The following is a 288,358-nucleotide window of genomic DNA, read 5'->3' on the forward strand; positions in this document are numbered from 1 at the left end:
GCTGTCGTCTTGAATATAAGAGAGTGGGTGTATGGACCAATTTAATGGTGCATTTATGGTGCTGCTTTTTGTAATTTTTCAGCTTGCAAGCTCCCAAAATCATTCACTTACATTATATGAATATCTATATCTAATAATATTCATATAGATATTTACCTAAAAATTCACCTTGTATGTCAGTGGAAGAAATGAGTTTGTTAATTGAAACGTAAGGGCTACATACTATAAAGATCTGCTTATGTTAGCTGTTCCTTTTATTTATTTTTTATATATTTTTAAAAACCTGGTCACCCCGCTTCAGTATGAAACTATTATTATTGCACAGAACATTCCTTATTCCATAGAGGCATTTAGGTGATATATGTATCATTTCAGTATCTATTAACATTTAAATTTGTCTTTTTCGCTGAATAGAGGTAAATTAAATCTTAGCAACTGACATTTTGCGATTCAGGTGAACACCTCGGGGGAAATGCCTGTGGCTCTGTTTTGTGTTGTACCTTCTCAGCAGGTATGAAAATCATTCAAATTTGAATAAAATATTTCAGATCTTGGTGATATTATATCGCACTGACCACTTTAGTGTGGTATATTTTCATTTTGTTGATATAAAGTGAAATATTCAGGTTTCAAATTCAAATGTTTGAGGAATTAACTTGTTTTAATAAACTATGTGACATTTTAACTGTCAGTGGACCTATTTAGTAATTCTAGTCATTTGTATATACATTTTTGTTGTACTTAATCAGTGAGATTTACATTTGCATTCATTCATTTAGAAGACACCTTTAACCAGAGCAACTTAAAACTGTAGGAAAATCCACTGAAAAACAGAAAAGATTCTGGTAATATTCTGCCTGCAGGACATTTTCCATTTTAGGCCTTCTGCCCCAGAGATGACTGCCTGTCACCTCTGCCAGGATCTGCCACTGCTGTTATATTTACATCTAAATGTACTGACTAAGGTGGGAAAATCTGTGAGATCATCTGAGTTCTTCTAACCTCTTACAAGCTGTGGATTACAGTTTGATAAAGTGCTCAGCTTGGATCTGGCACACACTCTTCATCTTTCACAGCATCACTGCAATCCATCTGTTCCTTCTGTGATCTGCTGGAGATTCAGGTGCCTGTTTCTTAGTCTCTCCTTATCTTTGCTTAAGTTTATGTGGGGGTGTGTTAAATCCAACAGTAAACATTGCATAATCCAATTTTTAAGATCACAAATACTTTTCTTAATATTTTTAAAAATATATAGCATCATTAAGACACCACTTAGATATGTGGTTCCTCTCTCCTGGCCACTTATTTCCAAATAATAAAAAGGGAACAGGTGCTGTAAAGCTCTAAAAAAACATAAAAGTAGTTCATCTGATTTATGCATTATATTTCAAGTCCACTTAAGCCATTATAGTGGTTTTCTAATGAGGCACAGTCAAAGAGGCAAGTTTAGCCCAAAGGGATCTTTATTTTTAACTGCTGTGATTGGAGTGAAGAGGATTTATTATTTTTGTACAGGTATTGCAATGACATGAGGTGGAGTAAATAATGACATGCTTAAATAGAACACCTTGTAATTGTGTCAAATTAAACGTTCTGCATTGAAATACATTTTAAACAATTTTGCTGTAGTAATCGTATGTCACGATTTAAAGTAAGTACACTTATTTTGATGTTATTTGTTATTACCTGTGTAATTACAAATATATTAAATGCATGGCATACAAGTTTCCGAAAAATTGACATCAAAGTATATTTTAGTTTACTGTGAATGTTTGTCAGTGCATTCAGCAATGCTTTATTTTAACCATATTTCAAAGACAATGTAAGTAATTATGGAATTACATATAAATTTATATTATGTAAGTACGTAACTAGGTCAAAAAACACTCTACAGTTCACTTAACTGCCTTTTATTTTTAAAAGTATATGCCGAAGTGTGCTTCTTTATATATTTGGGTGCACTTTTCCTTTAAGGCATACCCCATTTGTCCATTGTTATTGTGTATAGATTTTGTGTCTCAGTCCATTAGGAGCTAAACACCTTATCCCCGATTCAGCTTTCCATGATGAGTCATTGCTAGACAAACAAGGAACATGAATCTGAGGATGGTAATCTGAACATTAAAGCATAATTCAGCAGGGAAAAAACAGTTGGGAGGCAGAAGGAACAAAAGAGGTGTGTTGACGACATGAATTGCCTCAATCCCCAACAAAGTCATCCGAATCTCCAGAGCCCGAGCTTGACGTGGTGAAGTAAAGCAGTAAATAAAAGACTCTTGCCGGAGTGATCCTCCCTCTATAAAGCCTAATAGAAAGGCTGGCGTGCGTTTATGCCTAGGTTTACTGTACGCCATAAAACATGGAGCAGGGAGCTGTAAACGTAGAGTAATGAGATGGGTGAAAAATGGCTCTTCCTGACAGAGACACATCTGGATATGAGGGACCTGAGCTTGCCGTACACCCAACAGCCTTGACGTCCTAGTTGATATTCAATGACTAATACTGCAACTCAATTATCTGCCCGACCCCTCATTAGTTCCCCATGCCTTGTGTGGCGTTGCGGACACGGGTTTTAGCAGCATTATCCTCAAGCACCTGCTCTCCGGGGCGTTTCTGGAGCACCTCGGCCCCAGCACTCGAATTCTCTGTCGCCTTTCATTACTCACCCCTATTATATCCCAATCCCCACCCACAGTGGGGAACTGGCAAGCCTGATCACCGTGACGATTTGTTTTCACTGGCAGCCCAGGGTGGGGGCAACTGCTCTTTCTCCAGAGAGACTCCGATGAAGACATGAGATGGAGCACACTTGCACACACAGCTGTCAGAGCTTTAGAGGGACAGTTAAAAAATGGTGCCACTTGGTTGTTTTTTGATGCTGAGTGCTCAATAAATAAGCCTTTATTTCCCCAGTATCCCAGCGTATGAATATTAATGCATATCTTGTGCAATTAATCCACATGTTTGGAGTCAGTGAGCTATTATTAAAAACTGAATAATTTGAAAAGTTTAACTCGGAATTGAGACTGATGTGCACAAACTTGAAGGAAAACATGATTTGTAATAGCTTGGCTTCAGTAAAGCGCATAGGATGCTGTGAAAGGGATGGGCTTATGCTTGTTTGCCTGCAGTTCCCTGAAGAGTTGTCTGTGATGCAGGCTGCCCCAGCCTTTTCCTCAGGCAAGGGACTATAAAAGAAGATCACGTCAGGTTGGCCTCTGTGTCAGATACCTCAAACGGTGTGTTTCAGTTCCTCCAGTATAGTTTTCTGCAATCGAGCAGGCTAGCAGACAAGAGTTCAAGGGTAACTTCTTCTATTGGGATTGGAGTTGGTTACAAGGTCAGTGGTTCTCAATGTGGGGCACAACAAACTCACATGGCAATTCATAACTATTTTACTTTTTGACAAATTGGATGCTAGCAAATGTGCATAAAATCACACAATCTCATTTGTATGTTTTTGTACAATCTGCTTTTGTACCACTGATCATTAGTTTTAAGGTGGACCTTCATGGTCCTTTTTTTTTTTTTTTCAAAAATTTCATTTTTCCATACAAATCCCATCATATGAAATCGCCACCTTGTAAAAAAAGACAACCTTTTTTTCATGACATCTGGTTGGCTCACAACTCTGAGAGTTAAAAACTATGCAAAATGCAGAATCAGCTCAACATACGGTATAATCATTTTTTTAGAAGGAGAAAAAAACTTTCTTGATTTTTCTTTGTTGACATCCAAAGTTGTCTGTTCAATCAACCAACACAATATGCATGTTGCCTTAAGGATTAGTTCACTTCAAGAATAAAAATTTCGGTCCCACTTTATATTAGGTGGCCTTAACTACTATGTACGCACATTTAAATTAATCATTTGGTACAATGCACTTATTGTGTACATACATGTTTGGTAACACTTTATTTTAGGGTCTCTTAACTAGCTGCTTATTAGCATGCATATTACTAGAATATTAGCTATTTATTAGTACAAATTAAGCACATATTAATGCCTTATTCTACATAACCTTATTCTACATCCCTAATCCTACCCAATACCTAAACTTAACAACTACCTTACTAACTATTAATAAGCAGCAAATTAGGACTTTATTGAGGGAAAAGTCATAGTTAATAGTGAATAAGTGTTCCCTTAAAGTGTTAACAAAAATTATATACTTTTTAACCATAAATGCTCAACTAGCTCTGTGGTGCGCATGCGCGACTTCACGCATTGCATTATCACGTTGGAAAGGTCACGCATAGTTAGTTATTCGTCTGTGCACTTCAGATCAAAAAGTTAGTGTAGGGCGAAAAACTCCATCTCATTTTCTCCTCCAACTTCGAAATCATCCAACATTGTTGTTTTACCTTTTTTTGTAAAGGGCATTTGACTTTCATTGCACGTTCAATTTATAAACACTTGGTCGGTACTTCCACATCATGAGTCACCTTTCCAATGTGACCACGCAATGCATAAGGTCGAGCTAGTGCAAGACGAGCATTTGTGGTTAAAAAAGAATATATTTTCTTTCTTTTTTTTTTTTAAAGAAAATGACAGATGGTTTCACTAGATAAGACCCTTATTCCTCAGCTGGGATCATGTAGAGCCCTTTGAAGCTGCATTGAAACTGCAGCTTGGACCTTCAACCCATTGGTCTCTGTTGAAGTCCACTAAATGGAGAAAAATCTTAATTTATTTTCAACTGAAGAAAGAAAGACATGAACATCTTGCATGGGGGGGAGCAATTTATCAGTAAATTTTTATTATGGAAGTTAACTAATCCTTTTTATCTTTGATTTGGGAGAAGCTATACATTAGTTAGATGCCAACATGAACAGGTTGCCTGATACCCTTCATTCTCAAAAAATAAATTACCATTAAAATACTACACAAGGTCAAATAAAAATATTTTAGTTTAAACCCCACCCTTTTCTTACAACTGAATGCAAGCTCACATTCAGATCTACTGTAATCTAGTAAACAACCAATAGATAGATCCCAGTCCCTGTGTGTGCATATTAATACCTTTAAAATAGAGTTTAAGGACATTTTTGTTTACTTGGTTTGTTCGCCATTTGATGACCTGCTGTATATAAAATACAGGTCTTCAGGCAAAATAACTTGAGAACTACTATGCTATTTTATCCTACAGGTTTGTACTATAGATTTATATTTACTAGTTTATATGTAAGACTGCTGAAATCTTCTAAGCCAAGCTGAAGCGCTCTTCTGAAGCGCTAAGTTGAGTGATGCAATCAACATGCGATGTCTGGCCTTCTTTATTACTTATTTGAGCACTTGTGAAGAGAGTATCTTCAGAGTGTTGATTAAGGACGGTGGGTGGTGGTCTGTGAGAGTGCCGGCACGCTCACTGAGAGGAAGAGTGAGAAAGAGTGTGTGTATGTGTGAAGGATAGAGAGAGAGGTGATGAAGATGAAGGGCTTGGCAGGGGAGTAGTGGGTGATTCTACAGCTCACAGGCTTGACGATTCCACGGACAAATACAATGCAAATAGGATTTTACACCATGTTGTCAGGCAGAGCTTGGAGCTCCAATCTGGCGAGACCACAGTGGGAACTGGAGGCTAACAATAACAGACAGTGTTTCACACATAAAGAGCTGTATGTTGAGCCAAAGTGAGCGGGCAAGCAAGTTCATAGAAACTGCATTGAACTTCTCTGTCGAGTTTCACCCAGTAAAGTACATCACTTTTTTAGAGGTGTTTAGAGATGAAAAAAAATCAAAACAAAACAATGTGATGTTATTAAAGTGCCCCTATTATGGTAATGAAAGGTTCATATTTTGGTTTTGGGAGTCCCCAACAACAGGTTGACATGCATGCAAGGTCAAAATACACTTCCATTGTCTTATAATATGCACTTATTTTTACCTTACTTGCTCAACGACTCCCAAACGATTTGCTCAACCATTCATTTTCCAAACCCCTCCTTTGTGTGACGCTAATCTGTGGTGATTGGTCCTATTGGTCTCATTTCCATTTCATCGTGCCTATAATGCCTGATAAAGCAGCATTTGTGAGTGCAGTGCTGCTTTGTGTACAGCCGTTACCGGGGAAACAGCTATTTTACTGCTCCAAAAGTGGCACCTAGTGGCAAAGAATTAATTTGCATTTTCATTTAAACCAACGCAAAAAGGACCAACAAGTGGGCGGGTAATATGCTAATGTTTCATGTTGACGTCCACATGAAACAGCTTGGAATTCGTTTTAGAAACAACTAGTTTCAATGATTCAGAGTCGACTCTTTCTTTGAGAGACAATAACTTTATACACGGTGCACTTTCAGATATAAAACTTTGCAGGATGTTTTCATTCACTTAGAGCTGTGTTAAGGTGCGTTCACGCCATATCGTAATAACCGTAATTACGAGATACCAACTTGTAAAAAGCGTTCACGTCCTCATAGAAGTCATAATTACAATTTGTGAACTGGGAGTTTTCTGAGAGCTACGGCTTGTACCACGTGACCGCTGCACCTCAAGCTGAACCAGCGAAAAATGGCGGCGCTTTCAAAGAAAGCTATACTACTCTATAAAAACATTATGTAAGTGTTCACACTGTTATAATTTTGTTGTTGTTTATGTTAGCAATATTTATGGCCGTCATTAATAATAACAAACACACGGTTTGTAATTATTTTTTGCCTGACACAGTTTCTGTGTTCTGCAAAATTTAGCAGTAGCATACAAATGTAATGTTATGTGTTTTACAGCTGCCAGTAACATTTTTATGCGGTCGCGGGTTCATTTTGTTGATTGTCGCTATAGAAACGGATAATCCCCAGTCGGAGGACGTGAACAGTATCGAGTTGAACGTCATATGTTGTCATCTCGGAATTACGGTAATTACGACATGGCGTGAACGCAGCATTACACTCTGCATGAAAGGTAATTTTCAAAAATCCATAATAGGGGCACTTTAAATGAAACAGTAACAGGCTGTTGTCCACATCCTAGTGAAGTGCTTTGCTGTCTACATAGACAACTTCCTAACTGAACGGGAACTGATTTAGATGTTCTGGCAGCAAGTCCGTGCACCATACAATTGTGGCCAGATTTACTAAACAGGGCAAATTAGCATTAGAGCGCAATTCCATAAAAGCTCCGATGGGAGGGGAAAATTCTGCGTGTGATTTACTGACAATGCACAGACATTTTTTTGGGCGTTAAATAATGACATAGATACCAGTAATTTCACGAGCACAAACGTTAGTAAATTGTGTTGCGTGATTCATCTTAATACTCTCCTCCCATAATTGTTGTGTCTGAAAGGGAAACCTAGAAATGCATATTCAATAAGTTCAGGTGCAAAAATAACTGTCCACACCTTTTCAGTGCTAATTCTTCACTGCGTGTCTTTAGTAAATCCTGACAGTACTAATTTAATGCCAAAAGACGTTTTGCACTGATTTAGTAGGCTAAATCTGGCCCTTAGTGTTCCTCACATTAAGTGCAAGGGAGACTTGATTCGCATTTCTTGTCATTAGCATGTTGCTAAGCTAATAATGTGATTCTTCTATACACACAAAATACACAGAACAAACATTAGGTTAAATATTTTAATTTGAATTGTCCTTTTTTAAAGAATTATGTGAATAAATTATTAGAAATAATACATATTTTAAATATGTAATTCCTTGAATTTGACCAAAACAAGCAACACAATCATCTTGTTTTGTTTTTGTTTTTTTTGTTTTTTGTTGTTTTTTTTTCTGAGATATTTGCAGAGAGTTTTGATTGCCTTCTCTGTGCGAATTTACAATAGAGTTCAGGTTTTTGAAAAAGCTGCTGAAAACCGTGAGATACTGACTCTGATTTCTGTCAGGAAATTAAGGTCTCCAACTGTCAGTCAAATCTTCCATTACATGCCTATGTGCCCAAACAAATATTATGACTGGATTATATTATTGTTGCAGAGACGCACTCTAACTTGGCCTCATTATATGTCAACCGTTTTTTTATGACAAAAACATACATGCCCCCAAACCATACAGATTAAAAGAAAGAAAAAGAAAAAATGTCTGAAGCTGTAGCATAGCACAAGATGGCCAATATGAAGTGTAAGATACAGCCTGAGTATTTAATATTAATCTGAAAGGAAACATCTTTCCCACTTTATAAATAATGCTATAAATTCAAACCTAGACCAGAGAGGACTTTACAACCAACCAGAACTATTTGTGAAAAGTCTGGTGTTGCTGTTTGGCTATTGGTAAACCAATATGAGACATCACATTCTCTTGGGGAAAAGGGAGAAAGTAACATGACTGTTCTGATGTGCTCAATGAGAGAAATCAGTATTTGTATTTGTTATTTATGAACAAAAATTCTACACTATGAACTATCATTATAAAGGAGTAATAATACAGTTATTTTCTGTGATAGAAGCTCACCCATATCTAGATATATTAGTAGTCAAATTGTGGTAAATAGCTACCAATAATACAAAGATATCACAACTCTAAAAGAAAGTTTTTGGCACAATCTTAGCACTTACTATTAATTCTTACTTGTGTTAACAAAACAGTCTTGTAAAAACTAGAAGAATCTTGTTGAACATGTTTAGAATCCAAGCCACACACATTTGACTGTGTTAATCACAGAGGCAGTCTTCCATTAGTTATAGCTCTTGCTCAGTAGAACGAAAGGCCACAAAACGCAAAATCACTTCTGCTGCTTGGGGCGACCCAAATTACAAACAGATTTATATCAGGATATAGGGTTGGCCATGCAGAAAAAGACCCTGGACTCTTGGTGTGGAGTTCTGTAGTCATAATAGACCATTAAATGGGGGTTAAACACTGGAATGTGCACGGCCTAAACAAACTGCCCAACATTTACAACTCCATAAAATTTGCATAATCAGGGGTCACTGCTGCTACACAGTAAGTGCAAAATAATTGGAAAATAACTGCCATTTCTCCAGTGTCTAATTCACTGAAAATAGTTCATTTTAAAGGAAGGAATCCCACAGAAAACAAAACAAATCTCAAATAGTCTCTTTTACATTTCAGCTGTTTTACCATTCAAACGTATGTGTACTTTGGGCTTAAGACTCATTGTAATTAATGTTCAGTATTCAACTTTCTTCTCAAATTATGAGGTCTTTATAAGGCTGTACAGTCTGAGTGTTTCAGCAGTGTTTCTGTCTTCATGAAGCCACAAATCTCTTTGGGAAACAGCAAGAGGTAAGACTGATAACCTGACCCTCGGTGTGACTAAGCACAATAGTTAGTCCAGCCCAGCCCAGCCCGTTTATCGTCTCTTGGGACTGGCCCTATTTTCAATGTGAGGAAAGAGAAGAGAAAAAAACAAAGCTGCATGTGGCACAAACTGGACCCCAGAGAATCCCAAACCAATTTGCGTTTGACAAAAACAAACGATGCCATGAGTCTTGGTCTTGAGGTTTGTGAAGGTTGCAGCAGATGGGAGTGTGCTAGAAAAGAAGGGTGCTAAGTTTTAAAGTGCTTGTTCATTAGCTAAATTAAGATGGAGGTCTGGAGGTGACAGTTCAGTAGTAAGTAGACAGTGGGCGGCTTGTGTGTGCTCAAGCGCGATCATTAAAAAGACATGGCTGATCCTGCCCTGCCTGTAAGGATCTCAACAGGCCTGGCCTCCCCAAAGCTCAGGCTCATTGATACCCCTGTGCTTTGTAGTCCTTAAAAAAGAGAGCTGTAGAACACATTCATTGAATCCTGAAAGTGTGGAGAGCAGGACCTAACCCAGAGGATCAGCTCTAACGCCCCTGTGACTCTAAATTGCGCAAATATGTGGCATGAAATTGCTTTCACATTTTCTTTGGTGATGTCACGTTGAGAGGTTATGATGATGAACCTTTAAGATCACTGCATTAGGTTCTCGAACTTCACTTGTAGCTCCTCTAAAATTGCTTGAGGGTGACCTTTTGGAAAGCTTTGCTTTTATGCCTTTAAATGCACTAGAGATTGAATTAACAGGCTCTTGTTGAGGTGCATTGGTGGTGATCTGTTTAGACTAGAGATCTATGGGCATCTGTCCAGTTCATAGGCACTGAGGCGTACCATGCAGCTCAATAGAGACATGTCCAAACACAACTATCTTAGCCCTTGACTACCAAGCCTGTTGAACTCTTCACCCACCCCTTTAGAGGACATTCACTTCTTTCATTAGACAAATAATACATGCCTTGACCACCATTTTGTAGGTCAGCTAGCAGGGCTTTTGTGTGTATGCTAAATAACTAAGGGAACCACCTCTAATTAAAGCTGTGAGCATAGGACTAAATGCTTCCCTTTTTGAAGATGAAATGGCTGTATCCGGTGTGCTATATTAAGCTGTTACTGTGCATCTAAATTGGCTCCTATTTTTCACAGAAGCTTTTGTAACACAAGGCATTCAGTATCACAAGTTGTTTTTATATATTTTTTTTTAAAATGAGCGAAATGAGATGTAAATCCCACAATTCATTTGGCAATGTGTGCCGTAAGGGTTTAATTCTTCCAACCAGGACCAAAATGGTGCAACATTACTCTGATATACAGACAAAGGCAGTAACAAAGTTGTTCATATAAGGCTATTGTTGGATGCTGGCAGGGAATGAAATCAGCGAAAGTGCCGGAACAATGGGGGAAGTTTAAACAAGCTGCAGAATTTTGGTAAGACACACAAAAAGAGACCTATGAGTTGGTGAAGGAGGGAATCCTAAGGTGCGAGAAAGAGAGAGCAAGACCGAGAGAGAGGAGGGACCTTTGGAGAAGGGCTTGGTAAGTCCTCTAGCTCCATTGTACCCTTGAAACAATCCTTACTTAGAGCTTGGATTTGCATTTGTAATAGAGTTCAGGCCCCTGTTTGTGAAAGCCTTTGGTTGGGCCTGACCCTGTGGTTCAGCCCCACGTTGACACGCTGTGTATTGCCCCAGCCCCATCCTGCCACAACCCACAGCGCTATCATGGGAAAATTCACCAACTTAAGGGAGCTTTTGGAAGGCATGGGCTGGAATGAAAAGCTCAAGGCAGCCGCAGTGGTATTTAGTAGGGGAAATTACTTGGGTGTACAATAGAACCCACTGCTGTTAATTACTGCTAACAAGGCTCTCTGAAAAAACCCAGTGTGACACATGGGCTTGAAGAGAGAAAGGAAATGAATATGAGACATACAATCGAGCCTTAAACCTCTCAAAAGCCCTGTCCTGTTCAGCCTTTGGCCAAACTTTTCATCATTCTCATTTCAGTCTCTGAAGAGTTCTAAGTCAGGAGAAACGTCTTACTTGATTTGCCTCCGTGAACGAAAACATCTAATAGCTCTGGGTGGTATTGTGGGTGAAATACTACCCAATTAGCATGTTCGGCTATTTTGTTATGATTTCACTTAGAAAGGAAATATGAGCCAAGAATAAGTTATGCATTTCCCATATCATGAGTTTGTTTGAGGTGGAAATGGGTTACATATGTAATAGCTAAAAAGTGTATCCCACTGCAGTTCTCACAATTAGATATGATTTCAGCCTCTGGAGGAAAGATCAGGCCATGCTCAAGATCTGTCAGGCGTTAAGTAAACAACACTCACTGACTGTCATTCAGAAGTGACTTATGCAATCCAGTAAGAGGAAAAGCAAATTTGGACTGGTTGGTCTTTTAGCCACCACTGGTTGATATCATAACCACAACAACCTTCTCGTTTGATATTTATGCACCCCAACAACACCCTTGTCTACTGTTTCTGACGTCACAGCTCAGGATAGTCACTAGTGAAGGGTTTGGGACTGTGTTTTTGTAGTGCTGCAATCAGTGCAGAGTTGGCGCCAGCCCATACAAACAGGGTGGACATTTGTGGTTTTAGACGGGGCCTTAGTCGCGTGTTCTGGAGGGGCGTCCCCCTTGGTAGAAATCACGTTTGGGTGTTGAGGTTCTAGAAATCGTGATCACCCAGGGGAATGGTAGAAATCGGTAAGATTGGGGCACAGAGACTGAAATGGCTGGGCCAGGCCTCCTTGGGCCTGCTCGTGGTGCTAACACTGAATCAGTGTTGTTGTGGTGCTATTCTTTTTACTGCAGCCTCAGAGTTATTAGTCACCATGACACCATGAGTGCCCATGAGTGAAAATGGCTTTTCAAATTGTTTTCAAATTAAATACTTTTGGTGGGTTCTACACCAACCCATCAATTACTATTGGGGTTGAATTGGGAATGTTAATATGCAGTTTTACCTATATAGACCACCTTGGTGGGAAAAAGTTGTATATGCATCAAAAATTGTGGTGAAACATATTTTATTTCCATTTTAAACAGTATAGTAGACGAAGATGTGAAAAGCGTTAAGCATAAACAGTTAAGCATAAACACACTAGTAATTCATGTTTAACTTAACATATAGTAAGGGCATATTAGCCTTTCACAATTTATTTACAATTTATTAAAAAGTTGGGTAACACTTTAGAATAGGGAACACTTATTCACTAATAACTACGACTTTTCCCTCAATAAATTCCTAATTTGCTGCTTATTAATAGTTAGTTAGGTAGTTGTTAAATTTAGGTACTGGGTAGGATTAGGGATGTATAATAAGGTCATGTAGAATAAGGCATTAATATGTGCTTAATTACTACTAATAAATGGCTAATATTCTAGTAATATGCATGCTAATAAGCAACTAGTTAAGAGACCCTAAAATAAAGTGTTACCAAAAGTTGAAGGATCCGAATTCGTGCAATAAATAAGCTAGTAATTAATGATTAACTGAATGTACAGTAAACACCTTTTAGCCTTTATTTACAACTTAGCAAACCATGCATTATTTGTGTAGTAATGTACTTAGTTATATGTCAGTGATTCAGCTTAATAGACTTAATTAATGTGAAATTTTCACTGGACGATATGAACTATAGTGACATGTAATCTAAGGTTAGTAGGTCTTTGTAGATACTGCACAGCAATGCATCAGCATTCAAGACCAATGCATTTTAGAATTCCGTTTGAATGTCAGTGAATTCAAATAAATTAACTTTGACCTAAACAAAACAAAATATTATAGACATTAAGAGTGTTTTAATTAAGAATTATTGTCTCAAAATGGATTACCCAAGTATTGTGGGAATTAAGAGAGTGCCATACAGCTGCCATTCTCCTGCAAACCCAACCGTTTAAGCCTGGATATTTTCCAGGGAATCTTTTAATTACAGTGAGTGAACTGAACTGTGCTGGGTGGGCAAGATAAATAACAGGCAGCTCAGGCAGTATATGAAACAATTAAACTAATCTATACATTTAATTAAAATAACACATCTGGGAATGATTGTTAGTAATAGACAAGTACCTCACAAATCGAAGTGTCTAACACAATCACTTCCAAAAGCCTGCTCATAAAGTATTCCAATAGACAAATGGGACAGTCCTGTAGGTCTGATTTAAACACATTACTTCACTAGGTGAAAGCACTTTTATTTAGAGCATTCACATGCAGGCTCTTTCTCATGAGTATTTATGAGTTTGGATGCACACTGCACTAAAACGTTCTCATGATTTAATACAAAAGTAAAACTCTTGTCAAATTAGCTTTATTTTATCCCTGCTCTTATTTATATTACACTGTTAATGTAAAGGAAGTCACTAAAGCAACTAAGCATTTTGAAGCATTTTATAGACAGCTGTACATTATATAATTCTGCACCCTTAAAATATTAGCACTGATGCAAAATAATAAAATTAAATAAAATTAAATTTTTGTTCTTGCTAAAACCTATTTCTGGTCAGCCACCTGAGTAGAAACAGATTTCCCCACTGAGACATTCTTTACAAAGGAATTATAAATATTAATAACCATCTAATGAAGAACAGTTCATTTCTTTATTCGATTCTTTATCATATTTTTGGTAGACCCTTTGAGAGTGTTTCCACTTTTACAGTGCCTTCTAATAATTTCTCATAATTGATGTTGTTTTAAAATATTATGCTAAATTGCTCAGCTCCACACACTATTCTGTTTAGGATAGCTACATATTAGATATAAAAACTGAAAAAAATGGCCAGATTTACTCACATTACCCTTACATATCATGTATGTTTTAAATATATGGTCTTATATTATCGTTGTTTCATTTGGTTAGGGATATATGGATATTAATTTATTTGATACCTTGTCCTTGAAAAGTCAGAGCACTGTAAAACAAATTTTAGAACAGTATTTTGTTATTTGTTTTCAAGTAAACAATTTATACAAAACAAGATAAACTTAGGTTTCAAACCTGTGAAAAATCTTAAGACATTGTATGTTTTAATTAAATATGCTAGGTTTATTAAAAAATAAACTTATAATTCAAGATATGTTCTCTTAATTATGTCTATTTATCTTTTTTTCTTGTTTTAAATTTAAATTCACTAAATTTTAATTTTAATTTTAATTTTTTTCTATCTTTTTTTTCTTTTTACATTTATGCTTAATACATGTTTCACTGGAGCAAGATTAAGATTATAATTGATGATATATTTTTTCTTTAAAAAAAAAAACAAGCCGGTAACACTTAATTTTAGGGTCTCTTAACTTATTAGCATGCATATTACTAGAATATTAGCCATTTATTAGTAGTAATTAAGCACATATTAATGCCTTATTCTACATGACCTTATTCTACATCCCTAATCCTACCCAGTACCTAAATTTGACAACTGCCTTACTGACTATTAATAAGCAGTAAATTAGGAATTTATTGAAGGAAATGTCATAGTTAATAGTGAATAAGTGTTGCCTATTCTAAAGTGTAACCAACAAGCCCTAATATTTAGCTTTTCAAGTAAATTCATGTTATTTTCTTCAGATTTGATCTTGTTTACAGATTGCAATTATTCTTGGGAAACAATACAGAAATTCAAAAGATACAAACTTATCTGTTGTCTGTTCAGTTCTTTCTGGACCGTTTGGAAGCAACATCAAAAGTACGTGGAAACATGCACACAACTCCCAGGAAACACTGCTGTGCACCCTATAAGGATCTTTGCATTGATCAAACGTTCAAGCGGTAACAGAACCGTCTTACAATAAAAGGACATTAACAGCAACAGCAGGCGCACAATGACTCTGTTTGTGAGGCGTACAGTAAGGACACTTGTGCCATGTTCCTGTGAGCCTCTTGTGTCTGCAGAGACGCCCACAGCGGAGCATGTGAATGATTACCCATGCAGCCCCTCCGCTTTGACTGCAGTACGTTCTGAGGCCCAAGGTGAGTTGGGCTCCTTGCCGCTAAGTGTCTGAGGGCAGACAAGCCCCTCAAACTATTATTGTAAGGACCGGCTTTGGCTGCAGTTTCTCAGGGAGCCGATGTCCACCGAATGAAAGAGCAATTTGTGCCATCTGTTCAGGACTGGACATGTGTTTCCCATTCTCCGGGCCTGTAGAGCAGGCAGAGACCACATTAACATAAAAGAGAAGGTACGACTGTTCTCCTATTTAGCCCCAAGCCTCTCAGGTTCACGGGAGAAGGCAGGCTTCTAAATGATCTAATTTATTATTATTTAAATCTTATTTACTTTCCGTAGAGTGTATCAGAATGAGGCAGTACGCGGCAGCTCCCGGGTGTCTGGTAATCGCACCGAGGGTCTCGTTAACCTCGAGTTTAGAAGATTCCCTCCCCAGTTTTCTTAAAAACACTCCCACAGAAGCTTACCACAGTTTGGCGACCTAATGGTCCGGTTCCTGACATAACCATCCATGTACGGGTACCTCAGGAAGTAGGTGAAATAGTTCTGGGCACACACTGCAGGGGCCCAAAACTAAAACCTAGTTAGGCACGATCACTTTTATCCTTGTCCTCAATGCAGACCTGCTTTAACTCTTTCCCGTATGTTCTCTGCGTGTGATATTGAAGCAAAAGCAAATTTGCTTTGGCTAAAGCTCAACTTGTGAATTAATGGATGTTGCAGAAGTTTATTAGTGAACATGTACGGGAACATTTACACTGTGTCTCCCAGCGTATTTCAAAGATAATGGGAAAACATTAGCTTTGCTCAGAGCCAAGTTAGTTTTATTCATAGTTTACAGGAATAGTTTGCTCTGAAATGAAAACCTTGCCATTATTTATTCAGCTTTATGTCTTTTTAGGCCCGTATCCTGATATTTTTCTTTCATTTGAACACAAAAGGGAACATTTTTATACAAAACTTTTTGGATCAACAGCAACAATACATAGTAACCACAGCTATCAACCTGAAAAGACAAGTAGTTTGTTTGACCTGCACTACTATATTCCATCTTTTCTGAAGCCATTGTATGACACTGACATAAACTGTAAGTTTGCAAGTTTGAATATGCAAAATATATTAAGATAAAATATATTTCTAGAGCTTGACAGATGTGATCACTATAAGGAAGACAGCTGGGTACTTTACAGTGTCCCTGTTACACATTACAACAATCAATTATGCATAGTTACAACTAACCGTAATCATAACACTGTACATACATGTTTATTAATATTACCTGTATTAATATTACCCTTGTGTTGTGCTGAAATCCTTTACCTAATTTGGTGTTCCTGGTTAAAGAAATTAGTTAATTTCTTTTTAAACCAGCCTTAAAATATATATATATATATATATATATATATATATTGCTTCTCCCATTACACTATATTATCACCAATTCTTGGATTCAAACGTTTTGCCAACTTGAGTGAATGAATGAGTAAGTAAGTAAGTACGTAAATAAATAAATAAATTATTGTGGCAATGTTCACCCAAAAACTGATATGCATAAGCTTAGATAAATGAAGCCTACATACAATCAGTTCCAAAAAGAAATACAAAAAACAAGTCCAACATTTGGTAATAATATAGCATAATGAGAAATTTATTAGCAATTTTTGGCTGATTTCGATTTTTTGAATTTCTGACTGGGAACACCACAAGTTTGTCAAGGTGGGAAAAAAAAATCCCCAAAAAGTACAAAAATTGTCAAAAAAAAAAAAAATACAAAAGTTGTGAAAGTCAGTATGTTTTATTCCAAACATGAGGGTTAAATGTGTAATGGGATCTTTTCACAGACACACTCAAGTAAATGTAATTGGACTTTTGGAAGACTTCTGGAAGATTACTCAGTGCAAAACGTATTGTTTCACCAGTGTAGAGTTTTACTTACATTTTCTTTCAAACTGCTCGCACTGAGGCGTGTGTGAGGCTGCCAGTAAGTAGATGAACTGGAATGAGAGCAGGATCCTCACTGTGCCAGTCAGTGCCCTCTCCTGGACAACCTGTGGCAAACGGGCAGGAGCGAGTCGGAACCCGAGCCGCTATACTATACTGAAGAGAGACCCAGATGCTTTAGTGTAAACACCGCTAACATTGACTGAAAGTAGCACATTAAGTCCCTTGTCTGAATGTTTCCTTCCTTTGTCAGTATTAGTACCCACCATTGTGCTTCTTCTCAAACGAAAACCGCACTTCAAATGAAGCCTTAGAACTTGAGAAGGCAGAAATGCTGCATTTATAAATGAGAGCAACAAAATGCACAATGCTTATTCAAAATACACTCGAACCTCACAAATCAGAATACTGTAGAAAATAGTCGATATACCCCTTAGACTTGACAGAGGTAAAAAGAAAGAGCCTTTTGCATAGTGTCAAAGATGAACAGCCTTGGTCAGAAGTCATTATCATATGCAGCAATGAATTTCACCTTCACGGCTTCGCAGAGGAAGTTGGTGTTCAGTCAGATCACCTCTCTTGCGGAAGCACTTACGCGGTGTGCCTGCCAGCTAACAAGACAGTAGGAATAAATGAGCCTTTTGTCAGAGAGTAATGAATAGAATTTTGTGCAGTTTGATTAAATCATAATGTGTTTCGTAATGAATCTTCTCCCCAATTCCATTATTCTGTGTGTTATCAGTGCTAAATATAGCTGTGTAATAGATTCATTTTTCCCGCTGCTTTACTCGGAGGTGATTCTTTTATGCATGTGTCAGGTATATTTAACCACACTGAGAATCGTCCAAATGCAGCTAAGAAGGTCTACACAATGATTCAGAGCAGAACCGTCTGAGAAATGTCAGCCGTACTGAAACATTTTCACACACAGAGTAAAAATCCATACAGAGGGAAATATAATCTGTTATCCTGTGGTAAAATGGTTCTGTTTTACAGTCGCCCTAAAAAAAATAGTTTTAACAGCTTCACATATCACCCTTGTATGTTTCGTTTTCACCCCCTCTTCCCCCTCTTTATTCATCTGGGAGTTTGCCCAGAACCGTTTACATTTTCCATCAAATGTTAAAATGCTCTACGATTCAGTATCTGGTCGGCTAATATTTACCACCATGATTTATGTGTTTTAAATGGATTTAAAATCACTCAAACTGCTGAAATGTAAACTACATTTGGTTATCATTTTTATGAATTAACTGCTGAATGATGCTGTTTAACATCATTGAATTTGCAACAAAACATTAACCCCAAGTCACTGTGACTTGTTAATGCTTTTATTTAGCAAAGATGCTTTAAATTGGTCAAAAGTGACAGTAAAGACATTTATAATGCTACAAAAGATTTGTCTTTGCAATAAATCCTTTTCTTTTGAGATTAATATTTATCAAGGAATCCTGAAAAAAAAAGTATTACATTTTTGGTTACACTTTATTTTGACAGTCCACTTTAGACATTCTACTAACTATAACTTTGCAACTACACGTAAACTAATTCTCACTGATTTGCAACTACATGTCTACTAACTCTCAGAGTAGACTGTTAGGATAGGTTTAGGGTTATTAGAATAAGTTGACATATACTTGCAAAGATTATCATAGTATTTTGTATGTTGTGGACCTACAATACAGTACAAGTATAGCATAAAACACTAAAAATAGAGAAAAGTGAATAGTTTTCTGATTTAATTTTAGTTACTTGATTTTTCAACAAAATATTTAAAAGTACATTTTAAATAAAAAAAAAATACATAATGAAAAAAGAAATATGTAAATATATAAAATAAATGCTTGGCCACACTTCTCCAATTATCGCTATTAACAAAACATTAACTATGACTTTTTCCTCAATAAATGCCTGCTTATTAATAGTTAGTAGGGAAGTTGTTACGTTTAGGATTAGGGATGTAGAATGTAGTCATGTAGAATATGTGCTTTCTAAGTTCTGATAAACAGCCAATATGTTAATAATAGTCATGCTAATAAGCAACGAGTTAATAGTGGGAATTGGGGTAACACTTTACAATAAGGTTCATTAGTTAGCATTAATTAACAACATTAGTAAACATGAACTAAGAATGAACAATACTTCTACAGCATTTATTAATCTTAGTTAATGTCAATTTCGGCATTTACTAATGCATTATTAAAATCACAAGTTGTGTTTGTTAACATTAGTTAATGCACTGTGAACTAACATGAATAAACAATGAACAACTGTATTTTCATTAACTAACATTAACAAAGATTAATAAATAGTGTAATAAATGCATTGTTCATTGTTTGTTCATGTTAGTTAATACATTAACTAATGTTAACAAATGACACCTTATTGTAAAGTGTTACCGGAATTGGTCCCCATACTAAAGTGTTACCGAATGTTTTTTTACTGTTTTGTACACATGCTTCAACTTAATATTTCAGTATTCGTTTGTAATTTGTTGGTAATCCTGCATGCTTTTATTTTTTGCTTTGGATAAAAGTGTTTGCTAAGTAAATAAATATAAATAACAAATAAATGTTTAATTTTCCCATATAGGAAACCATTTTGATTGGATATTGTAATTAATCTGTGGGACATTTGAAGTTTTTGATGTTTGGAATTACATTTTCACACTTTCTAAGCCAGAGCCTCATCATAAGTGGTTTGTTATCAGCGCTGCAGTGCTTGAGAAGTGACTGTCCGCTGGCCCTGATGTGGAGGCCCGCTTGCCACTGATGCCGTCAGGACGTTTGTAGTTTTCTCACGTCCCTCACTTCCACATTCCGAGAGGCTCTCTGGAGACTCTGATCTCCAACCGCCCTCCCCGCTCAACCCCCGCCTTCCAGCCCACACCTGCTGTTTCCCCGGCAACAGAGCAGGTGCTCCCTTGGTGTGGCCGGGTCGTCTCCCTTGACAGCCGGCCCTCCCAATCCGCATCGGCCTCAAAAACAACAACAGATCGGCCACACAGCCTCTGCACATCAGCAGAGCCAACCCAATGTCAGAGTGCTTAAACAACTGGACAAAGTGAGAGCCAATGTCACCTACATACATGTGCACAGCAGGACACTTTTTATCTATCAATTAATTATTCATTAACTTGGCAGAAGGGTTCTCAAGGATATTATTTAGGTGGTATTTCATGCACAACCTACATGTATGCTCAATACTATGATGCATAATCTGAAAGTAGACTAGAAAAAAGTCTATGGTTTTGGACTGAAGGACCTTCTTCTCTATGTTTTTATCCTCGTTTTTCTGAGATATTGTCCTGCTCCAACCTTGATCACAGACACAGGGATAAATCCCAAGGAGACCTGCTGTTAGTTCAGGAGGGTCACTGGTGGCCTGTGGAGGTGTGAAGAGCAACAATAGCAATTTAACATACAAAAGTGTAGTATGGAGATTACAAATATATAATTGTGCCTGCTTGTTTTAGCAAGTTTTACAGAATTCATTGGCCACTTTCAGATCCAGTGATGTAAATAGCTAATGGACGAAAAAAAAAAAAAAAAATATATATATATATATATATAGTTTATATATAACAAAGTGTATGTAAAAATGACCAGCAGTTGTAAAGCTTACTCTTTATGCCTATCTTTGTCTTTAAAATGTCTACGTCATTAAACTCATTGAGCTCAACCTATTGTATGTTTTCCTACATCCAGAGAGAAGAATAGAGAAGGTCTGGATTAATAAGACATTAATTAACAGTATGATTACTTTGGCACTGTTCCAAAATGCTATGTAGGTTACATTTTAAGGCATCGTAGGTGTTGCAATAGCTGTTCCAAACGGTAAGCAGCATAATTATGCTAACTTCTAAGGGGTCGTTCATACACTCATTTTGGAGCTCAAAATGGAAAAGAATGGAACAAAACATAGATGCAATTTTTTGGAAGTCAAACTTCTTTAATGTCACAAAGTTGCCAAAAGTGTTGCTCATGATGTGAGATGGTTAAAAAACAGTGAGATGTAGTCAACACACGCTCAAGGCAATTCATAAATATTAAACGTTTTTGTAAATTAGTGGTTAATTTGTAAGTATTCATACATTCTCATCTCGTTTTTATATGTTCTGTTTATGCCCTACTGGTGTTTTAGGTTTAGAGGTGGATCTTAAAGGGTTAGTTCACCTAAAAATTAAAATTGCCCCATGATTTACTCACCCTCCAGCCATCCTATGTGTATATGACTTTCTTCTTTCAGACAAATACAATCGGAGTTATATTAAAAAATGTATTGCTCTTCCAAGCTTTATAATGGCAGTGAATGGGTTTTAATATTCAATAGTCCAATAGAAGTCAAATAATAGTCCATCCATCATATAAAAGTGGTCCACACGGGTCCGGTGGTTTAAGAAGTGAATCGGTGCATCGGTAAGTCTACGTCCTACCTCATCTTCTGGAACGCCATTCTCTCGTGAACTCACATACGACAGTTAACAGAAGCTAGAGATTACGGTTTATAAAGTTTAAAATATGGATATTTTTCTCATAAAAACACATTGATTCGCTTCAGGAGGCCTTTATTAACCCCCCAGAGCCGTGTGGAGGACTTTTTTATGATGGACGAACTTCTATTGTTGGACTTCTATTGGACTGTTAAATATCAACACCCATTCACTGCTATTATAAAGCTTGGAAGAGGCAGGACATTTTTGAATGTAATTCTGATTGTATTAGTCTGAAATAAGAAAGTCATATACACATAGGATGGCTTGAGGGTAAGTAAATCATGAGGTAATTTTCATTTTTGGGTGAACTATCCCTTTAATTATTACTTTTTTCTAAAGATTGTATGTTTCCTAACAAACCACATTGTGTGAATTCATAGAAAAATAGCCACCTCGTGAAATAATGATGTTTTCTCATGAGATATTAGTCTAGGACATGTTTATATACACTGATTATTTAAACGGTAGCAGACTGATCACAAGAACACATCCTGTAAGAACAATCCTTAAGATTCCGTAGCTAATTTTGGCTTCTAACACTGCAACTTTGTGAAAAAGCAATCTCATAATTCATTGAGAAGAGTGAAGAGTGACAGACGAACAATGTTAAGAATGAGAAATGTTCACTATACTTTAAATAAATATCAGTGTTAAAGAATAATGAATATTTATGCTTATTAGAGTATGACTTTGTTAGCTTAGCAACATTCTAAGCCAAACACTTTTGAACTCAATGGTAAGATGGGTCTCCTGTGGATTTTGCTTCCTATGTAGAGTGTTTCAAAACAGTGACCTATTAAGTTATATGACAGTTAGCATGCTACTTTATAAAGTAAATGCTAATGTACAGTATTTGCAACCCAGAAAACCCAGGAAAACGTAACTATTTGACAATGCGGCAGTTTAGTATAAATGTTTACAATGTGAATTGTAGGAAAATTATTTTTAGAAGAAAAATCAAGGTCCACCACTAACCATAACCGTCAGTGGGCCATCAGCAGATCACTCAAAAAGTACTAATGAGATGCAAATCCATATGAATTAGTCACCAATTTGCCAAAAGATAAAATGGTTACAAACTGCCATGATATTGTGTTGGAATATGCAGCAGATTTTGTGTAGAATGTTTTGGAACAGAGCCTTTGTGCCGTGCTCCTCGTCTCCCCCTCTCTCTCTATACTGAAGAATGTAAATGAGCCAGTGCTTTTCACTGAGGTGAGTGTGGGTCAGCAAGATCAAGACCAGCTGGATGCACACAGGGAAGATTTGTGCATGAACCTTAAGGGGCATCCTACTGCAAGGTCATCTTGAGGTTATTAGCCTAATATAGGATAGAGTCACACCAGCAGCGTGCGTTTTTACTAGGCCAAATGAGATCAGGGGACCCGGGGCCATCATCTGGCCCCACTGTTGTGATAGGCAGCATGTTTGTTTCCTCAAGAGCATGGAAGCATTTCTCTGGGGAGCTCCTATCTGAGTGTGACCGGGACTTGGGTCAGGCCCTGTGATAAGGGCATTTCTTTCCCTCCTCAGGGGTCAGAGGAAGTCTGGAGATGGAGATTGTCTGCATTGGCCAATCCTGTGCAGGTGCCTGTTCATGGTCAACCCAAATGTTCATCATTTACTGTTTGCTTTTCGCCTTCAGCAAGATAAGTCTGCAATAGATAAGTTTGTTTGTCCTGTCTTAGGTTTAGACAATGAGATTTGCATAATACATTCTGGCAGCAGTCCAAATACAGGTGCTGGTCATATAATTAGAATATCATCAAAAAGTTGATTTATTTCACTAATTCCATTCAAAAAGTGAAACTTGTATATTATATTCATTCATTACACACAGACTGATATATTTCAAATGTTTATTTCTTTTAATTTTGATGATTAGAGCTTACAGCTCATGAAAGTCAAAAATCAGTATCTCAAAATATGAGAATATTACTTAAGACCAATACAAAGAAAGGATTTTTAGAAATCTTGGCCAACTGAAAAGTATGAAAATGAAAAGTATGAGCATGTACAGCACTCAATACTTAGTTGGGGCTCCTTTTGCCTGAATTACTGCAGCAATGCGGCGTGGCATGGAGTCGATCAGTCTGTGGCACTGCTCAGGTGTTATGAGAGCCCAGGTTGCTCTTGCTCTGATAGTGGCCTTCAGCTCATCTGCATTGTTGGGTCTGGTGTCTCTCATCTTCCTCTTGACAATATCCCATAGATTCTCTATGGGGTTCAGGTCAGGCGAGTTTGCTGGCCAATCAAGCACAGTAACACTATGTTCATTGAGCCAGCTTTTGGTACCTTTGGCAGTGTGGGCAGGTGCCAAGTCCTGCTGGAAAATGAAATCAGCATCTCCATAATGCTTGTCAACAGAAGGAAGCATGAAGTGCTCTAAAATTTCCTGGTAGATGGCTGCGTTGGCTGTGGACATCAGAAAACACAGTGGACCAACACCAGCAGATGACATGGCAGCCCAAATCATCACTGACTGTGGAAACTTCACACTGGACTTCAAGCAACATGGATTCTGTGCCTCTCCACTCTTCCTTCAGACTCTGGGACCTTGATTTCCAAATGAAATGTAAAATTTACTTGCATCTGAAAAGAGGACTTTGGACCACTGAGCAACAGCCCAGTTCTTTTTCTCCACAGCCCAGTTAAGATGCTTATGACGTTGTCTCTGGTTCAGAAGTGGCTTGGTAGCCCTTTTCCTGAAGACGTCTGAGCGTGGTGACTCTTGATGCACTGACTCCAGCTTCAGTTCTCTCCTTGTGAAGCTCTCCCAAGTGTTTGAATCGGCTTTGCTTGACTGTATTCTCAAGCTTGCGGTCATCCCTGTTGCTTGTGCAACTTTTCCTACCCAAATTCTTCCTTCCAGTCAACTTTGCATTTAATATGCTTTGATACAGCACTCTGTAAACAGCCACACCTTTCAGTAATGACCTTCTGTGACTTACCCTCTTTGTGGAGGGCGTCAGTGTTTGTCTTCTGGATCATTGCCAAGTCTTCCCCATTATCGTTGTTTCAAAGAACAAGAGATACCCATAATTTATACTGTAGGGATGATCATTTATTCAAACTCAAATGTAAATATTCTAATATTTTGAGATACTGATCTTTGACTTTCATGAGCTGTAAGCTCTAATCATCAAAATTAAAAGAAATAAACATTTGAAATATATCAGTCTGTGTGTAATGAATGAATATAATATACACATTTCACTTTTTGAATGGAATTAGTTAAATAAATCAACTTTTTGATGATATTCTAATTATATGACCAGCACCTGTATATAGAGTCAATGACAAGATGCAAATTTTTTGTCTAGATCTATTAAATCATTCAGTCATACTGTAAAATGACCGAATACACATTTCATTATGAATGTTTGTTCAATGATCGAATTCAGAGAAAGTGTGTTATTGGATTTGTGCTGGTCAGATGAAGTCTGAGAAGTGAAATTGAAATTATTGAATAAACTCTGCTCATTTTTAATCATTATTACTTTGTCTCCTGCTTCTGCTCTTTACTGGCTTTACTCAGTCAACGTCTTGGCTGATAGAAGACTGTTTTGGGTACCAGATAAGACTTGGTTTTGGGTATTAGACAACTATGCAGACAAAACTGATATTTTATGACAGGATCTAACAGTTTGATACAATTGTGTTGTTTTGTTGGGCTTAAAGTCAAATATGTCTAGCTGGTGTAATTGTCTGAAGATTGTGATAATGAAAAATAAGTAAATAATATGTATAAAAGGAAACGTGATGATGGCAAAATAAAAATATGAAATAGGAGGGAAAATTAAATGCTTCTTTGTGTTCTCTTACAAAAGTATTGCATTCTCCCTTTTACTTATCCCTCACTTTTACTTTTACTTTTTACTTTTTGCAAGAAAATGCAATAGTTTTGTGAGTGCAAATGCTTTGAATTGTATTTTATCTCCTCATCTCTTTTCCCCCCATGACTGTGTTGCTTTGGAGGCTCCCTAATAATTTGGTTGAAAATGGTTAAAACAGTTATACAGTAAGTTAAACAGTAATACAAAAAAAATACATTTATAAGACTTTTGTATGACTATATTAGCTTTATACATTAGAATAGACATAATTTTGACTTCTGTAGCACTTATTGACTGTATTGCGAAGGGTTCACTGGTGCTGTAAATAAACTTATAGAGCTACACTTCAGGTCTTATTTTACCAATACTTGCTGTGCCTGAATTATTCACTCGTCCTATTTAGATATTCTGCTATATTCTAAGATGTAGTCACCATAATGTTGCATTGTTGGTGTTTCTATAAAGCCTTCTATAAAGGCTTTCCCCAGCAAGAATATGTTTTGCTTTTGGGGAAGCTGCACTTAATTTTGGTACCTTTGTATATTTTTACTTAAGTTATTTTCAGCATACATGGTTTTGGTAGGGCAGACAGATGTACAAAGTGTCTGACAGGAAGTGTTCCCCTCCCCTCAGGACTTAATTAATAGAAAGTGTTGGTGCTGGTGAGGTGTTAGAGAAAAAGAGATAAACAGAGAAACGGCGAGCGATGGAGGGAGAGGCGAGGTGAGGAGAGGAGAGGAGAGGCATTGACAGACAGGAGAGTAAATTAGTGAGTAAAGTGAAAAATATGCAGAGTGATGGAGACAAAAGTGTGTGAATAAGAGGTGAGAGGACGACAGATGCAGGGAATGATGAGCTAGAAAAAGATAGGAGGAGAAGATGAGACGGGTACGAGGGTGTGGTGGCTGACAAGACTGATCCTATGTGTCCATTGGTGCAGAAGAAATCCTCTCAGTACCATGCAAAATGGCAGACCTAATTTAGGCGAATGACTGTAAGATGTGTAGGTTGACTGCTTGATTTTAATACATGGTTTAATATATGCTAGATTACAGCAGGAAAAATGCTAACACTATTTTTTGAATGTTCACAGTGTACAGATGATGTCAATTTAATACTCTTTTGTTAACCCAACCACAGCTCAGCCACAATGAATGTGAACTGGGTTTGAAATCTGCATTAAATAGAAAAGTATATAATTATATGATGTGAATCGTTCACCCAAACTTTACTCATCCTTATGTCCAAACCTGTATGCTGTTTTCTTTTTTCTGTGAAAAACAAAAGGAATTGTAAATAAATAAATAAATACATACATATATACATACATACATGCATACATAAATAATAAATTCAAGAACCACTGTGACCGGATCATTGAGTTCAGTTCACTGACAGTGATCCGGCCACATCAGCCATATATATATATATATATATATATATATATATATAAGCAAATAAAATTAGGAAAAAAATAAGCAACAAATTAAGCAAGCAAAATTATAACAATAACAAAAATACTAATGAAACTATTAAAATGACATAAGCACAAAACATTTTTTATAATACTATATATATTGATTTTAACACTTTTTTTTTTATCAAGAAAAATGACCAAACAAAATAAAGAAAAACTTATACATACAAATGGCAGGACACTGTAATATGCACAATATAGCATAATATAACTTGTGGAGGATGTTAAGCCGAGTTACACAGAAAATACACTATTTAGATCGCATTCCTTCAAAAATGCAAATTTTTTTCAGGCATTCTTTTTTTTTTTTTTTTAAATCTGACTCATGTAACCATTGTTTAAAATTAGGACTTTCTGCAGTTTACATTAAACTTAAAAAAAGAAAGCTAATTGCAAATATTTGGACATTAAAATAATATAAGTCATAATGACTTGATCACAAAAAAAAAAAAAAAAAAACGATTAGTTAATGGCATAAAAAAAGTCATGTCTTTGAACAACATGAGGACACAGAAACAAATGACAAGAAATGTCCATTTTTGGGTGATGTATTCTATTAAACACTGAATACCAGCAAGTCCAGTCGTTACAGATTCTGATAATATCAGTAGATAATATCAGAATCTGTAGCGACTGGACTTGCTGGTATATTCAGTGCAAGCCAAGGGTGAGATGTCTGTCATAAGCATATTATGGAATTGGAAATGTTACGATGAGGACTCAGTGATAGTAGAGCCAGAAAAGAAGACAACCTCTATGGTCCTTCTAGATTACAAATGCAGTGCACTTGACCACGAAGATCATCTTCATTGTGCCTTTCTTTTCGCTGTTCCCTTTGCTAAAGCTAACACATTTTAGCATTAGCTTCTCTATAGTGGTGATGCCAGTTTTCATTTATGTTTCTCCTGCCAGTCATTATCAAATCACATCTATTAAGGTCATGAAAAGAGTTAAATAATCCTTGTGGGGTGTTGAACTCTGGCCCCTGAATTAAATGATCAGTTTTAAACTGGAATGAATATGACAGTAGGGTTAAACACAGTAGTGCTGGTAATTCTTTGTGACAAGTGCCTTGACCCCAACTGACATATATTTAATGCTTGTCTCTTCTTATCCTCACTCTTAAATTTCAACCCCTTTCTTTGTTTTTAACATTAAAAATCTTAATGGCTCTTTTTCAGTTTAATTTTGATTACTGCCTTCTCTTTATGTTCAACAATCTGACAATTCTAGATTAGCTATCAGCTTTACAAAAAACAAGCCAGGGAGGTACAGTCATGCTTTTGCGAGGGCCGTCAAATGAATGTTAATTTAGAAATATTAATTTTATTTTGATAATTAAGTGAAATTAAAAAAACAATTAGATCTCATATTTAATGCATTAACTAACATTAAATTTGTTACAGTATGGGATCATTTTTGTTAACATTGGTTAATTAAAAAAAAAAAATAAATGTTCATTGTAAGCTCAGGTCCATTCAATAATATGACACTTTAGTCTGGGGACCAATTCTCACTATTAACTAACAATTAACTACGAATTTTGCCTCAATAAACTCCTAACTTGCTGCTTATTAATAGTTAATAAGCTAGTTGTTACGTTTAGATATTGGTAGGATTAAGGGATCTAAATATGGTGATGCAGAATAAGGCATTGATATGTGCTTTATACGTACTAATAATAATATAATAAACAACTAGCCAATAGTGAGAATTGATCCCTAAACTAAAGTGTTACCAATAAGGGTCAACACATGCAACTTTTCATTTTAATAATGAAATAGTAAATGTAGAAATTAACATCACCTAAGATTAAAAACTGCTTTAGGAACCACTTTATATTAAGTCTCTTTAAATACTATCTTTAGGGAAACCACCCTTACACTTACATTTAAATAAATATTTTGATACAATGCACTTAATGTACATACATGTTTTTACATTGTACTTATATTTAAAAATACCTTCCAGTAATTACATATGTAATTAATTTCTGTAGTTACAGCTATAGTTACACTGTTCACTCTACCTCTAAACATTAACGGTAACACTTTATTTTAAGGTGTCATAATACAGAGTAATTACCTAATTAAGTACTTATTAGTAGCCGTTGGACTTACGTGAAATAAAATGTACTTACCATGTAACTAAGTTATAGAATAGCCTGTAATTACAGTTTGTAATTATGTAGATGTAATAGGCAGCTACTGTTACACATATGTAACAGACTGAGTCTGTTACACAGCTACTTGTACACTTAAGTACAATCTTGATACATGTTATTTTAAGTAGCTTATGCCTGTGTAATATTCTGTAATTTTAATGTAATTAGAAAGGTATTACTTGTATTTAAGCTGTGCACTGGTGGGTTAAATCAAACTAATGTGCAGCTGGATAAGGTGTACAGTATAGATACACATGAAGTACACTTAAGTACAATCTTGATACACTTTATTTTAAGTAGCTTGTTTGTGTAATATTATGTAATTGTAATGTAATTAGAAATGTATTACATGTATTTAAGCTGTGTACTGGTGGGTTAAATCAAACTAAGGTGCAGCTGGATAAGGTGTACAGTATAGATACACATGAAGTACACTTAAGTACAATCTTGATGCACCTTATTTTAAGTAGCTTATGTCTGTGTACTTACATTTATAAGTATGTTGTATAAAGTCTGCAACACATATGTAACAATATTTTGGTTACATAAGTAGCTGTGTAACAGACTTGGTCTGTTACATATGTGTAACAGTAGCTGCCTATTACATGTGCATAATTACAAACTGTAAGTATAGGCTGTTCCATAACTTAGTTACATGGTAAGTACATTTTGTTTCATGTAAGTACAATGGCTACTACTAAGTACTTCATTGGGTAATTACTCTGTATTATGGACACCTTAAAATAAAGTGTTACCACATTGACTAACCATTAAGCCTAACCTAAACCTAACATAGCACCTAATATAACGTGGATATTTTTCATTGTTAATTTTAACTAATGTTAGCAAATGGAGCCTTATTGTAAAGTGTTTCCGAAATCCTAAATTGTTGCAGATTGCATCATATACAGTATTTGTCATTTGCTAATCTCACCAGCCTAAGCTTTTAGGACCATCTCCTCTAACAAGGATAAGTACAGAGGAAACTGCAAATGACATAGAGAATCTACTTTCAGACATAAACATGCCAGAATTTCAAATCCATGCATATTTCTGCACTCATAAGTCGATATGAGTTCAGCAGGATAACCTTAAAGTCCTTATGGATTGCATTAAAGTTCACAAGACCATGTAGCACAAGTCACAGTCTCCATAAACAATAGTCTGCTTGGAGCTATCATGCGGTTCCGTGCATTATGCGCGTCTGAACTTGATTCATTGAAATTGTATTGAAATGATGGCATGCTAGTTCTAAATGCACATTTCAACTCTAATGAGAAACAAATGTCCATTTGCTCCTATAGGGATAGAGTGAGTAAACACGGTTCCCCTGAGAGCAGGGTGAAGTTTCTGCAGTGTCAGGGGCAGTGTGTCCTTTGCCGAAACGCTGAAGTCAATTATCTTCAGTCAAGTTACATGAATAATGGATAATGAACCCAAAATAAGAAAACCTGGAACTAGTGTGCCCAGAATCATATGCACATATGGACATCTACATTGACTATTCAGAATATTAATTATGTAAACATCTTATATGGATATGAGGACGTGTGAATTTAATCTGCATGCAGAGTCAGAATAATGAAACAGCCACCAATACACTGCAGCTAGCTAGTTTTTGAATGCTTTATTAAGTCCTGTACAACCAAAGCCATGCTTTTAGTGTATGCATACAAGCAAAATAAGAAAAAAATAGCACAGAATGTATCCTGTGTGAATGGCTCCTAATGAGCATTAACAACATGCTGCCAATGTTGATGGTGGTTTGCTAGAAATTGCCAGATGATTTGTCACTGGTCACTAGTAGTCAAAATATACGCAACACCAAACAAGCTAAATTGTTAGCATCCATGTTTCTTGTTTACAGCTGTAAGACGGCATAATTATCACCATGTAAAACATAAGAAATTACTGTTCTATTCCATAAACACATGGAACAACTTTTATTTGATTGCTACTTACTAACATCTTTCAACTTGTTCTCCTCCCAAGGCGTTAAAAACTGAAACATGGTCAAGCTCCTTGTACATCACAATTAAGAAACTAAGGGCCAGATTTACACAGCTTGTGCCAGCCCAAATCCTCTTTTGGCATTAAAAAAAAAAAAAGACTGTCAAGATTAACTAAAGACTATTTACTAAAGAAATAAAAAGGCGTGAACAGTTAATTTTGTGGCTGACCTTATGCATTTGGAGATCCCCTTTTAGGCACAAAATTTATGGAAGGAGAGTATTTCAATAAATCATGCAATGTGATTTACTTAGGTTTGCTCTAGTCACTTTACTGGTATTTGTCCCATAATTTAACATTAAAAAGCATATCTTATCCCATTTTGCACTTGTCATGGCTCCTGGTAGATTGTGTTGGTCATTATGGGAATGATCTGCATCTGTGTGCTTTAATTTGCACATTGTCAGAAGATCATCAGCAGAACTCTACATTTCCATTAGTGCACATATGAGTTTGTGCTCTAGCGCTAATTTGCACTTTTTAGTAAATCTGGCTCTAAATGTAGCCCTATTATTGCCATATCGACAAACTAAGAACTCCATTGCTTTTAATGAGAAGCATTTGGCGTCAATACACAGATGAGTAGGACATAGGAATTCATGAAATAATGTATTGGAATATAACTTTGTAATTGTAGCATATATATTGGTGTATGATTTTCAGTTTAGAAAGCCACAATAATCCAACTCCTACCCTTAAACCTAACTATTTTCTCAATATAAAACAATATTAAACTAGGAGATTACAGGCCAGATGGATGTTATTTCAGTCACAATAATTTATTCCAAAATAACAGACCCAAAATGGATTACTGCCTTCATCCATTGTAATGGTCAAATCTCACATAAAAAATTGCCTTGCATTGAAACATGCTTAAGTTCAGATTTATTTTCACTGTGTTCAAAGAGCATGAAGATTTTCAGTGATTAAGTTTCACACATAAAGACAAATATAAATATAAGTATAAACGGTGGCATGCACAGACCTCCGGAGGGGCAGGGGACAAGCTACATTACAAGGGGACAATCACGTTCCAGAGGCAGTATTGGGGGGCGATTAATGGGGCAGGGGCTTGAGATGAAATGGAAGAGAAGAAATTGTTAAATAAAGTAGTTTTTCATAACATTGTGGTTGAACCACTGATGTCACATATACTACACTGTAAAAAGTGATAAGTTGACTTAACTTAAAAAAAAATTGAGGAAACCCGTTGCCTTAAAATTTTAAAGTAAATTATAATTAAAAAAATAAGTTAAGTGAATTGTCAAGTTCACTTAACTTTTTAAAATTATTATTTACTTAATAATTTTAAGGCAACGGGTTTTCTCAATTTTTTTTTAGTTAAGTCAACTTATCACTTTTTACAGTGTATTTTAATGATGTCCTTACTACCTTTCTGGGTCTTGAAGGTGTCAGTTGTGTTGCTGTATGTACAGGGTAAGAATGCTCTCAGATTTTATCAAAAAAACATGTTGTTCTGAAGATGAACGAAGGCTGTACGGGTTTGGAACAACATGAGGGTGAGTAATTAATGACAGAATTTTCGTTTTTTGTGAACTATCCCTTTAAGTTGGCCTGTACATTTCTAACTTGCGTTGCCTTTCTGTCTGTTTAGACTCCTCCTCACTCTATCCCTCCATCCCCTGTTCACGCCATCTGAATGAACTTAAGAATATCCCATTTCTAACACCCGTTAAGTGAGCTTGACAGCAGATTTAATAGAGAAAGCTGTTTGTCTGCCTGGAGCCAATTGAGTGCACCGGTGTGGCCTAAGATTGCCTTAAAGACATCATCCATTCACTGCACACATTGGACTAATTGCAATATTGGTCGCCTAGTCATTTGCAAGTCTCTTCGACCACGGTTAATCGCACGGACTGAGAGACTGAACTAATTATCTGTTCAATGTTTTCCCAACATTGGCGAGTAATTTGGTGGCAGTTGAACTCCTGCAGTTCACTGCCAAAATAAAACATGTAGACCGACCCACTAACGATGGAGGCTAACGACCTAGCTTAGCAGCTCTAACCCCCAGCCCCAGCTCTTACCTCAGCTGCAATTTACATTCTAACCAGTTCAATATGACTGACAATTGGCTTGCGTGTTTTTGCTCGTTAAGGTATTAGGATGTCAATGGCTAATTGGGAAGTGGTTGCGGTTTCATACATTGTACAAGATTAGTATGATTCTTGTAATGATGCAATGCATTTTTCAAAAGGATTGAGGTGCACGGTCACAGCATTTGGACGGTATGATGTATTATAACATGCAGATATGTTGGTATGGTTCTCAGTTAATCAACTCTGACATGTGCTTGCTATTATGTTGTTAGCAGGATGGGAAACCAGATTTATCAGATGTAATCAAGGACTGTAATCAAACAAAATAATCAAACAAATCAAACAAAATTGTTGTTTTTTTTTCTCGTTTTTTCCCGTTTTTTCCACTTACCTTGCATGAGAAGATCTTAAAATATAATTTGTTCGTAACTCTTTCCAGTCTATGAAAGCCTGTTTCCATCACAGAATAAAAACTAATAAAAAAAGATAATTGTGACTTTTTATCATGCCGTTTTGAAGTCAGAATTACAAGATATAAACTCTTTTTCTTTTTTCTCTCACAATTGGGAGTTTATATCTCGCAATTCAGACTTTTTTTTCAGAATTCTGAGTTTATTTCTAGCAAATCAGTTTTTTTTTGTTTTGTTTTGTTTTGTTTTGTTTCCTCAACAAAATAAAAAATAAAAACGGTAACTGACTTTTTAATCTCACAGATCTGAAGTCAGAATTGCAAGATATAAACCCACAATTGTGAGATATAAACTAGGAATTGTGAGGAAAAATAGAGTGTATATCTTGCTATTTTGAGTTTATGTCTCACAATTCAGTTTTATTTTTTCCTCTATGGAATATAATAATAATAATAATAATAAAGTAATAATAATATTATATTATTTTTTATATCATTATATAATTTTTTTCCCCTCACAATTGAGAGTTTGTATCATTGCAATTCTGAGTTTATATCTTGCAATTGTTACTTTCAATTTTGAGAATTGTGAAAAACTCAAAATTGAAAGGGGAAAAAAAGTCAGAATTTTTAGACAAATTACATCAATCTCCATCATATTTACCTTATAATATACACCTGCCAGGGTTATTGAAGTTATCTAAAACTAAAACCATAAAAAATAAATAAAATTACACAAATAATATAATTATATATTAATAATTTTAATTAAATATTATGTTAATTAAATATAATTAAAATAATGCAAATGTTACCTGAAATAAAGTACAACAAAAATAAGCTAGTTGTCAAAGCAACATTTATCTTTTTCATTTAGTTTAACTTGATGTACTAAAATAAATAAAAATGAATAAAAAGTTGACATATAAAAAATAACTAAATTAAAATAAAAAACAACTAATATAAATTACTAAAACACAACAAAAGAACAAAAAATGTAACTAATGATAATAAAAAATAAAAATACAATAACACAAAATATTTTTAAAAACTATAATAGTGTCTCATTGATATTAAAATAACACTGATGCCTGCACCCTGCTACAAAATTGGTCACAATTCATGCACACATAGATCAACATGTTGTCACACAAAACCCAACACATACACAGCGATAGACTTAATTTCCTGTGAGCCTTGTAATAAGTAAACAGCCGTGCAACTGGACTTTCGAGTGGCTAATAAGGCCACAGAGACGTTGTTAGAGCTGCACGGTTTTGTGACAATCACACCAGGCCCTGTATGCATCTGTCACAGATGTCCGGAGCATGCTCACACGCCTCTGCTTTGAGTTATGACGGAGATTTTCGCTGCGGGACATCAAAGCCTTATAATGGGAGGTTTGTGATAAAATGCCCTTGGCACCTCCACTTGTCTCTTGCCCGGGTACAGCCGTTGAAAAAGAGGCTTTTCTCTGACCTCTCCACGGTCACTCCTCCCCTGTGAAACCTTTAAGCTTAGAGTGCAATAAAAGGGTTATTACACGCTGAAACGCATAAGCGAGCCTTTCCGCTCCATTCATGACAGAGGCCAATGCAGCATAACAGAAATCTGGTCCATGCTGCAGCTTGGTCTGAACAAGAACCGCCCACTTAAACAGGAAGAGGCTGTCTGAATGACCAACCACATTTGGTTTTGTTTATGTGTGTCGTTTTGTGGTGTGTTTATTTTATGTAGTTGATACTACCATGATGAAATTAGCAGAAATGTGTGTGATCAGAATTCCTATCAATTTACACATTTTTATTTTTCCCTCAACTGCTGAATTGAAATTCCAGCCTGGTCTCACTGTTTATGCGTAGGCATTAAAACATAACATTTACAAGCACAAAATGAAAATTTTCTGTACGTTTTTATTGATGTTGAAACGTACAATTTAGACATATTTCAACGTTTAAAATGTACAAATCGTTACGTATTTTTAGATAAAAATCTTAAAATATTTACGGATCTTTTATATCATTAAGATATTCGTATCAATGCATGTTTTATCATTTTATCAATAAGTGATTTAGATTTTTAGACCCCTTAACCTACCCCCAAACCCAAACCTACCCATTTTATAGCGGCTATAAAAGGATATGAAATGTAATTGACCGAAATATGCGGGGAAATGACCATTTTCGTAACAATATAGCATTACTTTTATAGTTGCTCATCCCACTCCTACCTCTAAACCTAACCATAACGATTTATCTAAAGTATAAGAAAAACACGACAGACAAATAAGTGCAATCACAATCATTTATTTATTTTAAAAATGTCAAAAGCAGTCCAAATGACGATGCGTTGCAGCCACAGTCCTCTCTTGCGAAATAAAGTAGATTTGTGTGAGGTGCAGAGCAGAATTTAAGTTGTTAATCGATGAAACTCTTACTCTTAGTAAAATTTTATAATTTAATCAATTTCATAATGTAAAAGTTTGGTTTAGAAGTATCGTACAGGTATCAAAATCGACGATACTGGCCTTTAAAAGTATCGGTATTGTATCGAAAACAAAATAAGTGGTATCGCCCATCCATAGTTCTGTTCCTCGCAGTTGTTCATTTTGTAATTATGTTGAGTTTTTGGTGTATGTTATTGTTCTATTATCAGTTACAGTATGTCAGAGAAAAGCCTTTTGTGTCCCATGGCAATTACATGATGATTAATGATTAAACGATTGCAGAAATGTTATTCGTTTTAAGGATTTAAAGTGTAGTGTTGTTTAACATTATGTATTCTTCGAAACGAGCTGGCAGCAGAAATCACACAGAACAGAAAAAAATTTTATCATTTCATATTAAGTAAACGAGTAAACAATTTAATAATGCAATTGAAAACATAAGGGGTCACACTTTATATTAGGTGGCCTTAACTACTATGTACTTACATCAAAAAATAAGAACAAAGTACTTATTGTGTTCATACTGTATTTTTAAAAAATGTGCTGAATAAATGTTGAAAACTTCAACTTGCATATACCAAAATATATTTCTAAATGTATTTCAGGGACAAGATAATATATTTCCATAATTACTGTAGCCTACATTTAGGCTACACACAAATGTGGATGGAATATCATACTATCAAACTAGATTTATAATCATTTAGTATTGATTACATTTTAAATATTGCAATTTTTGGAGCATTGTAAAGTCTGTTCCTAGCTGATTTTTATTGTTATAGACAACAAATAAGGTTTTTCTTGAAATGTGACATATGTGAATGTATTTTCTTGGATTGATATGGAGGGCAAAAATACATTTTTAAATGCTTTAAAAAAATATAGACATATATATATATATATATATATATATATATATGTAGAAAATATATTTATATAAATATATTTTGAAACTTATTTTAGCAAAAATATTTTGGCCATTGTTGTATGTTTTGAAATATATTTAAAAATAGAAATGAAAATGTATTTTTACCATATGGGAGGATACATTAAATGATCAAAAGTGACAGTAAAGACTTTTACATTGTTACAGATGTTTTCTGTTTCACATAAACGTTACTCTTTTCAACTTTCTACTCATCAAAGAATCCAAAAAAGTAATGATGCTGAAAATTCAGCTTTGCCATCACAGGAATAAATACATTTTCAATTTATATTAATATAGAAAACAGTTGTTTTAGTTTTTAACAGTTTTTCACAATATTATTTTTGATCAAATGAGCTTAAGAGACTTATTTCTAAAACATTAAAAAATCTTACCAACCCAAAACTTTTAAACGGTAGTATCTGTATGGGTTGTTGATATTAAACTGGCTGTTAGTGTTTTAAACCTTACTATTTCACATTGCATACCTTTGGCACCACAATGTGGGTTTTATCCTGCAAAAGCTGAACATAAATAGCTCATTTGTTTTGAGGTGGACTGGAGACCGAGACTGCTGTAAATTGAGTATAAGCCAGCCAATCCAGGGTGCGTTTCCCAAAAGTATCGTTAGCCAATGTTGGTAAGTTCCATTGAACTCAATTGGTAACGACGGAATTGCAACCAGAGTTTCTTTTGGGAAATGCACCACAGATTGATAACTGCTAATATTCAAATTGGCACTATGCTTCAGACAGCCAGTGAATGGACTGTGAGCTGCCCAGGCTTGTGCTGTATGGCTGAGACTATAGTGTTTCAAGCCAATGCACAACTATCATCACTGGTTTAAAGCAAAACTTCATTACAGATGCAATGAAATATTATCCAGCTTGTTTTATCCCACAATGAGGCAATAAAATAAACAATCGATCGTCACTGTCTCCAACTAAATGCAGCTTTGTATTCATTCATTCGGTTTATGGTTTACATTCATAACTGCACTCAGAACGAGCAACACCACACACAACTAAACAAGCTTGAAATGTAAATACATGTGTTGTATTGTTTAACATCTTCCATATGTATACAAGAAACATGTTATACTGAGCTGCCAATTTTGATTAATGCTAAGGGGCTGTGTTTGCTCTACAATATACGCAGATCGTACCTTTCTAAGGCTCTTTTCATGCGGCAGGAGTCACACAGGCTGCGGGATTGTAAGTGAACCAAACAAACTGAAGTGATAATGATGAACTCTGACCTGGCGTTGTGTGGAGGAATCTGGAGAGGATCTAGCGTTAGCGCTGTGGTGGGCTCGTGATTTCCTGTTCATCTCCAGCAGCTGTGTGAGAGGTGTGGAGTGTGTGGCTCTGGCACAGGACCCGTGTGCTTCTCATTAGTGCTGTTGAGGAGCGATGGATGAGTGCCATCATAGACAGACGCTAATGGAAAGCCCCATGCATGTGATCAGACTTAGCAATATTCTCTCGGCAGCATGTATAAATAGAAACAGACAGATATTATTTGTTTACTTTGTACTACATTAATGTGTTTTTTTTTTTTTTTCTTTCTTGAGATGTCTTAAACATGCATTGCTGTGTGGCATTACTGTAAATTTTAGAATACTTTTTTTTTTTAACCCACTTAAATAGGAAATAAATACATTTTTATATGTAATGTCCACATTTTTATATGTAATTACTGCCTGTTGACTTTGAAATAAGGTTAAAGTGTACTGATGAATGTACTGACAAACATGTTGTATGGTAAACTAAATACTTATGTCATTTGTATTTGTAATGATGAAGTTGAAAAATACTACATTTAAAATATATTAACTTTAAACGTAACATCTAGCGTAACAATATGCAGTTAAAACAGTGTACCGTTTCGGCAATATACTTGAAAGTGTACTCTCTTTAAGTACTTTTTTATTTCATTATTATATTATATTATATTATATTATATTATATTGTATTGTATTATATTATATTATATTATATTATATTATATTATATTATATTATATTATATTATATTATATTATATTATATTATATTATATTATATTGTATTGTATTGTATTGTATTGTATTGTATTGTATTGTATTGTATTACATTATAATGTTTCACCAGCTCAGGTGATTGGCTCTAAAAGTTTCAATCAATTAATCAATCGATCAATCAATCAATCAATCAATCAATCAATCAATCAATCAATCAATCAATCAATCAATCAATCAAAATAAACAAAATAAATAAATGATAATAATAATAATAACAACAATAATAATCTTTTTTTTTTAATTCTAGTCATATTTCAATATTTACATATCCTATAGATGTAGCTTGTCATTTATGACAAAGTATATTATATTCCAAAAGGATAATAAAAATGATAATATATATAATATAAAACTATTAATAAAATAATAAGTATTACTATAAAACCGGTTTTTATTATTATTATTGTTATTTTAGCTAGTTGATTTACTAATGTACTAAAATAAGTAAAAAATTAAATGCAATAAAAATGACATATGAAAAAATATGAACATTAAACATGAAAAATACATATAAAAATAAAAAAAACTACTAAAATGAGGAAATCACAAAATGACTAAAACTTTAACTAAAAATAAACAAAAATAAAAACTTGATTTAAAATATTAATAACAACTATAAAAGTATCTGCTATGAAAGTGCAACAACTAGTAGCCTGAAATGTGCTTTAATGTCCCTTTAAAACACTTAAAAACTTTACAGTATCAGTGAAATAGCTTTTTCAGTACCAAAACCTTTTTTTTTTCAGTACGTCAACCTTGAGTTCACCATAGAGTGACGTGCATGATTTGAGCTGTAATTTCATTTCCGAACTCTCTTGGCGACTGCTGTCGCCAGACTTGTCACTGTCATCTGAGGTGTCCTGAAATAGACGAAGGGAAAATTGTGTGAGGGCTGAAACGGGACATGATGGCTGGTGTCGCTTTGAACTTGCTGAGGTATATGCTCTAATATACACTGGACTTTCGCGTGAGCTGTACGGCAGATTCTGGGCAAAGCGGTTTGGCAGGAAGAGAGCGTCTGCCATTGGCGGCACACCCAGGTTCTCACTTCATCCATTCTGACTAGCCAGCTAGCATTATGCACGCATCATTTGCCCCCTGCGCATCCCATACAGCCCCAGGGACAAGAGAATAGAAATCACACAACAGATCCTGTCGTAAGGGCCCTGCATCACGACCACTTTTAATTATGTGTCATTGGCAAACACTGTGTGTGGGGCTTTATTCTGTGCTGTGAAATGTCTTTATGGAAGTAGCGAGCATGAGGAAGACAGTACTAGAGGCTGACAGGGCATGAGGTGCGTGCTTGAGAGCTCGCGTGCAACCGCTCGAGACTCGTCTGAATAAAAGAGCCGAGATGGATCATTAAACCATCCCATTCCAGACTATTCTATTTACTACTGTAAGCCAGGATCAGCCACACCTTAAAATAACACACCCTCATTCAGTATGTAACCTCAGGCTAGAGAAAACATGTACTTGGAAACAGGCTTTAGGATTTTATTTGTGTTTGCCTCTCTCTACATTTATAAATCATTATCAAAATAGAAAAGGTGTCAACAGCCAATGCTGGTTTAAATGTTGATTTGTCCTGCAGCCTATTGAGGTTGGATGGTCCTGGGGCCAGTTAAACTTCGCCTGTACAAGACAATATCTTATATTTTTTGGAATATAGACTTATCTACATATTTATGTATTACAACTGTATTACAAAATGTATGACCAGAAGGAAAAAAAATGGATGACTAACTTGTAAGACTAGTCTAAATCTTTTATGCAACTTGCCCCTGATGATAGATGCTGTAACTGCATTACATTCAACTGCATTCAGTATTTTATTTTATTTTATTTTATTTATCTATTACCTGAATAATAATATAATATAATATAATATAATATAATATAATATAATATAATATAATATAATATAATATAATATAATATAATATAATATATTTAATATAATATAATATAATATAATATAATATAATATAATATAATATAATATAATATAATATAATATAATATAATATAATATAATATAATATAATATAATATAATATAATATAATATAATATAATATAATATAATATAATATAATATAATATAATAGAGTAGAATAGAATAGAATAGGGGCAGTAGTGGCCTAACGGATAGAGAGTTGGGTTCATAACCCAAAGGTTGTGGGTTTGAGTCTCAGGTTCGGCATGGATTGTAGAACAGGGGAGTAAATATACAGCACTCTCTCTGCCCTCAATACCACGACTGAGGTGAGACCCTTGAGCAAGGCACTGATCCCCCAACTGTTCTCCGGGCGCCGCACTGCTCTGGGGGTGTGGGTGTGTGTGTGTGTGTGTGTGTGTTCACTACAGTGTGTGTACACTTGGATGAGTTAAATGCAGAGCACAAGTTCCGAGAATGGGTCACCATACTTGGCCACACGTCACTTCAAAATAAAATACAAAACAAAAAACTTGTTTTCCCCATTAGCTTATACAATATTATATTATATTATATTATATTATATTATATTATATTATATTATATTATATTATATTATATTATATTATATTATATTATATTATATTATATTATATTATACATTCAGGTAATAGATGTCATAACTACATTATTTGGATCTTCATTGTCAGTCATTCAAAATTCTATTCTATTCTATTCTATTCTATTCTATTTTGCTCTGTTCAGATATTAGTTGCTGTAACTACATAATTTGGTTCCAGCCAAAGGTTGACAGCCATTCAAAGTTTCATTATGTCTTATTTTATATTATTATATTATATTATTATTTTAATACAATAAAATAAAATATTTTCCATTTGACAGCCTATATATTATATTATATTATATTATACTACGGGGCTGTTGAATGCTTGAATCTGATTGGCTGCCAAATGTTCTAAGGTGTGCAATTATTTTCAGGGAAACGCACGGCGAACGTAGTTCCAGGCAGCTCTTGACCGCATTACATGACCATATCACTTCGCCAAATGATTTCTGTTATTTCAAAGGTCTTACAACAGCAAAATAACCAAGACCCACAACGACACTGGCCAAATAAATAAATATAGTAAACAATATGATAAAAGCGACAGATCGTGTCCATGTTTTCGCCACAAAATTACGCTTTATTATGTACGGAAAGCACATACTCTATCTCTCCCGCTCTCTCTCCCTCACAGACCGCACACACATAACAGTTACAGTTTGCACACACACTAACATACATCACGCTAATGTTGTTAGCGCTACTCTGACGATTTTATCAGTAAACAACTTAAAAACTACATGATTTCTCACAAGCGAGGTAACAACAACGGCGCTGTTCGTGAACAAAAGGAACTAAGTTTCACTATAACTAGAGACATTGCTGCCGATCACTATTGAGAGACGCACAGAGGTAATTCTCTCTCTCTCTCTCTCTCTCTCAGAACTTAGTTATTAACTGTATTAACTGCATTAATCTGTTATTAACGGCTCAAGCTTCCGTTACTAGGTTTAAAATGACGTTTAGGAATTAGCAACTGAGGCCTTGGATGAAATGCGGAAGAAATAATCCTACTCACAATAGCGATTTAAGTAGAAATACCGGACGAATGCCTTGAAATATATAATCTGATCGATGTCTTGAGGTGTGGCAACCGTAGTATAAGTGGAATAATTGACTTCGCTTCGCGTAGTGACCTCATCACCACCTCGGGTGTGCATTATTTTTCTAATAATCCAACGGCCCGTCGTCAATTATTCCTTACTTAAATTATATTATATTACATTGGCCATATTACATTTACACATTTATTCATTTAGAAGATGTTTTTATCCAAAGGTTTTTTTTGTTTGTTTGTTTGTTTTTGCCTCAAAAAATTTATTTGTTTTGCTAATTATTTTCATGATTACAGCATTTATCACTTCATATTATTCATTTTGCATCATAGTTTATAACACATTTATGAGACTACCTGATATTATTAATGTTACATCTGTAAAAAAAATAAATAGACAGACAGACTCCATAGAATAGTTGTACTATAAATTAATCAATTTGTCACACTCCGTGACTATTTTGTGAAAAACAGGATCAGTTACAGAACTACCCCTACCATTTATACATCCATTTAAAAACTGCATTACTTCTGAATGTGTAATATTCAAATTCTCAAGAACAATACAGTTTTTCTCAGTCGCTTTGCTGCATTTCTCAAATTGTCCTTAATATTTGCAAAGAAGTATGTGCACTTCTCAAAACAATTCGTACAAACAGCTCCACACAATGACGAAGGCTGCGCTTCTTATGTATGCCATATATCCATTTCAAAAGTACAAATTTACACATTACTGTATGTGGGATATTGATCGAAAGAAACTGTTTTGAAATGTTTGAATTATTGAGGATATGGTCGATCTCCCAATGTTTGGCTGCACCCTTTGACCTGCCTCAGCCATTGTAAGGCCTTGATTGACAACATGGTCCACAATAGTGGCCCTTATGTCATCTGATATGCACCTCTGTTCTTGGCCTCTTCTGCCTCTGCCTCTGTTTTGCCTCTGTACCCTTCCACCATGCATCTTTACTCCTCTTCTTCCTCTCGGCTGTTGACCCTGATCATTTTCTGGATGTTCATCGATTGTCAGAATTTGTAACTCTTGTGTTGTCCTCTGTCTATATATGCTTTCCAATTGAAGGTTCATGAGATACAAGGTATCATTGATTGATCTACATTCTCTTCATTAGTGAAAGTCAAGATTCAACTGCACAATTCATAGCAAATTTACAAAAAGTCTTATAGAAATGTGTAGACAATATGCTTGACAGTTTATGACAACTAGATCAACCATTTTGCATTTAATGACTTATACGATGAACTAATAAATGGATGTTTTGAGGGGTAACACTATTGCACAGAGAACTATATAATACATTTTGAGCAACATGACATTAGCGACTGATAATGTAGGAAACCGCAGACAAATGTACATAATCAATTGCATGGATGTACCAATCGCAACTTGTTCAAAAGAAAGATAAACTGCTATTATGACGTGCACAAGTGACTAGCTGATGTGGAGGTTGGACAAGTAGTTTTGAGAATTTCATTTCTGATCTGAGAAATGCACCAAAGCGACTGAGAAAAACTGTAAATATTTCTATGAAATATCAAGTCTTGGCTCTTGACTCCATCAAATGTAATTATAACAACCATTGGTTGAATTCTTCCCATCACAGCTGTTCCTGTGAAACTAATTAATTCTAGGTCTTGCAGCTGGCCTTTAGTCATGTCAATACTTCACCTCTGCAAGAGAAGAAATGTCAAGGTGAAGCCCTAGGACTCCAGAACTTGCTGGATCTTTGTTGTGTTGTTTTTGCAGGTCATCCGGGCGATTACTTCAGCCTCCCACGAGCAGAGGCGAGGGCCAGTATTCTAATGTGCTAGTGAAGATAAATACTAGTAATCTCCTCCCTGTCGAAATGCATTGCTGTTGACTGGCCAGGGTGCTGTAATGTTTGCTCAACGGCCTTCTGCAGGGAAGCAAATCCACAACGCCTGGAGACCCTGATTTACCACACAAATACAAAATGATGTCTGGTTATTAGCAGAACGGCTCAGCATCAGCTGTGCTTCTCCACAGTCTCCAAAACTCATGAAGATGTAGAAACTTCGAAACACAAAATTATATAATATTGTTTGTTTGTTTTTGCCAATAATTTGTGTCAATATATTGATATGTGGCCTTTTTAATATTAACATTGTTAACAAAAACCTTACAAATTAGCAAATATTTATGATTCATTTGAGGCTCAGTGAATATTGAATTTATGTAAGTCATTGGTTAATTCTATTGTATTTATAATAAATTAAATTAACATCATCATTTAACTAATTTTGCTTTATAATGAAAGAGTTTAAAAACACAGTCACACTCCCACTAGTGAAATGTTACATCATTTCACACTTTGTGATTTTGATAATAGCTATTTTATTTTATTTTGAATGTTCTGCCTTGTTTGCTTAAAATTAAGAGCCCTGTGATATTGTGTATACACAGTTAATTATTTATTTTAATTTATTGTAATTATGTATTTGGTTGAACTAAGAAAATGAGCCAAATTGGGTTAAATGAACATGAACTTTGGAATTGAAAACTTGAAAAAGTAAGTTTACCTTACTTTTATAAAGATATTCGAACTAAACTAAAAGTTCAAAGAACTTTAAATGAATGGTTGGGTCAATAACATTTCAACTTTTTTAAAAATCAAATGTATTTGTTTATTTATTTATTTACTTGCTTATTTCAGTGTACTGATATTTACCACCTGACAAATATGTCAATTTGAGTTCAGTTCAGTATTTGTAAAGTACCTCTGTAGAATTATACATAAAGAATTTTCAATGTTGTCAATACATTTTCTTGTCTGTCCATAAATGAGATCACCCTGGATATTACAGCTAAACATTATTGTGGCCCGATACATGCCTCTTTTATATGCATCTTTGCTCAAATATATGACCGGTTTGCTTCAGCATGCTTATTTCCCAACAGAGAAGCTTTGAAGAGCCCCAGAGGAATGTTGGGGTCTCTGGGACGTCTCTTCTGCTAGCGACTGATGTCTTTAGTGGCTTTCTCAGACTGGGGCAGCCCCACAGTTGGCAAGGTTGGCCTCATTAAAGTGCCCTGTCACTGGTGTTGGGGTCTGGAGAATGGCCTGCCACTGTTAGACGCCCCCCATGCAGTCAAGCCCAGCCAAAAGAGCAGAGCAAGACAGCTGTAATTATGCTGTATTCAGTTAATTACCCCCCGAAACCCACATCTTTAGTAGAGGTCTCCTTGAATATGCAGATGCCGCTCTGTTGTAATTAACTCTGCTTTGTAGGTTTTCAAGGGCTTCTCTTTCCTCGGCCTTTGATCGAGTTGAGCATGTCCTGCTATATTTAGAGAGAAAGCGAAGGCTTCTCTTCAAAAAAAAAAAAAAAGCAAAAAAAAAGGCTGAGTTTGCTGTCATCAGCGTAAGTTTAAGGTGTCTCGTGAATGTGTTGTGTTTCACTGCGCTGCTGCTCTCACCCACACGTCTGGGTTGATAAATGCAAATGGCTTCAGTTTGGCAACCTATAATCATACACCTGACAGCCACTCATTATTGGTTGATACGATTACTTTCAATTCAGCTCAAATTATCGCTTGCTTGGAAATCATTTTGCCATAAGTGGGAGGAAAAAGCTGGGGGTTTTTTTGTTTGGGTTTTTTTTTAAATGCAGGTATATTTAGTTCAGTATTTTCATAATACTGTACTATGTGTTTTTTGTTTTGTTTTGTTTTGTTTTGTTTTGGGGTTTTTGTCAAGGAGATAGATTCAGTTAGATTATTTGTGTATATTGTCATCCTAAAAAGTATTTAGACACTGATAATTGCGTCCCTCTGATATGAATGAATGAATGAATGAAAACAGAAAGTAAATAGATTTACAGTTTTTTACAATCGCTAGGACACATCTCTCAATACTAAAGTCACTTTTTCATAACTCTTCACACAGTGAGCACAACAGCAGTCTGTGTGAGCTAAACTGTGGATCATTTTTCATTGCTTTGGCACAACATGCATTCATTGACTACTTCTTTCAAATTCCATGAATTATTTTCTCATTTCGACACAATAACTGTCAAAACTCTGTGTACCTACAGCCCAGTTTGCACACGTTTACATACTCTTTTCAAAATTGTTAAACTTGAGTTCAAAACAATAACACAATGCAAAACTGAATAAAACAGCAATTTTCTGCATTTCTACAATAATATTTTATTACAGTAAAATATATTTAGAAAAAGAAAATGAAATGCTATCAAAACAGTTGGACCAACTACAGGTTTGACTACTTTAGTAATTTCCATGAGTACAAATCTTAATTTTTAAGCATATAATGATATTCTAGGGAATTGTTTGCTTCTAATTTTAAAGCAACAGTTTGGACAGGACCCTTTTCTATTCTAACATGTCAATGTCTCTGTGTATAAGGCAAGGTTCAAAAAGAAATGATTTATTGAGTCAGTGTGGAAGAACTTGACCGGTCTGCAGAAAGCCAAGTCCTAATCCAAGCTGAACACCTCTGGTGTGACTTTAAATGCAGATCTTGAGCCTAAAACTCATCACTAAACACCAATGACTTGTACATACACTATATGGACAAAAGTATTGGGACGCCCCCTTCTTTAGAACAGAAAAAAGCACTTCCAAAACTGTGGCAATGAAGATGGAAACATAATTCATTTATTTAAAAATTGTATTTCCATCTCTGTTGCAACAGTTTTGGAAGTGTCTAAAATGACTGTACCCATATGTACAAGTTATTGGTGTTTAGTGATGAATTGGCTGCACTCGCAGACCAGCCTCTCTCATTGAAAGACCATGATTTATGATCAGTTATAGTTGCCCTGATCTCATCTGAGACTACAGCTCTTGATCTTCCTCTTATTCTTCTTCCACCACGCATACGTCGCCCTCTTGCTCTTTCAGCCACTTCTCAATGTCCGGCTTGGTCCATGTTTACATCACACTGCAAATTATTCAATGCAAATACTTTTTATAGATGCACCAAACGCCTGCTGTATAAACTCCAGGGAAACATCAAATGGGCACGAATGGAGATTAAACCCAGCAAATCCCGCAGTATCTCCATTGTTAAGGGCCAGATCATAAATGACAGGTTCCTCATTAATGGCGAGCCGATACCAACTATCCTGGAGAAGCCCATAAAAAGCCTTGGTCGGTGGTACAACACAGATCTCAAAGACGCCGATCAGGTGGAACAACTAAAGCAGGATACCATCAGTGGCCTGAAGCAGATCAACAGCACTGCTCTGCCAGGAAAGCTTAAGCTCTGGTGCCTTCAGTTCGGACTGCTGCCCCGCCTCATGTGGCCAATTTCCATATATGAGGTCACCCTATCCCACGCCAATCGACTGGAGCGATTGGTGAATGTGCAGGTGAGAAAGTGGCTTGGACTACCCAGATGCCTCAGCAGTATAGGACTGTATGGCAATGGAGCCCTCTCTCTACCAATCTCAAGCCTTGTGGAGGAGTACAAATGCTCTAAAGCAAGGCTTGAAATGACTCTCACAGAATCCCGGGATCCTTTCGTCAGAGGGGCCACTCCAGCCTTAGCCACAGGGAGGAGGTGGAGGCCAGGTGTACAGGAGATTAAGGCAAAGGCAAAGGCAAAGTCCGCTCTGAGACACCGGGATATAGTGGGCCAAGTACAACAAGGCAGAGGGGGCCTAGGGCTGGGAGCAAAAACACCCACATGGCAGAAGGCTACTCCAGCTGAACGCCGGCGCCTGGTGGTTGAGGAGGTGCGCCACCAGGAAGAAGCGGACAGGTGTGCCAGAGCGGTGTCCCAAGCCAAGCAAGGCCGCTGGATGAGGTGGGAAGGGGTGGAGAGGAGGAAGATCACTTGGAGCGAGCTGTGGAACACAGAGTCCAATATGCTGAGCTTTACCATCAGAGCCACATATGATGTCCTGCCTTCTCCAACCAACCTACATCTCTGGTTTGGAGAGGATCCAGCCTGTCCCCAGTGTCTTGCCCCAGCAACCCTGAAACACATCCTGGTGGGCTGCAAGACCAGCCTTACGCAAGGCAGATACACCTGGCGCCACAACCAAGTGCTGAAGTGTCTGGCTGCTACACTGGAGAATAAGAGGGTAACCGTCAACGGCATGCCCCTGGAAGCCCAGACTACCTTCCGCCAACCAACATCTTTCGTCCGGGAAGGGGAGAAATGTTCGACCAATCGATTGCCTCTAGATTCATGCCCACTGAACGCAGCCCGGGACTGGGAAATGCGTGTAGATTTAAGTCAGAGGCTCATCTTTCCACCCGAAATTGCAGTGACCAACCTGCACCCGGACCTGGTCCTTTGGTCCAAATCCTGTCAACATGTCTTTATAGTGGAGCTGACAGTCCCGTGGGAGGAAGCCATCGATGAGGCATTTGAAAGGAAAAGGGTGCGATATGCAGATTTGGCTGCCGAAGCAGTGGACCGGGGATGGAAGGTAAATGTGCATCCAGTGGAAGTGGGCTGCAGGGGCTATGTTGCTAGTTCCATCATAAGGCTGCTGAAGGAGTTGGGAATTAGAGGACAGGCTCAGCGGAAGACCATCAAAGACCTTGCAGCTGCTACCGAAAGAAGCAGTCACTGGCTGTGGCTGAAGCGGAAGGAGACTGTATGGGCTCCCAAGTGACCTCATGGAGCCTCTGGTGCAACACACACCCAGGTCTGATCAGCCTGTGGTGGGCCAGCCTCGGGTGAGGGTGTATTGTGATTTATAAGACCGAAACACCCAATGAGGCCGGGGTGCACAACTGATGATGTGTCGTATTGGAGGCACCAGGCGGTCATCTCCCAAGCCAACCCCACCCCAAGAGGACATCTCCAACAACAGTGCTTGCTGAATATCGAGGGATTTTAACATCTAGTCCTAGTAGATATATTTATAGATGATAATGAAATTATGTAAAGGAGTAACACATGTAGGTCTTCAGCTACAAAAGGAATCACCTGTAGTTGGTCTAACGGTTTTGATAGCATTTCATTTTCTTTTTCTAAGTATCTTTTACTGTAATAAAATATTATTGTAGAAATGCAGAAAATCTGTTTTATTCAGTTTTGCATTGTGTTATTGTTTTGAACTCAAGTTTAACAATTTTGAAAAGAGTATGTAAACGTGTGCAAACTGGGCTGTAGGTACACAGAGTTTTGACAGTTATTGTGTCGAAATGAGAAAAGAATTCATGGAATTTGAAAGAAGTAGTCAATGAATGCATGTTGTGCCAAAGCAATGAAAAATGATCCACAGTTTAGCTCACACAGACTGCTGTTGTGCTCACTGTGTGAAGAGTTATGAAAAAGTGACTTTAGTATTGAGAGATGTGTGCTAGCGATTGTAAAAAACTGTAATAAGCATCTTTTTTAAAATAAATTTGGATAAATCTGCAACTTGGTTTGATTTATTTCACCACCAAATATAAGTGTTGTATATTTTGCATTATTTTTTAAATATTTTTATATGAATTAATGCCAGAATATTGTTATATTATATACTATATTTTTATTAATTAGATGTAAATGTGTGTGTGTGTGTGTGTGTGTGTGGAATGTCCCCATTTAGATAGCTAAGTAAACGTGTGTGTGTGTGTGTGTGTGTAGGAACACTTGGTATTAATGCAATTAATATAAAAAAGGTTAGATTATTGCCTTCAATTTAGCATTTTTCGTGACCTAAATTATTTATTTGTAAAGTGTGGTTGTGCATCTTTATGAATGAACAGAGGTGTAAAAAGTACTCAAAAATTTTACTCAAGTGAAAGTACAGATACCCAGTGAAAATTTTACTCAAGTACAAGTATCTGGCCAAAAACATACTTGAGTAAAAGTAAAAAAGTGCAACTTTAAATTGTACTCAAGTATTAAAAAAGTAGATGTACTTTTTTTTTTTCTAACAGATATACAGAGGTTTTGTTAAAAGGAAAAAAAAAATTAATAAATGCACAGGTCGAACACATACATCTAGTGCAACAACAACATTTAAAATGCAGCACAGTGGAACACACAACACACACACACACACACATACAGGGAAAGGGATTTAAATTAAACTCTATCCTTTCCACCCTCATGCCATCATATATGACTTGAAGATGAGTAAATGATGAGAGAATTTAAAATTTTTGGGTGAACTTTTCCTTTGAATAGCAAGATGTGATTGAGAGGCTAAAACATATTCCAGACAGAATACAAGAATGTGTTGAATTAATGAGGAGAGTCATAGAATTAAAATATACAACATTAACGTTTTGAAAGGCCACTTTTTTTTTGTTGTCTATTCAACATCACTGTCTAAAACAGGGATGGGGAACATAGATCCTGGAGGGCCGGTACCCTGCAGATTTTAGCTCCAACCCTAATCAAACACACCTGAACAAGCTAATCAAGGTCTTCAGGATACAGGTAGGTATTTTTTTTCAGGGTTGGAGCTAAACTCTGCAGGACAGTGGCCCTCCAAGATCAATGTTCCCGATCCCTGGTCTAAAAGGATAATTAAAATTGTAATTGTTTATTTGGGGCATTCAGAGGTTTTTTTTTTTTTTTTTTTCTCAGCAAATATTGATAAATAATTATTTGTGACTAATTAGATTAATGAGCAAATCATGTAATTATTAAGATTTTGAAAAATTCATTGACAGTCCTAATTGCTACTCAATGTGTCATATAATGACATATTATAAATAAAACTTATCCACCTGGTAAGAACATCACTAAACATAAATTACAATTTATTTATTATCTTTTTTTGGAGATGTGTAACATTTAATAATAATAATAATAATAATAATAAAAAATCATTCCCAATATTAATTGTATTTAAATTCTCATCACTGATTTATTTGCATTCAATCTTGTGCATTCAGCCAATATATTAGACAGCTAATGGCTCTATCAAAGCAGAAAAAATAAAGAATACACTTTTTTTTGGGTTGGGGGACGCAACTTTGCTGCCTCAATAAGCTTCCTCGGATTTGATGGCGAATGTTTGAAGCCTGACATTTATCTGATGAAAGTCACAACTGAAGTAGAAATGTGTGTGCTTGATGCGTGAAAACAATGATCATTGGTTCTCACGTAAAGCACGCACATTTGAACTTCTGTTTACCATATTTATTGTGCATAAGATAAAATAAAAATGTAATGTACTTTTCAAGATTAAATAAAATTGTAAGGAGTAAAAAGTAGTTTTTTTTTTTTTTTTTCTCCAGAATTGTAATCAAGTAAAAGTACAAGTAACCAGTTTAAATTGTACTTGAATAAAGTACAAATCCCCCAAAATAATACTTAAGTAAAGTAATCAAGTAAAATTAGTATTAGTATAATTAGTATAAAAAAGTATTTTACATGAATGAATGAATGAAGTGTTGTCTAAATATTTAGAATTATATTTTGCATTATTATTTTATTGATCTTATATAAATTCTTTTTATTTTATTATATTTATGATTTTTTAAAATATAAATTATATGACATTTAAGTTCACTTTTAATTTCCATTTGTGTGCTTGTTTTAATCCATCTAAAGCAATAGCAGTCTGTGTGTTAATGTGCTCTCAGTAACGTGATGTAATGAGACTGTGCACGCATGCCTGCGTTTGTTTGCGTGCGCTCTTTCTTTCCAGCTTTAAGTGCAGATCCCTGCCATTTGGGTTGTGAAAGTCTTGTAACCTCCAGTCAGAATCATGCCAGATTAGACTTTGTGTCAGGGCTGTAAGCCTAATTAAGGGAGCAATTACACTTAGCTCTAAATGAGAAGTAGACACAACTAATTGCTTCCGAGAGGTCTCTGTTTTCCTAATAATGTACCTCCAAAGCGGTCTGGCATTAGCCTATTTTATTTGCAATGAAAATACATATTACGGCATCAATGAGTACTGACTTTTCCTGCGAATTGGCAGACCCCGCGGGTTTGGATTGTAGCTAATAAACGCAATTGTCAGAAGAGTAATCATGGTAATGCTATAGAGTATAACTGAAGCCTGTCATCTGCGAAGACTGGCTTGTATCAGTTTTCCCATCTCTTTTTTTCATGCCGTTGCAGCTGCATGGCTGCGATTCATTCGGCTGCAATTAAAGGCCGTGATTAATGAACTCATGAGGGCGAATTCTCTGACTTTGAGCAGAGGCAGATCATGTGGGTGGCGTGTGTGATGCAAGCTTGTCTTCATCTAGTACGGTAACACTAGGTCTGTGGTAGAGCCCCCCGCTATACAGTCTAGACGACACAAATGTGCTCGCTGAACAGAGCCCTAATAAGCCAGAGACCAATAACGTGCTATTAGACAAAGTACTCATATACATCGTTTGCACACATGAGGCCTGCGCTATATCATATACCCCACTGTGATTAATCTGCAGTGAGTTTTATTTTTGGCCATTTTTCAAACACAATACAGCATTATAATTCCCAGTGTTGTGCTTGCATTAGGACTCGATGGGTAATTTGTCAGTGGATTTCCTAAGACATATGACGTGTAAATATCCATGCTTTTAAAAGGTAATGAACTGTGAGAAAGAGAAAAAAAAAAAATTTTATTGGTCAGTTACTGAAGATATTTTGAGATTTTTTTTTTTTTCCCTGTGCTGTACAACTCAGTGGTTACCAAAACTTTGGTTGCCAACATTCGTCAAAATATCTTGGTAACACTTTAGAGTAGGGAACGCTTATTCACTATTAACTACGACTTTTCCTTCAATAACTTCCTTATTTGCTGCTTATTAATAGTTAGTAAGGTAGTTGTTAAGTTTAGATATTGGGTAGGATTAGGGATGTAGAATAGGGTTATGTAGTATAAGGCATTAATATGTGCTTTATTAGTACTAATATATGGCTAATATTCTAGTATTCTGCATGCTAATAAGCAACTAGTTGTCAGACTTTATCTCTGTGTCTTGTGTTTCCCCTCCTCTCATGCCCTTATTTGGTCTTCCTGTTCCTGTCCTTGTTTGGTGTCATCATTAGTTTATTAGTCCCCAGCCTTGTGTCATTAATTATCTAGTTTCACCCAGTGTTTATAAGCCCTGTGTTTCCCTGCCTCAGTGTCCGGTCTGATCGTCTTATGGTCTTTGTTCGATGTCTCCAGCGATCCCTGAGTTTGTCTAAATAAAGTTAATGATTGAAGAAGTTCCTTGCCTCCTCGTTTCCCTGGCTCCAGAGCGTATGTGACAGAAGACCCAAACAGTGACCTCTGCGCCTTTTCCCCCTGTTTTTGTTTCCCGTTTTGAAAAGTTTTCTGTTGTTCCTGTTTTTTCTCCGCGGCGATGGAGGTCACGGCCTGCTTCATCGTCCTTGCCCGCCAAGATCTCCCGTTTGTAGAGTATTCCTGGGAGTTCTGCAGGCTCGCCGCGGCGATGGCACTTGATCATGCCACCCTTCTCTTGCTGTTCTGGCACGGGGCCAATTCCCATCGTCCCGTGGACCTCCCACACACCACAGGACTAAGATGGAGGGAAGGGATCCTCCGGTGTCTGGAGAGTGTCCTGCCCCGAGCCAGAACCAGCCTGCCGTTGTCCGCGGCTCTTCCTCACCCGCCGCCGTTCACGGCCTACGCAAGTCCGCCGTCCGCGGGGAAGTCTACGGCGCCGTCCACGGCCCACCCTAGCCCGCCGTTCATAGCCAACACAAGTCCGCCGCCGTCTGCTGCTCTCTACGCCGCCGAAAGCAAGCCCGCCGGCAGAGAGTATGGCAATCCCGCCGGTCGCGACTACCCCCAGGCCTGTGCCCGCTCCTCGCAAGCGCCCTCCTTCGTCTCTGCTGGTCCCGTCCCGCCCTCCGTCGTCCCCGCTGGTTCCGTCCAGCTCCAAGCTTCCAGAGCGCCCCCGAGAGTCTGCTCCCCCAGAGTGCCCCCAAGAGTCCGCTCCCCCTGAGCCCCAGACTGAAACTACCTCAAATTTCCCCAAGGAATTTTTGGGTGGGGGTAGGAGGGCTTCAGCCGTAGAGGCCGAGGCGGGGGCTGGGGCCGTGGCCTCGGCCTCGGAGGCGGACCCGCCATGGTCGCCTAAGCTCCCCGCTCCACCATGGCCTCCCGAGTCCCCTGACCCGCCATGGCTCCCGGCATGCCTCCAGAGCACCCACCCCCCCCTCCTCGTTGGATGTACATTAATTTTTGGTCAAATGGACCTTTATTTAACATGAAGCAAAAGATCATTTACAGCAAGATACCCCAGGTGAATAGAGTAAATATTGTAACATCATACAGTTGCTTGATTGCATTAAGAATTGCAAACTTTTTGTATTAAAAGTTTCCTAAAATGTTGTTAGAATATGCAAACGATGATTTGAATTAAATATGCACTACTTTACATAAATTTCCATTTTAATTTTGTTGACATATTAGTCTGTGGTTTTTACAATCAATCAAACAAATTATCCCCAACATTTTTTGGGGAATAAAATGTTGTATAAAATCAAGCTAATTATGTATGAACAAACTTTCAGAATATAGATAAAACAGTAAAGTTTGGTGGTTTTGGAGATTTTGGTTCAGTACATAAAAAATTAAATAAAATAGCATAAAATAAAAAATAGAGAAAATGGCCTTTGTTGTAATTAAAATCTCCAGATGCAAATGGTTAAATGCAATAAAATACACAGAACTTTAAAGGAACATTTCACCCAGAAATGAAAACTGGCTGAACATTTACTCACCTTCAAGCCATCAGATATGTACAGGAGTTTGGGTAACACTTTAATTAAGGTGTCCTTGTTACACGTTACATGTACTTACTATTGTAATAATGATAAATTATGAATAATTGCATGCAAGTAACCCTAAGCCAAACCCTAACCCTAACCAGTAAGTACATGTAGTTAATTAATATTACTCAGTACTTAAATGTATAATTATACTGTAACTTAAATTAAAGTGTAGCCTGAGTTTGTTTCTTCATCAGAGCAGATTTGGAGAAATGTAGCAATGGATCCTCTGCAGTGAATGGGTGCCGTCAGAATGAGAGTCCAAACAGCTGATAAAAACATCACAATAATCCACAAGTAATCCACACAACATCAATTAATGTCTTATGAAGTGAAGAGCTGTGTGTTTGTAAGAAACCAATCCAAGTAACAAACATATCTTGGATGGGCTGAGTATTTTCAGCCAATTTTATATATCATTTAAGCACGTATATATTTAGATAAAAGCATCTGCTAAATGATGAAATGTAAATGTAAATTTTTTCTATTCCTTGAAAAGTAAATTTTAGATGTTTCATTTCCACTTGTCTGAAACAACACGTTATGAAAAGCCAAACAACCCAAAAAACAATGTTTTTACCTTTAGTGTCCTGCCTTAAACTCATGTGTCCTCTTGTGAAGCTGAAGAAGATGCACGTTTCATAAGTGATGACCCATTTCATGTGTACTTTTTGAACTATTTGTGCACTCATCTGAAGCAATGCAATGACCCAAATCCCTGCAGTTCAATGTTGATGAATAATGTGTACTCAGCTATTTGCAGGCTGCGACTTGCCAATAGTATTTGTGGAAAGAATGCTAAACAAAGCATTACTACTCTGGGTATCATATTGCATGAATAATAAATCAATTTCAACACAAATGGTATAAATATTCCTCATTCCTCGCTCGCATAATGCGACATCATAAACACATATGTGGAGGTACTATATACTAGCCATGCATTTGCATTTTAGATTCATTATCCGACTCATTAAATGCAGCGGTGTATCTAACAAGTATGCGGCACATATGATTCATGATTTCCAAACTGACCAAATAATAGGGAAACTCATCCTCTGTGAAATGAGAGATAGGTGCGGCCTGAGGGAAAATCCACAGCCGACCAATTGCAAAGCAACTGTTATGTTGGCTGGCAAGACAGAGGTGCCATTCCAAACTCTGATTGGCATGATCCAGGAGCAGATGGTGGAGGGATGGCATCCAAAACTGGCACCCAGAACACAGCATGGCTCTTCGACAAAAACAGCAAAGTCCATTAAAGTGTAAGACAAAAGAAAGGCTTCATGGAGATCTGTAAAACTCTACAACTCAAAGACGTACTGGGCTGCTTTATTGTTAGAACAGAATGTTATTGTATAAAATATATTACATTGAACACAGTAATATCGAATTAACTACTTGTTTTGACATCCTATTTGTATGAGTTAATTTGATTGAGAAAGTAGAGGCAGTATTATCTTATGAAGTGGTCATTGGTTTTCCTGTTTGAGATCTTTTGGCTGTGCTGATATCAGTGAAAAGTATTGCGTTTAACTTTCACACGCTATAATAAGGGCCACACATGGCCTCAGGCGAAACCTCAATCCTTCTGGGAAAAACCAAATGTTGTTTCCCTGTTTTTAATTGCTACTTCAGTTGATTTGTCTCTTTGTTTTGTGTTTCTTCACTAAATCATGCTCCAGACATGTTTACTTGTTAAACATACTGGGATTTGCTTCGTGATCGTAACACTTTTGGAGTGGGAATCGGATTGAATTGACAAATGATTCAGCTGTGGAAACGTGTCCCTTTAGGTTGCCTGAGCTTTTACTCAGGTTCAATGTTGAGTTTGAGCTAAGACTTCGAGCTCAAGACAGAAAGTCACTGAGAAAATGGCTTTAAATCATGGGGTTTTATCCTGGCAAGTAATTTGACAAAGCTTCTAGGGAAAAATACTCAATGAAATGACTGAATAGAGCCCAACAACAAAATGAAAAGTGTATCCTCGGCAGACAGGAGTGGGATTCCCATACTGCTATTAAACATGATTGTGTGTATTTGTATTTTGTAGGGTTTTTCTGTTTAGCTGCAGGGACATATATATTTCAACATCTGCTTTCTCTGTTTTTATAAAAGTGCAGAACATATTAGAAAAGAAAGTAGTTAAGTCACATTGGAACTTTAAATCAATATTCAGACTTGATTGTGGTGTCAGAGTTGTCCAAAAAATATTCAAAAGCGCAGCTAAAGAACAAAAAATGCCTATACTATAAAATGGTTTACATAAGTCTGACAGCTTATATCATATCCAGTGTGGAAATGGGGCCAGTGGGGAAAAATAATGAAATAAAAGTTAACAACAGGAAAAAGTAATATAATTGTCAGCAATCACTGTTCCTGTAATATTCCATTTTCTAATCTGATTTTATTCCTTTTAAAGTATTAAATTGCTCTGAAAAATAAATGTAATAAAGTCATTTTTCACCACAAGTAAGAGCAGGCAAGGAATTAAATATTCTGCGGCTGTTTCAGATGTGGAAAAAAACGAAAAAAAAAACATTTAATATAAATGTATGCTTGTAAAAACGTTCAATCAGACATTAAGCATCTATTGATCGTGATGTTAAAGTGAAATTTGTACTTTTAGACTCAGTTTTTGAAAAGATTAATCTGTTACAAACAAAAGCTGAAACTTGTTACATTGATATTAAGAGGCTCTAATTCTTTCATGTCTTAGGCATGCTTAAATATGTGCAATGGCATATATTTTTTATTTATTTATTTTTAAGCTGACTATTGCTATTTTAAAAACGAAAACAGCAAGAACTGGTAACTGTAGAGCTGTTCTTTTTTGTATAATAATTTATTTTTGAGGCTTTTAGTGAAAATAAACATTATTTCTTCACTATTTAATTATGTTACCATGATTTACTAAGGAACATTGACTTAAAGTTTACTTAAAGTGACTTTTTGTTAAATATAAACAAAGCATTAATAAAAATCTAATTGCAAAGTGCTTTAAAAACAACCTTATTCTTTTTAATGAATGTATTGACCAGTAATGTTAAAAAGCATCTTGCAATAGTTATGGCTCCATTTTACAGGTTCAATAAATGAAAAATCCCTCCAATCCACTTTATTCATCTCCTGTGAGTGTTTTTTATTTAAGCTTAAGTGATGTTTACTTCCTTTCTAAGTGTCTCTTGAAAGTTGTTCGAGTCGGTTTATGAATGTTGTCTGTCCCAGGCTCGATCAGCCCCTACAGGCCGGCTCTCCACCCAACAGCTGCTTAGACTGGTTTTAAAGGCCTAATATGACAGCATGCAGCCTATGTACAGAAAAATGAAAATGAATGCAGTCAATGTCTGAGAGCTACTTGCTCATTCTGATGACAGTGCAGTTTTGTGAATTAAATGAGAAAATAAAAGATTCCAGGAATTCAAAAAATAACAGAGTGAACATTGGTAATATTTTACATTATTGTCAAGTTACATAAATATTACAATTGTGATAAATGGTTTCAGCGTTGTGGTATAAAAGCATATTTGTGCCCATCCATTTATCTTATAGCTGGTAAAATCTATGCTCAATGTTGTGTTTTAGAGTTTCTTTCTTTTTATAACACTTTTCTTGTTTTTATAATGTAATATTTGTGACTAAAAATGTTTCAGTTTTAGTGTGCAGTTTGTTTGTTCTTTACTGCGTAAGACAAAGCGTGTTTGCAATTAGCTCACCAAAATAGCTTCAGTTTACTGTACGTTATTAGTATTATTTAGTTCTTATTCGCTGGACAGTGTAAGCTTAACCATAACATTTATTTGCCCAAACAAAACCATGTGTTTATTCTTCCAGCTGTAGCTCAGGCTTTCTTGATGTGACAAATGCATAGAGCTTAGTACTGTTTTTTAGGAAAAGGAAGTGCATAAATTCCGCTATGTAACATATAGTATGGAATTTGATGAGCTGCCCCATGTGTTTTTGTCTTTCCTTCAATTTCCAAGAGATGACATGACCTCTGTTGAACCTGGCCGTCTAATAAACGGCACTGTCTGGTGTGTAGGACCCAGCGAAAAAGGGAAGCTCCCGGTGAGAACTGAGAAGAGAGAGAGAGAGAGAGCGCGAGAAAGAGAGAGAGAGAGACTCCTCCTCGTCTCCGGTGTCAAACTTGACATCAGCCTCTGAGCCGAGAATGGTAACTTGTGTCGGAACAGAAGCCCTCACATGAGTGGCATGCTTCATGGAGTTATGTACCTTGCTTTGCCCCCTCAACTGCTATCATGGATTGCAAACCCTTAATACTTTTCCTTTTTCTCTTCACGTTTATTTCCAGCGCAGAATTCATTATTCATCCGTCCAATGAAGGTAAGATAACGTCTGGAGTGCGAGACATATTCTACCTCATCTCTGCTTCTGCTGTAGTGTGTGATAGACTCTGTCTTTACAATACTGCCAATTGACTTGCGCTGGACCAGACAGGGTTTTTATTCTGCTCGGCTTTGACAGGGGAAATGTCATCGAAGTGAATAGTTACCTTATTTACCTCCGAAGCTCATCCAATTAGCCGCGGCGAATTCGATCATATTGGTTAAACGCTCGCTCGTTCACTTTATGTCAGAGCTGCTGCTCCAAATGAACCGAATCAATAATATCGCAGTTCTGCGTGAGACGCATTGAATTGCTTGCGCGAGAAATAGATGGAAAGATCCCGCTGCAAATTCAACTTTTAGTGCTGTTTATTATTGTTTGTTAGGGTTACTTGAGCTGCGTGATAAAAGCATGTTTTGAAACGATCGATCGGTTGGGAAAGCACGACCGCGCAACGACTGAGCGCGAAATCCAGTCCGAAAATCAACTGGGCATATCGCATAATGTTAAAATAGACTATATATGTAAAGGCTCTTTGTGCATTTGATGTATTTTTAATTTCTTCATAATTAAGAAATTGCTTAAATTATTTTGTGGTTATCTTGTATGGAGTCTAGCTATAAGGCATATTTACATGCGCTGTAAGTTTGTGCACCGAGTTTATTCAGTTGCACTACGCTTTTGTTGTAATACGTGAAATACTTCAACTTATTGGATATACTTTGCTTCAAATGCGCCCTTTGGGTAAGCAGATATTTAGGCTGCAATCGGGTGTCTGTCACATATTCAAATAACCAATATTCTTTATTATTATTATTATTATTTATGTATTTTAACTTAGGCTAAAGCACACGTTGATATTAACGTAAAGCATAAACATAGAAGTGTTAATATTTGCTCTTATAAGCTGGTTGATTTTATGAATATTACTCAAAAATAATAGGTTACATTAGAGTTTATTGATGCCGATGTTGTTCCAGTTATCTCAGTTGTTTAATGCTAATCACACGATTAGTTATTAACTTAAATATATTTGCACATGTGTTGACATCTTATTTTAAATTTTCAATCACATATGAGCTATTGGATAATCTGTACAACTACAGTAAAGGCCTACAAACTGATGAAATTTCAAATAAAGTGATGAGATGACAATCGTTTTTAAAATCAATAACTTAAAAAACTAAGCATATCAACATTTGAAGCCAGCAAAGTTAGGTACAGATGCACTCTCTCTATTTTATTTGTATTTTTTTTTTAACAAAACAGTTGTTATTTCTAGGACACTGTATTTGTATTTTGACATCTAAACGTCCTTTGTGAAGCACTTAAAAAAGCGGCGGGGTCGAGATGTAGATGTAGGCCTAAATAATGAGTGTGTTTTATTTCTTTTTATATTTGCTTTATATGCGTGTTCACCCCGTTTTTATGTATCTTATGAATATCCCTAACTGTTTTGTTCACATTGATTAGCATTGCTTGACACGTTCAGAGCTATAAAGTATTTTTCTATAGTCGTTCAAGGGGGTGAGGGGGGGGGGGGACGTGAGACTTTTTGTGTATAGCCCATCTATAGAAGTTTCCGTCAGTATTGTCACATATTCGATATATAGACCTGTTTATTAGCATTTCCAAAACTTCAGGTGCTCTTGACTATAATTGGCCTAATTAGAGAAAAAAGAGAAAGAGACATTCGTTAATCTCATTCAGTAGCCTACTATTATGAAGCGGAGATGGAAAGATTCGTTTAGTGGTGGGAATTTACGTTCGAAATGAAACATATTCAGGTCAATTTGCTATTATTGGGTTTAGAATTGTTATTTTTGTATCAGAGTGTAGAATGATCTTTGTAGAAAGATAAGATGTGTTAGGCTGTATGCTGTCAACACAAACAGCATACAGCATACAGGCGATCTTTCTGATGTTTCACGACGCTTTAGCTGTCTGTTCTGAGGAACAGAGCGGCTTTTCTCTCTTATTGTGATTTATGGGCTGTGAATTACCTTTTGCTGAAAAAGTATGTAATGGGACGTGTTTTTCACCAGAGAGTGTCAGTATAGAGCCGCAGCTATTGATATCATTTGGAGCAAAGTGTTTTTTTACAGCTTGCAGTCGCCTAATCAGCTCAGCTGTGGTGTCAATACTATCCTAACATGATCTGAATTAATAAAAATAGTAGGTTTATTTTTTATTAGCGAACTAATGTTGGACGTGTTAAGCGTCAGAGGCCAGTTGATGACCTCTAGGTAATCGCGGCTCACCTCCCGAAATTCATGCATTGACGCATTGTCTGCCTCAATTGAATTATGGTTTGATTAAAAAAGTAGGTAGCTAGTTCAACTATACCTTTCATGTTCATATTAACCCCCTTTCTTAGAATAATACATGTCCTACACAACGAGCATTAATTCAGAAAAAAAAAAAAAAAATATATATATATATATATATATATATATATATATATATCTTATGAGACTCATAAATCCTTTCAGAGTCAATAGGCTATGAAACATAACTGAAAAGTTATATTGGCTATCGATGCGAAGCGAGAGCATATCCCCCCCTTTTTTAGGAAATAAACTCTAGTGGAGTTTGAAACTTATTCATCTTTCATTTCGTATTTATTTATTTCATTTCAATAATATTTCATCACATAACTTTCCTTGGTTAACAAATCCCATGGAACTGATTCTTGACTTGACACCAATGACTTTTCAGTTCAGACGCTTTCTTTCTGCTCGGGCCGATTTACTACATGGGCCGTGCACTTTAACCCTTCACATCAGGTCGTAAAATATGAATAATAATAATCAAAACTTTAAAGTAAAGTCTTAATTGCGTGTAATGAATTTTAATAACCAAATCCGTGTTTCGCGCACCTCATTGCGACCTCATTCGTGTCGGTCACCGTGTGTGTTATTAGCATGTGTGTTTAAAGATAGAGGATAAAATATATGTAGGCTAAGGCCGAAACACGTTACTATGTCAGTTTAATTTAATTGAGCAAAATTAAGTATTGAAATACATTTTAAAATCTACAGCTGGCGGGAATTATTATTATTATTATTTATTTATTTTAACGATTAGAAAGTTGAGGAACAATTTAAGTACTGAAAACTTTAAGAGACTTAACTATAGCCAGCAACATCTATAAACAACAACTTGTAATAATAATAATAATATAAATAAATAAATAAATATTGACTGGCCAGTTGACCTCTGTAATTTAGGTATGTATTTTCTGAATATCCAAGCAGCACAGTAATAGTCTAAAAATATTCTTGACTATTTTTACTGCATTTTTCCTATAGGCTGTGTTTGAAAACAACAAAGTAACTTGAGGCCTACTTGTGCTGTCCTGTAGATGCACACAGTATGAAATCTCACTTTTCTTTCTTTTGTTATTTTTTTTTTTTTTTTTTTCTCACAACAAAGTCTTGTTCATCTTTTTTTCCTCTCTTGGGTAATTTATTATTTTTCTCATTTTTGAAATACAAATTATATTCTGTTGACACTGCTAATTGTAAATAGGATTTTTTTTTTCATACTTAAAATATACAAATTAAACTTCACTGGTTTAAAGTTTATTTAATGAACAGTGTCAATTTTCGTAATTAGTAGCAGCGGGTTTAATGCCATTATATTTTATTTTTTTAATAAACAACACATGGCAGGGAAAAAAAAAAAACGGAATTGATATCTTCTTTTTTTGGATCTGGGCACACTGCCTAGTGAAACATACTTCTGTTTAAAGAAGCAAATTAATTTCTCTGCCATTTAGCTTGGCCTATGTGAGTCACGTTTGTGGTGGGTAAAGTTTTGGGAGCAGTCTAGTGTAATGCATATCGCCTATCCTGTCGTCCGTATAGGCTGCTCACGACAGACAGTTTTCCGAGCATGTGGGATTACAGCGAACAGTTGACCACATCCTTACACGCCGATTTCAACTAAAACAACACTGAAATATCTCAGGAAATCTTCCCAAAGTCCATCAGCATCAGCTCCAGAATAGAGCATCTGCCAAAAACATAAATACAGACGTAAACGAATCACACAACACAACTACGTTCCTAAGGTTTCCATTTTCTAACTTGTGGCCAAGATGGCGCAGTACGCAAGCCACAGCGCTCCTCTCGCTCAGACTACGTGATGGCAGCACGACATGGTGTGGTGTGATGTCACGGTGCACTAGTTTCCAGACGGGACGGCTGATGTTTTTTAGACGTTTGGAAATTTGCTTACACATACAGTACAAACGCATCCAATGCATACCGTATCATCAATATAACCATAACATGTGTGGTTGTGCTGATGGGTGGATTTTGGATGGAGATGGTGGACAGAAAAGCTGCAAGCATTCGGAGGGGCAGAGACATACACCCTGAGACTCGATTGAATTATTCATGGCGTAGAGGTTAATACTTCATTGCCATCGTGCCACTATGGGCGGAAGCTTCGATCAAGCTGCAGGACCTGCAATTTGCTATTGTTTTTCCATTTGAATGTGTTTATTTTTGGTTTTTCGGCTAGTTGAGTTGGGGAATTAGTAAACTCATAGCGCCAAATCCCGACAGCTCTTGAATCTAAAACCCAAAATGTGGTTTGACTTGTAAGGAAGCCATAAATCATAAAACTTACAAGTACTGACCTCTTGGTTTTGGGCTCCGTGGCGACCCTTGGTGAAGGTAGACCAGCTGCAGGGGAGGATCTAGTGCGGGTGAGAAAAGGGATCATTGGAGCAGCAGTGGATATTTTGGACACACATATCGCGGCCTCTTGTTCTCACTCGAAAATCCTTTGAAAATAATCCGCCATGTGTTTTATACACCCACAGTCAGATTTTAATAAAGCCAGGCATCAGCTCCTCTGCTCTGCGAGGACCCGGCGGTTTTGAGGTGTTCAGACACCTGACTCTCATCTTAATTCAATAACAGATTTAATTAACTACCTGAGAGGTGAAAAGGACGGTGAGGAGAGAAGGCAGTGTGCCATTTACGGGCCATATGGTTCTCTTAAACCCATGCAAATCTCATTCAGATCATAATTGACAGCCGTGATCGCAGATATGTGTAACGTTAGTGGCTATTTTCTGCGAGTGCTGTATGCTATTCACCTGAAACACAGTGAGATCTTAAGAATTATGTGACAAGGCAGTTGTAAAAGGGCGATTTGTAACACACTACATTTCTTCACAAACAAGATGTTGGAGCAATGATACTAATTAAGCATGTGGGTTGTTGCCACATAGCATCCACTTTTCTTTTAAGAATTTGTTTTAATACAAATATGTAGGAATTTTATTTTATTTTATTTTATTTTATTTTATTTTATTTTATTTTATTTTATTTTATTTTATTTTATTTTATTTTATTTTATTTTATTTTATTTTATTTTATTTTATTTTATTTTATTTTCATTAATTAATTTTATATGGTCCTGCATTGTGATTAATACATTTTTAAAAGTACCAGTGATACTCAGTGTAGTCTGTAAATACAATGTAATAAAAGCTGCTATTTTATTTATTTGTTTATATATTTATTTATTTTTGTGGCTTAAAATGTTGCTTAAATTAATTTTCACAACAGGACATTTCAAAGCACCTATACTATTTCATGTTAAATACCCATAATATGATATAAAAGTAAAATTATGATGCCTTTGACATTAAATACTATAAGTAAATATATGCATTTAAGTTCAAAGGCATCATAATTTCACTTTTATATTGTATTATGAGTAACTGACATTAAACACTGTATGTATAGATATCCATTTAAATTCTGTTACCCATAATATGATATAAAAGTGAAATTATGTTGCCTTTGAATTTAAATATATATATATATATACTTATTATTTCATGTCAATTACACATAATATGATATAAAAGTGAAATTGTGATACATTTGAATTTAAGTGCATATATATTGACATCGCAGTCAATCAAAAATCAATCAAGTAAAAAAAATTGATTTAATATCAGTTACTCATACGGTATAAAAGTGAAATTATGATACATGATTGCATATCTATTTAATGTAAATTACTCATACTACAATTTAAACTGAAATTATGATACATTTGAATTCAAATGCATATCTATACTTACAGTATTTAAAGTAAGTTACATATAATATGATATAAAAGTGAAATTATGATGCCTTTGAATTTAAATGCATGTCTATACTTACAGTATGTAATGGCAATTACTCATAATACGACATGAAAGTGAAATTATGATAGATTCAAATTTAAGTGGATCTTTTTATTTCTAGGTTGATAGGTAAAGGTAATGGGGCAGTTTTAATACAGATTTCTTGTCTTTGTTAAATTCAATATTATGATCTCAATATAAATATACAGTATGTGTGATACTATTACTGTTGGCACTTGTACATGTTGATTATACTGTAGATTTGTAGTAATTTGTGATTTGTAAAGGAAAATGTGAACGAAATTACAGTTGCCTCATACTGAAAGTTGCTTCAGCTAAATAAATAATTTGTCATTAGTCGCGTAACCATTACATTTCACATTGAGCTGTTCTTAGATAGTTTGTGAATGAAACATTAACATTGCCTCTTTTTCACCACTGTTAATGTGTGCGATCAATGTGCCATGTGCTGATGAAAGGAAAACAATAGCTAGTAGTGCAGGGATGATACATTAGAGAGACAGAAAGCCCTTGGCGGCCTGTGGTCGGAATCCTAGATTATTGTCTCGCTCCTGTATTGATTTACCTATTTGGTGTGGTGTGGTTGGTTGGACGAGATGGCCGTTAGATCAGCTGTTCATAATCAGCCCTCTGTTTTGTGCTTGATGCTACATTTTTGGTGAAGAGGGTGGGAGATGACGTTGGCTGTGATTTCCTTCTCTTACAGCTGCAGAATTCGCCCTCTCCCATGTAGCTTTCTAATTTTATGGTCTCACATTTCCCTGGTCGGCTCAATTTGAGATGCGGGCTCGGCTCATTGAGAAATTTAAATTGGAACCAACGGAGCTGGATGTGAGCTGCCATTATCTGACATAAGCAGATAGCTTTATTATAGTTAATAGGGATCGTCTACACTATGAGAACAGCCAGCTGTTTGGCTAGTGCTCAGGTGCACTGCCGTTTTCTGCTGGAATTTGATAATGGGGTCTGTAAAAGACTGATATATAGACTAGAAGTCAAAATTACGGATGCACCTGACTGAATTTATACTTCTCGTGATCTTAAAAATATTCTGATCTACTGAAAAACTTAAATCAATAAAAAAAAGTAAAAAAAAAAAAAAGATTTTCTTTACAAACCTAAAATATAATTTTTATTTAATTTAATTTCATAAATGTAATGAATAGTAAAAAGTAAAGTTGTCCCATCGTATGATATTCTGTACAAAATTAAAATACAAAACTTTTTTTTGATAATTCAGTCAAGTAGATGCTATAAATAAAATCATTCATCTAAATGTTTTAATTTTTATATTTTTATTTGTAATTTGATGAATGAAAAGCAATAGACTATTCATAACAAATAAGCAAGTTTATTTTGTTATTTAATTTAATTTAATAAATAGTTCAGTAATAATGATTTATAATAATAATAATAATATAATTATTAATAAAGTAAATACATGATAAAGGTAAACAATGGAAATAGGAGATATAAAAAAATTTGGTCACTAAAATGTTATTATTATTATTATTAAAAAATGTTATTTTAACATTTCGATAACTTTACTATTGTTCTAAAATCTGCAAAACAATAAATGAGTCAATAATAATAAATATTGAAGAATGAGCAAGTGTGTCCAAATTTCTGACTGGTACTAGGAACAAATTTCTTACGTTTAGAAGGTGTATTGGCCCCGATTTGGACATCATGTCATGCTTTGCGATAAGAAAATAAATACTGGCAATAAAGTATATGTTTCTAGGCTCTTTAAGAAAAGAAAGGTTTATGTCATCCATGTCCCATATGTCCATTTGTGGTTTGGCTGGATGTTTTCTGGCCGTCGCTGTAGGCAGAATGAGTGACACAGCTATTAGTAGGGGCCATAGACGCCATGCTGAGTGGCCCACATGTCAGCTGGGATTATGCGTTTACTGTACGCCGACGGAGGCTTTTGTTCTCTCTCTTTGTGCCTGTAGAAGCCTTGCTCAATCAAACAGGAGTCGTTGTTATGAGAGCAGGAGACACTGAGATGTCAAGAGCTTGTCACGACCTTCCCTGCTGTAGCACGCTATGCAGCCAGCCAGCCATTTTTAATAATGCAGTAATATTTCCTTTGCTGTCGTCTCCCACTGTTTTAGTTTTCATTTTCCATTGTTGTTTTTTGTTGTTTTTGTTTTTTTTATGTTCACTGCATTTTAGTTGATTGGATTGGACAAGGATTTGATATTGTGTTTAATAAAAATGAAATTTTCTACACAAATAGAAATAAATATTGAATACAAAGGCAGATACAGATTAAACAGTGTGTGAGTTAAATCAAACAATAATATCTGAGAATTTTCAAATATTTATATTGCATAAATTAGAAAAACATTAATAAGCAAAATATGGATAGGAAATAAAGAATTTGTCCTATAAATATGAAATGTGGTGAAAAAATTATATTTTATATCTTCAAATAAATAACAAAATAAACACACACACACACACACACACACACATATATATATATATATATATATATATATAATGTATTTATTTAGGATTGATCAGTATGACTAAAGTAATATGTTATGAGTAGTCTTATATCACATTAACTGAATTTATAATATGTATTTCATATAGTCATTTTTGTATAAATAGTCAGTAATAAATATTTAGAAAGTGAGGAATGAAATAAAAATGACTTGTTTTGGAACAAAATGTATTGTGAAAAAAAGGAAATTTGAAAAAGAAATAAATGTTTAGTAATTGAATGAATTAAAGCTGTTATACCAATAAAGTAATTATATTAGAGAGAAAATGTAGCATTTTGCTTTGTTTTGAGGTGACGTAGTTACACGTTTCATGTACGTTTAACAGTAAATAATGCAATAATTAACCAAACCTTAACCCTAATCTTGTAGTTACTCAGTATTTATTTCTTGTAATTACACAATAACAGCATCATCCTAAATTGGGGTTAAATGTTTAAAAAAAACAATCATGTTCTAGCTATAATCTTTTATCAATATATCGCTTTAATATATTGAATCCTTTCAGATGGTGCTTGTCAGATGAAAGAAACCATTTGTGATTTGTTTGCCTCGTTAAAGATGCCTATCAGTGAAATAATATCCTAAAACACACAAGATCAGCGATGGGTCAGACGTTAAAGATCCCATCATGCACGTGGTAACGAGGGTAACTTTTCTCCAGCCAGTTAAAGCTCGTGCGGCTAACTGAAAAATATTCCTTTGAAGGATGAGTTCGTTGACTCCATTGTTTGTTTAATTGGATTGTGGCATAAAGCAGTGCAGCTGAGTAAATACGTTGTTGACGAGGACACTGCACACTGAGAGTGGGTGAAACCGGATCTAAAAAGGGCTAACTGCTTATTTGTTTCTCTCCCCTTCTCTCTTTTCTACAGTTAACCTGTTGGACTCCAAAGCAAGCCAAGGGGAGCTGGGCTGGATATCATCCCCATCTCATGGGGTGAGTGCTGCAGACCTAATCCATATTTCTTAGTGGAAAAGAAGTGAACAGAGATTTCGTGCTTTGAGGATGTTGTTGGGGAGCCAAAATGTTGTGTGCAATTTATTATTTGTAGTTTCAAAAACTAATATGATAATTTCAAGTGATTTTGTTTGGATAATTTTACAAAATATTTAGGGGCTTGACAATAATTGTATATAAACTAACATTAATTAGAGTTTAACTGATAAAGTTAGAATTGCATTTTAATTTTTAAAAACACATTTTTTGAAATGATTACATTTATTTAGTGTTTTGTAAAATGGTCTCTTCTACTCACCAAGACTGAATTTATTTTTATCAAAAATACAGTAAAAAACAGTAAAATTGTGAAATATTATTACAATTTAAAATAACTGTTTTCTACTTGAATATATTTTAAAATGTAATTTACTCCTGTGATTCAAAGCTGATTTTCAGCTTCATTACTATTCAGAAATCATTTTATTATGCTGATTTGCTGAAATATATTTTGTGTTTCTAATTATTTCAGTGTTGAACACTGCAAAAAGAAACCTGGAAAGAAAGGTATCACGGTTTCCACAAAATATGAAGCAACAAAACCTCAACATTTATAATAATAAGAAGAACAATTATTAATAATTGAGCACCAGTAATAATTGATAATAAATGAGTGTCAAATATTAGAATGATTAGCACATTTACTTATATTAGCATATCAGAATGATTTCTGAAGGATCATGTGACACTGAAAACTGGAGTAATGATGCTGAAAAGTCAGCATTATATCACAGGAATAAATTACATTTTAAAATATATTTCAGTAGAAAAAGGTCTTTTAAATTTAAATAATATTTGATCAAGTAAATGCAGCCTTGGTAAGCATAAGAGATTTCTTTCAAAATCAAAATCAAAATCAAAAAAAAAAAAAAAAAGCTTAATTATTCCAAAAGTATTTCAACCGTTTATATAAAAAATACAGACAACATATATTATGATCATTATAAAACAAAATATGAGAACGCTAAGCCCAAAGGTATGCTTTTCATGTCAGTGCAGAACAAGTCATGGTACTTTATTTTTGTTGTCAAAACCTCAAGGTCGCAACTTCCGATAATAACCATGTTTATTTGTCGAGCTGCACAGGTATTGGTCTCAAGGGTTACTCGGACCAAACCGTTCTTTAAACTTTATTATGTGTTAAAATGACTTGCTGGCAGTTGCTAAAGGTAATCCAGTAATTTGTTCCATATAGCTGCCAAACCTTGTTTCCCCTCGTTCTTTTTTACTGTTGGCACAGTAAAACGTGAAGCTTTCCTTTCTTAGAAGCAAGGGAGAAGAAAAGGGAAGGTAAAGAAAAAGAAAAAGAAAAAAAAAAAACATGAAGCAAAAAAACAAAAAGGTCATTTGCATTTTATATTAATTGCTTTTTAATGTAGAGTGCGTTTATGGAAAATTGAGTAATTGCACAAATTTGCTAGATTAATTTCTAAACGTTCATAAGTTCAACAGAGAAAGCATCATTAATCTTTACAATAGCCATAAAGGTGATTTAAAATGAAAAAGGAAATCCCTCGCAGATACGCGCTGAATGCTCTGGGATTTATTAAGTCGGTGTGTAGCCGTTGTCACGATTACAGCGAAGATCAGGTTCTCAAGGTGAATTAACTCTAATTACTCAGGACTTCTCCCTAGTTTGGAGCGATAAGCATTTTGCCCTGAAAGCTATGCCCTCAAAAATGATTTCAAATAATGTGCCGCTGCAGCGCTGACACTGACGGATGGGCCGCCCGCCTTCTGCCTGTGTAAGCACAAATCGGCCCGGTTAAAGCAAATTAAGAGCTAAAGCCCATCGGACGCTCCCTGTGCGGCCGCCCGCTCAGATAAGGGCAGTAAATATAAACCGGCCCTGCGCAGACAGCTCTTTAAACATGCAGCGCTGTTTATTACGGCCTCTCCAAATTGCATCAGGTCTCAGCCTGGGATTCATTACCCAACGCAGTCGGATTACTCTGTCTGCGTGTGAACCGCTGCGATCTGTTGCGCTGCTCTGAGGACTCGACGCAATTGTTCTTCGAGTTGGTAAAGAGCGTCTTTGCTGTGGCATCTGTGGAGATGCCGATTAGAGCTTGATTGGTGGTTGTAGTTTTGGGGTTTGGAATGCCTCGTTTCTCTAAAGCTGTTTTAGCTCAGGAACAGAACGAGAAATGCAAATGGATCTTGAACACTGGCTTGGCATTGGCATTGTTTTTAATTCCATTTAAGATTTTTGAATGAATAACAGGATTGATCTGTCGCACTGGGAGTATTGGTGGCTGTACTGGATAGCAGGCCAGAAATGTAAATATTCTGGGCTGCAAATATTTTTCATTGTTTTAAAATAATTTTCTTTGGTTAGGGTAGCAGAACTAGTTTTTGAAGTATGTAGAAATATCTATTCATGCAGTGTAAAATCTTCATTTAGAATTGATTGGTTTGTCTAAAATTATATTTTCTGGTATGCTTATTGGATTCATATGCATATCATGTAGTTATCGTAAAAAAAAAAAATACAAAATATGTTTTTAGGACAAATTTAACTGTGAAAATGTTTTGGAACAAAATGTATTGTGAAAAATGCAACACAAATAAATAAATGAAAATATGTATATACATTTTATTTTTTTATTTATACATTTCAAATTTTTCTCTTCTGGTTTATACATCTAACCTTATCTAACAGCAGGTGGAAAAAACAGACACTTTATTATAAAGTTAGTATTTTTTAGACAATATTAAACCAATTTTGTTGGCTTCAGTACAGTAACAAAATAAGTAGCAGTTATTTATTTTTAATAATATTTCACTTTTTCCTCACACTATTTTAAACAAAATATATATAGTTGTGTATATATATATATATATATATATATATATATACGCACACACGCACGCAGACAGACAGACGGATAGATAGATAGATAGATGATAGATAGATAGATAGATAGATAGATAGATAGATAGATAGATAGATAGATAGATAGATAGATAGATAGATAGATAGATAGATAGATAGATAGATTGGATAATTCAGCAAATTAAATGCTAAAATTCTTACTTTTTCTATTTTTATTTGTAATTTTATGAATGCAAAACAATAGATTATTCATAACAACTGAATAAGTCATCTGTGCTGAGTTAAAAATGAAAACTCAAAGCAATAAAACTAATATAAAAGATTGTTTTGACTCAAACTTCATCAGCATTCCTTAATAACCTACTTCCTCGTCTTATTTTGGTCTCTAAAAATCTGGAGTAGAAGCCAGAAGATCTGCTGCGTCGTAGCATAATCGACTGAGACAAAACAGGCAGCAAACACAAAATTTTCATTATGCGTCTCTGAAGTCACACTCTGCCAGCGCCTGCAGCGAAAGACAATATTTCCAACATGATGCTAAAACTCATTTAGTTTTTCCCCCCTGAAAGGAAACTGTGAAAGGCCTCCAGCTGTACAAAGTGCAAAGAAAACCCCCTCTATAAAGGTGGATTAGCACGTCATATGGCCGCAGCGGGGTGAGCGGACAGCACACAATGTGTTATGGTTCCTCTGTGGTAAAAGCTGTGATGAAAAGGTATTGACTGATAGGGTACAGTTGTCGCTGTGACCTAGTACAAGAAATCTTAGATGGTGAAGCACTTGTCATTTCTAGTGTTTCCTGCTGTATTGTGGGAATGGGGTGGGCTCACATATAAACATTTTTTTTTTTTTTCAGTTTTCTTTTTGGAGTGATTTGTGTCTTCAATTTAGTTTGGGAGGCGTATTTCTTTGTAATATAATATGGATGAGTTTATGCTTCTTGAACGGTGTTGGTAAGCTGATTTGAAGCTGTAGCTTCTCAAAATACAAGCTGCACATAAATTAAAGTAATTTAGTAAGCTACACTTAAGTAGTTAGCAGCACAACAACCAATCAACAAGTAGCTATCTACAGCAACTCTATGTAGGGTGGCAATGTATTTTTATTTATTTTAATTTTTTTTAATTACGTCAGATAATATATTTTGAAGCTTTCTTTCTTTCTTTCTTTCACATGTAAAAAAGAATTGTGCTTAATTTTTATTTTAATACAAATTTTAATTTTATGTAATGTGCATTTGTAGTGTTCTTCATCTCTTTAAAGTATACTTTAGGAAACTACTGTTATGCTACCAAAAATTGTAATTAGGTCATTTGGGATGCTATTTTAGTTAGTTGCTCCCCAACACTATTACTGAGTCGGTTAAATCAATGTAAAATTAATTTATATGGTTTCCAAAAGAGAAAAAAATAATTTGCTAAGAATGGATAACAAAAGCTAGCATTAGCTTATCTCTCGTTAAACTGTGTCACTTACACTTTTATTCCACTCAAGCTTTGTACAAAGTGTATTTGCAATGGTATCGAGCCCTCAGAGCACAATTGTCTGAGCTCAGTCAGAGCTTTGTTTGTGTCAATTAGTACAAATGTGTAGTTGACAGCGAGCAGCCATCTCCTCCAGATACTCATTTCCTTTGCTAGATCTCCTGTGTACACATAAGTGCGTCTTTTCCTCCGTGCCCTCTCCAGCATTCCGGCGTTCAGACTCTAATGGAGTCCTCGCGAACAGAATCCACTCTAATTTTGTCCATCATAATGAAGAGAGCGAGATTTGATAGAGAAACCGCGTGCACCTATTCAGGAAATGTGCATGTGATGCCAGCGAAAGCCAGCAGTATATGTCAGTCTTCGCTAACTAATGCAATTCCATTGTAATACGAGCGAGAGGAGGATTATAATTTTATTACATATCTGTCTGAAACATAAGCTCTGCTCCACTTTGTCCACAAGTGCCAGGGAATCTATTAGTTTAAAGTACCAGTTGGCCTGTGTGCACACTGAGTGTACACAGGGGGGAGTTGGGCCGCAGCCCTGCCAAATGTACCAACTGCTGATTTCCTCGTTTCTCTGCTGCTTTCCTTGCTGGAGGGGGATTACTATTGTAAAGTGATATTCGGAGAAACCTAAAGTCATCTTCGGTCTGCCCGTCGAGTGTAAAGTTGCAAAGCACAGGGCTGACGTCTCCCGCTGTGGAGAAGGAAATACAGACTGGTGTCCAATCGCTCTTGGAGAAATCAATGTGGCCTTTAGAAGCTGCTGTCCGTAAAAGAGATATCCAGACAGGGCTTTTACAGTTTTTCCCTCTCTATAACCGGGTGGTATGTGTTATAAAGCAAAGTAATTTGAAAGAGATTGGCTTGGTCTATGTTGATGTCATTCATGGCAGCAGACAGTCCATGTAATACACTATTCTCAAGTGTGTGTGATTTACACATCGTATATGACGTTTCATTTATTTTGGCAGCCGTGGTTTCAGAACAGTCATTCTCTATCCAGTTTGATAATGCGGTACAGCCCAGGCACCTGGACTTCATTTGAAGCATCGGCTATGTTGGTGAACGCAAGTAAATAACTCACAAAATGCAGCTGAGACAAATGACCGGCTGAAATCTCCACTGATTTATTTCAATTTGCATCATATTTGTTCACTTCACAAGTTCATAAACACAATATCAGAAGCAGATTCCATTGTTCTGTAATCATAACACCTAATTTAAATCCTGCTTTATCGCAGATTTACACCGAATCAGGAAGGGTGCTATTCATAAAACACTGTACTGCTTTTTGCTTGTTCGTTTATTAAATGCTTTGGCTAATTTAATAATGCTTTCAGCTAGCGGTTTAAGTGCATTGCTCTCAGCTCCATTCGACACATTTTATCATGTTTAAATCCATTCTGCAGAATTACAATGATTTCTATTAATCAGCTTAAAATGTGAAGAAGAAGAAAAAAAAAACAAGATTTGGACTGGCCTAGCTATCGCTTAACTGTTGGTGAGCCAGCTGAAAAAGAGGTCAAGATAAAACTAACTCTGGAATTAAGTTTTTTTTAAAAATGGCATAAAAAAAAATTCACATTTATTGTCTAAATTCATGTTATTGAACTTATTGTGAAAGATCCATCAATGCATGTGTTGCAGTTCATTAAAAAAATAAAATAAAAATGACCATATAATTTTTAATCAAATCACATCAGCCCCGCCCTTGTCTTTAAATTAAAATCGTAAATATCTGGGTGAAATATTAAGCCACATGACTTGAGGCAAAGTCATATGACTTTTTGTTTATGCACGTTGTCTTATCAAGTATATAGTATTCACATACTGAATATATATATATATATATATATGTATATACGTAAATGCCATGAGACCAGGTAGATATATATATGAATTGTGTGAATTCTTCACACCTTGGTTTTCCATCCATCATTGCCCTAGTGAAAAAGCAATACTAAATTCCTAAAGTATACTTACCACAAATACATTTACATATTTATGTATTTAATAAAATATCCTGCAATTGTACTTTTACTATACTAAACTGGTTTACTTGAAGTCTGTTAAACTGAAACAACATATGTTGTACTTAATGCACTTTAAATGTGAAGAAGTAATGCTGAAGTCCATCTAAAAACATACTGAAGTATATTTGATTGTGCTACAGTGGAACTATTGCAAGTATACTTTAGGTTTACCTTAAATATCTTGCTTTTAAAGACTGATATTATTCAAAAATCATACAGTCCTCATCAATAGTGACATTAAAACACATTTTAGGCTTAATATTAAGAAATGTGCAATGTATACAAGTAGTAGGTTACTTCAGATAAAGTTTAAATTATAATTTTTAGATCAGTAAGTCTCAAGCGATAAGTCAGTACATATGCTAATAGATTTGAACTATATTTAGTATGAAATAAATGTATTTTAAACATATTACTTTTTTTACTGGGTAATTATGCAATATCCCAAAATGTTCATTAAAATATGTGGATGGTAGGGATGTGCCCGAAGCCGAATACCTTATTCGGAAAGGCACGGATAATGGCTTGAAAACCAATAACGGATTTATCAGAATAACAGAAAAAATATTCGGCAGACACAAACACGTTTGCTGGAACAGCACTGCATTAATGAAGGTCTGCAGTTGTTAATATTTGTGCAATAATAATGGCTAATAGGCCTACTGCTTTGATCATGTTGATCATTGTGTTTATCTAACGAATGTGATCTCCTCAGCAATAAACGATCCGCGCGCTCCTTTTTTGATTGCTGCCTGTCAGTGCCGGTGAAGCAGTGTTGCCAGATATTACTACAAAAAACAAAAAAAAAACACAACCAATCTCCTGACAAATGCACCAAAATAAGTTTAAATCTTGTATTCTGCGAATAGGATACAGAATCTCTAACCTCAACCTTCATCGTCCCACTTTATTAATGACTTAATTACTTTATTAACGCTGTTACATTAAGTATTAAAACAAGTCCAGCGACGCTTATAATATCTAGATCTGGCAACATGAAGGAGCGGAGTGGAGGCTGCACTTGCGCCAAGCTCCTTCACTCCTGCGTTTCGCAGCTGCTGCGAGTCAGCGACATGATTTTAAATAATTTTTCATATTATGTTTTCGAATTTTATTTTTGAACATGAAACATTTAAGGTCTGGACCTCATAGCTGGCTATGGGCCTGGATGTGTAAAGTGAATGAGTGTAAACTATAGCCTATATTATGAAATGAGCGCAAATCAATAGCCGCGTTGGGGTCTATGCGCGTCTCTCAGAAATAAGAGCTTTGTCTAGAGTTATATCAACTCGACAAAAATATCCTAAAAACGGTCCTAACATCAAACCTTTTCGAAATCCAACTGTAAAAACGCATTACATTAGCCCTTTTCGTGAATGGCATTACATTTAATTATACAAAAAAAAAGCGATGTTTGATCAAGGCTTTTGGAGGGTCCAAATGATTTGTTGCTCTCTGTTGATAAAAAAACTCGTAAATGATCACAGACTCCCGCAACACATGATCTAAGTTACTTAAAGTTCAAGTGAGCTTCATTGCATAGGCGCGGGAAGCGGGGGTGCTGAGGGTGCAGCAGCACCCCCTGTTTTTTTTTTCTGTGGGCAACTGTTTAACTGTTAGGGTAGGTGTAGGGAGGGCTTTTGTCCCAATAAGGTGGCATCCGTTTAATAATTTGAATTAAAATTAAAAATTTACACTCTAAGTTATTATTGCATACTGTTTTATAATGTATTACAATGCTGAGGTGCAGATAATTGCCACTATTTGCAATATGTAATTAGCAGAATATCCTGCTATTTTAACAGTATAAATAGAATCTAAAGCTATTTGCACTTAGTGTAAATAGCATATCACTAAAATAATTAACTTAGTGTAAATAGCCTCTATCGCACCCTCAACCTAAAACATCTTCCCGCGCCCCTGCTTTATAGTCATTCTGCTATGAGTAGGCTACTGAAGACTTTCTTTCCATTTCTATTGTTTATTTTTTTCTACTGGTGTTCTTATTTAAGATTGTGGATGCTTGTCTCTTGTCAAATTTGTACACAAAGTTTCACTGGAAAATAAGAAGAATAAAGTTATTTTTCTTTTTTGATAAAGTTTTAAATAGAAGATATTAACAAAGTTATAATTTTAATAAAAAAGAATACCTTTTTTAGTTATACAAGGCATATTTGTTAAATGAAAACTACGAATCGAAGAGATTTGCATTTAAAATGGTATTTGCATGCAATTTGACGAACTTCCGGTTTAAGCCACGCCCACTTCCGGATCTATCCAAATACAGATACAAATAATTTGGAGATTGTCACAGATACAGATACAGATACAAATAATGGCTCCGCTGCACACCTCTAGTGGATGGAATTCCAGCTGTCAGTGAGTTAAATTAGTTTGCTTTACTTCCGAAATAAAGGCTGTGTATCTAAACAATAAGATGCAAAACAATACATTAAATTCTTGAGATCTTAACAACGTGCTGAAAAAAGCTCCTTTTGGGGTGTTTCATTAAGCACCCTCACAGTTGAAACACAAATAGCCAATTCTTCAGTCTGAGGGCACGCTTGTTCTGCCGGGTAATGAACAGCTCACAGCCACTCCAGAGGCCTTGTCTCACTCAGCCAAGGGCTTTTATAAACTTCAGCTTGATGGAGAGCCATATAGTACTCCATTATTGTAATAGAAAACGCTGCCTCTCAGTTCATCATTTATTTTGCTTTGTGTACGTTAAACCTCAAGACTTCTGGCCACATTGTGGCTTCGGACACCCTTAGTGACAAAACAAACTGATTTGTCAGGCTCGCTTTACAAGGGAGAGAACGCAGAGTGGAGGGCCTCGTTAATTATGTCCCACATTAATTATCCGAACAGGGGAGATATTAATTTGAAACGATTCATTATTCCAAATGTGTTTGAGAAATAAATAACCTCGCCTCTCAGGTGTTTTACATTCGTCTCGGTTCCGTTGAAATGCAGGACTACAGTAGCTGTTCATTTCTCTCGGAATAGATTTGATTAACTTCTTTCTCTTTTTGCAGTGGGAGGAAATTAGCGGCGTGGATGAGCACTACACACCCATCCGGACCTTCCAGGTGTGCAACGTGATGGAATACAGCCAGAACAACTGGTTGAGGACCAACTGGATTCCTCGCAATTCTGCGCAGAAGATCTATGTGGAGCTCAAGTTTACCCTGAGAGACTGCAACAGTATTCCCATGGTCCTGACCTGCAAAGAGACGTTCAACTTACATTACCTGGAGACTGATGAAGACCAGGGAAGTAAGTTTCGCGAGCACCAGTTCTCCAAAATAGACACCATTGCCGCCGATGAGAGCTTTACTCAGATGGACCTGGGCGACCGTATCTTGAAGTTAAACACAGAGGTCCGTGAAGTGGGGCCCATGACTAAGAAGGGCTTTTACCTGGCTTTCCAGGACGTGGGAGCCTGCGTGGCCCTAGTTTCTGTGCGGGTGTACTTTAAAAAATGCCCTTTCACGGTGAGGAACCTGGCTATGTTTCCCGATACGGTACCCACGGACTCTCAGTCGCTCGTGGAGGTTAGAGGCTCATGCGTCAACAATTCCAGAGAAGAGGATCCGCCAAAAATGTACTGCAGTACTGAGGGAGAGTGGCTGGTGCCTATTGGGAAATGCCTGTGCAACATAGGATATGAAGAACGTGGAGTCGCTTGCCAAGGTAGAGTTTTTCTCTCACACGCACACTTTTCTCCTTACAGTGCCTTTTTCATTTCACGGCCCATTTTCTTCCTTTCATCAGCGTAATGTACTAGCACCAGCTCTGTAGACAGCGGCTCTAAATGGGACAACTGAGTGTGTCCCTGGAATACCATTCATTTGTTTATGCTGCTCATTGTCTGTAATGTTTCTAAACTCCATGGTGAGTTGAGTATCTGTCCCACACTCGGAGTGCAAATGAATTCTTCCCAGATACGGACACACCTCTGATCTGTCAGCCGTGCTTTGGAGAAAGGAATATGAGAGTCTTGTGTAAGCGAGGACAGAGGAGATCTGTGCTGCAGACCCCCTTAAAGGGCAGCTTGAAGCAGTTAAGCTTGTGAAACACTTCTCTGCATCACCTCATCAGACGCACAAATAGATGTAAGTTAGTCATTGAAGAGGGATAAGTGTGCGTGTTTGATGTGAAGCATATGAGACTTTCGCTGCTTTATGTCGACATTTTTAGAGTCTAAAAACACAGATTCTCTTTATGGACTCATATTTAAACATTTTAAACTGATGAAAAGAGAATCTCTTGGCAGTCTTTCTTTGCCTCACATTACTTTCAGAATATTAGAGTTGGGATGCTAGAATTTTGGGTGTAAATGTAAATCACAGAGCAGGCTAAAGGAAAATATCTGTGGAAATATTGTACCGTTAGGGGAACAACATCTTATCCCTGGGTCAGTACCCTTAGGGTTAACTATTCACCCCTTAAAGGTTCGTAGTAGTACCCTAAGGTAGTACTCTGCATTCTTTCAGTGCATATTTTAAGGTACTACCAGTGTAGTCGCTAGGGATTCTGGGCCCATTGAACAGAATTTTCTATGGTGCCCCCTCAAAAACATGTTCAGTGGTGGGGGGCCCTCAGTTGGGACCCTTTCAGCCTCTGGGTCCGATGCACGCTGTCCCCTTTTTCCCCTGATAGTTACGCCCCTGGGTGCTACTCTAAGGTACTAATATGCAACTTTAGGGGGTTCAAAAGTAGCTTCAAAAGTTACATTTTTAAAAATAGCCCCTATGTTTGACTCCATTTGGAGTTATATTTTCATTTTTGACATACTGAATGTCCCATAAGGCAGCTTGCTTTCTCTTTACAGTATTTGGGTCAGAACCACAGTACTTTTGCACCACTGATGTGAGTGCAGTAGTTTTACGTTTAAGTATTTTTCCCTTTTGAATTTACCGTCCAAACTTTACATGCACAAAACGACATTCGCATTTTGTCTGTCGCAGATTCATTGAAGGACTGCAGAGCTTCTCTCAAACAACATTTATTCAGAGGGGAGTAGTCATGAGAAATAGTCAGGAACATGCTCATGGATGGGAATGCAATCAATAGCGGTTTAGTCTCACAAGTTAGACTGTTTTGCATTTTGCAACAACTGTGAACTCTACTGTACTTCCCATATTCACTTGAGACCGCCTTTTATAACAGACTTAGGGCAAATTTGGAAATCTGTTTTCACCCCAAAAAGCACAAAAGACTTTAGTGTGAAAGCGTCCTGAGAACATTTTGTCTGGTGTGTAAATGTGTACTGTAGGACTTGCTGTGTTTGAGGGAGCTGATAATAGATTGGCTGGCAGCTGGTTTGAGCACTTCAGTCCTGCCCATGGTATTATTTGTGTTAAGCCATCTCCCTGGAGAAATCACTTCTGCTCTTCATAAAATGCTCTGTGTCTATCCTCGACTCCAGCACTACCCAGAGATGTTTAAGAATTTCGCCATGCTTTCTGTCCAGCTGTACTCGTCTTGATGTGAGAGGATCCCTGATTGCCGGCTTGTGTTCAGTTAGACGTCTGTGTTTGTGTGTGTATTTATGTGTCTGTTATGGAACACTATATGTGGAACAGCTGCAAAATGGGTCATGAGGGTGTTTACATCAAGATGCATCTGAAACTTGCATGCCATAGGCAAAGTGATGAGAAAAACAAAACCACACAACAGTTTTTGCTGCTCTTAAAAAAAAAAGAAAAGTAGAGCACGCTGTTATTCCTGAGATTTTTTTTAACCATAGCAATGATGGGCTGAACTTAACCTCTTGTTCTAGTGTTGTTATTGGCCATGTAATTGGCAGACAGTGATTAAATCATTAAGAGTCCGTCACCTCTGACCTTGTGCTTAATTTATTTCAATAATACTTAAAGGCAAATGACAATAGAGTATATTAACTTAAATCTGACTAAACATGTACTACAGTCCACCTGATGCCCTCATTTCCACAATATATCTAATGTAGTGGCACATTTTAACAGTTAAAAATTAGAAATCCTAATATTGTTCCTGCCAAGCCGACAGTGTTTATTTTAACATTTACGGTAATATAGCTTAGAAATTACCAGTAGTTCAGTAGTTCAATTATGTTTTCTGGGAGCTTTTTCATTTAACAATTCAAGGATAATTAAATATTAAAATTTATGATAATAAAAAGAAGTAAAATAAAAAATCAGATTGAAGAAAAACCTTTTTTTTCTTCTTGACTTTTGACAAATTGGAAGGATGTTTGTTTAATTACTCAGTGCAGTTTAATTAGTCATTTAATAAATTTAAAATGTAAGAATTACAATCATAATGTGATAATAATCAATGATGAAAGGCTTTCCTGTAGCTCAAATAGTAGAGCATGGTGCAAGCAACGCCAAGATCAAGAGCTGATGAAATATAAAAACTGTAACTTGAATGCAATGTAAGTAGCTTTGGATAAAAGCATCTGCTAAATGCATAAATGTAAATGAAAGATCTTTGATTGCCAAAAGGCAATTCTTCAGGTAATACTTTATTTTAAGGACAAATTCTCACTATTAACTAGCATGCATATTTCTATCATACCGGCTGCTTATTAGTACTTAAAAACACATATTAATGTATTTTCCTGCATGACCATAATTAGTTTTAGCAAAAAGTAATAGTTAGTAATAGTTCTTTATTGTATAGCAGAATGCTGTATGTTAATCTAAATGCTAAAATAAACAGGATATGACAAATGCTGACTAAATGTAAAGTAAACATATATATATATCAATATTTAAATACTGCACAGAATCTAACTTCTCAAGGGATTCCGTTTTAGGATCTCTTTTGAAAGTTCCTCATTAATATGCTTAAGCAGACACTATTTCTCAACTAATTCCTCATGCATCAAATGTGATTTATATGAAACACATGTGATTTTGGCGTTTCTAGTTTTACCCCATGAGTGGAATGGAACTTGGAATCAGCCAAACACACGGTGAAACTGAATACAAATGCTGATGTCTGAGGCCTGACCATACATTTCAAATAGTTGTGCATGGTCATGCATTTTTGCTGGCTAGTTTTCTAGCCTGTGGTTTGGCAGGAGTCGTGTAGAACTGATGTCTCTGAAGGTGACTGCTCCATACAATTTATCAATCCAAACACCCATTTGTGGCGTGTAGAACCAGACGCCTGTCAAGTGATTCAGTGTGTCTCTGGGATGTAAATAATAATGACAGGGCAATGGGAGGGCTTTGATAAGTACATGAATGAGTGAGTGAATGAACGAGTTACTGAGTGAGTGAATGAATGAAGTGATGTAATGAAAGAGGCAATGAATCACTGAGTAATGAGTGAATTAGTGGGGGATTTGAATGATATTGAATGAGAGATTGAAAGAATGAGTGAGCCAGGGTTATTGTTAACTAGACCTATTAAAACATTTAAATAAATGTGAAATAAAATAAAATATAAATATTACATGGAAAATAGAAAAATGTTGCCTTGGTGTCTAATTAAAATAAGTTGAAGTACTACAACTACTAACTGGAAATAAATAAAAAGTAGGACTAAACTACAGCTAAAACTGAAATTAAACATAAATACAGTAGTAACATTAAAATAAGCACATAACAAAAGTACTAAAATATTAATTAATATTATTGTTAACACTTTATTTTGATGGTCCACTTTAGACATTCTACTAACAGTAAGTAACTTTGCAACAGCATTTCAACTAGCAGTCATTAGATTATTAGTAGACTGTCCGCTTAATATCTTCTAATACTTTATTTTGATGGGTCCACAACATACAACATACTGACTATCAGAAACTTTGCAAGTATATGTCAACTTTTTCTACTAACCCTAAACCTACCCTACTGAGAATTAGTAGACATGTAGTTGCAAATTAATGAGAATTAGTTGACACGTAGTTCCAAAGTTACTTATAGTTAGTAGAATGTCTAAAGTTGTATTAAAGTATTAATCTAAAAAAAAAAAAAAAAAAAATGCAAACTGAAAATATAAAAAAGTGACTGCAAATAATTTAACATTAAACATAAATAGTAATATAAAAAATAGAAATATCAAAAGCATAAAACAAAATTACAAAAAAAAACTACCTAAAAAAATAAAACTGAAAATATATATAAAAATGCAAAGTAACTAAAACTGAAATAAAAAAATAAATTAAACATAAATAGTAACATTAAAATAAAAAGAACATAACAAAAGTACTAAAAATTAACCTAAAAAATGAAAACTGAGAATATAAAAAAGCTAATGCAAAATACCTAAAACTATAACTGAATTAAACATTAAACATAAATAATAATATTAAAATAGAAAATAAAATAAATAAATATAATAACCTGAAATTATAAAATAATATAGTAATAATATTAAAATAATAATAGTCTATTAAAATAACCTGAAAAAATACAAATAAACGCTAATGCAAAATATTAATAGAAGCTATAATAATTATTGATAGATTGATAGATAGATTGATTGATTGATTGATTGATCGATCGGTCAGTGAGCGAATACATGGAAAAGTGAATGAATGAATGAATCTCAGCATCATTTTTGTTCACTTAATGAGTAGATTTTAGTTTTATTTTAGAATCTCGAGAATAAATCTCTACCGTTCCTGCTCCTGATCACCCTGTAATGTCACCCCATCACGTCAACGACCTTTGCATTAAGAGCATCACGCTCTTCGCCATGTCCGCCGTGTTCTGTTTTCTGAAGAGTTGTGTGAATGTTTGGATGTATTTGACAATCTCTTATTAGTTTCAGTGCAGCCTAATGGACACTAATAAGGGCTTATATTACCAGAGCGTGACAGCTGCTGCGTCGCACACTCATGTGCAGGGGAAGGGTCTAAGTCACAAATCTCTCGGCAGGCCCGCTGTGCTAACGGATTGATTACGGCAGGGAGCCCGAGTGTGACTCTGACAGAGATATTTTGAGGTGTGCAGACCTCCATTTCAACACTTCAAGCGTGGATGAGTCATATAGTGGGTTTTGATGCTTTACTGAGGGAGCACCTCTTAAATAATTAATGGCCTTTTGTCTTTGTGGAGTTCAACTGCTTTATGCGGTTCTTGGATAATGCCTTTGTAAATGTTTGGATTGAGAAGTTTCATTTGAGATGCAGAAGAGTTAAAAAGAGTTAAGTTTTAGGCGTTTGGTTACAATATCTGATCTAGCAGCACACAGTTCATCTGAGAACAAAAAAACAAGGATTTAGAATAAGACTGGGATGGTTTTGAGGTTTTACATAAAATAAAGGAGAATAAGAAAGAATAAGAAAAAGAAGAAGCGTTAGGCTTTTTTGTAGCATCACAATTAGGGCTGCACGATCAATCGAAGTAAATCCAGAATTGTTATTGTGATTATCAAATCACAAAGACTGCAATTTAATTAAATATATCACAACAACAATTATTATTTTATTTTATTTCATTTAATTTTATTTAATTTAATTTTATTTTATTATTTTATTTTATTTTATTTTATTTTATTTTATTTTATTTTATTTTATTTGTTTTTTTTTTATTTTATTTTATTTTATTTTTATTTTTTTTTTTTATTTTTTTTTTTCATGTGAACATATAATGACAATTTTTTTGGCAGTTAACTATTGTTGCAGCCCTACAAACAAGCACAGCAAATCTGGAGCTTTAAATTCACGAAATATATATAGTGAAATTGATGGTGACAAATGACAATATTGTGATGATTTTCATCAAGTTTTTATTTGTCAATTAAGTTTACTAAAGAGTTTGTCATTTATTTTTGCATAAAGAGGAATAAATGAAACTTTAGTAGCAGATTGATTCAGATCACACTTTCAGTTTAAGTGAATTGGTTCAAAACTCTGATTTAATACATTGTTTATATCATAATTTAAAAATGCTAAAATATAATATCAAATGTAATAAAAGGCACAAAGTGGGGCAACTTCCCACAGGCAAAGGCAACAGGCAAAAATATTGTTGGAAGTACCCAATTTTCCATTTATTGAAATATGTTAGTAAAACATTTTGAGAGTAAACATTGCAGTTTATTATGAATAAAAATTATTTTCCGGCATGTTCATTTCTCGAAAAACACTACAGAAAACATGGCTAGATTAGATTATTTGAACTAGATTTTAATGGTATTTTTTTCTATGGTTGCTCTGATTAGAAATAAAAATTACACTAACAATTATTTCAAGTAAATGCATAAATATTCAAATTCATGAATATGGAAGAGAAGTCTTAAAATAAGACATTTTTACTACTATAAATTGGCTAGCCCTGCAAGAAAGTGAGAAGCTTAATGTGACTGTATTATTTTTAAAGGGATTTGCTTTCTAAATGCAAATGAAGCGTTTCTCGAATGTGAACACGAATGCATGTATGCATGTGCACGTGTGGGTGTGCGCTTGTGTGTGAATGAGTGCGATCTTGTGTTTTAATATGTGTGAACTTGTGGCGAGAAGTGATATATTTCCCACAAATGAAACGAAGGTTACTTTAATTATCGGCATCAGTACAGCCGCAGACCTAGAGGTGATTCTTAAGTGGATTTTCACATGTTCATTATCACTAACAGAAAGACTCCACTGTAACGGTGTCAGCACTACGAGTGTGGAAATATTGCACCGTATCATAACCTCTGTGTTGTTTTTCACACATATTTCATTGAGTTTTGCTGTATGGCTGCTGCACCTCTCTATTTAGTTAAATTGGTCCAGGATTGGAAATTACATCCCATTATGATAATGAAACAGAGCGAGTCGACAATCTAAAATCTGTGTAAAATTCTTCTAACCATAATTTGATCTTAAAACAGCAAATAAAAGGAGTATTTGAGCCGGATGTCTGTCTGTTTTGCGAAGCTTCCCATGTTCGCAGCTGCCACGGGACTCCTTTGAGAGTGCCAATGGTTTACATTCCGGCTGGATTTAGCAAGATATACAATCCCTGTGCTAGCTATCCCTGATTAGTTATCAGATCTTATTAATGCGGCGGCAGAAAGTGCAATGGGTTATTTTAACAAGCCCTTAAAGCTAGATGGAAACCTCTGAGCCAAAAGCTGGATTTAATACAGCCTGACGGACGCTATTCTTGGTTTTTAGGCAGATTTGAGGGCTGATATGGTTTAGTGATGCACCACCTCATAGCGGCTGAACATATGTCCTGATGTAGTTCTACTGGTGTCCCTCACTTTGAAAAAAATAATAAAAATCCCTCGAGCTTCTGTTTAGGATTGTTCAAATCTGCAGTTTTCTTTTCTTTTCTTTTTTGATTTTGACACCAAATGGAATGACAACATGATTTGTGTCCTCTTACACTCACTAAGGCTGCATTTGTTAGATCAAAAATACAGTAAAAACAGTATTATTGTGAAATATTACTACAGTTTGAAATAAAAGTTTTCAAAATAATATTTTTTTCAGTCTTCATTGTGACATGATCCATTAGAAATCATTGTAATATGCTGATTTCATGCTCAAGAAAGATTATTATTATTGTTGTTGTTGTTGTTGTTATTATCAATGTAGAAAACAGTTGTGTGCTTCATATTTTTGTGAAAACTGTTTTTCCATTAATCAGCATAGAGGCATAAAAAAAAGCATTTATTTGTCACGTTTCATTCATTTTTGCTGATTATAGATTGCAGAATATAGAAGACGAAATTGATTATAGAATATTACAAAGAATTATTTGTACAGTATCAATAGATAGATAGATAGATAGATAGATCTATCTATCTATGGTACTCTCCAAAATGGGGGAAGACGGTAACTTGGGGAGAAGAATTGTTGAATAAATTATGTTATTATTGTTTTCTTTGCGCACAAAAAGTATTCTCGTAGCTTCATAAAATTATGGTCGAACCCCTGAAGGGGGGTTCCACATGGACTATATTACCGATGTCCTTGCTACGTTTCTTTGCGTTGATCATGGTAATTTCATTGCTGTCTATGGAGGGTCAGACAGCTCTCAAAATTAATCAAAAATATCTTAATTTGTGTTCCCAAGATGAACGAACGTCTTACAGGTTTGGAACGACATGAGGGTGAGTAATTAATGACAGAATTTTCATTTTTGGGTGATCTAACCCTTTAAATTTCATTCTCTTTTTTATTGCATATACCTCACTTTTCTCATAGCAGACAATTGAAATCCAACAAAAACATTCTGAAATGTACTCTTGAAGACAGTGGATTTGTTACAAAAGCTCTGCTTTGATGACTGTAGCGGCGGTGCTTTAAAGGAGATTAATTTATAGACTGTTTGCTCTATTCTGAATAGGATTTCAAAAATCAGCGGCTCTCGTTGCGGTTGTGTTGTTCGTGTGTTCTGAGTCTTGAGTTTCCTTTGAGTTGCCGGTGGTGATAATGAGGCTGAGTTTTGCAATACCCAAAGCATGAGGCTCAGATGGGGAATGCGTTTGCTTGCCCGGCTTTGTTTCAAATCACAGCAGCAGGACAGCTCATTAATTTTATGCACTGATTGCTAAGACTGAAAGTCCCTAAAGAGCGCTCAGTCAGTTCAGATAGTTTGTGCTCACCTCGATGGACAATTAAAAATACTCCTGAAAAAGCTTAATGCAGCAGTGAGGCCTCCTGCAAGGGTCGTGCTCTCTCGCTCAAGCAGATGATGGGACTTTAATAGATCGTTATCTGTGCAGATTTGTCATTTCGTTGCACAATTAGTACATGCTAATCGTAAGCAGTAATCATGGGTAACGGTAGTACAGGGAGGCCAGAGAGTTGTTTTTTTCCACCTCTGGATTCTCACCGCTGATTGTCCTGGCTGCAGGATCAAATACTGTATTTCGATCTCTGAATTCCCCGTCCCTTCTGTGGTGCTCAGTATGACTGATATTGTAGAAGGACTATTACATTATCCAATGTTACAAGTACTTTTGAGATTTCCAGTCACCACTTTGCCATCCACATCAATGTTCCCGAAAAAACAGCTACTGTCGGTCACACTGACCAAATCTCTCCTACTAAATAGTGACCTTAATGTGCTGCTTTTTGGCTCTCTGCTTTTGGGTCTGCTGTCCAGTGCTTTGTTGGGGCCATTGGCTGTAATGAGCGGATAAAATAGGGCTTCAGACAGGACCTGGATTTGCTCAGGCATCAGAAAATACACTGCACACCCCACATAATCACTGGGGCTGTGACATAATAAAACCTCAGAAATCAGTCTCATATCGACCAGGTCACATGTGTTTAGTTACAGCACATTTATGTAGGGATTGGAGAGAGAGAGTTTGAGGACATCTGACTGGAGAACACATGTACACATACGTACTGATTCAGTAACTTTCTAAAGTTATGTGCTTCGTTTTTGGCCTTGTTAGTTGCCGTAGCACAGTTTTCCTCTTTAGTATATGTATATTTATGTATGTATGTATGTATGTATTTATTTGTTTGTTTGTTTGTTTGTTTGTTTATAATTCATCATCACGACCAAATGATTAGCTTAGTTTGGAATTCCAGACCACAATTTATTTATTTATTTGTGTGCTACATCTGAAACAAATCTTGGCAATGTTCAACCTTTTGTCTTTTATATATCTCAATATTTAAGTGTTTCCTCTGAAATAATATGTATTTATATATTTATTCATTCATTCATTCATTCATTTATTTATGTTTTCTTCTCATTTTATTTATTTATTTTTTAGAGGAATCATCCTTTCACCTACCACTGATGCCAAACACATTGTTTAATGCAAGAAGTGAAATGCAGTAAAAACCAAGTGGAATAAAAAATTTTAAATTAAAATGTAAAAAAAGCCTGCTTTCTGAATAATTGAAAAAGAGTTAATTAAAATAGACAGCTTGAACTGGTTCCCTACATTGAATTGAACTTACCAACTGCATATATTTTGCTCCTGGCACAGTATTTAAATATCTCTGACTGAATATTTTCTTTAAGAAACATAATAAATAAATATAACCAAATAAAAAGAGCTTTGTAATATTCAAAATGTTTACTCATCATATCGCACAGTACTAGTGTGCATTACGTAACAGGTATTTTCTTCAGACGCAGCTCATGGGATTGTGACCTTGACATTTTCTCCTTTTGAAACAGGAGGGCAGTGGTTTGTGCTGTAATTCATAATGACAGAGTGTCATGCCCACTAAATAAGCTAGTTGAGGAAAAAATAGCCGGCTCAGAAGTATGTCTGTCTGTTGAGCTGATTGACGAGGGATGTGTGCTTGCTCATTATCACTCTGAACGAATCAGAGAACAGTAACTCCGAAAGTTTTATCCTTTAAAATAATAAAAATAATAAAACTTGTCCTTGGTTAGTTGTGATTTCATCTGGTCTGGTAATTGTTTAACACCTTCGCAGGACAGAACGGCTTCTCGCACACACGGCCAAAGCTTTGTTCTTTAGAGCGCTGTCATTTTCAGGTTTGCTGCAGGCCTTTCATGCTGGAATTATCCTTCATAAACTAAGGTCAGGTCCCAGATGGAAGCTATTATTGTACCTCTGACTCATTGCATTTGGTTTTTCTATCAATTTCAAGTGAGGGGACACTCGCTCCCTGAGTATTTTTCTAGCTGTTTTTCCAACGAATATGTGACCCCAAAGCATTTTCCACCGTAAAGTCTCAGTCTTGACATTTTCCATGGCCAAATGATGTGAGATTACTTCGGGATGTGCTTGCAACATAATAACCATGAGAGGTTACTCGTCCAAACGGTCAAGAGCAGTTCTGCTAACAGCAAACTCTAGTGAAACATGGCAGAAATGCTGTTTATTTTTCCAGGTCAAATAGTGCTGCCCGTACAATCCGATTCTGAAACCAAAAGGATGTTGTTACAGTGCAAAAAGTCAATTAATCCTGTAAACAAATCAATTCGGTGGCGAGTTATTTGTGTAGTCTTCCAGCTGCATTTTTCCCGAGTAAACACCCAAGGAGATATTTGACTTTTGAAAATCCCATCATTCCACTTTCTATAACAAAAACTAATTAAATCTCAGAAACCCCTGTAGCAATAACACTGCTTCCACAAAACATCAGCTGCGCAGGAATCTTGTGGGAAAGCAGCCGTCTAAATAACCTGCGTGGGTTTACAGACGCTGCACTTGTGTTGAAGACACCATTATAAAGTCCTGACCCGAGAATTAATTAAAGCGAAGAAAGCCGCGCATCTCAATGCACAAGACGAGAGCTACAGTGCCAAGGCTGTTCCGCTGCTCCGTGCGCATGAGTCTTTTCAGGGCGTCAAAGCTTGTTTGCTTTTCCAACTGTTCCTTTATGGCCTCACCTTCCAAAGCACCGGAGTAAAAGGCAGTCCGAAGGGATAGAGGACTCTTTCTGAAGCGAACCCAGTGCTTTCACTTCAAAGATGGTATCCGCAGGCCCTGGAATGCAGGCCCCAGGCGGCAGATGCGAGCGGCGGATAGGGCTGTTTATGCGGCATGGACCCCCGATGGTGGATGGGACACGGGCTGGAAGGGGGTGTGACTGTGATCGATGAGCGTGGTGCTGGCCTGACAGCAGGACAAGGCCTTTCTGACAAGCACTGTTCCAGGCCTGCTTCGGTCTGAGACGCCCCCTCCTCTCGTTCTCTCTCTCTCTCTCTGCACACAGGGGGAAGCGCACCATTCACAAGGACAAACACAATGGATGCCTCTCTCAGAGCTGCATGTCTGTTTTTCTGAAATCATACTTGAATTTTGGCAGCACTGTTATTAATGAGATCCTCACTCCTTTATTGCTCTCGCATGTTTTAGAAAAGCTCTCATATGTTTCTTGGTGGGGTTTTTTCTTGTTTTTCTGTAAAAATATTTATCCTTAAAATAAGACTACTGTTCAGTGTTATATTATATCACATTATATTATATTATATATTAATAAGGTGACTGTAAAGACATTTATAATGCTACAAAAAAATCTGCTAAATATAAATTCTGTTATTTTGAACTTTCTATTCATCAAAGAATCCTGAAAAAAGTCACAGTTTCCACAAAATTATTATTATGCATATATTAAGCAGCACATCTGTTTCAACATTGATAATATATACATACATACATATATATATATATATATATATATATATATATATATATATATATATATATATATGTATATGTGTGTGTGTGTGTGTGTGTGTGTATTTATTTATTTATTTGCACAAAATCAGCATATTAGAATGATTTCTGAAGGATCACGTGACACTGAAGACTGGAGAAATTATGCAGAAAATTCAGGTTTGCATCACAGGAACAAATTAAATTTAAAATATATTAAAATAGAAAACTGTTATTTTAAAATCTAAAAATTATATCACAAATATTACTACTATTTTACTGCATTTTCGATCAAATAAATGTGGCCTTTATGATCATAAGATACTTTTACACACATTTTTTAACAAACATTTTTAACAAAATTAACAAATCTTATCAAACCCAAACTTTTTAACAGTAGTTTATAACAAAATCAACTTAAATAAAACACATTTATTTGAAAAGCAAAACTGCAAGATAATAAGACTAAACTAACCAAAATGTTAAAAAAAAAGTAAATAAATAAATAAAATTCAATTAAACATTTATAGAAAAAACATTTAGAAAAATAAAATAACATTTTAACAATGGGGTAAGAAAAATGAAAGAAATTAGGAAATAGCTTATAAAATATACAAATTAATATCAATGTTGTCTTATTTGCTTCGTTTTACATTCTAGATTTTTTTACCCTGAAACCAGATTAAAAAATGTGATAGATGATATAATGTATGGCCATACATTGAGGGCAAATACAAGCGGGCCATTCTCTGAATTCTTACACTGTCACATCCTCTGACGCTTCTTCCAGAGACAGAGTTTATTTTAAAAACAATGTGAAGCCACACTGGTATTTCTAAGTCAGACCTTGTGTCCGCTCGGTCATTCATGTCGCCTGAGCTCCCTTAGCGAAGCACTGGGACGAGCGCAGCAAAGTCCTTGACCGCGCTCTTTGAAGTTAGATGTAGGTTTGCTTTGTTTGTGTTTGAGTGCTTCATCTTAATCACAGCGCTCGGCAATGAGACCTCAGCATGTCTGCCGGGGATTCATTTGTGTGGCGCCTCAGCAGCGTTGTCGATTCATTCAGATCGTTATAGTTAACCAGAGAGAAGCGGGCAGATGTAATGCACATGACAGCATAACCTTTGTCTCTCATTAGCCCTTAAAGTGCACTTCCATTTACACCGCAGACATTTACAGTACTATTACACTCTTTATATCCTGACCCAGACGGGTTCTTTCAGCACAATTGTTTCTGGCAATTATCCTGCACCGTAATCACTTTATATGCATTGTTTATGCTTTAGGAACTAAAAGTGCTTAATACTACACCTGCATTGTCCTGCACATGTTTGTTTGTTGCGTTTGCAAATGAGCACATGCAGCATGTTGTGCACCGGTGTCCCATGGGTCACACGCTTTTGTTTTTTTCAGGCATCCTGGCAAGGGCATTGGGACTGTCACAGTATAAAACTCATCAGCATTGCACATGAATATAAATTGTGTGTTGTTCACCCAGTAGGCCTACATGGATTTTGCTGATTTTTTTTTTCAGAATTGTAACATTTATGGATGAAGTGGTTTTAAATGTTGCATTTTTAAATGACTGCCAATGGTTGCAATTATTGCCTATCAAAAGGAAACTTTTGAAATATAATATTTATATCCTAAAAGCTAAGGGGGGCATGTCCCCTTCCAGTTATATTGGTTGCTACACCGCTGCCTCCTGGGATAGCTTCAGGTGTCCATGTGATGAAGTGGGCATGCTGTGCTCCACCCTCTTCTGCATGAAGAAGGCAGATATCCAACAACCAGAGTTTCTCAAAATACTTCCTCAGTAAAGCTGTATTTTCAAGGACCTTTTTGGAAAACGATACCATTTTGTGCTAAATCAATTATTAAATATTTCATTTGGGATCAGTAATAAGTCTGTTCACCAAGGCTGGATTTATTGATCAAAAATATATTAAACATAATACTATTTTGAAACATTATTATGATTTAGAATAACTGTTTTCTATTTTATTATATTTTAAAATGTAATTTATTCATGTAATGCAAAGCTGAATTTTCAGCATCATTACTAAAGTCTTCAGTGTCACATGATCCTTCAGAAATATTTTTAATATGCTGATTTGCTGCTCAAGAAACATGTATTATTATTATTATTGATGTTGAAAGCAATTGTGCTGTTTAAGTTTTTTGTGGAAATCATAGAACTTTTTTCCATGATTCTTTGATGAATAAATGTTAAAATGCAGCATTTCTGAATTTTAGTCTTTTAAATGAACAGCATTTCAATCTTTTGTAACATGGTAAATGTCTTTACTGTCACTTTTGATCAATTGAATGCATTCTTACTGATTAAAAGTATTAAGTTCTTTAAAAAATTATTTAAAAAAATGTTTATATTAGCACATCTTTTCTAGACCAGCCACACAATTCGCAGAATCATAAGTCGTATACAAAAAAAAAAAAAAAAAAGATAGGTCAAGTGGTTTTTCAAATCCCTCTGAAATGTACCCAGATGGTGTTCACACAACTTTCTAAACTTGCCTAGAGGTCATAACAGTTGAATCCTCACTATGCTGATTACAGTTTCCTCTAACACACAAGGACACAAGACTATCCAATGATGTGAAGCTGTCCAAAGCGCCCTCCACCAGCTATGAAAAGCATACGTTTCAGGACAAACATGGCAAAGATGAGAAATACAGTAGGAAATCAGGTCCAAAGTTCACACAGAATGGTTTTGCGTCGCCCCCACCAGCTGGAGATGTAGAGGGGCCGACATCAGAGAGATAAACACACACACACACACTTCCTTTTACACGGTGGTGTGGATCAATCTGGTGAGTCCATGCATCATTCCAGAGAGACCACAATTTCTGCACCCTCAGCTTATTAAAGCATTTCAAGCTCCAGTGCACTTGTACCGCTCTCCAACCTTTGAGTCTGCTCTCCACCTTGAATGCCAAGCATAACAGTGGATATTCCAGAGCAGCAGTGCATGGAGGCTACAATAGCTACCCGGAAAAAGCGTTGCGCTCTCTGGCTTAAAATGATGAAAGCCAGGAGCTTGAATCTTAGCTGAGACTCAACAGAGAGACTTTTTTTTTTTTTTTCATTTAGGATGTTCAGTGGAGATGCTATCAGGTGCTAAAGCTGTAAAGTACAGCCCCGAGGCGTTATTTTGCACTTTAATTTATCCAGCACATCTGAACTTGTAATCTATCTGTTTGGAAAAGCTCCAAACAGAGCAGACCACTCTTTGATGCATCTGCCACTTAAAGAGGGGACAAAAGAGAAGACCTTTAAAGGTTGTGGGATGCCTTTGAGATGTGCAATGACCTTTCAGGAAGCCACTGTCTGTGAGCCGTGTCTTTAAACACATACGGCCAGTGCTAGGGACCGTGGAGAGAGACTCCAAATGCCACAGAGGGCAGTGTACTAAGATTAATATACTCATCATGGAAAATTGACCGGCAGACTTTTCCGGCCTAGTTTTTCCTTTTAATCTCCCGACATTTTTCCGCTAATATTCCACCATCGAGGTATTTTTTCAAATGGAATGAAACCGATTGATCATCTACCTCTTGGATTCCTGAGCCTTCTTGGTAGTTTTAGTCATCTCAAGTGTAAAGTCCAGTCCACAATTCAAGTTAATTCAACCAAAAAACACACACTTCAATAGGAAAGATCTGTCTGATGTATAAAATGACTAATTGTTGCAATGAGGCTGTCTCAGTGAGTCATTTGAATCATTCACTCAACCGATTTGTTTAAAAATGATGATTAATTCAGGAACAAAACAAGTGACTGTCTTTATGAATGAGTCATTGTATTTATTCAAAATATTAATTCAGAAATACCTATTCATTCAGGAACTGAACATGTGACTGTCATCATGAATGAATCGTTTGAATTATTCACTCAACCAGTTTGTGCAGAAACACTGACAAAGACTGACAATATTTGGACATTTACGAGGGGAAAAAAATATTAAAGGTGCCATAGAATGCATTGATACAATATTTTAAACTGTTCTCTGATATCTACATAGAAGTATATGACTTAGGTAAGGGTAAAAACAATCTCCAGAAACGGTTTTACATGTCCATTTAAATCCCTAGGATTTGTCCCTAGAATGAAATGGTCTGTTATTACCTTATTTGGAAGGTTCATGAATAATAATGTTGAGCTCTGCTCTGATTGGCTGTTTCACAGTGCAGCTCAATGTTGAGCTCTGCTCCGATTGGCTGTTTCACAGTGCTGCTCATTTCAGTAGCTCACACAGCAGGAAGGATACACAGGGAAAATATATATTTCAATACTTTCTCACGCAGTTATATCATTTGGTAATTATACTGTAAATAAAATGCGGGCATCAGGGAGCCGCTATTAAAATGCGGGGCATTGAAACTGCTTTGGAATGCACGATCTCTTTTTAGTTTCACTTTCACTTTCGAGATTCACGATCGCACGTACTCTGTTTATACTATGGAGCATTTTACAAGATCAGATGCTTGTCAGTGGTGCTCAGGATCTGTAAATCATTAGTCATCATCCTCAGTCTTCTCTCCTTACTGTTTATGTGGTAAGTGAAATCGTATGTACTGTAATGTAACAGGCTACCGCTAGCAAAGGAGCTAACAATGTCCCTTTAGTGGCTCGCGTTATTTTATTAGAACGCGTTATTTGCTTTCCGTGCCTTTCTGAATACAGACACCAACCCATCCCTGCACTTCACATCCCCTGCACAGCTTGGAGCATATCATTTATTTCCATGATCTGCCATTTTCGCTGTTGTCCTTGCTTGATGATTCGGCTGTGCAGGTTCGGCTGGCCTAGAACATGGGCAGGTTTAAGCAAATGTTGGGGGCGTAACTATTAGTGATCCCGACTGTAACGTCACAGTCGGTGTTATGTTCTGATTTGCCTATTTTTCAGTGGTCTTTTGCATTCACGAGATTTACATAAAAAGGAGGAAGCAATGGTGTTTGAGGCTCACGGTATGTCATTTCCATGTACAGAACTCTTATTATTCAACAATGTCAAGGTAAATACAGTTTTACATTCTATGGCACCTTTAAATAGTAAATGATGTTTATCTGAAAGTGTAAAAATGCAAACATGTTTTCTATAAGGAGTAGGTTTAGGGTTGGGTTTGGGGATAAAAAAAAATATTGTTTTGTCAGTATAAAAGTAATAGACGTCTATGGAAAGTCCCCACAATTCACAGAAACAAATGTGTGTGTGTGTGTGTGTGTGTAAATAAGTCATTAGATCATTTATTCAGCACATTCATTCAGAAATGCTGATTCATTCAGGAATTAAAGTGGCTGTCTTTTATAAGTGACTCACTGAATTATTCGTTGAAATTATTAGTTAAAAACACAGAAACTCAACTGATTTACTCAAAATGCTGGTTCATTCAGGAAAGTTTTTCAAATTAAATCATTGGTTCATTTTTACAGATTTGTTCAAAACGCAGATTCATTTAGCAACAAAAATCTTCTTCTGTTATATAAAATCAATTTCACACGAAAACAATCATGCTGGCTCCTTATTACTTCAAAAAAGTCTCTTGACTGACAGGGTGGATCTTTAACCACAGCTGAAATCTGTTGAATTGATGAGATGCATTTGTTATCCATCTTTAACTTCCCTTGATTCTCTGGGCTTGCCAATGGAATGTCAGCCGTGTTGCCAAAGGCCACTTACTGAGACGGTGTTACACAATTAAAGCATAAAGTCTGTGCTCATTTATTGTGCTCCTCAGAGATTATGATGCCAAAGAAAAGACTCACTCCCAGAGCAGAGCAGTAAAACCATGACATCAGAACCTCTTCATTTCTCATTAAAAAAGACTCGCAGCGTTTACACAGCTGAAACCGACTCGTGTTATGGAGAGTCATGTCTATGAAACGAGTAATAGTCATGTTTAATTGCACATTATATTTGTGTTTTGACACTCGCCATGCATTAAGACTTAACAGTACTGTCAGATGAATGACTGGAAACCACAATAGCGGAGCACAACGACTCTAATAAGAAATGGAAAACAGATTATGAGGTCGTGTATGTCTGAAACAGAGCACTATTAACAATTTTCAGACACTAAGTTGTTTTTTCACCCCTGCACAGTCACAGTTTAGAAAGCAATATTATTTTGTGATTGCAGACCTACCCAGAGGAAAATTATGTTGCTTAAAGTTTCCGTTTTCAGGAGACTTAATGGGGTTTTCAGTTATGTTTCATAAAGTTTGGGGTCAGAAAGTTTTTTTTTAAAAGCAAATTAATACTTTAATTCAGCAAGGATGCATTAAATTGGTCAAAAGTGCCATTAAAGACATATATAATATTACAAACGTTTTTTCTATTTAAAATAAATGCTGTTCTTTAGAATTTGTATCAAAGAATCCTGGAAGAAGAAAAAAAAAGCTTTCAACACTGATAATTAGAAATATTTCTTGAGCAGCAAATCAATATATTAGAATGATTTCTGAATGATCATGTGATACTGGAGTAGAGAAGACTGGAGTAATAATGCTGAAAATGCAGCTTTGCTATTACTGTCTCTTGGGAGAGAAAAAAAATCACAAGACTTTAGCCATTGTCCTTTTGCTGTCCTTTTAATCTCACTGTTGTCTTGGAGAAACAATTGAGATTTTAATGAAATCACATTCACGATTTTTCTTTCATCTGAGTATTGAAGTCAGAGTTAACAGCCTGCCATGTTTAATGAGGACAGACATATGAATACATTGATTTACATTTAAATAGATATGACTGCTTGTTAAGTGTCATTTGCATGTAGTTATTATGCAAATGAGTGTCTAGTAGTGATATCCGATCACACTGCATATGATTGTTGAATGTTAGGTGTTAATCACAGTATCATACATAAAACATGCAACCTCAGATGTTTTAATATCTCTATGCAAACTTTGTTTAATATGACAAATGATGCATTTTCCATAGATTCCTTCACCGGCATCGCAAGTGCGTTTTTCTCTATGCTACTGTCACTAAAGGAATACTAATCTTGCATAATTGTTTGCTCAGTGTAAATTACAGCTGAGATTTATAGAACAATGTGCAAATGGAAATTGCATGCTGTGGATCAATGGTAATTAATGCACCATAGTGTAGAGCATCAGAAAATTGTCTCCAGGTGTATGAAGAATCGGCATGGTTATTACTCATCACTTTAATTGGGCTAATTATGATTGCTGCTGTATTTAGGATAAATCAATGCCAGAGGAGGTCTCGAAATGCATTAACAGAGTGGAGGGAAGTTCATCCAAAGCCAATATTTTTGCCAAGCGAGATCCATGCCAATAAATAGCTGCCATTTATCATCATTGCCCACTCTCACGCCAGTCCAGCCGTTGGGTCAGTGAATCTGTGTCAGGCTCTATTTATGATGCCGTGAAAGCCATTTACATGCATGTTCATTATTCATATTAAATATAAGCTTGGGTTGGCCGAAAACCCATCCGGACTGAGCCTATGTTGCTTTGTCCTATTGAAGGGAATGTGTGGACGCCAAATAGCTGCATGGCATAAAGGCTCTCCAGGCGGAGTTATGGGGCCCACTGGCTCTCTGACACAGTTTTTGCAATCCTGCACCAGGGAGAGTGGTCATGGGCTTTGCAGGGCTCATTGTCCGAGTCACGGCGGTGAGCTAGAAGAGGTGGAACAGAGCGAAATACCATGTGTGCGCCCAGTAGGGGGACATTCCTCCGAACCTATGATTTCCTCATCACATTCGTCCTCTGGAAGCCCCACTGTAATCGCATTGTTCGGGGCTTTAGCCCCCTAACAAACCCCCTCATCAGCAGCATGTCAACTCCAGCCCCCGTGTTACATTGTGAAAGAACAGAAATGTTGTGGGTTCACCACTGTATCAACAATTCCTCTCCACATAACACCTCTGGAATGACTGATATGCAGGTCCAGATGGAAACTGCAGGGGGGGGAATCTGCAGAATGGATTGTGAAAATGTGGAAAACATTACACTTTTATTGGTAGATGGAAGCATTAAATTAGCCGGAATATTTAAGGTGCACTACAAAATATTTTTTGTTTAATGTTTCCTTAAGAATAATACATGAATTGTAATTGAACTAACGTAAAACTTTTTCTCTGCAAATAACTTGCAGTTGTATGTTTTAGCCACAGATAGTGAAAGAGAGCGCAAGTTCCGTCGTGGAGAAAGTGAGCATGAAATCAAAATTTACAATTATTTGAAAAGTGCCCTCATATTCTTCATAATAATCAAAAATGTTTTTTTTTTTTTTCGTTTGAAAATCTGTTTCTTTCGGATATACATTATTTCATAGCAGGGAAGAAAAGATGATTGTGATTTCTTTTTCATGCCAACTTTAATGAACAAACAAGGGACAGGAAAACGTAACTATTTTACAAAGTGGCGATTTTGTACGAATTGCAATTTTTAGAAAAAAGTAAGCATAACAGTCCACCCCTAAACCTAACTGTGACTGGGCATAATCAGCTGGTACGAAAACTTAATGAGATCGTACAAATTCATACAAATTAGCCACCAATTTGACAAAACATAAAACTGTCATGAATTGCTGTCAGATTTTGTTAGATATGTATAACTTTTTCAATGGGGTTAAACTTTGACGGGTTCAAATTCACATGAATTGAATATTAATTTGGCATGTATTGTGCCAAATTTACCTAATCTCTGTGACTTGTTTAGGACACATCCCACTCTATATTTCCACATTTCTCCATTTTTCTTATTCACTTTCATGTGTAAATAGCATTAAGAAGTGTTATCCACTCTTACCTTTGTGTATATGTACTGTGGTATAAAAGGTAGCCTACAGCAAAATCTCTACCGCCTGACCCATTTTACACATGATATCCACCATTGTATAGCCCAGCCCCAGACTGCAGTCTACTTTCAGGTAATTAAACAGATCCCGCTGGGACTCCCAAACACTTGTTGTAATAAGCTAATATAATGCAAAAATCGTCTTTGGATTGCACTTTAGTGTTCATTTTCTCAGCTGCCTCTCATAATGATTAAAAATATGGTAGTTATTTTAATGATTCACTGGTACAGGGACCAATTATAAGGCAATAGTGTCCTTGTTAGTTTCTCATCTGTAGCTTCTTCAAGTGTGTACTTATGCAAATGGAATATGTCACTCTGGCATTTCATCACTTAGATAACTATTTGCAATTCAGTAAAACTGGTTAAAGTAGCAGTCATTTAGGAACTGAATAGTTTTGAAAGCACTGTATAAATACTATATAATATATAATGTATCTGTAAATACACCATATGCATGTTTAAATTAAATTATTATTTTATTCTCTAGTATTAATTTAGAACTTATAGAAGCCCATTTCCGCCATTGAAAAAAAGAAACCTTTTATCTCACAATTCTGACTTTTTTTCTCAGAGGTTTACTTCACAGTTGTTGTATTTTTATTTTTTTTTTTCATTTCTACCACAGAATAAAAATAAAAAGGTAGATGTGTCTTTTTATCTCACAATTCTGACTTTATATATCTTTATAATTGCAACTTTATATCTCTTAATTCTGAGCTTATGTAGGCGGAATTGTGAGATATGAACTCAAAATTGTGAGATAAAAAGTCGCAATTACCTTTTTTTTTTACTCTGTGGTGAAAACAGGCTTCCATAATAACCCACTTAGATCTGCTTTTGTCACACACACAAAAAAAAAGAAGCTTAGTCTGCAGTCATCAACTGTGTGAAAATAGAAGGAATTTTCTTAACAAAAGAACCTTAACAAAATGGCCATTTGTGCAACATTTCATTCTCTTTCTTCCCTTGTCACACATGTGGGAAAGACAGCGTGTATGCATGTGTGTAAGTGAGCATGTGTTGGCATGTACGTGTCACGGCACGGTGACATGCTGTGCGCTCTCTGCAGTGTCCGCTCGGCAGCGGGGGACAGACAGCATCTCTGTGTGTGCGGCAGCAGGGCCTTCACAAGATCGATGGGAGGTTTATGGGGAGGGTCGCTGTCAGCTTGTCTGCTGTCTGTTCCTCAGCGCCAGCCAATCAAAGTGGCCCAGTCCTGACAAGGCCTGTTTGAGTGTGCATCGATCAGGCTGTGGTAGAGGGGCCCGCTGAAGGGATTGTTTTTCACAGTAAAGTGTGTTCTAATCTCCCCTCTGATGTCTTAAGAGATCTATCAGTGTAACTAATAGTGAGTTGCTAAAGGCCAGAGACCAAGGCTGCTCCCTTGATAGGCCTCCATCTATAAAATCTCCCTCGCTTCTCGACTTTACAAACCCCACGCTCTCCCACCAGATGGCTGGTTGTCAGATGAGTTTAAGGAATGTTTCGGGCTTCATTCAGTCTCTATCGACAGCATTTATGGCCTGATGCTGATTACTGTAGGTTTTTTTTTTCTTCTTTCTTAGAAGCAAAAATCTGGTTACAATAGAATATATACATTTATAAGTGTATATGGCAAAGAAATAATTACATGTTGTCAAAACATTTTTTTTTAATATCATGTTTACCAAGGCTGCATATATTTGATCAAATATACAGTAAAAATTTTAATATTGTGAAATATTATTGCAATGTAAAATAACTGTTTCTATTTTTGTGTTTATTTTATTTATTTCACAAAAGGGACAGTGTACCTATCTATCTATCTATCTATCTATAAAAAGTGTAACATTATAAACGTTTTACTGTAATTAGTGATCAATTTAATGCCTCCTTACTGAATATCAGTTAAAAAAAGTAGTGATTTGAAACTTTCAAAGTTAAATATTAAGTGTAAGTACTTTAAAAATGTTTGACGTGTAAATGCACTACAGTTATTTAATTATATATATATACACCGCAATAATAGACCTGGATAGTTAAAAAAAAAATACATCAACATGTCAGATGTATAAAAAAAACTAAGGACTTAGTAGAAATATGTGTAGACCGAAACCTTTGGCAAACTCTGTGATTATTTTTTCCACAAAAGCACTTGTAACCACAATATTGTTTCCTAACAACCTGTCCGATGCCAATTAAACATAGAAGCAGTTGTTAGTGTGCTGAGAAGAACTGAAAAGTGTCAATGCGTCGTTCTGCTTGGAGTGAACTTATAAGGTGTTACAGAAAGAGCCATGATCTATTGTAACAGTGAAGATTAAGCCATTGTTTCCCACTCGATCCAAATTTATGCCGACGCCTCAAAACTTCCCGTAAAATGATTCTTTATCTGAAGTTGTGTTCTGCTGTATGAGCATTTCTTCAAGGAGCAGGAACTCTGAGGATACAGAAAGAGTGTGCGAGAGAAAGAGAGAGAGATAGAAAGAGAAAGTTTGAGTCTAGGCAGTTTGTGAGATTGAATCTGGGAGATGTGTGAGTCTATAACAGTAATTTAGCGTGGAATGTAACTTGTGTCTTGAGGTGTGAGGTATTCTCTCAGCACTGTATGCTGCTTAGATTGAATGGTGAGCAGAAACAAGCTGAACAGTGGGTTTTGTGATAGGAGGCATGGCCTTATATCCCCCTTTATATTAAAAACCCAGAGCAAATTTGGCATTACAGTCTCAAGTTTGTCTGCTGTACAGTGGGTTTCCTTGCTTCTGTTTTAGGACTTATTATAAATGAAAAAGTTAGTAGTGGTAGTAGTAGTGGTATATTAAGTGGTGATATATGATGACATAAATTATTCGTTGGTCATTCCTGTTATAATGTTAACAGCCTGTGCTGCCTGAAAATCCTCTACCTAATTTGGTTTGAATTTAATTTGCTTTTAAAAATTGCTTGTATCTCAGATTATGCTGTATTATTAACAAATTCAAAATTTTACTCAACTTGTTTTGTTTCAATTAGCAAATTTTTTTTTTTTTTTGTAACTGATTGGTTGTAGGCCTCATTATATGCAGATAATTTTGGCAAGCTCATTCAAAAGTCACCGAGGCCCACAATCATTCAGTTCCAAAAAGAAATACAAAACATGTGTTAATTGAAAGAAAACAAGTTGCTAAAAATATTGAATCCAATATTTGGTAATAATATAGCATAACAAAAAAATTTAAATCATAAACAATGCTTGTTCATTTTTGACCTGGGAACAAGCTAACCACCCTTCATGTAAAGACCTCAGTTGGTGGAAACAAAGGTCTGTCAGAGAACTGTGTCAGGAAATCTCAGTAAGTCCAAGGAGACAAAATCGCGTGAGACCAAGCGTATCAGCACCGGCGATCAACCCAGGTGAGCAATCAATCCTGTGGAAGAGAACCTGGAGCAGAACACCGCTTCTGACCTTTCTCTCAGGTAATTGCCCCCCTGGCTGGTGCAAACAGTCTGATAATTGCCCTCTCCTTGTATAAAGAGGAGGTTTTGTGTAAAATGTCAGCCCTCCTCAAGCATTCCCTTTCTTGGTGCACTCAAGATATCTTAGGACCCAGAGGAGCTCGCTTGTCTCGGAGACGGTCCCTTGGCGTTGGGCTCATTTCAAAACCCCTGCGTTTTCCCCCCTCTTTTCTCATTGTCAAGGTGCAGGCATCAAGCAACCCGCCGAATTCACATTTATTCTCTGACAAAGCCTGAGGTTGTTTGAAAGCACTTGTGCTTTTCAGAAAAGGTTTATTCTAGTCTCATAAATTCTGCCGCTCTGCTGTGTCATCAGAAAATATCCGTGGCTCAGGAACAGAGCCGCAGGAGGGCATTTTATGTAACACGCTGTTAACAAACAGAAGAGCATAGCGTGAGCGCTTGTCAGTGTGAGCGTGGGTATTTATGAAGAAAGAGAGGGACGTTCTCAACAGCTGTCTGAGGGCACGTAAGAAGAGACTCTTGATGTTCCGGTGCTGTCCTGCCACGGTGTCTGTGGATCACCTGCGGTGGCGCGTCTCCTCCGACCCTGTCAGCCTCGCCACGTAGCTCCGTGCAGGGGCCCTCTGATTTATGGCGACGCAGCTCCCCGTACCCAGCCTGCACGGCGCGGCCCCTGGTGAGACAGCCTTTCCCCTAGAGTGGCCTCCTCAGAGAGACGAATGGGGACTGGCTGGCAGGCAAGTCTTAACAAATGTGTGGACACCCTGCGGAGTGGCTCGACACACAAGATTGATTTGTGGGCCCCTCTGCCCGGGCTGGAACGGGGCACCTGCTGGAGGAATCTAAATAGCATCCTCGCTCTGTTAGCTGCCCGTAACAGCGTGGGCGTCAGACCCCTTCCTGACCCTCGCAGGAGCTGCTGATCGCTGAAGAACCTGATCTTTTTTTCTGGATATTTTATATTCAGGCAGCCGAGGCCTCCTAAGGGGCCTTCATGCTTACAGCTTCATTATGAGCAAGTGACAAATCTTCAATGGCAGAATCTGCATAATGTTAGAACTATGAAATTCGGCAAGGCTTGAGGTTCATACACTCCCAGCAACTATCCGGTTACAGTTTGTTCCACATATTAAGCATCAAACTTTAAAATTACAAATTGCGGACTGATTGTCGCACTGTGACAAGCAACTCTGATGCATCATTTTATTCAACGCCTAAACCTAAAGTTACCTAAAAATGTCCCTTTTCTGCCTTGCAAGCACTGGTATTTCCTTCAGGAAATGCAAATATAGTTTTATTAATGATTTGGTCAGAACATTGGGTGTGGGTTACCAGGGTTCCCGGGTCATTTGGAAACTAAATGGGATCTTGATAATGATCTCCAGTAAATGAGTGATCACTCATCTGCTGTTTGAATAGCTTCATGTTTGCGCTGGAACAGCAGGTGTGAAGTAAGCGGGAAGGTGACTACGGGGACCGGCCATATGGTTACAATGAAAAGCTGAGGTTTGGCAATGACTTTCTAGAAATTCAACAGATTCTAGCGCAGCGGTTTAAATCCTCTTGCTGAGCATTACTTTAGTTCCCTTGATAAAGTTACTGAACACACACTGGCCAAGCAAGACTTCAGCTGTGTAAATAAACTGTGAAAATAAAATTACATGTCACTCTTCGTAAGAATGGGTATTAATCAAGGCTATGATGTATAAAACTGGGATTTGTGAAATCACATTTGCACAATTTTGGCTTTCAAAGGAATAGTTCACCCAAAAATGAAAATTCTGTCATCGTTTACTCGGTCTCATGTCATTCCAAACGGTATGTCATTCCAATGGTCCTTCAGTGTGGAAAAGAACAGCTATGATATTACTCAAACAATCACTTTTTGAGTTTTACAGAAATTCATCTCAATTTGAAACATGGTGGTGAGTAAATGATGAAAGATTAACAAACCATTAACTACAACTTTTGCCTCAATAAACTCCTAATTTGCTGCTTATTAATAGTTAGTAAGGTAGTTGTTAAGTTTAGGTATTGGGTAGGATTAGAGATGAAGAATATGGTCATGCAGAATATGTGATTTATATGTACTAATAAACAGCCGTGTTAATAATAGGCATGCTAATAAGCAACTAGTTAATAGTGAGAATTGGTCCCTATACTAAAGTGCTCTGAGAATCCTGCTATTTTGTTTCTTGTGCATGGAATGCAAATATATTCTTGATCAGGAGCTGGTAAAAGAGGAAGTGGGCTGTCCTCACTTGGAGCACAGTGTTGTTTTTATGAAGTGTTGGAGATGACCTATTTCAGCACTCTTGAAAGGAGGACACTTATTCCTCACACATGCTGGTCATTCGCGCAGGCTTTTGTTTAGAGTGCTCTCTCCTCCATTACTTAGCACACACACAAAACACACTCAACGCTCTGCTCCAAAACCTAGTAAACTGCATGCATGGGCACCATTTTAGGGCGTTGTAGGAACAGTTCCCATTTGCGAAGACTGTTCCAAAAGGTAATTATGATAATTATATTAATTACACTGCCTCCGAAGATACCTAATTTTAGCCAAATTCTAAGGTATCGTCACTGGGATCCTTTGTGAAGAAGGCAGTCCTATAAATGCATTGTGACAAGCTCTGTGGGAAAAAAAAAGTATATCCAATATGGTGGAGGAAGTGGGAGAAACGTTTAATTTTATTTATTTAATTTCAAAATTTCATTCACATTTGTTTATGTTTTGCATTTTTAGGCTTATTGTAGTTTTGCATTGCTAGCTTAGCAACATGCTAATGTCAAACTCTATAGAGTGCACTAATGCCCGCACATACTTTTTCAACATCCTAAAATAAACTCTATTGGAATGAGTTTTAAGTCGTAGACTTGCATTGTTAGCTTAGCAGCATCCTAAAATCAAACTCTATTGGAATGAGTTGTAAGTTGAAGCCTTGCTTTGTTAGCTTAGCAACATGCTAATATCAAACGAGTTGTAAGTTGCGTCTTTCCATACAGAGTGTTAGTTTCTGCCCATGTAGAGTGTTCCAAATCAGTCACTCAGGAGGTTAAGATGCTGCCAATGTCTATGTAGACAGTAGAAGTTTTGGAACAGAGCCAAAAAGCATTCACACTCTCACACGCATCCCATATGCATGTATTCATTGATGACGTGGGTGGAGTAGCACAAGCATTTGAATAATTTCTTCGGCCCATTAGATTTCTAGGCGTTTTTATCACCAGTGATGGGGAAACGCGATGGGGAAGAAAGGACCTATGCTGAGCAGATAGCAAATCTGCCACCTGAATTTTTATGTTCTGTCAGCGTCTCGGAGGTGGGCATATGGAACACCTCCTTGTTGTCGGCTGTTGGCAGCTAGTCCTCCCACACAGGGACACAATGGAGAGATAGACAGTAATTCTTCAGCGGACGGATCCCTCCTCTCTCCGCGGCTGTGTTGGCCACGGTTATCGCACTTGAGCTCTGCACGGAAGCGCGTCCTCTCCACAATAGCCAGAGGGAGGTCATTTGGATTAGAATAGGAGGTTTTATGGCTGGTGTTGGGCACTGCTGCTTTGTGAAAATAATACCTCTGTTATCAGTCATGCCTGCGGCTGACAGTCAGCGTACATTAAAAGTGGCCAGCACAATCCCTGAACCCTTGGCTGACCTGCGATCTCTTTGTCTGCGCTGGAGATTTATCAGTGGCAGCCAATTCCGTGTGGTCCGGCAGCTCCGGAGGAATGGAGGGTCTTGAGGGGCCCCCGAAAAAGAGGAGGCCATAAACCTGCCACAATAGGGGATTAGGTGGTGGCCGATGCTGGGCTCCCATTGTGCCGGCTTCTGTAGCAGAGCAGTACATTCAGTACAATGGCACCAAGGAAGAGGGATGGCTCCGACAGGAGGACTCGCATTCTGAGAGGCTTTGAAAATTATGCTAATAGGCTTAGTTGTTTCAAAGCTACTTTCTCTCTTTTTCTTCCCTCTTTCTTCTTCTCCGGCACTCAATTTGCTACAGGCATCATGGTGGCTTATTGAGACGTGTCAGGGGATTTCGCCGAAATTATGTCCTAAAATTACTGACTGACCCAGTCACATCTAGCGTCTTAGCGAAAAGGATGCAGGAACATTATTGCTTACGTTTATGCGTTCATAGAGCAATATTCATGTAATGCATTAAAGCAGTAATGTCTTGTGGCTTACTTTTTTATACAGCAGAAACAGTAATATTATAAAAGATATCAACGTACAAAAAATTGTTACCATGAGTAAGAGACATAATGCATATGTGGCAACTTGTGGCGCATGTTATTTTTTATTGTTATAATAACGAGTTGTTATGACGTTAAAATTATATATTTTTTCATAAGATAAGTCGAGAAAACTACATATTTTTCATAATAATGAGATAATATGTTGATAAAATATATTTTCTTGCAGTAATGTCATAAAAATAATGTTTTCCTACTATATTATTATGAGAAAATATATTGTTTAAACAGCATCTCGTTATTACGACATAGTTGAGTGAAAAAACATTATATGTCTGGGCGCAGCATTCACAATCACAATAATAGTAACATAACCACCAGAATTAACATTTACAGTACCTGCCATTAGACTTTATAAGTTCATAGGAATGTCTGAACTTTTTTTATTGGTGTTCTGTATGGTGTCTGATTGGAAATGATAAACAAAATGATAAACAAAAACTAACCATGTATTTAGTCTTGAATATTAAAATGGTAATTAATTTATTCTAAATCACATCACATTACATTACTTACATTTTTAAAAATTAAACATGTCCCTTTCTTTAGGGTTTCAGTCCATTAGCAAGCTAAAATCTTAGCCTGCTAGCAAAGCATTAGATTATAGATTAGCTAGAAAAAGTTATCAAATAAACATGCATTGGATAGGATCCCATGGATAGGATTATGTGGGGACAAAGGATCACATCAGCAAAACCGTCCTTATTTTTAATAGTGTGTTTCGGTATGCCTGTGTATTTGTTTATGTTTGTGAATAGCTCTTTCAGTGCTTGAACTGTTTAGCGGTCCCAGTATACTCATGCATGTTGCCATGCGCCATTGTCATGGGGGTGCCAGCTGTTCCCTCCGTTAGTTTATAGTCTGTACACATGCGTCCAGCTGTGAACACAGAGCTAAGCTTTGCTTCACACACACACAGCGCACACTGACCTTAACCACCGACAAGAACACCAGTGCAGAGTTAAGCCTTGAAACAACAGTCCGTTCAAAGGTGCTCCATCACCAAGAGTTCAATAAATCTGTGCTCCTACAGCATCTCTATTACATACTACACAAGCAGTGCACCGAAACCGTCCCACATTTCAGGGCTAATTTTGAGGGGAAAGTTTGTCCAGCATGCAAGTGTTGGTTTTGTTTTGAGGAAGAAAAATGATTAAAAGCTTTGATATGTTTATTTATTTATTTTAATTGTGTTATTATTATTAGTATTATTATTATCATTTTATATTCATTATATATTATTTTACATTTTAATTCTCATAATTTCATTTTTGTTATTTCATAAATTAAAAGACTTTACTGTTATTTTAAGTATAATATAAAAATATAAATTTTATATTAATTTGCATATAATAATAATAATAATCACAACAATCAACTACAATATTAATAATAATAACTATTATTGTTATTTATTTATTTATTTATTTGTCAGTGATCTGCTGTGTGTGAAGATCTGTGTAAATCTGTTTAAATTGTTTATTATTTTTTTTAATTCTTATGTTTTAAATTTTTCATCTTGCAAACACAGAATGCATGTGAATAATGAATATGCAAATATATCAATATTTTTTATGTTCTGTGTTGCAATATGTAAAAAAAACAAATAAATACAAAATTGTTAACAAATGAAACCTTATTATGAAGTAATAAAAATAACCACACATAAAACTTTTTTTTTGTTTGTTTGTTTTTGTTTTTTTATCTTACTCGAAATGATAAACCCAAGACTTGTACGCTGGACATTCTCTAACTTATTTTTCCCATCAAAATTAGCAATTACAATATGCATGGTTTGTTATTTTTAGTTCATGAATTAGCTAATATTAACGAGTTAGACCTTATTGTAAAGAGTTACCAGTAACACTTTAGAATAGGGAACACTTATTCACTATTAACTATGACTTTTCCCTCATTAAATTCTTAATTTGCTGCTTATTAAGTTAGTAAGGTAGTTGTTAAGTTTAGGTATTGGGTAGGATTAGGGACATAACTAGTTAAGAGACCCTAAAATAAAGTGTTACCGAGTTACCAAATTAGTACTGTATATGTAACACACTTTTCACAAGTAGTGGAGCCAGAGTTTTCTTCCACTCGGGAGTTTTACATTTCTCTGCATATATTCTAATTAGCCTTTGATGACTGGATTCGGCTGTCGGCCTCACAATGACGGCCTGAAGGACTGGCATGAGACGCACATTAATGCAGATGAGCATGTGTGTCAGCTTGCATTTGTGTGTCCATCCTGCGGCAGGGCTACCGTCTGCCGCAACACTGTGTGAATAAGAACCGTTGCCTAACAAAGATGTCAAAAGACGAAGACAGTGAGACACTCCAGGAAAATATGCAGCTATCTCTCCGCTAATAGAGCAGTGAGCCACAATGTTGTGGTCCGTAGCAACAGGATTATGCCATTGAACAGGAATGAAATGCTGCTTTTAATGAGGTGGAGCTGCATCTCTATCCAGCTTCACAGACCAGACGCGTTTGCTGGCTCTCTAATTATGAAATATGCCAGTTAGATGGCCCTCACAATGACTGACCTGCTCTCCTCTGAGTCATTACTGAATCATAATTAGCTCGTTTTTAGCGCAGCCACAATGTTATGATTCTCTTTGACAGATTTACAAAGAAGAATCAACTACAGAGGGCTGTAATTAATTTATAAGGATCTTTAAAGGCAAAAGCATTACCCAATGATAATTGTATTAAAATGGCGTCCCTGTTTCTCATTCCTAACAGAGCGCCAGAAAAGCTATTCATTAGCCTTGCCTCGCATTTGTAACATATCACACAATGACTACGTTTACATGGACATCAATAATCAGTAATTATTTACCTTATTCTAAATAAGACAATATTGTGATTAGGGTGTTTACATGAGTTGCTTTTAGAATATTCCTTTCAAGTTCTCATTTTACATGTTATAGTACATTGATTAATGGCACATGTCATTATGTCCCCAAGCGAATTTCACATATAAACATATAGTTTGTCTTCGTTATGATGCCATATACAGTTTTGGGTGTTTCATTTTTTATTTTATGAAAGCTTCAAGAGCAGTTAATTATTTGTCATGGTGATATACGTGCAAACAGATGACGATGTTGTTGAAGCCATGCTCTTTTGTTTGCCGTCAAACAGTATCCTGTCGCAAAATGCGGTGAAAAGTCCTACATGATGATAATAGTGTGATTAAGGTGTGTACATGTCTATACCGCACTTCAATAATGCGACTAAAATAGTAATACTCCACATCTCAAAGGGTTAGTTCACCCAGAAATGAAAATTCTGTCATTAATTACTCACCTTCATGTCGTTCCAAACCTGACAGACCTTCGTTCATCTTCAGAACACAAATTAAGATATTTTTAATGGAACTGAGAGCTCTCTGACCCTCCATAGACAGCAAGGATCCTTACACGATCAACACACAGAAATGTAGCAAGGACATCGGTAAAATAATCCATGTGACATCAGGGGTTCAACCGTAATTTTACGAAGCTACGAGAATACTTTTTGTGTGCAAAGAAAACTAAAATTTTCAAGTGGCATCAGTGGTTCAGTCGTAATTTAACGAAGCTATGAGAATAAATTTTTTGCGCAAAGAAAACAATAATAACATAACTTATTGAACAATTCTTCTCCCCGAGTTACAGTCTTCTGATTACGTTCTGGGGTACTCTCCAAAATGGCGGAAGACGGTAACTCAGGGAGAAGAATTGTTCAATAAGTTAAAATTCAATAAAAATTCTCATAGCTTCGTTAAATTACGACTGAACCACTGATGCCCTTTAATTTGATTTGCGTTTACTTCAACTATGATTTTAACCAGATTAAGGTAATCAAAAATCTCTGTGTACATGGTAGATTTTAATCAGTCTTAATCGTGTTAAAATCGGAATATTTTTGTCCATGTAAACGTACTGAATGACGTTTGACCAAGCAACTAGTGAGTGTCACTAAGACGCAGTAATATCAGAGTAAAATGTTTATTGTTACCCTGGATGCAGTGCATTCATCTCAGCCAGAACTAATCAAAACGAACCCCCAAAAACAAATTACAAACTCGCTCTGTTAGCCTGCCAGCGGATGCATGAGGGAGCTGCCGAGCTGGCGCTTTTTCGACAACGCTAATTCATATCAGCTTTCTCAGGCCTCTGTTGGTGTTTGCGCTGGTAACGACAAGGTAATGTTTCTGGAGTGGAGGCTCATTCGTTTCAAAAGGCTCTTAAAGAGGCTCCTCACATTGGAGCTTCACTTTGGGAAATTAGCACTGCGCGTTGTGTGCGGCCTAATTAAGCGGTCTGATCTGGAGCTGATTTGAATGAGAAAGCCCACTGATGAGCGGATCGGGAAGGTGCGGGAACACTGGAGGCATTATAGCCACACTGCAAAAGCGGGGTGGAAACACATGTTTGGAACTGTAAACAGTCCCAGAAGCGCGGCGCGCATTACGATGCTAATATCCATCTCCAGTGCGGCGGGATCCAGCGGACGCAGAAGAATGGCTGTCCCTCAGGATGCCTGATGAAATCTAATTTTACCCGGAGCTGGGGTGGGAGAGTGAGGAGGAGGGCGAGAGTCCCTCTGACCTTGTGGAATGGACGGGTTTGGGAGCTGGTCTGTGGAACCAGGAAATCATTTGTTTAGGCAACACTCTCGACTACTCGCTCTGTTTACCGCTGGCACCGTTAAAGTGGAGCAAAACCTTCACTGACCTTTCCTTTCAGTCGGAGAGAGCTGATGGAGGGCCTGGCTCCCTCTCCACAACACATTTATCCGCTTTGTGAACCGTACGGTCTTTCCAGCGAGCAGTTTTTGGTTCCCAGAACGTTCTGGGAATGTTAGGGTTTGGTTCTCGTATCGTTTCCAGAACTGAGCTGTTGAAGTTGTTTTTAGTAAACAGGAAAAGCATGGAAAGTGTTTGGAAGTAGAATTTGCCCTTAAAGTTCCATGATGGCTCATACAATATTGTGCACTGTGTTCAGATTTTAACAGTCAGCTTTATCTGTTTTCCTGACAGTGAAAGTCATGAAGACTGTCAAGAGTCTAGGTTAGTGTTATTTTAATTTACTATATACCATTAACTGAAAAAAAATAACTTATACTATTAACTGATTGTCTTTAACTGAAAAATTGACTGTTTACTAGTATCCTCTTTATAGAGTAAAGTGAAGTTGCTTTGACACAATCTGTATTGAATAAATTATAAATAAAGGACTATTATTTATTTTTATATTTTCAGTTTTAGTAATTTTGTTGCCAAATCGGTTGTGCGGATCACTCCGCTGTGGCGACCCCTAATAAAGGGAGCAAGCCGAAAGGAAGAGAGAAAGAGTTTTAGTAATTTTGTTATGCACTTTTGTCTTTTTTTTTTTTTTTTTAATAACTCCTTTATTTTTAATTTTAGTTTTAATTATAGTACTTCAACTTAAAATTAGATTAATTTCAATCACTTGCCAAGGAAACATTTCTAATTTTCATTTATGAAGTTTTAAGATTTTCATCTAATGTTTATTATATGCTTTAATTTCAGCTTTATTTAAATTTCCAAAAAACAATTTTTTATAGTTATAACATTATTTAACAGTAACAATGCTGAGTTTTAAAGATAATTTAATATTTTATTTTATTTTATTTGCCTTTAATTTATGCTGATTAAAAAATTAAAAAAATAAACTCTTTGTATTTATGTCAGTCCTCTGTCGTGTGTGTCTTGTGTTCCCGCCTCTTGTGTCCTTGTTTGGTCATGTTCCTGTCCTTGTTCAGTGTGATTATTAGTTAATTCTTGTCCAGCTGTGTTTTAGTAATTATCAGTAATTATCCTGTGTATTTAGTTCCTACCTGTTCAGTTAGTTTTAGTCTGGTCTACTTGTTACTCCCTCGTGTTCCTGTCTGTGTCAGTCTTGCCTTGTCTTGTCCTGCCTTGTTTGGGTTGATTAAAGACTGTTGTTTGAGTTGTCCTCGTCTCCTTGTTCCTGCCTGCTGTGTGCACCGTGACAATTGAAGTATTTTTATTTATTTTTTTTACAGTAATTCTTTAAATTTTACTCTACAGTATTGATAATCACCACAGAGAAAAATGGGAATTGAAAAAGTAAAATGTAATGCAATGAATGTTTTTTTTTTTTTTTAATGTGCAAAAAAGTCGTAATTGTCCCAAAGATGGGTTTAATTTTCCATATGCTAAACAGAGATTGATTTTGGGTGAAATGGGCCTGTTTTTACATGCAAAATCTGGGTTATAAAACAAAACCAGTCTAGAACCACCATAGTTGAATGCAAAAGCTGAACAACAGACATGCAGACGATGATGTGACAGTAATGTCCTTGGCCACATTTGTGTTCTCGAGGCCTTCCATATAAGAAGGTCCCATAAATGGGCTGTTTGGTGGTGTCATTGGTGTTGTTTACAAGGCAGTGTGTATTGATTCAAGGAGAGGTGGCCTCATTCTCCTCTGAGAGTGCCATTGTAGAGGTTCCAGGACAAACAGAGGAGCACTGATCACGTTTCAGGCCTCTCTGAGTGCTACAGCTGAGCTCTCCTAAGTGCCCGCGGTTACAAATGGACCACTGAGTGAGGAGAGCCTGCTTATGCCAACACCATTCGGACACATATGTGAATCTGTGATTTATCAGTGTGTGTTTAATTGTGCATTTGTGCTGAGGAATTTGTTTGTGTATTCCTGTTTGTTTATCCTCAACACATGATCACATGTAGCTTGTTAGCATGTTTAGAAGAATGTATAAACTCTGAAACTTTATTTAGTCCGTTGTGGCTTAAAACTCTCGGACCACAAACTAGATTTGTCATGCAATGTGAATATGTTTCGAGAGGCTCTGTCAGGTCTCTGGCTGTGCAGCAGTGCCAGGCAGCCATTGATTAAGGTCAGAGGTCATTTGAGCGGGGAGCTCTAGAGGTGTCAGTGTTGGTAGTGATTGAATTAGCAGTGGAAATGAAACCCATGCATGCGCTTTAATTGGGTTTGGGGTTTTTCCCAAGTTGTTCGCTTAGTGGTCCTCAACTTAGCATCTAGTGTTAACCTTCATTTTAAACTTTATGCTTAAAACTCCTCTGGAAAACAACCAGTCTCTGCTATCCAAGTAGAAAGAGACAAAACATCTTCTGATCTGTGACGAAGACAACTGGTTTGCTCTTTAATTATACATTATTGTTATGAATTCACTGCTTGATTCCATGTAATAAATAAATCTATTTAATCTTAACTTTCATATTTAAATCTAATGTACATTAAATCCATTTAAAATATAATAAGGTGCAAGAATGTGTCACTGCGTTAAGCAGAAATGACAAACTTGTTATTTTTTATTTTTATTTTCATTGTAACTATTCTATTCTATTCTATTCTATTCCCCAGGTCTTGAATTAAATACACCTCTTTAATGAAAAACAATTTCTCAATTAAAATACATTCTCATTTTAGTCCTCAAAAAAAAAAAATAATAATAATAATATTTTTTTTTGGGGGGGGGGGATTTTTGCAATAATAATAATAATAGGAAGTAGTAGTTATAATAAGAAATATTATATTAATTAAATATTATAAGCTATTTTGATCTTTTTAAGAGACAGCAAGTAGTTTATTTTTCCTTTTTTACCTTGAAAATATTATTATTATTTAAGGTATAAGTAAGGTGTTTTTACTAGGCACCTTTTAAACTGTATTTTTTAAAGATTTCCCTTTTTCATGATCTCAGACTCCCTTAATTTTAGACTTTTACATCAGACAGTGTGCGATTGATAATGGGAATGAGAGTCTGACCTTTGTGGACTTTGCTCTTGTCTGCCCAGAGGAAGGACATCTACTGTGGACTTTTCTTTGAAGAGCCAGTGAGTCAGATACAGTTTCACAGGCAATTAGTTTGAACAGGAGGTGCTGAATGAATGTATTTGTTCCTTGTATCCTCTCCCACTCTGCCAGCTACTGTATAAAGAGTGTACCGTAAGTGAATCTACCCAGCACTTACCGTCATGTCGTCACATTACGCTTCTATTGATTGATAGGATCCTGTTTAGTCACAGGGAGGTCTGCTCTCATATCATATCAGCAGTTACCGATCACACAAGACTCTTTTCAGCTTTCTGTTCTGTAGCCCAGAGGAACATTTTATTTTTGAATCATATTTGATCACATACTGTAGCTACCCCTTCCCATAGGAAAATTTTATTTCTCTGAGGTTCTTTCATGTTCAGGAGATTTAATAGAGAGACCAATTTTGTTTCACATAAGCATCACCTTTGTCTCAGATAATTCTTCCAAAAATCAAAAGGAGAGTTAACAATGGACACATTCAAGACAAGTTGTTGGCATACAGCAAAAAGAGATTTTCTTACTCATTATTTTTGTCTTGTTTTCCTGTATAAATGTCTAAACATGAAATCAAGACTATAAGTATTATTCAAGTTATAAGCATTATGTATTTATTTATTTATTTTGCTTAAAACATGGGGTACATTTGCTGACATGTATTTATTTATTTATTTATTTATCTACTTACAATTAACTTGTTAACTAGGAATTCAATAATGATGACATAATTTATTTACTTATTTATTGGTGAACTATCCCTATAATGTTGTTGTTGTTGTTGTTTTGATACTCTAAAGAAGAAACTAAAACTGCCAGCAGGTGGCAGTAAAAATGTCTTTATGAGTCATTAATTCATTCATTCAATTCATTCAAATGGCTGATTCATTCAGGAATGAAGTTGCTCTCTCTCTCTACTAATGGGCATTGACTTCCTTGTAAGATTCGTTCAAAACGCGGATTCATTCAGAAACTAAACACGGCTATGTTGCTCACAGACGCACAATAGTTCTGCTGTGGCTTTATAGGTAATATTTTCATTGGCAAAATTGAGCAAAAACACACATTGTTTTTAAAACATAACACAATATTAACTTCTTATTCACTGAACTGTTGTATAAAATCATTTGCACTCATGCTATTCGGACATAAACAGCAGTATATTGCTCTCGTTTCTGGTGTGATATTGCATATCATATAATATAGATATGAGACAAAAACTTATACACGGGCATTTTTTTAACTCAGTATCTTACATTTTAAGGCAAAACTGCATTTATGGAGTTGTTGCCCTGCATCACATTTGTCAACAGTCAACTGTATTAAATGTAAGATGATGTACAGGTCTAGGGTCGGGGCCAGTGCGATAACTGCGTTAAAATAGTGTAATTGCATTATTTTTCATAACTAATTAAGTTAACGCATTAAACTGACAGCTTAAAACTTTTTAAATAAATTTTGCACTCTAGAAGTAATTGAATTTAAGCAGAATTTGATGCAAAAAAATGCATCTTCATTATGTTGTTGTGAAGAAAATTAATTTATGTTTTTTTTTTCTTTTACAGTTTTGTTTTGTTTTGTTTTGTTTTTGATGTCCCTAAAACTGTTTGGATCAGTGAAATGACATTGAATACACCTCTATGATGAAGATATTCAATTTCTAAATTAAAATTTCATGTAGTAATGACTGTCAAGTGCACATTTTGGTGTCTTGGCAGATCTGAGCACAGTTTTAGACATCATTAAGATCTCTTCTGAAACTCACACCATTTGCTCTTCATCAAGAGAACAAGAAAACTTTTGTTTTGTTTTGTTTTGTTTTGTCCTTAAAACGTCTTCTGTGACAAATGTGTGCACAGTTTGAGACATTGTCGAGATTTCTTCTTAAACTTTTTCTCCATTTGCTCTTCATCTCATTGCTGTCTAGAAACGATTGATTTTTCATTCCTATGGGAAGATTTCTTTCACAGCTCTTTGTTTTTACTCGACCTCTCCCACCATCGAACATTGTCAAGATAGCGAAGAAAAGATCGACAAAGTAATAAGATCATCTCTCATATCCTTATTAAGGGTGGCTCCTGGGAGAGTGCGTGTGTGTTCTTGTTAAGAGCGAGTGCGTACGGAGCGTGTGCTGGGAGGCCTGGATGAGAAATCACCTCAGCGCCCCTCTGTAGCGCTCTCACTCCCTTCCTGTGCCTGTTAGCCCGGGAGTGAGCCCCAGTGTCTCCTCGCAGCGCATGTGTAATCAATAACAGCCCCCCAGCTCTGTCCCGCTCACACACACACCTCAGCACATCGTGCTAGACACACAAACGTATACATCATGCACTCAGTGCTCCCCTGAACATCTGAGGCGTTCAGATTACGTGGAGGAAGAGAAGGCACAGCTTTGGGTAATGTCATTCATAGCCTTTCACTGCAGTGTGAGGGTTTGGAGAGATGAGAGGCCAATGCCGTCGAGATCCATTGGCTTCCCGGGCTTCTATTAAAGAGCTGTCAAGTACATGTGCTCGCGTGACGGAAACTGGGGCACCTTTCTCTCCATCATCACCTGCTTCACTGACCCGAGCCGCTCTTCGTCTTGCATCTCCTTTGTTTATTTTTGGCCTTTGTAATTTATTTCTATTTATAAGTAATGGTCATTGCATGTCTAGGGCATTGTGAAATCAAGGATGATTGGAAGGAAATCTGTTTTTTTTTTTTTGTTTGTTTGTTCTCTACATTCAAATGAGGTCTCAGTTGTTTCTTCTAGAGAGTAAAATGGAGTTTTCCTGAATAATAAATGCTAATCTAACAGATGAGATCTCAACAGTGTCTCACACTGTGCTCAGATTTGTCAAGATTGAAGTCTGCAATCAAAATCTCAACAAACAATTATCATCAATGTCAAATTATGTGAGATATGCTATCCATATGCGCTATTATACTCTTACCATATGTCAACAACGATTTTAAATCTCACCAGTGTTGTTTAATTATTATTTATGTACTGTTAAAGTATTGATTAATATTTTGAATTAGCATTTCTTTGTATATTTTCAGTTTAGCAGTTGTTGTGTGCTTTTGTCATTTTCATTTTATTTTTATATACAGTATTTCTATTTAGCTTCTTGTTTTCAGTTTTATTTTTAATAATTTTAAAATAACATTTGTTTATTTCAGTTAGTTTCCAAGGCAACATTTTTAATTTTCATTTAAGTTTCCTAATTATTTCTTTATTTTTAATTTATTAATTTTTAATTTATTAATTTCTTCTTTTCTCTCTCTCTCTCTCTATCTCTCTCTCTCTCTTTCTTTCTTTCTTTCTTTTACCAATTAATAATGTTTTATTTTAATTCAGCTTCATTTCAAATACCGTATATTTTTCCCACATATTTTTATTTTATTTTATTTATTTCAGCTTTATTTATTGAAAATGGTAATTGAAATATTTAAATTATTTTAGTTTTAGACATTGTTTAGCTTTTCTGTCATTATTTACTCATCCTTGTGTCATCCAAATCTTTCTTCTGTTTGCAAAGAATGTGTGAAACCAAACAGTTAGCCATTGACTTCAATGTTATGGAGAAAAAAAAAATACTATGGAAGTCAATGGTTACCAGCAACTGCTTAGTTATCAACATTATTCAAGGTATTTTATTTTGTGTTCAGCAGGAAATATTCACGCAGGTTTGAACACATCTTAAGGATAAGTGAATAATGACTACCTTTTAATTTTTGGATGAACTATCCCTTTAACAACGCTGAGAAATCCCCCCAAGGAATTTCAGGATAAACATGCACAAAAGAGAATATATAACAGAGACTAAGCCACCTCTGAGCTATAAAATGTTCCTCTGGGGTCTTCAGACATATTCTGGCCACATAGGTGTGTGTTTATCACATTTGGGACTCTGTGTTTTCTGATTCGCAGAGGTAACAGTGTGTCAGATTAGATTTCCTGTAACAAATGCTATTAAGAGCACCTGCATTTTTTTCATCAGCCTCAATTTGTGCAGTCCCTAATGGAGAGCCTCAGAGGAAAAACGGGTTAATGTAAACCTGCATTCTCATGCATCACAGCTACTCTCCATGCCGTCTTCTGCTCACACTACGCATAACAAACAACAGGCGTGTAGGTGTGCTGTAGTGGTGGGAATGTCATGTAGACTGTGAGATAAGTAATAAACATCACTGATATGTTGGAAGCGGTTGCATCCGACCCCAAAATACCTTCATTAAACCGAAAGATGGTATTCTGCTGTATTCCCAGAGAAGAGGAACCTGACCTCACTGCTTCTATAATAATAAAGCCCCTTCGGTTTTCTTGCCGTGAAGCAGAATTCAATTGATTCTAGGAGGATGGTGCTGACTTGAAGCTTTGGTACACCATGTGTATCAGGTATTGAACCTGCAACAAGAGGGGAGTGGAATACAGATGTGTGTGAGCCACAGTAATTAGCCAGCTCATCATGATTTTCCCTCTTCATTATGGGTAATGGAATGGGATTCTCATGAATAGGGAAGGATGAGCTGATGAGTACACTTTAATAGCAGAGATTTTTTTTTTTTTCATTTGAAGAGGTGTATTTGCATAATTCATGCACCCGCCACTGAATATGACATTAAAGGAGACTTTAAAAGTATTTTTAAACACACTTTATCACATAGCTCTGACTTTAGCTTCCCAAATTTTCATTTCCCAGAGGAAAAATGATTGCTCATAGTGTAGGTTTGCGCTCTCATAGCTCAAGAGACTCAATTATGTTTCAGTCAAACAAACTTTTTTCAGATGTTTCTCCTATAATTCCTCAGGTAAGAGCTACTCTTTGTAGTCATATTGTTTTCATATGGTTTTGAAAAATGTTTCTGCTATTTTTAAGAATAATTTTAATCCAATAACGCAAAACATGTAATGTGGTGTAACCACAAAAAGAAAAAAAGAAAAAAGAAACAACTTGACTTACATGCATTCACACCACATACAATTTTACAAACTGTTTATTAAACTAATATTAAGAAATGTTTCTTGAGCAGCAAATCAGCATATTAGAATGATTTCTGAAGGATCATGTGACACCGAAGACTGGAGTAATAATGCTAAATTAAATATTAAAATGTACTCAAATAGAACACAGTTATTTTAAATTGTAATAATAGTATAATAATATTTCACAATATTACTGTTTTTATTGAAATTTTAAATAAATAAATGCAGCCTTGGTGAGCAGAAGAGATTTTTCTAAAACATGTTTTAAGAAATCTTTTGAAATTTTTGAAAGGTAGTGTTCGGTAATGTGGGTCTGCAGAGTTCCTTTCTATGGTAGCATTTCCTGTTTTTCTTTTCTAGGTATTACATTATTTTAATGGCTTTTTCTTCATTATGAACTCAGGACAATAATATCACCCTGACACTTTAAAACATTAAAAAAATATATCACATTAAAAGTCTAAACAGTGAATGTGGATTATTTAGTTTTTGGAATGCGACGAGTGATATTTTGGCAGTTGACTTGACAGTCGAAGTCATTGTTGAAGTCTCTTCAGAATCTCTGAGAAACAGTCTCCATTTGATCTCGTTGCTGTCTAGAAACAATATTTCTTTCCTATGAGGTCATAACATCCACTCACATGTGCGTGTGGCCGGCCGTACGCACATCTCAGCGCTGTTGGTACAGCTATTAGTTTGTTTAAGTCCGTGCAGTTGATTAAATGTCTTTCCATTGTGTCTGCCGATGCATATGGTCATGTGAAATGATTCGCTCCATTAAAAGTGGCAGCATAGTAATGGGGTAATGAATGGCCTTGTTGGCTAGAGACTCCCAGCATCCTAATTTGTCTTTCCTCCTGTTGTTGTCTCCACAGCCTGCCGGCCCGGCTTCTATAAGGCCTCTTCTGGGAACGTCAAGTGCTCCAAGTGTCCGCCACACAGCTACACACACCAGGAGGGAGCCGTGCACTGCAGCTGCGAGAAAAACTACTTCCGTGCGGAAGAGGACCCCGTCTCGATGGCCTGCTCTCGTACGTGCTGCTTACTGTACCTACATAAGCGCATTTTCTCCAGATTCTATCGGTTTAAATTCACATTTAAGACTCCTATTGTGTTCAGCTCAATTTGACCCACACTTGATTTCTTAAATGCTTGAAACACTGGTTAAACTGTTGATTTCTTCTTAAAAATTTTCTTATTTAGGATCATCAATGCATCAATGTGCATGCAAAGTTTCAGCAGATACTGTAGGTGTGTTTTGGAAAGGCTGTAAAAATGTGGGTTAAATTTCAAATTGACCCACCATTGGATTCCATGCTGTTGACCAAAAATCACAAAACAGAAAAACTTTATTGTAGCTTGTCAATAACTAAAATATGAAATACACGAGAATTTGAAAACCGTATGTTTACTCGAAATTGAAGACATGTCTTCTGAATCATCGAATGAGAATTTACCATTTCTTCCTTTATTTAAGTTTCATAGTCAAAAAAGTACAAAACTGTAAAATGATATTTTTGGTTGTTAGTTTTTTGGATCTCACTTACTAATCTGTTGCAGAAAATAAGCATCAGAAACCCATTTTACTGTCACAAGGGTTTGAGAAACACACATAAAAAGTTTGTCTGTTTGTTTGTTTGATTGATTTATTGATAGTCTCTGACATGCTGCACTGTAAAAAATAAAAAAAAAGTTGAGCCAACTTAAAATTTTAAAGCAACCAGCTTCAGCAGATTTTGGAGTTTGCTCAACTTATTTTTGTGGGAGATTCTCAAGTTGAGAAAACTCAAAAATCTGCTGAAGCTGGTTGCCTTACAATTTTAAGTTTACTTAATTATAATAACCCGGGTATAATGTAAAAAAAAAAAAAAAGTTGAGCCAACTTAAAATTTTAAGGCAACCAGCTTCAGCAGATTTTTGAGTTTTCTCAACTTGAGAATCTCCCACAAAAATAAGTTGAGCAAACTCCCAAATCTGCTGAAGCTGGTTGCTTTAAAATTTTAAGTTGGCTCAACTTTTTTTTTTTTTTACAGTGCAGCATGTCAGAGACTATCAATAAATCAATCAAACAAACAAACAGACAAACTTTTTATGTGTGTTTCTCAAACCCTGTGACAGTAAAATGGGTTTCTGATGCTTATTTTCTGCAACAGATTAGTAAGTGAGATCCAAAAAACTAACAACCAAAAATATCATTTTACAGTTTTGTACTTTTTTGACTATGAAACTTAAATAAAGGAAGAAATGGTAAATTCTCATTCGATGATTCAGAAGACATGTCTTCAATTTCGAGTACCCGGGTTATTATAATTAAGTAAATTTAACCATAACTAACTAAATAAATTACATGAAACAAAACAAATGTTAACTAAAATAATATAAATTATTTAAAAATAAACAAATATTCTTGTTGTTGCCAACACATAATTTCTCAGTTTCATAAAATAACTAAAAATAGAAAATAATAAAAACTACATTTATGATGGTATTTACGAAAAAAGAATAACAACAACAACACAACAAAACTTTAAATAAAATTGAAATTAAAATGAAAACGGAAAATACAAACATAAAAACAAATTCAAAATATTAACATAGAGTACTAAAATAACAGTGCAAGCTGCAATAGAGGTTTTCTGTATTTTTCATGAATCTTTTTTTAAATTTTTTATTGAAACCAATTAGGATCAGTGTGACCCGCAACTCAAAGGCGTACACAGATGTTCAACACAACAGTGCAGGACAGCAAAATCTCCACAAGCATTTAGAAGTGATGTTGTTGTACGGATAATTATTTATGTTACTTGAAACGTAGCGTTCCCGTTCGCCGTGCAGCCCTCAGAAGCGCCGGACCTTTTTGAAGGATGGTGTTTGTTCAAGGATTGATGAATTTGTGTTGGCTCATTCTGACAAAGCTTCCGATACCCCCTCAGCGGCCTTCAAGCTGTCCCACCGAGAATAGCCCGTGTTTGCTTATTTTTAACCGTTTCAACTGACGGGCCTCCTCGGGTTTGCGCAGCGGAGCAAGCTAACCCATTCTCTTTTATGGAGAAGCACGCAGATGGTAGACAGATGCATGCAGCGACTGCCAAGCATTCCAAAACACATTATCCATAAATCACCGCATTGCTATCAGTGCTGATTCATATCACATAAAACCACCAAGAGCCTTATTGAATTCTGTGGCCAAGTTTAATAGGGTGTATCTTACGTGACATCCGAAGTAGTCAGCACGTCGGATCACGCCACGCTCATGCAAGTCGCTTTTTATTTTGGCTGTCGGAAGCAATACCGAGTCTTCATTTCCACTTAAGCACTCATTGCCAATGTTAGTTTAAGACTTTGATGGGTACAGTGAGTGGAAAACTCTTGAACGGAGTGTACGACTTTAATTTCTCCACTTCATACTGTCATAGCCCCCGAGTTTATACATTTATCTTGATAGAATCTGCTCGGATGCAGGCAGTGGAACAGATACGCTTTAAGTGCAGCTCTGAGAGCGGAACTGCAATTAAAGGAAGACGACGCACGATGTTATCTGCAATAATTGTGGAAGGTCATTCTGAGTTCTTCAGAGATGTTTTTTGCATGTGAATATAATTCAGGTCATGGCTGCATTATACAGGCAGTTGCTCCGTGAATTATTGCTTTGTAAAATTTACAGTTTATGTTGCATACTATGTCGTGTCAGCGAAGGTCGGCATTTAATCACCGTTGAATGTTTCAAAGGCATACATATTTATGCCTGTTTTTAGTACATATAAATGGACTTGTTTATTTCTGCCTGTCTCCTTTTTATGACCTCATAAAGGCGATATTCTGCTGCGTAAATCTATGACGTGAGGAAAATGCCAACGGCGGGCATGGTATATAATTGTACCCAGTGCTGGGTAACTGATTACACTTACTGTACATCTGGATTACGCAATCATATTTCAAAAGCTAAGTACTTGTAATTGGAGAATGCTACATTTTAACATGCTCATAATCATAGTATAGTTACTTTCACGAGCAAGGACCACGCCACAACCACATATGTAAATGAATAGTTTATTGCTCAGAATGTTAGGAATGAGTTGGAAGAGGATGAAAAGGTAAAGGGTATAGGATGATGGTCAGGTTGATCTGGGCGTCTTGAATTGATGGCCCGGAGAGACTCAGGATGGGGGTATCATCTCGCAACCCAAAAAGAAGAGAATAAGGATAGCTGATTTGATGAGAAGGGGAGGGGAGGGAAGGGTGGGTTCGAGAGAAAGAGACAAACAGCACGGTATTAGGCGGCCCTATATGAATGATTCAGGAAGTGAGGTGATTGGTAGAGGCGTGGCCTCGCTCCCAAGCCTCAGTTAACTAGTTAACTCCCTTTTTATGGATTACATGATTACATATTATTCGCATAATGGCAGTTCGAATTTAGCAACACATTCTCACTTCCATCTCATCACATATTGATGCTTGGTCAGGACCCCTTGGCGTCTCTTTTTGACGCTCAAGGTACCCCTTTTTCGAGGTGCAGGGTCCTCCATTGCTTTCAAGGGAAACCTCGTAACTTCACCCCGCCTCCATTCAGATTGACGCGCCGCGCACAGCCTGGAGGAGACAGATCTCCGCCTTTTCGCAATGAAAGGGTAAATAAATAATTGATGTTTGAATAGTACAGCGTTTTCTTTACTCAAACACTATGTCTGTAAAGGCTAATGTTTTTGTGTGTTTGAAGAGCGGAGAAGAATTAGGTTATTTGCCGTCTATCCAATATACTTTTGTACGTTTTAAATATCCTGTGCATAAGCGCTTCATTTGAGATTTTGGCCAAGTGTATTAAACAACAAGAAAAACTAAGCGCCCATATAGCTACAATCAACGTTATATAACCTGTAAAAGTTGATGAAAGCATATAATGCACTTGCTGCCTCAGATAACAGTTACAGCCATTCTAATGACAGACAAAATACTCCATCTCCATCATTCTCTGGTCAAAAACATTATTAACTCCATTTGAGCTTGATTTTCATATAATGTTAAGTGCAAGTGTCTGATACAATACCAACGCTAACGACTCAGTGTTGTTTAACAGTGTTGTTTAACCCCCCAAACGCGCTCGCCATACCCTATGATTTTCTGAAACGCCGACATTGGGGGTGGGGTTAGGTGCTCCTATGAAAGTATACATTAATATACAATTATTTCTATTTTTTACAAATGCATGCAAACCATTAAATTAAGACAAATAATTGAAAGCAATGGAGGACCCTGCATGTCGAAAATTTACGCTAATTACGTCAAAAAGCAATGCCAAGTGTCAACATGTGACGAGTTGGGAGTGAGAGCGTGTTTAATTTAGATTCTCCCACATTCTTCTTATTTTTTCACTTTTAAAATTTCCTTTCTAAATATCCTATAAATAATTTGCTTTTGAATTTGAGGGACAAATCATCTCTCAAGCAGTTAGACCAAGTATGAAACAAATTATGCAAGTTACTAATGTATAGGTGATGTATAGCTGTGAAACACTATGGCTTCATCCAGTACATTTAATATAAAGTTTAAAACAAGTTTGATTTAAAAAAATAAAATAAAAATCTAAAAGTAATCTAAAAAGTAGTCAGATTACATTACCTAAAATGGGTAACCTAGATTACGTTACTTACTACAGTTTTTATCATGTAATCCGTAATCAGTAATGGACTACAATTTGTAAGTAATCTACACAGCTCTGATTGTACAACTTATCAATACCAGTACCACTGGTACCAATGCCACTTCCATATGTCACAGAGAATTTCATGGGTCGTCATGTTGTGGTGGTGATTGTTCAGATCCGTGGTAATAACAAAGGCTGTAGTCACACTTTTGTGGACTGCCTGTCCGAATAATGGATGGCTTACCCTGGCACACCTCACATCCTCCCGCTTACAGGCCAGCGAGTCTGTTAACATTACCTGCTCACTCTGATTTCTATTATATGTCAAGATCAAAAGACGCTATGCTCTGGCAAAGATGTTACCTAGTGACATTTAACGACTTTTTCCTCCATCCTATAAAAAGAGACTTTGGTTTATACCATTGCCACTGCAGACTGAGGCACATTAATGCATTTTTTATCTGTGCTGACACAGACAACCACCTTTTTATGATACTCATTTTTTATATAAAGGAAAGATCAAGGTGTTGTAAAACAGAAAATCCAGTTTACGTTAAAATAAAAAGAAAGGTTGTTCAGCCAAATATGAAAATCATCACCTCCATGTAATCTCAAACTCGTATTGTTTTCTTTCTTCCATGAAAGTCCATAAGAAGAAAGTCCACTGCAGTTTGTTTTTATTTAGTTAGTTAGTTAGTTAGTTAGTTAGTTAGTTTTGTCATAAACACAGCATAAAAGTTTGAGAAGTGCTGGTACATAATATAAATGGTTATGTGCTGTATGTCTTCTGAAGTCATACAATTGTTACATGTGAGGACCAGACCGATGTCTAAGACTTTCAGTGAAAGTCTTTCAGTCAACCCCTCTGCAAGAGCTGGGAAATGTGATTAAAAAAAATTAATTTTGAGTGAATTATTCCTCAAGGATTGTTGCTCTTCTTTCTATAAGTGTTTTTGAAAAGGCCAGTGTGGTGAATCCTGTATTTGACCTTGAAGCTAAACGTCTGATTTATCGTCATGTCAGAATCAAGGGAAAGCAACAGGGAGTGTTCTGGAATGTTCCAGAGCGAATTTGTGGAGGAGAATCCTTTGTGTAATGTTCTATTTCTTAATGTAGGATCAAATCCTATCTCTCCCCCACTTTCCTTCGCAGACAAAATGTCTGTCAAAATGGTTCTCAGATTCTCAGAAACCATTTGTAACCTCTGGGCCTTTAGCGTGTGAATTCACGTCAAACCAACCCTACCCAACCCAACATTGCACTCCTGATTTCTTCATTCACCACTATTTTTAAGCCAGGAATTTAATTTTAGTATAATTATACCCAGAGGTCAGATATTAAATTCACAAAATACTCCAAAATTATTTACTGACTTTGAACTGGTGTCTATCTCCTTACTCTGATCTTACTCTAATCTGAGATTTCACTCGTGTTCATATAAACACAGAAGTCTGTCACTTATTCAAATAACAGCTTGCTGTGCAGGCCTGCTATTCCAATCAACAGAGCACCCTGGCCGCACTTCATACCCTATTTTTTTTTTTACCGGGACAATCTTTTAAAGTTAATATAACAATCCAATGAGGACCCTTCTGAACTCTGGAGTAATTCTATAGGCTTTGCCAACATTTTAACAAGGGGAAGGACATGCCTGCCTAAATTCCGTATCCATCCATAACTGATGACTTTAACGATTAAACCCACACTTTTTAAAGTAAACGTACTTCCCCAGAGGAACATTTTATTGCTCTTTCATAGCTCATGAGATTTAATGGAGTTCTCAGTTGTGTTTCATTTAAGTATAAACTTTGTCCCAGATGTTTCTCCTGTCATCCCTTAGGAAAAACTGAAAAAAGACACAAACGAGACAGTTTCTCGCTGAATCAATGAATAAATCAATAAATTATTTAAAGCTTGGTAGATTCAATGAGAAGTTTGAGTTCATATTGAGACCACTGAATTTTGATTTGAGAAGCATCTAAAAATCTCTGTTTCATCTCCATTTAATCTCATTGCTGTCTACACTCTTAGAAAAAAACAAGGTTCCAAAATGGGTTTTGGCAGAAGAATCATTTTGGGTTCCCCAAAGAACCTTAACTTTTTAACTATTTGTTCATCATGTGAACAATATTTTAATAATCTAAAGAACTGAGGTCGACCATAAAGAACCTTTTTGTGGTTTTGTGAATGTTAAAGGTTCTTCATGGAACCATCAGTTCCAATAAAGAACTTTTATTTTAAAGAGTGTAGAAGAAACGGTAGAAGAAAAGATGGATTTCCTGGGTCAATATTGGTTCACCTTGTCAGTGTTGAATATGCATGTCGGTACAGCTGAAATGGATTTCCATCATGTTGTACTATATTTTTATAGCTTGATTTAAAAATTATGAATAAATATTATATCACATATCTTCTTTCCTCAGGACCTCCATCTGCCCCACGCAATGTGATCTCTGCCATTAATGAGACGTCAGTGATTCTAGACTGGACCTGGCCGGCTGACAGCGGAGGCAGGAAGGACATGACATTTAACGTGGTCTGTAAGCGTTGCTGGCTGGGTCCCAGGCAGTGTGAACCCTGTCGAGGGGCCGTGCGCTTCCTGCCCCGTGCCACCGGCCTCACTAACACAACAGTAACCGTGGTGGACCTCCTGGCACACACCAACTACACCTTTGAGATCGAGGCCCAAAATGGAGTGTCCTCCCTGGCCCCCACGGTCCGCCAGTATGCTGCGGTCACCATCACTACCAACCAAGCAGGTGAGACTCCCATCTCAAAATATTCTATTGTTAGAGAAAAATTTCAGCACCCTTTCCAAAAAAATTAAAAATAAAAAATGAGAAAAAAGGTCATAATTTACTCAAGATTTGAAACACCTATGATGTTCTTTCAGCCATGAAACAAAAAAGGTGAATTTTTGAAGAATATCCTGAATCTTTTTTTCTTAAAATTAACTTGACTGGAACTGTCAAGCTTTAAATTTATGAAAAAAGCCCTAAATGTATTATAAAAGAGGTCCATATGATTCAAGCACTGTATTCGAAGTCATACAAAGGTTTGTGTGAGAAAAGGAATGAAATAAATCAGAATAAAAAATCAGAACTAATGGTGTTTATGTCATATGGCTTCAATACGTCGTTGCATCAGTACTTTGTCATTTTATATATATAGCCATCTTAGGCTCAGTGCATTTGTGAAAACCTACCTATACAAACAATTCACTGGGTTTTTTTTCCATTACAGGCTGTAAATACCAACTACTTTTGTTCCTTTTTACACATATTATGATTACAGGGGCAGATCAATGTATTTATTATCAATTAAAAAATACCTACACTGCCACTCAAAAGATTGGGATCAGTAAGATTTTTCATGTTTTTAAGGGAGTCTCTTCTGCTCATCAAGGCTGTATTTATTTGATCAAAAATACAGAAAAAAAACAGTAATATTGTGAAATCTTATTTCAATTTCTAATATTGGTTTCCTATTTTAATATACTTTAAAATAGAATTTATTTCTGTGACGCAGCGCTGAATTTTCAGCATCATTACTCCAGTCTTCAGTGTCACATGATCCTTCAGAAATCATTCTAATATGCTGATTTATTATGAATGTTGAAACTGTTGTGCTGCTTCATATTGTTTTTTGGAACATGTGATACTTGTTTCTTTGATTCTTTGATGAATACAAAGTTAAAAAGAGCAGCATTTGTTCAAAATAGAAATACACTATGACTTTTTTTTAATTAATTTAACACATCCCTCCTGAATAAAATAATTAATTTCTTTAAAAAAAAAAAAAAAGAAAGAAAGAAAAATGTACTGACCCAAAACTTTTGAATAGCATTGTATATTGTAACGCAAAATTTCTTTTTTAAATAAATGCTGTTCTTTTTAACTTTTTATTAATCAGAGAATTCTAAAAAAAAATATCACAGGTCCCAAAAAAAATATGAAGCAACCTAACGGTTTCCAACATTGATTATAAATCAGAAGGATCATGTGACACTGAAGACTGGAGTAATGATGCTGAAAATTCAGCTTTGATCACAGAAATACATTATATTTTAAAGTATATTAAAATAGAAAACTGTGAGCAAAAGAAACTTTAAACATTAAAAATCTTACTGATCTCAAACTTTTGAGCAGCAGTGTATATGTTTGTGTCACATAACCAGCTCCATATGTATGGCTTTTCTGATGTAGTAAACTTGCTTGGTAGCACACCTTGTACAGCATTGCTTTTGATACCTGTGAAACAGGAGTCACAATGAAATAGTTTAAAGTCTTGTAAAAGTAAGCTAAAATGCTGTGCTTGCTTCAGAAAATGTGTTTTTGTCTCACATTTGCTTTTGTTAACACTATGAGTTAGGTTTAGGGTCGGTGGTACATTTTTTTTAAAATGCGATAGACAGAGCATTAACCTTTTAACTCCACTCACCAGATATTTCATTTCCAAACTGCCATAACATGTACAACTAATGAAATAAAACGTTGCTAGGTTCATGTTCATTTCTTTAGGATAAAACTGAACACACTCTTAGCGTCACTCACTGGACATTTCACTTTGAAAGAGTTGCAAAACGAAGAAGCAGCCTAATATCATTTTGCATAAATGTTGCCACAGGCACATTTTTCCAAGTGATGTTTTATTAACAAATTTTGGGAGGAGCATGCGCAGATAATTAACACAGCCAATTCATCACCAGCAATCACACCATCTATCCAATCAGCTCGAGAGAGAGAACCCCTATAAATAATCAAAGCAGTCTTACCTCCATCAGTTCTAGTCTTTCAGCATCCCTCCACCACCCCGACTCCTCACCTTCAGCCCGTTCCTACCCCAGCACAGGGGGGAACGCTCTGGGTCCAGGCTAAATGCAGAGCTCGGACCCCTCTCCCTGGACAGGGGGAGTACCCTGGGCTCGGTAGTAAGTACCGAGTTCGGAGCCCTCTCCCTGGACAGGGGGAGTACCCTGGGCTCGGTAGTAAGTACCGAGTTCGGAGCCCTCTCCCTGGACAGCACGCCAAATACGCATAACCTTTACTCAGTTTATTATATGTAAGTGTGAACTCATGAATGAGCCTGGGTTGTATATAGCATGGAATATTGGAATATAGCACACATCTTAACATTTCTGATCCTTTTATTGTGCTCTTTTTGCTATTTTGTGACATGACAGACCCATTCCCCCATTCATTATGAAATAGACCAGCCAGGATTTTCTTCAGATAATCACCTTTTGTGTTCCACGGCAGAAAGAACATCATAGAGGTTCAGAACAATGTGTGAACTATCCATTTAATTCTCCCTGGTCTTCTAATGGGACCTTGACACAATATTCCCAAAAATGACACTTCATTCAAAGCCACGTCTTTACAGAAAAATTGTCATCAAAGATTTCCATTGATTGAGAGAAATGTTTTAAGGGTCCCCTGAGATGGTTTGAGACGTATTCACAAGGACAATTCAATTTCCTCTCAGCAATGTGCAACAAAGCTCAACATTCCAATTGTAAGGAAGAAAAGAACCGTTTAATGCCTCCGCAAGCTTATTGCTCATCCCGCGCTATCACAGCTGTCTGTGCACATATCATTCTGCAGGTGCTGGCCTCTAGTATGGCTGACTGAAGGTCACGACTCCTCAGGTTACTAAAGCAGAGGGATGCTGAACGGCAGGCCATCTGCCTCTCATTCCATGTGGGCTTCCTTTGTGAAGACTCGTGTTTCTGTTCTCTAGCCCTGTGGGGCTCAGGCCTCTGTCAGTTCAGTGCCGGCTGTGGAGTGATAGGTACAGGTCCTGTCGGGTGATTTAAAGTAGGCTTTGGTCCACAGATTACAGGCTTTGGGGTCTGGTGTCATGAAATAGTAGGCAAAGACTACTTGGACTACTAGAGGTTCAAAGGCTAGGGATTGATAGTTTTGCACCCTTTTACCACAGGGAGCAGTTGACTTTGCCTAAGACCTCATAAAATCCTTACTGTCATTGTGAGAGGACTGCATTTTCACTCAGCAGATCTTTCATCTTCTGTCGTAGAACAGATGCTGATTTATCTGTGAAGAAAGGCATCTTCTTTCAGAATGATACAGTGCTACAGGCTCTATGTTGTCTTCCTTGTCTGAGTCACTCAACATTCATGTTTTCAACAATATTTGCATTATTTGTGGGTCATCCCTGTTAACTTTTGAAAATGAATAATGTATGCTTGTTATAATTTAAAGTATTTTTTATATATATAAAAGACTATTCCAGACATTCATTAAATCCTATTAAATGTTAATAATTAAAGAAATGAGCAATGACTAACTAAATTAATAAAATGAATACTTTTATTCAGCAATGGCACTTAAATTGATCATAAGAGACAGTAAAGACTATTTCCATTTCAAATCAATTCTGTCTGTTGAACTCTCTATTCAAAAAGAATCACTGTTTCCACAAAAAATATAAAGCAACTCAACATTTTTTTTTCTTGAGCACCAAATCAGCATATTAGAATGATTTATGAGGGATCATGTGATATTGAAGACTGGAGTGATGAAGCTGAAAATTCAGCTTTGCATCATAGGAATAAATTACATTTTAAAATATATTCAAATAGAAACCATTTATTTTGAATCATAATATTTCACAATATTACTGTTTATAATGTATTTTGATCAAATAAATGCAGCCTTGGTGAGTATGTGTCTCCTTTCAAAATGTATTTCTAAAAATGTTTAATAATAGTGTGTATTGCTTACTTATTGTTATTAAATTCAGATTAAAATTATTTTTAGTTACAAAAGATTAACATTAAAAAGTGATATTGAGGAAACAGGAAAAATTTAAGAAATTATTATAAATAAAAACAGTATTCCTAAAAAAAGAAACATTTTAATTAGAGAAGGGAAAAAAATGAACCAATAATTACTGAAATATTAATTATTAATTTATTAACATTAAAGCTGCAGTCCGTAAATTCTGGCACTCTAGCGGTTAATAAACAGAACTGAGCTACTCCGCAGTGGTACCTACCTGAACCAGTCTAAAATAGTCTGAATATAAACACTTATTATAGGTATACCGTAGTGATTCAGGATGAGCCAAAAGCACAGTTTGGAAAATGGATTCATGGTATACTCACATATTGTATACATTTTGCAAATTTTAAACACAAAAAAGTGTAGACTGCAGCTTTAATAAATATTTTCATTAGTATTGTTTTTTTGTTGTTGTTGTTGTTTTTCAGAATTTACTACATTCATTTAAAAGTTTTAAAAAAATAAATAAAAAAAAGTTAAAAGTTAATAATTTCCAATATACTAAGACATATAGATGGGGTTAAAAATGTATCACATTGTTAGAATGACCCTGGCTATAAGTACCAGAGTTTGTTGTGGGTTTAAGTGGTTTTTTAGTGTTGATAGGTCACTCTATTAAAGGTGTTTTGGTCAGACAAGGATACCTTGAGGGGACAGATTTGTGGCCCCTCGGACTGATGGGCAGTAAATATGGATTTAACGCTTCTCTTCTCTAGTCCTTCACTGAAGTCTCAGAGTAACATTTTAACAAACCTTAAATACATGATTTTTACTTTTTTATTTTAGAATATTGAGGCCATTTGTTTTTAATTATTGTCTGTTGATTTCTATGGCCTTATTACCCTCTAACAATTTATTAATCCCATTAGACATGCACACTCCCACTCACAATTCTTACTTGCTTTCAAAGCACACAGTACAAAGAAGCATACTTTGGCTAAAGCGCTCCAGTTTATTGCACTGCAATGGTATTCATTTCCTCGCACAGAGACAGCACTACACCCTCATTTTCTGTCTTTTCGATTGAGTTTTTCAGTTCAGGCTGTTTCAGAAACCAAAACCAGGAAGATCGTGACCCCTTTCTCTGTTCTTCTCTACTCTTGCTCTTAGACAAATAATCCAGCTTCCTTTACTGTCCTATAAAACACAGTCAGAACAAGGAGATGGATGTGTGAACGGCCAATCTAGTGAGTCGGGCCTGCAGAGAGCACATTTACGAGGAGCACCGAGGGTTGTCAGCGCAGCCCAATCCATCTAAACAGAGCCAGCATGTGCTCCGCAGCCCAAGGGAGACAGCACATGCAAGCTGCCCTCCATGTAAGAATGCTGCTCTCTGCTTGGCTCTCAACCTCATCAGAGCTGTAAAACGTTTGTGTTGAGACCTGACGATTCTGCCATTAAAACGGGCTGATTCACCCGACCTGGCAGTCGTGCCGGGGCAGGGCAGAGATTTTCAGCAAAGCCAACAAAGCTGGAATAGCATGTGGCCTAACTTTCAGTAATTCCAAGTCTCATACTGCTGTGCCGGGATGTGCAAAATTAACTTTTTGGCACAACTGGCAATGATGAGTGAATTGAAAAAAAGTACCATGTCTTTTATATTTCTTAACAGCTGAGAAATATCATTTGCACTGTATTTTTTCTAATGATTTTACTATGACTTGTTAAGCTCTAAATTGCAAGATCATGAATTATAGGGGCCAATCTCTATCTCACAGTCACAAAATTAAAGGTGATTTTGTGTCATGGTTTTTATTATTATTATTATTATTATTATTAATGTGAGGAATATTCCCAATTCACTAATGTGCAAAAGTTTGGGGTCAGTACATTTTTTTTTTTTTTTTTTTATATATATATATATATATATATATATATATATATATATAAGAATAATACTATTATACAGAAATTACATTAAATTATTCAACAGTGACAGTAAATGTCTTAATTTCTGAATAATAGTGTTTATTTAAAATTTAAATGCTGTTTATTTAAACCAGAATTCTAAAAATAAAAAAAGTATCACATTTTCCACAAAAATATTAGCCAACTGTTTTTTTTTTTTGTTGTTGTTGTTGTTGTTTTGTTTTGTTTTGTTTTGTTTTGTTGTTGCTTGTTTAGTTTTTTTTTTTAAAAACAGCAAATCATCATTAGAATGATTTCTGAAGGATAATGTGACTGGAGTAATGATAATAGAAATAAATAACATTTTAAAGTATATATTCAAATAGAAAACAACTATTTTAAAGTGTAATAATATTTAACAATTTTACTGTTTTATTGTATTTGTATTTGTTTGATCAAATTAAAGCAGCCATGGTGAGCAAAAGTGACATTAAAATGTAAAAAAAAAAAAATATCTTCAACAATATAAACGGTAGTGTATGCTGCAGTATCAAATAATATCAAAAAAGGAATTGCTCTTTAGAATCGCTCACATTACATCAGTTAGGGTCAGATATCATTCTTATAATTGGATTTAAACCATGAAATGTTGCAGTTCCTTATAATGTTACCAGTCAACAGCCGAAGCCAATTTTGACTTGCGTTTGGCACTTGCCAACTGTTAATTTTGGCCCCTGATCTGCGTGGAAGTGTTTAGCTGGATCATGGCATTACAGAAGGTTTTCCATGACTCATTCATGCATTCTTGAAAATACGTTGTTGCGGTTTGCCTCTTCTGTTTGGTGTGTGGAGTTTTTGGGGGAAAAGGGCAGGGAGAAAGAAGAGGAGGGTCTGAACCCACATTAATGTCATGCCTCTGTCCCACATCCTCAGAGTCATGTGGAGGACATTTTGAGACCATGTTCTGCAGAATGTCATTACCTCGACAGCTCTTCACGAGATCATTAAGTATTACATACATGCAAGTATAATAATTGTCAGCCACACCTATAAACGCAGCACTCTGATTTCACTCCTCTTCTGAGGTTGTGGGTCAAGCAGAACGTAGCAGAACAGTGAGTTCCTTCCCTTCTGCATTTTTCGCAACTGAATATTCTTGCAGTATCCCACATAATTGTGTGGTTCTTTTTGCTGTTGCTTTTTTCTGGAAGGTTTGTGGGAACTTATGATTTCTTTTGGCTTTAAGACAGAGGTGATCTGTTCACAAGGAGAAAGCTGAGAAATATACACAGTTCCAAAACCGAGTGAACATCCTGTTGAAAGATCTGCTGCCACACAATTAGAAAAGGCATGGAGGCCTTGGCTCACAATTGTTTTCAGTAGAGTTTGGCGTTAGCATGTTGCTAAGCTAACAACTCAAACCTGAAATGCATAAAAATAGCAAGTATTGAATAAAACAGTCAAACTCTTGGAACTGTTTTATTAATAATTAGCCATACTGCATAGATTATGATCAACATTTCTTCCACTTTGTCCGCCATTTTAGTTTTTTTTACCTCAGCTTTTCTCTCAAATTGTCGCTAAGTTTGTGATTTGCTTCTCTGTGAAGGATACGTACAATGCTTTATTAGAAGTTGATCAAAAGGATCAAAGTTCGAAATTTTTGCACGTTAAAAAATAAATACGACCTTATGTTGTGTCAATCACGTTTACACACTGCCTCCGAAACTTTCATCCGTCATAAAAAAATCGGATCAGGTTTGATTTTCTGCGTTTTCGCATATGTAGCATGCATTTGATAGGAAAGAAAAAAACGGAAAAACACACGCAAAAATTTTGGACTGCAATGACCTTAATCATTACCTTTTGGATCCTTAACATTTAGGCTGTATCCGAAATTGCTCCCCTATATACCTTCACTCACTATTCCCTACATTACTCCACTAATACAGTCCACTGAAGGAGTGAGTGACAACCAGTGAGCAAATTCAGACAACAAGGACACAAGAAGTGCTGCGTACACCATTTTCTGGCAAGACTGTGGAATTTATTCATTGGTTAATAATACTTATAATTAATAATAAACCTCCTAATTGAGGTGCATTATGGGATTGAATTTGTCCCCTCAAATAGTGCACTATATAAGGGTATAGGGGTGATTTTGGACCAGGGATGTTAGTATAAACTAAAATTAAAACCATAAATAGCATTTTTGTTACTTTTAATTATTTTGTTAGTTATAATTATTTTATTTCAGCTATCTGCCAAGGCAAGATTTCTCATTTCTCATTTAGTTTGACTTGAAGTGCTAAAATAACTAAAGCTAAATAAACTAAAATGAATCAATAAAAATGAATAAAACTGTACAGACTGACTGAATGAATGAATGAATGAATGAAAAATAAAGTGAAAATTATTTTAAAGTGAAAAAAGGGACAAAAAACAACAACAGTTTAAATAAAAAGCAAGTGAAAACAAAATTTAAAAATAAAATTGAAATTAAATATATATATATATTATCAAAAACTATTAGGACACATCCCAATAGTGTACCTATGATGCCATAAAATGCTCCCTAATAAGGCTGCTCACTTGGTTTCAGAAAAATAATCATTATCTCTCACTTTGCTCTTTGCTGTAACATTCTTTCAGAAGGTTTATAGAAACCAGTGCTTTTTATTTGATTTTAAGACAAAGTTGATCTGTTCACGCTGTGAACACTGAGAAAGATACACAGTGTCAAATGAGCCTGCTGCCCAGACATTATAAATCATAGCTTCCATAAACTGCGGCCACTATAAAACTTCAATAATTCCTCCCCTATCAGAGTGCCTTAGGGAAGGGGCTTGTGCAGCGGGGCTGCAAACTGAAACAGACTGAGCCCATCTGGATTCATTAACAAAGAGAAATAGACGAAAAGAAAAAATGAAAGGGTTCCAGGGGAAAAGAAGCATTTCAAGACTGTATAATCACAATCAAGGAAAGCTTGAACATTTGAAAGAACAACATGTTTTTTCCTGTGGTCTAATAAAATTAAAACACAGGCAAGTCAGATGCCTCCATGGCCTCATTGCTGCCTCGCAATTACAGAGCTGTAAAGTTGAAAAAGAACATGAGCACCAGGCAGGAGGAGAGCAGGACCGGCTCTGACTTGAATTACAGTCACAGATTGTGACCATGTGAAGGGCCAGAGCAGAGGGAGACTTTGAGCTGCCCGTAGCACACTTAGAGATGTGCAAAACTGCATATTTTTCAAAATAGTTCACTAGTTGGAGGTTTATGCAAATGACTAGATTGCTAATCTCAAGGATGCCCTGAATGATTATGCTGGTTCACCGAACCTTGATCAAATGGCGCTGTTCATATGAAAAACATAGAATAGAATAGAATAGAATAGAATAGAATAGAATAGAATAGAATAGAATAGAATAGAATAGAAATACATTGATTTTATACTTCTGTTCAGTAAGGTCATGAAAAAGGAGAGTAAAGACATTTAGAATGATACAAAATATTTTATGTTATTTATTTTTATTTAATTATTTATTTTTAACAGTTAATAATAATAAGAAATATGTTTCTTGAGCAGCAAATCAGATATTCGGCTTTGCATCACAGGACTAAATTATATATTTTTAAAAATATTCAAATAGACAGCACTTATTTTAAATAGTAATAATATTTCACAGTATATTGGTTGCTGTATTTTGATCAAATAAATGCAGACCTGCTAAGAGATTTCTTTCAAAAACATTTTAAAAATCTTACCAACTTCAATTATTTTGACAAGTGTTATACCTGCTTTCATTATTTAGAAATTGGGTTACTTGTGAATGGATTACTTCATAATTGAGGGTCCTTGGCATCAAAAAACCCTGAATTAATGAGCCATGCTTTATACATAGAGGTATTGACTTGACATGAAAGTGGCAACTGTTTGCATGAACCATCCGTTGCCTGATTGCATCAATTTGTCTTTCAGTCCCAACTTTCCCAACTTTGAAACCGGCCCCCGGTGGAGAGCAAACTCAATTAGGTCAACAGGAACCAGTTCACAGGATGCAAATCGTTGAATGAAAATGTCAGCTGAACTTCCTGTGACCTTAGGCTTTATGTGCTTGTAATACCATCACAGCCAGAGTGGAAACAGCTAATCTGCTTTTTTTCATTTTGTGTCTCTCTCTCTCTCTCTCTCTCTCTCTCTCTGCGCAGCTCCATCTGCAGTGACTGTCATCAGGAAGGACCGAACATCCAGAAACAGCATCTCACTGTCATGGATGGAGCCAGAGAGACCCAATGGGATCATTTTGGATTACGAGGTCAAATATTATGAGAAGGTGGGGGCAGTTTAATTTTGATTCGCTGTGGGCATTCACTGCATTAACATTTTCATTTGAAGTCATCATTTTTATTTGGCATCATTAGGAATCTTGGTCCAGAGTGCACATCTATATACCTGCGAGCATTTCAAGTCATTAGTCGATGTAGCTTAATTTGATTGTTGGAGGTGAAACAGATTTCTGTTCGTCTGTGTAGGTAGTGCACGAGCAGTTTAGAGGAAACATTGCTTAGTACTCACTGACCAGGTCAGTTCATTTTAAGCCTTCTTAACAATCTGTGAAAGTGTCAGATGATCTCGGCTTTGGTCTTGTAACACTGGAGGCACTGATCTAAACACCACCTGCCCATTAAAGCTTGCAGGCTACAAGCCCATGCTCGCCCATCTAAAAAAACTCCTCACGATCTCTCCTCTCCAGTCACGACCCAGTACGGTCGGCCCCTCGGCTGCTTTCCTACAGATGCCGTATGATTAATGAGCCGTATAGGGACTGGTTCTTGATTGAGGGTCAGTATTGTTGTGCCACATCGGCACTGCTCTTTTAGGGTCAGTTTTCAGAGGGCTCTTTCATGCTGTCAGATCCTGTGATGTCTTCTGCTCTAGGTGAAGTGGGTAACGTCTCCCTCGCTCTGAAGCAAGCACGACTCTGGGTTTGGAACTTAACTGGGCCCTGACATTGTGGGAGTCTCCTCTCCCAAACTGGCAGGGGATCTGAGGGTGTGAAAGAAAGCCCTAGAACAGTCTCCAGTGGCAACCGTCCAGAATTCTCCCCGCAGCAAAAACATTCCGTAGCTTTAGTGGGTAAATGGCTTGACTGTATGACCACACAGAGACGCGCATATTGAAATTGTAGACAGGATTCGGTTGTCTCCGAGACATGGTTCATCTTCATCATGACAAAAAGGTCTTAAGTTCAAAACTGAAAGCTCATGCCAATGTTTTAGACCAGCAGCTTATTTCATCCTGTACTTTTCACTCTCCAAATACTAGGGCTGAGTGATACTGCTTAAAAAGATAGATAGATAATATATAGACAGACAGACAGATAGACAGATAGATAGATAGATAGATAGATAGATAGATAGATAGATAGATAGATAGATAGATAGATAGATAGATAGATAGATAGATAGATAGATAGATAGATAGATAGATAGATAGATAGATAGATAGATAGATTAAAACAAACAGTTAAAACTGATTCACACAAGCTATCAACATGCTCTTTCTAAAACTTAACGGACAAAAAATAATAAGAATCATTTTAATTTTATATTGCAGCAAAATAATTGCTGAATACACTATTGTTCAAAAGTTTGGGGTTGGTAAAAAGTTCAAAGTCACTTTGGTGTCACTTTTGATCAATTTCATGCATTCTCACTGAATAAAAGTATTTTGAAAATCTTACTGACCACAAAACTTTAAACGGTACTATATTGTGAATATTTAATATCATCCAGATGAGTTATCTTACTTTCCAAACATGGTTTAATACCACCATTAATTGTGCCTCATATTTATCATATGAAGATTAGCACTGAACACAAAAACAGCTGTTATATAACCTAAGCTTCTGCAGAATGAGCTAATAAGTTAACCATAGAGTCACTGTAAAAAGTTAAGCCTAAATGTTTCACCTGAATTGTTCTTGAACTGGCAAATTTTATGAGTTGACCTTTTGAGGATAGCAGCTCAACTCTCTTGAGCCGAGTTACACTCAGAATGTGTTCAACATTTACATTCAGTCCAAATATGCTGATAGCACTTTTCCATCTGCTGGCGAAAAAAGAGATTTGTTGGACAGAGGACCTTTGTGATGCGTCTTTCTGTGAGATCAGTGAGGCCCAAATCTCCGCCAGTGGAAATGCTTTCGCTTGGCCATAATCCCCTTATTTGCAAGCAAAAGGCAGCTCATCGCGGGCTATTTTCACCGTCTGGCACAGGTACACTCGGGGGCTCCTGAAATCCACCATGTCTCATTTGACCCTGGGTGGCACAGTGTTCCCCGTTCACAATGAAATCTAGTCCGTCTCTCCATTGATTCCTGTTAATTACACAACCTTGTGAGGCACTGCTTCATCAGGCATAGCTGGAGTCGCCCAAATCCTACACAAGCGGTGCTGCCATGTGGAAAAGCCAGGGACACCCTCGGTAAGACCCTCTGTGCCCCTTGATCTAGGTTGGCAGAGGATAACAAGCCACCTTCACCCTCACAAAACACACACACACACACACACAGAGAGAAGGAAAGGAGGCCCCAAATCTTCTTACTGGATTCACTGACACACTGGCCGCAGACTTGAACATATAAACCTCATAAAAGAGAGCCAGATCCGCTAAGTGACTTTTCAAAGAAAATGTGGCATCAACAGGCCGAGTTCAAAAACACCATGATGTTTACACTGCATAATGTTGTATAGCACAAAATCAAACAAACTGAGCTTAATGGATTCCCAAAAGGGCATCGAGATGCACGGTAACCCGAGTGATGCGGCTCCTGTGAGAAAGCGTCATCCAATCCGGAGGTCCAAGAGATCCATGTTGCTTCGCTTAAAGTAAATCTCTTTTTGATTATACGCCAGAGGGAATGCTCTGCTCTTTGTGTGTATATATCAAATTAACAATGCTATGAAAGAGGAAAGGGCCTTACAATTCATGCATCTCTAAATACTTGAGCACTCTGGTTCATGTTTCCCTGACGTTACAGCATCCCGATCGCGCTCGTCTTTTTGGCAACACTCTAAAATTGGCGTTATTGATGGATAGAGCTTTTAATGTTCTGGAAAACAGTGCACATTTGTGATGATTTTGTCCGTTTATCGTATTGATCTCGGAGCGTATTCGAGAATGTTTATTTTTCCTCCAGCTTAGATGAATGGAATGCTTTGGAAAAGCCATTTCGTATTTACAGAATTTCTTCTTTAGCGGAGAGGAAGGCTGTAAGCCCAGATTGCAATATTTAGACTGTCAAAGTAGAACATGACAAGCATATTAAATTCCACCAATAGCGCACTTGTCGAAAAGTAACAATTGCACGCCTTGTCAAACCCCAGAGCTGGGAGGTGGCTGAGGCAGACCTAGGACATATGGTAAGCATATAGTTTTTTGTAGCGAAAATTTCGACACACCTGTATATGATTTCCAGCTGATCACATGATGTCATGAGCAGTGAACGGTGACAACCTGTGAAAAGATTTATGACTCGGACAGAGACGCATACAATACGACGTGAGGTATTGGTTTCGTCTTCCGTAGCAGAGCGAATTTATATATTCAAGGCCTCCTCGAACCATAAAACCTGATGCGCTCCATTTGTGGCTTTGCATTCAAAGTCTGGAGGTTTGAAATGGTTTCTGTGCTGCGTTCGGGAAAGGGGTAGAAATGATTGTCGTCGGATCCAGATCAGATGTGATGTTTGCATTAGTCACTGGGTTTCCACTGGAGTCATGTGTACGTTTCTTTCCATGATGGGTTTTGTCAGTCGACGTCCTACCGCATTTATAAAACTGCTAGATATACAGATCTACTGATGAAATCACTTTTTACAAACAGATGCTCACTGCTGACACTTACAGGCTCTTTGGGCACCCCGGAAAAAGCTGTTTTGGATTAGTTTTTCATTTGAAAAGTGCTGTGAGAGGAGCCGAAACACCCTGTTTCCAAAATATTGCTTCCAATTTAGGCTTCTAGGGCTGTATTACAGAAACTTTTGATCTTAATTCTTGACTTAAGATTTTTTAAAAAGTTAATTTACTCAGTGAAATGGCTTTGGTTACTTTATAGATCGGATTCAGAGTTTTAAGTTTCTGTAATACAGCCTGGACATTTTTACAAAACTTCCAAAGCTCAGCCGCATTAACAGATGTAAGGCCCAAAAGACCATCTATGATCTAACGGAAAGCCATGTTTTGCCATCATCGCAGCATGTACTGGCTCTTTGTGAAAGGAGATGTGAATAAAAACCATGCAATGCTGATAAAATATGGCTTTTCATTTATTTTGAATGCTGTAAGTAACATGTTCAGTCTAAACCAGCGGTCTGGTTTTGATTGTATAAGTCTGGTCATTGTCAAATATTATTACTTATGTGGTGAAATGTGTATTTAAGCAGTGAAGACGCATATTGCATGTGCATGTTTGTTGCTTTTATTTTTTGCTTGTATATTCCACATTTTCCACAGGATTTAGCAAATGTCATATCCATGTGAGGTCATATACTCAACATTTGGGTAAACGTCCAACTGATTTGGTTTATTGTTAAAAAAAAAAAAAAACACTATGTATCATATAGTCAAGTCAGTTTATTTATATAGCACTTTTAACAATACAGTGTGTCAAAGCAACTTTCCAATATCAAAATAGGAAAATAGTGCGTCAATAATGTAAAATGACAAGATTAAACACTCAATTTTGATTTGAATATTAGAAGCGTATTAGTGTGTTATGTGTACGCCAGGTTAAAGAGATGGGTCTTCAATCTAGATTTAAACTGACAGAGTGTGTCTGCCTCCCGAACAGGAAAAGGAGTTTTGAGAATGCAGTGGACGTGGAGGAGGGATTAGTATCATAGTAGTATATAGCTATATTATCTAATTAGAATTCTATAATTCCTAATATACCAACATTCTATTAAAATTCATAAAAATGTCTTTAAACACACAAAACACATACACTACACTTCTAAAGTTTGGGATCAGTAAAGATTTTTAAAAATATATTTTTTAAGGAAATATCTTATGCTCACTAAGGCTGCGTTAATTTGATCAAAATACAGTAAAACCTGTAATATTGTAAAATATTACTACAATTTAAAGTAACTGTTTTCTATTTTACATTTTACATTTTCAAATGTAATTTATTCTTGTCATGACAAAGCTGAATTTCAGCTTCATTACTCCAGTCATCAGTGTCACAAAAATCCAAATTCCAAAGAACAGTATTTATTTTAAATATAAATATTTTATAATAATATAAAAGATTTTCCTGTGACTTTTTATCGATTTAATGTCTCCTTGTTGAATAAAAGTGTTTTTCTTTCCGAACTTTTAAAGTTGAATCTGTTTTACAGAGTTCTGTGAGGCTATTTTTCAAGCTTTTCTGAAAATCAGAAAAACAAAAACCAGTGTTTTAGCATTTTGAAAGCCTTGTTTCTTGTGTACTTGCAGTCGCATCAGTGCAGCATTGTTCTAAATGTGGCTGTGATAACATTGCTGTTTTATTTGTTTCTGATTAGTGGATAAGCAAAGGATATTCAAAGAAATCCAGCGTATGTAACTGTACACTGCCTCTCTCATCTAGTGGCGTCTGACAATTATGGTCCATACCAGCGCGCATCAAAAATCCTATTAGCATGTGTATTCTAGACATGAAACCCTATAGAGCTTTAATCTGTTACGTGTTTGCCGACCCTCAAAAAGATGCTCTCAAATCTCATTTGCCATTAATTACTTCAGCGTGGGGAAATTCAATATCTACAGTGTGGACAAGTGAGCTATTCTTAGAGGTCAACGATGGAGCAAAATGCAAATGAACTTTTGAAGGTTTAGCATAACACTAGCCATGGCAGAAGACTGATAAGTTACATGGATGAATGTGCTGGATAATACCGGCAAATGAGTGATCCCTCTGTTTGTGGGGATGTTTTCCCCCGTTTCTGGACTCCTACAATAAACAACAGAAACCTCGGCTCTCTCTCATTCCACTCCTGCCTCTTTTTCCAGTCAGAGAAACATCTGGAAACAATGGTTTGAAAGCAAAGACGCCTCATAAATCAGTTAGGTTTTTTTGCTTGTAGAGAGGATCAACGTACCACAGAAATCTTTAGGAAAGCCATAAAAATGTGAGGAGAAGGTGGCAGTGTATTAAGATGAGCTGGCACTGTCCCAAGCAGCCTTAGATGCTCCTGATGAGCATGCATTTTCACGTCCGGTGGGACGTCCCTCTCCTGTCCGCTGCAGCGGTCACGTGGCAGACAGACGGATGTCTCTGTGTGTCTCTAATGAGATATGATTTACTTCAAATGCTCACTATTCTTCTTTAAGACAAGGCTTTGCGTAAGTGGCCTTAGGTTGCTCTGAAGTCCCTTTAAGGCAATTTAGTCCATATTAGTAACAGTCCTGGGAAGATGTTTTCTATGTAGGTGGTAAACATGCATCTGATGGGGCAGGGAGGAATTTAGATTTAAACCTAATATTCTTAGGTTTCAGTCAAAATGAAATAACACCCACTTTTCATTAAAAAAATAAATAAATAAATCTAATCCATTTGGATAAAATCAAGTCCCACATTTCTGGCACATGTTCTTGTTGAACATCCTGTTCTGCTCAGAAATGTACTAGCATTCAAAAGTTTGGGGTCAGTTTTAATAGTTTAATACTTTTATTCAGAAAGAAAAAAGACATCTGTAATATCACAAAATATGTATATTTTAAATCAGTGCTGTTCTCTTAACATTTGTATTCATCAAACAATCCTGAAAAAAAAATTGTAGTTTCACAAAAAAATAAATATTAATCAGCATATATGAATGATTTCTGAAGAATCATTTGGAATACATTACATTTTTTTTTTAAATGTAAATATTAAATATTTGAATAAAAATAGGAAAATATGTTGTATGTTGTAAAACATTTCACCCTATTACTGTTTTTACTGCATTTTTGAACAAATAAATACAGTGTCTGTGAGACTTGTTTTAAAAACATTAAAACATTTGAACAGTAGTGTACTTGAGATTATTAATTAAAATTTGTTGTGAAAAGCTCTTCATGTTGACTTCTTATATCCTTGTTCTTCTATATTTCTATGAAATCTTGCATCGTAATAATCAGAAAATCATAAAAGATGTATTTGACTCACCATCAACCTGATTCATTTATCTGGCATTGATATTGGAGGCAAAAGATGTTCAGATGTTTATGTTATGCTAAAACTAACACATCTCTTGTTTTCCTCTTGCTTTCTTTCCTACAGCAGGAACAAGAGACCAGCTACACCATCCTGAGGTCAAAGGGCACAAACGTTACACTGAGCGGGCTAAAACCCGACACGACCTACCTGCTACAGATCAGAGCACGCACTGCGGCCGGATACGGCGGTAGCAGTCGCAAGTTTGAGTTTGAGACCAGTCCAGACTGTAAGCATTTACATACTTCCTTTCATTCTGTTCTCTATTTACAGTCACTTGCAGTCACAATGCCGGATTCAATCCATTCACAGCTGTGCAGCCCAATGAACAATACAGACAAAGGCTCGCAATTCCCTTGCTTTCTGATCCAATACACTGTCACACAAGTCATTCACACAGTATAAACCACTTGGTTAAAATGATACGTGCTGCATCTTTTGTCCCATGCTGGCAGCTGTTGTCTGCAGCACTATTAAGCACTTAGACTGAGCATTTTGTAAACCCTATATTGTGTCGCAGCATTGCTGAAGGCCTTTTTATCTAATGAAACATTTATAGGAAATCAATGCACACTCATGTAATGAAAAGATACTGTTAGTGCCTCTCCACAAGTTTCTGAGCACGATCAGCGATCTATAGGCGCCTCTACACATATACAGTAGCTGGTGTGAAATGTACACCAAGGCACATCATTTATGCAGAAAATGAAATTATGTTTCTCAGTCACCAGATATTCCATAATGAAAGAAAATATTTTATATTTTATCTGTGGGAAATAATGATCATCTAAATGATTGTTAAAGATTTATTTAACATTGATTTTATTTTATTTTTTATTAATTAATCTAATGGCTTGATTATTGAGTAGTGGGGTGAAAATCTACAGATCCAAAAAAAATAAGTAAATAAATACAGTAAATGTTTCTAGGAATTTTTGGATTAATCTCATCAGTATATTCTGCTGCTTCCATTTCCTCACAAAATGTGCTTTTCTTTGCCATCACTCAATATGTGTCAACACCATCTGACAGAAAAAAAAAAAAAAAAAAACCTGTGCTGTCATGTCACATGTGTATGATAAATATTTAAAATCTAGCATTCAGCTTTGATTAAGAATGGATTGAGAATACAAGATTGTTTCAAATTTACTGTCAACTCCATCTACTGAAGAAAAACAGACGGTGTTGGTGGAGTAACAAAATGAACTTTTCACATCACACGTGTATATAAAAGCAGCAACAATTGTATTTTTCTGGCATTTTAATTACAAAAATTATCAAAAAATTACAAATACTTTACTGTTTTTGAGTTGACATATTGTTGTGACATATGCACACAATTACTTACAATTAAATTCACTATAAAAATCAGTTTTTGTGACCCTGTTAAACTCTTAGAGGGTGAAATATAAAATGACTAAAAGGACCCTCAGGACCCTTGTTAAAAATAAATACTGAATTAGCTGAACTTTATAGTGTTTTTTTGTACATCTTTATATGTAATTTCATAATTACTTCTGTTGTCTTAAATATAGTTAAAGTGAATGTACTGACAAGCATTTATGATAAACTAAAATATACTGTAATTTCTGTTGAAACTTTCATGTCATATTAAAATATATCTGTAATTACACATTTGTAATAATAAAGTTGTAATTTAATACATTTACAATAGATTAACTTTAAATGTAAGATCAAATAACACACTACAGTTAAAGTTATAAGCACTTTACATGTGCTTTTATATGTTAGTTAACACATCACAAGCGTACTACACTAGTCAACATATGAAGTGGATCAAAACCTTTCATCAAAGTTGTCCTAAAACCTAAAATCAAAGTGCATTCTTGCCTTAGGACAACTTTGAGGAACTTTTTTGATCCACTTCAAATGTTGACTACTGCATTTTAAAGTATGATAATATATATATACTGTATTTATATATATATATTAACACATTTATTTAAAATTTTATCTAAAGTAAAACATTAAAAAAATACATTTTACATTTTACGTTGACGTGCACTGTTCAAAAGTGTATTTAAGTGTGTTAAGAAACATATTTATGAAGGTGTACTCTCTTTAAGTACACTTAAGTGAGCTTTTATTTCATTGATATTATATTATCTGCAAACACGTTTATTTTAAATGCACAGTACAATTAAGCACACTTATTTTTCACAAGGAGATATAGAGTGTATTTTAATGCTTCTATTTGAATTTGTGTGAAGTACTAAGTAATGAACTGAGGTTGAGCTTAAGTTCAATGCCAAAAAAAAAAAAATGGTACATTTGTGGTAATTAATCTTGAACAGCTATACATATATGTCCAATTTGTTTTTAAAATGTCTCTTTCCCTCTCCCCCTGTCTCTCTCCACAGCCTTTTCCATCTCCAGTGAGAACAGTCAGGTAGTGCTGATCGCTGTCTCCTCCGCTGTGGCCATCATCCTCCTCACTGTACTGCTCTACATTGTGATTAGCAGGTCTGTCTGTCAGTCAAAGCACAGTCACACAGAGGTTTAAGTGTGCCCATCTTGAAGCTGTCACTTTGCTGTCTCAAGTCTCTCCCTAGGACCCTTGATCTCCCACCCTTCAGATATGAAGTATGAAAATGTGTGCCCCTTCATGTCTGCTGACTATATATAGTCGTAGACGATTCACTTGGCAGAAGCTGTGTTATTTCTCCTGCCGAATGTAACGGGCACCGTGAGAGTTGGGTGTCGTGTCATGCAGAGGGGCTGATTTTGGCAGACGGCACCATTGAAAGAGTGCATGAATCTATGGCTTATTATAAGACCCCAGAATACTGTCATGCCTCATAGAAAAGCAAAACAGTCGAGTTGTTCCTGGCTCTGACTTTTGTCTGTTCAGGTTTTAGTCGCTTTGTACATCGTTTAGGGAAGAAAAATGTTCCAATTAAAGCCGTTAAGAATAATTAACGCTTTTCATCACTTTAATTGACAGGTTTTGTAGATATAGCAAGTCCAAACATCCAGATGAGAAGAGGCTGCCCTTTGGCAATGGCCACTGTGAGTATATGTATACCTCAATCATTCTTCAGTCTTGCAAGTATTCAGGTTCTTTCCAGGTGGTTAATACCCATTCCTTACAAATAGTAAAAATCAAAACAAAATTTTGCTCTAGTATTTATTTTTAAATGTCAGACAGCCCACAAGAACCCAGTAATGGCGGAGGTTTTTATAATATCCCTTTGCTCCCGAGTTACAGCAAGCCAATTGTCCGTATGCTGCCATTTTTCACACTGGCAGAGGTATCAGGAAGGAAATTTAATGGAGGCCCAGACAATTTCTCTTAGATTAACCTGCATGAGGTACCCTGTAGGACTTTAGCTTAGCTAACTGATTAGGTCATCCATAATAGACCTATCCATCTTCAAACCCAGCAAATTGCATTTCTTGACACCCTTAGCTTCCTATCGTTAAGATTCAAATCAACAACCTCTGCGATGGAATATGATTTTTTATTTTTTTTTTCCACTGGACCTCCCAAGCACAGCAAATGCTGCTCATAAGCATCAGTATTTTTACAGTGCAAGATGTTTTTTTTTTTTTGTTTGTTTGGTTTTTTTTTGCAAGATAGCGCTGTATTGATAGTCCTCACACATTCTATTCAGAGTTTTTTCTAACTTGCCAACCCAAAATGTTAGACTTCTACAATTAAATCAATAAACACATTTCAAATTTTATAGATCATTTCAGTCTTAAAGTCACCATGAAATCATTTATTCTTTTTCGTTGCAGTTGTTTTTATAATAAATGTTATAATAAATATGTAACAGTGCATATCATTATTAAAATTCATGTCACAGTCTTTAATGAAACACATCTTTTCAGATGATTTAATCCCTGCCTTTCAGCAAGCTGTCACTCACGTGAGATTGCAGCAATTAGCATCCCTAATCAGTTTCTGACAAAATCTGAAGTCTGAGATCAGAAAGGGCTTTGTTGCCAAGTATGTTTACACACACAAGGAATTTTCTTGGCGACAGGAGCTTGCAGTATAGAAGAAAGTACAGAAATAGTTCAAACATACATGATAGTGCAGACATGCATATGAATAACACAGTAGAGATTAAATATAACACTAATATAAGAAAAATCTGAAAAAAAAAATTAATAATGCAATAAAATATAAAAGTGGAAATATAGAGAAAAAAAAACATATATAATTGCTTTAATGAATGTACAAATCAAATCCCACCCTACATTTTCTAATTCAAGAGGCAGTTATACTAAAATGCAGAAGAAAAGATGAACAGCTTCCATTTCATGTTGATTTGGAAGCTCATTCACAATTGGTGCATTCACAATTTAGCATTGTTCTGTGAAACTTTGAAAAAAAAAAAAAATAAAATCCAGTCATTTTACGGGGAATTGGCACAAATTTCGCCTGATGGACATCCGGTGGCAAAGACATTTCCTTATGCACATTTCACATTGGGTTCAAGTTTGGTTAAATTCACTGCTGTGTGGGCAGAGATTCATAACTTAACAGAACATTCAGAACAATGAATTCTGATTGGTCTTCTTTTCTGAATCTATTCGCATACCAAACTCTGATTGATTGGTTGTTTCTTTCTTGCACCTATTCAACCATATAGAGTGAAACAGTCGGGTTCCAGAAATCAGAATGCCATTCATATTCTCCATAGGGAAGTTGATTTTTAATGATAAACTTCATTTTTAACGATAACCTAATGATAAACCTACTGTGAGCAGAAAGGTTGTTAATCGATACGTTTTTAATGAAGCCATCAGTTTGCATTATATCAATTGTAGTTACAGCGTGCAAATTGCACCAAATGAGCCTTGAGCTCCGCCCACTCACATAAAGCACCACAAATGGCATAATCAAGTCGGTTTCCCCATGCTCTCAAAACACTTATGTACTTGAGTATATATGTGCATGTTTTGCAATAAACCCACACAATTCCCTGCCTCATAAGCACTGGTGTTTCCTTCAATCTAGTTTATTTTGTTTGATTTTTAGTGCGACTGCCTGGCATCAAGACCTATGTGGACCCGCACACATACGAAGACCCGAGTCAAGCCGTGCATGAATTCGCCAAGGAACTGGAAGCGTCCTGTATAGCCATCGACAAAGTGGTTGGGGCAGGTATGTGGCATCATCCTCACTCTCTGGTGCAATGAAACAAAGTTACCTGCCTGGGACCAAAATACACTTGTAACAAACATGGCAGGTGGTGTAAATGAGAATCATTTAGCACCGCAGCTGGAGGTGTGTGGCTTTGAGATGGGGAAAGGGTCCCTCCCAGTGCTCATCCTCACTGCCTCAATGCCTTTAATAGACTGCCTGCTGCCAGAGCAGAGGAGCATGGGTAAGCAGAGCACACCTCCGGCTGGGATATTACATTTCACCCCCCACAGCTCTCTCTCTCTCCCCGCATCCCTGATGTCTTAAACAGCCAAGCACATATCAAGATAATGCCTTGTGATTCATGGCTCTGTAGACAATGCAGCAAATAAAGGAACCGTTCACTTTTGATGTACCACCGTAAGGTCGGTCTACAAACATCAGGGCTCACGCACTGCAAATAAGCACATTCCCTGCTTCGGATGTCACTTCTTTTGTAAATCTGCATTTTACAGCTTTCTTACACTCTGGCAAGCGATGCAAAAAAGGGGTTGTTTTTTATATAGCTTGGAAAATGATCTTTTAGTGCGGGTTCGGTAGACCTTCATTTATCTGCATAGCTTATCAGAGCGATCACTGCTGAGGATTAGGCCAGGTTGATATTTAAGATGGTCAACATCATCTGAACACTGGCCAAGTCCAGCATGGCGGCTGTTTAGACAGCTTGCAATTATTCTGGCTAACTTTTTCCAGACAGCAAGCCTGGATTTCACCCATCTCTCTAAACTTGCATGGGAAATAAAGTAATTGCACGTCGAATTACGCAAACAGGACACGGCCCTGGCTTGGATGTCTGGGTGGTGACATCATCTTTACCCATATGTCCATCCAAGTCTCTGTCAGCATCATCCATTGTGGAGATCCGATCTCCTGCTGAGCTGTTTGAAGTGTGCTCTTACACCTGCGTACATGCCCTGGAAATCAGTTTAAGTCTGGGATCCATTCACTGTGATGCTGCGATTGACCTTTCATTAAGCTCCGCCTTGAAATGTTACTGACCCATCCTACCTGTCCACAGCCACAGTTACTGTCCACCATTTTATCAGACAAGCGTATGCTCTCTTCTAATGTACACTAATGTTCAAATGTTTCTAGTTAGTAAGATTTTCTAATATTTTTTTCCCAAATGTCTCTCATGCTCACCAATCATTATCATGAAAAAACATTATTTAAAAAAATATATTATGGTAATATTAAATAGCTAATTTGAATATATTTTAAAATGTAATTTATTCCTGTGGTGCAAAGCTGAATTTTCAGCATCATTACTCTAGTCTTCAGTGTCACATGATCCTTCAGAGATCATTCTAATATGCTGATTTGCTGCTCAAGAAACATTTCCTAATATTATCAATGTTGAAAACAAGTTGTATTTAAATGTAAACCTTTTGTAACATTATAAATGTCTTTACTGTAATCAATTTAATGCATATTTGGTGAACAAAATTATTAATTTCAAAAAAGAAAAAGAAAAAAGAAACGTACTGATTCCAAATATTTGAAAGGCAGTGTAGGTCCAAAATTAATTATCCAAAATACAGTAAAATGTTGTTGCTAGGTAGCTTAAAACTTACCCAGTTGTATATGCATATTTTTTCACTTCTTTACCTAGCCTACACTTAAACCTACACTAACGTGATCAAATTAGACTTTTCTCTTTTTTAGTGGCTGTGAGATGCATTTATTTGCAGTCTTCACAGTTTGCAATCACATTACTGCATTATTTAATAATTTAAAAGAAAAATGGCAGATAATAATGTTATGCAATGTCAAATTTCATTCTAACCCACATAAAGAATGAGATTTAATACATTTCTGCGGCTTTATAAGCACATTTTACCAAAGATATTCACAGAAATCTCCAGATCTAATGGATACTTTAACCAACCTTCCCACAGACGATTATGTTGTTTCTTAGACAGACAAAGCTAGATGTAATTCTCAAATCTGACAACTCCAGTGAGGAGAGGTAATTAACATGGATACAGTTGAATTAAAACAGAAATCAGTGCTTCCCATTTTAGCCTTCACTTTCTCTAAAATAACCGTCTCTCATCAGGGGAGTTTGGAGAGGTGTGCAGTGGCCGATTGAAGCTGCCGTCTAAGAAGGAGATCTGTGTGGCCATCAAGACGCTCAAAGCTGGATACACAGAGAAGCAAAGGCGAGACTTCCTCAGTGAAGCGAGCATCATGGGACAGTTCGACCACCCCAACATCATCAGGTTGGAGGGTGTGGTCACACGCAGTAAGTTACACACCTGTTTAAAATTTACTTCTGATACCATTTTATTATCCCACGTTAAAAGGAGAAAGATGAATGATTTGGGTTTTTTTGCTGCATCTGTATGAAAAGCATACAGTGAGTTGAGTCTGTTCAGTAGATTCATTTATCATGTTTAGATTTGTCAGTTCAGAGCTCGTCCTTTTGGGAGTATCTCATATAAAACATTAGCTGTTTCCAGTTATGGAATATTAGTGGATGTCATGAAGTTGGCAAATCTTCTGCACAGAAAGCCACTGTTTTATTGACCTCTTTCTTGTAACATTGGGCCAATGTCCAGCACGAGAGACAATTCACATAGGGCTGTAAATCACATATGCTTGTAAATCTCCCTAGATCAGTCTCTATTATGTAGCATGATCAAAGCGAAATTTTTTAATCCATTCCACAATCCTTCTCAAGGGCTCCGTGGGGCTGTTTTTTCTTAATGATATAGGCGAAAATAGAAAAAATGTTCACACTTTACCTTATCTGACTTTAAACAGACTGCTAGTATTAGGGCTGAGGTATATTTCATTTTGCACATTTGCACAACCTTGAAAGTACAGTACACTCCATTGATGATGAGCACAGACGGACATGTTCAGTGTATGCGCATTACCAAGTGGACACAATGTATTTGATATTTGAATGTTCAATTACTTGCACATGCACACAAAAATCTGGCTTTTGTAGATTTTTGTGTGCATGTTCAAGCCAAATATGAAATACGCTCAAATGCATTTTGCAATGCATACAGTACCAGCCAACAGTTTGGAATAATTATGAATTTTTTTTTTTTTTTTTTTTTTGCGATGTTTTTGAATTAGTTTGATCAAGTAAAAAAAAAAAAACGTGGGATGTGTCATGAATCTTCAGAAATCATTCTAATATGCTCAATATTGATAAATAAATGCAGCCTTGGTTGTTTCAAAATGTTTCAAAAACATTTTAAAAAATCATAATTATTCCAAACTTTTGACCAGTAGTGTATTGTTCAAATGCATATGTTGAGGTAAATGAAACAATAACTCATATTATTATTCAAAAAATAACATTTACATATTTTTAAATATAAAAATGAACTATTACATTACTATTGCATAGACTAAAATAGCCACAAAAAAACTTTTTTTTAAATAGCCACAGTATCCAAAATTGCAAAAAAAACAAAAAAACCATTAAATAATAATAAAATAAAATAACAAAATAAATAATAATAACAATAGTTTTTTTTTTTTTTTTTACAGTTACAACTGCTTACACACAAAATCTTTACTTGTCGCACTGCAGAACCATACACTAATTCTCGGCCTTTGACTCAGTTTTCAATTTCATAAACCACTTTTTGCAAAACACAACACACACACAAAAAAAAAACTGTAATAATATCAAAATGTACAGTAAATACATTTTTTATATTTTTCCAAATTGGGATAGTGTGCAGGCTTTTCCTTTTTCAATATAAAGATTTAAATTTTAAAAAGAAAGAAAGAAAGAAAGAGAAGTTTTAATTTAGTCTTTTTTCTTAAATTTTATGATTCATTGAGGCTTTAATAAATCTTCAGATTTTTACTCAGTAGTGAAATACATTGTGTTGCTGGCCAAGTTTTGCTTCATTCTGCTTTAAGTAGAATTCGGAAAGGAATGTAACAGTTTCCTTTCATGTCCATAATTCCTCATAAAATGAGGATTATGTTGGCTGAGTAAATCTTACTCTGCTCACGCTTCAGAGTTCTTGACTGTAAATAATGGGAAAACTTCATTGTAAATGACTATCATTTGAGGCGGTTGCTGGGAAAGAACGGCACTGTGTGTGTGTGTGTGTGTGTGTGTGTGTGTTTAGAGAGGTGGTGCACTTTGCGTGTGATTGAAAGTGAGTGTGGGGTGCAGAGTTTGGGCCGTGGGGCCAGGGGAGGTTGGCATGTGTCTCCTGTAGCCTCTGACTTGACATGATTTATTAACTCTGCCCTGTTAATTCTTAATAATCCAGAGACTTTCACACCCCATTTAACCTGCTGCTTTTGGCCCTGCGTTAGGCAAAATATTTGTGGAGTGGCGATTGCTGCTTCACAGAGAGGAAGGGGCCAGGATACTGATTACGAGCGGGATTTCAGGATCAAAAGTTTAGAGGAGAGATGTGTGGTTTAAGGAGGAGGGATTGTTTTGCTATCAGAAACCATAAAATAACTCAACTGAAATCTAAAGACCAGTCCATTTCAGTTTGGGTAATGATTTAACTGTGTGGAGTAAAACATTGTAGGTGCTCAACTACACAAATCAGCATTTCTGGCTTGCTTCCCAAAAATATTTAGGAATCATTAAAACTAAATTTATTTATAAAAATTTAGAAATCAGTAAATATATTTGTTATTCACTATACAGTTTCTATATATATTTTTTTTTTCCGTCAAATAGATTTTAAGCATAAATCCAACACAATTTTGTTAAAATTTTGATTTATGGTTTAAAAAATATTAATATTTTCTATTGGGATAAGAAAAATTTGCTTAGTTCTGGATATGGTCTCTGAACAACAGTTTTTGTCTCAAAAAAAAACAAAAACATATTTTTATAGTTTAGTCTCGTTATTCTATGCAGTTTTGCTTCCCGCGTGAATTAATCTGCTTTTAAGTTGCAAATACTGATCAAAAAAAAAAAAAAAAACTTTTGCAGTGTTAATAAAAACTGCTTGCTGTGAGCAAGACTTGTTACAGCATATTCATGAGTTGTGCAGTGTTGCTCTTCTCCACTTATTTTAATTGCACACGTTTCATAAACCTCATTCATCACAGTGCTGTGCTGTCAGCTGTTGGGATGCTGGGAGGAAAAAAAAATACAAAATTATGGCTCCTGCACATACATATCGTGACAACACGGACTGGTCATCAGGCTATTATTGATATAAAGTCATTTTACGTACAGGTTTTGAAATAAGGTACAGATAAAGTGCAGATAATAAAACCGGTGATTTACGAGCGGCAGGACGGAGAAAATAAAGCTGTCAGACAGTGACAGTTGACCTTGTGGTCCGTCCAAGTTCAGGCCGAGACTCTTTTCATCTTGCAGGAAACTCTCATTTAGGTGAAGTCACAGTAAGTCATGGTTATGATTTCTGAGCCGCTGTGTCAGAGGTGTCATGTGAAGAGCTGCACCTCTGCTCTTGTTATGGGCTTCAGATAATGTCTGTGATGTGTTGAAAACCTGGTGTGTAGCCATCAACCTGATCTCTTCACCCTCTCAAACTCTATATAAAATAAATAAAAAATCAGCTGCTTAACCCAGAGCCTTTTATAACACCCACATGTGGCAGCGGCGGACACGATGAGAGTGAATCTCACAAAACCTGTCAGGAACTCAGATCACATTTCAGCCCAGAAACAAATTGTGTTTTAAATTATATTCTGCTTGAAATAATGATGCCTCATGACATTTTCATGGCAATTATTATATATTTCCTTTCCTTTCTTTCTTTTTAAATTCTCATTATCGATACTGATTATCATTAAATTTTCATTCCTGTAATAAAAAAAATAATACTGTGATACACTATACGTTTTATTAATCAGCACAAATTAAAGGCAGCACATCAAATATTGCCAACCATATTAAGCAAGTTAAGAAAGTCGATTTCTGATCATTTGTTAAAAAATGTCTACATTAATGTCACTTTTGGAAATGAAATAATAAAATAATATACACATAAAAGATGATTAAAGTACCTTTACCAGATGTCACATTTAACCTGTATTCAAGTAATTTAAACAATATATCATTATTTTATCATTATATTTTCTCAGTATTGTGTTTTATTTTATCAATATTTTGATTTCATTTTAGTTTCCATTCAAAGGTTTTGGGTCAGATATATATATATATATATATATATATATATATATATATATATATATATACTGTGTACACACACACACACAGAGACATTTATTTATTTATTTATTTATTTATTCAGCAAAATGGTCATGAAATCGATTAAAAAGGGACAGTTTTAGACATTTATAATACATTTATAATGTTAAAAAAAATTATATTTAAAATAAACGTTTCTGAAGGACGCAGTAACACTGAAGAATCAGAATAAATTACATTTTAAAAATATACTGTATTAAAATAGTACAGTTATTTTAAATTGTCATATTATTTCACAATATTTTACTGTATTTATAGATAAATAAATGCATTCTTTGTGAGCATAAGAGATGTCTTTCAAAAACATTAAAAAAAAAAAAACCTTACTGACCCCAGACTTTTAAACCATGAAAATAATGCAAAAACTGTTCTTGTCAGGTTTCATGACCCGTTCACTCATAAAACTCTTCTTGACGGATTCAGCGTCGTCATTGAAATAACTTTGGAAGTCATCATGCTGAGCATAATTATACATCTAAACTCGTGGGTCAAACTTATCCATGCCTTTGAATGCATTATATTTTTCTCTTGAAATTTCTGTCTTTGAAGATGTTTTCTTTTGTCCAACATAAGCTCATTAATTTGCAAACTGGGTAATTCAACCTTCCAGCAGAAATGACACCACTGCAGCAAAGCACAGCTCAATTTTGGCACATCTTTGCTCGATTAGACTAAGACGTGTCTGAATTTTCTCTCTCCTCAGGTAAACCCGTGATGATAGTGACCGAGTACATGGAGAACGGCTCTTTGGACGGCTTCCTGCGAGTGAGTGTGACACACTGAGCGCATTTAATGAGACTCCATTATGTATGATCAGAGGAAAAGCACAGAGGGCTCATCTTAAAATCATTTAAAAACCCATCTGTGTCTTAGCTTCTCCTGCTTCCTCTCACAGTACCTGCTTATCACAGCATGCCTGACATTCTCCCAAGCTCTCTGAACATTTCATTCTCATTTATACAAATAGACACAAATTGCTCTCTGCTGGCTCACCTATGTCTCTCTTTGTTGCGGACTAGAGAGGTTAGATTTTTTAACGGTGCCTTTGTGTTCACAACGTCGCCCAAATTCATCACATTCGTATTCACAGCCGAGGCCTCTTTAAATAGACACTGACACTACCTGTGTTTCAAACGCTTTGTAGTGTCAGGATTTCACTTGAGCTTATATCCACAATGGCCTCATTCTCTCACGCAGAACAGACCAGGCTTGTCTTCATAAGAGAGAGTGGATTCGCTCGCGCTCAGACCCAAAGCGGCACTGGGGAGACTGGCGCGCCGCCTGCCAGCCTGGCCGTGCCAGTTAAACAGACTGGCCATGCTCTGTCCTTCAGATGACTTCCTCTTTGCCCGTCGCTCGCACTACGAAAATAAACAAGCAAACAACAGGCTGTGGGACGGCCCATCTGAAAAGTGCTGATAAATGCGCTAATGAGCTCATTAAATGGGTCAGCTTAACCTTTGGCTGCGGCCGTCCTGCCTTGGCTCTAATACACCTGACATATGAATTTATCAGCCTTGTGTCATTTTTCAACAGTTTACCACCAGCAGCGCTTGCCAGACAATCTGCTATTTGGAGAACAAAATGAACACGCCAGACTTTGATGCATTGGATGGACCTCGCACTCGTTAAAATTCATTTTTTGTTCAGTGGTAAATTTATTTAGAAATGCACAAAGGGGTCCAATGTAGAGTTTCTAAATGTCCAGTGATTTAAACTTGGGCAGTACAATGAATAATAAATATACAGTGATTGTAGTATGCAACATTTGGGATATGGGAGTAAAAATCACACTTATTTTCTCAATTGAGTAATTCATTTCCAGCCAGAATGTGCAAACCTTTTAAGACACAATGACAGTAAGCTCTGGCCTGATATAGAAGCCACAAGTTGATGTGTTATCAAAAAAAAAAAGAAAAGTTGAATAGTGGAGAACTACATTACCCATAATCCTGAAGAAAGATCAACCAATCAGAGAAGTCAATGTTACCAGAGAAACTGAAAAAAAAAAAATTGTAAATCATAATGTCTCTTCTGCTCACCAAGGATGCATTTATTTGATCAATAATACAGTGTAAACAGTACAATTGTGAAATATCATTGCAAGTTAAAATAACTGTTTTCTATTTTAGTATATTTTAAAATGTAATTTATTCCTGCAAAGGAAAGCTGAATTTCCAGCATCATTACTCCAATCATCAGTGTCATGATCCTTCAGAAATAATTTTAATATGCTGATTTGTTGCTCAAGAAACTTTTTTTTTTTTTTTTTTTTTATCAGTATTGAAAACAGTTTTGCTGCTTTATATTTTTGTGGAATCTTTGATATATATTTTTTTTCAAGATTATTTAATGAATAGAAAGTTCAAAAGAACAACATTTATTTGAAATAGCAATCCTTTGTAACATTTTAAGTTTATTTACTGTCATTGTGTGATCAATTTAATGCATCCTTGCAGACAGTGTTAATTTCGTCGACGAAGACAAAGACGAAAAATATTCGTCAACGAACCTTTTTTCTGTGACTAAGACTAGACGTTGACAAGCTAAAATTAATGTCTGATGATAAAAACTATGACGAAATTAATGCCGCGTCTTCATTAACAAGACGAGACAGGACTAAAATGTTATTTGAGGACTACCGGACATTCAAAATACATCCTAAATCCAAAATGTGTCTCTGTCATTGGATTACAATCAGATGAGGGGCGTATCTAGTCTCAGTATGGCAGCCGCAGTGGGCGGATAGGCTATCAAAACGCAAACTAACGATCTGAAACAATAGCCTCAGCACCCGAAGGGTTAGGGATAGGGTGACCAGACGTCCCGTTTTTCCCGGGAGTCACAATTCGTTGTCGATTAATTTAAAGTTAGTGACGGCGGGATAGGCGGAGTCGCGCTGATAGAAGCGCTCTCTCTCGCGCGCACGCTCCACTTCTTCAGTACAGCGCGCGATCAGCTCTCAGTACTCAGCGCTCAAATACACACACAGCAGTCCTGTGTCTATCGTGTAGAGTCAGAGTATCTCACATAAATACAGTCAGTTATGGCTTAAGTGAGCGTAAACAAGTGGGTGAAAACTGAATATGTGTCAGTATTACATGCATGCCTTCCGTCTTAAAGGGACAGCATTCCTAATTATCCGTGTCATAAATGTTAACCAACAAAAGATGTTAAATAAATGTATACTTAAGTAAAGCTACTGTATCTGAAAATGAGTTTAATTTCTATCTCTACCAAAAAATGAAAATGTATTCCAGTTTTTCCAAATTCAATCCTTGATTCAAATTTCTCATAAGCTTAATTGATTTGGTCTAAAGAGAGAAGAATTGATGCCTATTTTTGTTTGAATACTACATATAAGATAGCTACTAAAATAAATGTTGTTAACGGCACTTTGACTAAAAGTAAAGACTAAAAGTTGACAAAAATACAATGACTTTTCGTCAACTAAAACTAGACTAAAACTATGAAATACTCAAATGACTAAAATGTGACTAAGACTATTAAGCATTTTCGTCTCGAGACTAAGACTAAGACTAAATCAAAAATGCCTGCCAAAATTAACACTGCTTGCAGAATAAAATGTTGATTTCCTACAAAAATAATATTGACCCAAAGTTTTGATTGTTAGTGTATATATAATAATATTTTGTAATAAACTTTAAATGCATATTACATTCAAAAGTCTTATTATTGATAATAATGTAAATACGTATCCTTTCCTGATTTTCAAATACTTTTATGTCCATTCAAAGTTTGTATTGTTGTCAGAACATAAAAAAAAACAAAACAGAATCAAGGCCAACGAAAAAGGCAACACTAACGGCTCTATTGAAATGACTATGCAAAGGCAGATTATTAAAACAACCTGAGCAAACAGGGAGTGGAATGAGCAGGACCTGTACGTGTGTCTGCACAGCATCCCACTCCCAGAAACCAGAGAAAAGTTGCAGTGTTCTGCAGCAATTTCCTGCGCACTGCAGCCTGGCCTGCACTCTATCAAAGAGATCTGTCATCCTCCCTCCAACGCGTTTCCTCGCCACTGCTCATGTCACTATTATTAGCAAGCCTTTGAACCTCTCCGAGCTCAATTCTCTTCCAGGTGGTCCAGGGTTATTTTCATCCAAACTTAGTTTGTATGCAGTGCATAAACACTCACATAGAAAGAAAGTGAAAATAGGGTGGACAGAGACACGGAATGAGAAGGAGACTCGCATTGGACAACTAGAGGAACAGTTCAAACAATAATAACTATTTTGACATTGTTTACGTCTCATGTCGTTCCAGACCTGTTTGATTTTCTTTGTTCCGTGGAACACAAAAGCAGACAGTTTTTGAGGATGTACTGATGTTTTTCTATGCAATTGATTAAATGGGAATCGGAGCTGTCAAGTTCAGGAAAAACAAGTATCATAAAAGTTTTTCATATGACCCATGCTGTATATTTTAAGTCTTTTTAGATAATAAGATATCTTTGTGTGAGAAACAGACTGAAAGATGTGATCTTGACATCTGCCCTAGCTTTTCTTGGTAAGTTCATGAAAGTTTATGAGAGAAGTGAATTTGTGAATAAATCATTCAGACCAGATTTCTGAAACTGGATCAAACGATTCATTAAAAAAAAAAAAGGAAAGAAAGAAAGAAAAATCAAAGAAAAAAGAAAATTTATTCTTCTCTCAGTTAATAACGACTTAAATTTTCTAATCTATCTATGTTTCTCATCTATAGTTATCATATAACTTCAGAAGATTTGAAATATAATGCATGAGTCCTACAGACTACGTTCATAATATTTTATAGTGCTTTAACATTCTTTTTTAAAAACTTGAAAGCTCCATTTTGCATCGGAGTTATTAATTTGAACTAAAACCAGACAACCAACCAACAAACAAATATTGCTTGAAATAAATACACATTAACTGATATAATATAAAATATTACATTTCATTTTTGTTATGAAATTTACACTACCAGTCAAAAGTTTTTGAACAGTAAGATTTTTAATGTTTTTTAAGTATCTTCTGCTCACCAAGCCTGCATTTATTTGATCCAAATTACAGCAAAGAGTATTTTAAAAATATTTTTACTATTATAATAGCTGTTTTCTATTTGAATATATTTTAAAATGTAATTTATTCCTGTGATTTCAAAGCTGAATTTTTAGCATCATTACTCCAGTCACATGATCCTTCAGAAATCATTCTAATATTCTTATTTGCTGCTCAAAAAAAAACATTTATTATTATTATTATTATTATTACAGCTGAGTAGAATTTTTCAGGTTTCTCTGATGAATAGAAAGTTCAGAAGAACAGCATTTATCTGAAATAGAAAGCTTTTGTAACATTATTTATCATCACTTTTGATCAATTCAAAGCATCCTTGCTAAATAAAACTATTAATTCCTATAATTTCTTTATAATATATATCGACTGACTCCAAGCTTTTGAATGGTATAGTGTATAATGTTATAAAAGCTTTTTATTTCAAATAAATGCTGATCTTTGGATCTTTCAATTCGTCAAAGAATCCTGGAAAAAAATTTACTTAACTGTTTTAAATATTGATAATAATAATTAAAAAAAATTAAAAAAAAATGTTTCTTGAACAGTACATCAGCATGTACTGTGACACTGAAGACTGGAGTTATTATACTGAAAATTCAGCTTTGATCACAGGAATAAATTACATTCAAATAGAAAGCATTTATTTTAAATAGTATAAATATTTCACAATATTACTGCTTTTGCTGTATTTTGGATCAAATAAATGCAGGCTTGGTGAGCAGAAGAATATTGATTAAATCTAAATTTATCTAAATATTTTATTAAATTACACAAATAAAATCATCAAAATGTTCACAAAATCAAAATATTGTCAAATATTAATTCAAAATATTAACAAAACTATAATAATAAATTAGTGAAACAAATAAAAACAATGGTTTGCATTTATTTTAACTGCTTGGAAAAGAGTAACCAGCATATTCTTCAAAATTTCATCTTTTATGTTTTACGGAAGAAATGAAGTCAAACCAATTTGGAGCTACTAAGCATGACGATGAGGAAAAGCGTTTTAAGATAACTATTGCTTTGAGACTGCAGTTTGCCTGTTTTTGGTATAGAAAGCCATTTCTCCAGAGCTCCCTGACAAATCAATGCTATCTCACTCATCCGGCCAGTCTCTCCTTCTCCTACTGAAGCACTTCCTCCCCTGGTGTTTATCTCCAAGTCCTGAGCATATCATTCTTCATATAAAAGGCCTATTCACACGCACCAGTGTAAACACCGTGAGCCTGCCAGTGGGCTTCAGTTCAGATATGCAGTCGGGCGATGTGTTCTTGTGTACATCCTATTTATATTATTCAACAAGTTGCCGCACACCGTGGATTGAACCAGAAAAAAAAAAAAAAAAACAGTCAAACGCTCCTATTTATTAAATCAAAGATCTGCTGCTCTCAGCAAAGCCATTTCATGAGTGGTTTTGAGTTAGCTCATGACAGATGACTTTGGAAATGTCAGGCAGTCTTCTGAAATATGAGTCACCAATGTTCCATTGTGTTTTATAACCCGTTGCATGACTTATGTTTATACTTATGCAGATATAAAACAGCGTATTTGACTTTTTCCTTCTTCCTGTCTCTGTCAGAAACACGACGCCCAGTTCACAGTGATTCAGCTGGTCGGCATGCTACGTGGCATCGCATCTGGTATGAAGTATCTGTCGGATATGGGTTACGTGCACAGAGATTTGGCTGCCCGGAACATCCTGGTCAACAGCAACCTGGTGTGTAAAGTGTCAGACTTCGGCTTGTCCAGAGTGCTGGAGGACGATCCAGAAGCCGCCTACACCACGAGAGTAAGTCAACACCCACACGAGCATCTGAGATTGCGAAATCCATGCTGACTTTGTCATGCAGCACAGAGTTAAATGGGCTTGATTAGGTCAGAAGAACTTCAGAAGAAATTTGAAAGAAAATGCTATAAAAAAATGAATCTTACATAATTATTATGCCTCATATAAAAACATAAATGATTTGTATACTCACATATTTTAATCAGCTCAGAAGTCAAATTAAACTGCAAGAACAACTATTACCCACTGACACAAAATGGATTTATATGCTTTATCTGATGTCATATACCATAATACTTAAGCTTGACATTTTTTTCAAAGCTTGAATATGTTTCAGTTGCCTTCTCAACTATTTCAAATGACATGTCTACTGAATTTATTTGTCTACTGAAGCTGATCTGAAATTGAGAGGAGAGAGGAATGTATACATATACACTGGCATGCAAAACTTACAATTTAAACTTTAAAAAAAAAACAACTTTAAATTACAATTTAAAATAACAGTTTTCTATTTAAATACAAGTAATTATATATTAATTTAGAATTGATAATAATGTAGAATTAATATTATATATTTAATTCTGTGTTAATAAAGTTTCTATACTGTATTTTAATTTTATAGTTTTGAAAAAAGTTGCTTAATATATTTGAACCCACTTTATATTACATGTCTTTAACTACTATGTACTTATTATTATTTTATTTCATTTCATAATTTATTTTTTCTTTTAACATAAGTGAATTGTAGACTCCTAATATAAAGTGGGACCATACTTTTTCAGGATTTATTTCAGTATTATTTGATGAAAGAAAGAACAGCATTTATTTTAGGCAGAAATCTTTTGTAACATTGTAAGTGTTACAAAAAGTAAGTAAAAAAACTTAATGACCACAACTGTTTGAACAGTAATAGATAGATGGATAGATGGATGGATAGATAGACAGACAGACGTTTTCTGTGTTCACATAGCAAAAAAATTGCTTCACAAGGTTTAGATTTGTGGAATGAGTAACTGTCTTCACTTAGAACATGTTTTAGTGCTTTATTAGCAAGCCTCAAACCGAAGGTTTTCTCTCAGCCATGATTAGACCCAGACACAATCTCTTCTGTGGAATGATTTGAAACATGGTAAAATCTGTTAAACATAGTTAAGAGGACTAGACTCTTTTAGCAGCTGAAAACATCAGAAATGATACAGTAGGGACAGGCTATATGAATGACCAGCTTCCCAATTCTGCAGAAACCTACAGAGCAAATTTCATATGGGCCAGGATATGATTGACAAGCTCACTGTCTCCTCTCAGCCAGCATGTCTGATCTTCATTCCCTGGAATTAATAACCATATTCATCACTCTCATTCTTAAGAGCAACATCCATTATCAGAAGAGATAACTAATGCATAAATACACTTAGAGTCAGGCATAAATCCACTGCATGTGAGACTTTAAGAGATATTGCTGCTTAAATTACCAATACAAGTGTCACCCAGCATAAGTGTTACACTGATGTATGGCATATGCTGGGGAGGGGAGGTCCAACATGTTATTAGTTAGATAAACCTAAATTTGTTGGGTTTTACTTGTGTCTGACAGCCAACATAAATGTATGTTTTTACCGTTACAACTAGACCCCCCACCGCATCATTGTGCGGCTACGAGAACCTCAAACCCACAAGAATGCTGGCAACTTTCACCTTCCCTTGATACATTGTGTCACATTTTACATTCATTAGCAGTGATCTTGCAGGGACTGTTTGTACGCGCTCAATGGGGAGGCCCGCGCACAAGTGGATTTATTTTTTAAAGGCCTTGTGTTTGGAGAATGTGGGGTAGGAATTGTGTGACTTGGCCAGGTTGCTGGTTGGCTTTGGCTCTACCCTGTTCTCTCTCAGTCTACCTCCTTCATGAAGGTTGAGGGTAGAGTTACCCCAGCAGCCGAGCTGGGTAAATACAACGCTGATCCTCAGAGAGAGAGAGAGGACCTGAGCATATGAAACAAGCCCAGCCAGCTTTCAGAGATGAGGAGAGGATCGATGAAGGTGGTGGTGTACCACAAACCAAGAGCAAAGATAGAATAGGTGGAGGAACCGGATCACTTGCAGAAATTAAAAATCGCAACATTCAATATGGTGGTTTTAGGAAGTCCTGCCTTTTAGTTAAAAGAGCCAAAAGACTCTTTCAGTTGTTTTTTTTTATGCCTTTAAGGGATAGTTCAACCAAAAATTAAAAACATTTTGATTTGCCAAAGACTTAAAGGCCCCTTGACATAAAAATGTCACTTTATGAGGTTTTGTAACATTAATATGAGTTCCTCTAGCCTGCCTATGGTCCCCCAGTGGCTAGGAATGGCGACAGGTGTAAACCGAGCCCTGGGTATCCTGCTTCACCTTTGAGAAAATGAAAGCTCAGATGGCCCAATCTGGAATCTTCCCTTTATGTCGTCATACGGGGAAAGGTTACCTCCCCTTTCTCTGCTTTGCCCGCCCTTGAGAAAATGAGATATTACCTTGCGAAGCGAGCGCAAATTTTTTTTTTTCCTCGAGAGACATCATGGCTTGCAAACGAGCAAAGCATGGCAGTTGCTCAGTATTTGGATGTACAAATGAACACCGAAGTATATTTTTAGTTCCTTCATCCGGGCCTATGGCTAGCATTAGCTACATGATAATAACTGTAACAGCATACATAAACAAACCAACTAAAGTACCATATCCAGACACAATATTTTAAACTAACCATTCGGAGACGTCCTACTGTAGCCGCTGAGTTGCAACTTCTTCATCCGGTGCTTCTCCATCCGGATCAGATTCTGGGTCAAACTGAAAAGCTTGAACTACTGTGTGTCTACGAGCCATTGCGATACATCCACTATCAACATTAGCACATGGTAGCGCAAGCTGGTTAAGGCCACACACCCACCCTCCACCTTGCCCCTCCTCTCTCCTCCTCATTAGAATTTAAAGCTACAGCCACAGAAATGGTGCGTCCTAAGGAAAGCTCATTGTGGGACTGGCTCGTAGTGGCTGAAATTCTGCACCAAGGCTGAATTTCGGGAAAGAGACTTCAGATACAGTACTAGGGACCACTTAGGCCTATATAAAAGCATCCAAAAAGCAGCATGTCATGGGACCTTTAAGATTTTCTTAAAGGAACTTTTTTTTTTTTTTTTTTTCTAAAATCTAAAATACCTTTTTCCACTGTAAATAGCCTTTTGTTGATTGGAAAGATTCTGTGGATGTTAAAGGCTCCTCATTTAACCAAATAATCTTGATTCTTATAAGTGTAGAGTTCATCAAATATTGTAAACGGAAAATCAACCGTACTTACTGCAAAGACCACACTAGATTGGCAAATCTAACCATAATTTGCTCATAATGCTGTATGAAGGGGCCCGCATAGAGCCAGGGTCCCTTGCACTGGTGGTGCAGCTAGAAGTTGTCTAAATCACATTAACACTGCTGTACAGTCAATTCCACTAACACAAACAAATCCTAATGGCATCTCAGAACTTTAAATTTCATTCATTAGATGCATGGCCCTCTCATAAATCCCCCCTTCACCAACTCTGACACCTTACATATGGCCTGTTTTAAATGCCAATGCATACAGATTACATGATGTGGCATGTGGACGTTAGAGTACATGTTTGTTATTCAACTAATAGTAGAAATATGTGTTTGGATATTGTCACAGATGGCAAAATGTTTCCTTGACAGATGGATTTTGTGTGTTTACAGGGCGGAAAGATTCCAATCCGATGGACCGCGCCAGAGGCCATCGCCTATCGCAAGTTCACCTCGGCCAGTGACGTATGGAGCTACGGGATTGTCCTATGGGAGGTCATGTCTTATGGAGAAAGACCTTATTGGGAGATGTCCAATCAGGACGTGAGTAGAGTGGCTATCAGAATATTCCAACGTCTTGCCTGCCAAATACATCAGTGTGACATATGTTCGATTTGATTTGAAGAGTCTTTTAAAATGTGCCTTTTGTATTCCACAGGAAAAATTACATCTTAAGGGGCCGTTCACACAGATCCTGTTTTTCCATTCTACTGCACTGCTTTTCTATTGTTTTTCTATGTAAATGTGCTAGACGGATGTGTTTGACCATAGCCCTTGTGTCTCGCATCTTTTGCAGTTTCTCACTCATTACACAGCGTTCTAAAAACGCAGAATTCTAAAAAGTTACAAGTTCAGCTTTTAAAGTGCCCCTATTATGGGTTATGAAAGGTTCATATTTTTGTTTTGGGAGTCCCCAACAACAGGTTGACATGCATGCAAGGTCAAAAAACACTTTAATTTTCTTATAATATGCATTTATTTTTACCTTATTTTCTCAACGACGCCCAAACGATTCGCTCAATGATTCGTTTTTCCAAACCACTCCTTTGCGTGATGCTAATCTGCAGTGATTGGTCCAATTTCATTTAAAGCAGTGTTTGTGAGCTTTTAACGCTCCAAAAGCGGCACCTAGAGGCAAAGAATGAATTAGCATTTTCATTCAGACCAACGCAAAAAACAAGTTTTCCCAGGTCTGCACGTGCAACAAGTGGGCGGGCAATATGCTAATGTTTCATGTTGACGTCAACATGAAACGGCTTGGGATTCGTTTTTAAAAATGACTCGTTTCAATGATTCAGAGTCGACTCTTTCTTTTGAGAGACAATAACTTTATACATGGTGCACTTTCAGATTTAAAACTTTGCAGGATGTTTTCATTCACTTACAGCTGTTTTACACACTGCATGAAAGGTAATTTTCAAAAATCCATTATAGGGGCACTTTAAAAAAAGCATCTCACATTTTTCAATTAAACATGGTTTTACTACCAATAAAGCCAAAAAAACATGGTTATTATAGTTAAACCATGGTAACTACAAATTAACAATGGATTTGTTTAACCATGGTATTTGTAGTAAAACTGTGGTTATACAAATGGTAATCAATACACCAAAAAAAACAAAAAATACATGGTTACTACACTTGTACAAAAATAAACCATGGTTAATTTTCATAAGTGGAGGCCAATCGCACAGAACACTTTTTTTTTTTTTTTTTGCATTTAAAAATGAGAGACACAAGTCAGTTTTCAAAGCAAAAAGGCGAGACAGGGCAGTGGAATGGGGGGAAACGCAAGGTCTTGTTTTTTTAAAAGTTGTTTTTAAAACTTATTTTAACTTAAGCACCGTGTTTTCAGAGGTCTATATCATGTGTGAGATGCTGCAAAAGTCATACATGTCCATCTAACATGTGTTTACACAGAAAAACAATCTAAAATTAGCACAGCGGAATGGAAAAACACATTCTGTGTGAACAGCCCCTAAGAGTTTGGAACAACATGGGAGTGAGTAAATTGTCCTTTGGCAAACAATATAATTAAATTAGCAAGATTTTCCATGATCAACCAGCTACCAAGCTTGTTTTGCATGGCTAGACTATACAGGCTGCTCTTAATTAATGACAATGTTAGCTAGCTAATAAGGCTAGCTTCACAAAGACACACAATAAGCACCCAATGACGAAAATGTGCTTTTCAATTCACAGGCCAAGAGAAACTATTATGCTATAATCCTTATAGAGAGATAAGAACAAGAGCCATGTGTGCAATTGTGGTAAATGTGTAGTGGTTTGTTATAAAATCTTGTTGTGTTGACATTGTTATTAGTTCTTTAGCGCTGACCCTGAGCAGTGGCCTTGTTGCTGCAGTTCAGTAACTTCACCCTGAGCAAATAAGGCCCTGAGAGTTTATTTGAACTGGTTTATGGCAGCGCTGATGATCGAGTGATGAAAAGCAAAAGGGAGTTACAGATCTGGAGCACTTATGAGGAAATTGATTTTGTGTTGTTGCATGAACGGAAGTGCTTTATTTTTGTTTCATCCTACTGGATGGTGACAGTTGGCATGCGTGGAAGAAATATGTCCTCAGGAGCTCAAAGGACAGGAAATTGAACAAAATAGTTGGGCAAATTGCAGTGCCTCATCTTTAAAGAAATAGTTCACCCAAAAATGGGCATTTTGACAGAATTTACTCACCCATATGTTGCACCAATTGTTCATGTTATAATTTCTTCTTTTAAACACAAAATGAGATGATATGGTGTGGTCACATTTATGGTTGTTCGGCAATTTTCACAGGAATAATCCAGTCATTAATGAGTAAGGGTGAAAAATTTCCCAACACAGAAAAATATCCCCATTTCGCAACAGATTCATATTGAAAACAGCTTGGTTTGGAAGTCACCTCTGTGTGAGTTGTGCTTCATACATCATTGCAATATTTGGCAATGGACAATGAATCTTTTTTGCCTGGAAAATTTTGCGAATGTGACCGCACCTTCAGACAGAATGACAGAACATCAGTTTAGCAATATTTTCTCATGTGCCTCAGGTGATAAAAGCGGTGGATGAGGGTTATCGTCTTCCCCCACCCATGGAATGCCCTGCCACGCTTTACCAGCTGATGCTAGACTGCTGGCAGAAGGACCGAAACAACCGGCCGAAATTTGAGCAGATTGTCAGCATCCTGGACAAGCTCATCCGCAACCCCAGCAGTCTCAAAATCACGGCCAGCACCTCGTCCAGGTATGTCACCCAGGAGGACTGGCTCTGGACCGAGACCTATATGCTTGTTCTGATCCCAAATTGCCTTCTGCTGTTCCTTTGCTTCATGTCACATTCAGATCATCTTCTCATGCTCCCTAATGAGAGGAAATGCTCTCTCTTCCTCCTGAACTCTAATTTGTATCTTCCCCTCAGGTCTAGATTAATCACACACTCCTACATCTGGTCACATACAGTTATGACTGAGTTGTTCTTGAGGCTGTGTTATTTTCTGCAGATTATTTTTCTAGACAAAATCGGTTTATTTTTGGAGCCAGTTTGCAGAAACAGTCCTCAGTCAGACAGGCGGTGTTTGTGATAAACATTTGCTGACATCCTGTTTCTCCAGTATACAGGATGTAGTACTAATATTATTCAAAGTATTATACACAACGTGGTCAAAAGTTAACACCCCTTCTGGTTAACGGATTTGGCAAGTCCCCTTGATTCCAGTGAAATCTTACTCATGACATTCTATATTTGTGCACTTTGTGGTAACGGTTTGGCAAAGGTCCTTTTCCTGTTCCAGCATGACAGTACCCTTGTGCAAGGTCTGTTTTGAAATGAGTTGACACTTTGCAGTGTGGAAAAACCTCACTGAACACCTTTGAGATGAGTTGGATTGGTGACTGTGAGCCACCAGTATCACCCAGTGTCAGTTCCTGACCTCACTTTATGCACTTTTGACCATATTGTTTATTTGTATTACAAGGCTTTTATGCATCCTGATGTTACCAGATCTTTCCAACTTAGATTTGAGAACAGGGTGTTCTACGGGGAGTATGTGGCAGTACTTCACGGTGTCTGGCTATTAATATTTAATCTCAAAATAATTTTTCTCTAAATAAATTCCTACTCTAATTTCCTCTGCTCCAATAAGACTCAATTCACTAGAGGGTTCGTCCGTTACGGGTTGCCCTGTGTGGTGTGGACGTAAGTGGTGCAACCAGTAGCTCTATTATTATGAAGTATGTAACAGTGACTAATGGTTTCTTAAGAAAGTGAAAATGGGTCCCAGGGAGTTAGCATGTCATTTTCCTGATTGGCTTTTAACATGGCCGACTGGGGTCCAGCGCTGGGCCCAGGTGATTTATGGCTCTCCGGGCGAGACACACTCTTAGGTTCCGCTGCCGCCGGTCTGCAGTCACAGCTGCGTCTAAGCCCTTGCACCTCATTTATCTACATGCCCTGCATGCTAATGGAGCGGCATCCCAGCCATTCTCATGGATGGACCCTAGGCCTAAAGGCCAGACCCGGAGAGATGGCGTGCAGATGCTCGGAAGTAAAATGTCGGCACTCTTGGGACGAGAGTAGGTGCATGATCCCAGAGCCTCCTCACGGCAAGAGATGCATTCTTGTCCGTGACGAAGCTACCCAGATGTTTCTCTGTGAGGAACGTCCTCCCTCCTTTACCATCCCTAGAGAACTTTAAAAACATGATACTAAGCAGCCTCGGTTATTTAGAGGTCACTACACCAGAGGGGAGAGAGAAAAGCAAAAGAAAAGAGAGGGAACCAGCAGAGAGGCCGAGTGTTTACCTCTCTTCTTCCTCTCCCTCTGGCCTGTTGTGCTCCTGTCGACTGACGCCTCAGATCTCTGACGCCAGCAGCTGATGCAGTCAAATGCAGTGTGTATACACCAGAGTTTAAGCTATCACTTCTATACCCAACACCAAAAGATTTTCTTTTTCGCATTGTGAGTTTCTGAGTTGTGAGACATCTCTTGGTTTTCCTCTCTGTTTTTCTTTCCCATGTTGACCTTTATAATTACAAGGACAAATTATTTATCATATTACCATATTGTAGACTTATATAATTTAAGTAGCTGAGTGAGTCAGTTGACTGTGATTTTTTTTTTCTCTCGCATTTAACATGGTAATAAATGTGTCAGTTCCATTTTAATGAAAGAACACTAAATAATAGACCCACTGGTAAATATTAGGTTCTGCAGTTTGTGTGGGTAACAATTATAGCATCAATTTATACTATATAAAACAGTTTTCACATTGAATAGCATTGGAAATACAAATATATATATATAGACTGTGATTTTTTTATTTATTAATTAATTAATTTATAAAAAAAAAAAGAAAAAGAAAAAGATAGAACCCATTTAAATAAAATGGTTATAAAATACTTTTTATTTGCTGTTTTTATGTGCCATAATTAAGTTTAGAATTTAGTTTTCTCTGACAAGTTTAATGAAAGTTTGTTTTTGTTTTGTTTTTTAACTGTTTTGCCTTGTTTTTTATTTTTTGTTTTTGCTTTGCTTTGTGTTTTTTGTGTTCTTTTCTGTTTTGTGATTTTGTTTTGTTTTGTTTTGTTTCGTTACGTTACGTTTCATTTGGTACTTGCTGTACCTTTAAGACTAAATGTAAACTTACATGCGAAATTGCATACAGCAATGCTGTGAACATAGTTACAAGCTGCAGGTTTGATGTTAAGTCCAACGTAATCTTCGCTGTCCCATCCTTAAATATAACAGTCTTTTAACAAAGCTGAATCACATTTAGAAAGGTTCACAAAACAACTGGCACATAAAGGTGCTGCTCATGCTGTGAAGGTTAGACTAAAATGATCAAAGACATTGTTAAAAATAAACTTCCAGCACTCTCTCCTGACACTAGGAAAGGATTTGTAAAGATCCTAAGTGCATCGGTGCAGTACTTGCAGACAGCTCTATTCAATGAGCTGTGTCAGCACTTACTGATCCTCTTTGCCAAGTAACTTGGATCCATTCAGCATTCTTTTCCAGTCAACTCAGCGTACATTAGTCTTTTATTTTCATCACACAGTAATGGTACACTGGGAACATGTGGACTTCAAGGATCTGACTGGACTTCCTCTTAATTTGTTTATTTACATGAATATAAATAGCAGTCCCCAAAGGAATTGTAATCTCATTTCTGTTCCCCTGGTTCCAATCAGGTGCTGTTGGACCTGAATTGTGGATTTCAGATTCTGTGACATGATTACTTACATTATAACATAACTGTTTTATCTAGTATGCCCATGCATTGTTTGTCAGAAACTGCAGAGACCTCAAATGAAGACCTCTGAATATCAGTAGCTTTAAGAACTACCTAAATATCTTTCTATAATATTTAGTTCTAATATTACATAAGTTATGAAGTATTAGGAGAATTTTAAACAGGCTATATTTTAAGAGTTAAATGAAATTTTTTCAGTTATTTTTAAATTAATTGTATTTTTATTTTTAATTAATTTTAGATTTTAGATTTAGTATCATTAAAATGTTTTGTTTGACACTTTCACAATCTGGAATTGCTTTCATAATATTGTTTTTAGAGGGCAACTGAATGTGATTACATTTTTAAAAATTCCATATTTGCCCATAAAAGGATTACATATAAACATTTCCATACTGTATCTGCCAGTAACATGTTAAAAGTTTGTTAATTTAATTGAGTAGCTAATTAAACTTCACTTTTATATAAATGCATTGGTTAATAAGTTATTATTTTACCCATGCAATAAACAATGGAAACTCGCATTGGAATGTGAACAATGGGAAGTCATCAGAAACAGAGATGTCTGTGTATTCGAATAAACATTCCTAAATGTATTGCTTTCTTCCTACGGAATGCTTGCCATAACACAGATGGAGAGAATCAGTCCCACTTCTCTGCAGGTATTTCCGTATGGAGACCTTGGATGCAAGCTTGCATATCGGGTTTGAAGGCCTTTGTGTTTAGCCTTTGCTTGCACTTTTATAAGCTTGTTTTCTCCATAAATGGCATTTGTCAAACGTGATGGGAATTGCAGACGGCCACAGCTTCAGTGTTGTATTTTTTTCAGCATCGGCGAGTTGTGTTCTCTTAAAAAGCTGTTGTGTATTAGTTCTACAAAAGTATTCTGCAAATGAAAGTTACTTGTGCTTCATTTCTGTTGGGCTGCACGAACAAATACTTTAAAATTCACAATACAACTAACAGTACTTTCTGTGTTTTTCATCTCTTCTCAGACCGGTGAATCTGCTTCTGGACAGAACCAGCACTGACATCACTTCCTTTCACACAATGGGTGATTGGCTGGAGAGTGCGAGGACGTTGCCCTGTAAAGATGCATTCAGTGGGGTCAGCTACAGCTCCTGTGATACACTGGCCAAAACCTCAGCAGAGTAAGAGCATTTTACTATACAGCCTTTCTCTTTTTTGTATTAGAAAACTAAGATCTACACTACCGGTCAAAAGTTTGGAATAATTAAAAATGTTTAATGTTTTCAAAAGAAGTATCATACTCTCACTAATGCTGCATTTATTTGATTAAAAATACAGTTAAAACTATATAGTTTTACAGTTAAATAACAGTTTTCTATATTAATATATTTTAAAATGTAATTGATTCTTGTAATGCAAAGCTGAATTTTCAGCATCATTACTCCAGTATTCACATGATCCTTTAGAAATCACTATAATATGATGAGTTGGTGCTCGGTTATTTGCAAAACAATTCTAAAGTTACATTATACCTTTACATTATAAATGTCTTTACGTTTCATCAATTTAATGCATTCTTGCTGAAAAAAATAATTTATTTGAAATTAATTACATTTTCAAATATATTGGGAAACAGTTATTTTAAATTGTAATAATATTTCACAATATTACAGTTTGTACTGTATTTTTTTATCAAATATATGCAGCCTTGGTAAGCATTATTTCAACAACATTAAAAAAGTCTTAATTGTTCCAAACTTTTGAATGGTAGTGTATTTGTATAATGTGCATATCATCAGTTTTGAAGGAACAGTCGAACATAAAATTTCTGTAATTTTCTCATTTGTTTGTTGTTTAGACCTAAATGATATTCTTTCTTCCATGAAACAAAAAAAAGGATTTTTTTAATCGTCAGTTTTGATGCGTTTAAAAGCACTTTATTTGGTTTGAGAGGCTCAAAGAAAGGGGGTTCCCTTATTTGGTCATTCTTCTATTATAATTGTCCCTGTGCTTAAGGGTTAGCATTCTGTACTTTTAAGTCCAAGGCAAAAGACAAGCGATATAATTTAAGTTTGTTGGCATAAAACAGTTTAAACGGATGCAGAAGATGATGACAAATTTATTTACAGATCAGTTTCCAGTAAATGAAGCCCAGCTTTGGTTAATCCTTTAAAGGTGGTCATTACATTTGTTATTAATCTCCAGTGACAGTGCTTTAGTAATGTTTTCTTCTATTGTAATCTAATAAATGGAAGAAAAAAATAAAACCTCTTTTGCCAAAAATAAAAGTGCTCTCCTCCCATAATCCCCAGTCTTGGAAACGATCTAACGGCTTGAGCTGGGCACATTCCCCTGACTCAATCAAATTTCTAATCATAAAGGCCCTATTCTGCTCCACAGTGTGGATCTGCATTTATGGGAAATGCTTTGTAGATGTTGATTAGGAACCTTGCCTTGCCTGGTTAGCATCTCCTAAAACCACTTTTCGATTCCAATGACGAGGTATTTGACAATGTAAATAATTTGACATTCATAACTTGAGAATGATCAAAGGGCCGGCCTGGGAACAGTGGCAGTGCTGTGCTGCATGTTACCCTTAGGACTAAACATCTAAACACTCAGCAGTCTGTAATTAAGGCTGCTTGTGGTTATATTTTGTTCAGATGTCAGCATAAATAATCACATGCAAATAGCGGCCCTCATCCATGACCCAGATTGGGTTATTTAACATGCAGTTCGTCTCTCAGTGTTTGGCCTTCAGTAGTGAGTGGACACCACCACTCTTTGACTGACCACTGAGTTGAAACAATTATTTTTGTGAATTTTAATGAAAAATATGTTGATTTATATGCTTTAACTGCTGAAAAGACCAAGATCACTATTATATATTAGGTTTTGGACAACTGTACTAACCTTTTCTGCCTACCCTGTTGAAAAAACAGCATATGCTGGTTAGGTATATTTTGAAGCATTGTAGCTGGTTATAAGCTGGTCCTGAGCTGGGGCTAGTTGCTCAGGACCAGTTTATAACCAGTCAAGACCAGCTTAAACCAGCTCATGACCAACTAAGGACCAGCTTAAACCAGCTCAAACCAGCTACCATTCTTCAAAACATACCTAATGTACCTACCATACTTAATTTTTCAACAGGGTAACTAGCTTAACAAACAAAACTACCCACCAGATTCACCACTGACAGCATGCAAGATCAATCGGCTTCACTAAGTTTTGTTGGTAAACAGCATCCATCAACTAAGCCAACATCAAACCATCACTAACCAGTCAAAGCGAAACCACGCCAGAATAAACCACTGCTAACCAGCCTAAAACCAGCACCAAATCAGTTCTAGACAGCATATCAGCACTAAACCAGTATTTAACCACATAAACAAGCACCTAAGTAAAAACACACCAACATTAACCACCACTAATCAATGCTAACCTGTGACAAGTCAACACTAACAAGCATAACAACCAAAAAATGATCAAAAGACCAGCATTGCATGGGAATTTGTATTGGTCTTTTCAGCAGTACTGCACCAATTTGAGAGCCCTCAATAAAGATAACATCCAGCTCACATCCAGCACACTCTCTCTTTGATCTGTTGCCGTCTGGTCGACGCTACAGAGCACGGCCAGGCACAGGAACAGTTTCTTCCCTCAGGCAATCCATCTCATGAACACTTGAACACTTAACAATAAACATGAAACACACAACACTATCATACATTTATATATTTAACACACATACTTATTACATTTCAAATTTGCACCTAACATACCTGTACATACTAAATTGTATATTTTGAATATTGTGTTTGTGCTTTTTTGCACATTGTCTATTTTGTATATTTGTATATTATTATATTTATTATCTGTGTCTTGCCTTGTCACTGTCATTCTGTCGCACTGTAGAGCTTCTGTCACCAAAACAAATTGCGTATGTGTAAACATACCTGGCAATAAAGCTAATTCTGATTCTGATTCTAAAGATTGACATCTGCACCTCAGAAACTGCTTGATAAAATTGTTCAAATTTAAATAAGCCATGTAAGCTATTGGCATTTAATAGGTCTACCAGGAAGATGAAGAAGAGAGATCATTATTGATGATTCAGTCACTTATCACTTTACGTTGGTTGTGTTGTTATTGGGGATATAGTAAGTTTACCAGATGTTTGGCCTCTTACTGCAATTTCATGGTAAATTGTGCAGAACGTTAAGGCTCTTTAATCTATCATTGAAGGTTTTACCTTATTTAGTACAAGTCGCATTAAAACTGTAGACAAATCTGAATTGATATGGCAGGCAGCGTGCAATAGTTATACTGTCTTGTTGAGTTATTTCTGGCAAAACAACACATTTTCTTTTAAAAAATGGAAGTTAATAGAATTCAAATGACACTTTTTTTCATATTATATAGTAAATAAGTTATAAATTGTCACTTAAAACAAAGCTCCAGTTTTTTTGTGTTTTACTTAGTATACTTGGAAAAAAAAACTAAAATTAAATAAAAAAATAAGAGTGTATATTTTCAGTCTACTTTTATGTACTTATCATATAGGCCTATACTTAAGTATACCTGGTTTATACTTAAGTATACAGAGACAAGTATACAGAAAAGCCAAAGTATATTTGGCCTATAATTTTGACTAATCTCTATAGTTTAGTATTCTAAGTATGCTTGGCTTGTAATTGTGTTTACTCTTTTTCTACAAATATTGGCTTCATTTAGGTACTCCAGCATATGTTTTACCTTTTGATAAATGTACATGTTCAAGTTTATAATAACAAGTCAGCTTTGGGGTGGAATAGTTTAGAGTAAAATACTACATGGGTGGAACTGAACTTGATCTTTTTTGTACACAGTGCTATTAAAATACACAGAAACAGATCGACATTTGGATCATTTTATTAATCATTCTTTTATGGTGTGTGTAAACTATAAGTATGATTTTTAGTTCACTAAAGGAAAATGTACAAGTAGTAACTATACAAACAATTAAACTGGTATACACTCAGTAAACCAGTTTAATAGTTTGTATAGTTACTACTTGTACATTTTCCTTCAGTGAACTAAGAGTGTATACTTCAAAGTTTCTTTTATAAACTAAAAAGTGAGCTAGACGTACAGTACAGCTAGTAAACTAACAGTACACCTATAAATTTACTTGAAGTATAGTTCACAGAATAGTTACAAAAAAGAAGAACTTAGGCTGCGTTTACACTTGGCCTTAACATGCGACCTGTATCCGGATGGTGTCCACATTGAAAAGACAAGTGTAAACGCACTTCTGAAATGTTATCTGATCAGCATGTCCTGGTCCAGAGGTAGTCGAGGACGCATTGTGATCGGATCTCAGTGTAATGTAAATGCAATCCAGCCATCGTGTCTGCATTCGCAAGTCGATGTCACGCAAAACCCCACCCCTCTCTCCCGAACGGTCACAAGAAAGACGGAGAACACCCGTGTGGAGCGCTAGTGAGACTTGTACACTTATCTTTGATTTGTAAAATGTCCCACGACTGAAAATGCTTTGCAAAAGAAAACCCACCACTTCAGGTTGACTTTGCACTGGGCCATTCTCTGCAGACTTATTTAAATATTGCGTGGGAAAGACAGTTCCGATCGGTTATCCAGATAGAGAAGTCAGCTGATGTTGCCAATTGTAAACGCGCCGTGTTCTGATTGACTGATGATCCGATCTGCTTGATCGGATCGCGGTGATCGTATGTTAGTGCCAAGTGTAAACGCAGCCTTAGATGTAAATTAGTTGTAAAGGCTACTCATTGTCTACTGTTATAGTATAAACAATAAACTAAAAATTTAACCAAATTAGTCCAGGACGTACTGAAATAGTACACTTACAAGTGTACTACTAGTACATTTATTTAAGTATGCTTACTACATAAAGTATATTTTGGAAAACAATGGAGCTTTACTTAAAGGGTTAGTTCACCCAAAAATGTTTTACTCACCTTCGAGGCATCCTAGGTTTATATGACTTTCTTCTTTCAGATCAATCCAATTGGAGTTATATTCAAAATTGTCCTGGCTCTTTCAAGCTTTGTATTGACATGGATGTGTGGTAGTGTTCAACAGGTCAAAAGTAGTCAAATAAAGCATGTGCATCCATATTAAAATGCGCATCACACGGCTCCAGGGGGTGAATAAAGGCCTCCTGTAGCGAATCCATGCATTTTTGTAAGACAAATATCCACATTTAAAACTATATAAACACCATTTTATCACTTCTGCTAACTGTCGTGGGCAGAAGGGTTCTGGCAGATGATGTCAAGTCAAGTCAAGTCAAGTTGAGCTTTATTGTCATTCCGCTACATGCGGGGGCATACAGTGGAACGAAATGTCGTGCCTCACAGGACCACGGTGCTACATAAATACAGGCATACAACAATGGAGTAAGACAATATAAACCTATACACAACTATCCTACTGATAGATTTTGACTATAAATATACTATCTATAAAAAGTACCTATACAAACTAAAAAATACAAACTATACATGTAGGACGCATGTGTCGTGGAAGCGCCAGAGATTCGTGATGAACACAGAAGCGCGACGGAGAGAGAACAAAACAAAATGCGGGTCATGAATTAGAAGCACAAAACGAGGATTTGTAAAGAAAAATGTTGGAGGATGTTGAATGTTGTCATCCACCGGAAAGGCAGTCTCGTGAACGCATGTACGACAGATAGCGGAAGTTGCACAAAACTGTATATATCGTTTTAAATATGGATATTTTTCTTACAAAAACGCATCGATTCGCTACAAGAGGCCTTTATTGACCCATGTGATGCATGTTTTAATATGGATGGATGCACTTTATTTGACTACTTTTGGACTGTTGAATAAAAACACCGACCCATGCCATTATAAAGCTTAGAGAGCCAGGATAATTTTAATATAACTCCGATTGGATTCATCTGAAAGAAGAACGTCATATACACCTAGGATGCCTTTATGGTGAGTAAAACATGGACTAATTTTCATTTTTGGGTGTACTAACCCTTTAAGTTTACTAAAATGAACTTGAAGTATACTACTTTTTTGTAATGGATTTTTTAAAAAGAAAATGATTTGACCAAACTAGTTTGCATGCCTGTTTCCTTAAGCGACGAGATGTCTTACAGCTGTTATAATGGTATAGCAGTTACTTCTTGATTTCAGTTGTTTGCAATGACAATGTATCCTAACATTTTAATTAGCATTATAGACAACATGCCTCTGAATTCGTTAAATCCGCTTTATTGAAGCTTGAATTTGACTCTGTAGTAGATCAAATGACTTTTGTCGCACAGAAATGTTGCAGGCCTGTCTTGTTTGACATTGTGAGAGTTTGTTTGGCTGATGTCAGTGCATTAGCAGTGCATTGACGATAAACAGCCTGTGTGTCAGTCGATCTAAAGCTGTATTCTGCCCATAGAATCTGTCTGACTGAAGTCAGACCAGCAGCCACGTGCCCTGAGTGGGAGCCGTCCATGGGAATTACAACACTTTAAAGCTTATAGACTGGATGGTGGGTTCTGATCATAGCTTTTCTGTTGCTGGCTGCTCCCTTGAGCTCTTGCTTGCGCTCATGTCCAGATCAGGACTAAATCGCTGCTGCACCTTCTAGAAGTGTTTCTAACAGAACTCATGCCTGAGGTGTGCATAGATTGTAACTTAAACCTGCTTGCACTAATATGCTATAATGATCTTCACTGCACAGCTTTTGCATCCCTTAAACTGACAATACTAAGAAAAATGATTTTGTTGTTTTTTTGCAAAAGCTTCTGTATTTGGGGTGTACTTTAAAGTGATTGGTTTGCCATATTTTTGCAATGTCGGATCTAATGGGAAAAAAACGTGACTTAATATGAGTTTTTGTAAAACCTGAAATAGGCAGTACAAATTGCTGCAGTTTCCAGTGGAAATGAGTTGAATTTTATTTTATACAGAGGAGGCATGTCACCAAATAATATTCTAGTGACTTAAATACTACATACAGGAATAAGTTTTTCAGCCTAATTAAATATAATTGTAGACCTAAAATTCAACCAGAGAAGAGACCACTACAGTATACATTTTCTAATGCATTTAAACCAGTAATAATGCATACAGGCAATTCTGTCCATTTCCCGAGAGTGAGTCAAACCCAAAACGCAATCTCTATCAGTAGGTCTTAAAATGGATATACAACATAACATTTGTTTCTGGATAGTTGGCCAAAAATCTGTTTTAACTTTTGCCTGTCCTTCCACTGGCCTGGCATAAATATTATAAACTGTTAGTTTGACAGAATATTTTGTTTAAATTAGATTATTATTATTATTATTATGTGACATATTTAAATTAAACAAATATGCAACTACAATATTCATTATTTGAACACATCTTAAAGTGAGTTTTTTTGTTTTTTTTAAGAAATGAATACTTATTTGTGTATAATTTTATTTATATTAAACTGAAAGTTACAATACTATTACTAAAGTTTCAGTTTCAGATAAATTCTGTTCTTTTGAACTTTTGTATTCATCAAAGAATGCTTCAGGAGGAAAAAGAGTACAGTTTCCACAAAAATATTAAGCAGCAAGAAATAATAAGAAATGTTTCTTGAGCAGCAAATCAGCATATTAGAATGATTTCTGAAGGATCGTGTGACACTGGAGCCAGGAGTGATGATGCCAAAAATTCAGCTTTGCATCACAGGAATAAATTACATTTTAATACATATAAAGAAAACATTTTAATTTTATAATATTTCATAATATTACTGATTTTACTGAATTTTTATCAAATTAATGCAGCCTTGTTTAGCAAAAGAGACTTCTTTGAACAATAGTGAATATTCTGAACCCATGTAATAACTTTATTTGAACAAAACCAATTTTACTCATTACTCTTCATAACTTTGTCACAGTGAAAGTAAACTGTTTTTTTAGCATCACTGCTGTTCATGTCACCTGCGAACTACAGCGACAGTGCAAAAACTTACGCTGTGCAAAAACGCATGTAGTCACGTTTTTCCTATGAGACCAAGTCGGATATGTGCACACGGGATGAACTCATCCATATGGTAAGTCTGGAGAGTCTATCCACGATTGTAAATAATGCAAGCTCCTGTCAGCTGTTGCATGGATCTCATTAAATGAAAAATGTCGTTCTTTTTCCCTCCGGGGTAACCCTGACAGTGCTGTTCCTTTCAAATTACAGTAGAAATAACCGACTCAGAAAATGAAGCAGCTACTCCAATTTCTCATCACAGGAAGCTGTAAATCAGCCCAGTGTTTAAGTTATAACACAAAGTCTGTCACGAGTCCAGCTCCTCAGCTTATTGAATGCGTATGGCAGCATGGTGTCCTCCTGGAATACTTCGGCCTACATGACTGACACAAGCGGTCTGAGGCAGAGCGCCGCTGCGGGCTTGTCATTAATGTCACCGTATGTCAAACTGTGAGCGCTATATTACCCGTCCTCACTGTCTTTCTCTCCTCTCTGACACGCAGGGACTTCAAGAAAGTCGGTGTGACGATCGTTGGACCTCAGAAGAAGATCGTGAGCAGCCTAACAACACTTGAAACACACTCAAAGAACGGTCCAGTTCCTGTGTAAAATTAAAAATGAGCGACGGAAATGAAAGACACCTAAACAAGATTGATGCTGCTTTGGCTTTAACAGACAGGAAATAGATATTAAATGAAAAGAGGAAGTGGAACTACAATTCTTGAACACATGTGCGAAGCAGAACAACCTTCCTGGAGAAAGATCACGTCTTCCCGGGCACGAGGTGCAAAGACGATGAGCGCGTCTCCCAGCGATTATCGGCGAGAGAGGTGGATGAACACGGGCCTCGTGTTTAAGAGTCTACGGTCACGCCGCATGGCTCCTCCTAGAGGACGGAAGCCGGTCCGATCCGAACGGATTTAACAAAGAGCTCTTCATATGTGGCAGGGGAGCATTAAAAAGCCTTCAGGAAAAACTTTGCATAAGCATCCGTCTTCCTTTTGGAAGGTAGCACTTCAGAGAGGCAATAGCTTGCACCCCAGAGTTTGGTGGTTTCTTGTAGAAAAGCCCCCTTTAATTCTTCTGAAGAACGGCAGGAGAAGTACAGCTGGTTACTGTTAGAGCAATCTGGTGATGCTTGTTAGGATCTGACATATTTGGCTATATATTTGATAATTAACCATTAATCTGCAAGTGCAGAGAGCCATTCTCCAGAATCAGGGATGGAGTAGCGGAGACCTTGGGTAAACATGCCATTTTAAAGGTTTATTTGTTAATGTAGCCCATGACACATGTTTGTTTGCACCACTGTGTTCAGATGATATATGAATTCATTATCAAATAAAAACAGTACAAAATAAAGAAAAGAAACTGTTTACTAGAATCAGTAACACAGACAGAATAGAGTGCTGATGTGTTTTTGCAGGCCAACCCAAAAGTTAGTATCACCGATAGGACTTTGCCATTGGTTTTTGGATTATTGCAGAAAATAGGCTCTTACACTTCCAGAGCTAATTTTAGGCATTTAACCAAAAGTCCATTCACAAAATCCATGGACGATGGAAACGGAAGTGCTAAAATGCGAACTTGTTTCTGAGTTTTGACCTGCATATATATGTCATCCCTCCAGGATTTGGACTCAGAAGTCTCAGATATGATATATATGAGGTACATGGGCTGTGTTCGAAATAAAATATTAGCTTACTACATACTGAACACTCCCTGTTTTGTTTAGTATGTGAAACAAAAGACTTTGCAACAACATGTTAAATAATTGTTCTCACATGACCTCTTCTTGTTTAATTCAGTGACATCCAATTATCAACATGAAAATAAGGTTCCTTTGCATTTTTAATCCAATTATGTGTCAAATTCATACTGAAATCATGTTGACTTGATTTCAATTTGACTCGCTTCAACTCAGAAATGGCTTCACTTTTCGTTTGTCCCTACAGATCCTCTCCATTCCAATCACCTGATTACATTCTGGCAACACCTACTTTTCACAATCCAAATCAGTTCCCAATTGATTAAACAAAGTCCCACCCTCCATTTTTTCTTGTTGAATATCCTGGAAATCAGATTATGTAAAGAAAATAAGTCGTGAATGTCACTTCACATTAAGTTTAACATTTGGCAATCAAATAATGTGTCAAGAAAGAAAATTAAATATCACTTGTGATTTTATCTTTTTTCTAAACTAGTTCACCCAGAAATGAACATTTGGTCTTCATTTACTCACTGTCACGTCAATGCAGAACATAAAAGAAGATATAAGAAGAAAATGTGCACCAAAACTGTTTGGTAACCATCATTATTCAAAATATCTTTTGTCTTCCACTAGCAAAATAAATTCATCCAATGTTGGAACTTTTTTGGGTGAACTATCCCTTTAAGTGCAAACCCCACCCCACAGACGATTTCATTGGTCGACTCAATCAGGCAGTCACCCGTCAAGAAAAGTTCAGACGTTTCAGGCGATCAGTGCTGTTGACAAGACCAATGAAATCCGCAGGGCAGAGTTTGTGCTGAACTGGTTTGAGAAAAAATAACTCAAATATTACAGCTACTAGAAATGGGAGATCAAATCAAGCATGATGCATTGTGGGATACAGTATTCTGTGCAGCTCTGTTGAATACTGCACTTTTTGCCTGGAGATTCCATGCATACAGAACATTTGCATACTGTACGCAGTATATAAAGTATATTATATACTTGAGGAGTAGTAAGAGTAGTATGGTAGTGTGCTATTCCGTACATTACCATGCTCTGTGATTTCCTGTAGTGAAGTTCACTTTGAGATCAGGACTACGAAATCTTCCAGTTTCATGTGGAGGGTTATTCAGAAAGGACAGCTGTGTTCCAATCAAGTATCATCAGTTTTCAAAATACAAGGTTCTTCATCATGTATTAGTTTGAGACTGAATACGGGCTTAATATCATTATCCGAATATTTTCTTAAGACATCCTGATCATAAAATCAAAAAAGAGCACTAATGGTGCACAAATGACGGTCTGACCATGTACTGCACTACCTTATGAAGGAACAGTCCATTTTTCCTCTTTGTCTCTTTCATTCTGCCTGTAAATGTTGCTTTCTCCCCGCTGTTAGCATGTACATATGTGAACCGGACCTGTGATGATAGCAGTGGTGACTGTAGAGGTACTATCATTTACCCGGCCATCCCTTTGTACAAATGTCTGTATGTATGTATAAAAGAATGAACAAAATATCTGTGCAGCCTTTACAAAACTCATTTGTATGATATTTTATGTTATTTTGTATTATATTTGTTTTACATAAAAACAATTATAATGACTTATTATTTATTTCTTAACAACAAACCACCATACACAGTGCAGATTTTTTTTTTTTTTTTTTCTAGCATTCAGTAAGTTATGACATGGTTATGTTTCGACCCTATCAGTGTTTTTATATTTTACTTTGTTGAAGATAATGTTTTGAAAAGCAATACTGTTTTGCGTCCTGTTCCCCTTCTTTAGATTGATGTGTGTGTATGTGTGTGAGTGTGTAGGTGGCCTTGTCTACTAATGTAAAATGATTTGTAGTGGAAACATTTATATTTTTATAATAAACATTCTCAAAATATTTTCTAAAGAATGAATGCTAAGAAGAAAGTGTCTCGCGTTGGTGTTTGTTTTGCTTACCCAAACACACACACACACACACCCTTTCTGATAAAAACATACGTTATTGTTAATAAAGTAACGATATTTTATTTCTATTAAGCAACTGAAATATATATTCAGAAAACACTGAAAACACCTCACTTTTATGATTAAGATTTTTAATTGATTTAATTAATTGAAATTCATTTTGAAAATGAATGAATGAATGAATGAACTAACGAACTAAAGGTAAAAGTGTAGTTGTAACTGTCTGGAGATTGTAATTAACAAGAAAAAGAAATTGTTAAATATTGTAAAATGTTTAATGACTATAAAATGTCAAGTGGTGTAACAAAGTATATACACTACTCACAAAAAGTTAGGGATATTCGACTTTTGGGTGAAATTTCAGAATGCACGTAACATGCACTATAACCTTTACAACTTAATTTGGCCTTCTCTAAACTTTTGAATCCACATGTCCAACTGTTCAATGTTTCAGTACTTATTGCATAACATGCTGTTCTCTAACTAGGTGATTAACCGCAAAAATCCCAACAAGTGTCTGATCCATGAATCGGCCACTTGGTTCAATGACAATTTGTATTTAAATAGTCCTCTTCATCATGCTGTTCACATTTTGACATCATGAGACCAAGATGACACCTAACAATCAATAAACTGATCAACAGTACTTGGCCATTGCAAGGCTTCAAACAGGATGTTCTCAGAGGGAAGTTGCCACTGAGCATAGAGTGTCACAGAATTTCATCAGCAGGTTGCAACAGAGACACAGAGAGACTGGAAGAGTCACAGAAAGACATAGAAGTGGACATCCATGTTACACTCTGGGCAGAACTGCCAAACTACCTGAATAACATCATTAATCAAGTCATTGTGCGCAACACATGCCTGATTTTATCTTCATGGACGATAATGCCCCAGCTCATCGAGGTCGCATCGACTGCTGGAGGCCGGTGTACCTCAAATGGAGTGGCCTGCACTTTCTCAAGACCTGAATCCCATAGAAAACCTATAGGATCAGCTGAGTCGTCATGTAACCCTGCACCCCAGAACTTTAATGACCTGAGGGCAGCCCTTCAAGAAGAGTGGAATGCCATGTCTCAGCAGACAATAAGTCGACTTGTGAACAGCATGAGACGTAGTTGTCGAGCTGTAATTGATGCTCAAGGACACATGACAAGACATTGACACTTTATGTTGTGGTATACCACCACTGTTGTTAGCTTTTTTTTTTCAATAAACTGTTTAAGATTAAGAAATTACCATTGTGTGCTTCTACTTACAGTTTTTTTCAACTGCTTACACACAAAATCTTTACTTGTTGTCACACAATTTCTGAAAGCTGACACTCAAACAGCAGAAGCACACAACAAATCGTCCCGGGTTACTTGACTGTAACCCTGTTCCCCGAAAAAGCGGGAACGAGATGCTGCGCTGAAAGCGCTATGGGAAAACATTCTTTGTTCGACCGGTTGTGAAGCACGTGTGTCAAACACGCCAAGAATTGGCTTAAATAACCTTGTTTGGTGACGTCATGATCACATGCACCTGCGAGGTTATAAATAGACGTGACACGGAAACATCCTCAGGTTATACCTTTGTCTGAAAGGACGTCCAGGCACGACTACAGTGCGGCATTGAAGCGCAGCATCTCGTTCCCGCTTTTTCGAGGAACAGGGTTACAGTCAAGTAACCCGGGACGTTCCCCTATCAAAAGCTACTCTCGAGGCTGAAAGCGCTATGGGAACGAGAATACCAACGCCACCGCACTGGAAGTGTCTGGACCCCCAACGTTGTGTAGTGTGTGCGCACAAACATGAAAGAGGTCTCAGACATGACTCTGGGATGTCGACTCAAGGACATGCGAGCCCAGAGTAACATGAACATCCAAACTATAGAATCTAACAAATGTGTGCGGAGAGGACCAACCTGCCGCATCACAAACTTGCTGCAAGGGGACACCTCTTGCCAAAGCCATTGAAGATGCAATCCCCCTGGTTGAATGGGCCCTTACACCTAGAGGCGAAGCTTGACCACGCGCCTCATAGGCTAGGGCAATAGCATCCCTCACCCAATGTGACATAGTCTGTCGAGTGGCAGCCGCCCCCCGGTTGCGGCCTCCAAAACATACGAAAAACTGCTCCGACTTACGCCACTGGCTAGTGCAGTGGACGTAAATCTGGAGAGCACGTACTGGACACAGTAAGTGAAGTTTCTCCTGCTCCGGTGTCGTGAACGGCGGAGGGCAGAAGGCTTCGAGAACGACCGGATTTATGGTCGAGAATGGAACCTTCGGAAGATAACTAGGGTGAGGATGCAAAATAGCTTTGACCAGCCCAGGGGCAAAATCTAGGCAAGATGGCGAGACTGACAGAGCCTGCAAATCCCCAATTCTCTTCAGAGAAGTAATAGCTGTTAGAAAAACCATCTTTAGGGTCAGAAACCTGACAGGCGCTGACTCTAGTGGTTCGAAAGGGGTGTCCACCAAGCCCTCAAGCACTATAGCTAGGTCCCATGAAGGAACTGTCGCTCTAGCTGGCGGCCTCAACCGCTTAGCTCCTCGAATGAAGCGGGCAACTAGAGGGTGTTTCCCCACCGAAACCCCATCAATCAGAGCATGGCAAGCCGAGATGGCGGCCACGTAAGTTCTAAGAGTATTAGGACATGTGCCTGAGGACAGTTTCTCTTGCAGAAACTCCAGTACTGAAACAATCTGGCAGTGAATTGGATCTGCATGGTGTGTCGTACACCAACTTTCGAAAACACACCATTTGACGGCAAAAGTTCTTCTAGTGGAGGGAGCCCTAGCGCTCAGAATAGTCTCTATTACATCGGCTGGAAGGCCAGCATGTCTCAGTTGGTCCCCCTAAGGGGCCAGACATGAAGGTTCCAGAGCTCGGGCCGGGGATGAAATATTGTCCCCTGTGCCTGAGAGAGAAGGTCCCTCCCCACCGGAATCGCCCACGGCGAGCCGTCGAGGAGAGATATTAGATCTGAGAACCATATTCTGGTCGGCCAACGGGGCGCTATCAGTAAGAGGCGAGACCCCTGTTGACGGACCTTGGCCAGGACTCCTGGGAGCAGAGCGACTGGGGGAAATACGTAAAGACGCAGTCTGGGCCACACATGGGCCATCGCGTCCAGACCCAGGGGAGCTGGATGAGTCAGAGAGAAGTAGAGGGGACATTGTGCTGTCTCCTATGAAGCAAAGAGGTCCACCTCTGCTTCGTAAAATCTTTCCCAGATTTGACTGACTACTTCGGGGTGGAGTTTCCATTCCCCGTGAATCACAGCTTGTCTGGACAGCAAGTCTGCTCCCACATTCATATGCCCGGGAATGTAAATCGCTCTGAGGGACAGGAACTTGTTCTGTGCCCATAGCAGAACCTGCTGCGCTAGCTCGTTCAAGCGGCGCGACCGCAGTCCACCCTGACGATTTATGTAAGAGAGTACCGCCGTGTTGTCCACCCGCACTAGGACATGATAGCCTCTTAACTGCTGGAGGAAGTATTTCAGGGCCAGAAATACAGGCTTCATTTCGAGGCAATTGATGTGCCATTCGAGAAGATGACCTCTCCAGATCCCTTGGGCTGGACGGCCATCTAAGACCGCTCCCCAACCCGTGAGGGATGCATCTGTCATTAGCATCTTGCGACGTATATAGAAAGGGTACGAGGCCCTGGCGCGTAACCCTTATTTGCCTCTGGGGATTGGCCCTTGGATGAAATCCCCTGGCTCTGAGCCACAACTGAAACGATCTCATGTGCAGGAGACCCAAGGGTATCACCGTGGATGCAGCTGCCATGAGACCTAGAACCCTCTGAAGGTAATGAACAGTAATCTTCTGGCCTAGCTTGATGTTCTTTAGGGCGTTAAGAATGGATTCGACGCGTGCAGGAGACAGCTGTGCCCGCATCGTGATCGACCCCCAAATACGTTGTCCTCTGAGCAGGAGAGAGAACGCTTTTCTTGGCGTTGAGTCTCAACCCCAGAGATGAGCTAGGACGACATCCCGATGTCGAAGCGCTAGCTCCTGAGACTGAGCCAGAATCAGCCAGTCGTCTATGTAGTTTAAAATGCGGATGCCCTGGAGTTGTAGAGGAGCCAGAGCTGCATCCATGCATTTGGTGTAAGTGCGGGGTGACAAGGCTTCGCCCCCAAAAGCGAACCTCAGGAACTTCCTGTGTTGTGGCAATATTTTTATATGAAAATAAGCGTCCTTTAGATCGATTGTCACAAACCAATCCTCCGATTGGATGTGAGAAACAATCATCTTGATTGTCAACATTTTGAGGTAGCGGTTCAACCCGCGAAGATCTAAAATCGGACGCAACCCCCCATCTTTCTTGGGAACAAGAAAATGCCGGCTGTAATAGCCTGACTGTCTGTCTGGCAGGGGAACACGTTCTATGGCCCCTTTGTCCAGCAGAGTTTGCAACTCCTGTGTCAACAAATGCGCTCGTTCCGGTTTCACGGAAGTGGAGACCACGCTGTTGAAATGCGGAGGCCGATACGCAAACTGAATCCTGTAGCCTTTCTCTACAGTCCTTTCTACCCACGGAGAGATATTTGGCAGTAGCTTCCACGCTGCCAGCTTCTCTGAAAGGGGCACTAATTTTGACACTTCACTTTGATGGGCGGATGTTAGATGTCTGGTGTCCTGAAACGTGGCAGGAGGCAACCAAACACCTAACATTTCTCTGCAGACCGCCGGTCCCTGAAACACCAGTGGCGGCGGAGATTGTACAGCGGCCCCCTGAGGGTGCCAGGAAGGAGCCTCTACTCTCTGTTGGAATTTTACGCGCCCCTCCCTGGGGGGACACACCCCCACGGTCCTGGGCGCACCAGCCTCAGGACTTCTTTTTAGCGGAGATGATGCTCCGCAGGTGCGGTCTCTTTGAGGCGGATTGAGAAGTGCGGCGAGCCGCTCCCCAGTCTCTACGAGGGGGCTCACGACTCGCTACACTCTTCTTCTGGGCTTCTCGCCTAAGAAGAACCGGACCTGGTCGGGACTGGGTGGCCGACAGTCCCGACGCTTGAGCACGGCGCTCCTAGTGGCAACTGTGTTGACAGCCTCGCCAAATAGGCCGGAAGGCGAGACGGGGGCATCAAGAAGGAAAGATCGATCCCTCTCCTTGATGCCCGTGAGGTTAAGCCACAGATGTCTCTCCGTGAAAACCATGGCAGCCATAGAACGGCCGATGGCACGGGCCGTCTGCTTGGTCGCACGGAGAGACAGATCTGTGACCCGGCGAAGCTCTGAAAACGCCTCCTCATCGATGGTGCCGCCTGTGCTCAAGTCTTTGAGCAGGTCAGCCTGGTACGCCTGCAGAACCGCCATGGTGTGCAGGGCAGCACCAGCCTGACCCGCTGCCTGAAAAGCTTTCCCCACCAGCGAGGATGTCATTCTACAACGCTTGGTGGGGAGCATAGGTTTCTTCAGGGAGGATGAAGTCCCAGGAGAGAGATAGCCCGCAAGCGTCTCTTCCACCTGGGGCATCATGCTGTAGCCCCGTGCCTTTGCATCCACGATAGGCGAATAAATCGACGGCGATGGTACAAAGACACGGGACGAATAGGGCTTACTCCATGAACGAACCAGCTCGTCATGGAGATCGCCAAAGAAGGGGAGAGACCGTCGCTGAGGCCCCTCCCCCCCGACCACCTGACAGAAACCTGTCATCTAATTTTGAGCGTTTGGGGTTCTCCTGCTCCTGTGGCCAGTCTAGTTATAAACGATCGACTGCTCGAGTTACCACCTCGAGTAACTCCTCATGCGCTTTATCATCGCGAGAGGGGCGCTCTGAGGTGGCACTCTCCATCTCCACAGAAGCATGAGATGAAGAATCCTCGGCCCGTTCAGAAGAAGCGCCGAAGCGCGCTTCAGAAGCGGACGCGAGGACCTCGTGATCCGGCGAGAGCGCGAGAGAAAGGGGCGGACCCATCTCACGCGCCTCAGCCAGATCAACACTCGATCCCCAGGATTTTCCCGAGGGAGCGGCGGCTCGCTCCTCTTTGAAAAAAGCTAGCCACTAGGCAAAGCACTTTGATAGGCAAAACATAGCAGTGCTCACATTCTCCCTCGAGCCCGAGGGCAGCGTGCTCATCCCCCAAACACTCAAAACAGAATCTGTGATTTATAAATCACAGTTAAAAATTATTAATAAATCATTAAAAATTTCAATTTTTAATTCCCTTAAAAATTATATTTCATTGATAATTTTTAAACTTCACTGAATGTATAGAAGATATGTTTTCATTCATATAATTCATTGTCTGTATTAACTGTATTTGTATAATATTTTAATAACTTACTATATACAAATAATTTTAAAAAAAATCTAAATAAATTCGGCAAGTCATAGATCTATACAGTACCCTTTCATTGTGGAAATTCCTAGTTCTAAATTTATCAGAATCAATAGATTAATTTGTGCAAGCTCTTCATCAACACCTCAAAAGTGTGAATATCAGAACTGTGTTTGGGGCTCTCAGCAGGTGTGAAGGAGGACGCTCGCAGGCAGTCTGATCTGGGTCACAGATTCTGCTAGGCTCAGATAAGACTGAAACACACTATATGTTTAGGCCTCAGGGAGCCCCACATGGCTGCTCTTTAGACGCTGCTCTGGACACATGCACTATACAGTGGGCGGCTAATAGATTTATTAAGGTCATCTCTGTGGTGCATGGACCGTAAATGAACACCTGCTGATGCACCACCCACCTTGGACAAACAACTATTATAGGGTCAATGATAAATAAGGATGCCTCAGATGATGAATAAGTGTGAAAAAAAAATCTAGTTTAAAAAAAAGTCCTAGAAAATGTAATCTTTATATTAATGTTGATTTCACACACACATGCGCACACACAAAGAAAAGGGTTTAATGAATTTAAATTGTCAAATGGTGTAACATCAATAAAATATATACACTACATATCTAACAATTCTGTGTTTATATCACAATTCTGTCTTTTTATCTCACAACTTTAAATCTGGTGTTTAAATCTTGCAATTCTGCATTTATATCTTGCAATTTTGCATGTATGTCTTGCAATTCTATGTTTATATCTTGCAATTCTGAATGCAAAATTGTGAGTTTGATTTGTGAGATATAAACTCAGAATTGTGAGGAAAAAAATCTGAATTATGAGATTAAAAAAAAAAAGTCACAGTTACCGTTTTTTTTTTTTTTTTCATCTATAGTGGAAACAATCTTCCATACAGTAAAGATTAAAAATAAATAAATAAAATAAAATACATCTCTATTTCAAAAACATTGTTGCTTTGAAATTTCTATTTATCAAAGAATTCTGAAAAACAAAATATTAAGCAGCACAGCTGTTTTCAAGTTTTCAACATTTATAATATGATAATAATAAATGTTAGCATGATTTCTGAGGGATCATGTGACAATGATGCTGAAACAGCTTTGACATCACAGGAATGAATTACATTTTAAAATATATTCAAATAGAAAACAGTTATTTAATTATTTAAATTAAAATGTTCTATTATTATTTTATTGCCAAAATAAAAGACGCAGCATAAGAGACTTCTTTCAAAAACATGAAAAAATTTTACAGACCGTTCCTAACTTTTGAACGGTTATATATGAAACCAACATGACTACATTTATAAGACTGAATTAATAACTTGCCACATGCATTTTAAAATAGATTTTGTGAGGTTTCTACTTTTCTCATTTTTACACATCCTTTTTGTCACTGGCCCATATCCATTACATACAGTAGTTTTAATTTTATACATACTTTCTCTCCCTCTATTTTGTCCTTTAATAAATCTTTTTCTGGACATCGGATGATTATTAACAGTCGTAGGCACTATCTAATTAGTGGGATTTAACTGCTCTGTAAGTTTTCTGTCTTACCACTGTTCCACTCCAAACAAACTAAAATAACCTGCAATTCACCAAGATTTTTGGCACACACCGTACCCATTGACAGCCACAAAGAAAGGATTTAATTAGAGGATGTAATTTTTGCCATCCATCAGCGGTAAGTCTAAGACTCCTGTAGTTTCAGTGCGCAATTAAAAAAAAAGAAAAAAAAAAATCTCCTTTTTCATTCCCTTTCCATTAACATCACAGTCTTCCACTCATTGGCTTATTTGTTGGAACGGAGGCCTGTTTGAACAAAGCAGGCATTGTTTGGGATAGGCTATGCTATCTGAAAGTGACATTTTTCCAAAATACGAATCAAATATCCCCACAGTAAATCTAACAGTGAAGATGAGTGTTTGGGAAAAGTGACAATGCTTTCTGGCAAAGCGAAGGCTTCCTAAGGCTTTAGTTTTAGGATTGCACATATGGTTAGCAGCTCCACAAGTTGCAGGCTTCTGTTCTCAGAACATTATGGATCGTCTGAGAAGGCCATGTTACAGCCCTCTATCGATAAAACATTTCATACCCTTACAGATATAGTTAGGCGCGTAATTTATTGTGCGATTTTAATGCAACCTATCTTTAGAATTCCAAGGCAGTCAAACATGGCTGTTCCCAGCAGGATGAATGATGTCGGCTCGGCTCTACCTAGAGAGCTTGAGAAGGAGCAGATGTGCTGCTGCAGATGTGCCTGATGTTCACAGGAAGAGCGGGGGAGAGCAGGCCGTTGCTCCTTGGTTCAGAGGCAATGAATTCAGTATGTGGGATGCTGCTCAATTTGTTCAGCAGGTGATCTACTGCCGCTCTGCTCCAGAAGGACTCATGTGGGCTGAGGATAATGAAATGAAATGTAAAGCAGACAGGCAGGTATAAGCGCAGACTCAATGCCTTTGACTCACTGTATCGTTCCCACATAAGTATAACAAGGCCACAGGAGTGCTGTGTGTGATAATATGGTCCGACGGGGTAGGTGAACTACATTAGTCATGTGAGATGGGCTCTTTTATGTGCTCCTCGGGTGCTGAGCTGGGATTTCTTATGAAGACTGTTAGCCAAACACCTAGTACAGAGATTTGAGATGCAGTGGGGATCTCTAGTAGAAATTATGTTTTTTAGTTCATTTTTTAATTAAATATATAAGTATGAGTGAAAAGTTCAAATGAAAAAAATTCAGTGAATTTAACTGCATTCATTATGTGGGTCAATGACATGATGTGCCTTTTTGTCCAGATTATGCATTCATTTTTACATTAAAAGATGCAATATTGCAAAATAATAATACATATAATGATCTGAATGCACCTGATGAGCATGCTTAAACTTATTTAATTCAGTATTCAGTTTATTTTAAATGTAATGAAATATATTTGTTTTATATATATATATATATATATATATATATATATATATATATATATATATATATATTTATTTTATTTTATTTTATTTTATTTTATTTTATTTTATTTTATTTTTTTTTTTTCGGAGCAGAACAAAGCAGGGTTAGTACTAGTTGATGAGAACCACCCAATATTTAAAGCTGCAGTGCAGAACTTTCGCATTTCTATTGACATCTCTGTATGAAATATTAAATTGCAAGTTACTTGCAGAGTTATTTTTTACGTGGGTTGTGCTTCGGCACTGCTTCTCTGCGTAGATGAATCTGTGATCACCATATCCCAGCGGATCTGTCATTTTACATCCACTTTTGTCCTACTAGGCTTATATCTGAAAAAATGTCATCTGAACATGTAAGTAACATGTCTTTCTGAAATGTCTTACCTGTGTTCAGCAGAAAAGAAAAAAGAATATCTTCTCTTTTAGACTGCAGACTCTCCACCTTTCGAACTTTCTTGATTTTGACAACAGTGATTTCCCAGATGTCAAAGATGATGGCCTTTTAAAAATTGAATGATTAAAAGCAGCCATCGAGATGAAAAGTTTGAATTCTAAACAACTGTTGTAAGAACAAGCTACAAACCATCCTCAGCTCCCACACACGCCATATACTGTAAGTAACAGGTATTCTTCTTTCTGTTTATGGACATGATGTAACCACGTAAATGTCAAACTGGCATTTCCCATAAAATCAGACCCGACAACTCAAATCATTATATAAGCTTACCATTGTGAATCGAGGTAAGGTAAGGAGACAGTTTTGAACACTGATGTCTTATGTATCTGCTCAATAAATGATTTTTATTTTAACCAGAAAAAGAAAAAGAAAAGAAAAGAAAAGAAAAGAAAAGAAAAGAAAAGAAAAGAAAAGAAAGAAAGAAAGACAGACAGACAGAAAGAAAGTAAGTTACATTCTGCAGCTTTAACTTGATGTATTAAAATAACTAACACTAAAACTGACATAAAAAAATAATTAAAAAAATATTATAGACATACTTTAAAAATAACAATAATAAATAAAAAAATTAACTGCATCTTTATTTAAAATAAAAATGAAAATATGAAAAGAAAATATAAAAATAAAATTATATTCATTATTAATATATTCAAAACAAAAAAAAACTGTTTATTAATATCTAAATATGTGGTAACACTTAAATCCTTTTTATATAATACATCCTTTATATATAATGCATTATAAAAATAGTTTTAATGCATTAATTATGCCTTGCAATTCACCTTATGAAGCATTATATGATCTCGTGAATAGTTCTAACCACAATCATAATACATCAATGATACTTATCTACTTATTGTTACACTTTTAGAATGTATAATGCATTAAAACACATAACAAAGAAACCTTCAAATAGTATAATGTGTTTTAATTTTTATACATCAAGATTCATTCAAAAAATCTTTCTTTGGAAGAAAAACAATTCAGATTTTCCAGATTTTCAATATACGGTCTCAGAGCAGTTTGGACTGCACGGTACATGTCGTAGAGTTCAACTCTAATGATTACAGTCTGATTTCATAGCTGGCTTCATTCCAGCGGGGTTGTGTGAGTAGGTCATAATAATCTCATGCTATGGTAAGTTACAGTTCAAAGTGGTGAAATTTTAGAAGGTTTTGTGTAGTCTTTGTCATGAATTTCAAAAACAAATTGCAAAAGGGTCCACTGTCCTCAATGGTGTGGCTACAAGTAGGGGATTAGGGGAGCTCCTCCGAGACAAAGTAGGTGGCAAGACTTTGAAGTCAAACAACCTCTAAACTTCCACTCATGTGCAACGGATCAGATGACGAGAATGACAAACAAGACAGCTGAGATTTCTTGAAAAAACTCCAGCGCTTTCAAAAGCCTCCAGCTGTTTGCAGCTGTAGCACAAAGCAGAACAGCACCTTGCAAAGCCATAAGCAGCCTTTCTTTTGGCAGTCTCAGGGCTGAGTGAACGTCGTCCACATAGGTCACTTCCTGGAAAGGGTCTTGGGTCAGTGATAAAGTTGGCATGTCATGTGTTTATCATTTACTTGTTTTTCTGTCCTCAAAGACACTAGGATTCAAGAAGAAAAGTGGATCAATGCCACAACCTCTGTTTCTGTTTCAATAGATACTTGTGTGTTGTGCTGAAAAAGTATTTATTTTTTAGATAGATTTTTAGTAAAATATCTAAACATTCTTATAGTAAGTTACATTTAATTGAGAAGCAAATGGACCAATAATTACATAAATAACCATTAATAAGGATATAACATTTTCCTACTTATTCAAAGAATGAATGCTTTTGGTTTTAAGCATCCTTTTTTTTTTTTTTTTGATTTGTTTAAACAAGAAAAACATATTTGGTAACATTTTTCAATTTGGTCTCATTTGTTGACCTTGGTTAATGAGCAATATAACTATGAGCAATATATTTTACAAAATAAATAACCTTTTATTAACCTTACTTAATAAAAATGTTCCAACCTGATCTCAAAGGAAAACGTAACTATTTTACAAGGTGGAAAATTTGTATAAATTAAAACATACATTTCTGAAAAACAAAAATCTCTGAGGCATCACACTAAAATATATATATATATATATATATATATATATATATATATATATATATATATATAATGAGATCGTGCAAATTCATTCGAATTAGCCACTTGCCAAAACGTAATATAGTTATGAATTGCCATTAGATTGTGTTGTAATATTCATGTTAGTTCACAGTGCATTAACTGGATTAATGTAAACAGATGATCTTTAAAAAAGGTGTTGGTAAATGTTTAAGATTAATAAATGCTGTAAAAGTATTGTTCATGTTAACTAATGTGCTATAGTTATGTACAAATGTATTTGCAGGAATGTTAACGGAATGTTATCTGATCCTATAGGGAATGTTTACATGATGCCATTTTCATCTAAAAACAGAAAACGTTTTTACTATTCCTTTACACAAGAGTGTCATTTTCGGGGTCTGAAAATGGGTTTCAAAGTGCAAGTTTTTGAAAACAGTACCATTATTGTCTCTGTTTAAATGCAAATTTGTCACCTGCATCATGCATGCATATTACAGGTTTGCATCTGTGTGAACAGGGATTGTTTTGACAATGAAAACTTTTCAGTTCAACTTTTCAGTTGATCCGTTTGCACAAAATTTTTATCTTATGTTCATGGAACATTTTTCTGAAATATTTTTGCTGAATGTTATGTTTTTTAACGTTATTGCTTACTACATGTTTCATATGGTTCAGGCAACATCAGCCCGATCTCACGGCAATTTGTACATATTTTACGAAGTGGCTAATTCGTACTTATTCGCACGACCTCACCTCACTCGTACAAATTCATACGATTTTTGCCAAATCGTGCGTATTTTACGAGTTGCCAATTCGTATGAATTTGTACGAATGACCTACACCTAACCCCGCCCCTAAACCTACCCGTCACTGGGGTTTAGACAAATCATACGAAATCGTACGAATTAGCCACCTTGTAAAATACATGCGAATTGGTCGTTGGGCAACATACAAATGTAAACTTCCAATGATGTTTGCAAAATAATATAAATGAGCATTCCCATTTCACCTAACCAAGAAAAAATGTTTATAAAACATTTTGAAAAGGTTCTTAAAACGTTTGTTAGCTGTAATGTCTATTGTTTCTAAAACAAAATTCAAGGATATTTTAACTGCTACAGAAGACAGAAGATAGTTGTTGTCGTTTTCAAAAATGTATACAGCAACATGCAAATGATGACTGAAAAAACAATTAAAAGTATCAGTTGGTGGCGTGATTGACTGAAAGCAGGGCCTCGGGGCTGGAGCGCTGGCCTAACAGTGTTTTATCACGCACACGGCATGAGCTGGAGGAGATGTGCGCTGTGTGTGCCAGAAAGGATGATGGCTGAGACATACATTGAGGAGGGGGTCTCTGTAGTACTGAGACTGGACTGGCTCGTCAATCTCACTGGAACCGAGGGAAAAGTCAATGTCACTCCAAGTAGGAAACAGGTCGGGGGATTAAACACGCTTCTCTGTTCTTGTCTGCTTAACAAATGATCTGTCGGATGCGCAGGGGAAATTATCATCACAAATGCTCCACAATGAGGTTTTTCCACTTACAGCCGAGGAAAGAATCTTTTCTCTCCATCTCTATTTCATACAAATCTCAAGGTATTAAATATTACCCTGTGACATTCTGCTCAATTAATATTGCATCTCTGGGAAGCATATTAATCACTCTGATGGCTTGTTTTTTCTTACACCACAAAAATTAAGATCCGAGATTAAATCAAAGGATCAGAATGCAGAATTTTATATGTTGTTTGGCTGGTTATCATGGCCCAGTTAGCCTCTGTTGGTAAATGCAGTAAATACATCATTCAGAATATCTCTCATTTGATGGCTACTTAAAAGTAGCCACGTATTCTGAGTATTTTTTAGAAGTAATATATAAATTGCTAAATACATGACTTTTGTTTGTGCAGTTTTTATTCATTCTATTTCTAAGTCATTTTAAGTGTCAAACTTAATTTAAGCAGTTTAAATATAAAAATGTAAATAATCATTTAAATATAAAATATAAATGTGTGTGTGTGTGTGTGTGTGTGTGTGTGTGCGTGTGTGTCAAAAAATCTATGCTGTTTTGATACAAAATGAATATGTCATTTAATTTCAGTTCAAAGGAATTTAGCTAAATCCATTGATTTCAGAAACGGTGAGACTTTATTGATCAGATACAATATGGTTTTAGTTTCGAAAAATGTTAATTCCAAACAGACCCAGGAATGTGAAGTTGTATGTAGATTTTGAATGCATTATGAGGGTTAAGAGCTCAGGAAAGTCTCTATTAAAGATGAAATGTGCAGTTTCTGCAGAACTATATATAGTGTCATCTAGCTGAATTACAAAAATAAAGCATATTTTCAAACAACCTTTGCAAACCTTACACTAATGCACCTATGATTATTCTTACCTTACAATATCTTATTACAGCTAACATGTGTCGCAAAAACTTTAGTTTAAAGTGCTGTATGTAGGATTGAACTAGGTATTGCAGTCCAAATTCAAAATATTGGAGACGTTTTTTTTCACCCGGCCCTCCTCCTCAGACTTGAAGCACACGCAGGTTGCCAGATTAACGACACCAACAGAAACGATTGCACATGACGATTAATACAATTAAATAAACTGTGTTTTCCAACAACTGGCAACCCGTGGTGCCGAAATACAATTGGGTAAACTGGCAGTGGGCGGGTTTCACAAACCATAACAAAAACAGACATTCCGGCCCGGAATGAACATTTTCAAAGTAGAATAACTGACTGTAGCATTGTTTTTCAGATAAACAAGTATGTTAACTTAGCATGTTTCTTAAATATCTGCAAACATATTATGGTATTTTTATGCTTTAGTAGAGTCAAAATCCTACATACAGCACCTTTAACTTATCTGTCGAGAAAAAGCTCAGCAATTTTGGCATCTCGATTGAAACCCAAACAATCCATCAAATTCCTTCATCTTGTAAAAGCACCAGTGTTTACCCTTTTTTTTACACCTTTGTCTGTCTCTGTGTATTTTGGCAAGTCTTTGATTTTGGCTTGCACCTCTGTAACCAAATCTGTATTTGTTTTCCCATGTAACATGTCAGCAGGCTAATGACCCTCTGGCTCAGCCTGCTACAGTAGTCACGCCCCCAAACTCTTGCTATTGGCTGAGCCTGAATAATTGATAGACTGCTCTAATAAATATTTGGTGGTGTCTGGGATGCTTAATGGTTACACTTTTGGGGTGAGTAAGCCCATAATTGTGGTAGTCAAAGAACATTAAACTGGGTTAAGAAAAATGTATTTTAGCATAAAAAATCGTTAGTGTATCTGAGGCAGGACGAGGTAAATGTTAAAGCTTTATTCAGACCTCCTTGATTAGGCAGAAGCTATTATTCCTATTTCTTTCCTTTTTCCCCGTTTCATGTCTTAAAGATTTACCAGATGATTCTGTGATTGATTGTGTTGAATCGTCTGAAGTGGGACAGCTGAAAACCACTCAAGCACACTTACTCATTTCCAAACATTTGCCACGGAGATGAAGAACAGACGTCTTCATTTCCATGGTCCAGATAAGGCATCCTTTTCTCCGGTTTGGAGAATTAGCTTGGGTCCATTACATCACTGCTGCTTTGCAATATGCATGTCGACATGAACTAATTATGAAACCCTAATCTGTACATCCCACAACAATACATCACGGTGAGGGTTTTTAAGCATGACAGCTATTGAATGTAGGCGTAATTACATTTGTCCTGAGTTTGCAGATTAATACCACGGTTGTCTTCAGAGTGAGGCTAATAAGTACAGAGGGCAACAGCTGGGTCTGTGATGTCTGTCGCGAGCACAGCCTCCATCTTCACAATGATAATTGATTTCAGATAAAGGATGAGTGATTTGAAGAGGCTGCTCATCACACAATAACCGAGCCGGGCGACCACAGCTCGAACTCATCTCCGGGCGAGATTCTCTTGATTATGACATTTCGTTGGCGCCACTGAAGCTACTGCAGTTCAGCCTTTACAATCGGCCCCCCGTCCAAAGCTCCCACTCTCTGATCTCATATTGGAGATATATTTCATACAGTGCTGCCACAGATCAAAAGCAGTTAACTGAACCCTATAGAAGATTTACAGGCCTCTAACAATCATCATCTTTCCCCTTTGACTTTTATGGTATGGACCAGAGGCTGGTGATCGAGTGCCCTTTTGCTGACTGATCTCTCAAAACTTCCCCGCTGACCCTGAATGTGACACTTGGAGGTGCGACTGTAGTGATCCATAGCTCTTGACTGTTTGACGTATTTTACCAGCTATCCATTTAATGAGCATGAGATTAATTATCTTGACTTGAATAGCTTAAGTTTAGACATTATGGTTGGTGATTGATCTTTGTTGCGGCATGCTTGTCCTGTGACTTTTTTAAAATGAGGGTATGTTAAAATACTTTCTCAGTCTCTGAGAATGCAGAAACAGCTACACTGTAATTGTAAAAATTTTAAGATATTTAAGTTATCAGGTTTTAAGTCCGTCCAACCGTACAGAGGACAAACTTTTGGATGATGGATGGGGGGTATGATTACATCAACCTGACTTTGTTAGTTTACACCAAACAAGATATATAAATAAATATAATAAAATAAATATAAATATAAAGTAAATTAAAAATATAAATAAAAATATAATAATATGAAACAAGTGTGGTTTTATTTGTTTGTTTGTTTTACACCTACAGTAAATGGTCTGTGAAAGGGAGGTATTTTATTTTCATGAAATGGTTGTCAACATCAGGTAAAAATGTTGTATATTAATTTTAAGCAAATTTAGCAATTTTCAATAAACAACATTAATAAAAGTCATTTAAAAACTAAAAATGTAAAATATAAAAAAATAAAATAAAATAAAACATTGTAATTACACTAAAGGTTTTCAAACTGGGGTCTGGGAAAATTTTAGAGAATTCAGAGAATTTGTAATAATTATTTTTATTAACAATAATATTTTCCAGAAAATATTTTAATTATTGATTAAGGCTTTAGTACAATTACAAAATCCCAATAAAAATACTAATTAATTATTATAATTGATTTTTTTTATAAATTCTTTTTATATTATTAATTACATTAATAATTTTTAACGTTATTTTTCCTCTCACAACTTATAGCTGTTTTGTAGTGTAATTTACTTTGCATTGGATAAAATGAAAATGCACACTTCATTTTTAAGACTATAATCAGCCTAGATAGTTTTGACTTGATCTTGAAATGCACTATTATTTAAAGTAATTTAAATGGGAACAGATGTTTGTTTCTGTTTCAGGAATGCAGTATGTTGAGTTGATTTCACTGAGGTAAATTGTGCTGGAGCAGGTCAGGCCGCTGCACTGAGGGCCGGTTGACCGGGCAACATCTGGACACCAGGGGGACGGGGCGGACGAGGCTCCCCGTGGACAGCAGCGGCCAGCAGACAAAGACACCTCAGAGCTGCCTGGAAGCTGCATGCTGGGAGGAGAGCCCACAAGAGCAGAGCTATTAACCAGCCTGAGAAGAGCAGAGGGAATCGGCTGTATGCAGGCCATAACTCACTTGTAAAACAACACGGAGCTGTGACTGTTTTGACCTAAGAGTTCTCAACGTTGAGGTTGATGCGGCCTTACAGGCTACCATCCACTGAAGAGGCTGCTCTGAGGCTTCCAAATCCACAAATCTTGAGGAATGCAGTTGTTTTTGTGTTTTAATTTAATTCCTTTCATTAGCTAGTCTTGCCTCCCCCTGCATGTGCAGTATGTTTCCATGCTCTTCAGACATGACCAATCCTTTCCGCCTTCCACCATGAAATCCGGTCCAGCCTTAAACATAGTAATTCCTCGGGAATTTTGAAACCCTAATCTCACTGCTGGACTCATTTCAAATCAGGCTTTTCATATCTGGTCAAAGACAGTGTCCTTCTGAGATGAATTTATATATATATATGTGACCCTGGACCACAAAACCAGTCATATGGGTCAATTTTCCGAAATTGAATAAATCAGCTTTCCATTGATATATGGTTTGTCAGGCAGGACAATATTTGACTGAGATACAACTATTTGAAAATCTGGAATCTGAGGGTGCAAAAAAAAAAAAAAACATTTAAGAAAATCATCTTTAAAGTTGTCCAAATGAATTCATTAGCAATGCATATTACTAATCAAAAATTAATGTTTTAATATATTTACTGTAGGAAATTTAATTCATGATCTTTACTTAATATCCTAAAGATTTTAAGCATGAAAGAAAAACCGTTAATTTTGACCCATACAATGTATTGTTGGCTATTGCTACAAATATACATGTGCTACTTATGACTGGTTTTGTGCTCCAGGTTTTCCTTTTTTGTAGCACTTTCCATGGTTGAAAATTTTTATAAATTTCATAAAATGTTGGTTCTCAACATTAGGAGGTCAAATTAAACAGATTAAATACATGAGATTAAAAATGTATATAATCTCTAAAAGAAAGAAAAATATTATTAAAAATAAGAAAATACTAAAATTATTATTATTATTATTATTATTTATAGGTTTGTTATTATTATTAACTGAATATCAGTTCAATCTCTTATGTAAAAAAATATGACATTTTTAATGATTTAATTAATAAAATTTTTGGGTTTACTCTACTAGGTAAACCTCAGATGCTGAACAGACCAAAATCACAGTTTAAAAGAGGATACATTTATGTATTTATGTGTTTATAACATTTTAAACAACACTTTGAAAAATAATTTTAAATACAATTTTTAATAATTATTTTTTATTAACAATAATGTTTTCCTGAAAATATTTTAATTATTGATTTAGGATTTAGTACAAATACAAAATACCAATGAAAATACAAATAATTTTAATTGATTTATTTAATTTAATCTTTAATATTATTAATTATATTAATCATTTTTAACATTATTTGACCTCATACAGTATAAATGAGTCCAAAACCTTATAGCAGTTTTATATTGTATTTTATATTGCATTGCATAAAATGAAAACGCACACTTCATTTTTAAGACTGTAATCAGCCAAGACAGTTTTGACGTAATTTTTACCCATAAAATGTATTGTTGGCTATTGCTACAAATATACCCATGCTACTTATGACTGGTTTTGCGCTCCAGGGTCACATACACACACACACACAGACACACGCACGCACACACACACACACACACTTTTTATTTTTGTATTATTATTATTTTTTAATCATAACATTTGTTTGTTTCCTTTTTTGTAGCACTTTCCATGGTCTGAAAATGTTTATAAACTTTTATTAAATCATGGTTCTTAACATTAGGAGGTCAAACAAATTAAATTAAGGTTAAATATATATATGATCTGTAAAAGAAAGAAAGAAGATCAATTCAGCATATTATGTGAAAAATATGACTTTTTTAATGATTTAATTAATTTGTTGGGTTTGACTATGTAAACCTCAGATGCTGAACAGACCAAAATCACAAAAAGAGGATATAGACATTTTATGTGTTTATAAAATTCTATGTTTTATTTTTGGCTAATTTTATGATAACAGTTTATGAAACATATATAAAAATGTAACTTGTGCCTATAATGCTTAAAAAATAAACATAAGGGACACCAAAGTATAAGGGGTTGCTATTGTTACTATTACATTGTTCATAATAAAGTTTAAGCTCTTTCTTTTTTTTTTATCTCCATTATTTTGCATCTGTGCGATTCTTGGAATCGTGATAATATTCTCAACTCTGTAAACTGCAAAACATACTCTCTTGTTGGTTCCGTCATTTTTTGAGATTTAAAAAAGCGTTGAGACACGGTTGTTTTATTTATCTCATGGGAAACTGAGAAATAATTTCATGTTTGCGTCTTGGATGAAACAGATGTTGTGGCGATAACAAACTCTTTCATGAATCACAAACCACTTATTATGCTATTGTTCATTAAGTGTAACATGTTTCTCCAATTAGGCGCTGTCACAACAGGGTTTGTTCAGTCGGAGTGCGCTGCCAGACAAAAGCCTCCCGTTGGGAAGAGGGAGCGTGTTTTCCATGGATTCTGCATTGTTGATCCCCAGCACAAAGGTACAGCTATTTATTCCCCTCTTAATTATGCCTGACATTTACAATTACTGACCATTTGGGTTCTGGCCGTGACTCTTTCACTAGTGCTTTGGATTGTCAAACACTGTTAGGAGCGCTTAGATCAGGTAGGGCTTTGTGGGGACAGTGCAGAGGCCTTTACAAGCATGTTGCGACTCGTTTCCAAAGCTTCTCAATTTCCTAGTAATGTCATAAGCAGATCAATGTGTGCATCATTTAATTGGTTTACCAAAATCTAGATGTTACAGTGATGAAGGCTTTGTAAATACAGATAACTTTACCAGGCTCTCAACCACAAAAAGAGAGAGGAAGAGATGAGTTGGGGAGGACGAGAGCGGTGAATGGAAACGGGTTTTGTTTTTGGGGTCAGAAACTGCAGCAATTAGATTAACCTGTCTCAAGTGAAGTGAGATGTCTCTCTCTCTTCAGAAGAATAGGATTTCTTGTGGCAGGCCCTTTCAAACAAATGGGCCATGCTAGCCTGTGAATGGAGGTATGACTCGAACAGTTTTAAATGTGTGATGGTCCACTAACACTTTTGGAAATCTTTTGAAACTTTAACTGAGGACGTAGCTTATGCAGTCAGCTAAAATATTTCATTTTTGTCTTTCAGATGGAGAAAGGATCTTTTATGTAGCTTTAATGTGTAGATGCTTCACATTGTGTGAGATTTTCATGTATGTGTTTCATTACACAAGTCCCAAGATCACTATGAGAAATGAAATATGATTATGGCTGTCAAGTAGATTTTTTCAGTCAAAACAATGAGCTTAACCATGATTTTTAAGAAATTGTTTATTTAAATTAACTTTTATAATGTCATTATATTGTTAGAATGTTTTAAACTTGCATGAGCCCACAGTCAAAACAACTAATTAGGTTTGCAATTTAATATGATTCACACCAATTTACTCTTTCTTAATTACACTTTTATACAGATATTTGTTAATGGGTTTATGAGTTAATGAGATTTGTTAGTTTTTTTCATCACTTTAAGGTCCCATGGGTTGTTGTGTTTTTTTTCAGCACCTTTTTTAAATAAATAAATAAATACATACATACATACATACATACATACATACATACTGCAAATGTTTTATGTGTTCAAATGCTTAAGTATTTTGTTTTTTAACCATGTCCCAGACTTTTAGTGTGAAACTATGTGAAAATCCATAATGAATGCATTGATACCTTTTTTAACAAGAGTGGTATTAACAAATGTAAAGAATTTTGATATTTAATTTTGGAAACTAATTAATAGCAATTTTTACACAAGAGCCCTAGTTGTGACAAACTTACTAGTATAATTACATTTTAAAAATTTGCAACTACAACATTTATTTTTATTTTTTTAGGTAGACAACAGTGAAGAGCTTGAGATATATGAAATATGAGAGGTGACGTATGAAAAAATAAATAAAAACAAACAAGACATATTATTCTTGTGTCCAATTTCTTGTCAAGCTGTAATATTGTCAAATTATGTGAAACATGTGAAAATATAATTTGTACATATAAGTTCACACAAACAAGACAAAAGAATCTGCCATTTTATTCCAAAACTGGTTGAAATCTGATTTCCTCCACTGTCATTTCCATCACAAAAAGAAGAGTGATTTGATATGTGGTGCAGCTGGCATTTATCATTTGTTCATGAAGGTTGATGGGGAGTTATCTTGTGATGCATGTGTATACATTGTTGTACATTATTAGTGGACAAATTATATAAAATTAGTGAGACTAATGAAAAGTGTGATTTAAAGGGGTCATATGACATTGCTAAAAAAAAGAACATTATTTGGTGTATTTGGTGTAATGCAATGTGTTTATGCGGTTTAAGGTAAAAAAAAACACATTATTTTCCACATACTGTACATTATTGTTGCTCCTCTAAGCCCCGCCTTTCTGAAACACGTCGATTTTTACAAAGCTCATCGTTCTGAGAAGCGAGGCGTGCTCTGATTGGCCAGCTATCCAGTGCGTTGTGATTGGCCCGAATACCTCAAGCGTGAGACGGAAATGTTACGCCCCTGACCGTATTGTGATGCCATATCCTGGCACGACGACGAAAAAACAATAAAACCCATTATAAACAAGGCATTTGTTGCATCCAGTGGGGACATAATTGCTGATTATAATGATTTATACTGTCTTTTTACGCGTCGTGTTGCATCGTGCCGTGTAAACATTGCCATGTCTGCATTTGTGATCGGAGAAACTACAAACAACAAGCACTACTCTACGCAGCTCAAAACTCGCGTTTGAATAGTCAGTGGCAAATTCTTCAAATAATAAAACATACTTACAGGCTGTGAGTCAGAAGCACCAGACTGTCCTTGCAAAGTTGGAATTGCCCCACTTTATAGAACCAGTCTCTGAGCAGCTGGCAGGCCACTCCCAGGTTCAGGAAAAAGTCCTCCGTAAAATGCGCTGCACACACTCTAATATTTGGGAACTGTTCTGGAACAGTGTTGTAAATACAACTTAACCACTGATTTCTAGTTGTGTCCTCTTTTGGAAGCCCAAACAAAGTGGTTTCGCTTTCACAATGAAACACAATGGCGTCGGCAACAACAATACTACAGCACATGGTGTCGGCAACAACAATACTACAGCAAGAATAAAAATCACACCCCCTTTCTTTGCGTATACATTTGGGCAGTGTTTTGCAAATCTCCCCACACCGTGACGTAGACATGTGGGGGCATGTTTGAATGAGCCATTTTAGGTGGGCGTGGTCGAGTCTTAACTTTTATAAAGAATATCTCTTTGGTTTTGAGACTTTAGTCTTTGCAACTTCAGGGATCTTATCTGTGAACAAACAGCTTGCAACACTCCAAAGAGAAAGGAAAACTTGAAACCGCATCATATGACCCCTTTAATAGAGATCAAATTTTCGAAGCCAGAGGTGCAGATATAAAAGCAAATGCCTTCAAACTGCATGGTCACAATCTGCAAATCTCTCTACCTTGAACATATTAAAATGTCTGAGTATTTATTCTCAAAGTATGAAGTCTAATCTTACTTAATTCTCCTAGCAATCGAAGGTCGCAGATGTCCCTCGTTTTAGATGTTGTATTTGGACAAAAAGCAATCTGGTTTGTTATTATCCAATCTCATCTGGAAGTGGCTTTCATTTGCAAAACATTCTGAGTATAGTGTGTGGCCCTTTGAATTAGGTTCGAATCCACTGAGCTCACTGATAATACCAAGTCCTTATTGAAATCTGCTCCTGGAGCGCAACCAACATTTCTGAGGTCTTGCTCATGCAAGATATAAACAAGTCAAATGGTCTGCACAGCAGGTATTGACACAGTAATCATACCCTTGGTTTGTCAATTCCGTTTAGAGTGCAACCAATCGGAAAACTGGCTGTAAGTACTCTGCATATGGAATCCTTTTGTTTACAGTGCTTTGAAAAGCCCGCTGCTTACGTCTGACAGCCTAGCTTAACATGATGGGATGTTTAGATTGTTACAATATGTTTGAAATAGTCTTACCCTCTATATAGCATTTAATTACTACTTATTATGATCTTTTGAAAAAGAAGTACCATACTTTTCAAAGAGTACTTGTAATGGAAATAATCCACTTTAAACTAATTTTGCTTAAGTGTGAACTGAATGTAATAAATGTAATGTGAACTGAATATAATGTAATGTCTCCTAATTGCATTAATTGCAATTAAATGGAAAAGGATTGTAGTTTAAATTTGCATTAAATGCAACTAGCTGAACTTTAGAGAGCTTTTTGACCCATATAAGTAGGACTTAATTACATCTTTATATGTAAGTTACTTCTATTGTTTTTATATGGTTAAAGTGTACTGCCGAATGTACTGACAAGCAAACTAAAATATGCTTTAATGTAATTTCTATTAAAACTAGTTTGTGATGAATTGAACTATATTTGTAGTTGCACATTTGTTTTGAAAAAGTTGCAATTTAGCATGTTTAAAATACATTCACTTTAAATGTAATATAGAATAGCACACTATTTACAGTTATAATTAAGTATTTAAGCATGTTGATCAACACATCAGAACATATAGATTAAAAATGTACTTTAAATTTACATTACTACAAACTGCTTTTTTTTTAGTTAAAATCGAAAAAAATACTTGTCAAAAAAACGTTGTTAATTATGAAAATTAAATGATAAATGATCGTTTTTATTTTATTTATTTATTTATTTAAATTTGAGGTATTTTAATGCACTTTGGAGGCTAAAATGACCACCTTGCCATTGTACTTTTAGCAGACGGAGTATTTTTTGGAGATCAAAAGCCACTCAATTTTTGACCTTTCTTGAAGGACAGAATTATGTATATATTATGCCTGTACTAGAATTAGTAATTTACAATGCACTCTTAATTAAATTCGTACTGGTACACAACCCTACCCTGTTCAAAAAAAAAAAAAAAAAAACACGCATATGCTAGTTAAGTATGTTTTGAAGCATGGCAGCTGGTTTGAGCTGGGTTAAGCTGGCCCTTAGTTGGTCATGAGCTGGTTTAAGGAGCAGGAGCTAGTTGCTTAGGACCAGCTCATAATCAGCTTAGAACCAGCTCAGGACCAGCTTAAACCAGCTCAAACCAGCTGCCATGCTTCAAAACATACTTAACTGTTTTTTCAACAGGGTATAGCCAGAAAAAAAAAATGTAGGAAATGTTTTAAACTCAAAACGTGCAGTTACACCAGCAGGATCTCAGTGATGGTGTCTCACCTTGATTTCACACCTGTGTCTACTTCAAGATGGAGACCCAGCATCCCAACAGAAAACCACCGCGATTTAGTGTCGACGTGAGGGTTTGCAGTCTTGCATATCAGTGTAGTCACAGCAACCGGAGCTCCATGATGTTTGGTCCCTCACATGTAGATTAGAGTAAGAGGTGGTGTGGATCACACATGCGACAGAAGGCCGGGACATCACCACACTCACACTGCAAACACCAATCTCATGCACCTGCATGCCTGAAGCGCTAATTTATTTCAGAGTGTAGGCTGAGACGAGAAAAGATATGTGTGCTGCTGACATACTCCTGACCAAATCAACCAATAGATTCGTCAAAGAATTGCTGCATTTAGAGTCATAATGCAGCCCACAGCCAACTTTCAAATAATCAATTTAAAACAATCATCATTATATTCTCTAATCAGTTTGGAATATGGGTTTTAATTTAAATTGTTTGACCGCCAGTTAATTTAAAAATGAAAATTCAGGTTTGGTTCAGTTCCACATGCAGATGTTTTCCTATCATTTTTAAGCCATCAGCCTGCAGATGCCTTTTCAATTTAGACCGAGCTGACTTTGATGTAGCCACTATTTTACCTTCGGAACTTGCAGTTTACTTTCAGCTGAAAGACTGATTGCAGTGTGGTAAGTCACTTTGCTTGGAAAAGGAAACTCTGGTCAAGTCAATGAAGGCTTTCATTGGTGCACATGTTTCTAAATGGCTCATAGAAGGCTTCTGGACAAGTGCTTGCAAATCATTAATCAAAGACATTGAAATAATGCATGAGGCTTATTTGTAAGCTGGGAAAATATTTTCTACAAATTAGGATGAGGTCTGTTTTCTTTGGTTACACCTAAAAGGTAACAGAACCGTTCCAACTCTCTGCTCAAATTATGTTTCCCGACCGAGTTGAAAACAGACGTCCCTTGAGATCGTCTAACAACCAACTGCTTACATTTAAATTTAGAGCATTAATATCCAAAAATGAGAATTCATCAAACATCTATAATTGACTCTAGGGAGGTTAAATATCAGTGATAACACAACATATATGGAAAAAAAAAAAAAAATCTGTGCTTTGGAATTAAAATCAAATGTAAACCGGAATGACAATTATGTAAGCCCCAATTCTACAGGACTATGGAAGGATTGCAGAAATGAAGGAGAAAGGCTTGTGCAAACAATATCTGTCATGTGGGTGGGTATGGCTCGCGATCAGAGATAAATTAGTGGAATAAAGTAGAGAACTGAATCTTGGGGGATTGCAGCGGACTGTAACCGTAATGCCACGAGCAAAGGGCAACATATGTGTGCGGCATGATTGCCTCGCTGAAAGTGAAAAGAAACATTCTGTGCCTACAAGGTTATAGGCCTCACTACAAATGGGTTGCAGATTATAATGTTTAGCACTCAGAATGTAGCACTATGATTTGTGTGTTGGTCATTCATCAGTTAGAAGAAAAAAAAAAATTTCAGACGAGAGGATGATGTATGATGTAGAGGAGACCATGCTGAAACAAACCATTGCTTTCCCTTGTGAAAAAAAAGGTGTGCTTAATTGTATGGAATGTGAAGATGTAATGTACTTGAGCTCTTAAAAATATATTTCAAAAAAATACCTGTACTTGCAGATAATATCATATTGATTAAATAAAAGTTTATTTAAGTGAACTTTAAAAGAGTACACTTTATGTACACAGTTTTACTTTAAATTACATTTCAAATTATTGTTTTAATAATCCTTTATCGTCCTTCAAAGAAGTACATTTTGATACTAAACACATGGAAAGTAATTGATTATAATTTTAACTTGTATGTTTGATATTTTATAGTTAATATATTTTAAATGTATTAAATTATAACTCCGTTATTAAAAATGTATAATTACAAATAAATGTAAATACATGATTTACAATTTTTTTATATAAATGACATTAAAGTATATTTTAGTTTACCATAAATGCTTGTCAGTACATTCAGCACAGGCTATAAAATTCAGTTAATTGCATTTAATGTAAATTTAAACTATATCTATTTTAAAGTAATGCTATTAACATGTGATTAAGTTTCCAAAAATATTGCATTCAGTTTGCACTTCTTTTAAAGTATTTAAAGAATATTATTTCCATAATAATTAGGCTACCAAAGACATCCCACATACAAAAGTAATACATGTACATAAAATAAATTTCCAAATATTAAATGTATTGTTATATGAAGTAAAAACATGTGAAGTGTGTGTGTGTGCGTGCGTGTGCATGTGTGTGTGTTTAAAGTTACATATGTAATTAAAATATACTGTTGACATATATGGATGCTACATATATATCATATAAAAAATTATCTTATAAATATTATTATTACTATGTACATATCCAGAATTTTACTGTGTGGATTATTTATAGATGTTGTAAACTTATATCTTCATCTACCCAAAGAATGTATGTACCACCTTATAGGTAACACATATGGCAATGTGTGATATACAGTAGGTCAATATGTGAAATTATATTTCCATATAGGATGCAAAAGTTCTATGACAACCACCCTCCAGATGGGGCAGTACAAGTTTTTAGAGTGGTAGTCATTATATTTTATGTCTTTCTATATTTGATTTCATTTTTATTTGCCATTTTGAAATCAATTATTATATATTTGTTTGCTATTTTTTTAATTTGTAAAATGAAATAGGAGTGGTAAAAGGTGATGAGGAGAAGCTTCCATAGTCTATTTCAGACACATATTGCAAAAATAAACTGTTACAGACAAAATGTATTTCAACACTCTCTGGTCCACCCTAATGCATGCAACATGACTTTGATATCATACTTCCTCCCATAAAAACAGCAGGTGAACTCTTATCCAGCTGCTACTTGTGTTGGATTGACCTTCACGTCAGTCAGAGCCGCGCCTGAACTCATGAGAGCAGAGAGCTTTCATTCACTAGCATCAAATGGAACAGGTGTTTCTGATACACTGAGATGGATTGGCTTTGTTTGTGGATGAACACTTTCATGAACAGACAAATCCTGTGCACAATCAAATGACTACAGAGAGCGGACTCACATCAAAAGACATATCCATGGATTACATTAGAGCTGCCCTGCAATCTGTTCCTCATAAGACAACCAGCATTAGCCACCAACATTTAGCCAATAACATCAGTGGATTTAGTTGAGCTGCAATATGACAAAGCAATACAGTATAATTCAGCCAGTTAAACAAGAGCAGCATTGCTGGACTGTCGCCAGCCGCGGCTCACTGCATCCTTCTTCTGAATGGAGCTTTCTATCTGTGTGCCTTAAACATGATATATTTAGTGTTTTATCTCATTGTATTCTATTGAAGATATGATGTGATCGTATTTGTAGTATTAATGAGGGCATTAGGTTCTATGGAGTTGTTTTCTTTTTTCAGTTCTACAGTAGAAAAAAAAATGCTCTGAAGATGTAAACTTTTGCTTTTAGGATTCAATTTAGGTTTCGAGTCAAAGTTTTTAGGATAGGATTACATTTCAGGAGCATCCAGAGGAGCTCTATATGAATGGAAAACAAATATGTATAGCTAGAAGACAACTGGGATGAATTATTTTATGGAAAATCTAGAAAATCTAGAAACATTCATTTAACAGTAATATATTGACAAATGTCTCTCTGCTTTGGTAATAAGGGCCATAGAAAAATATTATAAAAGAAAATACACTTTAGTATAGCTTTAAATGAGTACTTATTATGGTATTATAATAGCATTTTAGTAAATGAGTGGTAACACATTAGGGAATGCATATCCACTATTAATTGTTAGCAAGGTAGTTGTTAAGTTTAGGTGTAGGGTAGGATTAAAGGTCATTGCACACTGAGTCCGAAATTTTCGCATGTGTTTTTCCATTTTTTCGTATTCCCCATCCTTTCCTATCAAAATGCATGCTACGGATGCGAAAACGCAGAAAATCGAACCTGATCCAAATTTTTTTTGATGGACGAAAGTTTCGGAGGCAGTGTGCAAACGTGATTGACACAACATGAGGTCGTATTTATTTTTTAACTTGCGAAAATTTTGGACGAAAATTTCGGACTCAGTGTGCAATGACCTTAAGGAATCTAAAATATTGTCATGCAGAATATGTGTTTTATAAGTACTAACAGCCAATGTGCTAGTAATATGCTAATATTATATAACTAGTTAATAGTGAGAATTGGTCCCTAAACTGAAGTGTTACCAAATTAATATCGAAGGAAAACCCATCACTCTGATGCTCGATACGGGGGCCAGCTTTTCGTGTTTAATATACTCTAAAAGAAAATACTTAAATATGAATTAAATATAATGTTTCGGACTCTAATTGCATGTTAACTGCAAGTAAATAAAAATGTATTATAGTTTCAATTTATATCAAATACAACTGGCTGAACTTTTGACCCACTTAAGTAGGACTTAAGTATCTTTTTATGTAATTTCATGTCTATTGTCTTTGGAATATGGTTAAAGTTCACTGCTAAGTGTACTGAGAAACATTTCTGATATACCAAGATACACTGTCATTCCCATTAAAACTTCTGTTATTTATTTAAACATATTATTAATTATTTTCAATTTATAATATAATATTGAATAACAAACTACAGTTAAAATAAAAAATACATTAAATATGCTTTAGTATGTTAGTTAACATCAAAATAAGTTTAGTTCTTTAAAGCATGAAAAAAGATTATTAAAACAATGATTTAAAGTAAAACTTTTTGGTAACACTTTATTTTAAGGTGTCCTTGTTATAGGTTACACGTACTATTATAATAATAATAAATGATGCATAATTACATGCAAGGAACCCTAAGCTAAACCCTAATCCTAACCATATAGTAAGTACATGTAGTTAATTAATATCACTCAGTACATAAATCTACAGTTGCATGGTAAAAAGGACACCTTAAAATAAAGTGTAACCAACTTTTGACATTATTAGAAAGTGCACTTTTTAAAAGTGTACTTAAGTGTGTTATGAAACATAGTCATGAAAGTGTACTTTTAGTTAAGCATTTCTTTAATAAGTTATAGTCCATTGCATCTGACCTCATTAAAACAGACTGTATGGTCACAGGTGTGCATTTATCAGCCTTTTATGGTTTCTAACTTGGCTCATCCAAACATAATTTATAGACAGACCTACCTGTATATAAACAACATTTAACAGCATCCGTAAAATAAATGTAAAGTTCCAACTCTTGAACTTCACTTGGAAAATATTCCAGCTATTTGGAAACCATTCATTTCTAAGAACACATTTACGGTCTTATTTTCGTTTGGAATCTTCTGAAGGATTCAGGTCAAGGTTGAATTCCACTCTTTAGATAAAGATCGAGCATAGCCCATTCATTTTTCACTGTAATCTAGCTTGTTTCTTAATTTTAAGCCACAGCTCTCAGTGAAAAATGACTTTGCTACACTCTCTTTATCACCTGGCGGCACTGATACCCACTCACACCGCACCAACCTGAGCAACCCTTCCACACTTCTGCCCAATTCCATTTGCTCTTCTCTTCCACTGAGATGACTAAGTATCCCCTCCATTAGCAGCCGTGGATCAGTCCCAGCCTTTTAAAATACAGTTGTGGGCTCTCTCATCAGTCAGCAGGGGCCATTTTAAAGCCCAGCATTTACACAGCGCCTGAGTGATTCATCACAAAGACAAAGCACTGCTGTACTCCTGTAAACGATTGTTTCCCTTAAGATAAAAACAACTAGGGATTATGCATCGCTTTTTATGGATGCTTTCCGCAAACAACTGGCTGCACAATAAAGGGCTCCGAAATAACCTCACGGATCAAGCCAACAGTTCACAGTGGGACTGATGGGATTGATATGTCAATGCTTAAGGTAGAACACTGAGATTTTACGTAAGTGATGACAACAAATAGGGAACATCCCAAAGAAGATGACGGGAAAAATCCTGTTATTGTGTTCTTTGGCTCGGATGCTTCCGCTCAACGCTAACTCTTAACTCTCATTAAATGCATTCAGAAAAGAAATAATGAAAAGCAGGCATTCGTCTGGAATTGTTGGAGTCAATTAAAGAATAGTTTGTTATTATTTCATAGCAAATCAGAAATGGGTTCTGTGAAACGACTCCAAAATCAGTCACACGGCTCTGACGGTGTGTTGAAGAATATGGGAACGCTCCATATGGATTGTTGCTCTGAAGCCACTGTATCCACTTTAGTTAGTCCGCACTCTCTAACATTCATCAGCATGATCCCAAGGCATTCACACGCTCCAGGGCACTTTCTTCTGGCTGGCGTTCTCACACAACACTTTGATTCAGGATGTTGACAGATCACCCCGGTTCGCTGACACAAATTGGTTTAATTGGGTAGAAGTCAAGTGGTGGTAGAGGGTCAGCTCAGCACTGCGGGCTTGTGGGTATGTGGAGGGTGGGATGTTGTGGGTAAACAAAAGAGGGGACTACCACTGGGGAGGTCAACTGGGTTCTGCCACTTTCCCCCACACAGCAAGGCCTAATAAAGCTGGAGCTGCATGTGTTCTGAGGGATTCTTTAACCTATTCATCCCGACAAAGAGATCCAGATCTTCTGCATCCTATCATTAACTCATCATTAATCACCCCTGCTTCAGATACATGTTTGCATATCCTTTTCAGAATCTGTAACATGTTTAGCATTTAAAAATTAAGATCTTAAAAAGAAGATCATAAAAAGTGTTTTTGTTGGTGGTGGTAGTTTTAGTGATGTTTTGAAAAAAAAAATTAAATTAAAAAGTAGTATGAAATAAAAAAATTAAAAACTGCAAACCTTGGCAAAAGTAGGACTTTTAAAAAGAGTATGTTACTTAATTGCATTAACTTAACTGCATGTAAACTAAAATTAATAATAGTTCAAATTAAAATTGAAGCAAATTAGCTTAAATTCAGAGGGCTTATTAGACCCACTTAAGTAGTAATTTCATAATTTTGAGTTTAAAATATGTTTAAAATGTACTGACTGGCAAGCATTTACAGTAAACTAAAATATATTTTAATGTCATTTAATTTGAAACTTGTATGTCATGTATTTAAATTTATTTATAATTTGTAATAGAAAATGAAGTGAAAATGAATTTGTAATTGAAAATGTAAATGTAAATGAAGTTGCCAAAAATATATAATATTTTAACTTTAAATGCAATATTGAATAACACCTTATTTACAGCTATGATCAAGTACTTTACATGTGCTTTAGTATGTTGTGAAGCAATATAAATGATTTTTTAAACAATCATTTAAAATGTACTTCAAAGTAAAACGTTTTTTTCAAAGTGTACTTTTTAAAAAATGTGCTAAGAAACATGTCGTGAAAGTGTTTTCTTTACTTACATGGCCTTTTATATCATTAATATTACATTACATGCATATATATATATATATATATATATATATATATATATATGAAGAGTTCAGATGCAAAAGCCTCTAAGTGCCATCTGAAATTTTCTTCTAAAATTTGCATTTTTATCAGGCTCCTATATTCAGTTATTTCACTTTAATTGCATAGAAAAGCACCTGTACATTGCCATTAGAGTAAAATTACTGAACCTACACATATATATATATTTTTTTTTTTGTTTGTTTGTTTGATTGTTTGTTTTACTTTTATACTTTAACATTTTTGAAGTACACTAAGTACACATTCAATACAATTAAGTGCACTTCTTTTTCAGAAGGGAATTTTTATGATCATTCTTACTTTTAAAAATTGCTGAACATCATACACATTCTGCAATGGGTGTGTAAAACCATGCGGAAAAGCTCAGAGATGAGAAGTGTAAACAATAAGCTAATCAAGCATACAAATGAAACACACATGATGGGATCTATTTAATGCCCATTCTTCTCCATTTTGTTTTGGTCTAAATGACTTCAGAGAGCCACTGGTGGCCAGAAAATACAGAAGCTGCGAACATGGACCGCACAGAGGGGAAATGCTTGGTGGGTGGTATTTCATGCTGGACTACGTTTCAATAAGTCACGCCAAGCCGCAGTGGATTTTGGCCCCAGTGGCATTTAGCGGAGTCGTTCTAGTTGTAAATGTATTCCATAGAGTGAGGTTAGTTCCTTCCCTTGCTACGCTCAAATTCAGCTGGTGACAAAGTGTGACAGGTGAGATAGTTCAAGAAGTCTGACCTTCACTGTGAGCCATAGGAAGTGTTGAAATAAGAGGAGAGCTCGTGCAGTGTGTGAAAATGATCAAGGAATATTCCGGGTTCAGTACAAGATAAGTTCTTTTGACAGTATCTGTGACATTCTGTCAATTACCACCCAAAATATTTTGACTCATTGTAAGTACAGTAAAGCTTACCACCAGGTCAACATTCCAGAGGGTTTCCAGAAGCACTAAAATAAAGTGGTACAATGATAATTATTCAAATATATGTTTTAGGGTAGGACTACTTTTCTAAGTGGATGAACTTGTGGTTGAGCATTACTGATGTAATTCCTCTTGATTTACTATCCATGTAAATTTTAACAGGTTTACTGGTGTTACATGCATGACACAAGTTAAAAGAACTAGAAAAGAATTTGCTCATTTGTTGTTAAATTAAAAAAAAAAAAAAAAAAACTATTAGGGCCATATGTAAATGATCAAGGCACCTTGTAAAAAAAAAACTTTCAGGGGCAGGCTTGTAAGTTGTGATGTTTCAGGAAATATGCAGAGTAGCAGGTGCTACACACATCCAGAAACAATACAAGGTCTGGTGGACTTCCAATGGAGCTAAAGCCTGGAACACAACAAACCAACATCAAATAAAGCTGACTGTGTTGCCTTGCATCGTCGGGCAAAAAAAAAAAATGTACAAGATACCACAAAGACTAGAGCAGGACTTTCTGCACCTGCGTGAGAGGAAATAGCTCTCTATACCAAGAGCTGACAGCAGTCTGTATTCATCATTCAAAAGGGGAAACCGGAACTAAGACTGTGGATATACAAACCGTAAACTCTTTCAATTTTGAATGTAAATCGTGGTGATCACTTGTCTTCACTTTCCTCGTTCAAGGCGGCCCTTTCATTATGAAAATATTTGTATATTGGAATGCTCAGATAAGATGAAGATATAGGGAACATTTTCAGAAATGTTCTGTCAAGGTTCTCTCAAAGCTATGAACAAACTTTCATGTGATAATGTTATCTGATTTTTACTTATGTTCTCAAAATATTAGCACAAAAACACCGTTCATGGAATATTTATGAGACATTTTAGTTGGACATTAATCTAATGTTTTTTTAAAAGTTTCTAAAGTACTTACTTATTTCAGATTGTTCAGAGAACATTCAAAATTAATGTTCCCATAATGTTTCAAAATTATAAAATTGAACATTCCCTTAGTATAGGGACCAATTCTCACTTGCTTAATAGACCAATTTCATGTAGACGTCACAGTTACGTCACTCGCAGCTGCGTGCGCATAGTGGTGGCAGAAACATACGGTAACAAGCGGAGTGAAACGGGAAAGATCCACAGAATAAGAGATAAAATGTACTGTTGTGCCTTTGGATGTCATAATCGGAATGCAAATCATTTTTTATAGAATACTGTCGTCAAAAACGCTATTTGAAGCTAAACGCAGACGTTTAAACGGACAGACTAATGAATGAAACCTGCTATGATTACTCTACTTTTAAAGCATACATTTGATTTAAACAATTGGTCAACATAATATTCACATATGCAGTTCATAGGGAACATATTATATTAGCCCTACAGTTACAGCATGAAATAGTATTTAAACCTATACCAATTTAGGCTACATCACGTTAATTATTTTATCTCACAATTCTTTCTTGAGACTTTTTTTTTCAACTTTATATTTCGTATTTCGAACTTTATAACTCGATTTAACTCAACAATAGCGAGTTTGTCCATTCTGAGGGGAAAAAAAGCCAGATGTGTGGGATATAACTCAAAAGAGAGAATGACGAGTTGATTTTTCTTATCAGACTTGTGAGATATAATCTCGGAATTGCGAGAATAAAGTCAGAATTTTGAAATATTGAAATGTAAATTTTAACGCTGCTGCCACTGCCAGACAAAAAATAAATAAATAAACGACGACAGCTGTGGTTAAAGGAGATCAAGAGCGGACTGGACAGAAACGATCATCAGAAAAGCCCGTGTTTGACCCGGTCTGTGTATCATCTGATCATTCGTTTTTTGATTTAATATTGATAGTAGAAAAATGAGAAAACGGCGGCTATTTTCGTTTTTTTCGTTTGTTCAGAGAAGCGCAAAAACAAGATTTTGGCTCGATTCTCATTTTTTGGTTCACGGGGTAGAAAACGGATAAACGACTTCAAAATTCGTTTTCCCTTGTGGGCGGTCATGAGACGCCCTTTCTGCCGACACAACCAAATCTGAACCCGTGACGTCATCAGTCTTTCCTCTGTTCCGTTCAAGAAAATAATAGTCCTCTGCTGCTGTATCAGTATACCGATTCTTAAACTGTATGGGGCAGGTCCTGTGCAAACTAACTTTCTTCTGTGCAAACTAAGCGTTTTACAGAAATATTTATTTCAGAAATTTGAATCAGCACCAAGCCTGTTTTATTTAGCTGTGCAGAGTTAAATCAGTGTGAAGCTGCACTGTGCAGAGTGGATGAGAAGCACAGATAAGAAAAGATAGAAAAGAAAAAAAAAACAACAGGTTTTGCTGTATTGGAAAAGATTATATAATCACACCTTCATTCCACACAGAACCCCAATATACACTGAAAAAAAAGATTTGTTGGATTTACTCAATTGAATTATGGACATTGGTTCCACACATTTAGTTTGAGTTCACAGTGTCCTACACATTATGTGGTTTCATTATAATACTTTGTGTTAATCAGATGTATTTTCAAAAAGTAATGTGTACATAGTCTTTTTAAGTTATCCTAACATAATTCAGTTATGTTAGCTTAACATTATTATTTTATTTTAGATGCTTCGATTATGTTAATTCGGTGCAAACTAATTTTAATGGTTTGTTGTTTCATTTCATTTTCAATAACACAAAAACCTTTTGTAAAGCCTTTATTTAATCATTTTAACAATGCGTCATTTAAAGGACATGTCTAAACAACATTTTGCTTTCAAAAACGTAGCATGATTAATTTCTCTGATGATTAAATGCACTGTAAAACCCGATAAGTTAGGGTAACTCAAACCGTTTTTAAGAAAAGTTTTTCAGTGTAGAACAGCAGGCTATTTAGGCTATTTAGGCAATTTAGGCTGTACTCTTGGTTGGCTTGAAAGGGGTGTTTGGTTAGGCTAGTTCTTCATTTATTGAATGAGGAGTTTGTTATCCTTCAGTGACTCATGTTCTAAATAGCTACTGAACGTAAACAATTTAAGCACGTTATAAATGCCATTCAAAAAAGTTTTCTAAATCTATTTATAAATCTATACAAAACTTTTGTTTACATGCCAGATGGATCATGTGAACTCTCATCACTTCTCTTTAATGGTAACGACCTCAAAGCTTTCTATTCTTTGCATCAGCTGGGCATGGCTGGGTATTATATGACAGCTGTTATATTCTACCCTGCTTAATTGTTTGTTTAATTAAGTAAATAATTACTTAATTCATTTCAAAATAAATATTTTAAACACTAATACGAAAAGGAAAGAATACAATTGGGTATAATAGGCCTATAACGTTCACGCAAGAAACTGTCATTATGACTGACAACCGGAGAACAGAGATATTAAAATACATACTCTCCTGAGTTTTATAATGTAGTCTTGTATTTTATTAAAATTGATTAGAATTTGTATCTCAAAATATGCGCTCGTGCGCGGCGCGAGCTGCTGCCCACTCGATTTTAAGAAAAGTAAAAACTTGCCATTTTGGTTGTTTCTCACCAAACCCATATGATATACCCTCAGAACGCTTGGAATATACACCACAAGTTATTTTACGACAGATTTGCATCCGCTTCAAAAAGAAAAAAAAGAGAGCATTCTCTGCCATTAAATGGGCAAGTGCGAGCGGGATATTGTGTGTGTGTGTGTGTGTGTGTGTGTGTTTCGAAAAAAGAAGGTAGCTATAGCCTTTAGAACAGGTGAGTTGCCCTACTTCACACAGTTCCAATACACTGTGATGGGTTAAATCAATAAGCAGACACACGGGACTACAATCAAGCACAGACCAGTATTGTAGTGCACAGGAAATATGCAGCAGTCGTTTTAAAGCAATTTATTTAATTAATATTGAGTATTAATTTATGTTCACTTGTATTTTTTTTCCTCAACAGGGGAAATAACTAAATACTCTATTTTTTTTTTTTTTTTTTTTTTGTGTACATTCAAAATAACTATAAAATGTCATGCCTTTGAAAAATAAAGAAAACAACAGCATGCAACACTTTTGGCGCGTCTTGGTCTCCCTGAACATCTTTCTGTCACACCACTGGAACCAATTCACAGTGATACTTGACGCGCCTACTTTTAAAAGTCTACATTTAGATTATTTGGCCTTAAATGCATCATATAAGTCACTTTGGGGAAAAAAAATCACTGTATGTATCATGATAAAAAAAAAAAAGTGACTTTACAGTCTGAAAAATATGGTAGGCTATAGCAAATTATTTCGTGGATCACTTTAAGAACCGCTGGTCTACACAGAAAAAAGCCTTGTCTAGAGACTGCCTCTGCACGAGTTGTGTCGAGCTATTCATTATGCTTGTTTGATGAGAAAAAGAGGAAATGTAGTTGCAATAAAATGGTTATAAATCCGTACACCTGCAGCAGCGGAGGACTACTATTCTGCAGCGGAACTGCAGAAGTACTGATGACGGCACGGTTGATCTTTGGCTGACCAATCAGCAGAAAGGGGCGTTTAATTCCCTCCCACGTGTAGACATCGAATATTTAAGCTGTTTATTCATTTTTTTATGCCTGAACGAAAAACGAAAAATTAAGCTGAATTCTTGTTTTCTCCTTTTTTTTGAACAAATGAAAAAACGAAAATAGGCGCCGTTTTCTCGTTTTTCTACTATCAATATTAAATCAAAAAACGAATGATCAGATGATACGGGTCCGTGTACGTTGCGTTCATTCGTTTTTTGATTTAAAATTGAAAATAGAAACATGAGAAAACGGCACCATTTTCGTTTTTCGTTTTTTCAAAAAAAATGAAAAAACAAGAAATCGCCTTGATTTGCCGTTTTTACATTCAGGGATTGAAAATGGATAAACAGCTCGAATGTTCGATTTCCACGTGTGGGAGGGAATGAAACGCCCCATTTCACTGATTGGTCAAGCAAAAATGAAGCGGTGCCGTCATCATGTCGTCTTCAGTTTTGTGCAACAGAATAAAAGCATTTATTGACAACTCCTGCGTTCATCTCCCTCTCATCAAACAACCAGACTAACAAGTGGCTTGACACAAACCATACTGGGGCAGCGCCTAGACAAGAGCTTTACTCCTGTGTAGGCATAGATTCTCTATGGCAAATATTAGGTGCTTATTGCAGAAATATGTATGTATCTCAGATCTGCCGCCACGTTACCCTTTTAGTCTATTTCTTTGGCTCACAGCCCATTTTATTTAGCTGTCCAGTTATCAAAATCTGTGTGGCAAAGCTGCGTGACATTTACATTATAGTGAACATTTACATTATAGTGAAGTGCAGACCAGTATTGATTTTAGCGTGAGTTTTTCTTTCATTGAGAAGTTTATATGATACTGTCATTATCTGACGGCATGTTACACATGTATATAATGCATGCTATTTTTATAGAAAATGACATTTTTCTAACTTTATAAAATATGTCTGTCACCTTTAATATTAAATTCCTGAATTTAGTCAATATTTGAAAAATATGACATTATAGGTGTTACCAATTAAATCAGTACCAGGCAAAGCCATCTTTGCACTGTGGCACAGAAGCTGCATCTTAAGTTAATGTATTTACAGAATTAGTGCTGCTCAGACAGTAGTAAATGCATTAACACAACAATTTCATTATGGAATGAGATTGTTTTAAACAAAAACATTTTGAGTAGCCTACAGAAATATGAAATGAGTGACAAAATGAAACAACTGGATAGGCTTCTTGAATTATGAAGGTTAGATCGCCAGTAGGTGGCGGCAAGTCATTGTGTTGATGAATGAGTCATAGAGTCATTAATTCAACCGATTCGTTCAAAATGCAGATTTTTTTCAGGAGCAAAGCAAATGGGTCATTGAACCACTCACTCAAACGAATCATTCAAAGACTCGGATTCATTCAAGAACGAAACGCCTGTGTTTTAAGTCAAATAAAACAGACTGTTTTGTGTCTAAAATTAAATCAATTTATACTCATTATTAATGAAACTGTACTGTCTAAAATAAAAGTTATGACTGCTGGATATACTAAAATCAATACTGCTCTGCGCTTCACTATAAAGTAAATGCATTCGTCCAGTGTTGTCCAGTGCGTCACGCTGCCTTGCCACACAGATTTTGATAACTGGACAGCTAAATAAAATGTGCGGTGCGCCAAAGAAATAGACTAAAAGGGTAATGTAGCTGCAGATCCGAGCTACATACATATTTCTGCAATAAGCACCTAATAATTGCCATATAGAGTTTATGCCTACACAGAAGTAAACCCTGTTCATTTGTTAGTCTGGTTGTTTGATGAGAGAGAGATGACATGCAGGAGTTGCAATAAACACTTTAACAGCGGAGGACTCGTCTTCTGTTACACAGTACTGAAGACGACATGATGACGGCACCGCTTCATTTTTGCTTGACCAATCAGTGAAATGGGGCGTTTCATTCCCTCCCACACGTGAAAATCGAACATTCGAGCTGTTTATCCATTTTCTACCCCTGAATGTAAAAACGGCAAATCATGGCGATTTCTTGTTTTTTCATTTTTTTGACAAAACGAAAAATGAAAATGGTGCCGTGTTCTCATGTTTCTATTTTCAATATTTAATCAAAAAACGAATGAACGCAACGTACACGGACCTACACGGACCCAGCGCACACTTCTTATCAGAAAAGGTTCAATAAGTATTGTCTTTTGTTGTTATGGGCGCGTCTAAAGATTTCTTATGGATCTCAGTACTATGTCGTGTATGAAATAATGTCTGTGTGCATGTAGCCTATGTAAAACAACAAACTGACGATTTATATGCTTAATAATGTGTAATTGTATATACATTGTGAGTAATTGTGGCTGGAATAATAATGTAGCTGTAAAAATAGTTGAGTGCTGAAATTGAAATATAGGCCTATATTACATCTTCATGACTAGATACACGGTGAGTTTGTCTTTACTACAAGTTAGTTGTGAGTCACTCTTTGAGTGAGTACAGATCGGCCAATTTCGTCCGTTAAAGTTAACCTTTTCCAATAAAGTGGTCTCGGACAGTATGCAGCCCTTACATATGCAGGTAAAATCGGAATTTCTCAAGTTATTGTTAAAAAAAACAAGCTAACAGACTTCATAACTAGCACTAGTGAAGCGGTCAGGGGGATCTTTCTGCCACCACCGAAGCTCCGCCCACAGAAAAGCGTCACAATGTTTACTAACAGGAAATTGGTCTATAGCATGCCTTTTATTAACATTTATTAGTACTTTTAAAGTACATATTTTGCATGACCGTATTCTACATCCATAATACTACCCAATACCTAAACTTAACAACTACCTTATTAACTATTAATAAGCAGCAAAACAGAGTTTATTGAGGCAAAAGTCATAGTTAATGGTTTGTTAATAGCGAGCACTGGACCTTAAAATAAAGTGTGACCAGTTTTTTTCTAACATAACCAATTAATAAAAAAATTTAAAAAGTACATTTTGAACATTCTGAGAATATTCAGAAATAATGCTTTCATAACTTAATGAGAACATCATAAAAACATTTTTAGAGCATATTTTGGTTAGCACTCCATTGGAAGGGTGTGCCTTTTTTACTTTTCTTCTCATCAGAGTGATCTCTCTCTCCAACTGCACACCAGCAATTCAGCATTCTCATCTGACAGACTCTCAGTGGTGGCTCACAAGATATCAGAACAAGCCATTTCTGTTTTTCAGATCTTTGGTTGTTTTTAGACAATAAAAGGGTTTATTATTCCGGCTTTGTATTCATCCACTGCTGTAGTCTAACTAGAGTTGTGTAACATGTAAATAAGGGGACTTCATTTACACTACAGAAGACAGAAAACAACAGACAGTGTGTGCTGTGTGTTTTAAAGTGTCCATTCTATAATCAAGACTTATCAAAATGCTTAATTTATATATACATTACATGCATATGTGCAATAATTTTTATATAAACAGGATAACTTTCAAGTACTTATCCAGATTCTTCTATGAAAATGCATTATATCTACTGCAATTAATCACACTATTCCACAGTTGCAGCACATTGTTATCCTTCATTATTTCATTCTTAACATTCCAGAGAGTCCTTCACTCAGGTTTTTGGGATATGCTTCATTATGTACGTAAGCTACTGTGTCTAAAGGGGCTAATAAATTTCCCAGCTCACTATATAATTAAACGGTGGGATCTTCAGCCATGCTTTTGTGAGATGGTAATAACTGTTGTTGAGTTTTATGGGGCGTATTGCAATAGAAGTTTCCAGATAGAGAGAGGGGATCCAAGCCACAAGCTTGATGGATTAGGCTAAAGGTTGAACAATGAGAGCGGGAAGTGGTGTGGGAAGAGATAAAAGCCTCTATGGAATGATGATGGTTTGCTGTTCATTGATTGCTGTCATTGCACACAGCAGTCACGACACACATGCAGAAACGTGCCATTGGCAGTGGAGTGAACTGTTTATAGATTCTCTTCACAGGTATGTTATTTTTAAGGATGTCGAGATACCTGGAGAAAGCTATTTGTTAGCATTCCCACTCATCTCAATGGCAGTTGCTCAGCTGCAGGTATGCAAATTATGGACACTCAGTTCTGTACACATTTGTTTTTGGGCCAATCACCTAAGTCGTAAATTCCGTGTGACCAATGACTTAGGAGCAGAGGAAAATTGGGCATTAGTAAACCTATTGAAATATAATGAAGCTATTTCAAGATAAAATAGCTTAAGCTGAGAAATGTGATACTATTCTTCCATAAGATCCACACAGCTAACCAATGATCTACAGTAAATGTATTTTATGTCATTTGAATGAAATGAGTTCATTTTTGTTAACTGTTTTTCACCTTCTGAAGCCGAGGGACTGACAAACCAACTTCTCTCACTTCAGCCACATGGGTCTTACAGACTTATGTGAACATGTCCTGCCTTGATCTATGATACATTCCCTTTTCAGCATCATAGAAGCTGTTTTGATGTAATGTGGATGATATCACCGAGGGCAGACATCTAAACATATTTCTGCCTTTACTTATCGCTGTCAGGCGAAATCCTTTTAATTCCATCTGAGCTGTTATTCAGAGTGATTTAGTTCACACATGATTTCCATTTGGAAATCAGATAATCATCACCCTATCATAACAATATTGTATGTTTTGAGCTGGTCATGGGTTTGGTAATGACTTGAGGGAAGCCAGAGACTTCTGCAGTCATAGAAGGAATTCAATTTATGGTGGATGGTCGCTGTGGAGATGCAGATAGAGACTAGTCCAAGAACACATCCTTATCTTAATAGGATTAAACATTAATTTCCCATTATTCCCTCAAAGACTGAATTGGCAAATCAAACTCCTATGAATTTTAATCAAAGCTCTCAATACTGTAATCCAGGCCTTTGCGTAATGCATTTTATTTATGTCTTAGCTGAAGAGGAGGTTGGAGCAGAAATGAGATGGTTTCCTCATGAAACAACATTACTGACCGACTGATAAAATGGATGTTAAATAAAACCATTTTTAATATTAGAGGCTTAAGTAAAACAACTTTGAAAGACCAGGTTAGAAACAAATTAAAAGAACTGTTTTCTATTTTAATGTATTGCAAAATGTAATTTATTCCTGTGGTGCAAAGCTGAATTTTCAGCATCATTACTCCAGTCTTCAGTGTCACATGATCCTTCAGAAATCATTCTAATGATTAGTACTGAAGAAACATGTTCTATTATCACAGGTGAAAACAGTTGTGCTGCTTCATATTTTTGTCAGAACATAATAAACCTTGTTGTTGTTGTTTTTCTGGATACGTTGATGAAAAGAAATCTTTTGTAACATTAAATGTCTTTACTGTTATTTTTGTTCAATTTGAATAAAAGTCTATATACTTAAAAAAAAAAAAAAAAAAAAAGATTTATTTAAATTTCTTTTTTAAATAATTTTGTTAAAGAAGTGACAATCTTTGGGCGACTTGACGTGGTGTAAAGATTATTGAAGAGTATAACAGAATATGAATGACAAGAAACTTATATGCTTAAAGAGTGAAACTCATACAGTACATGTAATCTCAACATTCCCCATCAATGTGTAAAACGCAATGTCTGGAAAGCAAAGAAAAACTAACAAAGAGATGCAGAACAAGATGGTTTTCACAGACCCACCATGATTGGAGCAGGAGAGAAAATCAAGTTCTCAGGATGTCTTAAAAACCGGAGTTCAATCTGTCTTTGTCATATATCATCAAACAGAGTCATTAGGGTGACTGTGCTGCAATGAATCTGCTCAGAGCAGCTGTCCGATTCATATCTCCTTTAACAGTAACAGTACATTTACTGCTGCGTTCACAGAGGTGCCCGTACAGTAAATTATTGAGCTTCCAAAGAGGAGGTGAACGGTTTTGGAGTGTAACTCTATGAGGCTGTACCCTCTCCTGAGTTCAGCTAATGCTCAGAACAGTAAATCTGTCAGCTGATGGTTTTCCAAGACGGCAACAATGGGGCGGTCGGAAAAGGGAGGGTGGGACTCAGAGGTTCAAAGTTTGGGTCTGCAGGGATGAGGGCCTCCGAGATGCTGCACAAATGATGTGATAGATCTGGCCGCAAGGTTGTAAATAGCCAGCACACTGAGGACTAGGACACTGGGAGGTATACTTTGTACGTCAACATCCTCTCTGAAACACGACCCATCGCACTGTTTTACAACTTTCTCTCTTCGCAGTCCATTTTTATAGCTGTGCATGTACATTTTATGTCAAGGACCTTGAAAACATTTATGCTTCACCTTTTTCTCATCAATGAAAAAAAAATCTATCTTGTAGACTCTATCTTGTAGTCATTCTTATTTTTGAATGCAAAAAAAAGTTTGTGTTCACACAACATCATTTTCTACTAAAAACAGATTTTGTTAATATGCTTTGGCCATTAATTTAAAGAAAAATAATAACTGCACACTCGCTTAAGTATAGACTTTCTTTTATGATAATAAAATTTGATTCGGATTGGTCAGTCAAAGCATTCTACAATAAAATATTGTTGTTTAATGATGCTAAACTGAATAATTAACTTTATATATATGGCATTGTTTGAGCCCTTACCATAGTAAATGGGGGCCATTTGACAACATTAAATTAACAAGATATGTCCAATAACCCAAATGTTCTGATTTACAATATAAAATCAGAATGTTTATGTTTGTGTACACTATAAATCACTGTATTTCTATGTTTCTTTCTATGCTTGAATTTTTATGAAAGGAATTAATGTCTAGTTTTGCCACTTAGGAGCTCTGAGGTACTCATACACAACTACATCACAATAGGCTTAAAAGAAGGTATTGATGCAGCACCCACTATAGGGAGGTGACCATTTAATTAAGGATGTGTACTCTGGACTACATCATGCTTGTGCTTTGTACTATTTTAAAGCTCTTTAGTGGGATTGTACAACAGTAATGATGTAAAATGGACACATTGAGCTGCTGCAGTCATGTTCATTTGCACCTGAACATTCTGTGTTGGAGTGTTGTTGTAGTCTTTAGTTTCTTTCTACGCTTGACTCACTTCATCTACATGCCACTGCTTGAGCCCTTACCATGGTAAATGTGGTTCAGGTGACTCTTTATTGTGATGGTCTCCCAACAGACATTCTACAGACTATAAGCAACTTATTCTAACCCTTATCCTACCAGTCTACTAATACTCTTAGGGGTAGTCGTGGCCTAATGGTTAGGGAGTCGGGCTTGTAACCTGAAGGTTTTGGAATTGAAGGTGGGGATTGTGAATGAACAGCACTCTCTCCACCTTCGATACCATGACTAAGGTGCCCTTGAGCAAGGCACCGAACCCTTAATTGCTCCCCAGGTGCTGGAGCAATGGCTGCCCACTGCTCCGGGTGTGTGTTTACTGTGTGTGTGTGTGTGTGTGTGTGTGTGTGTGTGTGTGTGTGTGTGTGTGTGTGTGTGTGTGTGTGTGTGTGTGTGTGTGTGTGTGTGTGCGTGTGTGTGTGCATTTGTTCACTACTCACTGCTGTGTGTGTGCACTTGGATGGGTTAAATGCAGAGCACCAATTTCGAGTATGGGTCACCATACTTGACAATACGTCACGACTTAACTGACTTAATAGTGATAGTTAGAATATATGTAGGTGCAACATTACTTACAGACAACAGAATGTGTTAAAGGGACCATCAAAACAAATTGAAACCAGTTTTTCATTTGTATGCATTATAAAATTTATGTATTTCTGATACTGGTCTTCTATATCTCTTTCTATGCTTGACTCTCTTCATCTACATGCCACTGTTTGTGCCTTTACCATGGTAGATTTGGGTCAGGTGACAACTTTAAATTAACACAGTATGTTGAACAATTCAAATCTTTATTACAATATAAAATCAGAATGTTTTTCATTTGTGTACACCATAAAATCAATGTATTTTTGAAACTGGTCTTCTATGTCTCATTCTATGCTTTCATCTTGCCACTGTTTGAGCCTTTACCATGGTAAATTTAGGTCAGACGATAGCATTAAATTAACAAGGTATGTTCAGTACCCCAAATGTTTATTACAATATAAAATGAGAATGTTTTTAATTCGCATGCATTATAAAATCAATATATTTCTGATACTGATCTTCTGTGTCTCTTTCTGCTTGACTCTCTTCATCTTCATGTCACTGTTCGAGCCTTTACCATGGTGGGTCAGGTGACAACTTTAAATTAACAAGGTAATGTATGTTCAACAACTGAAATGTTTATTACAGTATAAAATGAGAGTGTTTTTCTTTTTACATACAGTGACTGTGTTAGTTTCTTGTTCCTTGTATGACTCCACGTTCTCTTCTAACATAAATCAATATTTGCTGTCTATGTATTCATTTATTTTGTGTAATAATACGGATAATGTGTAGTCAGGTGGTCATTATCACAAAATAAACCCCTTCAAAGTGATACCAAACCTCTCCACTTCACAAGCATGTATTCTGCAACAACGCTCAGCTTTCTGTACACTATCCTCTGCTAACAAAATTGCAGAATCACGATTTCATACTCAGCACACCTGAATATCACTGCATTGTGAATAATACACTGAAAATCAAGCTCAAAGGAGACCTACTACTACACTAAACACACCATTCCTACACCTGTTTTGACACCTTTCAATGTTAAGTTGCACCATGCCTGCTCTAATACAACACAAGCCTGGGTGTGAATGTGAAGAGACAATATTAATTGAACAGTGTTTTATGGTTGCATATCCACTGGAAAATAGAGGCAGGTGAAAACAGCCCAGCTGAGCAGTGAAGATCACAGGCCTCCAGGACTGGCACGTCTGCATGGTGAGGTAAGTGAAAATAGCTTTTCTTCTCATCAGAGGCTTCATTCAAGGTCGGTCAAGCGAGAAGGAGCTTAGAGGGGCCTGTGTTATGCTTTTCTTTTTTGTATTTTAACTCACTCTCTTCAAAGCACAAAGAATATGGCTCCTATTTTTCATTACAGTATCTCTACTTGAAGAGGCATACATTATTAAAATATATTGCAGAGTTAAAATGATTGATTCAATGTGTTATACTTTGATTTGCTTAATACCAAGTGTTTAATGTTAGGTATTACAGATATAAAGTGGGATTGATAAAAACAGAGGGGGCATATCATAAATTCATTTCTACATAATAGATTTTGAATGAATCATTGGCTGTGAATAATTCCTGGAATTTATATCTATTTAACATGAAATATAACAGATAATGCAGTTGAAGGTATTCAAAAGCCTATTTTCCTCAAGGAGATCTAATACCTGAATAAAGATATCTGTTAGCATTTCCATTCATTTTAATGGCAGTTATGGTTGTATGGTTCAATGGTTGTTACATAAATAAAATAATTTTTGAACTGTAGTGTATAGTGGCTTGCAGTTTTTGAAGGGAAATAGTGAAATAGGAATGTGTTTTTTCCCAATTCTGGCATTTTCCGAGGTTTACTAACAATCCAAAACTTGATCCCATGGTTTTACTATACTATGTTGTGATCGCATTATTGCTCAATTCATATGCACTGCTGAGTAAATCTCTGAAACTCCATCAGGCTAAACCATGAACCAGTGTGAGAAAACCACACACAACAACCCTTCCTTTCCAGTTTATCATAGGACGATGAATAGCGTTGACATTGTCACAGCCTGTTCACACCACAAACCTGCGATTCTCTGAGGCATCTCCCCTTCATCAGCTGCTGTCTGAGCAGGTTATGTGACTATAAGCTCTACCAGAAGGCCTATTGAATATTAATTGGCTATACGGCAGATGGTTCTCAATAGGGAGCAGGGTCTGCCCTGTGTCTGTCAGACCTCTAGGACCCATAAATGCATGTAAAACAAACAGCTTAATTGCATGTGAAAGGCTACTGAGTAGGGTTATACTCCTCGGTAGGGCACAAGGACAGAGCTACGTTCCCTGTCTGAACATCATTGATTGCTAATGTATCCTGCTTGGACCTGTTTGCTCATTAGCAACACATTGAAATGCGGAGCTAATAAAGCTAAGTTTTAAAGCTAACTATTACTGTATGTAGTATTTGTAGTATGTAGTAGGCTACTTTTTCTACTTTTTCGGCTGATGGACGGATTATTAGACTGCCAAGATTTAATACACACATCCTACTTACTGTACAGTGTGTAGTACATTTCAGGGCTAAAACTCTAGCAGAGACAGTATATGACTCATAAACCTTTGAACTGTGTGGGTTCTAACACATAATACAAACTTTTATAATCACGGTGTGTGAGTGTTCACAACAGAGTGGAGAACTTTGAAAACATTTGTACAGTCTCTTTAAAAACACCTATCGTGTTGCCTGAATGTTGTTCTTAATGTTGTTCATGTGTCTTCAGTGACTGGAGAGGGATAATAAACCTCTATAGATGGTTGACAGTAATGGATTGTAAGACTGATTGTTCCTCTCAGGGAACATCTGTCAGACACCTCAAATATCTACTCCATGTTTTCTCTGTATAGAGGGCTTGTTGATTTGGGTTTACTTGAAGAAGCCATCTGAGTTCAGTGTTATAATTTATGAACGACTCAGTCATTTTAACTGGTAATTGGTTAATTGTAAAACCATGAAATATAATATTAGGTTTAACAAGACTGGAATCTGATTTAAAAGTATGAATAATTATTTTTCTTTCAATCCCAGCTGACCATTTTACCCTAAATGTAGCAGGATTTGCAATGTATTGTACAATCCAAACTTCTGTTCAATAATCCCACAGAACTTTCATGAGAAAAAGGCAAGGAGCGAAACAGTAATTAGTTGGACCTCAGTACATATGGATCAGGTGTTTGTTTAGATGGGTCTCAAAGAGTCTTCACATTTTTTAATTTTTTTATCCAAACAAACTGTTATGTGCAACATGTTTGAGCTTGTGTTGTCTTCTCAGTATTCAAGTAAGAACAGAAATAAACGCACATTATGTTTAGATTAATAGGAAAATAAATAAATAAATTGAGCCCCAGAGACAAAATAAGCCATTTTCTCATCATCCATCTGAGAAACAACACCTACAGCCTATTTACACCTCTGCAGGATGCCTGTCTTTCTCTATGTATGTGTGTGTGTGTGTGTGTGTGTGTGTGTGTGTGTGTGTGTGTGTGTGTGTGTGTGTGTGTGTGTTAAAGGTATTACAAATGTGTTTTGAAGATGATAGGAGATTTTCTTTGTTTTTCTCCATTTTACTGGTCACGTCTGCCAAATCCAGAAGGAATGACCACATAAATGACACATATGACACATAAATAAAATTAAAAATGTATCTAGACACCTTGTTATTGTCAGATGTTAGTGGAAGATGCACACAGTTAATGTGATGAACTTCACCTGCGGTTGTTCTGCTACTGTGGCTAGGACACCAAAAAAAAAAAAAATCACAATTACGAAATTACAAATGTAATGGCCAAAAAATATTAAGTTAACACCATACAGCAATCAATCAATCCATCAATCAATCAGTCAATAAATAAGCAGTCTTAGCAGTAAGGCTAAATGAAATATTTTGGAAGTATAATTAGTTTCAACATTCATATACCAAATTATATTTCAAAATGTATTTTAGGGGCAAGAAAATCTATTTCCAGTCTTACAGTAGTCTACAGTTAGGCTTTATTCCATATCTATTTTGGTCACACTTTATTTTATAGTCAAGTTCTCACTATTAACTTACTATTATTTTCTACTTTTGCCTCAGTAAGCTTCCAATTTGCTGCTTATCATATTTATTATTTTGATTAAACTTTTTGCGTTTTTATTGAACTTTTTTTTCTATTATGGAAATAAATGTCTAAATCATTAGCTTGCAGATGTCACTTGTTTTAATATTCTAATATTTCATACATTTTTACGTGTGGCTTAATAGTCCAAATGCTTTAAAAATTAGCTACTAAAATATTGCCATAATATAATTTTGAAATTATACAAATTATTATTTATCTTTTGTTTGTTATAAAACACATACTTTTTTATTTATTTATATTTTTATCTGTTGTTTTATAACATCTATGCCTAATACAGCATTCTATTTGAAGCAGCGGCCTTGGTGGTAAAAGTGTCCTGACAGAGCAGGCCGTAGTTTACTTTCACCTTGAGTGAGCAGACACTGCTAGCGTCCAGATGGCCTCAGACAGAGTGTGAAGAAGACAAAGACAGAGACGAGTGCAAGAGAGAGAGAGAGAAATAAGAATTTGGCATCCCATTCACCTTTCAGCCATCCATGTACAGCTCATCACTCACAGGCCCATTGTTGATGTTACTTTGAATGTATTATTCTACTAAACAGATAGTCTGCCACTTCACATGATCCTTCATGTAAATGGCATGCTGATAGGGTGAGTGTATCTTCTTCTACAAACATCCTAGACTGGGGACACAGTGTCCTTTGACAAATAACGGAAACCAAAAAGGCTTCTTCGTCCCAGCGCTCTGATTTGTTTAACCAAGATAAAGTAAAAACCTACAGGACCATTTAATAACAACCCATAACCATCACAGTCACTGCATTATAGAATGATATTACATAAATAGCATGCAATTTGATGAGGTTAAATCAAGGTTCTTTCACCTCACAGTGCGTGGGACAAGAAAAGAAAGGCTCTCAGCTGATTGTTTGATGACCTCCATCGGGTGACCAGTCTTAATAAGGTTGTGTCAGCTGCCTGGAGTGAACAGACTGTTTTCAAAATAAGCAAATTCCTTCAGAGTTTAGTATAGGGTGTAGATCTACCCCTCCCCCAAATCACAGCAGTCTTGTGTGTCCCTCACTGAACGTCTGTTATGTTTCGAGGCAAACAAATAGACAAATATGTTAATTATATTTCTCAAGGGAGGAATTTGTTTTTGGGAAAGCATGAGTATAAAATGTCATAATGGCTAAAAAGAACTCTCAAATTTGAAGTCATCTCAGTAGCAGCTCATTATGCAATAACCCAAATCCCAAAGCAACCATCACTTATGCGGTTTTTGTCTTACTCCAGAGGTATGTAGGGAAAAGTATAACAGATTGAGTTCTACAGCAACACCACCAGTTTAACTAATTACATGTAGAAATCAGCTACAATCAGCACATTAAAAAAATTGGTAAAATAACTACTGTAAAATTAAAAAAATTCTCGGACAAAATTGTCAAAAAGTAATTTACATCTCAAAAACAAAGCAGAATGTGCATCTCCATACAGTAGTGGTGTTATATTCTAACTTTAAAAAGTGTATTTTAACAAATGGGGTGAGTGAATCATTTAATGACTTATAAAAGATAGAGATCAGTTGCCACCATAATGACGCAACCATCTTATGTATGTATCCCGGTTCCCTGAGATGTAAGCAAGACATCAGCATCAGCATCATGACTAAGCGTCCAAGTAGCCTGACTACGTCAGACCTCGTACTTCCGCTCAATTTCAGTTCGCTTCTGTACTTAGTCTGATTTAGCAAACCAGCTCCCAGATTATCTCCGGCTTCGCACCAGCCGTCCAACCAACGAACAGAGCTGAGAGCCGTGACGTAGACGCTAAGTGCCGAATTTAAGATTGTAGTTTAGGTGAGGGAAATCTAAAACGACAGCGGACATGGAGACACGGGATGCTATTCGCTCTGTTGTGGAGAATATTCCCGGCATTTGCCAACTGAAGCCCGAACAAGAAGAGTGTTTGGTTCGCATTTTGAATGGAGGTTTAGAGGGTCTCTTTTATCTGTTGAGCTCAAACTGGCACCCTTTTGACAGGTCAGTGTTTCCTTTCTTTTCCTGTCCTTGAATATTGCCATGTCATGCTGTAATCTTGCAATTAAATTGCAGCATTTCCGACAGACTCGAAATGAACTAAGAGCTGTGTTTAACAGAACTAATCCTAACTTTGACAGTTGGCTGCAAATATTTTCTTGCTTGTCTCTACTGTCAAATATTAGTTTAGATGCACTAATTGTACCGTGGATGCGTAGATTTACTTCACATAATCTGCAAAAGTTGTTCACAGCCATCTTCACTCCGATATTTCGCTCGATGGTTTTGTTTTCGCCGCATACCTGTGCTTACAGCGGAAGTTCGAGGCGGCTGAGCCGGCGCATAACATATTTCATAACCAAACGTTATGTGATTGGCTTACGGGTACACCAATGATTTTAAACTTCAGACAAGCGCCCGCCCACGAGAAAGTAAACGCTTGTCAATTATGCCCTTCCAGACTCTGTCTACGAAGCAAAGCGAAGTAGCAGAGTTTGGTATTACCAGGCTAGCGTCCAAGTTCCTTCAAAAGGGAACTGCAAACAACTTATAGAAAAATCCTAACCAGTGAATTTATTGCCTGTTGGAAACATGTAAACACATACAGAGTGATACAAATAGTAACAAGTCCCAGTGCTATTAGACCTCACATTAGCCCTATTGGTGTTTGTCCAATCACATCTGGGGACTGAAACTAGCAAGTTTTACATATGGAAAGATTTTATTTACAATCAAGTTAAATTTATGATCATTTTAATGAGTCATGAACTAAGAAATCAAAATTCCCTTGATCTTTTGACATTTAAGAGGTCGTTGTACTATAAAACCATCCTGTAAGTTTCAGAACTCAAAACTTGTTAGTCTAAAAACAGCTTGTATTGAAACCAGTCTGCCAAAACGACAGCTTGTGGAAAGTACCACTCTATGATGTAATAGTGTGGCTAAACACCGCCTCCGCAGAAGAAGATCAACGCCTGCTTCTACAGCACTGCCTGTTTGGCCCCGCCCACCGATTTGCACATGTAGTGTTTACGAGAGAGACGAACGCGCAGATCTACACAGAAACCAGACAATAAAGATGATCTGAAGACAACAAGACACTGTGCAGTGCCAAGTTGTGGAAAATCAGTCTTTGCATTGCCTTCCCTCTGATCCCAAAGTTAGGAAAGAGCTGATTAACTTTGGATACGATGTTGCACCACACAAGTGTGAGTAACTATTTTCATTACATGGTCACTATTGCTTTGTCCGTTATTACAGATCGTTTGATATGTACTGAGTATTATGTGTTTTAACCTAAATCTGATGGAACATTTTTTCTGAAAGTGTTACAACCTACCCTACCTCAATCTCTTTGTATTTTACACTGATGCACATATTAGGTGTAGGTAGTAGATTTCGAAAAAAAACTTTTGAAAAGTTCAAAAGAAGGAATTCATTGCAGATAAATATGTGACATTATATCACAGTAACAGATGTTGAAATAAAACACTACCTGATCTCCTTGCAGTTGCTGAATAAATGGATGTCACACTTATCAGTCGCATTTACCAACTGCATCTTTGTCTCCCTTGGTCTAGTGGGGTGGTCTAGAAGCAGGACAGTTAAAAAAGACAAATAGTGAGGGAGGACTGGTCTGCATCAAAGCAAAACATGTAACCATATCCCAGACACCCTTAGAAAAAAGACTCTTACATATCTTAGATAGGCACAGTTCAAACACACATCTGCATGTTTAAATCTTCCTGCCAGAAAAATACTGACTACATTTGTAAGAATAATTAGAGCACGATCATGCAGCATACTGAAACACTTTTCACACAGATAGTAAAATGCAAGGCTGGATTATGGTGGAGAGGAGGTCCTGGTGGGGGTGATGATGGGGGGTGTCGAAAGATTGATGTCAGTGCTGGTAATGAATCAGCCATTATCTGTGAAACTGTGGTGTCCTTGAACTCCAAGGTTTGCCATATGTTGTAGAGGACAGAGGGTCTGTGGAAAGGTGAGTACCTTAATCAGTGCTGTTTCCTTGGCTCAAAACAGGTCAGTGAGACCTTGGTGGATTTGAGACAAAGAAACCCCTTGGGACCAGTTTGTGGGTCCAGTAGCTGGTTTCAGTGTGGTGAAATTTCTTTTTACATCAATAACCATTATTTACACCACTATAACCAACTATTTTCAAATGGTGTAAAGCATTTCTTTAGAAATGTTAAGGGAAAAAATAGTTTTATGTTATAGAAACATGCATTTACTATACTTGTTTACTATAGGTTCATATAAACTACCAATCAAAATGATTTATATACAGCATACCACAGATGTGATACATAAACATTAGGTTTAAAATTACCAAGAAAACTATTTTGGCAAATGAAGAGTTTATTTGCAAAAACAAATAATACATAAAACAATTTTCAGAAATCATGTTTTTTATTATGTTGTCATGTTTTTATTGCTTTATTGTGTTAGTTAGCTGTATTTTTTTGTAATTTTTTAACCTTATCAAAATAACCCAACTGCAGTTTGATTGAGATTAATTGGAATGCACAATGAACAATAAATGCATTAAACTAGACATTACAATTATAGCAAATGAATAAATCATATAAATGAAAAACTTCAAATAATGAATAAAACACAAATATAACACATACATTAAATTATAAATTAAAATGCTCCATCGGGACAAGACCACGGGAATCAGATAAGCCCTTTACACAATCTGACATGGCTGCGGTTGGAATTGAACTGCGGGTTTCGTCTGGTCAGAGGAGAACTGACCCCCGACTGAGCCTGGTTTCTCCCAAGGTTTTTTTCTCCATTCTGTCACAGAGGGAGTTTTGGTTCCTTGCCGCTGTCGCCTCTGGCTTGCTCAGTTGGGGACACTTAATTTCTAGCGATTATTGTCAATTTGATTGCACAGATACTATTTAAACTAAACTGAGCTAGATAATGACATCTCTGAATTCAATAATGAAATGCCTTTAACTGAAAATATCTTATCATTATACATTACTGACACTCTATCCTCCAGTTTGATACTGTTAAGTGCTTTGACACAATCTGTATTGTTAAAAGCGTTATATAAATAAAGGTGACTTGACAATGATAAAACATGTAACAAATGAAAATTGTTAAAAACAGAGCTGAGTGAAAATGAACCAACCCTCTTAGAGAGAAGTTTAGCATTGATAGATATGAAATGTGTGCTAATGCACTGCTCCTCAATAAGCACATTTGTCCTTTAACACGTCTACTGCAAATGAACATGTACTTTGCAGACAAAACACAAGTCTCGGATCACACTCTGGAGTTCCTCTGTGGAGAAAAAAAAAAAAAAAAGCCTGATTAATTGTATTTAATGTGCACTTGTAGTGTACTTCAGATCTTAAAAGTATATATAAAAACTTTACTTGCAGATATATTAATGAAATAAAGGTCCACTTAAAGTGTACTCAAAGACAACATGTTTTTACTGTAACACACTTAAGTACACGTTGAAAAGTGCACTTTATTCTAATTTTAAATTAAAAGTTTTACTTTCAAATCATGTTTTAATAATCTTTGTCGTGCTTTAAAGTACACTTATTTTGATGAGTTGCCTAACATACTAAACCACATAATTTTAACTGCAGTGTGTTTGATAACATATTAAATTAATATATTTTTAAATGTACTAAATTGTAAGTATATTATTTCCATAAAGTACTCTTTTTACTTTTTCACAAGTGTTGTCCTTATGCATAGCTGTGCATTTCTGCATGCACTGCATTAGGATTTGTCTATTTGAAATGAGTAAAACAATGTTCTACTGAGACTTTAAGTTCTATCCTCTTTCTTTTTTTTTTCTGTGCATATCAAGTGTAATTCAATTAGCTTTGTTTTCTTTTGTAACATAATGAATAATAGCAGCTTTAACATGTTAATGGATTAGTTCCAGTAAACAGTGTTTAAGAAATTCACAGGCTACACTGGCATTGAGAAATAATAGAACGACTGAATTAATTTTGTTTTTTTCACAGAGCCTTCTCTTTTACTCACATAGAGCAAACTCAAGGGGGAATTGACTAAGAATGAATTGCGCTCACTGATAGTGTCACTGTGGTTTTAGCACCCAATTCACTGGAGGAATTATGCACATCAGGTAATGACGCAAACATGCCTGCACTGCAGTGACAGAAATTCACTTTTCTGTTAAAGTGTGATTTGCTCACTTAATTTGATTTCCAGGGGTATTACCTCAATAAGGACAACTTTAAATGTATATGTATTTTATGTGATTTTTTTTTTTTCTTTTTCTGTTTAATTAATAAATTCAGTTGGAATAATTCACTGTAGGCTGTTACCAATCAAATAAAATCAGTATCATCAAAATTCATCTTTGAGTCATTGAACTCGTTCATGAAAAACAACAAAGCAAATGACTGACTTTATGAATGCATCATTGAATCATTCATCTAACCAATTAGTTCAAAATGCAGACTCTTGCTGGAACAAACCACTTGTGTGTTGCTCAGAGATGCAAAAGGGTACAAAAGCAGTCACTTGGGCAGTACCTTCTTTTTTTTTCAACTGCTTACACACATTTTCAAAACTTTGCCTCCTTTTTTCAAAACTATACACTCAAATCCAAGAGTTGCACACGCAAAATGCAAAATGCCTCATGCAAAATGATGCACTGCATTCAAAATATCACAAACACATCTCAGAAGCAAACACCTTTGCCATAATATTAATTCATGTTAGATTTTTGTGTGTTACATAGGGAATTTTGTGTTGTGTTTTGCAAAAAGTGTTTTATGAAATTGAAAACTGAGTCAAAGACCGAGAATTAGTGTATGGTGGAAATTTCAGATTTGGTGTGTGGTTCTGGTGTTTGAGTGTCAGGTTTCAGAAATTGTGTGACAAGTAAGGATGTTGTGTGTAAGCAGTTAAAAAAAAAAAATGTAATATGTACACTTTAGGTAGTGATACGTACCTTTAAGGTACCAGTATGGACCCTTTAGGTACAAAGATGTACCTTTTGAATAGGTACCGTCCCAGCTTGACATGACAGTTTTAGCTTTTTTTCTGAGAGTGCATATAGTGAATTTTGGTGGCATTTCTGTCCAAAGAAAAGAAAGAAAAGGAAAAAAAATCACAAATTGTTGTCCAATCAAATGTCTTGAAATAGGATGTTCCCTTACAACTCACTAGCAACATAAAATACCAAAACATGGTTCACGACTATGGACACAAACTAAAGCCTAATGACTGCTTTGAGAAGGGACAAGCTCTTCAATGTTCAAACTTTCAATAAGAAATACATCAAAAGAAGAAAGGTAGCTGCCTGGCTCAGCAAGATTGTGGATGGTTTTGAATGAAACATTGAGTTTAGCATTGAAGTAGTGAATGCAAAAGAGGCCTGTTGAATAAAGCCATCAGAATTACATTTACCAATTGCATAAAGTACTGCCAATGCAATTGCTGTAATTGAACAGTATTGTTTTAAAAAGGAAACTAAAAACTTGCAGACGTCCACTGTGACAGCTGGCAGTGGTATGGGACACACCAGGAGCCATGTTTGGGTTAGATTGTGCAGTCCCAGTGACTATCCATGTGTCTCTTATGTTATGACTGGAATGCACTGTGAAGTCCTATTGGGAACAGCAAGACTAGGAACCCAATAGCAATTTTCAGTATTTCTAAGTTGCTAAGGGCATTTTTTTTTTTTTTTTTAGTATTCAACACGCACCCTTAAATACTGTAAACATTGACAGTATGATCAAGTCTAACATTTAATGTGAATAACCTTTATTCCTTTCACAAATCAAACTAAACTTATAAAGACTTTGTAGAAGCACTACCAATCATACTCATGGAAAGTAACGAGTAGGGTACAACGGGGCTAAAGGCGCCTTTATTTTCCTCTAGACCACTACATAGCACAAAAACATGGCATAGGACTTTCCAAAACATCCGCTTTTCAAGATGCACGTATATATTTGTCTGATCCTTGCCGCGATCGCGGGAAGCAGCACAAAGTTGATTCTGTGCTTACTAATATTTTATGTTTTTTAAAATGTTGTAGATTTAAGTAGCAAATGAGAATCGCTAAAATTAATACATATATTTACATTTAGTCATTTAGCAGACACTTTTATCCAAAGCGACTTACAAATGAGGACAATGGAAGCAATCAAAATCAATAAAAGAGCAATGATATGCTATAACAAGTCTCAGTTCGCTTAACGCAGTTAAGTATTTTCAGTTCAATATTTTGTGACAATTGAGGTCTTCTTAACGATTTTCAGTTTAGTTTAAGATAATTAAAGCAACAGTTTTTAAATAACAAAAGAATATGCAAAAGTATGGTATTTTGGGTAAAAAGTGCCCCTGCTGTTGGGGCTAAAGGCGCACAGTAATTAACATGATAATTAATAGATGGCTGACTTTTCTATTTGTTGACATGACATGGTTAGATTCAGATGGTAAATGTCATACAGTGAGGAAAATAAGTATTTGAACACCCTGCTATTTTGCAAGTTCTCCCACTTAGAAATCATGGAGGGGTCTGAAATTGTCATCGTAGGTGCATGTCCACTGTGAGAGACATAATCTAAAAAAAAAAAAATCCAGAAATCACAATGTATGATTTTTTAACTATTTATTTGTATGATACAGCTGCAAATAAGTATTTGAACACCTGAGAAAATCAATGTTAATATTTGGTACAGTAGCCTTTGTTTGCAATTACAGAGGTCAAACGTTTCCTGTAGTTTGTCACCAGGTTTGCACACACTGCAGGAGGGATTTTGGCCCACCTCCACACAGATCTTCTCTAGATCAGTCAGGTTTCTGGCCTGTCGCTGAGAAACACGGAGTTTGAGCTCCTCCAAAGATTCTCTATTGGGTTTAGGTCTGAGACTGGCTAGGCCACGCCAGAACCTTGATATGCTTCTTACAGAGCCACTCCTTGGTTATCCTGGCTGTGTGCTTCGGGTCATTGTCATGTTGGAAGACCCAGCCTCGACCCATCTTCAATGCTCTAACTGAGGGAAGGAGGTTGTTCCCCAAAATCTCGCAATACATGGCCCCGGTCATCCTCTCCTTAATACAGTGCAGTCGCCCTGTCCCATGTGCAGAAAAACACCCCAAAGCATGATGCTACCACCCCATGCTTCACAGTAGGGATGGTGTTCTTGGGATGGTACTCATCATTCTTCTTCCTCCAAACACGTTTAGTGGAATTATGACCAAAAGTTCTATTTTGGTCTCATCTGACCACATGACTTTCTCCCATGACTCCTCTGGATCATCCAAATGGTCATTGGCAAACTTAAGTCGGGCCTGGACATGTGCTGGTTTAAGCAGGGGAACCTTCCGTGCCATGCATGATTTCAAACCATGACGCCTTAGTGTATACCAACAGTAACCTTGGAAACGGTGGTCCCAGCTCTTTTCAGGTCATTGACCAGCTCCTCCCGTGTAGTTCTGGGCTGATTTCTCACCTTTCTTAGGATCATTGAGACCCCACGAGGTGAGATCTTGCATGGAGCCCCAGTCCGAGGGAGATTGACAGTCATGTTTAGCTTCTTCCATTTTCTAATGATTGCTCCAACAGTGGACCTTTTTCACCAAGCTGCTTGGCAATTTCCCGTAGCCCTTTCCAGCCTTGTGGAGGTGTACAATTTTGTCTCTAGTGTCTTTGGACAGCTCTTTGGTCTTGGCCATGTTAGTAGTTGGATTCTTACTGATTGTATGGGGTGGACAGGTGTCTTCATGCAGCTAACGACCTCAAACAGGTGCATCTAATTTAGGATAATAAATGGAGTGGAGGTGGACATTTTAAAGGCAGACTAACAGGTCTTTGAGGGTCAGAATTCTAGCTGATAGACAGGTGTTCAAATACTTATTTGCAGCTGTATCATACAAATAAATAGTTAAAAAATCATACATTGTGATTTCTGGATTTTTTTTTTTAGATTATGTCTCTCACAGTGGACATGCACCTACGATGACAATTTCAGACCCCTCCATGATTTCTAAGTGGGAGAACTTGCAAAATAGCAGGGTGTTCAAATACTTATTTTCCTCACTGTATATTATGTTGGGTGTCCATATTACACTGTAAAAAAAAAAAAAAAAAAGTTGAGCCAACTTAAAATTTTAAGGCAACCAGCTTCAGCAGATTTTTTGAGATTGCTCAACATATTTTTCTGGGAGATTCTCAAATTTTTGTTGTATAAACTTCAAAAATCTGCTGAAGCTGGTTGCCTTAAAATTTTAAGTTGGTTCAACTTTTTTTTTTTTTTACAGTGTAGAGATAATCACCATGTTTACAATGAAACCATCATATTTAAAAACACGATATTAATCATATCATATAATAAAATGTCATTTGTTGTTACTACTGTAAATCTGTATTCAATTATTATGGGATCTCCTTCAATGTTTTCAGAATCTTTACTTTTTAAAATGATTTTGTTTCTGTATTTTAAAATATATTTTTATAGTAACTTATTTTAATGACAGTATATTTATTGAACAAAAATTAATTCTTTTATTTTACAAAATACGCAGAAAATAGTACAAACTTTGCTAAAGTGATTTTTTTAACAAGTATTAACTTAGACATTATTAAAAAAAAAAAAAAAAAAACATTATTTTAGCTGAAGTAGTAATACTGTGTGCCTTTTACCCAGTGTGTGGGGTAAAAAGCCCCCTTGCCACCTCACACATTTATCAGATTTTTAAACAAAATAAACGACTTGTATGATTTATTTTCACACAAAATCTGTCGCTCCATTAATGTTCAGTACAAGCATATATATTTTTTCTGCAATTATGCATTTTAGGTGCAGGGAATAGCAAACTTTTTTTAAGGTGTGCCTTTAGCCCCGTTGTACCCTACTGGTCAAACTAAAAGAATGGATTTTGTTAATTAAATAAAACTGTAAATTCCCCCCATGCTTAACAACAAAGAACAGCTCCGAGGCCATGTTCAGATGCCACAGAGGTACAGGACATAAAACTGACAAGCAAACTAATTATCTCCAAAATTACAACATCTTAATGTCCATGCTCATAAGACAGCTATGCTCATTAGTCAGGGAAGGAGGCCATTAAATTTGTTGTGAACACAGGCAGCTGTGTGGTGTTATAATCACGCCTGGCATAGAGATGTCCCTCTCTCAGCTGCACGAAACAATACAGGAGGTGAAGAGAGCTATTGTGAGAGAAATACCACAGTGTTGGGGTAATTTACTGGAATATGGTCATACTTACTTGATTACAACACCTTGCCAGTGGCTTTATATTTGTTTTTGCTTTGAGACATTTTTATTTTAGACATTTTATTCTGGGCCAAAGCTGGGTTAAAATGTGTTTTTTGTGTTTTTTATCCATTGGACATGTGGCTCTCTGGTCCTTGGCTGTGCAGCTCTGCTCATAACAGAGGCTCAGTGTTTCTTTGTCCCACTTCCTTTTCCCTTCTCTCCTTTTCTCTCGCTCCTGATTCAGCTTAATCCTGACGTTCACATTCGTCTCTTTTTTGACATCACACAGGATCCAGATCGAGGGCTAATCTTCCATCCGATGTGAGCAGAGCTTTAATCGGGGGGCCAGTAATGAAATTCACGCAGGCTTACCTTACTTAAGATTGTACAAGACAAGTCACTGCTATTCCCCTCCAGAGAGTTCAGGCTACAAGTCCCTTTACACTTTAAATATGAGATATCTGAGCTGGAAATCCCACATGAATATCACACTGCTATTTGTAGGAATCACAAAATGTGACAAAGGACAAAGCTATAGCACACTACATTGATAATTGCTGTAGTTGCTTCTCTATTATCACACAGACAGAGATTAACATTATAAACAGACATTTTCTTCACTAGAAGGGAGACACAAAACTCACATTTTCTTACAATTCACAGGTCAAATGTGTCATTTATTTCTTAGTTGTTATTTTTTTCTTTTGCTTTTTTTTTTCAAACAGAATCCAGCAAATACACTGAAACTCTCTCTTGACTAAATCTCCTTAACATCTCAATTTTCTCAAAAGCAGTGAGATGCAATGGCGAACAAATGGAGACTTTTGATTAAAGACCGCAGTGATTTCATCTCACATCTGATGTATCAGAAGAGCCCAACACAACTGTTCACAGATTGTGATTGTGATGACTCAAAAAAATGACTTGAAACATTTTGATCACATTCTTCTAAACAAAATTACATGCACATTGATTCATAACTACAGTAACATTCAAATGTTTGACATCAGCAAGAGTCTCTTTGTAATATTGTGAAACATTATTACAATTTTTAAAAATCATTGTGGTTTCTCTGGAAAAATAAAAATTTAAAATGAGGTTGACGTCAAATCAAAACTGTGAACATTTATAGGGTTCAAAATGTGTATATGTATTTATTTTTATTTTATTTTATTTTATTTTTTAATATCAAACTGTCCTTGAGATTAAAATTAGCCACCCCTAAATCTGGCAGAGTTGATTTGATGTATTTTTAAAGTGTATTGTCCCTGATTAAATAAATAAAATAGAAAAACAAAAAAGCAGTTTTTTATTTGGAATATATTTTAAAATGTAATTTATTCCTGTTATGACAAATCTGAATTTTCAGTCTTCAGTGTCACATGATACTTCAGAAATCATTCTAATAAGTTTATTATAAGTTTATTTACTATAAATGTCAGAAACATTTGTGCTTCTTAATATTTTTGTGTAAACATGATAAATGTTTTCAGTATTATTTGAAGAACAGAACGTTTGAAAGAATAGCATTTATTTGGAATACAATTATTTTGTAACTTTTAATGCTGTATAAAATTAACTTTAAAAAAAAATCCCCAAATTTTTGAAAAGTAGTGTATATTCTCCTCATCCATCAATCATGACAATTATATTTCTCTCTAGGACTTAGGCAAAACATCTGAGACAAAGTGGATACTTAAATGTACTTAAACTAAAGTCTGCTGAGCTCATAAATCATATCTCTGTGAAATGTTCTTTTGCGGACAGCGCTGTAATCAACTGAGTTGGGCTCATTTTGTCCTGTGTGCTCTTAGAAAGCGAGACAGTTGTGGTCAGGTGTCCTCTCGTCCCTCTGTCTGCTCTCAGACAGGCAGCAGACTCCATTATATACACTCAGCAGTGATGACCTAGTTAACAGACTACAGCCACAGATCTCAAACAACAAGACTTTACTTTCCTCAGGCTGCATGTGCATGCTGACCTTACTGTTCATGCAATATTACTGCTTCTTACAGTCACATATGCCCAACATTTGCACATATTTCCCAAATCAGTTGTTTTTTTTCCCCCGTAGTGATTCTAGTTTCAGTGTTTGGAAATGGTAATGATTAAATTGCTCTGAACAAACAACAAAATTATGATATTTTGACAGGTGTTCTGTGCTCAACCTTCTTTTGAGAAAAAAAAAGGAAGCGAGCGTATTCTTAAATATGAAAGCAATCATGAGAATGGACGTCTGTTCAAAGCATAAATTCAGGTGGATTTACACAATAAGTTATGTTGGAGACAGCAATGTATTTCCTGTAACAAAAGTATCCGAGCGTATATTTTATCCAGTGCATTGAAGTAATTCAGGTCTGCTAATGTAGCTTCACTCAAAGTGGTAATCTAAAATTATATCTCCATAAAGAAAATGAGAGGCTATTTGACAAAATCAGAATGGTCGGTGACCACCAAATGCATTCCCTAAGTCTTATTAATTTTCTCATCAAAATCCAGTCTAGACATATGACCCCTGCTGAATTCTATTTCAGAAAGGCAAAATGACACTATTACTGTGAGAGAAAACCAGGGTAAGAGGTTCTGGAGCAGACAAAAAAATAAAATAAAATCAAAGAGGTGAGTGGAGAAATTATTCAATTCTTCTTTTCAAAGGAGCGGGCCAGTCAACTATTTACTTTTGCTGGTGGAGGAGAGCTCTCTTTGATGCAGTAATGAATAGATATGGTGTGAGCTCAAGGCTCAAGGCTATTTCACTGAAAAAAAAAGCATATCATTCTTATTCTTTCTTACCCAAGACTATTAATTTCACATGCAGACCTTTCAACAGAAAATACGGCCCAATGCAAGAGCTCAGAATAGGAGAAAAAAAAAGGAAGCATAAATGAGATACGATGTCAAGGTAGTAATTACCATGGAATTTCAACGCAATTTTCCTTCATACAAAGGGAGAAACTTAAAAAACAGCTGTAATGAAGAATCTAATTTCAATCTCCTAAGATTTTGTCTAATGCAATTAAAAAAAAAATAATAAAAAAAAAGTTGCTTTTGTTTTTTGTTTTGTTTTGCTTTGCTTTGCTTTGCTTTGCTTTGCTTTGCTTTGCTTTGCTTTGTTTTGCTTTGCTTTGCTTTGCTTTGCTTTGTTTTGTTTTGATTTGTTGGGGGGGTTGTTTTTTGTTCTGTTTGCTTGTTTGTTTGTGGGGTTTAGTCTCTTTTTAGTATTTTGTCTATGAATGCACTGCAAATATTATATGCTGTTAATATATAGCAGTTTAAAAAATGAATTATGGTTGTTGTCTGTTCTGTTCTGTTTTGTGTGCAGTTTTTAGTCTCTTTTTAGTATTTTGTCTATGAAAGCAATGAAAATATTCTAGCAGTTCTAAAAATATATATATACTTATTTGTTTTTGTCCTGTTCTGTTTTGTTTTGTTTGTTTATGGTTTTTAGTCTCTTTTTAGTCTTCTGAAAATAATATTGCAGTTTTAAAAAAAAATACTTTTTTTATTTTTGTTTTTTTGTCTGTTCTGTTTTCTGTTCTGTTGTGTTTGCTTGTTTTTAAACTATACATTCTATACATACAAAGTAGTTTTAAAATAGCTTTTTTGGCTTGTTTGTTGTTTTCAGTCTCTTTATAGTCTTGTCTATGAATGCAGTGAAAACATTCTATACATGTAAAACTTTAAATTGTTACGTATTTGTTTTGTTTGCTTGCTTGTTGTGGTTTTTAGTCTATTTTCTTATCTTTCTTCTATAAATGAAATAAAACGTTCTATACATATACAGCAGTTAATAGTACTTATTTGTTGCTTAGTTGTTTTGTGGGGGGTGGGGTTTGCTTGTTTGTTGTTGACTTTATAAGTCTCTTAGTGTACGCCTTGTGTAAAATGAATGAAACTCAAGCTCAATGACTACTCTCACTCTCACTCTGCTTTTTATTTTGACATGATTGTTCTAAATGACAGAACCAACATCTATGCTGTTAGATCACCCTCTGTTGGCCAAATGCAGCACAACTTTTTTTCCAGACTGGCTCCTATAGAGCACTAAAAATAAAAGAAGGGGAAAAAAAGATATATAAAATAATAATAAATAAAATTAAATCTTCTCTGTAGGTCATTACATTTGGTCAGTTTTATCACCTCACCCACATTGTTTTTATATAAGTTGTAAAAAAAGCACTGACTGCACATTCTATATTAAAGTTTCCATTGTCTGTTGTTTTTTTATTATTATTATTATTATTATTTAAATCCATTCTATATGCTAAACCATAACACTGTTTTCTAAAAGAAAGGCTCATTTTCAAAACATATATTCCACATTAATGCTGCTGATTTCAAATAAATGTATTTCACATTCTTTATAAAGACTTATTTTTTTCTTATGAATTTTTAGTTGCATGTTTGAGAATTACTTTGTTTTGTGTCTCTTTTTTTACAGTCTGAATTAAGTTTTACACTATGACTGAATGTAAGTACAATCCAAACTCTCTAAGACAAAAGGTACAAAAGATGTCACTGGAGTGGAACCCTTTCAAAAGGAACACCTTTGTACCTTATTTGCTTAAATGGTACATATTTGTATATACCTTTTGAAAAGTTTCCACCCCAGTGACAGCTTTTGTACCATTTTCTGAGTGTACACTTTAATAAATACAAAAAAGTGAAATTTTATATTTTCCTCAAATGATACTACATTTTCCCAAAACAATACTGTAAGCACAAAACTAAAACTGCACATTCAGTGATAATCAAACAATTGGAATTACTGTTTGAGGCAATAGCCTTGTGGGATTTTTTTCATTTTTTTTATTTTCTTTATTACTTCAGATACTGTCTTTGAACTTTTTAAAATGACACACACATCCAAAAACGATTAGAGACGGGCTTTTTTTCTGGTGAGCGTCAGTCTGTCTCCTGGCCCACTCCTCCATTTGCTGTGCCATCACTGTCAGCAGCTTTGTCCCTTCTGCATCTTTCTCTCCCAGCAATGGGAAAGGCAAAGCACCACCTCCTAACCTTGCATCCACTCATGCGTGGCCAGCAGTGACATCAGCTAAAGCATCTGTGCTCAGGCCTGCCTCTGGAGGCCCCCAGTTCTGGCCCCTGCATGAGGAAACTGGTGCATGTGCGCATGTGATACCAGGGGACACTGACCTTGCAGTGCCACTGGCCTGATACATCCTCCAGTCTTCTGACAGTGTGACATTATCACTATTATTATTCCCATACATAGCAAGGAACTCTGATGAGTGATGACGTCATTTGGGAATATTGTAAAAACCTTAACATGAAATGTATTGTCTGTCTATAAATGTAAATTTATGCTGTATAAAGGGGTCATCGAATGTCCATTTTCCACAAGTTGATATGATTCTTTAGGGTCTTAACCATAGACTGTAAAAAGATGGACGACGCGTCTCCGCTTCCTTCCACTATAGAAAAGTGAAGCGAATACATCTCAGTATGGCCGCTGCCATCTTGAGTAAATGACGTCATTTGGAGCCTGAGTCTGCGCAGTAGAGTCGTGAGGTGGAGCCGCGGAATCAAACTCCTGCCAAACTCCCGCAGACCCAATCAACCATAACAACACGCCCCGTTTTTATAGCATCAAATTACTAGCTAAAATCAAGCGTATCAAAAAAATTAACAATTGAACATATATCAGCGTGATAACAACTACCTTAAATGACCAAAACCATATTTTGGAAAATTGTATCGGAAGTGTAATTAATTTTTTTATTTTGACTGAAGTCCCATTCGTTTACATGGAGAGGGGTTTATGACCTGTACTGCAGCCAGCCACCAGGGGGCGATCAAAGAGCCCGCAGCTTCACTTTTAAGGACGAGTGACACACCCTTAACGAAAAGTCTGTAACATAATTTGGTTAAAATTTCTCAATGGTAGTGTAAAACAACACCGTTTTTACACTGTCAAAAACAGCTCTGTCTACAGCAAGCTGATTATTGCATGTTGCTTTAAATGCAAATGAGCTCTGTCTTTCAGAGCCGCTCTCTGAGAGACGGTAAACTTTAGCTGCATTCATCGTGAAACTTGCTAATTAGCACATTATTAGGAAAGGTGATTTGCAAAGATTCATTAAAAAAACTTACACTCACTTCTTCTGGAGGTGAAGCTGGATCACGAATGATTCGCGCAAAGATTTAGGTAGATCGGGGGCGCATTCCCTTCAGAAACAAATGTAATCCACAGTGTCTTCAGCAGCTCAGATGTCGGGAGTAAATGATGACTGCTATGTTCATTATTAGACCCAACAATGGAACACCTCAATCGCTTAGGACTCATTCTGGGCTACATCTGCTCCGGCGGTGAAACAATGGCGGACTGTTGACAGCTCACTCAGGGCAGGTCTATGGTAAGACACCAGTCCAGTCTGTGCTGAAATGCTACTGTCAATCAAACAATCGTGAAAGGACCTGGGTCTGTGTGATGTCACACAGACAGGCATCTGAGATTGGCTCGATTTGAGAAAGGGTAAATGATTTAACGTGTTTTAAAAAGAAACGCTGGGTGGATCTTTATCATTATGGGTGGTTGTGTACACACACTGCCAACACACATTTCAGTTCAAACAGCTTGTAAATGTGCATGTCGCATCCGATGACCCCTTTAAGTAACCAAAAAAATGTAGAGTTATGTGCCAAGTTGTTGATGAAAAGTAATATTTTTATTCATGCTGGTGTCATATATTCCTTGAATACAGCTTTAGCATTCATTTAAAATTATAATAATAATAATGATTTTAAAAAATAAATAATGTTTCTTTTTTAATTTCCCTTTTAGTATTTTGTCTATGAATGCAATGAAAATATTCTTTAAAGTATTCAATATATACAAAGCAGTCTTTAAAAAATACTTTTGTTTTGTTCTGTTCTGTTCTGTTCTGTTTTGTTTTGTTTTGTTAGATTGTTTGTGGCTTTTAGTCTCTTTCACATCCTTTTTTTTTCTATAAATGCAATGAAAATATTCTATATTTTACATATAAAACAGTTTTTATAAAATACTTGTTTTTTTCTGTTGTTCTGTTTTGTTTGCTTTTCTTCTTCTTTATATTCTTTTTTTTAACAATAAGGTCCCATTTGTTAATAGTAAATGCATTATCTAACATGGACTAACAATGAACTATATATTCTAAAGCATTTTTTTAATCTTTGTTAATGTTAGTAAAAATATAATTGTTCATTGTTTGTTCAAGTTCACATGTTAGTATTAACAGATAGAATACATATTAGTATTATATTATATATTAACTAATGTAGATAATGTGATAAATTAAACCTTATTGTACAGTGTTACCAATATGATTTTACAAATATTATGCTTTTTTTTTTATTGATTATTTTTCATCATTAGACAACATAAACTAAAAGTCAACATATTTTTTTATTTTTTATTATTATTATATGTATATATATATATACATTTGTTTTGTTTTTTTGTTTGTTTTTTTTTACTTTATTTTAAGTTCCTGTCAGCACGGATACCCTTGTGGGCAGTGCGCTGACATACAGCGCCATTGCATTATAAGTGTCCCGAGTTCGAATCCCAGCTTAAGGAACTTTCCTGATCTTGCCCCCTCCCAATTCTACTATCCTATCACAATAGGCTAAAATGCCAAAAAATAAATCTTTAACTTCCTGACCTTGACACATATTTTTACCACTTTTTTTTATTTGCCCTGGTCAAATTGTAATTACTGCCAAACTTGTACACATTTTCCTTTCTCTAATTCAGAAATGTAAATATGTCCATCATAGATGATGTGTATTTGAGTCACATTTCATTGCATGCATGATTTTATGTATGAATTAATGATTTAAATAATAGTTTGGACAGAAAATGAGTGTCACGTCATTGACTCAGGTGAAGCACAAAGTTTGTCTAATAAGTATGACTCTAAAATAGGAATTCATACCAAATGTTGAGCCTGGAAGCTTAAATGAGCCATTTGATCTTTTAATCAGAAGAACTGTGGAGATCTTTAAAGCACTGCAGCAATACTTGCCAATTTAACAATTTTCATCATGGAAAAGCTCTTCCTTACCTTAAACCTGCTGAAGTAGGTTTGATTCTGCTCTTGTTTTCCATAATCGAAAGCCAAACATTTACCTCATTGTCCTATTGCATGAGAAGAAAATAATTGTTTTCCCTTTTTCCATTTGGAAAAATGGACCCTACCTATTTGCAGTCTGACATTCAGCTTTGGGGCAGATGTATCTGGCTGACCTTGCTGGAGCTCTCATGGCAGCGCTGGACTCATGAGGTGTGAGCTGGACCGTGGGAGCAGGTGGCTGGAGGAGAGTTAAGAATGAGGCGTGTGCTGGGTGCAGCACAGCTCCCTGCAATTAATCTGACATAATAACATCCATCGAATGCTGCTAATCGCAGACTGGACCTGCCCAGAAGGAGAAGGTCATCTGCCTTCGCCTGACACTTTGATGATGCAAGTTTGGGGACACTTCTTGCTTCTTCCAACATAGTGATTCTTGATTTTGGTTTGTCTTCTGTGTTTTGTTTTGAACTGTGGTCCTCCGTTTTTTGTGTTTTGTTTTGAACTGTGGTTCTCAGTTTTGTTTTGTTCTACTTTTTTGTCTTCTGATTTGTTTTAAACAGTGCATCTAAGTTTTGTTTTGTTTTGTTTTGTTTTGTTTTGTTTTGTTTTGTTTTGTTTTGTTTTGTTTTGTTTTGTTTTGTTTTGTTTTGTTTTGTTTTGTTTTGTTTTGTTTTGAACAGTGGTTTCCCAGTTTTGTTTTGTTTTTGACAATAGTGGTTCTCAGTTTTGTGTTTTGTGTTTTGGTCTGGCCAGAGGAGAACTGAGCCTGGTTTCTCCCAAGGTTTTTTTTTTCTCCATTCTGTTACAGAGGGAGTTTTGGTTCCTTGCCGCTGTCGCCTCTGGCTTGCTCAGTTGGGGACACTTAATTTCTAGCGATTATCGTCGATTTGATTGCACATATACTATTTAAACTAAACTGAGCCAGACAATGACTTCTCTGAGTTCAATAATGAAATGCCTTTAACTGAAAATTGTACATTACTGACACTCTATCCTCCAATTTGATACTGTTAAGTGCTTTGACACAATCTATATTGTTAAAAGCGTTAAATAAATAAAGGTGGCTTGACTTGACTTGACTTTTGTTTTGAACAGTGGTTCTCAGTTTTGTTTTGTTTGTTTTTTGTTTTTGTTTTGTTTTGTTTTGTTTTTTCAAGCCATCCATTGGCAATAGAAACAGTTTGTTCCCCAGATTGACAACTGCATTTTTTGAATAATATAAAGTTAAACTCCTGGCTAAAAATGATTATTTTGTATAGGCCTCCATCATTATGTTATTATATTATAATGTTTGTAAACAGTCCTTCAAAAGTACCTAATATTATAAAGTTACAAGATGGGTTAAAATATCCAAAAATAAATAGATACCACTTTGAAACATGAACTCTCATATTGTTCAAAACCTATATAACATTTTAATCCATACAAAATAGGGATGAAAGGATAATGTGACTTATTCCTGTGATGCAATGCTGAATTTTCAGCATCATTATTCTAGTCTTCAGTGTCACATGATCATTTAGACATCATTCTAATACCATGATTTGCTGCTCAAGAAACACTTATTATTATCAATGCTGAAAACAGTTGAGCTGCTTAATAATTTTATGCAAACTGTGATACTTTTTTTTCTTCAAGAAGTGTTGATGAATAAAAACTTCAAAAGTCTTTACTGTAACCGTTATACAATTTAGTGCATCTGTACTGAATAAAATAATTCATTTCTTTCCAAAAAGATAAATATGTATATATACTGACCTCAAACTTTCAAATGATAGCGAACCTATTCAAGTAAATTAGGGAAACGCAGACAAACTTCATTGGTTCTTGCATGTATTGGCAGTATGATTTGAATGTAAGAAGTGAAAGAGATTTGAGATCAAGGGAAGTCTCCAGTGCGACCCTGATAATTACCTCCTGATAAGACTTCCCTAAGCCCCATACTTTGAGATCACTGATCAAAGACAATTTTTAGCTTTTTTTTTTTCAATTTTAAAGCTTTATTTGACCCTCTAACTCTAGCACTCTCTATTCTAATTTTATTTTATCTATCTGTCTTCTTTTTATTTAAAAAAATACACATTTGACCCTCCATCAATTGCATATTTATTCTCTAACTGCTAGCTTTTCTTGTAAAACTAACACTAGGTTTCTTTTTACTATATTCTATCTACTCGTTTTCTATTTAAAAAATAAATACATTTAAAAAAAACTTTATGTGTACTGCGTTAGGCTAACCAAGACTTGTAATAGCACTTGCATGTTGTTGCTCTTTTGTTGGTTTTGATTGCTTCTATTGTCCTCATTTGTAAATCGCTTTGGATAAAAGTGTCTGCTAAATGACTAAATGTAAATGTAATGTAAATGTAAAGACAACAACGGGCTGGAGGTCAAAGTGAGGTGGCAAAAAGAAAATGCACTTGCTGATGTTGAATGCAGAGAAAATCCAATCAATTTCATTTGATTTTTGATTCAGACAGCTGCATGTGCTCCCAACATGATTATCATGTAGGGCTGGTATGACATCAGGAATGCACAAGCAATCAATGTACAGTGGCACTTCTGCTGAAGTGTTCTTGAATGGATTATCAGCCGCAGATTTTAATCTACAGCTTTTGGCAGAGATCCCTGTCTGATTGGATGGGTCTAGCTCCCCAAATGACTCCACTGGAATGATAAATGGATTGGAAATGGTAATCCCATATTATGTATGAGCAAGTGAACGCTTCACTCTGGAATAATGCCGGTAATTTATTGTGCTTTCCTTTTGTTACATGAGTGCACTTTATTTCCACTTCACCAGTGGGAGGTTTTGTGCATGTATGAAAGAGTGTGGGATAAAATAACTGCCTGGCCATTTTTTTCTTCATTTATGTATTTTATTTTTTTTTGTGTGTAATATTTTCAGCAAGGAGGTGGAGAGCCGAGAGTCCTTGATGACATTGCCTATAGCACTCTCACAATTACCCATTTGTATGCGTCCATGTGTGAGTGTACATCACTTGCAACAAGCTGCACCCACATGTCTTTTCCCCAGAACAGCAAGGGCACGGCTCACATTTGCTTATTGAGTTATAGGGCATTGGTGAGAGCATAATGGAATTTTCATTGACTGGATTTATTCTAGGTATGATCTGTCATGAAGAAGAGGGTCATGGGACAAAGTCACTAACAAGCTACAGATATAGGTCTGGTGAAGAGACCGACTCAAGAACAGATGCTGACAACATGGGCATGGCTGCAAGCAAATAACATATTTAAAACAGTACAAATAAATGTTTCTTTTTTTATTTATTTCTTTTTTTTTTTTTTTTTTTTTTTACTTTTACTTAAACTTTAGCATATGTTTGAAAAGAGTATGCTAAAAAAAATGATAGATGCTGTTTTCAGTCAGAAATTGCTACATTTCAGAAATAGCAAGTAAAGGAATAAATTAAAGTAAAAATTCTGAAATAGAAAAACTGAAATAGTACTTTATTGTAAAATAAACTTCAATAATCTTTTTATTTATTTACACATTACACCTTTTTACAGTGTACTTACGGAACTAATGTACTTTAAGCGAATGTACATAAGTGCAAACTTTATGTAATGTTTTCAGACACATGAATGCATGTTAATTTAAATGAAATGAAAAATAGTATATATGTGCCTTTAACATACATACAGTATAAAGTATAAATATATGTATATTAAATGCAAGTATCTTAAGTTTAGAGTGATTTTTTGATCCACTTACATGTAAGACAGACTTAAATATACCAATATGCAATTTTATGATTACAGCTATTGTCTTTGAAAAATGGTTAAATAGTAAGGATTTATAGTAAACTAAAATATACTTTAATGTAATTTCTTGTATAACATGTATATAAAATATATTTGCAATTACACATTTGTAATGACGAAGTTGAAATTTATTGCATTTAAAATATATTCATTTAAAATGTAATATCTTAAAGTACAGAACATTCATGAAAGTGTAGATTTAAAGTGACCTTTTATTTAATTACCATTGTGCTATCTGCAAATATGCTATTTAAAATTTAATTCATTTAAGATTTAAAGTAAACTATAAGTGCACATTAAATATGATTCTTTTACACAAAGGTAAATTATTAGCAGCACCAAATAGAAGGTTAATGCTGTGGTTTTACATTCATATCTTTATAGAATGTCAATTTATAACTGAAATTTTCAAATGAGAAAGAGACGTTTCCAAACTGCTTCGCCTACATAAGGATGCTGGAGCCTATCCCATCGTCTCAGGCCAAAGGCAGGGAAATACCCTGAATGGATGGCCAGTCCATCACAGAGTAACAGTGATTCACACCGCATATAAATCAAATGCCCAGAAAGTTTTGAGACAAACAGTGCAGAATGTCTGTGTGTCTGCAGTGGAGATGTTGAGTCAGAGACTGCTGTGTCTGCAGTCATCAATGATCCACACAGATCACATATCTCCAGTGCATTGTTCAACACTCTGACCATCCTGCACCTGCTCGGGAAACTCGACTTTTATGAAACACGTAGTTCTGTCTTTGAATTTAATTGAAATGCAGTGACATCTGGTTGCAATATGAGGAGAGGGACATGCTATTCAATACATCCAACCATGCTTAATTTATGACATACAATGGTGCTCAAACACTGCGTTCGAAAGTCATGGGTCCCGTTTGTGGGTCATCCATCAATAAAGAATTTGGAAATGTCAAAAGATGCCTAAGCCAAAAACATGACACTTTCTGCATGCTTCCTGTCAAACACACTTTTTTATTGTCTCCGTGCATTTTTATTGTTCTTTCTAGAGCTCAGTTTCGAATGCAGCTGATTTCTCTGCTTCATGTTAACTGTCAGGCTGATAAATAAAACGAATCAGCCTCAGATGTCCAATATGTTGCCCAAGGCCAGAGAATGATCGGGCTCTCGGTCGCTAGAAAGGTATTGGAAAGAATCGAATTGTGTGGCAAACCATCTGTCAGTAAACAAATTACTCTGAAGCATGATAAATTTGCTAAGGTGGGTTAGTAAACAGCAGTGATGGGATTTTAAACTGCAAAAGAGTGCTTGACCAGCCTCCCTGACCCCCTGCTATTAGACTGTCTCACTTTATGTGTGAGGGCATTATTTGGATAGACTGGTGATGTATGGGGCCTCAGTGTCATTTTAATGTTGTGGCATATGATAAAGTGGGCCAGACTGTGGTCCAGAGCATCTCATTACATTCTCAGCTGTTGACTGAAGGTCTAAAGTACACAATTCATAATTCTTGAGTGGCACACACCGCCACTTCATCCTCAATGACCCATTTACATTCAAACTCTCAGATTATGGCTTCCTTTCATCAAGAATAGAAGTGGAAATGTCCACACATTTGTGTCATTCTGAAAAGGAAATTTGCTTAGAAGTCTCACAATACACTATAGGCATAGTTCTGTCATGAAACTCTTCTGTAACACTTTCTGTAACTCTTTTAACACATTTCCGGTAACACTTTACTTAAAGCCTTTATGTGCAATGCATTATAAATGGTTATTAAAGGGTACAAAGTATTATAATTATTCATAATGTGCTTTGTGATACATTATATCTTGTAAATAATTGCATAGTGTAACAATGAATTGATAAGTGTTATGATGAACTGTGGTTACAATTATTCATGAGATTGCACAATGCATTTTAAGATGCATTACAAGGCATAATTAAAGCATTAAAACTACTTTTATAATGCATTATACATTCAGGCTTTAAGTAAAGTGTTACCAAATTTTCCTTAGCTCTTCACCTCCCCAGCACCACCTGTCTATATCTGCTATGAATGAGGTTCTTTCTATTTCACCTTGCAGCAGTAGCATGCATCTAATCCCTGTAATTCTGAGTACATTTCAACAGAAAGCTTCACTCATGCCAGCAACAGCAACAAAGCAGTAATTTGCCAAGATTAACCCTATTTTTGAGGGGTGTAACTATACATACGTAACATTTCAGTTCGATATATGATGCTGATCTCTCATACTTTAATTGATACTCTCATGATACTTTAAACAAAAACAAAATATAGTTAAAATAGGTTTTTAATTCATACTTCTAAGACAGTATGATAAACGAAGAGTACTGTTCAATAAAATGTTCAAGTTGGTCAAGGATGGGCTTGAATAAGCATGGACTTGGTCCTTCCCCCACATGCAAAGGTGACACCAAAATAGAAATATTCATTATTCTGCTTAGCAAAAAATAAGAATTATGTTGGACACATTTGCTTGCTGGTGATACAATTTTTTTAAAATTGAGGAAACCCGTTGCCTTAAAATGATTAAGTAAATAATAATAATTTTTTAAAAAGTTAAGTGAACTTGACAATTCACTTAAATTATTTTTTTTAAATTATTATTTACTTAATCATTTTAAGGCAACGGGTTTCCTCAATTTTTTTAAGTTAAGTCAACTTATCACTTTTTACAGTGTAGTAACAGTCATCAGGTGTGTGGATGGAATTATGGGAAATGAAGTCCATGAAGCAGAATAAAGACAATGGCCTTCATTCATGAAACTTGTGTAAATATATGAATAATTTGCACGTAAAACAGACATTCCCAAAAACTGTCCTCCAGATTCACAAACGCTTCGTAAACATCCGATTTGATAGTTAAACGTGTATGTTAATGAATACCAATCATTTGTAAATAGGTCGCTCGTGCACGCTCATTCCCATTTTACATAATCCTCACCTATGAATTACAGCTACGCATATTGCGTGTCCAGGAACGCAGTGGAATATTCTGGTCTACTGTCTCAGGTTTGGCTCTAGTATATTCCATAAATGCAAAAAAGACTAATAGGCCATATGCCTAACAATAAATATTCAATAACATGTGTCCACCAAAGAGTTTTTAGCCAGCTGAAAAAATGTCAGGCACCCTTCTTAAAACGACCAGCTGGTAGCACTTGAAAAAGTTTTGGTGGCACAGCTTTTTTCCAGTTGTGACGCTTTAGTTGCTATGATTTGGAATATCCACGGCAGCAATGTATTACTAGTATCTCATTTTTAAGAATTTTACTAAATATAAAAAAAAGTAACCAGTAATGTTGACTTCTCCATTGTTGTAGGCAGTCGTACAAATAGGATTGTTGGTCACTATTTGTCCCACCCATCCTCTATTTACGGCTGGGTAAATAGTGACCATGACGAGTGCTGCGTTTTACAATTAACAACTCAGCTGCAAAAAAATGTAAAAAAACACTTACACCTGGTAGGGAGCAGGTGTACAATTCTTTCGTACCAACTAACATTTTGAAAATCGAACATTTTCATGAATTCAAAAGTTTACGTCAGAACGGCTTTACGAATGATTTACACAAAAAGTCATTGCGCTCGTGTTTCATGAATGAGGCCAAATAAGTGTGACCAGAGTGAAGACGGTGAGGAGGTGGATGAAATACTGCACTGTCCCTAACTACATGCATTTAAAAAGCATTTTAATAAATAATGTATTTTAACAATAATTTATAAACATGGAAGCTCAAATGTGTGTGCTTCCAGGTTTACCATATTTGATATGCTCTTTGTATGTACATTGATCACTGTTGATATGTAAATAAAAGCCTAAACTAAATCAGTCTACACTTTAATTTTTGAGTGAACTGCATGCTGTCATTATCCACAATACATTTTGTTGCATTTTTGTATTGCAGTATATTGTGACACAATATAATGTCACACCCCTACTACCTACACTCCATTCTTATCAATAAAATGCTGTTAAAATCTATTTCAAAAGTCATTACGAACTGTTCTGTGACTGTTATTGCAAAACCTGTCCTGTTATGTTACTCATGGTTACATTTTGGCACAACACAACACTAAATATTTGAGAATATGGGTTGTTTTCTATCAGGACTGTAATTTGAAAAGGGGCACCTAAAATAATACAGTCTTTCTTTAAAAACATCAAGCCATGTATTATTTAAAAAGAGAAGCATTATGAGCTTTTCAGCCATTTAGTTTTACTAGTACTAAGAGTTTTCCACCCTCAGCATAGATGTGGTTTTCTGCTCACACCATGAGCTCTAAATTCCCAGCTACAGTAAAGAGGCTGTGGAATGGTAATTGAATTCATTTTATATTTAGATTAAGCTAAATGACAGAGTTTGGCTGTAAATTTTAAGGGTTGTAGGTCATATTTGACCTGCCTTGTACATCACTGTCGGATTGTTGGAAAAATACTTATAATCAAACAGCCATCAGAGAAATATGCAAACATGCTTTTAAGCTTTCAGCATTCACATGATCTATATCTATGATTCATGTGACACGTTCTCAATATGAAATCCAAATGTGTTATTGGTAATCAATGTGTTGCCATTGAGAACATGAATTTAGTTCAGCATCTGTTACCACGTTTGCACCGTTTGGCTTAGTCACTCATACCAAGGAAGTGAGCATGCTGAGTTATACTGAGTTGCTCCACTGGAAGAAAATGACTGGCGCAAAACGGCTCCACATGAGATCTCCGTAGTTCCTTTCCTGTTAATAGAAGAGTCGCTGTGAGACATGCATCATTCATATGACATAATGAGGTCATAACCACGTCCAGAGTATCCACAGGAACACAAACATTTAGCCGTAAAGCCTGGATATTTCTAAATCGCTGGTTTTCTTTCAGCTCTCCCTTTTCGTATGATGACAGTCATGGCTTTGAGAAATGGTTTGCTTATGTGTTGGCTGCATTTTCCTCACTGTTTCAGTGATTTTGTTGGTCACCCAGTGTGATCCCAATCACGGTCTACATGAAAGCACTCCAGTCAGCCCAGTGGGCCCACAATAGACAAGAGAATGATTCAATCGTGATTCAGAGCCGCAGTTTAAATGCTCGTGAGTCTCAATTCAAATTCAGCCCAGACAAGCCTGCTTGATGCACATCCAGTTGGTATATATTGCTCACAATACATCATGTAATGCAGACCGCAATGATAAAATGCTATGTGCCATTAAAGACTTAAGGAATGCCATTATATGTGCCATCTCAGGAAAAAAGTCATAAAAAGATGAAAAATGTTGAAATTGAGTTCACTTCAGGCACTTTTATTAGCCTTGGGTTGATTTTTATTAACACTAACAGAATTGATCTCTTTTCTATGTGAAGGTCACAGTTAAGACTCTTTTTACAATGCTTTTGTCATTTATTGTACTTTTCAAACAATGTTTTTAATGCATAAATATTATGTTTTGTCCCAGACACAGACATTCAGTCTTCGACAATGAAAATCCATTAAAAAAAAACCTAGTGAAAAATAAATATACTTAAATGCATTCGAAATATATTTTCTTCATGCTAAGTATTCTACAAATACGTTTATGTATTTAATAAAATACCCTGCAATTGTACTTTTAGTATACTAAACTTGTATACTTTAAGTCTGCTACATTGGAACAACTATTTTTGTACTTAATGCACTTCAGAAGTAGTGCTGAAGTCCAACTAAAGACATACTGAGGTATATCTGACTGTGCTAAAGTGGAACTATTGCAAGTATACTTTAGGTAGACTTTAAATATTTTGCATTTAAAGATCAATTATATTTAAAGATCATGTACATTACCATGCCAATCCCTCCGAGAGTTATCATGACAGAAATAAAGATGTATTAAAGTCCCACTTAAGTGGTTTAAAAAATCACTCAAAAGTTCAACAAATTGCATTTAATATAATTTTAAACTGTGATACATTTGAAATTAATTACAAAGAAAATGCACTTAAGCAGTGGAAACATTACATTTAATTCACACTTATGTGTGTTCTTTTAAAGTATATTATTTGCACAATAAGTACACTTTATAAAAGTATACTAGTGAACTTCTTTTTCACAGGGGTTGTGTAGTTAAATCTCAGAATAATTCATATATCATACAGTATCCTCATCAATAGTGACATTAAAACACATTTTAGGCTTAATATTAAGAAATGTGCATTGTCCAAATAATGTTTAATTATAATATTTATATCAGTAAGTCTTGAGCGATATGTCAGTAAGTATGTTAATAGATTTGAAATATTCTTAGTATAAAATAAATGTATGTTAACTTTCACTAGGGATAAGTGTGAAAAAACATAAAAGCCTACTTGATTATCATATTTATTTAGCAAAATTATCTACATTCATTTTTACACAACAAGACACGTGAAGTGTGATGAAAACAAAGAAACAGAATATATTTATTGTGCGTAATTTATAACCAGCTGTAATTTTGTTAAATTACGAAAAGTCTCAGCAAGACAAAAGGAGTCTGCCATTATTTCAAAAATGTTTCAAATTTCCATCACAAAGTGCTACTAAACACAATAGATCATCTGAGATATCCTGGTGCTGGAAACGCCTTAGGCAATCTAAATAAATAAACTAGTGATAGTGTGAAAAGTGTATTTATTTTCTAAAAGTCCACAGGGTCAAAAGTGGCCCTGGTTGAAGAAACAGCCATAACTGAAACAAATGCATCACTAATTTTGTCGGCTGTAGCATATCAGTGCAGATTCGCATTTTAAGCTGACAAGGACGTCACTAATGCTGATGAAATGCATGAAACGGTAATGAAATGTGCAGTCATTTCCTCACACAATGAGGGTTTGGAAAGTCTAAGTTATCTGGGAGATGATTGCTTATCACCCCCTGCCAAAAATGTAGATGATATTATAATTTGAAGCCGGATGAAATGGAATTCAGGTGAGCGTTGTCAGAGGTTTTAATGCAATGCAGTAACTGGATTGAAAAAAGGCACAGAATAGCAGTAAGTGTGTTGTGCAGCCTTTGTGATGAAAGATTTCAAACTAAAACCTTTCAGAATAATGCAACTGTACACACAGGAAACCTGACTGACAGTCTTCAGAAAATCAAATAAACCAAGACCATAATATTAAAGCTTTGTTGTGCTGCAATTTTAGAGGAATTTCAGACAATTTACAGTGGTCAAGGGTTTTCTCATCATTATTTGAAGGAGGAAGGATTTTGACTTTGTGTGTGTGAGTGAGTGTGCACAGCTCCGGAGAGCCGCCATCCCAGAGACGAGAGAGGTTTTAAAGGCCTCGCTGGATGTTAAAGATTTTATGGACGCTTTTATTCACTTGTAACTCCTCATTCTCCTGCCACAGTAAATAAACACAATGATATTTCACTGTTGAAAAAAGTGCAAGATTAAGAGCAGGAGTCTATATAAGATTAAAGCAGTTAGTCATCAGCAATTAAACACACACATGCACACACACTTGCTCACACAGATGGAGGCATAATGTAATATTGTTAGACCTCTAATTTAAACCTTAAACTTGCTTTTAATTCTGATGTTCAAAGAAATTACAAAATGTGAAAAAAAAAGAAAAAAAAACATTCAACCTTGCAAAGCTTGATATGCACCACTTTTTCACTTTTTCAATTTTGTTTTGTTTTGCTTTTTGAATAATTAAACTTTTTTTTTTTTTTTACTAAAGAAAGCTAAAGTATTAGAGAAAATACCAAGAGCAAACTGATTGTAATGTTTTTTGGACACTTAACTGTTAATTGCAATTAAATGAAAATGTATTATATTTTACATATTTATTTTAAATGCAATTAGCTGAACTTCAGAGTGCTTTTTACCCCACTTGGACTTCAGCACATTTTTATATATAATTTCAAAATGACTTCTATTGTGTTCAATATATAGTTAAAGTGTACTGTTGAATGTACTGATGAGCGTTAATGGTAAAATAAAATATACCTTAGTGTTATTTCAATGGAAGCTTGTATGTCATGGATTAAAAATAATAATGCTTTAGTGTGTTAGTCAACACATCAAAATAAGTGTAGTTCTTTAGATTATTTAAAAAAAAAAAAAATATATATATATATATATATATATATATATATTAAATTAACTTTAAAGCAAATATTAGAAGCACACTATAAGTTCACATTCAATACAACTAAGCACACTTCTTCTTATACATATATAGACTTCACATCCCTAAGAACAACCCATTTCACGTCTTTTTATTTGTTTTTATTGCAGAACATATTAAATAGTTCTGCTGAAATTGCATTTTTCTAATCATGAACATGAATTGCAATCACTAAACATGTTTAACGGCACTTTTAATGTTATGTAGGAAGCTATCCTGCATCTAAATCAAACAGTAGCGCATTAAGACATATGGTTTCTCTTGATTTTTATTCCTATGTTTACTTCAAACCCCAAAATAAAATGAAAATGAAGCACGAGAACATTTTCAAAGCCTTGGTCCCGTTTCAGACAGCTAATAGGCATGGGAACCGGTTTAAACACGAATGCAGACTGAATGTGACCAAACTCCATGAAGAGTGCAGTCATCTCTATTGTGACCTAAATTAACAGTAAAACATTCCCTCGTGCATTTAGCCATTAAGACTCGAGGAAAGCCAGAAGTTTGTGCGTGTAAGTGTCACGAAAATAAGCAGGCCACGCGCTGCCAGACCAAACAGCACAATCTCCAAATTAGCTTTACGTGACTGAGGCTCATATCAGGGAGAATAATTTATAGGGCCATAAATAAGTAATTGTGTCGACTTAGAATGATTCAAAGTTTGATATACAACATTGTAAAATATTTGGACACAAGCTGGTAGCAGATCGATGTTTGGCTGGATGCTGTTGGCAAGCAGATGTCAGTGAGGGTGGTCAGCGTAAAGGTTTTTCAGGACCTGACGTTCCTGGCAGGATTGAAGCGCACAGGATACTGGCTGCCGGAGGATTCGAGACCAAAACACGGCCTTCACATTACACACCGAATGAATCCCACAGCTTTCCGTGTATTTCTCTGGCTTTTACACTCTGTCCCAAGTACATCCTTCCTGTACTGTTCAGGTGTGTTATATCTAAATGTGTAATGATATGTTTTACAGTTTATAGTAGCGATATACTTTTAGCAAAACAATACATAAGTTCCACAGTTTTATGAATAAAACTAGGCTGAACTCATCAGTGTAAACATATTTAGCAGTTATGGGCCTCAGGATAGTCATAATGGGATCTAGTGTAAGGTGTAGTTCATGGTGAATTGTGTGAAAACCAAGCAGTCGTAAATCCTAATGTGTAATTAAATATGACAAAAAAATTATTCTTCACTCCTTTTATTATTATATTTTTACCTACACAATAAAACAAATTAAACATTGAGCATATTTTACAAAAAAAAAAATTATTTCAGTCTTTTTACTTAAAAAGTTCACATTTAATTCAAATCTAATTGTGAAATTTACAAGCAATTTCTAAGTGAAAATTGCATCGACACCATTTTTCTTCTTTTCTCTTCTCTTCTCTTCTCTTCTCTTTTCTTACTCATTTTATATCTAAACTATAAAACCATTATTCTATAATAGTTATAATATTTTTATATTTGCATATTTGTTCTGTTGTTAAATAAATATAAAACAATTTAAACTATTAAACTAAATATAACAATTATTCTAACGTGTATTTAACTTTTTGTTTTGTAATTTTTGTTACTGTCAGTGGTGATTCCCACTAGATTTACAATATTGTGATATTGTTATTATTTTCCGATACAATATGTACAGCAAAGGAATAATTTATTACAAAAGGTTTCAAGGCAGTACAACAAATACTACATGCTATAGAAATACTTAAATCATTATTTTAATAATTATATTATCAAATTACAATAATGAGAGTGGGGTTTTGAGCATTTGGGGATTTGGAGGAGGGGTGTTTAATTATCAAGAAATTATGTCACGATGCAAAAATAAATCCTAAAATTAGATTTAATTATGCTTCAGCTATTATCTTTTATTATTTTTCTTGGGATTGAAATATGACCCAGACAGGTTTAAAAATGTGAAATCTGTGCTTTAATGATATGACAACACAGCTCAAAAATGAAATATTAATATATATATTAATATATATATATATATATATATATATATATATATATATATATATATATATATATATATATATATATATATATATATATATATATATATATATATACATATATATATATATATATACATATATATATATATATATATATATATATATGAACAAAACAAAAAGTTCCATTAAAAATCAAATTGAATTTTAAATATACTGAGAACATCCCTATATTACTGTAAAATGTTCTATATACACATACTTTTTTAACATTATAACAAAATTTTCAAAGACATCAATTCATTATAACATTCTTTTTGCATTTTTTTTTTAACATGTAAGATGTGCTTTGTGTGTGTGTGTGTGTGTGTGTGTGTGTGTGTGTGTGTGTTTCACTTGCAGTCTTTAACCTGTTCACTGTTAATATCTGCACATGAAAGCCAGGTCTGTATACAAAGTTTAAAAACATTTGCAGAAGAATGTGTCTGATATAGAAAAACAGCTGGCACTGTGTTAAAGTGTCTGGCAATATTTATGAGTGTTGCTCAAATAAGAAATTCAAGAAGTACAACTGTGGCAGCTGTGACATCAAAATGTCACAGCCACGGTCCTCTTCGGCCTGCACCTTGGAATTCACGAGTATCGCTTTCACTTTGGAAGCCAGGATCCATCTCTCTCCCAAACCTGGACTGACAGAACAGCAGCCGAGCGCCTCAGACTGCCACAGGATGGGCAGCTTGGGAAAAGAGATGTGGTGCTTTAGCAGATCCTGACTTCTCGGGGCAGGTGCTGAGATGTCCTGCAGTGTGAGCGAAGGAACAGGTCTAAGAACAACGTGGACTCGAGTGAGAGTAATGTCCACGTGCATTAGACCTGTTATAGTGCCGATAACAAGGCTTTCTCCTGCACTCTCAACGTGGATTATTTTTTCATCTGTTTCCAGGAAATCAGATTAAAGCCTGGCCCTTCAGATGCATTTAGAAATCAGGCTGTGAAATGGGTGCCTTTTTAAAATACATTTCTGTAAGACTTTCAACATTCTATCAGACAAAGAATGTCTGTAAGGGCTGAAGATTTGAATTTGGGATATGGGATATTATGAACTGATGGCAGAAAAGAAAAAAAAAACAATGGTTGCAGTTCTCCATGTGATCAAGGTTATGGCCTCCTATGATTATCATTCAAGACTCAAGAGACAACAGTAACTTTCCTTGAGAGGGAAAAAAAAAATGTGATGGTGGATATGTCATGCTTGATGAATCTTGAAAAAAACAACAACGGTAACACTTTATTTTAATGTGTCCTTGTTACACTTGTTAGGTGTGCTTACTATTATAATAACAACATGCAAGTAACCCTGAACCAAACCCTTATCATAATCCTAACCATATAGTAAGTACATGTACTTTATTAATATTACTCAGTACTTAAATGTATAATTACACTGTAACAAGGACACTTTAAAATAAAGTGTAACCAAAAAACTTAATAATGTGAAATGATGTAGAAATTGGCCTCTTCAACTCTGTAACATCAGTTAGTTCATTAAAACAACATGAACTAATGATAAGCTATATATTTTTATTAACCCTTATTAACTAATGTTAACAAATCAAACCTTATTGTAAAGTGTTATCGAAACTCAAATAATGTCACTTCATTTAAAATGACAATTCACTATTTTGAGGTAAATTCATGAACACAAATACATTCATTTTATTTTTTAAATAGAATGCTATAATGAATGTTATAACGAATTGATGTATTTGAAAACATTAATTGTTTTCATCATATTAATAATGTATAGTGTTAATTATCAAAGTAAAATGTGTTTTTTATGGCAAGGGTTTGGTGTTTTTTTTTTTTTTAATAATTCAAATGTTATATATTTCTGTAACTGGCTATGCGGACATGTATATACATGCATACACTCCTATAAACAAACACTAATCACATTAATTATTATTTGTAATATAATAAGTTTATAATTAATTTTGAAGCATCACAGTGACCCTGCATTGAACAAGTGGTTTGAAGAATGGATGGCTGGATGGATGGATGGATGGATATTTAATCACATAAAAACATTTATGTGTGTATGTGTGTGTGTTTTGTTGTGACGTGACAAATGACCCATGAGCCCTGACAATCCTATCAAACGCTGCTGGCTGCTTGTTGAAATTCTTGATGCTCTCTTGATGTCAGCTCAAGATTTCCACTGTCTTCCTGGTTTGGCAGTGTGGCAGAGATCTGAGGCTCCCAGAGCAAACCCCACTGAAGCCACACTCCCCACCAGCAATCACAAAGCTTCAGATTGGTGAAGGCCTCTTCTCCTGGCGACCAAATGTCTAATGCACTCTTCACCACAACATTTCTCCTGATTGCTTCGCCAAATCTCTTGCTATCCACTGCAGATATTTCATGCCATAATGGATATCTGTCACCTTCCTGAATCTCCAGATACAGCAGGACTCTCTTCCAGACCAAATAACAGTTTAAATGATGTTCAATTTGGATTATTTGAAATCTCATTAACTCCAGTAAAAGCGTAGATGATGCATTGTAAATACAATGTCTATACCACATGCTTTAGGTTGAATCTATTTCCTGATTAGCATTTTTCACTCTCATTTTTGGTGCCATCAAATAAAGCTCACACGGAAGATAATATGTCACGGATCTTTCTCATCTCTTGCTGTCACTCTCTGATTTTTTATCCTTTTTAATGCACAAATGGAGCAATTTCTATGGAAATGGAGTTTTTATTCTCCTGAAAAACCTATTTTAAAATGTATTCATTATAAGGGCTGTTTACAGATAACATGCACAATAAAATCAAGATATGTTTAATCATGTTTAACATTATGTTTAATGTTAAAACTATATATATATATATATATATATATATATATATGAAATACAAAAAAATAATAATAATATGGAAAGAATATAAATAAATAATCTAATAATCTAATGTGTGTGTGTGTGTGTGTGTGTGTGTGTGTGTGTGTGTGTGTGTGTGTGTGTGTGTGTGTGTGTGTGTGTGTGTGTGTGTGTGTGAAATACAAAAATAATAATTAATAATTATATGGAAATAATATAAATAAATAATCAAATTTATCTTTGGACACTTTATTGCATGTTAATTGCAATTAAATGAAATAGAGTTATGTTACAGTTTAAATTTATATTAAATACAATTAACTGAACTTTAGAGTGATTTTGTAACAAAAGTATGACTAATTACATATTTCTTTTTCTTTGAAATATGGTTAATATGTACTGATGACCATTAACAGCAAACTAAAATATTAAAACTTGTCATATACTACACATTTTAATTGTGAAGTTGCCATTTTGTTTTTAAAATACATTCTTTAAGACTTTAAGTACAGTTCAAATTCTAATTAAAAACTTTACATTGGCTAGTATATTAGTCAACACATCATGTACTTCATTACAGCATGACAAATGAATTATTATTAAAACGTAATGATACCAAATGTACTATAAAGGAATTTGGCATTATTTTTATGTGTGCTTTTTAAAAGTGTATTTAAGAAACATAAGTGCCTTTTATTTCAGTAATATTATATTATCTGCAAGGTTTTTAAAAGATATAATTTTAAGAATTGAAGTACTGTACACTACAGTTAAGAGCACGTTGAAAATTATACATGACAATTATTCAAAAAATGACAAAATCCCAACAGACAGCTTCCCTAAAGTATGTCAATTAAACATAAGTATGTAAATATTATATTATTTACAACTATTTTTACGTGCTGTCATAACCATATTATTGAGACTGAGCTTTTAGTCTTCGTCACTTCAGTTTAAAATCTCACAACTGACCTTTTTATTTCCTGAAAAGTGATTTCTAGAAAACACACTTTTGAGTATTGTGGGAAACCCATCACCTGAGTGACATTTACTAAATGATCCACCACTAAACTCACTCCTTTCCAAGAGCGAGTTCATCCCTGGAGCCCTGTTCGTCTAATGAGGCAGCAAAATAAAGAAGTATTTGGGAAGTACGGCCCTCCAAATATTCACGGTTCAAAGCATGTGTGTCACCAGTGGCGGTAAATGAGACGGGCCAGCTGGGGCTGGGGTGGCTCCTATTGAGTGCAAGTGTTTCCTGAGGCAGTGAAAGACTCTTCCAGGTACACTGCAGTCTGCCGAGCTGATGAACCTCATCGGGACCCGGCGGTTCCAGCCAAAATATTACAGAGCGGGACCAGGGAACAAAGAGCTCTATTCACTCCGTTCTGAAGCGGTCGGGTAGTGAAAGTTTATTAAACCACTGATGTGATCTTTTAAAAGCTCAATCACTGATGTAATTCATGTTAAGGATGAGCAAATTTACTTTTGACCTTTTCTGCTTCCTTCTTGGTAGGAAGTTCAATAAATTTTATATCAATGCTTTGAGATAATGGTATTACGTATTACATATGTAACGTATACTTAACATCACAGTACGGGTCAATTCATTGTTATAATTGGCCTGAGAAAAAAAAACAAAAAAAACACAGCCAGTTTTTTTCAGAACGGTGCACATTCTTCTTTTCCAGCAAATCCTTCGGTTTTCATTTTTCATGTTTTTTAATGCACTTGTTTAACAGTAACCTCTGAACAGAGGTGTTTATTGTCCTCTTGAAAGAATTAATAGGATGTAGTTTCATCCTTACAAAGCACAAACTCTCTGAAGATTTCAGTTGTGATTGTGCAAGCAAAAAAAGTGCTGAGTTTTCTCCACACACTGCCTCTAACAAAATCACAGCAAATTATTCAATTGGACAAATAGCATGATATAGCCATTGGGATGTTTAATCTTTTTATCTGGGTGTATTAATCATATTGTACCACTGTCAGTCCATAAACTCTTTAAACCTGAGTGAAAATGCCAATCCAGCCAAAAATGCTGCTGTAACCATAAAATCATTCATCTCTGAGCAGAGACTGACATGGTGATATGTGTTTACCATGATATGATATAATATAATATAATATAATATAATATAATATAATATAATATAATATAATATAATATAATATAATATAATATAATATAATATAATATAATATAATATAATATAATATAATATAATATTTTTATTTATAATTTAAAAGTTTTTTTCAGAGAACAGCCCAAAAACACTGTTATGTTCTTTAGCATTTTAGCAGCTGATTATTGTATTACTATTTGACTAAAGTGAAATCAATATTTAAGAACAGATAAATATATAAATATCATGTCCTATCTGAAGATGTTGACTGATTAAAATCTACCTTAATAAAACACTTTTGCATTTATATGCCTACATTTCCCCCCCTGATACATTCATATAAGCTAAAAACTAAAATCTTTATGTAGCCTAAATTAGAAGAAATTTGCATATATATGTTGTGGCAACTTTTCTCAGATTTATGTCTAAGGTGGGTTGTTGTTACTGAATGGATGACTATAAGCATTTATTTGTTGGTGTTCTTACTCTAATTTGACAATGATATCACATAGACCATATAGCACACAATATAGAACTTTCAGAATATTTCATACGCACAAATATTTTCAAGATTTTTTCCCATGAAACTCATCGTCTTGCAGCTGCTTCGGTGTTGTGATGGTTGATTCAAACTCTTCTGTTGTAGCACCATCTAGTGTCCATCAGCTTACAGTAGCATACAAGATCTTATAGACTGCGAAAAGATGCCAACGTATTTATAAAGAGTTCATGCAATGAAAACAAAACTTACCTTTGAATTATTTAACTATTAGCTACAAGTTGAGTTACTTGCTTTCGAGCAGCTCCGCAAGACGCTCTGCTTGGATCAAAATGCTTCAACAGCAAGAGCATCAAGCTGTGTATGATGAATTACCAAAATTAACATTTCTGTCATTATTTACCCAGGTATTATACGTGAAAATATTTTTTATTTTATGTTCCACGGAAGAATACTAGCGCAGCAGGGTTGGAACAAGAGTCCGTAATGAGATACTTTGCCTTTTTGAAGACTCTCATGTACGATTTTAAGTGCTGTGATTGACATAACTAGCCTAGATAGTTTTACCTTTGACTCAGATGATGATTGAAAGTGTGGAGGGTGCTCTGTCTGCTAACTTCAGAAGTAGCCTACTTCTAAACGTCTTTGTAGTCTTCAACATAATGATACTTCACTTCTGTGACATTACCTGTTCAGTGATGTCCCACATGGACTTCTCTAAAATAGACTTCCTGCTGAGGTCAAATGAAAATCAGGGACATTTTTACAATGGCATAGACTCACATGCTCTCTCTCTCTCTCTCTCTCTCTCTCTGTGTGTGTGTGTGTGTGTGAGGTTTTGCCTTCATTATAGGGACCAAATATCCCCACAAGGATAGTTAAACCTGAAATCGCCTTTTTGTGTATTCCCATTGGGGATCAATGGTCCCCACAAGGAAAATAGTTTAATAAACACATTAAATAATCTGTGTTGGGGTTTAGCAAATAGGCTACAATAACCTCTATATTGTGTATATACGATGTCCTCCTCACTAATCTAGTCAAAGGAATGTGTGCATGTGTTCACAGGTCTAATGTGCTTTCTCCTTAAAAATGAAGGCCAATCGCCAAATATTGACTTGTACTTCAATTATTTGTCAACAGATGGCAATGTTGTCCAATACGTTTAAACTTGCTACTTATTTTCCTATAAGGACTTCCTGCTTTGACAATGTCTGTTTAACTTGATTCATTCTATGCAATCTCTTTGTATGCAGTTTGAAATAAAACAATAAAATAATTTCTTTTTAAAAAATAATTTAGTACATTTCAAGTTTTAATAACATTCAAATATTAGTTTTTTGGAATATCAACACATTTATATATTTATTTTCTGACTTATTTTGAAAAAAAAATAGATCGTTGGGATTGAAATGTCATGGAAACACAATATCTTTAAAAAATCAACAAAAGCTGCGATTCCTGTAGTCAGTAGGCTACAAATATTTAGTTGTCAGTTCTGTAATGTTTCATAGAACTTGATTTTTGTAAATTAACAAAAAAAATCTAATAGAAATTCTACACAATTAAAAAGTTAGGCAAGAGTCATGCAAATTCAAAACTCTTGCAAACACAATGACATTGTTTTGCCTACATTGCATTTTCTAATAGCCTAATATTTCTGGGCAACACGTTTTCCTCTGAAAATACAGAGACACGCCCAGATCCTAGAAACTGTGCCAACACCTGATACCTCTGTTGACTCACCACGTCTTCATTATTCACTTCATCATGAGACCAACCGGTTTCATACTAATTAGCTCCACAGTAACGGCTTATTAACTGTGAGCAAATATTAGACTGCCTGTGGTAAATTACATTTTACAGATGTTAAAACGTTTACTCATATTTTATTCTTGTTTTAAAATAACCAGCTAAAAATTTTAATTCTTGTGGGCCTGATTAATTCATCTGATTTAAGGTGCGGTCACATTGGCGAAATTGTCCATTAGTGTAGTGATACATTCCTGATAGATAGCACACACACACATCTTAGAGACGTTTATTTGATGTGCATGTTTTCATCTGGAAGATGTTTTTTTGTTTGTTTTTTTAGAGTGTTTGCTCATCTGCAATATGTCTCTAAGACATTTCCTGTCACAGATAGGAAATAAATAGACATTTAGAAGATTTAGAATATGTAAAACTGACGTTTTAAATATGTTTATCAGATGTCTGTACACTACAGATGCTTTCAAGATGAAATGATTTGAAGATGTAGGCTACTCATGCTATCTGCACAGTTCACACAAATCGGCGGGGGAAAGTCTTCTCACGATTGCGAGGGTATAGCACCATATTTATTTTTTGACTGAAACGAAGCAATAGATGTGCTTAATGGATTGTACTGTTGTTTAACTGCATAGTAGGCAATGGATTGTTCAGCTGTAAAAATAAAATAATAAATAAAAAAAATAAACATCCACAAAACAGATTTGAAAGTGGTGAAAAATATGTGATCTAGTAGCCTATCTTGATCAAGTGCGTGTCGGTCACTGTAAAGACTGTACAGTAAGGCTATCCCTCACAGCCTCATTTTCATCCACGTCTAATCTGACTAAGGTCTATTGAAATAATGGATTAATAATGAATAAATGTGACCCCACCTTTATGGGGGCATTTACACAACAGTTTTTGTTTTGAAAACAGGTTTCAAAGTGCAAGTTTTTATCGTCTCTACAAAAAAAAAATGTCACTTTGTTTCTTTACAAAGTGGCATTGCCATCTACTGGCCTGGCATGGATAATACAGCGTTTTTAGTTATTTTCACGGATCCACGTGAACGTTGTCCTCTATGCGCCAAACTTTTCACAAATTCAAAGAAAAAATCTTCATTTTTAGTACACACATCAACGATGTACTAAAAACTGAAAAGTTGTCACTTCGTAAAGAAACACTACGCACTGCACACATGCGCATTCCTATATAGACTAAACACAATGCAACTGACGCAAGTAGGTCATTCTGTGACAGTAACAACATGGCGGATGTAGTGCATCTACTCTTTTAACGGTTGTGGAGTAAATTCAAATTCAAATACCTACTCTGACGCAATTTCAGATGCACTGCGCGTTTTTGTAGATTACAGGGAGACAATATCTGACAAAAATCTGCAATTTGAAACACAATTTCAAAGTTTGCATTTCCAGGCCCCCAATATGCCATGTTTATGTAAATGAACAACCAAAGTGCATAAAAATTTTCTATTTTTAGTGAAAACAGTGTTGTGTAAACACTCCCTTAGATGTAGACTTGCAGAAATCGTTCAGAAGGCCTTTTGCTTGAAAATATAGGACGTATTTGCTTAGTCTTATCTCTTATAACAGAATTTTTGATTTTTTTAGCTCAGATATTTGATTTACATAAAGCAGACAATATTAACAATGACAAATTTAAAATAATACTGAAGTCAGTTAAATAAATTGGCAACTTCCAAAATAGTGCACCTTTTCCACAATAACAAAATACAAAATAAGTTTACCTTTGATTACCTCATACATAACTTATGTGATGTAACAAAACATAATAACCTTTTGTGAAATCTTTATATAACCATTTGTATTCCATGTCAACACCCAGTTAAAAGTCTTCATTGCTACACTCTTAAAAATAAAGGTTCTTTATTGGCATCAATGGTTCCCCAAAGAACCTTTAATTACATCCATGGAACCTTTTCATTCAACAAAAGGTTCTTTACAGTGGAAAAAGGTTCTTAGATTATTCAATGTTATTCAATGTTCTTCACACTAAGAAAATTGGTTCTTTTTAGAACTGTTCTGAAAGGTTCTTTGGGGAACCAAAACTGGTTCTTCTATGGCATCGCTGTGAAAACCCCCTTTTGGAACCTTCATTTTTAAGAGTGAATGGAGCCTTCCTGTTTTAATATTGTCCAAAACTGCTTTGTGCCCTTGCTTTTTATCTTCATCAGACAGAGGTCAATGTCTGCAGTTAGTGTATTCGGTCCTTGAGAGCACAGTAAATGGGCAACATTCCCATAGTTTACTCTGCCAGCCTTGCCCTGCTATCTGAACCAAGGACAGCAACAACAACACAGTCTTCTGAGAGGGTTCTTCTTCTTGTATCTCACAGCCATTTTGAACTTCTCCGTCGTGACCGCTACATAGTCTTGCGTCTTCTCCACATTGGCTTTTATGTTCTCGATCTGGTGGCCTTGCTCTTCCACCAGCATGAACACATCTAGAAAGAGATCTCGCAGGTCCTTCATGTTGCTCTCCAGGTTCAGGAGCTCTTTGTGGCGTTGCTCGATCTCTGAGAGCTGGGTACGAGTGATCTTTGCATCCACTATGATGTTCTCATTGAAGATCTCCCACTTGCCCTGCTCTATCATGTTGTCCACCTCATCTTCGGACACCTCGCGACCCGATACCTCCAACTGCCGTATGATGAACTGCTTGCATTTGTTCTGCTTGCTCAGGATCGCGTCGTTGTGTTGGCGCATTACTTGATGGAACTGGCGAAAGAGGGCCGCATGCTGGGCCTTCTGGACACGGGACGTGGCGACGTCTGGGCCCAGCTCGGCCTCGGTTCGCTTGGCCTGCTTGGAAAGTGCATCTAACCTTTTATGCAGGCTCTCGGCCAACAGCTTGATGTCTCGTGTCATGCTGCTCTCCTTTTTCATTATGCTGAGCCGCCTGATGGTGGCCAAAAAGTTCCTCTGCTGCTGGCTGAACTTACTGATTTCAGAGTTCAGCTCCTCGATGCTGTCACGAATGCTCTGAGCCTCCTTTAGGAAGTTCTCCAGGATGGGCTCTGCCTCGAAGATCACAGCCTGTAGGCCTATCAGCGAGGACGGGTCCATGTCCTCCTCCTCCTCGCTGAAGGGGTTGTTGTCCATCGGCTTATCGCTGGCCTTCATTCGCTGACGCAACTCCTCCATGCGGTCCTTCATGACTGCAGGGGAAGAAGACCTTGACGGAGACCAGGTCAGATTTTCTCTTAGATTTGAGTGTTGTCTATGTGTAAAAAGTTCCTCTGCTTCTCATACCCTGTAAATAACCAGAGAAGGGATATTGAGTTAAAAATAACAGTAACAGTCACATATTATCTTTTCTGTCCTCATTTTCAGTGCGTCAGTTTTTTTTTAAATTCCTAAAAGGATAGTTCACCTTAAATGTAAATGGTCAATATTAATTCACCCTCATGTTGTTCCAAACTTGTATGCTGTTATTAGTTATTGTAGTGTCAATAATTTAGGGTGAAGTCAGCTAAAATGGGCTATCAGGTAAAATGGACCAAATAATGTTGTAGCATCATATCTCTTTAAATTTTTACAGGAAATCACAATAACTGATCTTGCATTGTTGCTTCAACACTTGTTGACATGTAACAATATTTTTTATTGGTCTGAGTTTTTTAAGGTGGGCAGGGCAGAGTGTTACATGAAGCTTGTCAGGGAAATTGTAAGGTAATTGAGCCTGACATAGAAAATTTAATTAATCACTATATAAGGGTACTAAAGCAATTATAAGTAAGCTTACCAACAAAGCAAAGGATTATGAATAATGTTTTGACATGCTCTTTCAAATAAAAAAAGTTTAATTTATGAAAGAAACTTTGATTTTTGTGAAAAAGGTCATTTTAGGTATTCAACTTTCTATTTAACGAAATACATTTATGGTGTTGCTATGGCACACTAAAGACAATAGTGTCAATTTACTGTTAAAAATAAAACGATTTAAGCTGAAATTACCTGTGTTGTTCTCCTTTTATATTGGCCCATTTTAACTGAACAGCTGGCCCATTTTACCTGAATGTTGTGCCATGGATCAAGAAGATACTTGCTGATACTCTAACTCTCATAATTTTAAAATTTCATACTTTTTCACATTTAAAAAAGATCAATATATTTAAGAGACCCATGCTAATTTATAAGAATATCATTAGATCTCATGCATGATGGTATTATAAGTCATTCCAAAACATGGCCCATTTTAGCTGACTTCACCCCATTATAGTTTTGTAAATATTTTTTTATTTGATTTAATTTTAATATTCTCCTTTTTAATTATAATTTTAGTTAATTTTTTTAATGTGTCTGTATAGTTAGTTACAGTTTTTTATTTTATTTAGTTTTATCTTATACTTTTTATTATTATTATTAGTTTTTCTTAAATAATGAATGGTTTTTTTATGTTTGTTTGTTTGTTTGTTTGTTTTGCATGATTTAGTTTTATGATTTTTTTTTAATGAAAATAATTATGTTTACACTGCAGTTCAGAGTGATCAAGTCACCTTTATTTATATAGCGCTTTTAACAATACAGATTGTGTCAAAGCAGCTTTACAGTATCAAATAGGAAACTAGTGTGCCAATAATGCAAAAGGACAATAATAAACACTCAATTTTCAGTTAAAGGCAGTTCATCATTGAATTCAGTCATCGTCCAGCTCAGTTCAGTTTAAATAGTATCTGTTCAATCAAGTCGACGATATCGCTGGAAATTTTAAAAAATCTTAATTTATCTTTAAAAATTAATTAATACATTAAAAAACACACATAATCCATATGATTTTAAATCTGTATTATCACACATGAAAACCAATGCTATTTTGACATTAGTGATGCCAAAACTATGGAGCTTAACAGGTCACGTTTTCACAGAAACAACATCACAGAGACCCTAAACAGACATGGTGATGGAAAAAATATGAGGTGGGAGGAAAAATATATATAGGCATATCAGTGTGTTTGCATTCACTCGAAAATATTTTGTGTTCCCACAAGCTTTGCATTTGCTCACAAAGAATATAAAAGTTTTGCGCGTAAAGGCAAAGTTTCTTGGGGGAATGCAAAGAACAAAAAACAAAAAAGCAATTCAAGCAAGCATAAAAAATAAAAATGTAATTTTTATATTATATTTCATAAATATAAAATTAATAATAATAATAATAATAATTTGACCATGACCATGTCCCTATATTTGTTAAATAACACCTTTTATTTACGAGAAACAATTTTAACTTTTGGAAATTATAAAAATATATAGAACCTATATGTCTTTGTGTGTGTCGCAGTGTTACAGTGTATTAGTATTACTACTAGGACTATTGTTTATATAACTACTATTGTAGTATTTATTAATATTTTAAATAAGCTTCTATTTGTATGTTTAGGCTACATTTTGATTGTTTGTTTGTTTGTTTGTTGAGGCTTATATGAATGTAGCTTACCTCTGAAGAGAAGTTACTGCCTTAAAATGCATATTAAAGTAGAGTTATTAAGCATACAGCTGCTTTCTTTACATCGGTAACCAAGGAAACACATCATTGTGGCTGTCAGAGAGTGAGTTTGCGTTTTTAGCATAATTTCTCAAATCTACCAAGTAGTCAGTCAGACCATTCTGTTTGCTTTAAATATTGAAATTATACCATGAAATAAAAAAATAAAAGAAATAAAACTTGTTCATGCTATATATATGTAGCATCTTTTTTGGACTGTGATTAAAATGCAGTGTTTTGGTTTTGTTTTGTAAGGTCAGTTTAGCCTGTAATAGGGTCCCCGCTATATTAGCAGCAACATTCACAAATGTTTACAGAACAAGCAGGAACCCAGTGTGCCTGTAGCTTTCTCTATCTCTGTTTTAGCACGTGATAGAAAGTCTAAGGCCTTCTCAAGCCATACGGCTGAACCATCTAATCTGCGGCCTGTAATGCACCAAGATTTCTGTAGAGACAAAATGTAATTCCATCAAGTTAGCATTTTTAAACATTCGCTCCCTAAAAAATAAATCATTTCTGATCAATGATTTAATAACCACAAACAACCTGGATTTTATGTTTCTACATGAAACATGACTAGAAGACAGCTGCAGTGCAACAGTCCTCAGTGAAACAGCCCCTCCTAACTTTGATTTTATAAGTGTCTGCAGGACTGTTAGGAGAGGTGGAGGTGTAGCTGCTCTATTTAAAGATGTTTATCAATGCAAGCAAGTGTCATTTGGTCAGTATTTGTCTTTTGAATACCTAGGTATTGTGCTGAAAGGTGCTCCACGCATTCTGTTTATCATTATTTACAGGCCTCCAAAATACTCTCCAGCCTTAAGGATGTAGCACTATCTGATCACTTCTGTATTTTCTTTGATATATTGATCTCTGTTACCACTGAATCTAGATCTGTCTCTGTCAGAAAGAGATGCATTAACGAGAACACTAGTGCGCTATTTATGAAGGCAATATCTTCAACACCAAGCATTTCTGTAGACTCTGTTGATCTTCTCCTGGATTCGTTTAACTCAAAAGTTAAGAATGTTATTGATGATATCGCTCCTGAAAAAGTCAGCAAGAAGAATGGCAGACAAAAATCATCTTGGAGAAAATCAACAGCAGTTCAGAGTATGAAAAGACAATACAGAAAAGCTGAGCGGATGTGGCAGAAGACGAAACTTGAAATTCACTATAACATCTATAAAGACAGTCTTCATGCTTTCAATGTGGAACTAGCCACAGCTAGACAGACCTTCTTCTCAAATATCATAAACAGTAACTTAAACAACACTCACACTCTTTTTGCTACTGTTGAGAGACTAACAAACCCCCCAAGTCAGATTCCCAGTGAAATGCTGAAATTCCCAGAGTTTGCTTCCTTCTTTTCTGAGAAGATCAATAATATAAGAAAGGAGTTTGGCACATCCTCAAGTTATGCAGAGGTCACACAGATTCGACCGCAATTTCAAAAAGAAGTGACTATGTCTGTTTTTGAAGCAATTGATAGCAAAATTTTGGAAGAAATAGTACAGCACCTTACATCGTCAACATGCTATCTTGACACACTTCCCACATCTTTTTTCAAAAGTGTGCTTAACTGTTTAGAAGCAGATCTCTTAGAAGTGGTGAACGCTTCACTTCTTTCTGGGACTTTTCCAAACTCCCTGAAAACTGAAGTTGTTAAGCCCCTTCTGAAAAAGCGCAATCTTGATAACACAATGTTGAGCAACTATAGACCAATATCAAATCTTCCTTTCATAGGTAAGATTATTGAAAAGGTAGTTTTTAATCAGCTGAACAACTACTTAAACTTAATGGATACCTGGACAATTTTCAATCTGGCTTCCGAGCGCATCACAGTACAGAGACAGCGCTTATTAAGATAATAAATGATATTCGCTTCAATTCTGATTCTGGCAAAATATCAGTGCTGGTACTACTAGATCTTAGTGCTGCGTTTGACACTGTTGATCATAACATACTTCTAGAGAGACTGGAAAACTGGGTCGGGCTTTCTGGGATGGTACTCAAATGGTTCAGGTCATACTTAGAAGGGAGAGTTTATTATGTGAGTATAGGAGAGAATAAGTCTAAGTGGACGTCCATGACATGTGGAGTCCCACAAGGCTCAATTCTTGCACCACTCTTGTTTAGCCTGTATATGCTCCCACTAAGTCAAATAATGAGAAAGAACCAAATTGCCTATCACAGCTATGCTGATGATACCCAGATTTACCTAGCCTTATCTCCAAATGACTATAGCCCCATTGACTCCCTCTGCCAATGCATTGATGAAATAAACTATTGGATGTGCCAGAATTTTCTTCAGTTAAACAAGGAGAAAACTGAAGTCATTGCATTTGGAAACAAAGATGAAGTTCTCAAGGTGAATGCATACCTTGACGCTTGGGGTCAAACAACTAAAAATCAAGTCAAAAATCTTGGAGTGTTTCTGGAGACAGACCTTAGTTTTAGTAGTCATGTCAAAGCAGTAACTAAATCAGCATACTATCATCTCAAAAACATTGCAAGAATTAGATGTTTTGTGTCCAGTCAAGACTTGGAGAAACTGGTTCATGCCTTTATCACCAGCAGGGTGGATTATTGTAATGGCCTCCTCACCGGCCTTCCAAAGAAGACCATTAGACAGCTGCAGCTCATACAGAACACTGCTGCCAGGATTCTGACTAGAACCAGAAAATCTGAGCATATCACACCAGTCCTCAGGTACTTACACTGGCTTCCAGTTACATTTAGGATTGATTTTAAAGTACTTTTACTCATTTACAAATCACTCAATGGCCTAGGACCTAAATACATTGCAGATATGCTCACTGAATATAAAGTGAGCAGATCACCCAGATCATTAGGATCGAGTCAGTTAGAAATACCAAGGGTTCACACAAAACAAGGGGAGTCCGCTTTTAGCTATTATGCCACCCGCAGTTGGAACCAGCTTCCAGAAGAGATCAGATGTGCTAAAACATTAGCCACATTTAAAACCAGACTCAAAACTCATCTGTTTAGCTGTGCATTTGTCAAATGAGCACTGTGCTACATCCGAACTGATTACACTATGTATAATCATTTTCTATTCTTAACTGTTTTAAATTATTTTTAAATAAATTTTTATATCTTGTTTTTATTATTCTTAATTTTTAATTCCTTGTTTTTATTGTTGTGACTTTTTTTTAACGACTTTTTCACTTCCTTTTATGTAAAGCACTTTGAATTACCACTGTGTATGAAATGTGCTATATAAATAAACTTGCCTTGCCTTGCCTTGCCTTGTAATAGAGCAAATAAACAGCTTGTTCTTGAACACTTTCATTCTTTCTTATCGCTTGCTTAAAGGGGAAAAACATCAGTCAATCAGTATCAAAATCGGCCCATTTGTTTGTAAAAAATAAATAAATAATAATAATAATAAAGGCAGCAGTTCAAATTTTTGAAAGCTTTTTGAAGTTTTTATTTGACATAATTTATAGATTAATTTTCATGAACAAAAACAATTTTAATAGTTTTCATTTTAGTTAACAATAACAAACCTGGTGTTTTTAAATCACAGATGTCCTAGTTGGTATTGAGTTACAGAAAACAGACTGTATTTGTAAAGGTCACATTTTGGTCAGATGCTTTTCCATGCGTTATGCCTTCAGCTGCAGCTCTTGTGTCAAAAGAAGGATTAAACCAAGGCTTTTATTCAAAACCTGTGCTGTATTCCCAGTCCACATATCACTGCTGTGCATTCATCATGATCATTTTAATTTATAAAGTCTGTTCTGACACTGTACAGAACATGATATATTAGCATTCACTGGAATCTGCTTCCAAATAGCTCACTGACTGGCTCGCTTCACGAAAAGTAAGATGCATGACTGCTGATGTTTTTATCCTTAGTCTAGCTGCCTGGACTGTGGTTTTGGAAAGTGAGCATAACGCCAAAGGGTGGTATTCTGAACTTGTCTGAGGAAAGTAAAATAGAGCGCTCCAAATCACCGGCTATCCGGTTACTAGAGGGATTTCAAACAGGAAAGACTGCAGTTGCATGCGTGTGTGAGAACAGCCCACCCAAGCTCCTTAGGGAGAAAGCTTATGAATATAAGAGTGGCCTTTGTTTTCTGCGGGACATTCGAGGAAGTCACACACACCTACCAATGCATTGCACAACAATCTCTAATCCAGTCTTCAGATATATTTGTTTACTGACTTCGGATCAAACTAGGTCATATTAAATTGTAAGTAGGTGCCTCTTTAGTTTATCAGAGTGTCTCTGCTTTCGATAAGAGCCATGAGTTCATATTTTAAGTTATATTCAAGCTGATATATTGATATGATTCCATTCCGCTGGTCTAAATCTAATGATGGTCCATTCTGACAATGAATAATGAATATATATATATATATATATATATATATATATATACATACATACATACATACATATATAAAAAAAAAAAACATTTTTACCCTAATAAAAATACACATAGTACCCTAATTTTGATGACTTACATTGAAAGTATTACATTGTAATTTTAACTGTATTGTGCTATTCGATTATAATTATTTTAATAATTTTAACTGGAGTTTGTTATATATTACATTTACAGTTAATATATTAAAATTATATATTAAATGTACAAAATTTCAACAAAATGTGTAATAATAAATGTAGTCGTGTATATATATATATATATATATATATATATATATATATATATGTGTGTGTGTGTGTGTGTGTGTGTGTGTGTGTGTGTGTGTGTGTGTGTGTGTACATTATTATCTATTTTTATTATTATTAATAAATTACCAGTTTCAATAGAAGTTTCATTAATGTATATTTTAATTTACCATAAATGTTTGCCACTACATTCGGCAATACAAAAAAAAATTAAAAATCTGAAATTATGTATAAAGACGTATTTAAGTCCTACTTAAATGGTTAAAAAACTATATATATACTGTATATATGTATATATATATATCTATATATAATATTAAAGAAAGGAAGGATAACGTTACATTATTTCTGTATATAATTTCCTTAATCTGCAGCATTTAGATTGTTTATGTTTTTTTTATATGTTCAACTATGTATCCATATGTATCACACCATACTGTTGTAAAACTGCATTTTTGTGATAATTTAATGTAATTACAATTAATAATGTTGCATATAAACCCGAGAACACAAAACAATTAATATATCAATTATAACACTAACAACTGTTTAATATTCAATATTTTGATTTTTTCCCCCCTCTTGATAACAATGATTAATTTTTCTATTCCATAGCTACATCTTCAATTGATCTAGAGAAGAATATTTCTTAAATATTTAAATCCTGATTGTCAATGTATCATGGCTTCTCTTTCTCTTTTTCTCTACTAAACTGATAAACTTGGGAGAAAAAAAATATTACCTCGTATTGCTTTTAATCCCTGGATGGTTGAATATTGCTTCATTTTGAGTTGCCCAGAATTTTAGTCAACCCTTTACTCAGGCATGGACTTGTGAGCTCTAAGCCAGATCTGTTGAAGCATTCAGGAAGCCCTTGGCATATTCTCAGCTTCCAGCAACACAAATATGTGCTAGTGTGAGTTTTCCCCTCTGCTCCACTGGTGGCAGTTATGTACTGTATATATCAAAGGAATACAACACAGACTGCTGGGAAATCTGGTCAAGCCAGTTTAAAACCACACCCCCAGTCACAGTTAGACATCTGTTTGACCAATGGAGGGTGACGCTTGTTAAGCAGGAAAAGTGTGGGTGACGTGATTCAAAAAGGCATTGAAAGAGCACATGCGGTGACCCAAGTGTTGCCCTCGCCCTCTGCACCCGCTATTGTATATGAGACAACAATGAGCTCAGGAAACATCTTAAATTATTATTGACAAAGCTGGCCTACACAGATGTGTCTATTCTTAGCACCCATATTTTGTTTCATGATCATTTC

General features: G+C 36.0%; 2 protein-coding genes across 6 annotated transcripts; one reads left to right on the forward strand and one right to left on the reverse strand.

The window, feature by feature from the left end:
- Positions 1–6,750: 6,750 nt before the first annotated feature.
- Positions 6,751–187,072, forward strand: epha3 (eph receptor A3). Of its 5 annotated transcripts, XM_058786649.1 has the most exons (18): positions 59,371–59,659; positions 69,232–69,296; positions 78,756–79,413; positions 121,994–122,149; positions 129,183–129,518; positions 139,623–139,747; positions 146,722–146,884; positions 149,037–149,139; positions 149,621–149,685; positions 151,667–151,792; positions 153,891–154,076; positions 158,722–158,783; positions 164,670–164,879; positions 168,615–168,764; positions 171,268–171,461; positions 175,464–175,619; positions 181,885–181,977; positions 183,947–187,072. In XM_058786649.1, exons 1-17 carry the CDS (start codon positions 59,575–59,577, stop codon positions 181,958–181,960), a joined length of 2,916 nt encoding a protein of 971 aa, XP_058642632.1. In that variant the 5' UTR covers positions 59,371–59,574; the 3' UTR covers positions 181,961–181,977; positions 183,947–187,072. The 5 variants fall into 5 exon arrangements, with proteins under 5 accessions (XP_058642634.1, XP_058642632.1, XP_058642631.1 ...); XM_058786651.1 differs by lacking the exons at positions 59,371–59,659; positions 181,885–181,977 and adding an exon at positions 6,751–6,857; XM_058786648.1 differs by lacking the exon at positions 181,885–181,977.
- A 90,384-nt stretch (positions 187,073–277,456) lies between these two features.
- Positions 277,457–287,997, reverse strand: stx19 (syntaxin 19). Its single transcript, XM_058787576.1, has 2 exons — positions 287,825–287,997; positions 277,457–280,184 (listed from the first exon to the last, which is right to left on the reverse strand). Exon 2 carries the CDS (start codon positions 280,085–280,087, stop codon positions 279,200–279,202), a length of 888 nt encoding a protein of 295 aa, XP_058643559.1. The 5' UTR covers positions 280,088–280,184; positions 287,825–287,997; the 3' UTR covers positions 277,457–279,199.
- Between the last annotated feature and the right edge of the window lie 361 nt (positions 287,998–288,358).

Source organism: Onychostoma macrolepis, chromosome 09 (assembly GCF_012432095.1).
Source record: "Onychostoma macrolepis isolate SWU-2019 chromosome 09, ASM1243209v1, whole genome shotgun sequence".
Lineage (NCBI taxonomy): Eukaryota > Metazoa > Chordata > Actinopteri > Cypriniformes > Cyprinidae > Onychostoma > Onychostoma macrolepis.

What these genes read in the sequence shown, in the direction of transcription:
- epha3 (XM_058786648.1), top strand. Translation starts at nt 59,575, where the DNA reads ATGGATTGCAAACCCTTAATACTTTTCCTTTTTCTCTTCACGTTTATT. An exon ending in GTTTGAGACCAGTCCAGACT is followed by an intron (nt 146,885 to 149,036) that starts GTAAGCATTTAC and finishes CTCTCTCCACAG; the next exon opens with CCTTTTCCATCTCCAGTGAG. An exon ending in ACGGCCAGCACCTCGTCCAG is followed by an intron (nt 171,462 to 175,463) that starts GTATGTCACCCA and finishes ATCTCTTCTCAG; the next exon opens with ACCGGTGAATCTGCTTCTGG.
- stx19 (XM_058787576.1), bottom strand. Translation starts at nt 280,087, where the DNA reads ATGAAGGACCGCATGGAGGAGTTGCGTCAGCGAATGAAGGCCAGCGAT.